The following is a 234,556-nucleotide window of genomic DNA, read 5'->3' as shown; positions in this document are numbered from 1 at the left end:
CCTCTCCCATTAGGTGACCGAACCAGCAAAGTCTGGGATTTCGTTTCGCCGATGATATTGGAACAAAGCCTACAGTCACATCCATCTATTCATGACTCCACGTCGTCTGGACTTCAGCCAATGAATAGCCTCGAGACCACAGACGGAAAGAATTCCTCGCTGACCGCCATTTTTTTATTAGTAATATTGAAGCTTTGAGGATACACACATATAGCGGCATGTACAGTCGCCGTCAGATATATCGGAGCGGCCAAGGTGTTCACAATATCTGAACACTTCAAACGACCTGACAACAGAGGCGTGTTCAGATATTTGTGAACGACTTAGCCGCTCCGATATATCTGATTGCGACTGTACATTTTTTCCAAACTCGTTCGCTTTCTTGTCAAAGGCGGCAACGTCACTAATGCAACCGGTAATGTCGTAACAGTAATGCAGCTGAGGTTAAAATCTGAACGTCACCTAAAATGAGTGACGCCAGTGGTGCGGTGGCAAACGTCACTAATGTGTCTGTAGTAATGTCGTAACAGTTGACAGCCGAACGTCACCTTGATATGGATCACACGTCGATCCGGTGTGCGAGCGAGACAGCCCTATACACGTATACAGCGATTTCCTTCTCGCATCGGAGCGGCGCGCGGACCTGGATCCAATGTAAAGACCGTCTAACGCAAATGTGAAAAATCGAAAAAAATGCCCAGAAAACCGACTGTTCAGAGAGAGACGGAAGATATGGGAACTGGGAAGGGGAGGGAGAGAAAAAGCGGATAGTCTAAATTATTACATTATACATAAATATTCGGGAGGTTTCGTAGTATACGCGGGATTGTAAGATTAATCTTAATTTTTAATTTATTTCTTTTGACACATGTAACTATCAGTACCACTAATCAGCAAACATAAGCTCTTAAAATACTTTTCGCATTTGTCCTGCCTCTTTTTTAGACAGACAAATGTCATAATACGTATTCCGTTTGAAAAAATACAAATTCATCTGCCACAAACGCATATACTACAATACTATAATCGTATTGTCTCCATTTTCTTAGAGGACGCCGAGCGAGCCGACAACACACCCCTTAGAACTGCCCCCCATCCACCCCAAACCCAACCTTAACTGTAGCGTATAAGACTTAAGATCGTTTGAAGATGAGTGGGAGTTAGGTCTTTTCAGGGGGGGTTTGGTTCTAGACTCGCCGGCGCGCGGAGTCCCACCACATAATTTAGGGTTAAATTATGGGGGGTTTCAAGGTCACGTCAGGTTCTCATGTCATGTCTGGGTTTAGCTTGTCGAGGCAGCAGTTGCATTCTAAAGGGGTTCAGGGTCTGGTGTAGGCACTAATTTGTACAAACGCCATCTGATACAGGAGTTTTATGGATTAACGGGGTTAGGCATCATCTTCTTCGCTGAAATTGTTAGGGAATTAAAAGGCAAAGTTTTTAAAATTAATATGGAAATTTTTCAACAATTGTGAAGTTCTCCACGTGGAAAGATCCTTGGAAAGATCTTAAAAACTTATAAGACGTTCCATTTAAGAATCAATTTAAATTGTCACCATTAATTATACGTATTTTTAGAAACATTATTTTAATTATATGACATGGTATTTTTCAAGAAGCGGGTAGTCAGAAGTTTTAAAGGGTCGCCAACGCATATGTGGCTCATCTGATGTTGCGCTAATGTCCATGGGCGGCGGTGACCGCTTCCCAGCAGGCGGCTCGTTTGCTCGTGTGCGACTATCACACAAAAACCGGACAAGTGCGAGTCGTATTCGCCCACCGAGGGTTCCGTACCGACGTTTTAGTATTTGTTATAGCGGCAACAGAAATACATCATTTGTGAAAAGTTCAACTGTCTAGCTATCACGGATCATGAGATACAGCCTAGTGATAGACATACAGACGGACAGTAGAGTCTTAGTAACAGGGTCCCGTTTTTACCCTTAGGGTACGGAACCCTAGAAAATAAAAAAAGTTAACTTCTAGCAGTTCAGTAACATTCCTTCTGCAATATTCTGAAGACCATTGCAAGCCTTTTTTTGGAAAATGTAAAACATTAAATAAATGTCATATACTAAGAAAAAGTGACCAAGGCCTCCAGTGCCTCAGGATATATTAATATATATATATATACATATATATATATATATATATATATATATATAGGGGATAGCAGAGGACGCTGGTTCGTTTCCAGCCTGGGGCACTGGAGGCCTTGGTCACTTTTCCTTAGTATATGACATTTATTTAAAGTTTATAATTTATATAGTAGTGTTCTACTTGAAGTAACAACAAATTAAAATAATTTTCTGAAAATTATTTAATTTATTCTAATACAAATGTATAACAAATCCCGAACTATGAATAACTCGGTGACTCAGAGCATTAAAATATCGAGAAGGGAAGCTTTAAAATTGTACCAGCTACAGCGAGTACCGCCGAAAACAAAAGTGCTGAAAAAAAACGTAAGAAAAGAAAGAAAAAAAAAACAGGCCAAGTGCGAGTCGGACTCGCGCACGGAGGGTTCCGCACCATCAACAAAAAATAGAGCAAAACAAGCAAAAAAACGGTCACCCATCCAAGTACTGACCCCGCCCGACGTTGCTTAACTTCGGTCAAAAATCACGTTTGTTGTATGGGAGCCTTAAATCTTTATTTTATTCTGTTTTTAGTATTTTTTGTTATAGCGGCAACAGAAATACATTATCTGTGAAAATTTCAACTGTCTAGCTATCACGGTTCGTGAGATACAGCCTGGTGACAGACGGACGGACGGACGGACGGATGGACAGACGGACGGACAGCGGAGTCTTAGTACCTAATAGGGTCCCGTTTTTACCCTTTGGGTACGGAACCCTAAAAACGACTTCAGTTTCGTGGAATTCATCATCATCTTCCTCGCGTTATCTCGGCATTTTGCACGACTGGGATCCGCTTGGCAACTAATCCCACAAATCGGCGTAGGTACTAGTTTTGATATTTAGCAGTCGCCTTTCTGTGAACGAAAACATCGTGAGTAAACCGGACTAATCCCAATATGGTGTAGTTTACCCTCTGTGTTGGAAGGTCAGATGGCAGTCGCTTTCGTAAAAACTATTGCCAATTCTTGGGGATTAGTTGCCAAGCGGACCCCAGGTTCCCATGGGCCGTGGCAAAATGCCGGACAACGCGAGGAAGAAGATGATGATGATATAGGTATGATAGATAGATAAAGAATATATGATGGAACAAATATCTGATGGAACAAATATCTGATGGGACAAATATCTGATGGAACAATTATCTGAGGGAACAAATATCTGATGAACACAGATAAATGTTCTTACCAGTATTTGAACCCAGGACCTCCAAATTCGTAGCCAGCACCAATACAGTATCAACAGAAAAATCGTCTTAACAATAAAAAAGCAAATCAGGAAATAAGCTATGTTTTAAAGGCGGGGGAGTAGAAGTAAAAAAGCTATAAAACATCTCGTCGTAAAACAGATCTATCGGTTTATAGAAAGGAAAATAAAATCCGGAACATCGACCTTATTCTCTAGGCAAAAGGGTCTTAGTTACTTTGGCCACCATGAGAATGAAGATAATATTAAAAAAACGTATAAAATCAGCTACTTACAGTTTTTCCAATGACGTAATCAAGAGAGACACTCGCACCATCGATCACACTGTTAATTGACATATTAAACATATTAAAACGAGTCACTCGCGAATTTTAAGTCGAATATTTGCTCGACATGTCACTTCATAACGAGAAGCTTCAACGAGAGCACGCGTTGGCGGACCGTTGCAGTTTTATATTGATTTTTTACGTTTTAGTCAAGGGCAAATACTATGAAAAAAATCACAAGGACTTTATTGAGATTAAAAGGTTTAAATTGTCTCTGTAGAAAAAAAACACGAAAAAATGTCAAATTTTCATAATTTTATACAACATTACTACAAGTTGTGGTAGGTACCGGGGTGAGAAGGGTCAAAATTGACATTCAAACCTCGATAACATTTTATTTTTACATATGCAAACTGAATGGTGTATATAATAAGTAGTGTATGGACAAGGGGTGGCATTTTGAACAGAGCGGGAAATGGAGTCGTTATTATCTATTAACTTTTTATGATTGAATGAATAAATTCAAATTTTATATGATACTTAGGAAATCCCACCTCACCCCGTAGTCCCTCGTAATTGGGGTGAGATGAGATTTTATACAAAGGTGATTTTGGAAGATTGTTGGATCGATTTTTTTTATTATGAGTATTTCTATAGCTCCATTTTAAATTGGAATACATTACTTTTGTAGCAGTAGCCTTAAAATTCCATCTCACCCCCCTTTCATCCCTTCTCTCCCCATTTATAATACAACTCTCCCCGCGAACCCTACTCACCCCATTTTACGGTATGACTTTTAGAAGGTCGAATCGGTCGGAAACATTTTAATAACTACTTTCTCGATGTTTTAAATGCTCTGTTACATGAAAATTACATGAATAATATAACAGTTGCGTGCGCGACTGTCGCCCTGCAGGACACTCGGCGCAATGAATGATTACGCACTTTACGCCCCATATGCCCTTGTTTATTACATTCCAAGCCCAGCAGTGGGCTATACTTAGGTACTATATATTTGTTCATTTTTGATTCAGAATAGAATTATTATTTACATATATTATTTACATAATTGTGTTTATAAGTTAAGGTTGTTTTCTCTGTATTCAACTATTTGAATATCGGTAAGGTAAGTTATTTATTTCTGAATTGTTGGTGTATTCTTTTATATTATTTAAGTACTTATGTATCTAAATGATAAAACCTGATGTTTGCATCTACGTAGGCCAATTCAAACTTACTAATTTATATCTAAATGACATAATTTGCCCCTGCTTCTAGCTTGCACCAATATATGTAATACTTGTGTACGTACAAAATGCGTCGTGCAACTAAATAAGGTTATTTTTATATCATTTTGATCTCAGTTTACGAACGTTCGGGTTGGCTTCTACGAGTAAGTGTAAGGCCTGAATGGACGCTCGAAGCGGAGCGTTCGGCGGGGCGTGCAGCGTGGCGTCGGGCTCACAAGTGATGTGAGCAGCGTGCACTAAGGCCGCTACTATACGCTTGCATTTGTTTAACATGCACGCGGTCCGCTCCGCCCCGCTGTACTCCCAACTCGAGCGTCCACTCAGGCCTTACACCACAGATTATATAATAGTTCTTACGAACAGATACTTATCTCTCAAAGAAAACGCAAATACCTACCGTTTTAATACCTACACTAAAATACAATGGAATGACCTTCAACGCGCCGCCGCGCACCGGCGCAACGCTAGGGTTGCCGATGCTTAGAAATGATTTACTAATATAAGATACCTACCTACTTAGGTAGGTACAAATATAAGTTTTAATTGTCAAACTAACATTAGAACTGGTCATATAAAAGCATAACGTAAAATAACCATGAGCAAGATAAGTTGCAATAAGTAATTACAATACTTATTCCGTTTATGCGCTTCATTCCGACGAGTGACTGCGAGACATTTTAAAAGGTCTTATCTCCCTGCAGCAAACGCAGTGTTTACGCCGTTTTATAAACCGTGCAATGAATCAATAATTCAATACCACCTAAGTAGCTTGTAGCTTGCAACCACAATTGAAACTATCGTAAAAATAAAACCAAAAGTACTTGTATTGAGAATGTCTACCTACTTTTCCTATCTATCGGAAGAGCAAAAACGGTATTTTTTATTAGTTTTGTTGTTTCTGCATTCATCCATATTACAAGTAGTGTTATTTGTTAATTGGTTCAAGACATTTCTTTCGCATACATTTTAGCATATTCGAGCGCGCGGCGACACGACGTGCGTGCGTGAGCGCGCGTGGCAACCAACTGGCTTGCTTTTCTACCGTGAACGGGAACGAATTCGTAGGTATAAAACCGAGCTCGCGCGGAGAGTTCCATAGGCCTGCGCTTACACTAAGGGCCCGATTCGGATTTTGTAATAGACATCTAAAAGATATCTTTTAGACATCGCCAAGATACGATAACATCATGTTTAAGATCTAACCTGTCAAATTTGACATTTCCGCGATTCTGGAGATACTATTGAACGATTTCCACAAGATATTACTTAGAGATCTAATTCACATCTAATAGATATCTAACACGATCTATCGTAAAAGTGACATTGGTTGCCCGAATTGCGCTGCAAAAGAGAACTAGTTGAAATCTAAACTATTACGTACCTAGAATGGATCTAGTACGTGTCGTCTCTTGTGAATATCTTGAAGTTCGAATACGGCAGTAAGACAGTTCATGCCGTAGCCGCGTAGCAGTATGCTACGAAACCGTAGCTCGTAGCGCACTCGTAGAGCGAAGGGCCAATGAGTAATATTGTACGAATAGTGTGATATTTAAAACTTGTCATACGGTCAAGCAATTTAATTGCAGTATAATTTTGTACCTTGTCACAGTGACAATAGTACGAGGTCCCTAGAGCGACTTTCATATTGATTGCCACTGTGACAAGTTACGAAATGGTACGGAAATTAAATTCTTTGATTGTTCATCTTCCTTATGTGTTCTTGTCTTGTTGTGGTAAATATCTATTTATTTATTTTAATCTTTATTGCACCATACAAATGGCGGACTTAATGCCTTAAGGCTTGTCTATATACCTATTTATTAAAAAAATACGCACTTAACAAGTGCACATGCCACTAAGTAGGTGTTAAGAGGTACTTTGAAAACAAACCGACAACAACAGTATAAGTAAGTAACCAACAACAACACGCTAGTTAAGGTACCGTTCGAATTCAGACTACGCCGTCCGGATTTTTGACATTCGCGGCAATGCAGTCAGCAGTCACGCTGCAATACTGCCACAGTAATGCTGGTGTATTCTGAATTCGAACTGTACCTTTAGGCCATCGAATCAGACAGGATCCCTCCGGGGCCCGCTCCGAGTGGTTGCTGGTGCAAAGGCTGACCATAGTAAACCAGAGAGAAAATGCTGCCAGCATCATGGGCACCTTCGCACCGGAAACGACAGTCTGTGTAAATTGTTGTTTTAATTTTTAGGTTAATTTGTTTCCTCAATTTAGTCAACACATAAAAATATACTTAATCATTTAATTAATCAATAAAATTTACATCAGAATTTATTGAACTTTTTTTATAGTTACAATTAAAACCACTAATCAGAATGGACATCAATTTATTATGAAAAAAAAAATACAAGAATGTCTCGTGACAAGCAAAGAATCTTGTTAGTATTTTGTAGAATAACAATTCGCATTTGATTAAACTAACTTTCTGCTGACGATTTAATCAAAAGGATCACAAATCTACGCAAGGGCAGCCAAGGGCTAAAAAATAACCCGAACTAATAAGAAAAGCGGACGCACAACACAAACGTTTAACTTTTCTGTAAATCTCAGCGTAAACCTCTTTCGTAGACCAGTCAACAGAGTATTTGATCGCGTGAATTATTTATTCTGTTGGTGGTTTAATAGACAAATACGTGGTTGGTGGTTTAATTTTGTAATATCTTGTAAAATAGGTACATTGCCATTGCCAAAAAAGGGTTCTTAAAAATCGGATATTAGTAAATAACACCTATTAAAAAATAAAAACGTATGTAAACGCCATCATTGAAAAACATTTTGTTAAATAGACGCAGTTTATATAAAATCAAACAAGAAACTTTCCAATTGTGAAGGTGTGAAATGGATCCAGCTTCAGCCTTCATCGATATCGATATATATTTAGGGATATGAGCGAGTCTAACGCGATGTAATTTCATTAATTTTATATGAAATCGGAAGTTTCAGCTAAATTGCAACGGCTGTGGTCACAAATAACTGACGTCCTAGCAAAATATAAAACACTAATAAACCTACCTGAAAATAGTTTTAAAAAATTAAATATATCCGGGGTATACTAAGAAGCACGACACACAACACTCGCAATATCCATGCACTCCGCCGATGATAGATGCCCTGGTTTCAACTTTTTAATCACTAGTTCCCAAATTGACGATAATTTTGTACCCTTTGTAATTTGGTCCTCTCTATTGAAGTTTTTAGGGAGTTTTATTTTATTTCAATCGCTACTCGCGTCTTTGAAACAAGTTAAACTGTGGACCATTTTAAAGATAGAAAAAACAATGAACAATCAAATAAATTGTTACTTTAGTTTAGTAGGTATACAGGGTGTTTCCTCTAACAGGAGCAATAAATTAAACTGTAGGCTGTACTCCTCAAACTGACCAACATTTGTACAGCAACTTTTGAAAATAACTCATGTTTTGATTTTTATTACACTTTTAAGTTTATTCTAAGACGCAATGTATTGCAAATTTTGTTATGTTTAAAGCGTGACAAGCAACGTCAAACACACTGATGTCAGCGTACATTGAAGGCAATATTTATTTTGTATGAAAAAGAGGAAGTCTAAAGGATTCATAATTTATAAAAGTTGCTGAACAAATGTTAGTCAGTTTGAGGAGTACAGCCTTTAGTTTAATTTATTGCTCCTGTTACAGGAAACACCCTGTATATCATCCAGAAACTCTGAGTAAAGTTGTCAAGAATACAGAAAATAAACCGCGTCGTGTAGTCCTCGTTGACTGGCCTAAAAAGCAATAAGCCCTCGTGTAAATTATGACATCTAAAGACGAGACGAAGCCGTCAAACTCTCCTCATTCTATCCATCCCAACACTTAAAACAAAAAAAACTAGAATAAGTTGACCCCTAACTAGCCTTAGTCACTATAGAGCTAGAGATCAAACAACTTGGTGTCTACAAATATAGCTTGGCTAGTGGTAGAAATATTTAGCTGTCATTTCAAATAAACTTAAATAGAATATCCGAATATATAGCTCTTATTCCAAATTTAAACGTTTATCATGCAAATAGGAAAAAAAAGTCTTGGGAAAAGTCACCCTTTCTGATTAAGGTTGGAAATTGAATATAGCTTGGCTAGTGGTAGAAATATTTAGCTGTCATTTCAAATAAATACCCGAATATATTGCTCTTATTTCAAATTTAAACGTTTATCATGCAAATAAGAAAAAAAGCGGCCAAGTGCGAGTCGGACTCGCCCATGAAGGGTTCCGTATTTAGGGGATATATGACGTATTAAAAAAAAAACTACTTACTAGATCTCGTTCAAACCAATTTTCGGTCGAAGTTTGTATGGTAATGTACATCATATATTTTTTTTAGTTTTATCATTCTCTTAATTTTGAAGTTACGGGGGGGGGGGGGGGCACACATTTTACCATTTTGGAACTGTCTCTCGCGCAAACTATTAAGTTTAGAAAAAAATGATATTAGAAACCTCATAACCACCTATCCATAGATACCCCATACGTATGGGTTTGATGAAAAAAAAATTTTTTCGAGTTTCAGTTCTAAGTATGGGGAACCCCCAAAATTTTTTTTTTTTTTTTTCTATTTTTGTGTGAAAATCTTAATGCGGTTTCAGAATACATCTACTTACCAAGTTTCAACAGTATAGTTATAGTTTCGGAAAAAAGTGGCTGTGACATACGGACGGACAGACAGACATGACGAATCCATAAGGGTTCCGTTTTTTGCCATTTGGCTACGGAACCCTAAAAAAGGTCTTGGGAAAAGTCACCCTTTCTGATTAAGGTTGTAAATTGGCAGCTCTCTTCGTTATAGACCCGGGTTGAACGTGACCGGGGTGGGTAAGGCCAAGAAATGTATAAGGGCCGTTTTATTTTAAGTTATATATACTTCTATACAATTAGGGAAAAGATTAAATTATTTTTTTATATTAAGTAACTCACATTTATAGACGGGTCTAACGCGAAATTTATTCAATTACCCTTATTTACCGACGTTTCGACACAGGTTTCACTGGTCGTGGTCGCGGCTAACTGATGTCCCATCAAAATGTCAAAACAGAGATTTGTGCAACTACCCGACGAAAAGTGTATGAAAAAGTTTGGGGCAGACATCACATTTTCAAACCACCCACTACGCATAATGTTAATTATTGTCAATAGTCCGACACGCAACACTCACAATATCGACGCACACGTCCGAAGATAGATCCTTTGACTCTAACTTCTGTATCACTGGTTCTGTATGACCAGTGAAACCTGTGTCGAAACGTCGGTAAATAAAGGTAATTGAATAAATTTCGCGTTAGACCCGTCTATAAATGTGAGTTAATATGTGTTCAAAACGCGAAGGTTTTAAATATTAAATTATTTTTTGATTTGTGATTTAAGTAGTCACACTACTATACATGGTGTTTTTCTTAGACCGTCGCAATTACTCGAGTATGTTCAGTCATATTTATAGACCCGTCACGTCGCTAAGCACGGAGGAGACCCACAGCCATATTCGACGTTTCTTCAAACAATAACGTCACTTTTGACACTTGTTTGACACTGACATATCCAATCTATATCGGTTCGATTTCTAATATTTGAGGTATCTTAACGTTCGAATATGGCTGCCAATTATCGAGGTACCTCCTCAATTATACCCGTAGCAAAACATATCGTGCTACGTCGTAGCGCATAGCACCAACTGTTCATGGTATTCAAGTATGGACAGCAGTGGTACCCATAAAGACGAGGAGAAATTAAATTACAACTACAGATTTTAGTTATAATTTGTATTATGTATTTTATAAGGGGTTGTGCAACTATTATTTCGTCAGGTGACAAGCAAAAGTCACCAAGTACCTCCACAAGTTCATAGCCATAGTGAACCATATTAGTACGAAAAGAAGGTTGATTTTTGTTTAAATATTTTATAGTAATTAGTGACTTTTGCTTGTCACCTGACGATTTACAAATACTTAATACAGCATCATTCGTGGTATTTTTTGTAATTGTCAGCGTGTGTGACTTGCCGGCTATTGCTTCCCATACCGTACCATATTAGTTAAGTACCTACGAGTATAACCAGTGTGTCGTATTATGGTCCTACAAGAACAACGATGGTACAATCATTTTTGATTTTAGTTTTGATGTATTCTGTACATTCCCAATCACTCTGCAAGAAGTTCCCAAACGTCACTAAAACTGTATATATATATTCCCAATCACTCTGCAAGAAGTTTCAAAACGTCACTGAAACTTAAACAGCGAGTGCACGCTCGGATGCAGGCAGCGGCGCGCGCCAGTCTGCCCCGGGCCGCCAAGCGATACGCACGCCATGCGCGTCAAACCCCGTTGTTGACAGTGTGTGTTACGGTGAAGTGAGTGCCCCAGCGACGGAACAGGCTCGTAGATTTATTACTGCAACCGCATGCGAATTCAATCATTAAAAAAATAGGTGCGACCATTTTAGTATTAGATACGAGTAGCGCTTCGCCATCAAAGGTTAACACGCTTCGCTGTAGTTAAGTTGCACACGCTTATATCGAACGCACGTGTGTCAGGTAAATAATTGAGGCCACGTGGCTCAATTAACCTCCCCGTATGCTCGCCACGCGCGCTGCTAATGGCTTTAACAACCTGTTATTATGTAATTGAACAACATTGTTATCAACACGAAATCACGCTTGAGGCTTCACTGTAAATTCTAATCTAAAAAAATTCGATGATGATTTTGGTCATTAGTTTATATTCTTATGCGGAATGGTTCATTTGGCAGAACACATTAGGGCGTGCGTGTGTGCGTGTCTATGCGTACGTGTGGGGGGTGGGGGGGACTGCGGCGAGGCACATGGCGCGATCGATCGCGAGCGCGACGCTGTCATTTGCGTGTGGTTCCGCGCCCCGCCCCGTCTCGCTGACTGTTAACTCTGGTTAACTCTGACACTTACAGCATGAGAGTTTAGCATGCTGACGATGTTTGGTCAATCCTCTAGCCTACAGGCCTAAAAAAGGTCTCTTATTCCATTAAATAGCCTCCCATTTCATTTACCAGATCTTTATTTTGACCGGGTCCGTTTGGTATATCCTCTAGCTAGAGGCCTAAAAAGGTCTCATTCCATTCAATTTGAATATGTATTTTGAGCGGGTCTGATTGGTCTATCCTCTAGTCGCCCAAAGGCCTATAAAAAGATCTTCCATTCGATTTTGAATCTTCATTTGGACAATTCAAAATCGAATTTGTCTTGGCAAGTTTTAGCGTGTCGGCGGCTAGAGGTTATAGAAGAATAGAGTTCAATTTTGAGCAGTTCTGTGTTCTGTAAAAGTAATAGGCCCGATTTGTCTTTAGAACTGTCTTTAGCAGTTCAAATTTCACTGAAGAACTAATGAAACTTGACAGTAAAAATACTTCATTAATTTTTTTTATTTTTTATGTCTGTACTATCATGTTAATTATTCCTATTAGACATTAGATTTTCATTGATTATTTGATAGAGAACCTTGAAATATACACACGCTTCATGAAAATAAGTTTGCATGCATTGTTATTATAGGTATTAATTGACATGTTTCTTAAAATATTTTATTTTAATGAATCGATTTATTTAAATACTTTATCGGAAGACTCATGATATTCTCTATATCGGAACACTGTTTTGCTAAATAAACGCTGTTAGGGTGGCAATAGCATTTATTTTTCGATATTTTACAATATTTACGGCACTTGCTCTTGCATCTAGATATTGAGGTTTTCAGAAATCAAGACTTTATTTTTGTGAATCAATAAATAATCAAATATAGTAAATAAATTGATTATTTAAATAGCATTAGCAATAACTATATTATATAAGCATACTAGCGACCCGCCCCGGCTTCGCACGGGTTAACAAATGATACATAAACTTCCTCTTGAATCACACTATCTATTAAAAAAACCGCATCAAAATCCGTTGCGTAGTTTTACAGATCTAAGCATACATAGAGACAGACAGACAGCGGGAAGCGACTTTGTTTTATAATGACTTCTTGTGCCGTTTTTGACAGAACTTTGCAATGAGTTAAAGCATTTTGCGAGTACAGAAACTAAGAGACAAGTAATTTCATATTACTTTTCACCACACCAGCTCGGAAAGGCTCTCTTTCTACAATGACTACGGATTGTATGACATTCCAACAAATATTTTATGAGAGTAGTTGTTGAGATGACCAGTACTGATATTTTATTTATCTATACATGACGTGGATAGACTTAAATTCTGTAACGATTTTGATAGCACACGCAGTGCAAGTGTTATTTTAAACGTCAAACTTCTATGAAATTATGACGTATAAATAACACTTGCACTGCGTGTGCTATCAAAATCGTTGCAGACTTTTGTTTGTTTAACTCTACGCACATTATAGCCATATGTAAGTAGTAGCAGTATTTAAAACACTTTATTGTACAAAAACATGAAAAAACACACATCATTAAATGATTGTACAAAGGCGAACTTATTCCTTTCAGGGATCTCTTCCAGTTAACCTTTGAGCAATTGAGGGAGAATTGGAGAACGGTAGACATCAAAGCTGTACTAAACGGCATAAAAAAAATCCTTAAAAAAATAGGTTGGTATACCTTGTAGCGACACAATCTCTGGGCTAAATAGAATCTTGTTAGACTTTAGGTACTTTACAGAGATCTGTATTACGCAAAACTATGTATATTCCATTAAAAAAGGACACACGCTCTCTCAAAAAAGAAAAAAAGGACACTCCAGCGCTCTCGCCAGACTGAAGTAGGTTGCGGTCACTGACCCCCAGGCTAACTAGAAATAAAATGCTCTCCGGGACATTTGAAGCAGTTCTAGTTTGGGCAAAATTGCGATTTGGATTTTGCAGTTAGCAGTCTTTTTAGGATAGGTACTTACTTCATTCCATCTTAGTACGTTTCGGCTGCCAAGGATGATTTAAGATAATATCTAGATAAAAAAAGTAAAATGCAATGTTTTGTTTAAAAACTAGTTACAAGTTAAACAGGCATGAGCATTTGTATAGTTGTATACTTAGTTATATAAGTTTCGGGCATTTTTAACCACAGACAATTTTAATAATGTACCTACTTGTATTATTGCCTGTATAAATTTGTATGAATGTATACTTGTTGTGACATATATATATTGTAAATATTTATAACCCCATTTCTGACATGTAAAATGATATTGCTCTTATCAATAAATGTTCTGATTCTGATTCTGACGCAAAAAGTAGGGAGATTATAAAGTTGACCGTTGTGTCTGCCTGTCTGTGGCACTGTAGATCCTAAATGGATTTACAATGATGCGGTTTTTATATTTGAAAACAGGTTTTCTAGCGGTGGTTCTAAGACAATATATTATGTTGTATTATATTTTATTCTGTTTTTAGTATTTTTTGTTATAGCGGCAACAGAAATACATCATCTGTGAAAATCTCAACTGCCTAGCTATCACGGTTCATGAAATACAGCCTGGTGACAGACAGACGGACAGTGAAGTCTTAGTACGGTCCCGATTTTACCCTTTGGGCACGGAAACCTAAAAACAACAATATTAAATCAAAGAACGTAAACCAGAGCAAAGCAAATTAAACCCAACGATCCATCAAAAACTTGCCCTTTATAATATTATCCTTCCGTTTCCGCTAACTAGCGCTGTCACGCCTTAAGCCTTTTATAAGGCAGAGGGAATATTTATTTCCCACGGCATTTTGAACTTAGTGTCAGAGTGATAGGGTTCAATTTTGCGTAATTTCTGACACCCTTATGCCTTATAGGGCTAAGAGGGAACTGGGCCGGATTTTCCTTTAGTTTGTAGGAGTTTGTGCAAGTTGCAACACTTTAGATTGTCACGAGGCAAAAAAACTGGTCAAGTGCGAGTCGGACTCGCGTTCCAGAGGTTCTGTACAATACCCAATTTTTGGGTGGAATGGTTTTGGTGAATTTGGAACGTGAATGAAATGTCTTTAAAAACCCTTAGGGTTCGCATCAAAAACTAAGTAATTAAGTCCGACTCACGCTTGATTAAACATTTCATAGGTTTTCCTGTCATCTAAATATAAGGAACTATTTTGTGTATTTTTTTTAAATTTTTTAGTCCCAGTAGTTTTGGAGATAAAGGGGGGATTGTCGGACAGACAGACAGACGCACGAGTGATCCTATAAGGGTATAAAGAGTTGAATGAATCAACTACTGAGAACAAATCATACTAAACTTATTTAATATTTAGATTTAGGTTTTCTAAGTACACTGTGTAGTACCTAACACTGCTACAATATCACTCACTACATAGTATAAAACAAAGTCGCTTCCCTGTCTGTCTGTCCCTATGTATGCTTAGATCTTTAAAACTACGCAACGGATTTTGATGCGTTTTTTTATTAATAGATAGAGTAATTCAAGAGGAAGGTTTATGTATAATGTTAACCCGTGCGAAGCCGGGGCGGGTCGCTAGTAAAGTATAAACTGAAATAATTATCATGTACTAAGGCCTTCAGTGGCCGGGTAGCTTAGAGCTCCTGGGTGGGTAGCCAACATGCCAATCGTTTACGCTCCGTAGCGAACGCTCCCATATAACAAACGTGATTTTTTCAGTTTTTTGGGTAATGGTACGGAACCTTTCGTGCGCGGTTTTTTTTATAATCACTACATAGGACTGGCTGGCTGGTTGACTGGTAGAGAATGCCTTATGGCATTAAGTTCGCCTTTTGTACAGTGTGTTCTCTTATGTGCAATAAAGATTAAATAAATAAATAAATAAATAGGATAAAACAAAGTCGCTTCCCGCTGTCTGTCTGTCGCTATGTATGCTTAGATCTTTACAACTACGCAACGGATTTTGATGCGGTTTTTAGAGTGATTCAAGAGTGTTATGTATAATTTGTTAACCCATTCGAAGCCGAGGCGGGTCGCTAGTATTTAAAATATTATAATGCATGCCAAGTCACATCATAGTGTTCATCACACCCTTTAAACATACTGTTATACAACTTATATAAAGTTATATCCCGACTTCATAACGGCGGCCGTTACTTCCAGCCGTTAACCCGAAGAAGTTTAAACCCGAGAATATTGACTTAATGCGTTATAACACCGTTTTATGACTTGTGGGTTATATTAGTGAAAAATAATACCTATAGCTTCGTTTGGTAGTCTGTATGATAACCAGAGATCGGACAGATTGGCGTCATTGCTCGCAAGAATGTGGACATGACTCGAAATTTGATTAAATAATTAATCATTTAATTATTTTAATTATTTTTTTACCTGAGATTTAATTTTGTTCCCTAGTCAATAAATAGCACATAAATATATTTTGGACATCAAAAAAGATGAGTACCGTCAGAAAATTTGGAAAACATACTGATTATTTTTTTAAATAAATTTACATTATAAGAAATCTTAGTGTTATTTATTGATTAGGAATCAAAATTAAACCTCAGGTAAGAAATTAATTAAATGATTAATTATTTAATCAATTTTGGAGTCATGTCCACATTATTGCGAGCAATGACGCAAATTTGTCCGATCTCTGACTAACTGTCATCATTCATACTTTACGTATTTAACGAACGAATAAATATTTTGTATTTCTATTCCTATGTGTAGTCGTTAGTAAGGACAATGAGTAAGCAGAGTAAATTTTTTGCAGCTTTCAGTACGACCTGCAGAGGCCGACAAACCGGAGCATTTTTACATATCAAAGGATCGTTTAGGGCGTTCCCTCAAGATTAATGGGTTACCCTCCCTTTATTGTACAAACACTGCTTAAACCAGGTACCGTAAAGGCGGGTTACTCAGGGGCGTATTTTGAAATTTGGCGCCCCGGGCCAATACGTTTCGCCGCCCCAGAAGTCAAGGAAGAAAAACAAAATGCAATCCGCTAGGGGCGGCATATACCGCCCCATACCGCCCCTGAGGGTTGGCGCCCCGGGCCATGGCCCGGATGGCCCTAGGGTAAATACGCCCCGGTTACTTTAGCCCTGGAGGGTATTAGCTTTGGCCGTTGAGATTTACTCGTTCCTGGTTATATTATTGCACTATAATTATGGAAATATGCCATGAGGTTGGTTTTAGCTAACCTTTGACGTTTTTATGTATGTTTTATTAGACCCTTTTAAATGAGGTTTTCATGTGGGCCCAAGTTACCCTCCACTGGGTCAAAGTAACCAGAGTTTACGGTATCAGTATCTGATTTTCGTCTTTTATATATATCTATTAAATTTAATCAAGAAAGTGTTTCTAAAAACTCATTGGTACACTGTTCGTCAGGAGGCCAATTCGAATATATATTTTGCCATCAAAATGATATCTAAATGTTGTAATTCTCGCGTACATTTCGCTAGTGTCTGTAAATTATAAAAAATAAAAACCCACGCTAGGCGTAAGATTTTAAACCATTTTATGCCAAAATGACTTACATTATTATGGATAAGAGGCTTTAAACTTCTGGAAACTAGCTTTCATGTAAAAAAACTGCATCGAAATCGGACCATCCGTTTGAGAGCTACGATGTCACAGACATATATTGGCGGTCAAACATATAACACCCCTCTTTTTTGCTTCGAGGGTTAAAAATAAAATGGAAAATGCGATAGATGATCAAATGACCGTAAACCAGTGGTATGTTATATGGGAACTTTAAGTTAGGTATCTGCTCTTGTAGTAAATTGCACCAGTTTTGATATACTGACCCAGTTTCCAGTGTTATTTCGCGCATCGCGAGTTTCGGCATCGACTAAACTAACCTCCATTTAGAGTAGTAACCATTAAGTTTTACGTTGATTCCTAAGCTCTAATATAAATGAATGACAATTGGGAGTCTCAGGCTGAAATGAGACCAGAGTGGCGTCGTGATCTCAAAGCGGGTGTAGACAAACATGACAAGTAGGGCTAAGATGGCCGGCTCTTTATCATTTGTCACCATGGCTGTCACGTTCTAACAAATATGTAAGTGCGAAAGTGACGCATGGCATGACAGGTGATAAAAAACAACGGGTTGCACTCCGGGAGTGCCGGCAGAAGTGAAAACTCAATGACATTGTAACCGTTTTTCGATCAGGTCACGTGTCCGTCTTACGAATCTTACGGTCACGTGACCTGTCGCGAGTTTAACATTTTTTCCCCGTCACAAAAAGTGCACAGCGCCGCTAAAGAAGTTTTCAGTTCAAAAATGCGACGAGTGGTTAGAGAACCTGAGGCAGAAAAGTCTCCGTGCTTCTAGACCTCCCCCCTTAGACTCTCGTCATGTTTGTGATTGCTGTGGCAAAAGATGCCGGTCTGGTATTGGACTCGGTCATTGCAGACACTGCAATCAACCTCCCCGCAACACCTGATTTTACCAGACGCTGCAACAATCATCTGCTACAGATGTCGTGGCCAATGATGAATATAAGCATCAGAAACCAGCAACAACGGTCGCACTCCGGGAGTGCCGATAGAAGTGAAAACTCACCTCACAATGTTACCGACGCCCGGTAACACGATAATACACGTTTAGCGGAGGTATTCTATTTATTTATTATATGTTATTATCATTCTCATATAAGATCACACTTTTTCATTGACATGTTTATTTACATACTGCCATGAAAACGTCAAATTATTTGAACATAGGTAAAGAGTCTTGAAAAGGAGTCCGCAACATAAATATGTCAAATAACATTGACTTTTTCTTTATTGATTTAAATGCCATTTAAATTATGAGTGGCCACCTTACGGGGCTTACGGTCACGTGATCACCTTACGCCCCTTACGGTCATGATCGCCTTACGCTGTCTCGAGTTTATCATTTTTTCCCCACCTCAAAAAGTGCCCAGCGCCGCTAAAGAAGTTTTCACTTAAAACACAAAAACATTAAAAAAGTTATCGTGGAACAAAACTATTAAAATACTATCGACCCAGCGGCTTCGCACGGGTTATACAAAACCTTAACATAGTATACACCTAAACCTTCCTCAAGAATCACTCTATTGATAAGTGAAAACCGTATGAATGATAAAATCATTTATTTTGCTTAAAACATGGTAAAATAGATGGTAAATCCGTGCAGTAGGTTTTGAGTTTATTGCGAACATACATACACACAAACAGACAGACGCGGCGGGGACTTGGTTTTATAAGGTTTTATCGATATAAGATTTTTATCGATTACCGCGATAGTTACTCGTGAAATAAAACTATTTAAAAGGATATATAGTGAAATTGGAATACGTCCCGACATTTGGAAATTTAAATGTATATTAGTTAGTCAATAAAGTATTTATAATTTGCCTTCTTCCCTGTTTCAAATTTTAACCCTTGAGTTGGCAAATTTAACAAATCGTTTCTAGGCCTAACTGCCAAGTTTAAGTAGGTATGAAGAAATAAAGTAAAGTCATACTTAGGTAAGAACCTAAAACGTATATAGGTTAAGAAGATTAAACGTAAATAGGTAACATTTCCCTCTTTTTTCTCGGATAAAATAATAGCCGTCAGCATAATAGCTGACTTTATCGCGTTATAGCTGTCCATCACGACCTAATGATTTTATTCCGTCTAGACACTAGTAATAGGTGAAACGTCTAGAATCTAGACTGCGGCCTAGAGCCTAGTTGCTATTCAAAGCGTTGCCGTAATACAAACATTGTTTAGATGTAAATACAGATATAAGGAAGATTTATAGAAGAAATTCTCGACAATGTTGTTGTGGATTCTGCTGAAAAGGATATATTTGAGAGGGCGAAAAAAGCCAGGGAACTAACACATTCAGTGCCGATAACCCGACTATCGGGTATTTTATGATTTCGTTCCCAGGCCGGACGACCGATAGTCGGGATCGTGGTACTACAGCTTTATATGACGAAATTATTCTGGCCTGGCGCAGATGTCTTGTTTGGCTGGGTGGCAATGAATGTATTAAAGGAGCTAAAGTAGGAGGAGAGAAACATTACGAGTATTCGCAGCGCGCAACTATCGTGTCATGCAGTTAGTGCTTGAAAATGGAGACATAGGCTCTCATGTCGCGCGAGTGACTAAAAACATGTGAGTTAAACCGTAACGTTAGCTTAATGTTAGTATGACTCACGACAGTTTAAAGTCGATAAATTAGAAGAGGATAAAAAATATGGCGCGCCGCGCAAATTTTGCCACGGAAAACATCGCCATCGCGGGGGTTTTTAATTTTTTTCTCATTCACTCTGAATAATTCTGTTTAAAGTTTTGTTCATCAATGATCAAATCCCTCGGCTATATCACTGGTTATTTCCGTTACTTTCGTCGCTATGGAAAGCATCACGTGAGCGACGGTTATCTATTCTGTCATAGAAAAGTAAGCTCTGGCCCGGACCCAGCCCGGCCTAACGCGGTCAAAATTATCCTTTAACTGAACTTATTTGGAAACTAAACACGCCACGGGTATGTAGGTACCAAGGTATCTTCCACATTCCAATAGAGAAATAAAAAAAACTTAAACTCACTGCGCTCACAAGAAACTTTTTCAAAGTCGGCTAACTTCTGATTTGATTATCCCATGGTTTCGATCGTAAAAACAGGAGTTGCTAAGTTACTGCTAAGTTTACCCTTTCGTTAGGTTTCGTAAGTTATATTTTGAAACTAGGATGTGGGGAAGCATTTTTGTATTCGTGAAGTATTTTATACATGTCGGAGAATGGCTGAATTGTGCCATCTATCACCTTGAAGAGGCGTTTCATCGCGCAATCTTTGACAAATAGAGCAAACTAGGGTGAACACCTGAGTGGCGTTCGGCGCAGTTCCGCCGAGGCGTCATAGAGTGCGCTGTCAAAAACAAATGAAAGCCAGAACAATTGAAGTTATACTGTCAATCAATCTTCAGACGAGAACATGATGAGATTGATGAGAAAGAACGGGAGAAGATAACGTCTGTGGCGGTTCCTGGGTCTAATCCACTGGTTTGCTTTGAATAAGAAGTGTAACGTGTGCTATGATTTGTAATCACTCTTATCAAGTAAAGACTGTGAGTTGAATAACGTATTTCACTGACGAGGGCTCGCCATCCATGATTGAAGGTCCTGATGTGCTCCTGATAGTATGATACGCCCACGATTCCGACATACAGATAAAGGGCGGCCCACTGATGGTCAGTCCGCCGGACGATATCGGCCTGTCAGTTGTTCGGAGCTGTCTTTTAACAGACAGGCCGATATCGCCCGACGAACTGGACATCAGTGGGCCGCTTTATCTCTAATAGTTAGTGGACCACCACGCAACCATTACCATTACGCAAAAAACGGGAAAAAATCACGTTTGTCGTATGGGAGCCCCACTTAAATATTTATTTTATTCTGTTGTATTTGTTGTTATAGCGGCAACAGAAATACATCTGTGAAGATTTCAACTGCCTAACTATCACGGTCCATGAGATCAGCCTGGTGATAGAGAGACGGACAGACAGACGGTCAAACTGATAGATGGACAGCGAAGTCTTAGTAATAGGGTCCCGTGTTTACCCTTTGGGTACGGAACCCTAAAGACCACCAACAAAAGCAGTATCGAGAGTCAGAGACAAATACATTGGGATATCTAAAAGTTCACAAGTTGATACCAACTTATTCAATTCAATTCAATTTTTCAATTTCAATTTATTCAAGCAAAATGCAATTTAACTTATACGTCTCTAACGCCTTTTGATGATTGTTTTCACCTTGTCGTCGAGACGTCGATATCCCCCCCCCCCTTACCTAGGGGGTTTCAAGGTTCACTTTGATTGCAATCAAGCGGAATTTTACCCCAAGTCGGTTGTTAGTGGTTATCACCTGGCGATGGCGGTCTAGCATAAGTTGCGTTCTCGCGCGCGAGTCCATACTTGAAGTCGCGCTAGATGTATGGAGTCGCGCGCGAGAACGCAACTCATGCTAGCAGGTCTGACATATAACTTTTCCTGAAAGAGATTGACATTATGAAATATGACATGTAATTTTCGACAATTTCTTTTTTTTTTTCTTTGGCTGCCTGTCCACTGAGGTGCTATTGGTTGATTCCACACAGGCCTTCCTTCAGCCTTACAATCCACTCTAAAAGCTTGTAAAATTAATCTTAACTAAAAAGCAAATATACTTACAGAATATTAAATCTCAATAAATAATGACTTATAAATCGGCAAAGCATGTTAACGGCGTCTATACTTATATTTTCAATACTTTGTCATTTTTTAATGACTTTGCTAAAGACAACAACCGCATTTATCTAAGGTTCCAGTTCCACCACAGCTTTCTTATACTGGGGGCCGATTTTTGAATTTCGACCACTCGATTTCGTGTATTTCGTTAATTAATATCTCCACTACTAGGCATTTAAATTCTACTAATAGAATTGAAATCGAGTGGTCAATACCACTAGATTCCAAATCTCGATCGCTCGTATTACAAAAATTAGCATTTCGCCGTTTTCCACCGATTTTCGAGTGACGAAATCGAGCGATCTAAATTCAAAAATCGGCCCCCTGATATACAACTCCAAGATTTCCAAATATTTGGTAGTAACCATAGACTAAAGTAACGCAATCAGAGCAACAGTTTTATACTCACAAAGTATTTTCTCTTATAAATAAATAAATAATATTATGGGACAATTTTACACAAATCGACCTTGCCCCACAGCAAGCCCAATTTATATGCCTGAAATTTGTGCCCGCACCAGTTTTCATGAAAGTGACTTTTATTCGACCAACCAGTCTTAATGAAAAAAAAAGTTACTCAGAACTACCGATACGACTTCCAAGAAAAAAACGTACTCCCATTTTAAATGCTCGCACTTGCGATCCCTCTGCATCGTGTTACAGGTGTCCTAAGTGACGGTAATTCAGTAATTTGATCGAAGTACTTTAAGATTAAGATACGTCATTTGATAGATCTAGAAACGATATGGATTAAATATGTCAGTGTCAAATGTGACGTTTCTTCAAACAAAAACGTCACTTTTGACACAGGCACATCTAATCCATATCGTTTCTAGATTTATTAATTAACGTATCTTAAAGTTCGGGTAGTTTGTCTGCTCGTTTGCCTCATACATTTATATCATAAAAAACGCCTGATTCTAATTGGTCTACCAACTTGTACAAAACTGTCACTCTGTCCCCTTTCTCGTAGTTATAATAAACGAGCGAGGCTCGACGATTTGTCTGTCCCCTTGTAATGTTTATTTGTTTCGCCTAATGGGTTATTAACTGGGCGGCCATTTTGTTTTGTGGGCTTTGGTTTTCAGACATAATGGCTCTTTTGACCTCTGCGTTATCGTAAATGTGTTATTCGTTTAATATTTGAGATTTTGGGATTTATTTAGGTAGGTACAGATAAAAAATATGATCCTCTCTCCCTTGCCTACAGTTGAAACGGCGGGTTGCTGGGGAGCCGATGCGAAGCGCTTCACACTTAGGACGTCGACACAGACTGAAAGGGGAAGGCCCCCGCTCCGAGTCGTTCCTCGTGCAAAGGCTCGTGTTGATCCACCGTGGCAATGCTGCGAGCATCATGGGCACCTTTGCACCAGGAACGACTTAAGCGTTTTGTCTTTTTTAAATGTATAATTTTTATTTTTATTTGTAATTTTAACTTTAAATTACCTACTTGTTTAAATCCCTAAATAAATTAATTAATAATTAACAAAAAAAAATGTTAACATCTTATTGTTAATCAAATCATAGGGTGCGAATGAGCATTTTGTTTTACGTAATAACCATATATTTAGTACTAGTATTTACCGACTAATATTTTCTCATGAAGAAGATTCGACTTATTTTCTATTGACAATAATTAACATTATGTGTAGTGGGTGGTTTGAATGTGATGTCTAGCCCAAATTTTTTCATACACTTTTCGTCGGGTTGCTGCACAAATCAATGTTTTGACATTTTGCTGGGACATCACGACATCAGTTAGCCGCGACCACGACCAGTGAAACTTGTGTCGAAACGTGGATAAATAAAGGTAATAAAATAAATTTCGCGAAAGACCCGTCTATAAATGTGAGTTAATAATGTTATTTTCACTCGACAAACTCGTTAAATTACAGTCGGTAAAACTAAAAAATGGACGCGACTTTGTACTTAATACTTAGTATGCAGAAATGAAATGGAATTTGTTACCTCAAAATCCTCAACTTCGTCAACTTTTGTCTGATAAATGAATTTTCACCGAAACTTACCAACTTTAAAAGGCAAATGAACTACAAATATGCAAATCAAAATCGAGTTGGTGTGAACCCGCTAGATGGGAGTTTACGAAACAAACTACTATTGTTAGGTACATTGCATTGTTGAATGCCTTGGTTTCTAGTGTTCAACATAGACCACTTGCGTGATGGACCATTAAATAGAAATACATTTTTTTTATGTATTAGAACAAATTAAATTATTTTCAGAAAATATTTTAATTTGTTTTTATTTCAAGTAGACACACTACTATATAAACTACACACACTACTATATTTTATTTAAAGTATAGATTTTTTTTAATCAAGCAGAACGTCTGCGAACGATGCTATTAAGCTTACAATAAATTTACCTAAAAGTGGAAAAATTACTGTCTTGGGTGAGACTTGAATCCAGAGGCCGTGAGTTCAAGTCTCACCCAAGACAGTAGTTATTCCACTTTTAAATTTATCCTAAGAACATATTTATTCGTAAGCACAGGCACAGAAGTGAAAGTTATACAAAAAATAGAAAAACATAGGAATGAATGAAATTGTCACATTTGAGCGTGATGTTTTAAGGTACCCATCGGATTCAGACTGCTGCAATATTGCAGCGCGACATTAGTGCCGGCTGGATTGCTGCTGCAAATGTCAAAAATAACGGTTGTCCGACAAGCGTCAGAACCTTTTTTCATCGTACGAGGCTTACTTACAAAACTAAACTTTTGAGTTGTGTGTATACTAAGGAAGTACTTAATTCTGCTGCCTAAAACGTAGCATTTAAAAAAGTGTATTTTTAAGTTTCTGTCCAAACATATAGGTAGCTAACTGTTAGGTTGGGAATTCGTACGAATTATTGTGTTCATTGACGGCGACCTCAGCAATCAAGGGGGTTTCCTCTAGTGAGCTCTTTTGTGGCTGGCCAGACCAAACTTGTTCTTAAAAACTCTTTCAAGTCCACGACAGAAGTAGACAAGTGGAAGTCCCTTTCTAACAATAGCTGTCAAAAAGTGACTTCCGCTTGCAATACAAGTTACAAGCTTTTGAGAAATATGTATACACGTAGGAGGGTTTAGGTCTTTCCTTACGTAATTGGCGTTTTACGAGTACGTCTAACTTCGTGAGGCGGTTTTCCTCAAATGACTTCAAACAGTGTGAACCGGTCGATATAAGTGATGATAAAAAGGTTATTAAATAAAAATTAGTTACCTAATGATTCATAAAACGGAATCTGTATTAGGGAGTCTATGGTTCAAACCATTTGTATGCAATACACGCGAGGTGCAACGCTTCTGCATTAAATTTGATTATGTAGGTAGTAAACTTTGTCTTTTCTCTGTATTGCATGTAAAGCAGTTTTGTTATACCTTTTTAGGGGTCCGTAGTCAACTAAGAACCCTTATAGTTTCGCCATATCCGTCCGTTTGTCTGTCTGTTGTACATACCCCGTTACTGTCGAGAATTTTCACATTTGGAGCGCTTTTTTGGTGTCGTTTAAACTAGAAGGGCTCCCAAAAGGTTAACTCCACTTTAACAGTTTTGAATTCTCCCCGTTACAGTTACCCGTGACCGTACCAGTTACGTGTACCAGTTTTTAATGTTACCCGTTACAGTTACCCGTGAACAATATCGGGAGCTAGAAAACAATACAAAAGGTAATCACGGTTCATTTCCCGGTCGATATAAGTCTCACTCCACTTTATTCAACAAAGTAACATTTTAATTTCTTAACAAGCAGATACGTCTGCGAGCGATATTGCAAATTTTATATAAGTACGCCACCCCAAAGGCGTGTATGCATAAAGGAAGGAATGGAAAGATTTGCGATGTCCTGGTAGGCTTCCGTAGCTCAATTGGTTAAGAGCAACACACGGATTGTGGAGGATGCGGGTTCGCGTAACTTTTTCCATTTTTCCTTTGATATAAAGTAACATTTTTATAGAATTGACCGCCGAGGCCATGTAGCCAAGTTTTAACGACCACTTATTTGCAAACCAAATGGTCGCAACGAGAAAAAGCTTTTATTTTATCTTGGAGAACATTCAAACGAATAAGTTTTAGCGTTAATTGTAGGAGTCTTTGCAAGAAAGTAAGGCTTGGTTGAGTTTTTACAAGTGAAGTTAGTAAAGAGCGTGAAACTTATTTCTATAAGTTAGCATTTTGTTATCTGTTAATTAAATAATTAATTAGGAACGTAAAAATACCGTTCGAATAATTAATTTACATCGTTTTCACGGAGACATACGAACGTGTCGTATCCTGCAGTAATATATGTACAGTCGACGTCAATAATATGTTTAGGTACACTTTACTCCTTTGTAATAAGGCGAAAAATGTAAACATATCTTTGAAGTCGACTGTACAGATGGCAGCATTCCTTCAGCAGTATTGCAGCGCAACATTAATATCGATTGCATTGATGCTACCTGCCATATTCGAACTTTAAGGTACGTCAAATATTAGATATAGAAACGATATGGATCGGATATAGGTATCAGTGTCAAACAAGTGTCAAAAGTGACGTTTTCGTTTGAAGAAACGTCGCTTTTGACACTTGTTTGACACTGACATATCCGATCCATATCGTTTCTATATCTTAAAGTTCGAATATCGTGGTACGTCTTAAAACGTCGTCATTGGCAAAATCCCTCCTGACCCACAAGAGGGGAAAGCCATAAAAAAAAAGTTCGAATATGGCTGTACATCACTTTTACAGCCCATTTGTTAAACTTTACATACAGGATAAACAACCCCACGATCACAATACTGACCACCTAATCACCCGTACACAATACGGTAGCAGTCACACAGTTGCAGATCACTTGCTTAGACGAAGCATAAATGGCGTAGTCATCGTACTTTAGCGCTCCGTCATTAAGTGGGTCGAAATGTTTGTTTCCGACGACTCTTTTCACACGCGTATTGGTGTTTTCTATCAATATACTTAAGGGCCTCCCCTACGCCAATGACCTTCGATCTGAAGCCCTTAGTTTTCTAATGTTTTTGTAGCTTACCATATTATTAACAGCAACGGCTTTAAGCAATATAGTACTTCATATTTACTTCGAGATATTTGGCATCAAAGTTGAACAATTTTAAGCCACAAAACTGGTTTTCTGGCCATAACTTTTGTGTTAATTCTTATGTTAAAATTAAAATCCTTGACATGTTTTTCGAGACGTCAAAGACGAACCCAAATATGTAGTTTTCGTATATGTAAGATCCTTTACAGCAATCTAGTTACGAAAAAAATGTTTTTTTAGACAATGATTAAAAAATAAGCATTCATTTCTTTCAAAATCCGGTCGACAAAAATGCAGATAAAATATTGAAGAACCGATAGCCGTTTGTCTTTTAATTCTATCTGTAGTGCAAAAGTAGGGGATACGATTCAAAACTTGTCAAAAATCGATGAAAACCACGGGTCCCTTAACTACCAATTCCATCTAGCAGCTACAGTTAATTCTACCAATACACCTCGCTAATTATACCTATAAGGTTTGAACCTGTATCTATAGTGACGTCGTAAAAGCTTAACAAACAGCGACGAAATATACTGATACCGTAAAATGGGGTGATTAGGGATTACGAGGTATATTTTCCCCATTCATTTTTGTGTAATATATGTATGTTTATCCTATAAATTTTGTATGTATTTATATCCTTTATCTTTCTGGTACCTTGTTGTACATTTTGCAGCATTTGTCACCCTCTTTTCACTTTCTCCTCTCATCTACTCAAAGGTTAACTGGAAGAGATCCCTCAAAGGGATAAGTTCGCCTTTGTACTTCTTACTAATTGTATGTTATTTTTAATATGTCTTTTTGTACAATAAAGAGTTTACTACTACTACTACTACTACTACTACTACTACTACTACTACGAGGGCAGTTGGGTTATGAATAGGGAGAGAAGGGATGACAGAGGGGTGAGTTGGTTTTTGCAGGCTACTGCTACGTAAATGATATTATATTCTAATAACAAATCAAGCTATTATAATGTTCATAATCCCAAAGTGTCAATCCAACAATTTTCACTCCAACTACAGGGTGAGCTGTGATTTCCTACTATTTCGTGTTTATCTTTAGATACACAGTCATGAAATGGGACTACACAAAACCATAAAAAAACTAAAAAAAATACCAACGACCGGAACATTTATTATGTATAAAAATCAGTTTGCCACATGTAAAAATAAAGTTTTATAGAGGTTTTAATGTCAGTTTTGTCCCTACTCACCCCATTTTGCGGTACCTATAGAAGAAGCTCTCAGTAACATTTGACTTTTAAAAAAACGGTCCTTAAGATGACACTATGCTACACATATCACTGAAAATTATATTATAATTATTCCAGTTTGTCTCAATGGAGTCTATTGCTAACAATCTATGCACACAGTCATCCTATCGGGCACATTCGGCCATCTTCGGTACCATTCGGCGCTGTCTGGGGCCCATTAAATTTGCAATAATGCAGCGCGAGAGAGCTTTGATCCAGGGTTGCCAGATTGGGAGAAAAAAGTTTATGCGGGGCGATGGCCGGTGTAGGGTTGACAGTTTATTTCAGTTTACAAGTTGTGTCCAGAGTTCAATAATAGTTTTTTACAAAATAAAACGGTAATTTAACTCATCATGCAATTGATACCCGAGCAAGCAAAAGATTCCAATATTGAAAAGTGGAATCTTTAACGTTGCGAGGGTCTCAAGGCACGAGAGGGTTAAAACAAACATTTAATGAATCACAAAAATTTTCACCACACCAACACGAAAGTACTATAAAACATTAGAAACCAAATCCAAGCGAACGCTAATTACCACAATAATCATCACTTACCTAATAGTGAATTGTATCAGCCAACACGAGGAAACAATCCGGCTAATCGTCGAACCGCCGCATTTCAAAACGCCCCTGTTTTGTAAAACGCCCCTGTTTTGTAAAACGGCTAGCCGTAATGTAATACGGCGGATTATACGATCCGACTGCGACATCTCTATAAGCACGAGAGACTACAACTTTGCCTCCTTGTGAAACAATTATTTTACTTAATTGACTTCTACCACTTTCATAGTTATATGAGTTGGAAAGTTGTCCTCAAAATCGAATATCTCTCAAATAATACCCTAATCAAAAATTACGCAGTGTGAATTGTGTCGTGTGCGACTCACGCGCACGTTGACAACGTCAAATATTGTCATAATAATTTATTTATGTTATTATTTACAAACAAGATATATACAGTGTATTACTAAAAGAAATTAAAAACTAGCTTAAATCTAAAATAGGCCCTTGAGGCATTGTACCAAGGATGCTGGCGACATTTCCTCGCTGTATCGCAATGCTGATACGTTGTGCGAGGTAGCCGCCAGCTCTTCGGTCACCAGTTACGTCAACCAGACGCTTCGCGATTTCTGCGAACAACTTATGCGCGCTGGGACCCCATGGACCTAGAGTTTCAACTCATAATATATTATATTTTAGTTTTAGCCAATCAAAAGTTTTATTGACTAATATTTTTTAAGTAGCGGGAAATAATTATGTATTGGGTAATATTGTAAGCTGGGGGTGGGTTACATTTATGGAAAAGAGAGAATTTTTAGTAATATAAGTAAGAAATCTTAATTCTCAAGACGTTACAACTTAAAATTTGTTATTGGGAACTTTGAAATACTTAAACGTAGGGAATGCTCGTTTACGTTGAAATAAATCATTATATTAGGTACTTATAGGGAATGCTGACGGGGCTACAATTATACTTATGGCGATAATTAGGAATTTCCGGTTCCGCCACAAAAAATCAGGCCCGAGAGCGTTTACATAAACGCAAATGCATTCATATTATTTTTACGAACACGTGCCTACTTCATCAACTTTCCTGTAATATCAAACTAATTCCCTAATAATGATGCTTACCGAGTTTTTAAAGGTGACGTCGGAACGTCAACAGTCTGTCACATCACTACATAGTATAAAACAAAGTCGCTTTCCTGTCTGTCTGTCCCTATGTATGCTTAGATATTTAAAACTACGCAACGGATTTTGCTGCGGTTTTTTTAAATAGTGATTCAAGAGGAAGGTTTATGTATAATTTATTAACCCGTGCGAAGCCGGGGCGGGTCGCTAGTTCTTGATAAAATTGAGTTCGCCGCCGCACTACCGAGATTATGACGCTCATTCACACGTTATGATTATTTTTAAACCCTGTTCATATATTTCATTTAATCGCCAACCCTAACATTAACTACGCACTTACCACTTCATTAAGCTACAAGACGCAATTTTATCGTCTGAACCGGAATCATTAAAGTAAAACACGTTAAGTTACGTTAAGTTTTCACGAAAAAAGTAGGCATTAGATTGCCGTGTCGTAGGGTAATGCTTCCTCAGAAAGAAAGATGTTTAAAAACCATTTTTCTACTCGTCGACTGCAATGCTTGAATTAAGACTTCGTATACCAAAGTGAAATCGCATACTTATTTCACTATGGGACAACTCAACTATAATATTCATTTCGATACAGTTTAGTCAACTATATTCATTTCGATACAGTTTAGTCAACTATAATGAAATTGACCAATCGAAAGCGCGGAGCAAGTACCAGGGCCTCATGAGTTACGAGAAGGTGTCGTTGACCAACCGGCCGGGGGCGCGGGGCGCGGGGGCCGGGTCGCGTACGAGTATGAAGGTATCGGGGCTGCTCGCGCATCTTAGCTGTATACTTTTGGTGTTTTACCTGCATATATGATTCTTCTACTAGTTTTAAGTATTTTTTTTGTTGACTCGTAGAAAAAGTATTGTATACAATAGTGATATAATCAAGCTTTTCAATCTCGTACCTTACTTAGGCAACTCAGCAAGCTTCGTTGCCTAAACACGGTACTCGACCGGAAAGCTCTCCATTATATGAAGATTGTATAAAATACTATTTTTTCTTGGTGTACATGTAAAGTATAGCGTGTGAAACTGAAATCCTCTTTAAATTAGTATCGGCAACCCTAACAACAAGCACGCCAGTGTGCGTGTGTCCGCCGTCAATGTAGTAGTAGGGCGCCACTCGCTTGGCAAACTCTCAGTCCCACATATATATGTGTAAGTTTAAGTTTAAATCTGGTTTATTTTTCGGAGTTAAGGCATTAGCGCGTTGACCGATTTTGTAGCTGATTTATATCGGGATTTGTGGAGCACTGTATATATATCGTTATCGTAAAAACATAGAAGTATAGTCCAATATACAACTATGGTCCACATGTCCAATGCGTATACGCGGTATACGTACGTAACTTAATAATGACGTAAAAAAACCGCATTCTTTTTGTGTGTATGTTTTTGTAGACTTTATGAAAACGCACGTATTAGTAGTAGTAGTAAAACAATTTATTGTAAGTACAAAAATCAGAACAAAGCAGGAAAAATAACATTCGTCATTAGTACAAAGGCGAACTTATCCCTTTAAGGGATCTCTTCCAGTTAACCTTTGAGCAATTTAGGAGAATTTGAGACGGTAGACATCCGTACTTTACCAATGCCGCAAAAAAGGAAAAAGAAAAGATATTAAATAATAAAAAACGAAGTTTCTACTTCCCTACGTATTTTAAGTCGAAAACGCTCGACATCTTTCACTCCGTACCGGTCTGTGCCGGTCCGTCACCGTTAACGCAAGCTCCTGATGATGCTACTCGGTACGGAGTGAAACATGTCGAGTGTTTTCGACTTAAAATACGTGAGTGACCCGTTTTTAATATATTTTTTCTACTCCGGCACTTAAATGTGTCAATTAAATGACTGACAGTGATATCTAAAGCAATGTCATTTGAATGCTTTGTCTATAGGCTCATAAGATGACTGCTAGCAGTCATCTTATGAGTATAATACAACTGCTTTATTTTTTTTAAAGATACAAGTTCCGATCATCTTGATTGAAAGAGGTATGTTTTCATTTACAATAATAACTCTTTTTTTTTTAAATAATAACTCAATTTTTTTTAAATAATAACTCTTTTTTTTTAATAATAACTCTTTTTTTTTAAATAACTTTTTTTTTTTTTTTTTTTGCTGCAGCTGTCATAGAAAAAGTAATGTATGCAACAGCTCATAATTGGTTCTTAAAATTCTCGGGTCTTTTTTTACAAAACTCGACTACGTCTCGTTTTGTAACTTCGACCCTTGAATTTTAAGAACCCTTATTATATCACTGTTGCATAAACTACTATAATATGTCTGTGTCTCACGGAAGTTTTGTTATTACAATTTATGAAAACAGCTTGTGATATTTGTTCTTATATAAAATATAAATGTGTACTGGTTACACGAGAGGCTTTTAAAATTTATATCGTGATTAGAAGAGACAAAATTTTAGGTTACCTACCTAGTACGGCACGACAGCTTTTTCTTTAACATTCTGGAAGGCAGGATTGAAAAGACGAGAAACATGGGAAGCTTAGAATCACATATAGGTATAAAAAGTGTATGAAACATTTAAAAGGCTGGCCCATGAAAGAAAACATTCGAGTCTACTCCTCCGACAGAAGTACAGCTCTTAAATTAATGATGATAATGATTTAAAATTTTTAAAAAAATCTTCCCAGGCCTAATTTAGCTTGCGAGTTAAAGATCAAAACAAATGACGCTCGTATTTGTAAGTAATAACTTGTGAAACTGAGGCATTCTCATAATATATTATGATACAATCAGGAAAACACTAAATAAAGAAGATACTTGTACTTTTATTAAGAGGCACACATAAACCAAATAGGGCACTCAAAATGTAATAGAATAATCACATACAACAGGTAGGTACTACACGAGTTTTTTGAGCGCAAAGCATAGGTAAGATATTACCTAAGTACGAGATACGACACTCACATATTTATTCACAGGTTTAAGACATTTTGTCGCCGGCCGACGTTTGTGCCATATCCATTTTTGAGCAAAACCGTTTTTTAATGATTTCTAAAATAACAAAAAATATGCTATAATTGTCACTAATCGGTTTAGGAAAAATAACATTTTTGAAAAATGTTGTGCCATATTCGCATTTTAGAAAAGGATATTTACACTCGGTTAACAGAAAATTATCACAAAAGCGTGACATATCCAACACTTTTATATTATATCATACATTGTACGTTTAACATTTACTCATCAAAAACGGATATGGCAATAATATTAAATGCTTTTATTTCATGGTTACCACTATATTCACAATATTTGTATAGTACTATAAATAGTAAACATAAAGCCCTTGCTACACGGTCGCCGACAAGCCTTCTAACCGTCTGTCCTTGGTCTGACCTTGGTCAGTTTTGGTCAAATTTTGTTGGAAACAACTGTCTACACGGTCCGTCCAGACCAAGGCCACGAGGTCTGAGGGGCTTGTCGGCGACCGTGTAGCAAGGGCTTAAGTCCCTAAATGTTAAATAAGTTCAATATTTCCTAAATGTACAATTTTTCGAGAATCATATTTTTTTGTTTCTTTTCGCTCTCCTGTAAACCAATGTAAGTGGCGTATGGCACAAACGTATTCTCACCCGACGTTGTAGTCTATGGCCTCCCTACTTATTATTTCTTGTTCCCCATTACTGAGGATTTAGACCGGGGTAAAAATTAAAAAACTAGAAAAGAAACAGTCAAGGGCATGTAAAAGGAAAAATGAGCACGTAATGTTTCCCCTTAACTTGCACGTGTTTTCGATTATATTGACCCATGAACGTGAATTCCTTCGCCTAGTTCCGATAAGAATAGAATTGAAAGTTCGCCAAAAGTCACCCAAACGGCCGAAAAAATGCTAATACAGAGGGTTGTCGACCTTTATGTTCCAGTTAAGTCAATGTGCCACTGATTTTCAGCACGTGTACGTCACTTTCGTACGGGCACGTGTATACACAATGTCAAAGATATTGTTTGACACTGACATTATCCATCAATCCATATCGTTTCAATATCTTATTATTGACGTATCTTAAAGTTCGAATATGGCTGTAGAGCTCTGACTAGAGCTCAAAAACCGGCCAAGTGCGAGTCGCACTCGCGCATGAACGGTTCCGTACCATTACGCAAAAAAAGGCAAAAACACATCACGTTTGTTGTATGTGAGCCCCACTTAAATATTTATTTTATTTTGTTTTTAGTATTTGTTGTTATAGCGGCAACAGAAATACACCACCTGTGAAAATTTCAGCTGTCTAGCTATCACGGTTTATGAGATACAGCCTGGTGACAGACAGACGGACAAACGGACAGACGCACAGTGGAGTCTTAGTAATAGGGTCCCGTTTAAACCCTTTGGGTACGGAACCCTAAAAATGACCCCACTTGTATTGTGCCTTAGGCCACTCAACTGTATTGCGCGCAGCTTGATCTCAAATATTGCTATTTACTTTCACACACACGCAAATTTGTACTAGCCACTGACTCAAACAGAATCGTTTTATCAAAAAAGTACAGAGTACCGGCGCAAACAGAGACCGAAACCGGGTTAATGTCTCTGGACCGCGCGTACTCTGCGGATAACGGAAACGTTACACGATATCATACTTTTATTTTAATTACTTAGTTTAAGTCAGATTGTAGATTTTTTTGGAATTACTACATAGTATAAAACAAAGTCGCTTCCCGCTGTCTGTCGGTCCCTATGTATGCTTAGATCTTTACAACTACGCAACGGATTTTGATGCGGTTTTTTTAATAGATAGATTGATTCAAGTGGAAGGTTTATGTATAATTTGTTAACCCGTGCGAATATTTGAACTACTTTCAGTCTATAACTGTTTGCATTACGTAATACGAGTAGGTAATACCAATAAAGCCTAGTTATCCCGCTGCGTCGGAAGATTAACTTTAAAACGATGGATTAATAACCTCAAATTCTTAACATTGTAAAATACGGGAAACAATCGAGTATATATCTAACTGAATATAACTGAGTATAAAATATAACTGTAAGTAAAGTACCTACCTAAGTATTATTATATTTGTAAATTTTGCACGCCATGTAGGTACTCTACGCAGCTTCTACCTGTGGACACTTTTAATTGGCTCACTGTTTCTATGTTATTACCTAACTTGTTACTCTAGCTGTAAGTTTTCCTAACAAATAAAATAAAACAAATAAATAAACAGTCAGTATTAGGTACCTCTAGTATTTTGAGTTTCCAAAACGTCCCGCGTGGTGCGCTGTTCAAAATGCCATACAAAAATAGACATAACGCAAACGCGAACGCACGTCACGAAATCGTAAGTACAGCCGCTATCAGATATAATTATATCGGAGCGGCCGAGGTGCTCAATAATATCTGAATACGACTCTAAAGCCTTAACAATAGAGGCGTGTTCAGTTCAGATATTTGTGAGCGCCTTGGCCGCTCTGATATAATATTTATGATAGCGATCGCTATAGTATTAATATTTTATTTCTTCTACCTGAACCCTTAGTGTACAGTCGACAGTACCTAAGGGTTCAGGCAGAGGAAATAAAATATTAATTATTACTACCTATACGTTTTTAAGACAACGTAAAACATCAAATTACGTGTGTCATAATCATAAAAATCATAATAACAGTAACGTTTTATATGTACCGCTTTTTTTACTGTTTTCGGCCCCCTTTATAAGCTTAACAGACATTAAATGTGGCAATCATATATTTATAAACTTTTAATCGGATTAACCATTAGGAGATTCACTAAAAACTAGTGGCTCTGATGTGAGAGCTGTTGTACAGCTAATGGATAACCTAAACAAACTTATCGATGAGTCATTATCACAACGAACTCACAATGGTCTTAATGGTCTTACTGGTCTTATGGCCTATATATAATGATGGTTAAACCCTTTATGCCCATTTCCGCCATTTTAAACATTTCCCAATAAAAATAACGAAAAAAAAAATCTAACTATCGAACCTGCGGGCACGGCAAGGTTCCATTTTTATCGCTTGTCACTATACCCGTCACTTTCGCACTTACATACGTGTTAGAACGTGACAGGCATGGTGATAAGCGATAAAAATGCGACCGTGCTACCACCGCTGCGCACAAAATTTCTCTAGAATCTGCAGAAGAGAACAAACTGAAACGGAGACCTTCGCTAACGCTCGGTCAATGATTTAATTTTCCAGTTTATTTCGCTCTTATAAATATTACATCAACATGAAACTATAATCACTATCGACCTACTCGTAATATAAATGTTTGAAAACGCTTCAAGGCCATGGAAGATACACGACCACGGCTGGTCACGGTCATGCTAGGAAATGGTAGGTATTTGACTACTAGTCAAATCAGTTTCTGTTTTCGAACTGTCAATACGATTTTGCTACTATGGAATTTATATGAAACCCTAGCATGTGACGTCACAATCAAATAACCTACTCTTTATACTTTGATACGGGTTTTAAAATAGGAATTGTGTCTAAAAATAACTGCTGTCTACGTTTCTCTATTAATCTTCTGGTGCTTTATTTCATGCATGGTGTAAAATAATTTATTTTAAATACGGTCAAATACCCTATTCGAACGTGCATCTGACATCAAACAGATATTTTAACCATATTGGAATCTTATCAGTTGGCTGCCATTCGCACGGACGCGAGTCAGGTCGAAATGAACGCGCGAATGACAGCTAACTGATATGATTCCAATATTATTCAAATATCGGTTTAACACATTTAGTGCCGAAAACCCGACTATCGGATATTTTATGATTTCGTTCCCAGGCCGGACGACCCAATAATCAGGATCCTGGTACTATAGCTTTATATGACGAAATTGTTGTGACCTAGCGCGGATGTCTTGTTTGGCTGGATGGCAATGAATGTGTTAATATTGAGCCGTAGAACCGTAGTCATATTAGCCGTAGAACCGGTAACCGTTGGGGTAGAGTTCTCGAGTGAAGACCGCGTATAGAAAACGTAGCGTAGCACGCCCTCAAACTAGATGGAGCGATGATCTTTGCAAGGCGGCAAGAGCTGGATCAGCCGGCCTAGCCAAGGTGACAACCGCTATCGGCTTCGCCATCGAATCGCTTTGTGTCTCTCTATCACTCTTCCATATTAGTGTGACAGTAACGGTTGCGTTTCGTTCGCTACGGAGCGTTAGCGATTGGCATATTGTCTACGGGGCCTGAGTCGCCGCAAATCGTGCTCAAAGGCGTGCAATAGGAGACCTATATCCAGCAGTGGACGAGAGTATGCTGATGATGATGACGTTGATCGGTTTAATGTCAGGTGTCGATTCGAATTGGCTTGACTATACCTTAAAGCCTATTATGCAAAGTTAACTGTTTACGCAAAACCCCCCATTTCCACCGCTGCGTAATAATCTTCATCGTAATGTTACCAACATAAATACAATAATCGCGAAACGATAAACCGGGAACATAAAAGGTCGCGAATAAAAAAGACCTCGTAAATATTTACGACTATTAATTTGTATGGAATGCGGAGGGATCCCGTCACAGTAGATATTGAAGCTTGTTTATAAAGTAACCGTTTATTCTATATAGTTGGTGCGGAAAGAGAAGAGTCGTAGGAATGTACAGACTAGTATTTTACGAGTAGTATACAGTCTTATCACTGTACATGCATTTAGGAATCTAATTAGTTGCACGTACATATCGTACATGCTAGACGTGATTATAATCCGTATTAGAGTCTCACGTTCTTCACGTCTTGTCGAACAGTAACTCTAACGGCGGAAACAAGATAATCAACGATATAAAACTACTATACAGGCAAGAGAGCGATAGACGCATCTTAGATCTCTGAGAAGGAGGGTCAACGTTAACTGTGTACCTTGCTGGTAATATATCTACATTCTTAAAACAAAGTGCTGTTTACTGTACTGCTCACCACCAGGCCACCTGAACATAATAGTGTACCGGCTAACTGGTTGCTACAAGTAGCTTGAGTAGGTACGATGACAGATGTCATCTCAATACCTACAATTTTGCGAGGTATTGAGTTAATAAATCGTTCTTTTCCAAACTAATAGAATATAATGATTTATTTTGTTTCGAAACTCCATTTTTTACTTTTGGCGCCCAACGTGGGGCCTGCGGCGTGATACGGTGATACCTATGCTACAAAATATGAAATATCCACGATGAACACACAAATTTATGCCCTAAACGGGATTGTAACCCAGTGTTTCTAGCATCGTAGGCAGGTTCACTATAGAATGATCTTTTATTTTAATTAAGTATCTAATTTTACTCCAAAGTCTATAATATTCAAAACCCCGATGTCAATATTTCAACTCGTTGAAAGTAAAGGTTGGCAAAAGCATCTTCCCTAGGGAACACTAACTTCGCCGTTGGTGCCCAACTTTGCCCAAATAACCTATTTCACTGACTTCCTCTTATCAAATTTTTGAAGTGAAAACTTCTTTAGCGGCGCTGGGCACTTTTTGTGGTGGGGAAAAAATGATAAACTCGAGACAGCATAAGGTGATCACGTGACCGTAAGGTTTAGATGGCCACTCATTTAGATGGCATTTAAATCGATAAAGAAAAACTCAATGACATTACATGAAAAAGGTTCTAATCTTGTACGGGCTGAAATACGAGGATCTCACAGTTACATTCTAACTTTATATCACTCAAATATAATTAAATAAAGCTACATCTTGATGAAATAGCTAATAAAAGTGAACTCTAGTACTAGTGAATAAAACTCAGAATATCATGACCATATTTAGATGCGTGAGGTCTGCAAAGTATATAGCTGGTCAACCAAATCTTGTCAGTAAAAAAAGACGCGAAATTCAAATTTTCTATGGGACGATATCCCTTCGCGCCTACATTTTTCAAATTTGCCGCCTTTCTCTACTGTCAAGATCTGGTTGACCAAGTATAACTTTACAATTTCTATTCGAATTTTAAACAATTAACGCTATAAATTTAAGCTCACTGGCCAGCAATTTCGGAACTAAAGATTTTCAATAGAAAGGAGGATGGGTCAATTATACATAGTGCTGCAGACATTTTGGACTAGTCATTGAGTTTTCACTTCTGTCGGCACTCCCGGAGTGCCCACGATACAATTTATAGCATAATTATTTATTATTTAATACTTGTTAAGGCGAAGATATGTAGGTACTAAAGGCAAACTTAGGGTATAATTTTTTTACAACCGGTCTGACAACCGGTCTGGCCTAGTGGGTAGAGACCCTGCCTGTAAAGCCACGGTCCTGGGTTCGAATCCCGGTAAGGGCATTTATTTGTGTGATAGCACAGATATTTGTTCCTGAGTCATGTTTTTTTTATGTATGTATTTAAATATTTGTATATTATATAATTTATACAGTGTGGAAAGTTAACTCGGGCCCTGGAGGGAAACTACCTTAAATCCTTGAGCTAGCTCATTTTACTTAAAGGAGACATTCCTTTATTTTTAAAAAGAAACAAAACTGCATTCAAAGATTTTCTAAAACTCGCTTGCCTCGCCCGGGACTAGAACCAACTAAAATAAAAAAAAACACACACTCTCTATTTTATTATACTAATCGATAGTATTAATACTCAGGATAAAATTTCTCTATTCAATTTGTGTAAAAAAATGTCGAGCAAAACAAAGAGGCACGGCCGTACCATCCTTTTCTCGAAGCGATTCAGGCCATTTTAGACGTCCTGTAATTTTGTGCTGGCTGAAGCTAGAACCCTGAATTTTCAGTGACATATAGGGCTTAACATGCTTAAGATACATTGTCATAAACATTAAATCTGAACTTGTAGTTTAATAATTATTGTACGTCAAAGTTAGGTTTAGTTAAGTTAGGTTTTAGGTAGTTAGGTTTCACATTACATCTCAAAACTTTTTTGTAGTAAAAGCGGTGCGAGACTGGCACCTTTTTATATGTAATGTTTTTGATGGGATATATATTTACAAAGGGGTATGATAATATTACAATGCTGCTCTACCCGTTTGTTGCAAATGGCGATGGCGGGTAGAACTTTACTAACGTAGATCGTTACTCATCAAATGATATTATGCCAGGGCGAGATCTCTTGGCATGTATATAACGGCAGTTATTCGCCAAATAGGTCATCAATATATCACAGTGCGTTTCCGATAAATATGATAACTTGGCCTCTTCTTGAAAATCAATTTCAAGTAAGTAGGTAAATATATTTTCATAAGATTTTATTATTACAATGGTTCAGTCAGCAGCAATAGTTGCTAAGCGGGCGAGGTGTTCAAAAATACCTTGACGCGCTCTTATTCTTTTAACAAAAAAGTCGCGTCAAGACCATTTTGAATACCTCGCCTACATAGCAACTGTTGCTGCTAATTGTACTGTGTATAAGTTTTTTTTTTTAGGTAATTTGATAACCATTTTGAATCAGTTATAGAATACACTAAAATAATGAAAATTAATTATCTACGGTTTTTAGGTGTATATTATTTGAGTATAGTTATCAATATTTATAAGTGAAACACTATTATCCCTATTTTTAAAGGACTTAACTCCGTGATAACCATCAGTTATATAAGGCACTTGAAGGAAGGTAAAATAAAGTTGGATCTAGAAAAAACTACGAGGATTCATCTGCCTATTGCATGTATTTTAATGGTTTTGAGATTAGTTAACTAACGTCGTTTATTATCTCCTACATATTCCACTAAAATGGCGCCCAACGTGGGGCCTAGCGCAAGATTATACAACAAAGTGAATATTGGAAACTAACTCAAAATATGTGAGTAATTTTGGCTTTTTAAACTAAAACTCTATTTTTAAGGGTATACAGCTAACTTATTTAACTATCTTTGCCATGACCGGTGTAATTATAGGTAATTTAATTATGTTGCGCCCATTAGTGGGTTGCGTTGCGTTGTCGCGTTGACGCTTCGACATAATATTACTTTTTTTAATGTTATGCCACATTAATAATGCATTGCGACGCAACACAGTGAACTAATGGGGCCTCACTCTAACACGTAAAGAGGAATAATTTGTTAACTACGTACATGTTTAAAGCGCGAAAGTACTTATTTGTTTTGAAATTCTTCATACGTCAACAATTTGTATATTGAGACATAATGAACATATATGTACATTCAATTTTGTAACATAATGTAACCCAGTTTCTACCTAGGTTACGACGTAAGATTTACTTGATAAATTAAATTTGCGAGAAAACTTGGACGAAGGCTATCTATCCTTCTAGTACCTAATTTAAAGCAGAGCATTTCTCTAGGAAATATATTATGTAGTTCGAATGATACGGATTCAAAAGTTAAATATGATGCAGTTTTTTATATATATAATTATGGCCATAAGCACAAGCCAGTAATAAGAACTAATATTAAAATAACATGTCAGCACAAATAAAAAGAATAAAAGATAAACTTAAATTCATATTTTTGTAGTTTATAAACAGTATACCATTACACACATTGTATTTTCTACAATCACCCGCCATTTGCAACTATTAATCATAAGCCCAGCGTGACCTGTAAACCATACACGTGTGAACACTGCTTGTAAACAGGTAAGCGTTGAAAGGGTTACGCAACACGTGACGTGTCCGCCCTTGACATTAGTTTCTGAGGGTTAAATTGGAATTTATTGAGCACTTGGAGCTACAAGTTTATGAGTTTAATTGTTACATTACGACTATTGACTTAATGTATGTTACTCGTCTTGTTTGTATACGAACGCATGCAATAATTATACATAAACATAAAACTCTCGCGATATATTATATGCATTAAACTACATATTATTAAAAGTTTTACTGAAACAATTTTTGATTGTTTATGTTATTTCTACTCATTTTACTGCGGCATATTGATGATAATTTTAAGAAACTTTTGCGTTTGTTATCAAAGCTAAAATATAATAGTTATCTTTAGTAAATGTTTTTATTATTAATGAGATTCTGTAGAATTTTGGCCACTTCATTTGTATGTATTGTTTATTGTACAAAATAAAGAATATTTGTAGTATACCTAGGTATATTGTAGGAGAGTATACTATAAAATGGAGACCGAAACAGAACATAGTCCCTTAATTATATTTCTTTGAAGCGTCAAAAATCATTAGATACTTATTTATTAAGCACTTTTCGTTTTTTTAAATATTTATGTACTATCTGTTTAAATATGTCTCTAATTTCAATAAGTTTTAACATTAATACTTAATTTAACTACAGTAATAATTGATTTAATGTTATAATTTTAATTTCAGAAATCGTCCGACCGTCCAGTCATCCGTAACTTCAGTATTCGGCGTTCTGTTGAAATTGTCGGCATATACAACAAAAGAGTGAGTAAAACTTCAATTTAACCTACCTAAGCCTAACCTAAGTACCTAATAGCGCGCCTAAGTAGTAAGGGCCTCAGCACACGGCGTTGTAACGCAAGAGAAGCGTAAATAAGCTTATCGTAATACGCAAAGGCGGTTACGATTGGCAAAAGTTAGAAAGCCATTCGTAGGACAATCGATCCATTTTTACAACAAAATACCTAGTCACATAACAGATTTACCATACTTACCGACAATTTAAAAGAGTTGTAAAAACCAATCTAAGTGATAAAAATGTTTTGGATGATTGTGATATATTATTGTAACGTAAAGAGTGCGTAAAGATTATTATACAGTCTGTATAAGTGTTAATTATTACTACTAATGATACAAACCGATATGTAATAATAATGTAATATACACGACGGACACAAGTGTATATTGTATACCTACGTAAATAAATAAGATAAGATAAGATAAAAAGTCCGCACACGCAGCGTCGTTGCAGCGAAGATTTGAGATTACGCTTCATGTCCGGACTTGTTAGACCACGTGCGTGCTCGTCCAAACAGCAATACTCTTTTACTATCAATCAGTGGACCTTATTACCAAAGGCATAAGGTCCGATGGACAGTTAAGAGTGTAGGCGATGGTCCCGCTTTCGTCCTACGCACGTATTACGATACGTACGCTTACGCTACGTTACGTTACGATGCCGTGTGCTGGGGTCTTAATCCCTTAATGCGTGTAATAAAAAATTATTTAAATTTGAACTTTAATAGCTGTCAATAGAGTTGAATATCATATCATGCGGTAATGGGTTAATTTAGACGCGTGGTGGTCCGCGTAAAAGTTGTTAAGAGGATAGTGGTGGATAGTTACTCCATACAAACGTAGTCCTCCTTTTCCTCTATGGATATTAACATTATAAAAAAACATTTCAACACAGTTGATGAACCCACAGCGTCCCGTCGTTTGATTTTTTTCAGATTTTTCAATTATTATAAGAGTAAGGAGCTTTTCAAAAATAGTATGCAACTTGTGTTTTCCTTCTAAAGGAGCTCACTGATTACCAGTCCGCCGTGTCGGCCTGTCGGTTATTTAGAACTGTCAACTTTTCCTTTTAACTGACAGGCCGATATCGCCCGGCGGGTAATCAGTGGGCCCCTTAAATCTTATTAGTCACAAAATTTATTAAATTCAAACGAACATCGCATAGTTATTTCATCAGTTATACAACTTATACACTGCTAAAAAGCTCAAACAGATCTCGCAAGATTAAAGTTGTTACAACAACATACTAAATAAGACGGCTAAATAAAATCTCGTAAAAACCGTATTAAAAATCACACGCATCCCACCCTCAGCCTAGACTGTCCACCCAAACACCCCCCACCCCCCCTCCGGCAGACGGAGCGGCGCCACTCAAGGATGTCTGCTCGCGGAGGTTAAGGACTGAGGATTGATTTTAGGGCCTAACTAACCTAAGGGCCCCGTTTATAGTGAATTTAGGGCATAGACGAGGGAAATGACGCAACTTTCTTCTGATACTTAATACTGGGGCCTACAGGCCAATTCGAACTCACACTGATATCAGAATGATCGTGCCAATACATGTATGGACGAGTACGTGCGAAATGCACGATATATGAATGACATTAATCATGATAAATTAGGTGTCATTCGAATTGGCTAGGGTCTGTTTCTCAAAAACTTGTAATTTGTAATACAAGTGGTAGTCCCTTTCTAACAAAAGCTGTCAAAAAGTGACATACGCTTGTATTACAAGTTACAAACTTTTGAGAAACGGGCCCCTGGTAGTTAGCGATGGACTGAAAATGTGATCAAAATCGTTTTAGGGTTCCGTACCAAAAGGTAAAAGTAGGTAGGAAGGTAAAGTAGTAGTAGTTATGGTGCGACTCTGTCCGTCCGTCCGTACGTCCGTCCGTCTGTCTGTCACATTCCTAGATATCTCGAGAACTACAGATTTGAAATATGAAATACCTAGTTATGAACAACGCTAACCCAAACACAGTGAAATTGGATTTTTTAAATTTATTTTTTCTGATCATCACTAACTTGTATCCATATCCATAATTTTATTAGCGATATGCCTTATTTATCAATATCAAAATCACATTCTTGAACTCCGAATTGTCCTCCAGGACGAATCTTGGCGAGCGTTACAAAACAGAAATATCCCTCGTCTGTAAGTTGGATTTTACAACTACAACGAGGAGTGTAAAATGTTACATTGTTGGAACTAGGACACTGGCTGTGTCGGGATTAAAGTGACTATTATGTGCATATTTATATTGCGTTGTGAGGAAAGTAATTCCATACTTACATACACTGAGTTTTTTTAGTAAAGATATAGTTGGGAAATGCTTTGGCTAAGTAAATATAATTTGTGTGTTTCGAACCGAAATTCTAGACGTCGCAGTTATAGCTTAAAGCGTGATTCATTTTAGTGTTTAGCCTATAACTCACTGCCCGGGAACCACTTAGCCGTCTTAGCCCCCGCAGCAGCAGTGTTAACTCTCACACTTGAGAGAAATGGATAAAGAATTAGAAATCTTGAAAATAACGTACCTATTACTATAGTTCGTTTTTTTAAGCATTAGAAATAAGGTAAACAATCTTGATGTGTCTTTTAATTGAAAAACACATTTAAAAAATGAGTTACGGTAAATATGTAACAAATTATGAATCTAATACGATCTTTTATAGTCTTCTGCTTTCATAAGTAATAGTTATTGGTTTTTAAAAAGTGTTTTTCAATTAAAAGACATGTCAAAATCGCTTAACCTTCTTTCAAGTTCTTTCTAATGCTAAAAAAAACGAACTATAAGCAAAAGTAGTGTCGAACTAGAATAACTATAGAAGTCTGACTTTTTTTCAATCACAATCCACTCATGTACGGGGTGAATCAACCTTTTCTTGTCACTCGTTGCCATGGTTACGTTCTCCTGTGTCACTCTTTAAAACCTGATTTTTAGGTATTTAAATTCACCAATGACGCTTTTTTGTGATACTTTCCATTGAGGGTCGTCTACTAAGCGTGTCAGAAGGTGGTGTACAATGTCTTGTAACAAACTATGCTACTATTGTCTCTTGGCTGACCGGACAGAATAACAACAAGAATAAAAATAAATAGTTGATCCACACGGTGGCTCTATTTTCCTACCGCAGTCGCCTGTGAGTAACTGTGACAATCTAAACTGTTAGTGATAACCTATAGTTAGTCTCATGAAATAAGCACTCATCATCATCTTCCTCGCGTTGTCCCGGCATTTTGCCACGGCTCATGGGAGCCTGGAGTCCGCTTGGCAACTAATCTCAAGAATTTACATACGCACTCGTTTTAACGAAAGCGACTGCCATCTGACCTTTAAGCCCATGTTATTTAAAATTCCATAATTAAAGAATCATGAATGAACAATGGGAAAAATACGTAATCTAATCTAACACACAGGAAAACCTTGTCGACATCGGCTTTACGGCCTATTCTAAATATAAAAACAATATCGATTGAGCCCAAAGCCGCATGGTGCGCTGCATACTTTATATGCGTTGGTGTAACAATCGTATCGTTTACACGTGGCGACATCTAGTAGTTAAACTGGGTCACTAACATTGGAAAGTAATTTGTAAATTGGAAAAGTTTGCGGAACTCCATTGGATTGGCAAATTAACTTGTCGATTTTGGGTTATTAGAGGAACGCAAAAAAAAGTTTACTTACTAATTTTGAAATTACATTTAGGTGCTGTAATCCAGTAATTAAACCTATTTTTTGAGTTCCTCTTTTGTCCATGAGTACACTCATGAGTATATATATTATACCTGAAACTATTAGTGTTACCACTAGGTAACATACACAATAAAAACTTGTATTAACAAATTTTTATTAAGTGACTGTTATGTTCTCTGTGTAAATATATGATAAGATTTTTTTTTTCGGTTTTATTTCAATAAATTGTAAAACCGCGCTTTCACAACGTTTTTAAGGAACGGAACCTGTAGTATCATGTCAACCTCAACCTATATATCTTACTGTCAACCTCAACCTATATACTTAATTACTTTACTCTATGATGTCAACTGTCAATGTCATCTGAACATTCTGAATAAAACTACAAGAATAATAAATATGTTTTAATATAACATTCTGGCGACGACGACGGAGCTATGACCGCACGCGTTGATCGTTTCCAATTCGATTCGTTCGATAACAAAACAGAAGACTGGGATTATTATATCCAGCGCTTCGAAATTGAACTACAAATTCACGGCCTCGACAAAGAAACTTCTGAGGATAAACGAAAACAACTTCTTCTTTCTCGGATTGGACCTACAGCCTTCAAGGTACTCGTAGATTACTATCGACCAGTTGTCGTTACTACGAAGTCGTACGATGACTTAAAGAAGGTGCTTAACGAATATTATGGGAAAAAAACGTACGTTCTCTCAGAAAGAGTTACTTTTGCGACTAGACACAGAAAAGCAGAAGAAACAATCACACAATTCATCCTCGAGCTAAGATCATTAGCGGGATACTGCGAATTCGGAACCACCCTAGACGAACGTATAAGAGACCAACTGGTAATCGGCATCAATAACAGCACATGGCAGCAAGAACTTATTAAAGAACACCCAACAAACAGTGCTAAACTCTCCGATGTTATAGCCACAGCAAACAAGCTAGAACAAGCAGAACTACAGAGCCAACGTTTAACGAACAACCCCCAGATGGGTACTGAACAACAAACCGTTAACAAAATAAGGCCCAAAACTCATCGGCCTACTCAACAACAAACTCCTAAAGTAAAAACATGTATGTTTTGCGGACGTGATTTTCACACGAACATGAATGACTGCCCGGCAAAAGGAAAACGATGTAATGCCTGCGGCAAAGAAAACCACTTTTCAAGCGTCTGCATAACCAGCGGTAGGCTCAAGTTAAAACAGAACAATACCACTAGACAAATAACAAGGCAAACAGACAGCGACGATGACAATTTTGATGAACAGAGCATACACACATTTGCTGTGAAGAGACACAACAACCCAACTACAAAAATTATGATACCAACTCAACTCAACGCAAAAAGGGTCGAAATGCTATATGATCCAGGAGCAGTGCATTCCGTAATTGGAAAAAACCTATGGAATTCTATTGGACGTCCACCACTAAAGAAATGCAAGAACCTTATGGCTTACACGGAAGTAGAAATCGAAACATTAGGAACATGCGAGATAACAGTTAATGCTTTTAACATTCAGAAGGTATTGACCGTTTACGTTACGCTACGAAACGATATTCCACTTTTTGGGCTGGATTGGTGCTTAAGTTTCAAACTACCTTTGCCCCCTGGAGCCAGGCTGTGCAATATAAAAACACCTGCAGCAATAACCTCAACCCAGCACGACACAAAACATAACAACGCAGTACAGAACATCCTTCAAGATTTCAAGTCACTCTTTGACGGTAAACTTGGAACTATAAAAGGGCATAGTGCTAAGATTCACATACCTAACGACGTGACGCCCAAAACATTTCGACCTCGCCCGGTACCACTCGCCTTACGTGAACAAGTGAACAGCGAACTACAACGACTAGTCCAAGAAGAAGTTATAGAACCAGTTGACACTATGTCGACTCCAATTGAATGGGCCTCCCCAATTGTCATTGCAATTAAGGCTAACGGAAGCATCCGCATTTGCGCCGACTTCAAAGTTACTATAAACCAACATGTCCAAACCGATGATTATCCACTTCCCAGATTTGAAGAGATTACATCAAAATTGTCTGGAGGACAACTGTTTACAAAGATCGACCTGAAAGATGCATACCTACAACTGATGATCCATCCAGAATCGCGGAAATACTTAACGATTTCAACACATAAGGGCTATTTTCGCTACAAACGCTTACCATTTGGAATTTCTTTTGCGCCGGCCGTTTTTCAAAGGACAATGCACCAGATCCTCAGTGGCATTGATGGTGTTGTTTGTTATCTTGACGACATTCTTATAACAGCCCATAACTTAGAAGAACATCTAACACGCGTAAAAACGGTACTAAAAAGGCTACAAGACGCCGGAGTGAAAAGCCAAGTAAATAAGTGCGCTTGGTTACAGGAAAGTGTCACCTTTCTAGGACATAAAATAGACGCCAGCGGTCTACACCCGACGGAAGAAAGAATCAATGCAATTAAGAACATGCCTATTCCGGCCAACACAACGGAACTCCGAGCACTACTAGGCTCGTTAACATATTATGGCCGTTTCATAGACAGCCTTCACATGAGATGCGCCCCATTGTACAGACATCTAAAAAAGAACCAAAGGTGGAACTGGACCGAAGAAGACACAAGAATAACGAACGAACTCAAAAACATCCTGACGTCATCGGACACGCTCGTACACTACGACGAAAACAAACCGATATATCTCAGCAGTGACGCATCAGAGAAGGGACTTGGTGCTGTTCTATTTCATAAAATCAACGAGACGATGAGACCCGTGGCGTATGCTTCGCGAACACTCTCCGACGTCGAACAACGATACTCGACTATCGACAGAGAAGCATTAGGGATCGTGTATGCTGTCACGAAATTCCACCAATATCTTTATGGTAGAAAGTTCATCCTGTTAACAGACCATAAACCCCTGGAAAGGATTTTCAGTCAAGATCGAGAAACACCCAAAATCGCTAGCAACCGGCTCCTTAGATGGGCCATGATCTTAAACAGCTATGAATATTCTATCCATTACCAGGCAGCACGAGAAAACACCCCCGCCGACGCACTATCAAGACTACCGATCGCATGCAACGACACAACACTAGAAGAAAGAACCGGGCTACCGCAATTCGCCCACTTACTACATCTGAGACTCGAGAACATTCCTTTAACAAAACACGAGCTACAAAAACAAACACTCAAAGACAAGACGCTCAACATTATCAAAAATTATATCATAACGCATTGGCCAGATAAGAAAGACCTTTCCAACGGGCTGCACACGTTTTATGAAAAAAGGGACCAGATATCATACGAAGACGGAATCTTACTTTGGAACGGAAGACTCGTCATACCAGAAACACTCCGACCACAGATCCTGGAAATGCTACACGACGGCCATAACGGCATCACAGCTATGCAGTCACTGGCACGTCTTCACGTATATTGGCCAAACATTGACAAAGACATATTAACTTTCTCAAAAAGGTGCAGTCTATGTCAGCAGTCCAGAAGCAACACGAATGAAGCTCCGGTGTTTCCGTGGGGAATACCAGTCGAGCCTTGGCACAGGTTACATGTAGACTACGCGGGGCCATTCTTAGGTCACATGTGGTTAATAGTTATAGACGCCTATACGAAGTGGCTAGAGGTTGTGCCGATGAACGTTACAACGACGAGGGCAACAGTGCAGAGATTAAAGAACATATTTGCTACATTTGGAACACCAAGATATATCGTAAGTGATAACGGGCCGCAATTCACTTCAGAAGATTTTAACCATTTTTGCCAAGTTTCAGGCATTACGCACATTAAAACAACACCCTATCACCCAAAAACGAACGGATTGGCGGAGCGCGCAGTGCGCACGTTTAAGGAGCGAATGCTAGCCAGTGACAGGAACCTTGACCTCCATGAACGCCTTAACAGCTTCCTTCGAGGATACCGCAATACCCCACGGCGCTCAACAGATCGATCGCCCTACGAAATGATGTTCGGAAGGCCAATACGCACTACTTTCGACCTGTGGAAGCCTGACGTAAGAGAGAACATGGAAAAGGCACGCCTCAAACAGATACTGAGACCTACCAACAAAGTAGTTGTGCCTCCGGTATATAAACCTGGCGATAAGGTTTGGATAAACAAACCTATCGGTAAGGGGTCTGACCCTGGAACAATCATTAAATGCAACGGACCTTATTCTTACGAAGTAGAACTCACGAACGGAGTACATAAACGCAAACATGCAGATCAGCTTCGCCTAAGATATGAACAAGTACCAAAGACAGCCATCGACATAAACCAACAAACATCTCGACATGTGCCCGAAACTAGACAACCTGAATCTGAACAAGTCCCAAGGAGAACGATCAAGATCAAAAACTTTACATACTACAGACGTAACGTTAACACTCGAGAACAGAGTGGCGACCATGGCGAACAACCGGCCCCAGTAGCGCCCAACCGGGATCACCCAGACGGTCCCATGCCCCCACCGGCACCTGTGGCCTCCACCAGCAGGGATACAGGCGGAGGAGCGGCCGAGCCGCCTGCGCCACCCCCATCATCTGCTCAGCCAGATCCACCCTCACCGCGCCGGTCGGGACGGAAGACGAAACCACCGTCACGTTTTGGCTTTTTCGGATTATAGACAAACAAGCCTTTTTTGTGAGAGGAGGAGTAATGTAGTATCATGTCAACCTCAACCTATATATCTTACTGTCAACCTCAACCTATATACTTAATTACTTTACTCTATGATGTCAACTGTCAATGTCATCTGAACATTCTGAATAAAACTACAAGAATAATAAATATGTTTTAATATAACAGAACCGATATTTTGTAATTATCTGAATATATTTTTTCTGGCAAAAATTTTATTTTTGGTAAAAGCTTTTCTCGCTGACTGTACTTTTCTTTCCACATGCAACTAATACTCAACGAGACATTTCCAACAACCCCAAACACATTTAGTTTATGCCCTGTTTTTCATAGAAAAATAAATCATTTTAAAATCTCTATTTATATATATATTTTGAATAAAATAACATAACATAAATATAAATTTGACTTACATACTAACAAGGCAAGTTAAAGCTTGTAAAAAGTGGATGATTCTAGATCTAGAATATCCACTCGTTTCATTATTACCTAAAGTCTATTTTTTATTCGGTAGACTAAAATGACATTAAATTTCATAGTATGAAATGACACATGATGTTCATACTATGAAATGTCATTTTAGTCTACCGAATAAAAAAATAGACTATACCTTGAGAAATGCATTTATACAGTTGTTCACTGACTACACTTGCACTGCATTTTCTACCTTTTGTAATGAAACACTTGACACTTGACAACTTAATACCAATTTATTCCAAAACCAAATTTACTATATAAGGGGCTGTGGGAAAATCTTAACAGCGCGAAGTAGCCGACAGAACAGCGACATCTACTGCGATATTGAGCAACTATAAAAATTAAACATAACTACATTCAACAACAGTTATTTGCCTTTATCACATAACTATTGACCTGAAAAACTATAAAAACTATTCGGAAGCAACAAAATAATCTTCCAAAGATTAAAACAACATAAACAATTCGATACAACCACTCTCCAACTAAAAACCAACCTTATTTCCTCGTCATACCCTTCTCTATGCAATAACACGCTCAAGATAATAACCTGATAATTCATCAAATCCTTTTGATCCTTATGTAGATATGTTAAGATTGATATTTAGATGGGATTAGTCGGAGGAGGGTGGATAAGAAGTACATACCATGCACATTTGTAAATAAGATTTATTATGGCTTCATACTTTGGGGTTGGGGCAAAGGAAGATCGGAAGGAAATGTATGTCGAGGGATTGTGTTCCACATCGGGTTAATTCGTGTTTATACTTGTATACAGATTACAGGGTGATACCTATAGGGTTATTTTTGTAAAAGTAAGCAGTGCATGATTAGTAGGTAAATAAAATTATTTCAATAAGTACGTCAGGAGGCCTACCGTAAAATGGGGTGAGTAGGGTCAAAACTGACATTCAAACCTCGATATCATTTTATTTTCACATATGGTGTATATAATAAGTGTTCCGGACGTTTGTATTTTAGTTTTTATTTTATTTTGGGTAGTTCCATTTCATAACTTTGACGATGAACAGGAAATCCCACCTCACGCTGTTGTCCCTCGTAATTGGGGTGAGATTGGATTTCATACAAAGGTGATTTTGGAAGATAGTTGGATCGATTTTTTTTTTATTATGAGTATTACTATAGCTCCATTTTAAATTGGAATACATTATTTTTGTAGCAGTAGCCTAAAATCCCATCTCACCCCCCTTTCATCCCTTCTCTCCCCATTCATAACCCAACTCTCCCCGCGAACCCTATTCACCCCATTTTACGGTACTAAAGATGGTGATCGTACATCAAATGTTTACAAGCAATAAAAAAATACAAAATATAATTTAAAAAACTACAATTAAATACAATAATAATATTGTATGTATTACGGAAAAATGGTGTTACGGACGGAAGGCGTGCGCGGAGCCGAAGCCAACACGTAGCTAATAATTTTGTATTATAGTTATATCCTTTATTTCTCTTCAAACTTAAGTGAGGTTATTTTATAATATGGATATAACAATAAAATACAAAAACATGTACAACAACAATACATAATAGGTAGGTACTTACTTATAAACATGTCATATAAAACCTAACCTAGTGTGCCGCCAGTAGGTGGGCAAGGCCCAAGCTGCCGGTGGTCAGGGCTAGTGCTATATTATTGTTACAAAAGTTAGTTTTTAACGTCAATACTTATTTTAAATAACTATCAAAACTTTTTAAATTCCGTCTAAAAATTTTGAAACTTTCAACAACCACACTTTTAACTCCTGACAATTTTCAACTTGTTCACCAATTTGAACGTTGATCGATCCTTGTACCTTCACTCAATTGTCCGCGGTATTCGGAAAACAAGATCCGTTCTAGACTAGAGAACGATACGATATGTACTAGATACGTTGTAGTTTAGATTTCAACTAATATTTTACAGCTCAATTCGGGAAACAAATGTCACTTTTACATTAAAATATCGTAATAATATCTTGTGGAAATCGTTCAAGAGTATCTCCAGAATCGCAAAAATGTCAAATTTGACAGGCTAGATCTCGAAAATATCGTTGTCGTATTTTGGTGATGTCTAATAGACATGTAATAGATATCTAGTTCAAAATCGGAATCGGGCCCTTTGTCTGTCCTTCCATCTCCTTGAAACTTATACCTAATAATGTTACTTAATAAGATGTTGACGCCATTTAATCTAGATTTCGCGTTTAACAACTTTTCATTAATACAATACCGTCTGCGAAGTTCGCAAGATTTGCAATCCATCAAACCAAGACAAACGGAGACGAGAAGTCCATTAGGACGAACTCAAACATAGCCTTCGGTTTGGGAAAGTCAATAATTAGGGAATATATCTTTACTTAACACCGAGGTTAAAAATATTGCCGTAAAACCATCCAAGTAATAGGTAGATTAATCCCCTTATTCATAAAAATTGCAAAGATCCAATGAAATTTTCTCGGTATCTTTTTCTGTACGTTCAATGCCAAACCTTACAGTTAGTTCCGATTTCTATGACACTTGAAATATATGCCAATGCGTGACATAAATGTTAAATGAAACAGTCGTCAACAGTTAAGAACATTGAGTAATAATCCCTAATCTGAACGGGAACTTTCTAGCGAAAGTTTCCAGAAACTTTGAGAATTTTCTGCAACTTGTCTATTGCTATTTGAGTATGCATGTCGTCGACTTTCCTCTTTACAGCTTGATTTAAACTTGACAACAACATAACCTTTGCTTCACATCCCTTTCCAAAATGTGTAATAACATCCGTTATATCCGTCCGTCTGTCTGCGCCCCCATATGTTCCAAACCGTTAACGGTAAGGCGAACTTTCTTAAGCCATTACGCTCGAAACTTTCAGAAAGCTGTGGAAGCTTGGTCAGAGCTTTGGGCTATTATAATACCAATTTAAGATTTTGCTATCAAGGTCATTCAACTCTCTTTTATATTATATAGTAAAAAACTCACATGTGTTGTATTTTTTTGCCAATCCACCGAAAGGAAGGTTTTGTTTTTACATTGTACCTATCTAGGTAAAACCACAACCACAACCACCAATCATGACCACATATCTATGTGGTCATGATTTTCATGTGAAGTAAAGTACCTAAAGTAAAATATTCTTTATTGCACCACTAAAATAAAACAAACTTAAATACGCACTAATGCTTAAACATCATTTTTTATCTTTAAATTTTTTTTTCAAACTTTGTAATATCGTTTAATTTTTAAACGGCTATCAAGTGTAACAAGCAATTGATAATCATTTGTCTTTATCCATCATTTTAACACTTGTGTTTGTTAGAAAGGGTCCAAATTTAACTGAGGTTTGCTAAGTTTTAGGAAAAGGAGGTTACACTACTGAACTCTGTTGTTATAATAATAAACTTCTTAAACAACCATGTAGTTCCTGATCTGCAAACATAAATAACTTGTTTACAAGTTGTATTGCTGGCTTACATTGTCACTAAAACTACATGCAACTGTATCTGAAAGTGGGTCATTTGTTACATTTTAGTATCTTATTTATTTACTGAAAGCCAGAATATTTTTCAGTGTTTTGCTTTCCGCTTCGCTTAAAATGATTGCATTAACATGTTTTAGATTTTTTTATTTTATTCGTATTAAATCTATAATTAATAAAATTTTATATATAATATTAAGCAACAGTATAATATGTAGCAACACAGATACATACTGAAAATACGTAAAACTTGATTAATTATATACTTTTTTTCCGGTATTGCATACATTCAGTAATGTAAGCTTCAGTAAGCAGATCCTAAACTACTATAAATTAACATTAAGACTTCTAACATTCTATGTTATTACACCGTAAATAGAGGTATACTTACAGTATACCCTCGACTTGGAAGTCATTTGCTGAGTACGATCAGGTCAGGTCAAACGAATAAATTCGTAATCCAATTTGGTGCGTATTAAGTATCCGGCACCGCAAGTAGAAACTAAATATTGGATTCAGTCCCTGACTTCTGAGCTAGGTAAAGACCTGTGTTACAGAAGTCAATGTCCTCTCCCAGACAATAGAAACTGTATAAAATAAACTAGTATGGCTTATTAACTATATTGTTTTTAATTTTATATTTAAAGCAATTAATTATATTTAATTATAGGGCTTCTTTTGATACCAGCATATATTAAGCTCGGTAACCGTGGCTACCACTAAGATCTATCAATATCCCGTAGAAGACTGATGAATAATTGCTCGAAGTAATTTCTATATGCCTCATCACGGTATCTTACGTACAGAAAGCGCTGCCGCAAAATTCCGCGTGGTGTTTGACGCAACTGCCATGGACACGCTGAAGGTACCGTGCCGCGGTAGGTGGAGAAATTAAATGATAATTTTTAGATTTTTACGTAATATGATATATCAATATTTAATGAACCCGATTGACTCTTTCATTTGTAAATAACAAATTTGTAATATCAAACGAAAATAAATCTCAATTCTTAAGTCACAGTAAGTCAAAGTCATAAAATCGGGAAGCATTTCTTATCTCTCTATAGTAAACTAAATATTCATCAAAGGATTTGCAACAAAGTAACTTAGCACACGTATTTGTTAGGTTTTATATTTATGAGAAATCCTTTTCCTCTTTTCTCGAATCCCTTATTTAGTTCCCAATCTAATTAAAGTGCCCCACTTCCCAACTTAGTTGAGTAATATGCCCAAATTGATACGCAACCATAAATCGGACGCGCTCCACTTTCTGGCCATATATTCTGCTTCCCTTTTACGTTAACCAGCGTAGCTTGGCCTTGAATTCTGTTATAATTATACATAAGCGAAGACCATTATATACTGGTGTCTTGATTGTATTCTGCAAGCGTTTGAAATGAAACCTCTGACCGTTGCGTTTTAGTTATAACTTTGTACCTATGGTTATTTAGAAATATTTTGCTTTATGGGGCTTGGGGATGCGGAAAAACTTACATGCACTGGTTCTGCGTTTTCCTCCTTATAGAGTCTCCAGTCTCCACTGATTCGGCGGCACTTTATTTTGTTGTATGTATACTTAATTATAGGGATCCCTTTGGTTTCATTTTCTTCAACACACAATATATCGAATCGAGTTTTATTTTACATGTATTGATGTGACATGTGACATTTTTTCTCTTTTTATTATCGCCTTGCCGTCTATATTGAAAACCCGACAAGGAGGTCAGAATTCATAGGTTAAGTATTTAATACGTGGCGCAAACATTCCCCCGGCCTTGAAAGGAATAGCTTTCAAAAAGTTATTTAAAATAAATCATTTACTACATAATAGCATCCTTATTGCTCAGAGAAAACTAAATTGACATAAACATATGAAGCCTCCATAACTTGAGAGAGATAACTAAATACTAATAGAAATATGAAATTATATTATTGAGAAGGCAAAGGACATAATTTGACCAAAGGTCTTTTAAGTGTGCCTGATTTTGTTTTAACCAAAGCAACTCTGGCAATACCGTCCTTGCCTGGAAAGAGTTGAGTTATAAGACCTAACGGCCAATGTAGAGGCATAACATTATCTTGAAGGATGACTACAACAGTTCCTTCCTTAATAGGCTGAGAAGGAGTATTCCATTTTTGTCTGGTTTGCAACGTGTGCAAATACTCATCGCGCCACCTCTTCCAAAATGATTGCGTTAAGCGATCTAATAATTGATATCTTTGCAAAAGATGATCAGATGTTACCTCCGCAACAGACGCAGCTGGAAGATATTTCAATGGAGTAACATTAAGAAAATGAGCTGGCGTCAATGCGGAAGGTTCAGCTGGATCAGAGCTTAACACGGATAGCGGTCTAGAATTTAATAAAGCCTCAATTTCACATAGAATTGTCATTAATTCCTGAAATGACAAGATTTGTTTACCTATCGTACGAAACAAATGTGATTTGACGCATTTAACGTTACTTTCCCAACATCCTCCAAAATGTGGAGCACTGGGGGGAATAAATCGCCAAATTATTTTATTGGCTGATAGTTCAGTTTCCCAAGCGTCTCGATACTCATTCGCAAGGAAATTATGAAGTTCTTGCAAATATGTATTGGCTCCCTGGAAGTTGGTTCCGTTATCGCTGTACATATATTTTACAGGACCACGTCTGGATAAAAACCGCTTAAATGCTGACATAAAGCTTGCTGTACTTAAGTCAGTTGCAAGTTCTAAATGAATTGCTCGCGTTGTGAGACATGTGAATAAGCACAAATAAACCTTTTGACTCTTCACGCCTCTTCGTCGAACAGGTGTACAATACAACGGACCAGCGTAATCACAGCCAGTATGTATAAAGGCTTTCTCAACTTGATTTACCCTGCATGCTGGTAAATCTGCCATCATTGGGGAGTTAGCCTTTGGCTTGGTCCGGAAGCAGTAATTGCATAAATGAATGCGATGACGAATAATACATCGAGCTGCTATGATCCAGAATCGATGTCGCATAATAGATATAAGAGTTTCAGGTCCTGCATGTAAATGGTGTCGATGATAATAATCGACCAGTAGGTTAATGATGTGATCACGACGTGGCAATAACAAAGGATGTTTATAATCGTAATCTTCATCAGAATTACTGAGACGTCCTCCGACGCGAAGGATTCCATCTTGAATAAATGGCTTCAGGCTTGCTAAAGCCTTTGTAAACCCTTTTTTCAGGGTCATATCTAAAATATGTTGACTGAAATAAACTCTTTGTAGAGCTCGTACGATTTCTAATTCGGCTGCTGTTAAGTCATCAGCACTAATCCCTCCTTTAGGTAATCGTTTTATAAATTTTAAGATATAGGCAACTGTGCGTACATATTTAACCCATGACGAGAACCGTTTAGACAAATCATAAATTAAGTTGTCGTTCGAATTGTCACAAGTCACTAAAGAAACCGTTTTTTCTTCAGGAACGTTGACTTCGTCTGGTATAAACGCCTGAATCGGCCATTCGTTTTTCGGGAGTTTCATCCATGGAGGGCCTGATAGCCATAGAGGATGGATCACCAGTTGAGCTGGAGTTAAGCCTCTAGACAGGCAGTCGCTTGGATTTTCTGTTCCCTTAATATGATAAAAATGATCGCTTGATAAGTTATCTTGGATCTTGGTAATTCGATTGGCCACAAAAGTTTGCCATCGATGAGGCGACGAATGAATCCAACAAAGTGTCACTGTTGAATCGGAGAAGGCCAACACAGAGTCGATTGGGTATCTGGTTGAGTAGGTATCAACCACCCTTTTTATAAGTTGTGACAATAGCAATGCTGCGCATAATTCCAGTCTTGCTAGGCTGACAACCTTCACGGGCGCTATCTTAGATTTAGCGCAAATTAAATTAATGACACCTCGGTCATCATTAGGAAAAGTGACGTAGGCATAAACCACTCCACCATAAGCTCTTTCACTAGCATCTGAAAAGCCGACTATAGTTAATGAACAGTTTTCAATGACACCAATATGTCTGGGAATGCTAATGTTAGATAGTAGCGGTAGTTCACCTTGGAACTGTTGCCATTGGCGTACAATATGATCAGGCGGCAATTCGTCCCAATCAATTTTCAAAAGCCATAACTCCTTTATTAGAAGCTTAGCGAACACAATTACAGGGGCAACTAGGCCCAGAACATCGAATAGTCGAGCTACCGATGAAAGAATGTTTCTTTTACTACACGGTCGATCGTCGGGACTAACCTGGAACTTGAATACATCTTCACCAGGATACCAACGCAGACCTAAAATCTTCAACGTTGTATCATCGTCGAAGGTGACACTTTGGGATAAATGTAGTCCTTTCGGTATTTCTTTCAGAACAGCTGCAGAATTTGACGACCACTTTGCCAGTTGGAATCCACCTTTCAAGAACAAATCCAGCAGTTGTTTAGTCGCTTGCACAGCTTGGTCTTCATCAATAACGGAACTGGCTACATCATCCATATAAATATCACGAGATGCAATTTCCTTTGCGAGTGGGTATTTATCACCTTCATCAGCTACTAACTGTTTAACAGTTCGCAGTGCCAGAAAAGGACTGCTACGTAGACCGAAGGCTACCCTATTATACTGAAATACCTTTATAGTTTCTTCAGGATTAAACCTATAAAGTATACGCTGATAAGGACGATCCTCCCCCCGTACGTCAATACACAGATACATTTGACGTACATCAGACGTGATAGCAATACCAAAAAATCGTAAGTTTAGGAGAATGCAGAACAAGTCAGCTTGAAGACTTGGTCCTGCGTGAAGTATGTCATTTAACGATAAACCGCTTGTGGTCTGTCCACTAGCGTCCAGCACAATTCTAACCTTTGTGGTTATTCTGTCAATTTTGACAATTGCGTGGTGGGGTATGTGATAAGCATCATTTGACTTATCATTTGGAACCTCAGATAAATATTTTTTATCAATATGTTCACGGATAACTTCATCATAAGCTGGTTTTAATTCAGGTTGCTTGACGAATTTTCTTTCAAGCGCTAAAAATCTGCGTTCAGCAGTCTTGTAAGAATCGCCTAAATTGCTTGGGTCCAATTTAAACGGAAGTGCTACTTCATAACGTCCGTCTTCCAAACGATTGATTGTATTCTTGAAAATATCTTCAGCTTTTTTCTCGTCTGGACTATGAATCACTCCTCCATCCAAATCTTCAATTTCCCAGAATTTTTGCATTAAATTTCCGACATCAACCGAAGTAAAATACCCAGCTGCTGAGTAGGAAGCGTTAACTGCGGGAGCATCGCCTAGTATGATGTACCCCAGTGTAGTTTCTAAAGCGTCAGGCAAACCAGGTTCGTTTTCAATTTTATCTGACATTAACAATTTGGTGAATAACTTAACACCAAGAAGTACGTCAATTTCACCTGGAATCGCCCAAGAGTCATCTGCTAGATGTAAATTATCAAACAGATCAGTTGCAGATTGATCAATATGACAGGTCGGTAAATCAGGCGTAATCTCATCTAAAACAAGCGCTTCGATAGTATATTGATGTTTAGGATCATATCTTGACCTAAATGTTAAGTTGACATTTCCTCGGATGGGTTGTGTTATCGTTGTTCCACCTAATCCATTTATTGACGTCACTGGGCTGCTGTGTACAGGAAGACCTAAATTCTTGCAGCACTTCAATGTAACGTAATGTTTCTGTGATCCTGGATCCAGCAGACATCTCAAAACCTTGTCCTTGCCGTTACGCCCACTAGCGAGTACCTGAGCAGTGGCGAGAATTTCCGTCAAGGGTGATGTAGTCTGTCCCGATGCCGAATGAGTACATACAGAGGCACCGTTGTCCTTTACGGATGAACTTGTGCTAGCTTCACTATCATCCTTAGATGAAGACTTGGACTCGTTGTTATTCATTGCAGGTTTTGAGTTTTCGAAGTGTAACGTTGTATGATGTTTGCCTTTACATTTACGACAAGTTTTCTTCGAGGAACATTTCGATGCAGTATGATGCGTGTTCAGACAATTAGTGCACGCGTGAGTTTCCTTAACGAAATTAAATTTTTCGTTAGGCGTGAGTTTCATGAAATTATTGCAATTATAAAGTTGCGAGTGATCATTACTCTTGCACATAGCACATGAACTTCCGTTGTCATGCCCTTGCGTGCTAACATACGCTTGGGGCGTGCGAGGGAGGGGAGCTCGCACGCTGCTAGTGTTGGCAGCGGAGCCGCTTTCAGCCTTAGTTGGCGTTCGTTGCGATGTCCGATATAAAATCTTCACTTGTTCCCTAACGAAACAAATGAATTCGTCATATGTAGGCATTGTAGAAGAATTCCGAATAGACATCTCGAAATTCTTTGTGGTATCTGAATCTAATAACTTAAGACCCAGGTGAATGAAAATAAAGTCACTTAAGTTTTCGAGCTTGAGTTGTCTTATTGCTGAAATAGTAGCAGCAAACGAATCAATTATTTTTTCTAAATTAGATGCCGAAGGACCGTTGATGTTGACAGGTTTCATCGAAAACAGCTGGTTTAAATATGACGTAGCTAATGCGCGTTTATCATCATATTTCGCGATCAATGCTTCCCAAACTGTGTTGTAATTTTCTGCGGCAGGTATAACTCCCGCACAGATCGACTTTGCCTTTCCTGTCAAATGACTAAACAAATAATGAACACGCTCAGAATCCGTAAGTTTTTTATTCTCATGTATGACACGCTTAAATGTTTCATAGAAGAATGGGAAGTTTTGAATATCTCCATCGAAAGAAGGAAGTTCAATCCGAGGAATTTTAATGGAGTCGTCCTTACATGAATGGCTCGAATCCCTGGATGCCGAGAGGCTCGGAACAGGTGCATCAATTTTCGAAATTTGACATTTGATTACGCAGTAGAGATCTTCAAACGCATTCATTGCGCTGTAGTTGACGATGTACTCCGGGTCCAGCTCCAAGTTCAGAAGATTGACTTCATCCATCAACTCTATAAATTCTTTTCTCAGTTGATCGACCAATCGAGCTTGCGCGATGAACTGCGAGAAAGCCTTCTTGTCACTGCTTAACTTTGGAATCATGTCATAAATATTTTGTAAACGCATGAAACATTGAGCACGTTTTGCTTCCGCGAGCTTAAGTCGCGTTGCCATGGTTACCTAGTTATTACTATGACAGCACGAAAAAATATGAACAATTTGTGCTAAGATGCACAAATAATTATAAATTATATTCAACTTGTATAATACCTTAATGCAAGTCGAAGGAAAATGAAGTAAATACGAACGTTACGCTTGTATAATACCTTAATACAAGTGTAACCTTCGCAATAGGTTAATTACAGTTTATGAAAAACTGAGGCTTTTAGGAATAATTTACCCGTAGCTTTCAGTTTAGTAGAGTGTATTTAGTAACTTAAAATACACTGAAATTATATACTTAACGAATATGGTGTGCAAAAATGTTCCGTGAAAATTATGTCACAATATGACAGTTACAAAATACGAAATTTATTTGTAACGCATTTATAAGGTAGCGTGATGAATAATCCCACACGCTACGCGTAAATGAAATATGAAATAAAAATAACAGACAATAAGAATAAATTAATTTACTGACCGTACTTTGAAATAGAATTATGACGGGAACATTTTTTTGAAAATTAAGAAACCGAAAGGAAATCCGAAATTATATTTTGTACCTACGCGATTCAGTGAGCAACAAGGTTATTATGTAATATTTTTAAAGGTAAATTTGGAAACCGGTTCAAAGGCCAAAAAATGGGGATGCGGAAAAACTTACATGCACTGGTTCTGCGTTTTCCTCCTTATAGAGTCTCCAGTCTCCACTGATTCGGCGGCACTTTATTTTGTTGTATGTATACTTAATTATAGGGATCCCTTTGGTTTCATTTTCTTCAACACACAATATATCGAATCGAGTTTTATTTTACATGTATTGATGTGACATGTGACATTTTTTCTCTTTTTATTATCGCCTTGCCGTCTATATTGAAAACCCGACAAGGAGGTCAGAATTCATAGGTTAAGTATTTAATACGTGGCGCAAACAGGGCTATTAATAAAAAAAGTTGCTTGGTGAGTCTAGTCAGTAGATTTTTATCCTATTGACAAAGATAGATAATGTATATTATATACCACGTCGGTGAAAAACGTGCATACGACCCGCCTGATAGTAAGTACCTAGTCACCGAAGCGGAACGTCGCATGCAACTCCAGAGGTGTAATAGGTACATGCACGTTGCCGACATGTTTAATACCTGTAAATTCCTTTTTCGAGAGAGGGAGAGAGGGAGCTCATTCCAAGAGCATGTTGAAAGACAGATTCCAAGAGCATTTTGCCTGTCTTGTGGGTATTGAGGGTGAAGAAGGATCTAATCAATAGGTTTTGCTCTATCGTTATGTTTTTTTATCTTATCCGGAAAGTTACTTAAAATACATGTATCATCACTAGTGCTACTTAATTACCATGACTCACCAATGTTTGCCTAGAAAAAATAGGTAGTTACATACATACATATAATCACGCCTATTTCCCGGAGGGGTAGGCAGAGACCACGGATTTCCACTTGCTACGATCCTGACATACCTCTTTCGCTTCATTCACTTTCATAACATTCCTTATACACGCTCGCCGGTTTAGGGTGCTCTTGACCTGGCCTTTCTTCAGGATTTCCCCGATCTGATCAGAGAAAGTCCGCCGACTCCCTCTTCTACTTCTCCCTTATACACACAACACACTACAATAGGTAAATAATTTAAGTAAATGCGGAAAAGGGCCCACGCTTCATAAGTTCACGTTAATTTACTATAATTATACATTACATTAAAATTATTATAACAATATCGCTATAAATAAATCTATTAGCAATATGATATTACAAGCGAAAACTATATTACTCGTAGGCATAGATTTCGTTGTCCATAAAAGTTATAATAATGAAACTAGCTCATTTTCTGTGCCTCCTATGCCCGAAACTATAACGCCTACTGACCCTTAGACTGTGTCAACACTGGGTTTATCACCTTTTTACCCCCGGCGCAAAAAGAGGGGTGTTAATAGTACATTACGATACAAGTGCGAAAAGTATGAAATTCGCGAATTACATAGCAAAGGTACATATGGCCCTTTAAATTTTCGACACGCAGTAAGAGCTTGATACCGCACTAGGGCGGTAAATTAGCACCATATGTAATTATGTACTGTAAAATACATTTCACAGCTATTGTGTGTGTGCCTGTTTGTGGCATCGTAGCTATGAAACTGGTTAACTGATTTGGATGCGGTTTCTTTTATTTGAACATAATGGAATATTTTCTCAAAATCAGTTCATTCGTTTCATCTCATTGAGTTCTTTTTTATTTTAATTTAATACAATTATATAAAGTTATTATAATTTATGTATTCACTTTGTAAAATTCTTTAAATTATTATCCCTCAAATCCCTACTAATCTTATAGAAGTTGAAGTTTTCCATCTTATCATTTTTAAATAAAATACGGCAAAAAAAACTAAAAAACGTATTATAATACTACTTACTAAATTCGAAAGTAACTCCATCTGTCTGTCAATTACCTCTACAAGTATGGTACCTATGGAAATAATTTGAAGCCCGGGGAAGGATTTATGGGATAGTTTTTATGTAAGACGAAGTCATAAACAGAAACTAGTGGATTATATTCCTTCAAATTGATACCAATTGTAATACCTACCTATAGAAATAATCCAAACCCAAGTTATGAAGGTTCAAAAAAAACGTCGAAGCGCTTCGAGAAAAGTTAGGTAAGTAGTGCCCTTGCGCTTCGCTTTGCTGGTCTTGGCGGGGACACTACCGACAAAGATTAAAGTAGATATTATGTTATGTACAATACCGACCTTTAACCCCATGTATTTTACCTTCTAAAGGTCACGATCGAATATTGAATTTACAAATTTCCCGGAATTACTTGTAAAACAAACTGCCAATTTAGAGACTAATCCAAACTTGAATGAGTTAATACAACTTAAAAGCTGCTATATTGGTGACGCAAGAGCGGGTGAGTCGAGTTCCTGAGGTTTACCGCGAACTGCAAAAATCCCTTTAGTTGGAAATATACTTACGTAAAAATGTGTCGGTAAGAACCCATAGTGTACATTTAATTCGCACACGTTTGCGTTAAGTGTAATTTTTAAGTAACAATATCAATAATATACATTTATTTAACAATAAAAGTTTAACAGAGGGCAGCTAAGGGACATTGCAGTGAACCCCGCGCTTTGTGATTTTGAGTTTCCAAAACGTTCGTGGTTACTCACTTTAGTAGACCGCCACTTTTGGGGTAGCTCACTTTGAGTGTTACTTTAAAGGTAGGTAGGTCACTTTTTAGTAGTAACATTAGTCACGTCCTATTAGTTATTAGTTAAGAGATTTCCGCAAGGACAGACTCTATCAGATATATCGGAGCGGCTAAGGCGCTCACAAATATCTGAACACGCCTCTATTGTCAGGGCGTTAGAGTGTGTGTTCAGATATTGTGAACACCTTGGCCGCTTCGATAGGTATATTATTATGACTGAGTCGACTGTATCTTAGACTGTAGCTCGCCTTTGCTCGGTTTGCAATTGGAACATACAAGTTAATCATCAAGTAGGAGTATGAATACAACTTTAGTTATTATATGCGGTGAATGAACCGTTTTGTTCTGTGTTGCTAACCCGGTAATCTTGACTTTGAATATAACGTGCCGTCTATTTGCACATATTTTATTCAATTGTGTGAGAACGAGGTGCAAAACTACAATGTAGTATTTATTTTAACTTAATCACATTCTTAAGGAGCTACATTCCCTAGACCGTCACTTTTGAGATAGGTCACTTTGTTTAGAGTGCCACTTTCAAGGTAGGTCACTTTTATTGATCGTCAATTCGTCACATTTGAGGTAGATCACTTTTCTAACATTAACTACATTTTAGTACCTACTAATTTTCAGGAGGTTAAAAAGATCGAATTTAATCGAATTTAAAACTGTTGTGAGACATACTAACATTGAATAATTTTACGGTTTAGACTAGTCACTCGCGCGACATGTTAGGTTAAAAAGAGATTGCCGCAAGTACAGTCAAAGTGTAAAAATATGGGTGCATATAACTTATTCATAAATGTCCTATAGTTCTTAATTCGCAGACTTAAGAGCTATTGGGAGTTATTTTTCAGTATGTGTGCACCCATATTTTTACACTTGACTGTACCGTAGAATTCGGCTAGCCTCCGCTCGTATCGCAATTGGAACATACAAGTTAATCACCAGGTAGGAGTATGAAAACAACTTTTTTCTACTCCAGCACTTAAATGTGTCAATTAAATGACTGACAGTGATATCTAAAGCAATGTCATTTGAATGATTTGTCTATAGGCTCATAAGATGACTGCTAGCAGTCATCTTATGAGTATAATACAACTGCTTTATTTTTTTTAAAGATACAAGTTCCGATCATCTTGATTGAAAGAGGTATGTTTTCATTTACAATAATCCCTCTTTTTTTTTTTTAATAATAACTCAATTTTTTTTAAATAATAACTCTTTTTTTTAATAATAATTTTTTTTTTTTTTTTTTGCTACAGCTGTCATAGAAAAAGTAATGTATGCAACAGCTCATAATTGGTTCTTAAAATTCTCGGGTCTTTTTTTACAAAACTCGACTACGTCTCGTTTTGTAACTTCGACCCTTGAATTTTAAGAACCCTTATTATATCACTGTTGCATAAACTACTATAGTAATTATATGCCACCACTGAACCGTTTTGTTTTGTGTTGCTAGCCCGGTAATCTTGACTTTGAATTTATTATAACTTGGAACGCCTGTTTACACATAATATATTTTATTCAAATGTTTAGTGTTTCATTAATGTTTAGTGTAAATATACTTACTAGAATACGTAATTTAAGGTAAGGAATATTTTATTGATATAAAAATTAAGGAAGGCATTTTACAATCTCTATTAACAATGAATTAGATATAACATAAAGTGTAATTCTATGGAAACTCAATACTCAATATTTTATTGCAATTTCACAAACTAAAACTGCCAACCACTACACGCAACTCAGGCAGACCACCTACCACCTGGGGGACGACGGTTGAAAAAGACCTAAAAGAAGCTCATTTAAATAAAGACGTAGCGCAAGACCGCGCTAGATGGAAATTGAGGACAAGGAAGGCCGACCCCAAGTAAATGGGAACAGGTCTAGCAGGAAGAAAAAGAGGTGGTAAACTTATCCTAAGCTAGGTCTTTGTGAACCCTGTTGGGTACTGCAATATACTATTTACAATTCCAAGGAGAGGAGAATTTGTGATTAATTATCTTAATATTATAAGCAAATGTAAAAATAAGAATTAAATTTATGTCAAATTTATCAAAATTGTCTCTGAATGATGAATTTCCTAGTGACTTTTGTTTACATAGGTAGTTAGCAAATCCAATAGAATGACACTTTATAATTATGGGCAATGATAATAACTGTTAATGATACGTGTCACATAAGTGTCGGTCAAGTAGGCAGTTTTTTTTTAAATCAAATATGTTCTAAGAGCTTTCTTTAAATATATTCCGTCGTTGCTCGGATGGCAGAGGTGACATTTTTAACCGACTTCATGAACCGACTTGAAATTCCGCAACATGGCGCGTGATCATAATATATTCGCCAAAGTAGATTTCAACGAAAAAGCTATTAAATATTGAAGAGTATCTGTTCAAGTACATAAGAAATAGCCATTTTAATAAATATAACCACCTGTAGCTCGTAAACGCTTATTTTCTTAAAGTTACCTCTGAACAACCCTTAAAGGGCGATAATAAAAGTTCATTGACAAAGTTCACCAGCTGGGGCGTGTGCGCTTTGATCTTCGCCGCCCACGCCTCGGTGAAGTACGGTTTAGTTTTACTGGATGAGGCAAAGCGTAAAACAACCATACCCAGAATAAATAATAGTACTACTAATAATAATAATAGTACTAGGTACAGAAGATTGGTGTGCTAAAATAACATTGGTACTGGCACTTAATTAAGTACTGAACGTGTGGACCATAGTTGTACTATTGTAATAAGTATAGTTGGATTCTTATACGGCAGTTTATTTGATACCAATTGAAACTTGACTTACTTGACCTAAAAATATAGGCGTAACTTTGCTAATCCGCGAAATTACAATGTGTTAGACAATTGTTTTACAAGTGATCATTTCGCAGATTAGCAGTCATATATTTGATTTAGCCAATTTGTTTAGTCCCTCTAATATTTTGGAGTTTTTAGTCGTACTAGCGGTAACCATTGTAATTGGCAATCTGGAGAGCGTTAATTCGAATACGGGATCGTATTTTTGGGAACTTGTGTCCTAAACGATTTCTATTTATATTTTAAATACCATTTGATATTTATCAGTTCACTCTCCGCTGAAAGAAAGAGAACCGCCAACACTTCACCCACCTTATTCCATTGACCTTATTCCTCGTAACTATTTTTAAGGTAAACTAATAACAACGCAATAATAAAATAAACACGATCGACCTACTTTATAGATAGTATATTATTGGTTACAAAGTGTAAGATATCTCAATACCTATTTATGTCTCTTGTTCATGATTTTAATTTGCTATATTGATTATTGAATTAGTATATTATCTCTTTGCCTGAGATACAGGATTATATTCATAGTTCAGGCGCACGTAACAATGTACGTAATATGTAAAAGTTCTCGCATAATGTAACATTAGCAATAAGGTTTTCTTAATAAATTATTCTTTTATTTATTTCTCTTCTTAGGTTGGTTTTTTACAATATGGATATAAAAATAAAATACAAAAACACTTACAAAAACAATACAAAATACTTATAAACATATTATAAAAAACCTAACCTAGGGTGCCGCCAGCAGCGGGGCAAGACCCAAGCTGCCGGTGGTCAGGGCTGCAGAGAGAGGAACCGGCGGACTATCCGCGCCGTGTCCAAGATGACCGCCTTCTGCATCTGGCCCTTGACCCAACCACCTAGCGAGAGTCTCTCAAGATGTTGGTCGAGACTCTTCGCTATTAGACCGTTCGCTGAAACAACTATCGGGACAATGATCTTATTATTATTATAATTATCTTAAATTATTCTTATTCTTATTCTTATTGAGCGTACCCCAGCCACATCTAGTACACTTATGTTCCTGTTACCAGGGCTGCTAATATTAATATCACAATTGCGTGGGAGTAACCCCGTTATATATTTAACCCCGGCCCTGTTGCCTTCAGTCGTTCGCCGGGGTGCTGATAAACGGTCATATATCTCACATATAGCTATCTTGTGATTCAAGTATAAAATATCATTTCAAGTTGCCTAATTTAATAATAGTTTAATATAATAAAAATATTGCTTTTTACTTTTTTAATTCGATTTGCTGTATTTTACAAAATGTAAGTATTTATTTTTATGCAAGTACTTTATTTGTAACTCGTATTTTGAAATAGTTACTTAATATTGGAAATGACTATAACGTTACAAAAATAATTTAAAAAATAATATTGACGAAGACAGAAAACTAAGCTTTTAATTTGATTTTATACTAACCATAAATTTTTATATAACGACCTGACATGTTTAACATCATTTCTGTAAGACGAGACCCGCTCAGCAAGTTTTCGAACATAACATCACTTTAGATTTATCATAAGATAACACAAAAGACGAAAAAACACTATAATAGTCTTCACAAACAGCTAAACTAGCTAAAGTTCATGCCTTAAGAGAAAATCCTCCTTCAGAGAAAAGCTCCTCACAACTGTAGGTATCAATAAATAGTTCCTTTTCTACAAGTTCTCTAGAAGCAACATCAAAATAATAAAACGGTCGATAAGATTGGGAGCAACAAGCTATACTGTACATATACTCCCTTTCGGTGGTTGAAAGCGTTACAAAAATCATGCACGCTTCTAAGTAAAAGGGAACCTTATTGTGTAGGTAGGACGGTTGTTTTTGCTACACATCGAGATGGGTTGGTTCTGAAAATTTGCTTATAGTTGAGTTTGCCGGTTTGCGGAAAAACGTGATATTCCTCAAGATATTGGACCTTTACTTATTTTATGTGAGGACTATATTATACCTTGTTAACTCCTCTATCTTCTGTATTAATTTTATATCATGTTTTATGTACGATTAGGTACCTAACCTCCATTGTATTTTGATGTATAGAAATTGGATGTTTTCACAGCCGAATTGCTGGCCATTCCAACCTCGTGCTCAACTGTCAGATTTTTACAAAAACTAGTACTTAGAAGCGAACGATACGAAGAACGCTAAGAAGCAGAGTTATAATCGCGAAAATCGAAGTTCGCAAATTGCGGGCAATTTTTCTCTGTCACTGTAATTACGCCTTCATTGGAGTAAAAGAGAAAGATACCCGCAATTTGCGCATTTCGGTTTTCGCGGTAGCTCCGGGCGCTCAGGTTTAGCTATATATACTTATCTACACTTCATTAAAACTCAATAAATGTATGACTCCGTCATTTCCGTTGTTATTAATTGTTTTTAATAGTTTCCAAACACGGGATCGTCAAAAAAATATATTTAATTATAGAACCTGCTCATAACACTTCACGATAATCGGTTGTGACCTGAAGAGGAGAACATCCGGACATACGAAATCATTATTGCCCAAGGTGAAATGGAGACCTTCGCTAACGCTCGGTTAATTAGAATAAAATGTAACCTAAAATTATAATTATAACTAATATGTTTAAACAATTAAAACATAGGTGATTTAGCCTAATACACATACCTATATGAAGGGTTCCCATAAAGTTTGCTGCGTTCCCCATTTCGATCGCTATGCCGATCCGTTGGGCGAGGAACGAGCTAGCCCTACGGTCACCGGTGACCTAATTTACGTATAAATCTGATAAAAAGGTAAACATACTAGTGCTCGACATGCTAATGCCCAATAGATGACACCCTGCTGTCACCTCTATTAACAATGACTTAAGTTTCAGGATGACAATGTACTGGTACCGCGTCAGAACCAGGACGTTTACCTTATTACATTTATTTAAATCCATAATTCGTTGTTGTGCAGGCGCGGAGATGTCGCGTTGGCGCGGCGTCAATGGCGCCGGCTGAGCACGCTCGGCTAGGCGCCGATGCGCGCCTGGCTGCTCGTGTGTGCGGCGCTCGCCTTCGCGCCCGGACCGACGTCGGCGACCGCCGCGCACCCGTCTCGCGTCAGAGACGACCATATCAAAGGACAGATACTCGCCAAGGTTGGTGCAATTGTCATTCATACATTCATTTATCCCACCGCACCCGTCTCGCGTCAGAGACGATCATATCAAAGGACAGAGACCTACTCGCCAACGTTGGTGCAGTAGTCATTCATACATTCATTCATTCAATGTTGGCAAGCAACCGAGAGCCGCAGACGGAACGGTGTCAAAGGACAGATACTCGCCAAGGTTGGTGCAATAGTCATTCATACATTCGTTCATCCCATCGGTTGACAAGCACCCGAAAGTTGCAGACGGGACGGTCAAGGACTCGCCATCAAGGTAAGAGACCGGAGTATCTGGTCTGAACGCGTGTCAAAGTGTTCGACCGATGTCGACGACCGCCGCGCTCCCGTCTCGCGTCAGAGACGACCATAGGAAAGGACAGATACTCGCCAAGGTTGGTGCAATAGTCATTCATACATTCATTCATTCAATGTCGGCAAGCAACCGAAAGCCGCAGACGGGACGGTCAAGGACTCGCCATCAAGGTAAGAGACCGGAGTATCTGGTCTGAACGCGTGTCAAAGCGTTGGACCGATGTCAGCGACCGCCGCGCAACCGTCTCGCGACAGAGACGACCATATCAAAGGACTCGCCAAGGTTGGTGCAATAGTCATTCATTCATACATACATTCATCCCATCGGTCGTCGAGCACCCGAAAGCCGCAGACGAGACGGTCAAGGACTCGCCATCAAGGTTCTTACCTTGACCGGAGTATCTGTTCTGAATGCGTGTCAAAGCGTTCGACAACGCCGAAGAACGCAGAGGACGGCAGAAATGCTTCAACCGGCATCGAGACACCTGTTTTTTCAGGAGCTTGTCTCAACAAGCTGATAGAAATAGAGTTCTATAGACCCCAACATTCACGATCTGCACGATCGACTTATGAGTAGGCAAACCAGAGCTTTGACTGTTGCTCCAGATTCAAGCATGATGACATTACTGTGCCTTGCCAGACTTAAATTTTGATTTTACCTCTTAAAATATCGGGATACGTGGAAAGGAAGGATGACTGGGAGACTTTTGCTCGGGACACTCTAGGCTCATAATATAAGTACTACTACTACTTCACTGGCTCAGTGACCCAAAAAGCATTTTGGCCTGTGATAGAAGAGAGCGCCACTCTGCTCTATTCTGCGCCACTTCACGCCAGTTATCGAACTCCGTGGGCAGACAGGTGTTTTAGAGCTTTGTCACCGCTACGTTGAATACCGCTGGCGGTACCTGGGATGTCCGGAAGGACGTTTTCCACCCAGGTGCCCCACATAATATATGCTCTTCTCACATCTCGATCCTCTCCCCTCCTCTCCAGCTGACCAGGTCAGCAGAGTCGTGTAAGTGTGGAGGTTCATATAAGTAAATCACTACATAAGTAGTATAAAACAAAGTCGCTTCCCGCTGTCTGTCCCTATGTATGCTTAGATCTTTAAAACTACGCAACGGATTTTGAAGCGGTTTTTTTAATAGATAGAGTGATTCAAGAGGAAGGTCTATGTATAATTTGTTAACCCGTCCGAAGCCGGGTCGCTAGTAAACAATAATATTTGTTCCAGCTGGGGCTTACATCGAGACCAACGCCGCTGCGCGCGCCGCCTCGAGACGTGGTGCGCAAGATCCTACAGCGAGCGGCCGATCCTGCGCCAGCGCATACCGACACCGAGCCGCAAGACATGCGGGAAATCATCGCCATTGCGCATAGAGGTCCACACATATACTATAACACAGATGGGCCATTTTATTTAAAGTTGTCCCCTACACTTTTTTTTCAAAATTGGGTTTTTTTATGTTATTTCTACTTGGAATCATGAGCTCTTTTGATCCTAATAGGAGAAAAAAAGTGTCCCGAAATTTTCATACATTTTTCGATATTTCCATTTCGTGACCGCCATACAACGTCTATGAAAAATGGTAACGGAATGGGAAAAAAAACCTTGGGACACTTTTTTTCTCCTATTAGGATAGAAAGAGCTCGTGATTCTGAGTAGAAATGACATAGAAATTCTCAAAATAAAAAAATAAGTGTAGGGGACAGCTTTAAATAAAATGGCCCAGATACACTAGTTGTAGTCACACTAAAACAACTTACATACACAGTACGTCACACATACGGACGTAATACACAGAAGTTCTCAATTTGTCTTTCATGTCATGTCTAATATGGTAGTACTTATTTCGATATAAAAAACCTCGCGTTGGTTGTAAACTCCCTGTGTTTATATAACTATCTTATGATCAATCTTATGATTTGCTTTTGTCTTTTATGTGTCAATTTCGTTAGTGATGTAGTGCATAATTATTTTCCGTCGTATTTTCACGGAAACGTACAAACGTGTCTTGGTATTTCAGTCAGTTTCGGCATAGAGAAAGAAATACATAGATTGGTCACTCGTCAGTCCATACTTGCGCATATATGCTCAACAACATTAGACTTTCCGGTCGGTGTTACATCTATTGTCAAGTAGCAGTACTGTTAATTCCGCTACTCGATGCTAGATGTCGACTATGAAATTAATGGTCTTTTTGGTACCAAAACTGATGTATGGCGTGAGCACTCTTGTCTTACTATATTTCTCTATGGTCTCGGTAGAAAATCATTCCATATAATTAGTTGCAAAACCATAGAAATATAGCCTATAATTCTCAAATATAACTAAGTATACAGCGAATAGCGGTTCGCTTTCCACGTGTCTTGATTAATTGATATTGGTGCCCCACATCTTTATGAAATTGGCCTCGGCCAAATTGTACGCCTCAAGATTCCGTCATGAGCCAAGAAACTTGCGGTTTAATGTGTAAAATATAGCCCGACTTGAACTATTAACGCGGTTGGAATTTGTGTAAGTTAGGTACTTTTAATTAGAGTTTGATATCGTTAGAATGTTACATTTTTTAAGACGATTGCCTAAAAAAAGGGTGTTAGGTGTATTTTTTACTTCTATCGAAAAATGTTCAGCATATAAAAGTTTTTTAGCTAATCAAAACTTTTATTGACCTGTAATCACAACTTTTTTTAATAGCGGGAAATTGTGTATTGGGTAATATGTATTTAAAGCCGCAGGCGGAGTATAACGTCAGTGAATCGTGTCAGATAAGTGCCAGTCATGCCGTTTTTTCAGTCAAAAATATACTAAGATCTTCGTCTATATATATTCCGTCGCTGATCGAATCCAAATATTAATAATACATCTTTGAAACTAGAACATTCTTAGACCCATCCTCACATCGCAGCACTTAAACTTATTTCAAATCCGAAATATACACTAGTTTACCCGCCAGTCTCATAGAGGACAAATAAAAACTGTCAACCGACGACAAACGACCAGCGGAGCGCACTCCCGGAGCATTATAGGATGTAATAAATATTAACCACTCTGTTCTACCATTTGGCCGACACTGCTATGTACATAATTGCAGACTTCTGGCCCGTTCCGTTGGAAAAAACGTTATTTACATATGTGAGCAATGATTAATTGTGTTCTGTCTAGTGCCCTGGATCTAGACAAGGTTACAGTATCGTGCCAGACGTCTAGCCTAGTAATTGGGAGTGGTTCAGTAATTTCAGGGGTAAATAGGGGTTTTTTGTTTGCATTTTTGTGATATATCGGTGGGATAGTGATAATGGAATCTAGGAAATTGTACTATCGTAATTGTAAATGGGGGATGCTAAGTTTTTTCGCATTTTGGTAGTGTGTTACTTGTTGTTGTGTATTTCTCGAGAAATTAGGTTGGATACCGACGTGACGGGGTAGCCAGAGCGTTACGCAGTGTACGACGTAGGCGAACAACACGCGAACACGAAGCGAAGCGATGCGGCGCGGGGTGAATCAATCCTTTGATGCCTATAGAAGTGTCCTACGTGGGCGATCTCGTTGCGAACGCGAACGCCGTGGGCCCGCCGCACCGCGATGAGCCGCGTCGCGTTCGCAAGTTGTTCGCTTACGTAAGACGCAGCGTTAGCCGCGTAAGGGTAACCTTCCATTTCTGACCGCAGCTGCACTACTGGTACTGAACGCGTCGGTGTTACTGTCAATTTCCATAGTAAAATGAACAGTAGTGCAGCTGCGGTTGGAAATGGACCTTAAGCTGAAGACGCTGAACGAATCTGGCCTCCCCCACTGGAGAGCTTGGGCATTCTATTTTATAATTTGTGTTATTTTTGTGCTGGGATGCTCTTTAAATTGTTGGCTGACAATTTTCTGTGTATCTCACTGTTGTTTTAGTTGCGGGGATGACAATAATTTGGGTTTTTAATAACATTTTTTTTCCTTATAACTAAGCGAACCTCGCCTACTACGTAGTAACAACATACGTTGTATATATCTATTGTAATCACATAAGTATACTTACACTACGTATGTAACTATAGTTAACTATAGTTACCTACGTAGGGTTCCCCATGCACATCTGTCAAAATTGAGGGCCAAAATTCATTTTTGTATCCTTTTGCCACCTGTCCACCATCATGAAAGACAAATAAACCTCAGAACAGAATATACTATCATCTACAGAATACACACACTTAATTATAAATAATTTTAGAAATAAATGGAAAAAGCGAAATGACTCATAAGTTTGATTGAGAATATAAAAGTTTGACAATAGTGGGAAATCACGTAATAAAATACTTTAAGGCGAGGTGTGTCCAGGCTGATTGTGATATTTTTCCATAACCGCTAATGTTGCTTTGCTAATTGATGTTTTAAATTTAGGTTACTAATTATTCGATTAGGTACTTTAAAAATTCAAAAATTTAATCTAAAATTCCTTGGCATGCCTCACCTTAGGGTAACATTCCATTTCTGACCGCAGCTGCACTACTGGTACTGAACGCGCCGCTGTTACTGTCAATTTCCATAGTAAAATGAAGAGTAGTGCAGCTGCGGTTGGAAATGGACTGTCACCTTTAAATAGCATTATGTTTATTGTACTATTATAATCTACAAGATTTTCTTTCAGTGTTGATAATGGACTTTTGCGAATATAATTTTAATTAAGTTGTTTCCAGAAAGCAAGCAGCTCTTTGAAGGAACTTGAGACCTCAGGACTTGAAATGGTAAGGAAAATATTTGTATTTTCAGTATTAAGCTTATTAAAGTATTTAAACCAAGTCAATCACGTAAAATTTAAGGTGATTAACTGATTAGGGTCATACACATTTTAACGAGTTCAGATCCGTCCTGTAGACATGGCCAAAAAATAAGAGAATCTGAAGCCAATTTTATCGCTGCACCCGTACAGGTGGGATTACATTTTTAGGGTTCCGTACCCAAAGAGTAAAAACGGGACCTTATTACTAAGACTTCACTATCCGTCTGTCCGTCTGTCTGTCACCAGGCTGTATCTCATAAACCGTGATAGCTAGGCAGTTGAAATTTTCCCAGATGATGTATTTCTATTGCCGCTATATCAACAAATACTAAAAGAATATAATAAATATTTAAGTGGCTCCCATACAACAAATGTGATTTTTTTTGCCGTTTTTTGCGTATTGGTACGGAACCCTTCGTGGGCGAGTCCGACTCGCACTTGGCCAGTTTATTTTTGACTACATGGATGACTTAAAAATAACCAATATGAGCGAATGAGTAGAAAAAACGTAAAAAAATAGTTACACTTTTATCTAAACCTCGTAAACCTCTTCAATATAACGTAGGTACTTGTTACATATGATAACGGTTGTAAATCGCTAGTAAAGGGTAAATGATGAGCGTAGTAAAACGAAGGGTTACTCATAAAAACGTCCTAGGGAAAGAAAGATTATATTAGTTTGTCAAAGGACTGTCTCATTTCAAACATAGACAGAGAGAATCATACTATCTTTGTCTTACACTAGTAATAGCACCCAAAAGAAAAGGATGAGTATAGTTTTCCTGGTTCTTACTGACTGACAAATTGGTTTGACCAACTATACATCGTATTTCTTGCCAGTGTTATTGTAAAGGGATAGAATAGAATTATGGATAGGTACCTACCTACATTTTACGTACACATAAAACGCATTTTTAGTTTATGGTAGGTTCATGGTAAATCTTAAGGTTGATGTTAATTCAATTTCCTTAAAAAAATTGTGACATTCGTTCAAATAATTTACGACGTTCATTAGATACCTACCGTCGTAATAAAGAACGTTCCATGATACGAATTCATATCTTATACCTTTAAACGAGCAATTAATATATTATATTGAGGATATCGGAAACGGCTCTAACGATTTCGATGAAATTTGCTATATGAGGGTTTTCGGGGGCGAAAAGTCGTTCTAGCTAGATCATATCTCCGTAAACGCGGATTTTTGAGTTTTTAATGTTTTTCGAGCAAAGCTCGGTATCCCAGATATTACTGAAACGTAGTAACGTCTCATCAAAACCGTGAAGTTTTAATAAAACGTCATCCCAGTCCACATAAAATTGGGTAACTGTCAACTGACCTCGTAAAATATCAGAAATATAGCCAGGACCATAGACTAGGAATCCTCTAGACGGAGTTTAGAGCAATTATTTCATGAAACCGGTGCTGCCAAAAATACTGGGGTGCGGGGGACGAGGTGAGCGAGTCCCGTGCCGTGATTGGTCCGTTCAAAGACACGGACGTCACACAAAGACACTTTGACTCGAAAATGGAGTAAAACTATCGTATATTTGTGGCAGAGGGGGTAGCGCTACTATGCTCAGTCTGGAGGATGTCTTGTCTGTGGCCAGGACGAATCGGGGAAAGTCTGAAGGAATTATATAAGCGTCCGGACTTCTAGAGGTCGGCATGAGTCGTAGATTATTTTGTTATTTCGTTCTGAGTATAGAAGTTCCGAGTATTGAGAGTTGTTTAATAGGATTACTTTAGGCAAAGAGAATAAATAATATAGAGAGGTCCTAGCTGTCATAGTATTTTGTAGTCACAGCAAATTTACTGCCATCTATCGACACACGATTAAAACTCAAAATGAAAATGTATAAAACTATCAAAAAAATGTATATATATGGATAAATTATGTTATTATTTTTATAGCATTTCGACCCATGTTCTTTTACTGATACCTAAGTGTTAAATGTTAGATCTCGGGCGTAAAGGAAACTATGAGAAGTCCATACGAAGATATATATTGTTAATTATGAAACGGTGTCCTCAACGCCATCGAGCCGAGCATAGGCCAAAGATGTGTGCGCCATCTATCCGAGAATGACATTTTCTTGTTTTCCGAGGCACATTTTTTTCCTTAGACTTTATTAATCTTATACGGAGTTACATAATATATGTCTTTGCTTTAGGTACCCGAAATGCCAATGTGACATTTGGTACGATTTTTATGCTGTAGACCAGCCATACTCAAAGTCGGAACCCTAGGGTTCCGCGACACCCCTGCACTCCCTGCAGGGGTTCCGCAAGAATTTAGAATTACGCTTATTCAATAAAAAAATACACTTCTAAAAACTATTGTTTTATTGTAGGGTTCCATCAAGTATTTCGCTTTCCAAAAGGGTTCCGTCAAAAAAAAGATTGAGAACCGCTGCTGTAATAGACAGAGAGGTAGATTGAAAAAACGTCCATTTTGACACATCTATAACTGTCACCGAGGTGGAAAAAAAAACCGGCCAAGTGCGAGTTGGACTCGCGCACGGAGGGTTCCGCACCATCAACAAAAAATAGAGCAAAACAAGCAAAAAAACGGTCACCCATCCAAGTACTGACCCCGCCCGACGTTGCTTAACTTCGGTCAAAAATCACGTTTGTTGTGTGGGAGCCCCACTTAAATCTTTATTTTATTCTGTTTTTAGTATTTGTTGTTATAGCGGCAACAGAAATACATCATCTGTGAAAATTTCAACTGTCTAGCTATCACGGTTCGTGAGATACAGCCTGGTGACAGACGGCCGGACGGACGGACGGACGGACAGCGGAGTCTTAGTAATAGGGTCCCGTTTTTACCCTTTGGGTACGGAACCCTAAAAACGATGTTTAGCCTTGTCCCATCGTTCGCTTGGTCCCTCAATATGCGTCCTTGCCTCAAAAATTGACAATGTTTCAACTTACCTCTGCTTTATTCACCTCGGTCTCCCCTAAGTACAGTGTTACAAACCGGTCTTGTTGAATTATTAATATATTATACATGGTAACTTTAGATTTAACTTAACCTAAGAATAATATATATATACAATTTGCTCTGTACTCTGTAGGTATAACGCATAAAGTTACTTATAAAAATAATTGAGAGCGCACTATTCGCCAACAAACTGTCTACAGTTTGGCGAAACTTAGTATGCCTAGACATGAGTATTTTTTGAAATAAATAAATTAAAAAAAAAAGTAGGTATATCCTAAAAAATCTTACTCTGAGTTACGAAACCATCGTGTTTTCATAACTCGACGGAAAATTACATAATTGTATTTATCTATAAACCAGCCAAATTTCATCCAAATCCAATAACAAATTCGACAAGATAACAAAAATCAGCCCGCTATGGAAACATTATATGTAATTAATTCATGTTTAGATATTATTTGCACTTTGGCGGTTCTAAGATAATTAAATAAACGGAGAGTGAGTAGGTAATACATCGTTTCATACTCGTACTTTGCAAGCAAATAAATGATTTAAAATTCCATACTATTTTCTTTGGGCAGCAGTCCATAGTTCAAAAACCAGACTGTATTGCGTATTGTAATGATTATAATACTATGATGTCGAGATTTTCTTCTTCCAGCCAATTATCTGACCGTTTCCCATCTCAATACGGTTATGTTATTAATTCAATAACGTATCAAAATGCATGATTTACCGATATGGGAACAGACGATCGGGCAGTTTGATATATTCATGAATTCTTTTATTCATTCATGTAATGTCGAAATGATGAATAGATTTTTTTCTTTCTAATCTATGAGCGACATATGGTTTTATTTCCGAATGAGTAGTTTTAGGAGTTTTGTGGAATGAACTGTCGTCCGTCAAGTTTCTTCTAAACCGGTTCAGCGGTTATTGATTCCCCATATAAATTTCCACCCTCCATTTCACCCCCTTGAGGAGTGAGTTCTGAGATAAAAAGTATCATGTCCTTTCCCGGAACTCAAAGTGTCTGTATACCAAATTTCAACTAAATCGGTTTAGGAGTTTAAGCGTGAAGAGGTAACAGACAGACAAACACACTTTCGCATTTTTAATATTATAGTATGGATTTAAGGAATCTCGGAAACAGCTCTAAAGATTTCGATGAAATTTGCTATATGGGGGTTTTCGGGGGCGAAAAATTTGCTAGGTCTTATCTCTGGGGAAGCGCGCATTTTTGAATTTTAATGTTTTCCGAACAAAGCTCGTTCTCCCAGATATTGATCGTTATGATTTACAATTGTAATAATACAATTTCAGAATTGGAGACAATAGCGGCCGGTATGGAGACGCCCTGTGGCTAAAAGATGACTGAGTAAGTCAAATTTTTGTTTACATGTTTGTTCTCTTGTAGTAATTAGTACAGTATATCGGAGCGGCCAAGGTGCTCACAATATCTGAATACGCACTCTAACGCCCTGACAATAGAGGCGTGTTCAGATATTTGTGAGCGCCTTAGCCGCTCCGATATATCTGATGGCGACTGTACATACATATAATTATGACTTAAGGATGACTCACCCCGATAGTCAGCTTCAAGCCGATAATTGGCAAGAAACGGCGCAGGATCGGGAAAAATGGTGTGCTCTCGTTTCGGAGGCCAAGATCCTCTTTGGGTCGCTGAGCCGTAATAGTTAGTTAGTTAGTTTAAGGGTGACTCACGCTAGACCGGGCCGTGCCCGGGCCGACTGCTGATCGGTGATCACGTGGTGCTTTCCATAGATAACGAAGCTCCGGAAGCTCCGGCCCAGCCACGGCCCGGTCTATACTGAGACCCTTTAATTTGGGGCTCTTGTGCGAACTTGGGACTTCGAATGTTTGATATTTTTACACTAATATCACTCAAGATTCTTTAAATAAATTTGACCGGCTACTTAACAGCTGCATTCGATTCGTGTTCGGACTTCGTAAGTATGACCATATCTCTTATTTCCGTAGAAAACTTAATTGGCTCCCTATACGAGAACGTAGGTCCCTTCGTACTCTGTGTACTCTCTACTCAATCTTGTTTGACCCGTCCGCCCCAGATTATCTCCGGTCGAAATTTAAATTTGTCACTCCACGTCCAGGTATTACAGATCTTCGCTCTTCCCGTAGCCTTACGCTCATTGTCCCCCAGCATCGAACGGGTTTCATGTCCAATTCTTTCACTATTCAGGCTATCAGACTTTGGAACATTCTCCCACTCCCTATCAGACAAGCGCAGACCAAATTCACATTCAAGCGCATGCTGCGCAAGTATTTCCTTGACAAACTTTCCTCTTCGTCAACTTAATGATTCACACTAGGTGTTTATATATGTATGGTATATATGTAGGTTTATTTCTATATTAAGTATATGTGTAAGTATATCAATATAGTTTATATTCATAATGATATAGTCCTGTTTTCATATTAATATATTTTAAAAGACACTGCACCTACTTAATCTTTCTGGTTTGACCCATTGGTTGACTGGTAGAGAATGCCTTAAGGCATTAAGTCCGCCATTTGTACCTTCATGTATTGTGCAATAAAGATTAAAATAAATAAATAAATAAATAAATATTTTTGAAAATTGGATAAATCTACTAAACTAGAAGCACTATTTACTGTAGCAAAGTACGTGACGTACTCGTTTACGTTAAGTATCATTATGTACCTACGGGATTTTGAGTTTACACAACGTCCCGCTTGGCGCGCTGTTCAAATCCTACACAAAAATAGACGCAAACGCGAACGCTCGTCGCGCTATTGAATGAAATTTACACTAAGTACTTAGTAGGTACGCGCGGCTGCCATCAGTTTGGCACTGACATAAACGCCGTCGAGAACGTAATTTACTTTTTATACATCTCGCTCGTACTCGCATATTAGTGCAAACGAGATGTATAGAAAGTAAATTACGTTCTCGATAGCGTAAATTTCAGTTTTGACACTGTCAGTGACTCATGCTACGGGTTCTGAGCACTCGGCAAAGCAGAGGCATAAAAACTTTACTTGATCGTGACGTCACTATTGATATCGATAACACTCGAGTCGATTTTTAATTAATCACTAGCACTGGTACGTTTTTGCCTCCGCAAACCCGGGCTTTTATAATAAACTAGCTTTTGCCCGCGACTTCGTCTGCGTGGAGTTAGTAATGCGCCAGCTTATTTTTACCCAATCTCCTTTTAATTTTCCATACAAATTTCAACCCCCTTAAAGGGTGATTTCTGAAATAAATACTCCCCTATGTCCTTCCCCGGGACTCAAACTACCTCCATACCAAATTACAACTAAATCGGTTCAGCGGTTTAAGCGTGAAGAGGTAACAGACAGACAGACACACTTTCGCATTTATAATATTAGTATGGATTCTTACCAAACAGCTCAGTTGAACACTAAACTTGCAACCTCATTAAGAATAGTACCCAGAAAGACCGTTAAAATATTTTAGTAGTGCTACTTATAGTTTGAATCAATAACCGAGTACAGTGAGAGAAAAAAGTCGTTGCATTTTATATTAGCAGTAGATAGAGATACCCTAAACAGAGGGTTGCGTAACGCCTGTGTGTGGTCTAAGCAACAAGCGGTGGCGGGTGAAGATTATTTATATTGAATGACCTTTCGTATGTGTGTGGTGGTCAATAATCCTTTTTTTCTAGCCTGTCTGAGTGTCCCATTGCTGGGCAAAGTCCTCTCCCCTTGATCTCCACAACTCCCGGTAGTATAGAGCAGAAAAAATCTTTCTCGAGAAAAACGCAAAAAGTTGACTAATAATTTGGTCAGATTCCTAGGTTCGAGGTCAATTTAATACAGAATTTATAAAGTTCAAATTTGTTAAGTAACGAATATTTTTATTTTGATGTGTGCAGATTTATTTTATTAATTTAACTCGATAAATTGTTGGTACTGGAAGGAGGTTAGTGTGTCATAATTTACCATTTTACATACTATTAGTCGTGCAAAACATTTTTTTAGATACTCAAAAAGGTGGCAAATTCGATTTTTAACATATTTTCAGCACTACGCGCCCTTTTTTTATTTATTCTGAAACAAACAGTCATACATGGTTCATGTTTTTTAAAGACAAATATATGGGAGACCGAGCTTTGCTCGGAAAACATATAAAAACTCGAAAATGCGAGTTTTCCCAGAGATAAAACCTAGCTAGATCGATTTGTCACCCCCAAAAACCCCCATATAGCAAATTTCATGGAAATCGTTAGAGCCGTTCCGAAATATATATACATATAAATAAATAAATAAATAAATATGCAAGAATTGCTCGTTTAAAGGTATTAGATAAGAATAGACCTATAGTCTCGTAGTCTCTCTTTTTTTAATGGCATATTGTTTTACAAGACTATAACTATGTCATCTCGACTCAGTAATAATAATATTAGACACTTGGTTTTCATTTTTTTACTTTGTAAGATGGCACCGTGACAAGTGGCAAATTGGCTAAAAAAAAATTGGGAAATATGGGCCGCATTAAATTGGTACAGTTACAACTGACTATACATATGGTCGGTTGCACCAAACCGTATGTCACCGTTGAAGCGTTCGCTAAATTTTATTGCATGGGAAGTTTCATAGTTCACTGCTGAGTGACGTTGATCAGTCCGCTAATTGTTTAGTGAGGTAACGAATAGTAATACGAATATGGGTATACGCCGAATATTCCAAAATGTCCGTTTTTAGTCTACAGTGTCTACACGGAAAATCATAATTATCGTTGCGAGTCTATGGGATTCATATAAAAATCACGTTGACCATCGCGTCGTACCTAAGTTTAAATTTTGGTCACTTTGGCTATCACTTATTTGATGCTGACTGTACAAAGACCAATTTTTTTTTAGAGTAGGTACCTTGCTTTAAAACATGAAATAAGGCGAGGATTGTCATACAGCACAAATAAAGGGGGAAATCCGAAAACTGTACATTTGTATACTTCTTTGATGACAAAGTTATATTTGCAGTTGGTAATCATGTCAGTGTATAGGGACAACTGCAAGATTAATTTTGTACCTTATTTATAAGTAATTTTCGAATCCGTATTATATTTTTTATGAAGTTTTACTCAACATCGTAACTTTTTCTCATCTAAACGTCATTTAAAATTTGCTTTGTTTGAGCTTTACCATCGACTCTGAAATAGTAATTACGAAAAAGATTCACTTATAAACAAAGCTGGGGGCGGTTATTTGGCAAAAGTATCGATAATTAAGTTAAGTTAACCCTTTGAACGCCACGCCTACCTACAGCGTGCGGCGCGTCATCGCAAACCTTGTCGGAATGCATGATATTGGCCGGTTAGCCGCGCGGATCTGTTTACGTCTTGTGCAAACACTCCCTACCTGTCATTAAACTTTGCCCTCAAGAAAAAATAAACTAGATTGGAAATAAGAGATATGCTGTTGTCTACGACATAACTGCAACGCTCTGTTTTCAAATGACGGGGGTTTTTTCAAGCTTAGGACATAACATAAGACTAAAGGGGCCCACCTGATTACCAGTTCGCCGGACGAAAATCAGCCTGCCAGTTGTTCGGAACTGTCACCTTTTGCGTTTAACTGACAGGCTGATATCGTCCGGCGAACAAGTAATCAGTGGGCCCCTTAAGTACAGAATACCGAACCGCTGTCGCCTGTGCCTCAGACCTCGGCGCATTTGGGCGCCGGCCAGAGGAGGCGTGCAGCACGAATCTGACGCCTCGCTATTCGGTCCGATACCGCTCCGGGATTGCACGCAGATTTTATTTAACCGCGCATTTGACCCATTAAACAAAATTAAGGCTCGGGTTTGCTTTGGAATGGTTAAGAGTAAACAATAAAAATATATATAAGTAGGTACTGAAAGAAAACTCCTGGGTTGAAACGACTTTTAACTCGCTTCATAGGAAAATAATTATCGACTTTCAGAGTCTGAGAAATATAATTAGTAAAGTAATTAATCACTTACATAGTATAAAACAAAGACGCTTCCCGCTGTCTGTCCCTATGTATGCTTAGATCTTTAAAACTACGCAACGGATTTTGATGCGGTTTTTTATTGTTTATTGTCATTTATTGCATACATGTACATTGATGCATAGAAATACATGATGTTATACTTAATGTTAGGAAGCGTACATGTTACCCTGTGAGGGTGTTACAATATGATTGTAGCTGTCTTACATTTACTTAATCACTAACTTATATAGCAATACGAAATTTTTACTTAATTCTCTAATATCTTAATTTAATTATATTTATAATATATAGTTAATTCGAATAAAATACCGTTTTTTCCTTACATCTAGAAAAGTAGGTCAGATTAGTTAATTAATTAAGGTTATCATCATTTAGGAAATCATCGATGCTATAGTAACATTTTTCGGTAAGTAAGTTAATGAGTTTTCTTTTAAATATTTTGTCTTTCGTCTCAGTAGATATATTATGAGGGAGCTTGTTGAATATTTTGATTGATCTTACGTGGGGGCTATTTTTATATATTGCTAGATTACATGTCGGAGTAGCTAATAAATTGTTACATCTCGTGGTACCTGCTACTACGTCTTTACGCATTTGGTATAGGTGTAGGTGTTTTCGTACAAAGTTTGCTGTTTCTAGAATGTATATACAAGGTAGGGTCAGCAATTTATATTTCAAAAAGAACGGGCGGCAGCTTTCCGGCACTCGTATGTTAGCAAGAATACGGACACAATGTTTTTGCATGATAAAGAGATCTTGAGCATCTGTGCTGGATCCCCACAGGATCACTCCATAGCGCAGCCACGAATAGGCATAGGCATAGTATACCGAAAGGGCACAATGTAGATAGAGTGATTCAAGAGGAAGATTTATGTATAATTTGTTAAGCCGTGCGAAGCCGGGGCGGGTCGCTAGTTAAGAATATATTCTACTTTTACCTGAACCTTTTCTACTCTTATTAATTATAATTACTTATGATTAGTTTATAATTTGTACAATCAGCCGCAGAAGTTGCTAAGCGGGCGAGGTGTTCAAAATAATCTTGACGCGACTTTATTGTTAAGAGAGTTAGAGCGTGTCAAGGTAATTTTGAATAACTCGCCCGCTTATCAACTTCTGCTGCTGATAATATCGTCAGGTGACAAGCAAAAGTCACTAATTACAGTAATTTAATAAAATAATTTGATTTATTTTTTAAGTTATATGAACTGCTGAATTTAGCTCCACATCCAATTCTTGTTTAAAAGATTTTAAAAACGAGCTTATTCATTATAATATATTATGCATACATTTCAAATAGCATGAAAGCTGTAAAAGTCAAGCTTTTACTACAGTAAAAATATTTCTCAGCTGTTTTCATCTGAAGCGTCGCTAGTGTCCCTAGATTGGTTTCAGTCTGCGCTCCGCAACTCGTAAAATTTACTATCGATCTGGTGACTCACGAGTGTAGATAGCTGAGGCTAAAATAAAGACTTCGAGAACTTTCATACAAGCTTACAATGTCTAAAATACTCACAGATCTAAAGAGCTTACAAACTAGCGCTTCAAGATATATGAAGTGTGTAAAAAGGATATCAAGTATATGAATATTTCATGAGTGGGAAAGAGGCAGACTACAAATAAAAAAACGCAAACTTTAGAGCTTCATAGCGGCCGCTAACGGCCACTTAAATGTACTAAAATTTAAGGTTAGCGGACTAGAAAATACGAAATTTGTATTTAAGGGATGGGACCCACCATGATTATATCTTATTGATTGAAATTATGTACAACTTGACATTTAACAAATTGTTATTAATAAACAAATTTCATTTAATTTCATTTAATTTCATTTCATTTCATTTCATTACAAAAGCTAATAATTTACGCAGTCACATATTATTTCAAAATACAATGCTTCCTAGAGTCAGGCTAAGCTAACTCTGCACTCTGCAGCGTCTTTGATACCACAGAGTGTGAAAGTGTTATCATAAACGTCAAACTTCTATGAAATTATGACGATTAAAATAACACTTGCACACCTTGTGCTATCAAAGACGCTGCAGAGCTGAGGTAGGTATGACAGGGGCCAGTACAGCGGTGTGAAACCGCTACAACGGGATTGGTTGATGAGTTCGCATCACGCGCGCGATTGGTTGACGAGTTCGCATTACACGCGCTATTGGTCGCAACTAGTTGCGTTAGACTGCACGATTGGCTGGAATTCGTGAGTAACACCGCTGAACTAGTACCATTTTTAGTGCCCCATTAGCCCGTCCTTAGATATTATACGTCAATGCCCCTGCCCGTATATCCCACTCTTATTTAATACTTAAAAGAACACAATAAAATCCCAAACTTATCTACAATAATTATGCCTCTCACATTGGCGACCATTCGGAATATATCAAAATTATGTTTCGGCGGAGCAATAAAATTTCCAAGTTGAATCTCTTTGCATTTCCGTTCGTGGAATTGAACCGCCATGCTATACCTACTGGATTTTCTTTAGGGGAATGTAGACTTTATGCCCTGGGTTTAAGGCTTAGAAACGCGCGGGGCTTATATCGATTAGGCTTGAAGACGATGTTATTTTGGAGCGTTTGCGTTACTTATTTATGTAGGTTTATGTTTAGTTTTAATAAGCTTTTTAGCTTTAGGCGAAATATAGTTACATCTTCAGATAGGTACCTATGTCTTATATGAATCTTACAAAAAGTGCTCTTGTGGCCTATTTGCTTACAATAAGTTAGTTGCTGTGTAAAGTAATCAAACAACTATCAGTTTTTATTTTAAAAAATATATTATGGTACTTAACTACATACTTAATAGTTAAACGACTATAATTGTAGGTACAGTCACGCTGCGTGATTGTAACGCCATTTAGGGTTCTAGCTAAATTAGACATTCCATAGCGTATGTATGGAACAACCATTTTAACTGGGACCCTAAATGGCGTAATACTCGTGAATACATAGAATTTAGTCTATTTACTACTGAATTATATGTATAAATTATAGTCGTACTACCAAAGTCACCGCATATCAATTTTGTAATGGTTCTCATCCCGTTGGTAAAAACATACGCAAAAACCATAAATAACCAAAAATTTATAAAGCATACTAGCTAGTAGCTAGTATCTGCCCGCGACTAATATTTTGTGCTGACATTGGTAAAACAAATCTCTGCATTAACCCATACACACCAAAACTACACCAAAAGCAGGTCTGGCCGACATAAATCAACAAGAAATACTAAATTCAAAATTAGAAATCCCTTCCTTACTTGAAATGGTTTATCTCAAGGTCCCTCGTGTCCGTATACGTCAGTGTCGCAGAAAGGAATTGTTCTCTATTCCTATTAGCAGAACATGTTATGCCCGTAATATGTTTATTAGACGTGCTTGCCGACTTTTTAATGAATGTGATAAACTAACAGACTTTGATATTTTTAATAGTAGTATAATATCTTTAAAGAAAATGTTCCAATGATTAGCGATACAATTCACTAATGTTCCAAACCCTTAGATTACATTAAATTTCAGATTAAAGATTAAAGTTTATGACATAATGTGTAACTTCTCAAATATTTTTTGTTAAAGTTATACTTGTAGTGTAAATGTATGTGCACTTATATTATATAGTACCTATTTAGCACAGTTACAATTTAAGGAAACTGTAGGTCTTGTGGGAGTTAACTATTTATGTACAGATTTTTGTATATGACCGTTTGTTTCTCAATAAATAAAATAAAATAAAAAATAAAGAAATGAAACTACGGTGACTGCTTACCATTTAAAAAAAGCTTTAGTGTTCTTAACTATCACAGGAGTCTTTATTATTCAACGATGTGTGTAAATACGTTTTTCCGTAAAAAAACTGAAACTGCAAATAAATTAAATTTGTTGAAAACCCCCAATTATCTAGATATAATAAAAGAATACTCCATGCAACAGAGCCCCGGGCCAGGGCGATACGTTGCGACTGTTGCGAGAAGTATGCGTCAGCCCTGGGGTCTCCTGTGGTATAAATAAATTACTAAATTAAATTAAAATAAATAATGAAATTATTAAAAATGATCGTCGAATCAACATCCCACATGGCAGTAAATTATGTAAATTATCTTAATACTTTATATATAGGTACCTACTTATTTTATATAAGTACTAACATCCATTAATAAATTTCATATGAATAAACATACCCTTTGTGCATGGGAATCATATGTCCATAAGTGGGTCGTAAATTGGCTATAACTATTATTTCCATATTGACAATCGCTACCGCTTATGACTTGGACCGCTCTAAGATATCGGAAATAGTGCACGTCCCAGCAGTAATGAGCGTATTGACTCGTGGGCGCGACTGTACCGACTGTGCCGGAGATTGACCTTTGACGTGGCGATTGTACCGGCTACAGGATGCTGTTTTATGGCAATAATTATTATTTAATCACCCATTATATGTCTCTACTTAGCGCTGGTGGCCTAGCGGTAAGAGCGTGCGACTTGCAATTCGGAGGTCGCGGGTTCGAACCCCGGCTCGTACCAATGAGTTTTTCGGAACTTATGTATCATTTGATATTTACCAGTCGCTTTTCGGTGAAGGAAAACATCGTGAGGAAACCGGACTAATCCCAATACGGGCCTAGTTTCCCCTCTGGGTTGGAAGGTCAGATGGCAGTCGCTTTCGTAAAAACTAGTGCCCACGCCAATTACTGGGATTAGTTGCCAAGCGAACCCCAGGTTCCCATGAGCCGTGGCAAAATGCCGGGACAAAGCGAGGAAGATGATGATATATGTCTCTACTTAAAATATTGTGATAAATATTATAGGTAGTAATCCTCTAAAATCCACCACTTTTTATTATAAAACCAATCGCATCATCTCCATACAATATATAATTAGCTGAAATATGACTACGATCGAGAAAATGTACGAATTTACTTTTACATTGAAAATTTTCGGAAACTTCAAATAGTTTTGTTTGAAGATCGAAATTTTCCGTTCCCAAAATGAAATTTTTCTCAAATTCCTATGGAATTTCTAACGTTTTTGAAACCTTGTGCGCACTTCTGTAGGCACTTCACAAGAAATAATCATGTCACTAAAATCCGGTGTTAAAGTTTTCCCTCTGATGAAAAGATCATGACCTAATGATAAAAGGGAGACATGAGATACCTAAACCATTTCAAATAAGTAAAGAATCTTTGAGAAGTCGACAAACAGATTTATTTTTAGATTTTTTAAATTATTTTAGGATTTTTTTTAAATGTAACTGACTTGTTAAAAACAATAAATGCCATAGTTTTAATCCCTAGAACAAATATAGATTTTCGGGTATATAAATATTATTTATATACTTAATGACCACCACCGTGTCGCCGAAATAAAATATTTTTTAGCTTGTAAGATTTTTATTATTGTATGTACCTATGTTAGATCTATGGGCCTTAGTTGCCTGATAAGAAATGATATTTGATTTGATTTGATTTGATAATGAAAACTTATCATCGCGATTCCGACTCATCCTGTAGCAGTAAAATGGCGGACATTGTAACACTACGCAATCGAGATGCACTGGCGAGCACGAAAACTGCTGAGCGGGCAATTTATGCGACTACATATAGAATAGATAAAATAGCTATAGTGGGCGAACCATACACGCAAGATCCATATTGTGATCCGTCAATATAAAGTGTCGGATTACGATATTTATTGACGTGTAGGGTAGTGTATTGACGGATCACAATATTTCGCTGGATTTCTGGAAATCCTTGTGATCTGATCCTAGCTTCGCGGGGCTCCTATTTCTGAGCGGTTTGCCCTTCGGGCATTTGAAGGTACCTAACGAACCTAACCTACCTACCTATTGATTTAGTGAGACGTCCGTGAAAACATTACACTTTGGGGGGAAAACGTAGATAGGTAAGTAGGTTAGGTTCGTTAGGTAGCTTCAGATGCCCGAAGGGCAAACCGCCCAGAAATAGGAGCCCCGCAAAGCGGGGCTGGAAAAGAAACACATGTAGTGCGGTCTGTGCGGTCGGACCATGGTAAAAATAAATTAAATTACTTACAAACATTGTCAAACTCCGGTTACGTAGGCGACCGAAAGAATTTAACTGGTCAGATACGATGCGGCTAAACGTAGGCCGCCTTATTGAAGAACGTATCGCAATGACAATCCGGCTAATCATCGAACCGCCGCATTTCAAAACGCCCCTGTTTTTGAAAACGGCTAGCCGTAATGTAATACGGCAGATTATACGATCTGACTACGACACGTGTCCTGCTAATTATTTATGTTGTACATTGACTTATATCTCAGGACGTGCCTTACGGGTACTAAAAATGGTACTAGTTCAGCGGTGTCACTCACAAATTCGAGCCAATCGTGCAGTCTAACGCAACTAGTTGCGACCAATCGCGCACGTGATGCGAACTCATCAACCAATCGCGTTGTAGCGATGTCACACCGCTGTACTGGTTGTGCTGGACTGGCTGTTATTGCCCGTAAAGCCAGTCCTGAGATATACCTGTGTCAATGATAATGTCATTAATATTTAATTTTATCTCATTTCAGGTGGCACAGCTTAGTCAGGAAATCGGGAGAACATCGGAGTTTGGATCCCGCCTCACAGAAGAAGACATGACCCCTAGAACTCCTAGAACAATGAAAGAAAAGAAAGAAAGAAAATACATTTATTTACGTCAAACCAGTATAATTACATAGAATACATACAATGTCATCATCATATTCATATTCCTTTATTCATAACATTACAAACTTACATGTCAAAAGGGTTATTAATACTTATACTTAGTTCAATTTCAATTAAATTACAATCCATTAAAATTATATTAATCGATTAAAGTAAAATAAAACAATATAAAAACAATAAAAAAAATCATATTTACACAAAAAGTTTGAGAATCCGTAAGCATCTAGGCAAAAATCACGTAATTTTTTCTTGCTAAAAAATTATAATCGCAACAACGCAATCATAGATATGATAGAGTCGAAAAATGTGCAGTCAAGCGTGAGTCGGACTTAATGTACGGAACCCTTGGAACGCGAGTCTCGCACTTGGTAATTTTTTTCTCGTACTTGACTTCTAGTTGACATCGCCATATGGGTTGTATCCGTGTCAAATAGTTGCAGTTCTTATTGATTCCCGGTAATTGTTTTGCCAACATTAACCTCGTGCCGCCCAATGTACATTAGGATGTACACTCAGTTTCGATGGAATGTCAACCTTAATTATTAACATAGAAGGTAGCATTTCATTTGTCTCGTAAAATTTTCGAACAAATGAAATTCAACCCTAATTGAAAATACAACAAGGTTCAAACTTCCTTGGCTATAATTTGGTACGGTGGGCGGCACGGCGTTAAGATAACTTACGCCTTATCAACGCAGCTGCATCCTTGACTATGTGTCGCAGGGAAGCTAGTGAAATAGGAAATTATTCAAAATGTCCAGACTAGCTATCATGGTCGCATTATTATCATCTGTCATGCCATGCGTCACTTTCGCACTTACATATTTGTTAGAACGTGAACGTGAACGTCTTAGCCCTACAGATCAAAACTTTTTTTTGGCACTGTATGTAGAAGGTTTTTACAATAAATGTATTTTTAGGGTTCCGTAGCCAAATGGCAAAAAACGGAACCCTTATAGATTCGTCATGTCTGTTTGTCTGTCCGTCTGTCTGTCCGTCCGTATGTCACAGCCACTTTTCTCCGAAACTATAAGAACTATACTGTTGAAACTTGGTAAGTAGATGTATTCTGTGAACCGCATTAAGATTTTCACACAAAAATAGAAAAAAAACAATAAATTTTTGGGGTTCCCCATACTTCGAACTGAAACTCAAAAATTTTTTTTTCATCAAACCCATACGTGTGGGGTATCTATGGATAGGTCTTCAAAAATGATATTGAGGTTCCTAATATCATTTTTTTCTAAACTGAATAGTTTGCGCGAGAGACACTTCCAAAGTGGTAAAATGTGTGTCCCCCCCCCTGTAACTTCTAAAATAAGAGAATGATAAAACTAAAAAAAATATATGATGTACCATGTAAACTTCCACCGAAAATTGGTTTGAACGAGATCTAGTAAGTAGTTTTTTTTTTATACGTCTTAAATCGCCTAAATACGGAACCCTTCATGGGCGAGTCCGACTCGCACTTGGCCGCTTTTTTCCTCTTCTTCAAACTTATTTTCAAGACTTCAGGCATTTAAAATATTGAGTTATGTTGGTTTAGGTTATGTTCGACGCCAATCTATAAATTTTACTTTATTAAATAACCATCAATCGATCAATTGCAATTTCTAATTTTACAATTTAACTTCGGTTTTTTATAGCTGTATAAGTAGGTATATTAATCGTTACCGAAATGTTTATTAATTTCTCATATACCTACATACCTACTCATGTACGTGACCCACCATCATCTGTGGTTTTAAAAACTAAAACAGTAACAATTTTGTTATAAAATAACTCACAATAAATCATTAAATCGTAAAACTCGCGTTTAATTATAAAACCCTAATAATCTCAATTTTTTGTATTTTTTGAATCGCAGAACAAATATACAATACAATCCAAATCCTTAACAATACAAATCCTTTTTAATTCACAACCTCGGAATAAATGTAAATGTAAAAGACCGAAGGGAGTGTTTTAAATCGACACGAATTGCGTATTACCTATTCGCACATGTATCGTACATTGTTTTACAGTATGTACATATCATTGCCATTTACATTTTCGACATAGGCAACGACAGTGCTTATTCCCGCACTAGTGCGGGAAAGTAGCACCATAATGTAGGTACTGTAAAATAAATAATCATACATTGTTAAATATATAAAAAGATTTAGGATTTTTGCAAAACTTCAATTTGGCACATTGCAAGTAACATGATATACCACTTACATCTATGAAGCAAGCAGCTCTGTTTGTAATAGTGTACTTTGAAACGCTTCCTGTTGTGCACTTATAATGTCATGTTTTCTTTCTAGTCGCTACTTATTCTGTAGGTTACACAAATGTATACTCAGTTATTTATATTTAATTGATAAAGTATAGGATACTCTTAGCAGAGATATGCATAATGTTTAGCTGTAGTTAAAACAATAAAATTAAAGCTAACTTCCCGGTTTGACAGCAGATCTAGAATAGGGTATTTAACTACTAGTCAAATCAGTTTCTTTTTTTGAACTGTCACAACGATTTTACTCTTGGAGGATACAACTAAACGGAGTAGCCATAAACAGGCTTTCCCCTCTGTCGAAAATAGGCGGCCAACGGTCATACACAATGTATGGACTGACGTTTATCTGACATGGCTATTTTTACGTTACGCGTACATTTGACGTTCCCCTCCCCCGCAAAAATCGGCAGACTGTTTTGTACAGAAAATTACAGACATGGCGTCTCCGTTTGATTATATCCTCCAAGATTTTACTAGTATGGAATTTATATGAAACACTAGCATGTGACGTCACAATCAAAGAAACTACTCTTTTTAGTTTTATACGGGTTTTAAAATAGAAATTGTGTCTAAAAATACCTGCGGTCTATGTTTATCTAATATCTTCTGGTGCTTTATTTCATGCATGATGTAAAATAATTTATTTTAAATACAGTGAAATACCCTATTGTCAATGTCAAACGTTATAGATTTTTTTGCCGAGTCATTTTTCGGGAAATTTTCAAAAAGGCTGAGCCATGGGGGTGCTAGTTGTACAGCAGAGCCACAAGTAAAAATTATTTGTCGCAACTTAATTAATTCAAAAGTACACGGATTTTGATGTTTTCATTCCAACCTCATTCGTAATTGAGGTTGAATCATTATCATCATGTTATAATACATATTTATTGTTCTCGGAGTAATTAGTACAAGTGATAAGATGAATGTATGTATATTGTAAACACCTTTGTCTCATTAACAAATTGGTGCTTATTTGTGTTTAAAATATAGGCATAATAAGCCTAGGAACGGTGCTCTAGGTAACGATAATCGGGCCATTTTATTTAAAGTTGTCCCTTACACTTTTCTTTCAAAATTGGAATTTTTTATGTTATTTCTACTCAGAATCATGAGCTCTTTTGATCCTAATAGGAGAAAAAAAGTGTCCCAAGATTTCCATACATTTTTCGATCTTTCCATTCCGAAACCGCCATACAAAGTCAATGAAAAATGGTAACGGAATGGGGAAAATAGGTACCTTGGGACACTTTTTGTCTCCTATTAGGATAGAAAGAGCTCGTGATTCTGAGTAGAAATAACATAGAAATTCACAAATTAAAAAAAAAAGTGTAGGGGACAACTTTAAATAAAATGGCCCATTTCATGTTTTATTGTTAGTTAAAGTAGTTAGTTAATGAAACGTGTTTTTTTGCGATTATTATGGCAGTAACTGATTAAGGTTTTATACCTTTTAGAAAAAAGCTTCCTTCCGTTTCAATATACAAAGAGTATTGTCAGAGGATAAGATAGTGACTACTATAGTTGGTCAAACCAATCTGTCAGTAAATAAGAACAAAAACTATACTCATCCTTTTTTTTGGGTGCTAGCACTAGTGTAAGGCAAAGATAGTATGATTCTCTCTGTGTATGTTTGAAATGAGACAGTCCTTAGACAAACTATATATAAAATAGTGACCGAAGTATACCTACATATAAACTAGTTCTTCATTTCGTCAATAACATAAGTACTCAAAAATCATGGAGAATGGAAAATATTTAGAAGTGGAAAAACGTTTTTCACCTCAGCAGCTCGAACAAGGGTACTTTGCTACTTAAAAACAGTGAGCAAAATCGCATTTTGCTCACTGAGTGAGACAAAATGAGCAAAATGCGATTTTGCTCACTCAGTGAGCAAAATACGATTTTGCTCACTGTTTTTAAGTAGCAAAGTACCCTTGTTCGAGCTGCTAAGGTGAAAATTTAATTGTTGGTATATCTTAAGAAAACATGAGTGAATAGAGGTAAGTGATGAAGAAGGAATACATTTTTCGGGTTCTCTAATATGTTCTCACTGCTGAGGTGAAAAATGTTGTGTACTACACGAGATCAAAGTTATTTACATCTCGTGCGCTTTTGAGTCCCTTACTACGCTCAAGATTCTAAATTAGATTCACTCGCTACGCTCGTGAATCTATTATAGAATCTTTCGCTTGCACGGGACTCAAAATAAGCACTCGAAGAAATATCAAACTTTGATCTCTTGTTGTACAAATAACTATTTTCATTTTGTATCCAGAACGATCAAATGCTAATCTTCCCTCTAAGAACTCATGCTGGAAAGTTTAGTTTTCATAGCATTTAAATTACTGTATATTATTTCATTGATGGAATAGGGATCTTTCCTCTACTTAAAATAAATTATTTCACTATTTTTTAAGTACTAGTTTTAATGTTATACTTTTTATTGTTAGTTTATACGTATGTTGTTGTTCAATAAATAATTCTATATAATTATTTCACACTATGCACGAAATAAAGCACCAGATAATTATTAGAAAAACATAGCACTTATTTTTGAACGCAATTTCTATTTAATAAATCGAATTGTAATATAAAAAGTAGGTCAGTTGACCGTGACGTCACTATATGCTCGTTTTCATATAAATTCCACATAATCAAATCGTTTTCACAGTTCCAAAAAAAGAAGCTTAAATACATCATTTATTCAGTGAACAACGACTAATAAAACAAATAATAAAAAGCCTTAAAATTAAAATAACAAACTAAAATTAAAAACTAGAATTAAAAACTTAAAAAGAAGCTGATTTGACTAGCAGGAAAGTAGCCTACTGAAAAGTTTTATGGGACAAATAGGTTTTTGCTGGTTGCCTATTCGTAACACAGTATTTATTTGTACTTATTAGGTTCAGAATGAAACAGTTAATGAGCTTAAGTATGATACCAACTTGAACTCCGGTAGAATGTTCGACATTGAACTTATACTTTATCTTACACACACTATAGTTAGGTATACCCAAATTTAAACTGACGTATGTGTACTTAAATGTTATGGTAGTTACGCCCTTTTGGAATAAAATAGTGCGGCTATCTCAAAAGTGCGTGACTTCTATCACTCGCGGGCAGCGGGATATAGTCAGTCGTTGCGGATTGGTCACTACGTTTTTATAAACAAAAGGTAAGTATACTGTCCTACTAAGCCAAATAGCGCTGTCTCAAACGAAAATTCATTGCTAATTTAGTTTATTTAGCTGATAATTACATTTTCGGCTTAGGAGGGCAGTATAATGTTGTAAAATTAAAAAGAAATTACAAATCCAGTACAAAACTCACTTGAATAATCTGAGTGGATTATCAAAGGTGATTCATTTCGACGATATATCATATTATATAGAAGATTTTAGTACGTATACCTATCCGTTGTCAACCATCTCACGGGGGCCCCAAGTAACGCTGAAAGTGAAGTTGGAGAAAAATCAACGTTCCTGAGGAAAATAGCAAAATTCGGATGGCAAGTGCATTACACGTTGCCTAGCTAAGGTGATCGCTTGCGCTACGACAACGAAACGCTTTGCGGCTCTCTATAACTCTTCCATATTAGTGCGACAGGCAGTTGCGTGTCGTTCGCTACAGAGCGTAAACGATTGGCATGTTGGCGACGCACTGTTGTAACATTACTGCAGTGGCGTTGATACCGCTCTGTATCTGTGCGGCGGCGCACATCACTCACCCAGAAAATAAATAAACAAATAAATAAATATTGGGGGACATCTTACACAGATCAACCTAGCCCCTAACTAAGCAAAGCTTGTACTATGGGTACTAGGTGACCATATACCTACATAGTTATATAGGATAAATACATACTTATATACATAGAAAACATCCATGACTCCGGAACAAATATTAGTGTACATCACACAAATAAATGCCCTTACCGGGATTCGAACCCAGGACCATCGGCTTAGCAGGCAGGGTCACTACCCACTGCCACTACACCAGACCGGTCGTCAAACTGAACGGTCGGTGAAAATAAACAGAGATACAGCGACGGCATCAAAGCTATCATGATAATGTTTTTACTAGACTATAGTTCGTTTTTTTAAGCATTAAAAAAGGGTAAACAATCTTGTCTTCTTATTGAAAAACACTTTTGAAAATAAATCAAGGCAAATATGTACTTAAAATTATGAATCATAATATTATACGATTTAACATTATTTTGCTTTCATAAGTAATTTAATAGTTACTGATTAAAAAAAAAGCGTTTTTGAATTAAAAGACACGTCAAGATCACGTAGTCTTTTCTAATGCTAAAAAAACGAACTATAAGTCCGTGTGAATGATACCAAAAAAATACAACAACCAATCCACGTTGGCAACACTATAATACAAAAAAAAAATCATGCAGAGCAATTGTATTTCTTAGGTAAAATGTTGTTAAACTGAAACTACTTCGAATGTCTTTATCATTTCGTATTGACCTACGATTATGACCTTTTTCGAGAAGGCAATTGCTACATCTCATTCATTTCAACACTTCAGTACCTACTTGATAAAGTACCTAAGAGCCTATTATTCTTCGCAGGCTGCCAATATATGTGACACGCGCCTTTAAAAAGAGAGAGTTTCATTAAAAATCTAAACAGTAAACAGTCATTACTTATAGTTCGTTTTTTTAGCATTAGAAAGAAGGCAAACAATCTTGACATGACTTTTTATTAAAAAATTGTGAAAAACGTTTTATAAAATTAGTTTATATTACTTATGAAAGCAAAATAATGTAAAAGATCGTATATGATTTATAATTCTAACATATTTGCTGTCTTATTTTTTAATTGTGATTTTAAATAAAAAGACATGTCAAAATCGCTTACCTTCTTTCTAATGCTAAAAAAACCGAACTATAATTATATTAGAGTAGCGCAGGTAACCAAGGGTAAATACATTTTTGGCACCTACCTATTCTTTTTTTTTCACGAGGTCAAATCTTACAAGTTGATTTTTGGTTAAGTGCTATAATAAGACGTTCAAAGTAACCGATCCCTCCTAATAAACACATCCAAATATTCCTTCATTCTTTAAATAAAACCGGTAACGCAGGAGAAAATGCACATATTTCATACAAAACTTGGTATGTTGCGTTACCATTAATAAAATAAAAGAATAATAAAGAAATGTACCTATTACATTAAATTGTTGGTCTGATTGTCTGACTTAAAAAACTCGGTCTGACTGACGGACTTAAACAGGAGATCCGTGACGAAGTCACGTGACCGCTTCGCCATACAAACGAAGTCCCCATTTTCCTCTGGATATTAACAAAGAGGTCGTCCTTTATTCCCTTTTAACCCAAATAAATAAGTTGCTAACCGTATTTATATGACTGATATGGAAATATACTCATCGCGCCTAAGTGACTAATCAAATTAAATATGTTTATTAGGAGAGTACCTATGCGGTATCACAGGGTCAAAGGTTGTATAGCGATAGGAACTGCCAAGTATAATATAAATTATAACGCTATCTGTTACAAGTTAGAATGAAGGTTAGGATAGTAGGTGTAGAAACTTCCATTATGAGTCCTCATCATCATCAGCCTATACCTACTCGATCCTCATCTGCTTGCCGAATTCGAGACAAATAGAACCTTATCGTACGATATCACTACATAGTATAAAACAAAGTCGCTTCCCGCTGTCTATCCCTATGCTTAGATCTTTAAAACTACGCAACGGATTTTGATGCGGTTTTTTTAATGGATAGAGTGATTCAAGAGGAAGGGTCTGTATAATTTGTTAACCCGTGCGAAGCCGGGGCAGGTCGCTAGTTAATAAAATAAACGCAAGCCAAATAAGGTCCGTATGTATTGTCCAACTTATATTCTGGACGAGACGCCGTAAAATAATGTTGAAGTAGACAAAGAATTTAATTTCCGTACTATTTCGTACCTTGTCACAGTGACCAATATGAAAGTCACCGGGACGTAGGGACCTCATACTATTGACACTGCAAAGTACGAAATGGTACTGACGTTAAATTTCTTGATCGTATTTATTGGACCCTTCAGGTTTTATGAAAGATTTGTTTTAAAATGACATTCAAAGATGATCGGTGACACGGCGATGCTTTCTATAGAAAACTGAAGTGCCACACCCCTCAGCCCGGGTCGTTTTAGAGTCAGTCATCCTTTAACCTTTTGAACGCCAAGAACACCTAAAGGTGTCGTTACTAGTCGTGCCCACCGCGCCAAGGACCACTATAGGTGTTATGACGGACGCTGTCAAAGTAACCTTCACACTTAAGAATAGGACTACATTAGCTCACTTGCGCCCGGGATCTTGGCGTTTGAGTGATGTTTGTGTTTATGATTTAGCGTTCAAAGGGTTTAGCTAAAAGGATGGGTATATTTGCGCAGCAGTGCCCCTATATACTCGTAGGTCATATACTCGTTCGTTTTTTTAGCATTAGAACAAAAGGTAAAGAATCTTGACGTGTCTTTTTGAATAACACTTTTCAAAAATAAGTCACGGCAAATATGTAACAATTATGAATCATAGACGATTATTTACATTCTTTTGCTTTCATAAGTTACTGATTTTTAAAAAGCGTTTTTCTATACATTCATTCTTTCTAAACAAGGTAGAACCTTGTTTCTAATGCTAAAAAAACGAACTATAGGCACTCGCCTGACTAGCCACAATACATATAGGCACTAACACTAAAGTTTAATATGTAATTTATTATCATCAACGTGATCGGATCAACACAAGCGAATCATACTTCAGTACCTTGAAAATTAATCCTTTTAACCCCTAGAACAACCACGTGTAGATAATTAGTTCAAGGAAACTAAGTATTTTCTGCGCAAAATTATTTTGCCCACTCGAAAAACAAAAATAACTATGCAGTTTCATACTGGTGTAACATTTTCCAACCGCATTATCTTTTTGTAATCATCACGACCGTGTGTATTAACTTTGTATGTAAAAGCTTGCAAAATTTTATCAAGACGCGACTTCGAAAAAAAGCTCAAGTTGGGCCTTATTGATATCTAAATTAAACTTTAGTATTCAAGTAATAAAGTCGGTTTTCAAAGAGCTTTAGAATGTAATTAATGTTTTTAGAAAAGTAGTTTACAATTATCGTTGCGGATGTATACACGCGCGTATATCGCCGAAGTGCAAATGTCAACAACAGGACTTTATATGATTTTAAACTCTACTTTTAGGAACATATGGTCTGTTTTAGCATGATATTTTTTAAGATATTTCGTTCTTACCTTCAGATTATCAACTCGATGTATGATTTCACCTATTTCTTACATCAATCCTTGGTGTCAAAGAGAAAGAAATCTTATTGTATAAAAATTAAAGTTTTGATTTAGAAGGCAACAAAATATGATACAGGCCGGTCGGTAACATAGGTTCATATCTTATTAGTAAGATGCTTCGCACTTTGATTTTTTAATGGATTCAACTACACTATAAGATAATTTACTTATGGCCTATTGAATTTTTTTTTATTAAGCCGACAATTGTATAAATAAGTACTCGGACTTGATCTTAGGACTAGATCAATTAATTATTCAAAATATTTGATTGAACCAAAATAAATAATGAATTTTCATAGTTTAGTTTAAACCAAATTAATAGTTCATTGACTGTAGATGTAGGTATTGTAAACCTGATGATGTTTTAAAAACATCGATTACCGTACCACGTAACTACTAACAATAAAGGTGACAGTCCATTTCCAACCGCAGCTGCACTACTGTTCATTTTACTATGGAAATTGACAGTAACAGCGACGCGTTCAGTACTAGTAGTGCAGCTGCGGTCAGAAATAGAATGTTACCATTAGTGTAAGGCCTGAGTGGACGCTCGAAGCGGAGCATTCGGCGGGGCGTGCAGCGTGGCGTCGGGCTCACAAGTAATTTGAGCAGCGTGCAATAAGGCCGCTCCTATACGCTTGCATTTGTTTAACATGCACGCCGCACGCCCCGCCCCGCTGCACGCCCAACTCGAGCGTCCACTCAGGCCTTACACAGTTGAAAGTAAAGTAAAACCATACAACGTCATAAAACAATTGAACTACGTCAGGACCGAAGTTCACATCCGTCTATTTTATTTACGGATCTTAAGCACAATATTGATAAGCAAATATTATTTACTATCAATTCAAGCAGAATAAAGCCCACGTCAGTGATCCTCTTAACAAATATATTACTCACAAATGTTTTTGTTTACAAAATTTCAAGGAATTGTTACAAAACATGCCCTGGATTTAATAATTTTAATGAGGCCCAAATCAACAAAACAGCCTAATAAATTTGTTATCATTATACGGGTTGGTTTCCATTTACTGAAGGAAAATACCACAATTAAATATAAACACTTAAGAGCCCTAGCGCCACTGCTAAATAATCGTGATTATTTAATTTTAACGAAAGATAATTTAAAAAAGGGGGCCGCTACGTACTGGATCTCGTATTAAAGTACATTTTGAATACATCAAACTAGTTTCTATGTTGCTGGATTCGTCAATCTATGAACTCAAAACAAAAACGGCCGTTTTAACTTTGGACGCATAGATTGACGAATCCAGCAACATAGAAACTAGTTTGATGTATTCAAAAGGTACTTTAATACAAGATATAGCGGCCCCCTATTTTAAATATATTTCGTTAAATTAAATAATCACGATTATTTAGCAGTGGCGCCAGTGTGCACGTTGCGTTGATGGGCTCTTAAGTCGATATAAAATCACACATTTGTTCCCTGTAAAGTAGGTTGCCCAAACAACAAGTCTGGATACTTATTTATTACCTTAGGCTTTATTACTTATTCGTCGTAGTTGTAAACTTCCTAGTGAGTATTTTTTTTTGTTGTAGACTTTATATCTTAAAGCTACTAGGCTAAGTATATATAAACCGGGGATGCCGAATTACTTCATGGTATATTGCCACCATTCCGAAGTAAAAACATAATAAAATATGATCAAAAATATTTTTTTTTTAATTCCACTTCACGCTTAAACCGCTGAACTAGCTAAACTTTGGTGTAGAGAAAGTTTGAGTCTCGATAAAAAACATAGCAGTTTTTATGCCAAAAATCATCCCTTAAGAGTGTGAACAGGGAAGTTTGTATGTTGAATAAATAACCGCTGGACCGATTTCTAGATGAAACCTGGTATGGTCTACATCTTTGAAATATGTAGTTGAAAATGATACCAATCGTGACTTAGAACTAAACTTAAACAGTTACTTACCTCATTACCTCGCCAGAAGCTGAAATTAATATTAATTAAAAAAACAACGGGTTGCACTCCGGGAGTGCCGCCAGAAGTGAAAACTCAATAACTAGTGCAAAATGCACTAGTTATTGAGTGCTGCATCACTATGTATAACTGAGGTTAACGCCATATAGCGTTATTTCGACGCATTACTTGAAAGCCCTAAGCACATCACTGTTAGTACTCGAGTTATATTAACACCAGTTAGAGGGAAACTCACTAGATGGCATTTAAATCAATAAATAAAAACTCATTGTAACAGTTTTTCGATCAGGTCACGTGTCCGTCTTACGTCTTACGGTCACGTGACACCTGTTACGAGTTTAACATTTTACATTTAACAAAAAGTGCACAGCGCCGCTAAAGAAGTTTTCACTTCAAAAATACAAATAGGCGAGATGTTACGATGATAAAAGCATCAATTAGTAAGGCGAACTGCTGACGAAATGCATTAAGGTGACAGTCCATTTCCAACCGCAGCTGCACTACTGTTCATTTTACGATGGAAATTGACAGTAACAGCGACGCGTTCAGTACCAGTAGTGCAGGTGCGGTCAGAAATGGAATGTTACCCTTATAATTATCAGGAGACGTCGATTCTCTTTTGTTCAAATTTAAATCATCTTCTACACGCTGTCCCGGCATTTTGCCACGGCTCATGGGAGCTTGGGGTCCGTTTGATAAATAACACTAAGAATTGACGTAGGCACATTTTTACGAAAGCGACTGCCATCAGAACCTTCCAACCCTGAAGGGAAACTAGGCCTTATAAGGATTAGTCCGGTTTCCTCACGATGTTTTCCTTCACCGAAAAGCGACTGGTAAATATCAAATGATATTTCGTACATAAGTTCCGAAAAACTCATTGGTACGAGCCGGGGTTTGAACCTGCGACCTCCGGATTGAAAGTCGCACGCTCTTACCGCTAGGCCACCAGCGCTATTCAAATGTAAATGCTTTTAAGTTTGCTCTGAAGTTTATAAAATTTTCCCCAACTTCTTATAGAATAATGGCAAGTTCCTAATGGCCAACAAACTTGAATCTTGTATCTGGATACCGTAAAATGGGGTGAGTAGGGTTCGCGGGGAGAGTTGGGTTATGAATGGGGAGAGAAGGGATGAAGAAGGGAGGGAAAAAATCGATCCAACAATCTTCCAAAATCACCTTTGTATAAATTCCCATCTCACCCCAATTACGAAGGACTACGGGGTGAGGCGGGATTTCCTGTTTATCGTCAAAGTTATGAAATGGAACCACCCAAAATAAAATAAAGACTAAAATAGAAACGTCCGGAACACTTATTATAAGTTTAAGGTCACTATCGTCAAAACATTACACAGGAACATTACGATCTGCCTGATCTTACGATCGGCCGCCGACATATACACCATTCAGTTTGCATATGTAAAAATAAAATGTTATCGAGGTTTGAATGTCAGTTTTGACCCCACTCACCCCATTTTACGGTACTTGGCCATATCAAAGTTGAACGACCGTTGGGCATAAACAACACTTATCGAGCTGCATGTATTTTTAACTTAACGTACTTACTTCATCGATTACACTTCGAAGGTTCGTGGGAGACCAGACTGATTAGAGAATAAATACTTAAGGTAAACGTACTAGTGCTCGACATGCTAATGCCCAATAGATGACACCCTGCTGTCACCTCTATTGACAATGACTTAAGTTTCAAGATGACATTGTACTGGGACCGCGTTGGGCACCAGTACTTTTACCTTACAAGTTACAAGCCGCTTGCTTGGGAGGAAGAGCTTTAAAAAATCGCTTGAAAGGGATATTGTACATAAAGGTCTACTTTATCGGGGACGTAAGGTTAAGCTTTCGAAATGTGGTGCTGGCCGAGGATGGAAAGGATCAGTTGGACTGAAAGGAAGACGAATGAAGAAGTCCTGAGTATGATAGGAGAAAAGCGAAGCTTATTAAATACAACAAGAAATAGGAGAGGCATGATGGTAGGACACCTGATACGGCATGACAAGTTTTTCCTGAACTTCTTGGAAGGCAGGATTGAAAAGACAAGAGAAGAAGGGAAACCTAGAATAACTTATCTTAGCCAAATAAAAAATGATACGTCGTATGAGGAAATTAAAAGACTGGCACAAGAAAGAAATGATTGGCGATTACTCCACCGACAAGAGCAAAGCTCTTAAGTTATGATGATGATGATGAAGGCGTATGGCAGCTACCTTAAACCTTAAATGCATGATTTTTTTCTTTTTGCCCGAAATTAATATATGTATCACATAATTGTTTGCCGTTTCTAGGAAAGATAGTAAAAAAAATTACCGTAAAATGGGGTGAGTAGGTTTCGCGGGGAGAGGTGGGTTATGAATGGGGAGAGAAGGTTTGAGAGGGGGGTGAGAAGGGATTTTAAGGCTACTGCTACAAAAATAATGTATTCCAATTTAAAATGGAGCTATAGTAATACGCATAATAAAAAAAAATCGATCCAACATTCTTCCAAAAACACTTTTGTATGAAAAGCCCTCTCACCCCAAATACGAGGCACTACGGGGTGAGGTGGGTTTTCCTCTTTGTCGTCAAAGTTATGAAATGGAACTACCCAAAATAAGATAAAAACTAAAATACAAACGTCCGGAACACTTATTATATACACCATTCAGTTTGCATATGTAAAAATAAAATGTTATCGAGGTTTGAATGTCAGTTTTGCGCCTACTCACCCCATTTTACGGTATATCATCGATTTTCACTGCGAAATCAGTGTTACAAGTTGCATAGGCTAAATTATATTTTTGGAAATATATAGCTATAGTAAAGGGTATAGGAAAAATCTTAACTGCCATCAGAAAGGTGTACTATTTATGATGTTCCTATGATAAAGTTTGTAAATAAAAAATAATTACAAACCCCGAAAAATCTGCCCAAAATCACATACTAAAAATCATCAACTTCCAGGTTTTTCCAAGTTTTCCGACATTTCGTCAATAAACAAATGTAATTTTTATAAATTAAAATACTGCGTAAATTTATGTAATAATTCGGAAAATTTATAATTTTTACTATTGAAATAATATACAGGAACAAATAGAATTTGTTTAACCCTTAATCTGTGAGCTGTCTAATGCTTTGTAGACATTTGGCAACACTATGCATAAGCACTATGTTAAGACGAAAGTGGAGGAAACGTAGTGCTCATTTTCCCCATTATTGAAAATATTTCGACACAATTGGTTGTATATCAACCACAGCAATAGGACGTTCGATTTTTTTCGATTTTTTTATTATTATAAGAGTTAGGCATTTCAAAACTTGTATGAAAACAATTCGCTCCTAATTTTTACAAAAATCAAAAAATGTAAAAATAGTCCAAAACGTAGGGGCATGGCTATGGTTAATATACATCAAATTGTATATATATTATTTTTCATAATGTCAATATCCAGAGAGGAAAATGAGGACGTTTGTATGGAGAAAAGGTCGTCCCCTCTCCTCTTAACAACCTGCAAAAATCATTATATGCCGTTGAATTTAGTCTCAAAAATATATTTTGCTACGATTTCCATTTGCTACGATCCTGACATACCTCTTTCGCTTCCGTTACTTTCATACCATTCCTCAAAAATATTAGCACATACATACTTATATGTAAATTCTAGCAAATGACTCTATCACTCTTTCTTCTGCCTCCATACCGTTTATCACTTTTTGCACTTGAATGTTTTGGAAAGAATTATCCTTGTAAACCAGTACCTTTTTGGAAGATTAAGTACCTATATCAGGCCCCGTAGACACCATTCCAATCGCTAACGCTCTGTAGCGATCGAAACGCAACTGTCACTGTCACACTACTACGGAAGAGCGATAGAGAGACAGAAAGCGATTCGATGGCGAAGATTGTCACTAAGAATATAATAGAATAGAATAGAAACGAAAAAAATTTTTTTTTTTTTTATAAATAAATAAATATTAGGATAGGACATTTTTACACAAATTGAGTAAGCCACAGTAAGCTCAAGAAGGCTTGTGTTGTGGGTACTCAGACAACGGTAGATATAATATACAAATACATAGAAAACAACCATGACTCAGGAACAAATATCTGTGCTCATCACACAAATAAATGCCCTTACTGGGATTCGAACCCAGGACCGCGGCTTCACAGGCAGGGTCACTACCCACTAGGCCAGACCGGTCGTCGAACGAAAAAAACAAAAAAATAAATTTCACAATAGAATCGAAGTTTTATTTTGAGTCGTTGAGATCCTGACCTGAGCTATAACCGCGAGAATCGAAGTTCGCAAATTGCGGGCTTTTTTCTCCGTCCTACTACTTATGCCTTGATTGGAGTAAAAGAGAAAGATCCCCGCAATTTGTGAATTTCGGTTTTCGCGGTAGGCCCTCTGCACGGACGCTACACTGAATTTCATACTTGATTAAACACCTGTCCAGTACTGGGGCCATTTTATTTAAAGTTGTCCCCTACACTTTATTTTTCAAAATTGGGATTTTTTATGTTATTTGTACTCAGAATCATGAGCACTTTTGATCCTAATAGGAGAAAAAAAGTGTCCCAAAATTTTCATACATTTTTCGATCTTTCCATTCCCATTCCGTGACCGCCATACAAAGTCTATGAAAAATAGTAACGAAAAGGGAAAAAAAACCTTGGGACACTTTTTTTCTCCTATTAGGATAGAAAGAGCTCGTGATTCTGAATAGAAATAATAACATAGAATTTCACAAATTAAAAAAAAGTATAGGGGACAACTTTAAATAAAATGGCCCACTGAAATAAACTAAGAAATCAGCCTAAAACACGATGTTTTATAACATTTCATAGCAATGCCAAGAGCCAGTGTTATTTATCTCCATTATTTGCTAAACTCCATTATTAAGTACCTATGTCTAATTACATTTAAACTAATAATTGACTGTTTGCTGTACTACATATTTGTACTTGTCAGTGTTTTGGACTGGTTTCTAACTGAGCAGGGCATGCATGCTTTTGCAATGAGTGCAATGACAAAGTGTGGCAATGGCATCATGAATCCCATGAAAATACAAACAGAAACGTAAAAAAGCGGCCAAGTGCGAGTCGGACTCGCCCATGAAGGGTTCCGTATTTAGGAGATTTTGACGTATTAAAAAAAAACTACTTACTAGATCTCGTTCAAACCAATTTTCGGTGAAAGTTTACATGGTAATGTACATCATATATTTTTTTTAGATTTATCATTCTCTTATTTTAGAAGTTACAGGGCCCCCCCCTGGGGGGACACATTTTACCACTTTGGAAGTGTCTCTCGCGCAAACTATTCAGTTTAGAAAAAAATGATATTAGAAACCTCAATATCATTTTTGAAGACCTATCCATAGATACCCCACACGTATGGGTTTGATGAAAAAAATTTTTTTGAGTTTCAGTTCTAAGTATGGGGAACCCCCAAAATTAATTGTTTTTTTTTTCTATTTTAGTGTGAAAATCTTAATGCGGTTCACAGAATACATCTACTTACCAAGTTTCAACATTATAGTTTCGGAAAAAAGTGGCTGTGACATACGGACGGACAGACAGACGGACAGACGGACGGACAGACAGACAGACAGACAGACAGACAGACATGACGAATCCATAAGGGTTCCGTTTTTAGCCATTTGGCTACGGAACCCTAAAAAAAGGCAATATGAAGTATAGGTATTCCCTCACTTTGTTCTATTTAAATCGGTGCAAAGATACAGGCGTATTCTGATTTTAATGTGTATTACAAAATTACCATTTCTAGCAGTCCAAACTTTACGAAATTTACAAATAAGATCAACTAAATCAGTGCTTTCGGCGCGTTTACCTAAACGTCATCCGAAAAAAAAACCATTACTAATTTAGTGAGTCAGTTTTCAAAAAAATGATATGTACAAATGCAAGATAAGAAGAAGTGCTAATATATACCAGTATCTACCTATTATTTCTATTACGTAACAAAAGGTGGACAATTTTATCGACTAAATCTATCAATTTTACATTTTTGCGACTAAAATCGATACCGGCCTCTTAAAATCTGAACCTTTTATTCAAATCAGAATACGCCTGTTAGATTAGACGAACTCAATCCACGTAAATCGACCTAGAAGTGTCCTACTTTCCAAAATACACAAATATACCTATTATTAGGAATCTTCCACAACAATCGGCCCTAATCCCGGTAACTTATCAGGTACTTAATCCTGTATTTCCGTTTAGGGTCAAAATAACACGCTGTGTGGCTATTGTTTTCACACGTAGGCCCCTACCTACCTACCTAAGGTACCTACGGCCTACGGGTACTTAAGATACCTTATAAGGGTATCGTGGTACTTATATAAGTACAACTTACCTATCTTTAGTCTAGGCATGCATGTTAATTTTTACTAATTCTTAGTGTTCATACCCAAAGGGTAAAAATGGGACTCTATTACTAAGACTCCGCTGTCCATCTGTCTGTCACCAGGCTGGAACTCATGAACTGTGATAATTAGTTGAAATTAAATTAAATACCTATTATTTTTAACAGGGAGCATAATGACATTTTCGTCTAAAATAAAACAAGAACCGAAATCTATGAAAATGTATAGATACATGTCAACGCTAATAGATATACAAATGTACATGATTAATTTCCAATTCGCCATACTTTCAGCCCGTAAAATGAATAGATTAGGATATGTATTTCACGAGATGACCGCGTCATAGATAGGTATTATGTACCTACATGTTTTGAACTACTAATGTAACTAATTACAGTTGCTCAAAAACTGGTACTTTACGTACCTTTAAGTACTGTTTATGGTGTGCCAAATTTTTTTTGTGAACTGGTGCTTTTTGTTTTCCCAGTTTTTATCTACCAACTTTATGTAGGAGCAATTTTTGTGGGGGAAATTTCTGCTTTGTGCTTATATCGTTAAAATTACGAACTAAAGATATATAAGAAGGAAAACAAAATGCCGCATACAGCTACACATGTACAAAATTAAATGGGACAAATTAATTATGAGTAGGTACCTACTGTATGCATATCTTTGCCCCCCTGTAATTGGGGCTAAAAGCTCACTTACTGGACTAGGTCTCTTAATAACCCCTATTAATTTTATAAATGAGAAAGATTGAAAGGCAAGATGCCCAACAGTGGGCAATATAGGCGTTACTGATTACCTAACAGAGTAACACCCTCGAGCAATTACATAAAACTGACAATTAGATTTTGTTTGCTTACTCGACTCCTGATTGGCCGAGGTTGTGACCCCCCGCGTCTATAAAAGGGGGTGCGTGATGCGACACATCGCATTTACCTTTCGGCCGAGGTAGAAGCAACAAGTATTGCTAGTATAAGGACTGCCGACTGATTTAATTTAATTCTAGTGTTTAAAAACCCCGCCAAAATGGGGCCTAGTTTAAGTTGGAACATTTTTAGTGTTCTTCTAATAGTTTCCGTTTTATGGAAACCAGCGTTTACTGATGGTGAGTGTTTTTTTATTGTTTATAATATTTAGTCAGATACAACAAAACTCACAAATGGAATGGATCGAGTTGTTTTGTTACTAATAAGGTTTACTATGGCTCTGAATTTGTGGTAGTAGTAACTGAGTTTTGATTTTCATCTGACGATTTGGTACCTCAGTTATTGATAACAAAAATCTATAAATAAATGTTTGTTTAATATTGTTTCTTTAGATTTTATTAGGTATATAAGCTCTAGTGCCAATAGTATAGTTGAGAGTATCATTGTTAATTTCATGCATAATTATTGTACTTAAACTATTTGTTTAAGTTAGTAAATGCAGTCATAAGTTTTTCTATCAATAAATAGGCCTGCCTGGTGTTTGAATTTCACTATTTATATGTATTTCATACCAAATATTTATATTTCATATAAACATAACATAACTTTATACGGTTTTCAAATTAAAGCAATTTTTTTCTTATTAAAACATTATTCTACCATTTTTATTCATTTACTAAGGAATCTAGTGAACTAACCAAAACAGTAGGTTTATCGCAATACAAAACCTTGACTTTTACGAGTAGCTATAAATGCATATCAATAAGTTTACTTCATCCAAAATGTTATGTTATGATTATTCAATATTGTAACTTACAGACAATCCGGACTCAATTATTAGGAAAATTTTGCTTTTTAAATCATTTCAATTACCAGAAGGTTGAAAAGCTCACATTGTCAGTAGAAATACCAGTGATAATTAATATAATATAATCAGGAAATAAAAATAAAATATTTTTTCACTAATTTTTAGGTTTCTTAAGTTATAAGGCGCATCAAAGCTCAGGATTCCTTTACAATCAGGAATTTAGTTTAAAAGTTTATTGTATATATAAACTTAAATAGACCGCTAGTTATCTGTAACGCGCTTTAGACACCGAAAGTTGCCATTATCTGACTCTGTTTGACATTTGCATACCAAATATTAGTAAAATTACTTTTAACATGTCTTTGTTCTAAAATTTTTGAAAAGTTCTGTAATGATTACGTAAATTACGTAACTGGTAGGTTCTGAAGCAGTAATTATAGGTATAGTATAACTATTCAGTGTAGCATTTTATTTTATGTTGGTCTACTTTATCTTTCTTCTGTTTTGTAGAAGTAATATTTACATAATTATAGATTTACCGCTCCTGACAAGTGAGTTTTGTAAGATTATTTACCACGTCACTGGCAATCAATACCGTCCACCTGATAATAAGAGATGACTGTAGCCTACGGACATCTGCTCTAGATGTCACCTTTAGAACCCTCATTCTTTGAAGAACATTACTGAAGCTTTTACTCATTAACGGCTTCTGTTGCCAACATGATAACTCATTGCAATAACATCGGATACACTTTGACCCCTTATCACTGTCTTATCACTATAGGTGCTCGTTAATGTATCACATAGGTATAAAGACCACACAGTGAATAATGAACAATGTTGGCATTGATAATTCCGTATAATTTTCCACTTATAGTTATGTCTTAACCTTTCTTAAGTTAAGGGTCTTAATGGCTTTTGACAACGCGCACTCAAGAAGACAATAAAACCGGCCAAGTGCGAGTCGGACTCGCGCACGGAGGGTTCCGCACCATCAACAAAAAATAGAGCAAAACAAGCAAAAAAACGGTCACGCATCCAAGTACTGACCCCGCCCGACGTTGCTTAACTTCGGTCAAAAATCACGTTTGTTGTATGGGAGCCCCACTTAAATCTTTATTTTATTCTGTTTTTAGTATTTGTTGTTATAGCGGCAACAAAAATACATCATGTGTGAAAATTTCAACTGTTCGTGAGATACAGCCTGGTGATAGACGGACGGACGGACAGCGGAGTCTTAGTAATAGGGTGGTCCCGTTTTTACCCTTTGGGTACGAAACCCTAAAAACATGCTACTATAAAATATTACAAAATTTAATAATTACTATTTCACATGTATGCCTTCCTTTTTCAATCGCCCTCCCGAAAATTCTTTCTCCTAAACCTAAAAACACAACTGAGCAAACTTACAGACTTAAAAAACCGTGCAGTAGATTCCTTAATCTAATCTAGAAAACGTATGCCTCTACCTGATTATGATCAAGCTTATCTAAATAAATACCTTAAAACTAAACTTAAAAACTTACCTAATATCACAACACGTCAAAATTAGTTGTTTCTTATCAGGTAATTTACCCTTTTCTCGTTGGTTAAATTGACATCGATACTTTACAAAAAGAATTTGAAATCTCAAACTTTTATTATTTTCATAAAATCCGTCATTTCTTCATAGAGAGCCTTCTTCAACGCCAAACGAAAAAAAAATGTGGATGACAAAGCATCATGAATCATGAGGACGAAAAGTCACAAAATACAAATACAAATACAAATACCCTTTATTGCACACCTCATTACAGAAAACAATACAGATAATACAGGAAGAAGAGGTTAAACAACAGGCGGTCTTATCACTAAAAAGCGATCTCTTCCAGACAACTTTCAGGTAGCGGAAATTAATAAATTTAAAGTCACGTGACTATTTCTAATTTTCCACACATTATTGTAGTTTCGATTGTAGTTTCTATCAATGATTGGCATCTTGGCTAGGCCCCCTAAAGATCTTGATCATCTATCATTTAGGATAGTATCTCTTACTTCCATTAGATTGCTATAGAAACTTCCAAGTCTTCTTCATTCTCATAATTGGTCAATCGTGGCTAATCGCTACTTATATTCTTATCTGTTACCCTCCGTGATTCTTCTCACTTGATGGTCTCATCGGAATACCAGCGTTGGAAGCCACCAGCAACATGCTGAGATGAGGTAATTTCGTGGCACTTTAATCTTATTTTGTGTTTTCTTTTAATTATTATGTATCGTCTCGTTTGTGTGGGCTTACGAATAAATTATATTCTATTCTATTCTATTTTCTGGTATAATATCTCAAGCACGCTCCCTCTTACCTTGACAATGACCGGTATATAGGCAGTAGGCACTTGATAAAACAACGAAAAACAGATAGTTTTGCCCTCCGACCCGCTTATCACACTCCATTGTTTTCGGCGTATTAATAGTCTCTTACTGCCAAGGCCGGGAGATAAGTGATAACTTTGCACTTTCGACATTAGAGCTAATTAAGTTAACTAGGTTAATTAAGTTGATTTAACTTGAGCTTCCAATAACTGTAGGTAATAATTATATTTTTTAACTTATCTTTAGGAGTAGAGGAGTATATCCCACGGTCTCTGCACCGATATCTCATTGAAGCAGAATTCAATAACGTCTTTCACAGTCTGAATAAAATGAAATTTAGTATCTTGTATTATGTTTATCACTATTCACTTCCTTATTACTTTTTTTAAATTATATAAAAAATGTGGCATCAATGTCTCCAATAATCTATAATATGTTTGCCACGGAAAGCTTACCATCGGGCAGACCGTTGTTGTGGTTGTTGTCGCTTGTTTCCCACATGGCTTATTTGCAAAACCTTGAAATTTTGGTATTTTTGAGATCATTAGGTACCTCATCAATTACGAGTTACATTAAATTCTTGTCAATATTCCATTAAATTGTTCTAATTCGGTTTGTATTTGTAGTCTTGTTACCACAGTAATCTCTGCCAGTCAATCAGAGCTTATATATTTGTTTACCACTTCAAGGCTTAAACAATTCACCATCCTTATCAACCATACCACATTCAAACCAGCATCAGTGTGAACTCCAAATACATACATTGCGACTGATGTTTATATCAAATACACTGTCGAAATGTTTAGTGAATTAAAGAGTCAGATCACATGGGAAGGGGTCGGCCCCCAGCCGCAGTCGGGGCACTGATCGACAAATAGAATAATTGCTATAACTGTACAGTTACCATACAATATTGTCATCAAAAAGATACAATACAATATACACAATGTTGCTGTAAAAAAGTAATGGAATAAATACATTTGTATTTGTATTTTTTTTTGTATTAATTTATAATTTTTCATTTTCATTTCACTGATTTTGTATTTATTTCAATCATCATCATCATATCAGCCCTTAATCGACCAAGAGGCGAAAAGTAAAATAACAATCAGGGATGTCCAAAACTTCCGATAAGCGTTTTTAGGAAAAAGAGATAGGTATGCAAAAAAAAAATGCCACATGGATTGCTGACGTAATTATGATCTTCGGGACCAGCAGAGATTTCCTAATTATTTGTATAATTGTATACCTAACTATTTACTTTTGTAATTTAAAATATATCTCTAAAAATCCTCTAATAAAATAAGAGTAGAAAAAAGGGGATTTTGGTTAGAAGATAGATACAGCAACAGCAAAAGTAGTCAGAGTAGGGCCTATAAAAGAGTATTCATGACGACTTTGATTGTTGTTTGCAAGCAAGTCTTTGCTTAATCCTACTACTATTATCCTGGAATTATGTAAAATATATTTGAGTTAAGTTTTAGTATTTTATATTTAACAATAATACCAAAAATATCAGCGTCAGGGGCCCGTTTCTCAAAAGCTTGTAGCATTTAAAAGCGGATGTCACTTTTTGACAGCTTTTGTTAGAAAGGGACTTCCACTTGTATTACAAGTTACAAGCTTTTGAGAAACGGGCCCCAGGTCAACCTTTATAAAACGGCTTCCAGATAATGTCATTGTCATTACATCATCCTTAAGATGAAAACAATTGTCAGATGTCTTTAGAAAATGTGTCTTATCAATTCCAAACATAAAATAACTAACCCGGACTGTACAGAAATCACGTGCGTCGGCAGAGAAAGTAATCCCATTATTTAAATTAGACATTTACAGATCTGATCTGAAGGAACCGATAAGGTGACCGAGGAAGCTTGTTTCCTTTACTGTAATTTTGTCATTAAACTTAATTTTTGTCAGTTATGGATGGACATTAATTTTTACAAGCATCTTGACTCTTTTGTTTTAAGATAAACTAGGTAGGTAAGTATGTAATGCACCCGCAGACAGAAAAAGTGGAGCTTAATTTCTGACTGTGACTTAAGGTATCGCTGGGGACGCTGGGTTGTCCTGACGTAATTAGGTAGGTATATGAAGATTAAGATTGTGAAACAAATGAGTTTTAAATCTGTTTATGGTCCAGATTGTAATACGTTTTCTTTTCTGTAAATACCACGTATTGAATGCTGAAAACACCACAAGCTAAACTACAGGATTAAAATTGTGGTACATATTTGTCTTTTGAAAAGGATAGGTCAAAGCATTTAATCTTTTTCTAAAATTGTCAAAAACAGGTGATTGTTTTATCTTCTTCTTATCGTAGATTTAATGTACTCTCTGGGAATTTTTAGGTTTCTAAGGGGATCCAGAATTAACACCTGATCAATTATTTCAAGAAATGTTTTAAGTGTGAGTGATTTGGTCAAACTATAACATCCCAAATATTCTGTTAATCTTCTTCTAGTCTTGACTATCTCTTGTCTTGGTATTAGCTTAATGGCTACGTTAGATAATTTGAACTACACAACGGATGTCAAACATCGATCCATCTACCCGTTTGTCATTGCTTCAATGAAAAAGTTACAACGGCGAAGACTTTGAAGGAATATCGACTCTATGACAGTAAAAATAAAGGTCAAATATTTCGGTTGGGTTCAATTGATGACTATGACCGTTTATGAGTGATCGTTGCGTCCTGTTTGGGGTAATTGCATCCAAGATTATTCTGTAGGCAAACAGCTTCTGTATCGGCAGAAATGGCTTAGTGGACAAATTGTTCATAATTATCTGTACACGCTCTTATTCAAACAATAAAGACCAATTTAAAATACAAAATTTATAGATACCTAATTATGTATTAAGTGCAAATAATATTGTTACAAGTATTAAAATCTATGGATTTCATTGATTTGAGATTTCAATTCCTGTTTACCCGGGATCACAGTAACAATATTACTCTCCCATTATACTTTCAGTTGTTTTGGTTAGAGCTTGCTTATCTTATCGCGATGAATACCTAGTAAATATAACGTTCAATGTCAAAATTTTATCACCTTAATATATCTATACAAACATCTAATGGTGTTTTCTAGCTCCATGAACTATAATATTTTATTTTACAGCATAGATTAATTGCATCAAAAACCACACGTATCTTAGTTTTATGTTTTAATTTACCACATCAAAGCAAAGAAAAAATTAATCACACTTCAGTGCATCAATCAAAAATATATTATATTTAAATTTACGCTTACAAACTAAGTATTTTGTAAATACCTAGAAATGGCTTTAAAAGCTGAATAGAGGAAATGAAAAAAAAATACTAATATCCTTATTGCCTCGCCTATCTTAACTACAGCTGCTATCTCTAGTGTCATTAAGCTCTAGATCGAGGCTAGGAACATCCCTATATACTGATTCATCGATAACACTGACCCTAGGGACCCCAGTGACCCCACTGACCCCCTTACATCCGTCAACAACTTGACCCCTCACGTAATCAAATATCATAACTTGATAAGACATTTTTCTTGGAATTTTTTTCTGGAATTATTGAGGTGGCGGAAAATAACAATTCGTGTTGATTATTCCATGAGATTTGTAAATTTTAAAAATTCTCAGTCATTTAAATTAAATTATTTAGAAAATTTTACAGGAAACACAGGAATTTCCTATACAAATATATGAGAACATTCCGAAATTTTTCCATGTGTCAATTGACGAAAAAATTTACGTTTGATCATTCATTGCCCACAAAATATATGACGCCGTAAAATGCCATACTTATACTACGACGGCTGTCAAAATCGAGATCCCGACTAAACTTATCCTTACACTTCACATCTCTCCCATGATCTGTAATCAAAGACTTTTTGCTTTTCACTAATCTACACACTATCATTTACGTGACTTCCAATACGTATTTAGATACCTACTTTAACTTCCTAAATCTTAAAAATATCTCAAAGTAAAGTCAGTGCATTCATTAGATAAAGAAAGCAATGTCATCAATAACTCTGTTGTTATCATGTTTTGTTACAAGCTAATTGCTGGCATAAATTGACAGATAACAAGACAATTTATGCTATCATTATTGGACGCTGCAAGTGGTAGTAATTAACTCATTAAATCATTAGTAATTAGTGTTCAATTGTTACTTGCAAGTTTGTTTATTTTGTTATTATTTTCTTTACAGATAAGTGCAATGTTGGGTGCCAAGGATGTAAGTATACTATCTAGATATTTCTTATTTCTTTTCAAAACATTATAACGTTACCATATAATATATTATATCTTATTAAACATATAGGACTTTATATTATTTTACTATAGAATCATAAAGTTCTTTAGTTGAGTAACTCGTCTTGTTAAAAAGTAACTGTATTATGTCGGCGTGATTTTATTTGTTTCGCATTCGTTACATCCTTTTCTGATTCATTTTATTTCAAATAATTTGAATTGGTATTGTTTTCATTTCTGGCATTATTTTTCTGCTAATGATTAGTTAATTTTCTTTATTCCCAAAATTTTCTAAATCACCATTAAAATCCTCAGCCCCCTCCGGCCCGACGTTCCTCAACGGCCACAAGTACAACTACGGCGTGGAAGGCACCGTCTCCATCTACCTGACTGGAGCTGACAAGCAGGAGACCAGCGTCAAGCTCCTGGGGCAAGTCTCCGTGGCTGTCTTGGGTAACTGCGCTCATGTGCTGCGCGTGCAGAACTTGGTGATCTCTGGGCCTGATGGCAAGGTAAGAAATAAAAAAATATATTTGATTCTCGACATAATTACGAAATCTTAAACTAAACGAATGGACTATTATAAAATCTAGATATCGAATGAAGAAGGAAATATTTAATTTTTTTTTTTGCTGGTGGATGTACCGCACACATTTAAATCCAAATCTTTGTTTTCAAGGTTGCAAAAGAGCTTTTTTGTTGATTGCTCAGTGTCTAAAATAGATTCGATAATGTGGTTACATTCCGAGACGATATTTCAATACTGCCGCTAAACTATTAGCTATAGCTAATAGTAGCTAAAAAAATATGGCACCTGGATAAACCCCTACTCATTTCAATTCTAGCGACTTGTTCTGTAAACTTGAACGTTCTAACATATTTTCTCATTCTTAGAAATACAACAAGCCCCCTGGTCTCGAGAAGCCAGTGCGCTTCACGCTGCAGGACGGCCGTGTCGGAGCAGAGATCTGCGCTGAGGAGGGTGACACCCGCCGCTCCCTTAACATTAAGAGGGCCATCATCTCACTGCTGCAAACTGAACAGAAGTCTTCCAGCCAGGTAAATGAAAACATTACCATCATCTTGTCCAATCATCGCTTAGAAAAGGCAGTTTAAGCCATGAACGACCCACAATTTTGAGAGCCTTCAACGTCAACATATCGAGATCGAGCTGTTGTTTTAATTACCAGCATTTTGCCCTCTTCTTAGCTACTGTTGTACGGGAGTGACCCGCAGTCCCTCAAGTTCAACTAGAAATTTTTAGTCACGACTAGAAATTTTTGGTCAATGACGGCCAAAAGCTTGCTGCTCGTAGACCTACAGTCAAAATCTCTAGGAAAGGTTTCTTGAATTCTACTACATATAGCTTCATATTCAATGTCCATTTTTCCCAGGTTGACGTATTCGGCGCTTGCCCCACCGACGCCTCATCTTCTCAAGAAGGTGGCGCTGTGTTGGTACACAGGACTCGTGACCTCTCCCGCTGTACGCATCGCGAGCAGGGACAGAACAACCCGGTGTATGCTGTTGCTAGTGACAATGCTGTAAGTTCAATTTTTCGAATTTAAAAGAAGATAAAATCGCTAAAATTGATTGTACACTTTTTGAAGGTCATTTTCCTTTCAACCTCAGAATATTAACTACAATTACACTTAAGACTGGTTGCGCCAAACCACCTGTTGTCGTTGAGACGAAGTTTTTGTATATTTCACTAATGTAACCAAACTTTTCTCTCACTTAGCAAATCGCCGATACCCAAGTGCTCCAATCCATCCTCAACGTAGAATCCAAGGTCAACAACGGAGTCCCCGAGAAAGTGTCAGCCACTGAGGAATACCTGTACCGCCCCTTCTCCGTCGGCGAGAACGGTGCCCGCTCCAAGGTCCACACCAAACTGACCCTGACTGGCAAGTCAGCGGGAGCCGACGCTGGTGCCTTTACCCAAGTCCGCACCATCATCTTCGAGAACCCCCACGGTGTTGCTTCGGAACAGAGCAACTACCAAGCCGCTTTGGCTCAAGTCAAGGAAACCGCGAAGACTTGTGGATCTGAAGCGAGCTCTAAGTCTGCTGGCAACTTCGCTCAGCTCGTCAGGATTTTGAAGCCTACCAGCAAGGATGATCTAGTCAAGATCTTCAACGCTGTCAAAGGCAACAGCTTGGAAAAGTAAGTAGCGTCCGTAGACTGACTCGACTTTATAAGATTCCACCTTACCCTAACACACATATTATTTTTATTGTTTAGCCTTCATTATCCAGTCTCGTTCCCTTTAAGTTTTGCTTTAACCGTCCTTATCAATCACAGGTGTTTGAAAAAATTATGAATTAGGTAATTCAAACCAATTCTCTCTTATTGAGACTTGTCTCCATTTGAGCAAATCACAGTATTTTCAACAAATTTTGTTTTGATTCAATATTACTTTCCAGACATTTTCGTCTGTTAGATTCCTCCGAATAGTAGGTACTCTGTTTCACCAACCACCTTTCCCCAGGCGCGTGTTCATTGACGGTCTCCTCCGCACCGGCACCGGCAACAGCATCGAGGCCTCCATCCAGATCCTCAAGCAGAAGGAGCTAGATGCCCTGGAGCAGCAGATCGTGTTCCTATCCCTTGGCAACGCGCAGCACGTTAACACTGAGGCGCTGAAGGCTGCTACTGTACGTACCTACCTATGATTTTATCTTTCCCAGAATGTTCTTACTAGTTTCCGATAAGAATTAGAATTTGTGACTGACTCTTAATGATGAGTATTAGGTGCACTGCAAGAAGTAAAGGATTGAAGTTGGTAGTTTAAAAACCCCATAGCGTCTTGTCTTAAGATTGTTTAGTCTTCGCATCTTAAGCCGCTTGCGTTTAGAAACCTCAACATGTTCTACAAATTAAAAAAAAACCTATTCATTCCAAAGAGCCTATCGCGAACATCAAAAATGAAAGTTTTGCTATCCACATATACGAGCAATGGAGAGGCAAATAAGTCCTCAGTATATCCGATTTGGTCTAGTCGAATAAATGTATCTAATTTGTCTATTTTTTCTTCCACAGTCCCTCCTGGACCTCCCAAACATCCCCAAGGACACGTACCTCGGCGTCGGCGCGCTGGCCGGCTACTACTGCCGCAGCCATGAATGCCACCACAAGAAGAATGAGGGCATCATTGCGCTGAGCGCCAAGCTGGCTGCCAAGCTCGGTGGCTGCAAGGCGAAGAGCAAACTTGAGGAGGACACTGTAAGTCATGTCATGATATATTATTTTACTTATAGGATCATATTCTTCATCATCAATATCGTAATCATTACAGCCGAAATAATTCTGCTGCTGGATTTCAACGATCAGTCTTGCGCCGCTCTCATCGTACAGTTGTTGAGAGCAATTTCGTGTAGATAATTATATTTATTGTTACGCCTCTTTAGTTCGCTGACTAACAAATTATTAACAATTAGTTAAAACAGCAGTACCATTGCCCACATTAACTGACAGTTCGTAAACTTTATTACAAAAGGCATGAGGTCCACCAATGGACAGTTAAGGTTGCTGTTTGTACAAGTTATTTAACTAAGAGGTATAACAATATTCCGTAAAACCCGTTCTGAGCCATTCCCGGCCCAAAAGTCTTCACCGCGTGTCCGCGCTGCAGCATTGCCACGCGCTGTATTGCGAAGGAGAATTGTTGGACAATATTTCATAAACATATTATTGCTTTAATTAATAAAATGGAAACTTTATCCAGTTGCAATTATTGCTATCAAACACGTTGCTATTACACACGTTTTAAAATTACAATTAGCTTTGTTCTAATCTATGAGTATGCTCATTTCCACAGATCGTAGCCGTCCTGAAGGGTATCCGCAACATCAGACACTTGGAAGATATCCTCATCGACAAGATCGTGCACTGCGCAGTTGATCCCACCATCAAGAACAGGGTTAAGGCTGCCGCGCTTGAGGCTTTCCAGGCTGATCCTTGCTCTGCTAAGGTAAGAAAAAGAACTACCTTAAGCCTTCTTCTTCTTCATCATATTTGTAACTTTGCCACGATCATCATCATAATATCAGCTCTTTGTTGCCCACTGCTGAGCATAGGCCTCTCTTCCAGTACGCCACTTGTCACGGTCCTGAGCTAATCTCACCCAGAAGTGACCCGCAATCTTCCGGATGTCGTCCACCCAACGAGCCAACGGACGCCAGGCGCTTCTTTCATCCGAAAGCGGCCACGATTCTGTTAACATTTTAGTCCACCTGCCATCACTCTGCCTAGCAGCTATCACTTGATCATAACGGTCAATCATGTTTTGGGACAGTTTGTATTAATGTTATTTCTCTCCTCAGATCAAGAAGACCGCATTGGACCTGCTAAAGAACACCCAGCTGGATTCCGAGATACGTATCAAGGCTTACCAGGCCGTCATCCAGTGCCCCTGCGGCAAGTCGGCCTCCGAAATCAAGAAGCTTTTGGACAACGAGCCTGTTCACCAAGGTATTTCATCAATCTCTACTTTATAGTCAGAAGCAAAAAACCTTTTTAAAAAGGTTTACAGATTTGTTATAAGATTTTGAAATATTTTACCCTAACTCATGAAATAGCTACACAGTAACCACATCAAACAGTACACTAATTTAAAATATCCTGTAACGGTCGCCATGTGAAGAAGCGATAATACAAAATAGGTGAAACAACCGAATGATGATTTGCTAAGACCACACAAGTGTGAAAGAGAAGTTTTACTGAATTCTATAATATTGACATTCCATTTGTAGTCGGTCGCTACATCACAACCAGCCTGCGCCACATCCGCGCGTCGGCCAACCCCGACAAGCGCCACGCCCGCGAACACTACGGCCAGATCCGCACTCCCAACCGTTTCAACGTTGACGACAGGTAACTCATTACGCTGTTTCTTTTTTCTTTATTTAGGTTTGTAGGTACAGTATTTGTTGAAAGTACCTACTTTTTAAACCTTTCGCGATATTTAACTTTCCTTTCATTATTTTTGTCTGTTCTACGCAGGAATACTCTCTTTTCTTTGCCTTCTTGTATTTATTTTTTCGAAAGCCTTCCCCAATTTTTGACCATTTTCGATGCGGGTTGGATTTTTTTAATTACTTTTTTTTTTCAACTTAATCTCTCAGCTCCCACGGCTCATATATGAGCCAGAACGCTTATGGTGACGTCATATCGTGGGATTCGACAGGTTAACCATATAGGTATTTTCTATCCAACAGGAAATACTCGTTCTACCGCGAAGCCTCCTACAACATTGACGCTCTCGGCGTCGGCGGCAACGTTGAACAGAGCGTGATCTACTCGCAGAACTCTTTCTTACCTCGCTCCGCAAGCCTGAACCTGACCACCGAGGTCTTCGGACACAACTTCAACCTTCTCGAGGTACGGACAAATTTTGTAAATAATTATTTAGTGAATCAGAATTTATTAAGATGTTAGAAGATTTCTCTTGGGATGTAATGTAAGTAACTTGATCTCATGCGAAAAATTATTCAACTAAGGACAAAAGAGGGCAAAATGAGGACACCAAGAAATGTGTAACAGAGCGTTCTATTAAATGAATATTAAGTAAAAAATAGAGAAATTTAAAAAACAGATATTAAAAGTAATCAGTGTTTCTTTTTTCAAGCAAACTAAAATTAGCTAAATGATGTTTCCTTAGCAATACAATAATAAAAAATAAGATTCTCAAGTACTTAATCAAGGAATTTTTGCGCATCATTCAAGTCCTTTCACAAAATCCTTTCCTCTTCAGATCGGAGGTCGTCAAGGCAACCTGGACCGCGTGGTGGAACACTTCCTCGGTCCCCGCAGCTTCCTCCGCACCGAGGACCCGCAGTCCCTCTACGACGACCTGAAGAAGAGGTTCAAGGAAGCAGAGGACAAGGTCAACCATGGCGTACGTGGACGCCGCTCCATCAAGACTGAGATCGACAGCTTTGACAACCGCGTAAGTGACTTTAGGAATCTTTCGTGATAAATATAACGCATTATGTAATAAAATGTACAGAATGCTTTATTGGCAGATCACGCTGTTACCATAATAATCGTTCCAGTCTTGTGTTTAACTTATATCTCAAGATTTAATGAGATCCACATTTCAAATATTTGTTAATTTCATACTAAGACATACATCAATTTCAACGAACACGTTCATTGTTTACTGTAAACCCAGAAAAAGGTTTGATTAAAGAAGAATTAAGGTAAACGTACTGGTGCTCGACGCGGTCCCAGTACATGTCATCTTGAAACTTAAGTCATTGTCAATAGAGGTGACAGCAGGGTGTTATCTATTGGGCATTAGCATGTCGAGCACTAGTACGTTTACCTTAAGTAAATGAATATATTATCCACTAGCTAAAAAGTATATATCTTGTGTACAGGTAAAGGCTGAATCTAACTCGTACCACAACGAGTTGGACCTGGACATCTACGTCAAACTTTTCGGAACCGACGCCATCTTCCTCTCCCTTGGCGACGAGAAGGGCTTTGACTTCAACCACATTCTCGACCAAATCGTCCACTCGCTCAGCGATGGCATCAACAAAGTCAAGCACTTCCAGAAGGAAATCCATGCCAACGCTCTCTTCTTGGATGCAGAGCTCGTCTACCCAACCTCCACCGGTTTTCCCCTGAAACTCGACCTCATCGGTGCCGCCACTGCTCGTATCGATATCGCTACTAACGTTGATATCCGCCAAATCCTCCGCAACCCTGAGAGCGCTAAAGTCGACATTAAGCTGGTACCCAGCACTGATATCGAAATCTCTGGACTCTTCCTTGTCGATGCTGATGCTGTCTCTACTGGTCTTAAAGTCATTACGAACCTGCATTCGTCTACCGGTGGACACCTCATCGCTAAAGTCCTTGAGAACGGACACGGTATCGACCTGCAATTCGCCCTGCCAATTGACAAGCAGGAGATCCTAACAGCCTCCAATGACTTAGTTTACTACACGGCTGAAAAGGGACAGCAGGAGAAACATATCCCGATTAAGATCGACGCCGATAGGAAGGACTACAGTGGCTGCTTCGATCAGCTTTCTGGTCTCATCGGCCTTACTTTCTGCGGAGAGGTTTCTGTGCCATTTACTGTTTCTGGGCCGGAGGCACAAAACTCGATTTCCAAGTTCCTTGCCCGTTATCCTTTGACTGGAGCATCCAAGGTCAAAATAGTCGTCGAGAAGAACGACCTCCGCGGTTACCACATCAAGGGTATCGTGCGCGGTGACAATCCTGAGCGCCGCAGCTTTGAGCTGCTCTTCGAGGCTGAAGGTGGCAAGAGCCGTCGCGCTCAGGTATCTGGAGAGCTTGTCAACAACCAACAAGAAAAGACCATTAAACTGGCTCTGGACTCTCCCATCAAGAAGGCTGGTGGTCAAGTTTCGATTTACACCAAGCCCAGTGAATATGTTCTGCTGGTCAAAGCCAACTTGGACAACGAACAATACTACGCCCGTGCCGGCTTCAATGTCCAAGGTAACGAGCAACGCAGCGTATTCAAGCCCGTCGCCGAATACGAATTGCCCGGTGGTAAGGGCAAGCAATCTTTGAAGGTTGACGGACAATTGGTCAGAGAAGTTAACGGACCTAAATCTAAATACACGCTTGAAGGTATTAAGATTAGCTTGCCTAACAACGAGGTTGTTGATATCACCGGACACTACGTTCATGAGCCCAACAGCTGCGAAATCGACCTGAAGGCGAAGAAGGGAGAGCACAACGTGATATTAGGCGGTTCATTGAAGGGCCACGACTTCAAACTCGAGTTCCAGAACACTTTGAACGCTTTCGTCAACTTCAAGGCTAGCGGACACACTGAATGGAGCGAATCGGTAAGTCAATATTCTTACATAACATTTTACTCAATATAGTTAAACATTATCTTCAGGTATTAAGATGACTTAACTTTCAGGTGATCCATAACGACCTAGACCTATTGTATGGTGGAGACCTGCGCGACCAGCGCAACCGCGTGACCTTCAACCAGCTTTTGAAGCACCACACCAAGCCTTCGGAGTTCAGCCTTATCACCAAGAACAAATGTAAGCATATTCATGCGCTACGCTATTATAAACAGCATAATATATTTAAACTTTCCATGGCAGTGTTCATTTTTAACCGACTTCAATTCGGCTGAATATTTTTTTTTTTCAAATCTATTATACATACCGGTACAAGTCTCATCTTTCTTTTACAGTCGAGGTCCACTCTTTGCCCATCAAGGTCAAATTCGACGGTGAAGTTGACCCCAAGAAGGTCGACATTGTAATCGAAGGCCAGTACATCGACAAGAAGGCCGAATTCGAACTAGAAGCCAGAACTCAGATCAAGCATCCTGGCGATTACAGCGTGAAACTGATCGCCAACGCTGACAAGAACGGTATTGAGGTCTTCGCTAAGCGTGACATCGTCTCCGCTGACAAGTCTAACTTGGAGAACTACATCGCTGTCAAGAACATTGGCAAATACGAACTTTCTGGAGTTGTCACTCACAAGAACAAGCCTAATGACGTGCACCTTGGAGCAGTTGGTCATTTGAAGATTGCTGGTGGCGGCAAGAATGAAGACATTACGTGAGTAAATTAAACTGATAAATATATACAAAATATGAGAATTAATTTGAAAGAAACGGAGATATAGATTATTAGGTAGAAGTCAAGCAGTATCAACGTTAGTGAATATTCTTTATTGCGACCGAATACCTGACAGAAAATCACCTGACAGAGATCATTACAAATAGGGAACAAGCGGTCTCACATCCAGACAATTTTTGAGTAGCAAAAAACTTACTATTACGAAGAGCTTCGACATGTAGAACATTAACTGCCGATTAAATTCGTTTATTTTGGTAGTATGTATCGATCTTGATGATTCCGTATTTTTACAGATTCGACCTCGGAGTAATCGACAACAACAACTTATACTCATCCCACGCTAAGATTGCCTATTCAAAGGGCGCCATCCTCGACTGGCTTCTCAAGGTCACCAAGGGAGCCAACGCCAAAGGAGAGCTCAAGCTTATCCTCAAGGACACCATCAGCGCTAACGGTCAATTCGCTGTCACCGACGCCGACGGCAAGGGCAATGGAGCCGTCTTGGTTGACTTCAAGAATGTTGGACGCAAAATTAAGGCTGATGTGAAGTTCCAAGTGAAGAACCCCGTATACAACGCTGACGTTGATGTGTTCTTGAACTTCGAGAAGGACAACAAGGATAAGGTTTCGTTCTCAACCAAGACGAAAACCACTGAGAAGCTGGTTGACTCCAAGTAAGTATAACGAGTAAAACGAGGGGGTTGTCTTAAATCATAATTTTGGGGTCTGGTTTTATGAAAAATTGAAGAAATTGTTGATTTTTCAAAAGCTATTGAAGAGTTTTACAATTACAAAATAATTATTTTCCAAATCTGTTTAGAAAATATAACGTAGTATATAACGTTTGGCCGAATTCGAGTACCATTCTTTTAGAAGTCCGTACAGTACAGGTACCTATAAAATTATAATTTTCCCAGGAACAAGCTGGACTACGCCGGCAAGAGGACCGAACTGAACGTGAACGTGAACAACGACATCAACGCCCAGGCTGCTGGCAAGACCGCGGCGCTGATTGAGATCGTCCTTCCTACTGAGAGGCTGCTTAGCTTGAAACTCGACCGCGACATCACTTTCAAGGACGATGTAAGTATACCGCCGAAGAAATGTGTAATGTCTACCTTAAATTTTTCTTCTCTTCATCCTGTTACCCCCTTGGGTGTAGGTCTGGAACCATAATCTTCCACTGACTCCGGTCCTGGACAACTTGGGTCACCTCCTCCCACCACATCCCCAATAAACCCCACCTCTTGCTCCACGGAACGGTGCTAGTAAATTTAAGATGTTTCCGTATGCCTTAACACTGCTGATAAAAGGTTTTTCCTATTGGTTTCCATCCATCTTAATTCTTAGCAATCTCCATCCAGTTGTCATCTTCACATAATGTAGAAATTACTTTAGAAAATTTCTACACACAGTGGTAAACTATTCGCGGTGTGTAGGGCCAATGAGTAGTGATTATGGCTTTATACAAGGCCCGTAGTCCATGAGAAGAAGTTTAACCTGTTCATAAAGATGATAGTGAATTTCGAATTAATATAAATTAATTGCTTTTTCTCCAGGTGTACAACGGCCACGCTGAAATCATTCTCGCTGACGCAGTCAAGCGTGGTGGAGCAACGTCCGAAATCAGCTACAAATCCAAACTGAACAACTGCAACTTCAAGAAGGACATCTACCACTACGAGGGCGAACTTGGTCTGTCTCTCAAGGACGGAAAGCAGCTGAAGAACACGTTCTTCATCAAGAACCAAGAGTCTGGTGACAAGGGCAAGCTTGAACTAAAGGTACTTATTGTTTGGCTTGTTATAAATTTCGTTTAATAAGGTCCAGGTTGTGGAGGAGGGTTATCTGTATTTTGAAATACTTCGCAATTAAGTTAGTTTTTCTAACTACCTTTTTCCTGCTTCATTTAACCCTTTGACCGTTAATTATGATTCACGATGTAGCGCCGCACTGGATAGTCATGGCATTCAAAGGGTTTCCTTAACCCTCCTTAGTAGGATCTATTACAACTAAAACAACTGCCGTTCAAGAATATTATTTTACATTCCAACCTAAAGGTATGATTGTAACTATACATGTCTGCGAAACTCTTTAACGGTCCAGGCAAAACAACCGATGCAAACATCATCGCATCATTAAAGTTATAAAAATTTTGCATTAAAAAAATATAATAAGATGATGTTACATGGTCATTTTCGCCGTATAATATCTAAGTGTGTCCTAGAAAGGGTTAAAACCTTTTTGTTTCTCCTTCAGTCTGACATCAGTGGCAACCTGATCCCCCACCCCGCCTCGCTGTCTGGCAGCATCGACTACACCAACCCCGACTCCTTGGAGGGTTCTGACAACTACAGACTCAAGGGTAGCTACGGCAACGACATCGGCTTCGATTTGGACGGCAAATTCGAACTCCAGGTCACCGGAGAAGGTGATAAGAAGTAAGTTCATTAAACATTCTACCTTCTTCCCTAACTATAACTAACGCAGCCACTAGGATTTATAAAAGCGACGGTCATTTCACAGTCCAAAGAGGAAACTAGACCAGTGTGCACGCGACCATAATACTGTCGCGACTCCTTATAAAATAAAATATAAAAAAAATCAATGACACTGTTATAATTAGTAATCAGCATGCTCAGAGTTGCAACGTTTTAAATTCTTAGATTTCTTATAACTACTCTGAGGACTTTATATATCTAGACTGTGCTTACCTATCTGCCCAAAATTCTTAAATATATCCAGTAATAACAGAACAAACTTAATGTCTATTTATTTATTTATGCGTGGTTTAAATTTAACTTATTTCTTCTAGATACCTCGACGAGAGCACGGTCAGCTTCCGCCTGCCATTCGAGAAGGCGCACGACATCAAGATCGTTTCCAACTGGCTCTGGCTTGTACCTCAGAGCAAGAGTGTGTACCTCGAAGTAAGTACCTCTTTCAAAATTTACATAATTGTTTTCATAATGTATAATGCTATCATTATTTCCTTATCTCATCACCATTTTAGTATCTAACCTATTGCTTACTGCTTAATGCCTTCGAGTAACTTTACCACTTGTTCCGGTGCTAATCTCATCCAGAAGTGACTTGCAATCATCTAAATTGGAAGTCATGCCTTTTCTGATAAAGAAGATTTTTATTTTTTCATCCATAACTTTATTTTTGTCTGGAGCTTCATATAGATATACCGAAAGTTTTATACCATTCTTTAGATTATGTCTAGGTTCTTTGCTAACTGTCATTTTCTTCAACAGTACTCTTCAGTCCAGTCGGTCCAAGTGAACGCTGATGTGTACAAATTTGACGCTAACGGCAAGGTTGGACCCAAGAACGGTTTCACCAAAGTCAAGGTCTTGGTGCCCCATGTCGATCCTCTGAGCCTGGACTTCAACTACAAGGCTGATTTAGAAGGTAAATGTCTCATATTTACAAACAGATAAACATTATTATGTTAAATCTTGCCCCCCTAATTTTCAAATCGATGATACTTTACTCCAGCAGTGTACGTCTACTAGGGTATTATTATTCATGGGATTCTTACAAATACCTTAATATTATATTTGGTTTATTAGGCGAGAAGAAGACCGGAAGCGCGGAAGTGAAGGCAGTATACGGAAAGGGAAAGAGTGCCAACATCGCGGTGGACGCATCAGCTGCTCAGAAGGAATACGCTGTCAAGATCAGGGCCAACACTCCTCAGAACGACCAGCTTAAGAAACTGGAGCTTAGCATCAACTCAAAGGTAAGATTCTTTTTAACGAAAGATATACTCGTAGCTCGTTGATTTGAAAGTCAACTTACTGACTTGATGTAAACGTGATGACATATCATGTTAACCTTTCATCGCCTTAAAAAAAAAATTTCATCCATGAAAAATAGAAATGCGTAGTTCTGAAATGTGTCTTCTCTCTACAGACACTGGACAGCCGTCCTACATACTACCTTGCATTCTTTTAAGTCTTCCGTAAAAACTTGATTAGGTACAATGAGCAATTATGTATCGCTTTGTATGCGTTTTTCAGTGTAACGGGTACTAAATTAAACTTTTGGCCACCCTAAAATGACCTAATATAACAACAAAATTTCATGACGAATGTTTCAAAATGTTTACACTATCATTGTCTTCCAGAACCCGTCCCCGGACACGTTGAGCTCCATCATCATCGTGGATGCTGACGGCCGTGTCTACAAGACCGAGTCCCTTGTTGTCTACTCCAAATCTCACCCATTGTTGGATGTCAAGTACACCAACCCCAACAGCCCTAAGACTAGCAGGTAAATGAAAATCCTTCATGTATTTTCTTCCCATTTTTTATCCAGCATCCCAATCATGTAATCTAGTTGATCCGACTTGATATTTACAGAAAAATATTTTTACTTATTTTTGTATTTTCCTTTCTTCTTGCCCAACACTCACCATTTCTTATTTGGCAGGATCTACCTTAAGGGAGAATACCCCAACCAACACCAAGGCAAGGCCGAAATCAAGGTAGAAAACATCAAGGATGTCAGCTTCGACGTCGTATCTGAAGCCCAGATCCAAAACAACGACATCAACCTCAAGACCTTGGCCAACTCTGATGCTCTTGGATGGAAGAACTACAACGTTCAGATCGTAAGCAAGGACGCTGGAAGCGGCAAGCGTCTTGAGTTCCATGCGACCAACGCTGGAAAGAACATCCTCAGTGGAAGCACCTCGTTCATTAGCAAACAGGAAGGCCCGAAGACTATCATTGAAGGTTCTGGATCCGTGAAGGTTAAGGATGAGCAGAAGTCTGCTAACTTCAAGTACATCCGCACTCTTCTTACTGAAGGCAACGAGCAGGGAGTTGAGGTAAGAATTAACAGAAACCTCAGAACCTATCGATATGAACTTGCTATGTTTATACTCTTATTAGTGTTCGACGCTTGTCAAATTAATTGTCTCTTGAAAATAAGGATTGATTATTTTATCTATCATGTGATTTCGCTTACGTCTCTTGTTGTTTTTTTGTTTAGTTGTATTTACCTTTATTCTAATGTTTCTCTCTCTCTCTCTCTCTTCTCATAATCAATAGTCGCAAATTTGTCTTGGCCTTTATCGATATGCTCATTTTCTTCTAGACTTTCCTGAACCTGGCTATCGGCGAGCGTAGCTACGTGGCTGAGTCTCGTGTCACCAATCTAGAGTACAAGAACTCTTACGTCTACTGCGAGGAGAAGAAGCAGTGTGCTAACGCTGAGCTGCACTCTAAGATCAATGTCCAGAGTGAGTAGACATTTTAATAATTTATAGAAAATCTGTAGAACTTGGTTCTCACCGGTTTGCCTAGTGTTCAGACAGCTAAGTAGTTTTCCTTCAGCACATGAAGAAAATAAAGGCATGTAAGCTCTCTTCTCTAGGATTTTGGCGCGTTCCGCATCAGATTTTCTAAAAGATCTCTCCAAAATCTTTTCCTTGAAATCAAATCATTGTTGTTATTATTTGGTGGGAGTTAAACTGTTCTAACAAGAATGTATTTAATTACCTACACATTTTATAATAAAGAGTTGTTAAGAATAGTTATAATGACCTAAACAATGATTTTTACAACTTCCCTCTCCTCAACAGAACCCGGCGTCTTCCAACACACGTTCAACCTAGGCGTTGACCTCCGCAAACTGGGCTTCGCACCCGAGTTCGGTCTTCAGATCAACAACGAGGTCTCGGAGCGCAAGCTGCCTCAGTATAGCCTGGACCTCCACATCAACAAGGAGGACAAGAAGTACCACCTCCATGTGTACAGCACTCCTGACCAAGGCAGTAAGTAGTCTTAATATATTTGACTTGTGTGAGTTGTGATTGCTATTTTAGTCTAGGAAATTGATCCTCAAAGTCTAAGCTGACTGACTACATTATTGAACATTTAACCATGCTTGTAAAATTTTGCGTGTTCAGGTAGCCATAGATTAATAAAATGTTCTTCATACCTATATTTTAAGTTGAAGATCCTATCGTCTACACTGTTCACTAATATAGCTGGTCAACCAAATCTTGTCAGTAGAAAAAGGCGCGAAATTCAAATTTTCTATGGGACGATATCCCTTCGCGCCTACATTTTTCAAATTTGCCGCCTTTTTCTACTGCCAAGATCTGGTTGACCAAGTATAAGTCCTAAACTTGATTGCAAAGACAAATTTTACGCGGTGGTCATATCAGTACCGTATTACAAGAGAGTAAATTGTAGCAGTCCATTTGATCTCACCAAGAATCACGACGGAAGAAAACCATTAAAAACAAACATTTCTGGAGATAGAAGATAATATGTGGGGGAAATTTATTCTTACTAACTAACCTTTTCCCCCCAGAATACCCTGCCGGCGTGACCCTGACCCTCCCCACCCGCGTCCTTGCCCTCGAGTCCGTCGTCTCCTACCCCACGGACAAGGCCCTGCCGTTCCCCATCCAAGGCCATATCGAGCTCCACCCCGACAAGAACAAGCCACAGCACAAAGCCGCTGCCAGGTTCCGTGTGGATGTGACTGGCGCTGATAAGTCACATAGTGCTGTTGCTGAGCTCGGCTTCAGCCATCCTAAGTTGGGCAAGGTAAGTCATCCTCCAACGTTAAAATACTAAGATAAGAGCTTCGATTTTAATTCATTTGAAATCTTGAGGATTGGAGCTTTTATAAAAGAAACAAGCCCTGATAAGTTTATCCAAGTAAGACGCGCGTATTGACTATTCAAATATTTACTTGTTAATGAATAGGCATTATTATACTTTTTATAACATCTACCAAATTGCCTTCCATCTCTGGACTTCTCTCGTGTGTAATCTGATCTCTTTTGTGTAATTAATCTGTTATATTTTAATCAGTAATTTTTTTTTAGGAGGCCGTTATCAAGGTCAAGGGAGGTTTCCACACCCCGGCTGAAAACACCGTCAAATTCGAATCTTCCGCGTCCATCTCTCATCCTACTCTTGGCAACGTAAGTATTCTATATATATCTAGGCAACGTGGTGGTGGCAACGATCAATATTGTTGTCTATGATTTCTCTACATACCTAGTTAAAGATCTTGTTTAAACAATGGTCCACGTTTTCTACAATCAGCCTTCCGCCTTCCCTATGATAGAATAAGGTGACAATACTAATCAAACAAATTCTTTAATAAGTTTCCTGTTTTTTGTCCTGACCTAACATTTCATTTGTGGTTTTTATTGCAGGACCGCGAAACGAAGATTCTCTTGGAAGCAAGCCCGTCTCTCGTCAAGCTGCTGGTAAGTGAATTATCCTTATCGTACAGTGTAAATCCTTAAAGCAAAAGTAACGAAACTTGTACCTACAAGTTTCGGTTATAAATCTGAGAAAAATATCAAAATCCCAATACGACGAACTTACTAATGCAATCATTGATCAACAAATAATATATCAATCTAATTCCTTCTCTTTTCAGGTGGACACCCCCCTCGTCAAGGTCATCGACCTGGAAGCCAAGTCCGAGCTGAAGGAGAACCTCCAACGAGGAGACCTGAAGGTCAGCCTGCTGCAGGGCAAGCCCGTGATCGCGCGTTTCATCATCCAAGACTTCCAGTACTACGAGTTCACTACTGGATACAGCGGTATGTCCATTTATGATACACTTTTTACAAGTTACTCTTTGGGGTTTGGGGTTGGGGTATTGAAGAATAATTTGGTGAAGAATTTCACCAAAGGTATTCACCTTCGATGCATTTGCACTACTAGTTAGGGGCTATGGCTACTTACGCATTTGTATCACAGTGACTATATTTGTATAACCTACTGAACTTTTGTGATGGCCACAACTTTCGATCTAGTCCTATGACTTTAAAAAAGAACTGCAGGGCGTTTTTAAACCTTTACACTTTTACATTGATCATAGTGATAACTCTGACCATTTCTGATCTAATGTAAGACATTTAAGAGGTACAGTATTTGGCTGCAGGACTTGTAGGCCTTGACAATGCTTTATTAAGTAATAACGGGATTTGCAGACGACAACGGCCGAAGACTGACCGTGGTCGGCCATATTGAGCCTGAGAAGCGCGTTGACATCAGCGCTGACATCGTGCTGCCGAATCAGAAGAAGAACATCATCCATGGAGCCTTGTATCTTGACGGCAACCTGGTCAAGAGCGAGTACGGCGTGTCCAAGGAGAACTTCAACTACTTCGTGGTGAGTACAACTAATTTTTAAATGATAAAGTGAGTGTAAAGGCCGCGGGACTCCGCTGGATGCGGGTGGCGCAAGACCGGTCATTGTGGCACTCTTTGGGGGAAGCCTATCTCCAGCAGTGGACATCCTCTGGCTGATATGATGATGATGATGACTATTACGAGTAGTTATGTGACTTTGGCGCCCATTTCTCCAACATTACAAGGACAATTTTGCTGTACAATTATTTTTCTTATTGGTACTGTACATTCTGGTACGGTGCATTGTCATTATCTGAATGCCAATTACTCTGAAAGCAGTTCAAACGCTAATAAAACTACCCTCAGACTTATGTAAGTAAATAACAAAGACCTATTAACATATATCAATTTTAGATCGGATCACCAGCTTTCCAGTCTGAAATATAGGATTTTTTTCAGAATGCCCTCAAGAACGACCTCGCCACCTTGGAGAACCGTATCAAGGAGCTCGGAGAGAAGGCCAGCAAGGACTTCAAGGACACCCTCAAGCGTGTCGAGCCCACCGCCAAGAACATCGAGAAGTCTTTCGAGGAAGAGCTTTCCAAGCTCAACCAAGAGATCGCCAACGACAAAGTGCTGAGGGACACCTTCCACTTCTTGTAAGTATTCATTCCTTAAAACTAATGGATGGATAGAAATGCCCTAAAAAGATGGACCATAAATTCGGCCAAGGCAGAAAACTGTTGGAAAAGGCAGAGCACAAACGATCATTGTTGAGGTCCTTGGAGATTGTATTTAGGTACCGGTATGTCTCTGTTTGCCCCGATAGTAGAGAATGTCATTACGTATTAAGTCCGCCATTTGTTCATTATTTTTATGTTTTGTGCAATAAAGTTTAAATAAATTAATATTATAGGCATGCCTCTGCCTGAGTTTAAGATAAGAAGTAATTAGCGGACCCTGTAAGCCTTGCACAGGAACGGCGCGATAGTATCTCGAACGCGAAATAGATTACTCGTCCCTCTCTAATGAATACAGTTAGAAAAAGACGGGTAGTTTAGTTTCGCGGGCGAGATACTATCGCACCACTCCTGTGCTAGGCCTACTTAACTGGGCTCCCACATGTTCCATGTCTCATTCTCTCTCCTAGTCTTACACGTCCCCTTATAAGGATTTCATTTCGTTATATAACGCCTCCGTTATATATATATATATTTTCAGGGGAGAAATCTACATTATTATCGCCAGAACCATCGAAGATATTGTCAAGAGCACCAAACCCCTGGTCGACCAGACGTATGCTACCCTGAAGGAAACTTGCCAGAAAATCGAAGCTCTGTACGAAAAGAACGTAAGTACAGTGTTGATTTCGACATAAATATAAAACTCCTCAAATAGTACAGCATCAACGCGACCAAACTAACAGTAACAGTTTACAGCAGAAGTTGCTAAGCGGGCGAGGTGTTCAAAATGATCTTGACGCGACGTTATTACTAAGAGAATAAGAGCGTTTCAAGGTCATTTTGTACACGTCGCCCGCTTAGCAACTTCTGCTGCTGACTGTACTATCCGATTTTGTAGTTAGCAGTCAGCTACATATTCATGTCGAAAATAATTTTGCTAATTTTCAAGAAGACAATGATCACAGCACAGTGAAATAGTACTCTCCGTACTCTCGGCTTAAGGATGACTCACGTTAGACCGGACCGTGTCCGGGCCGGAGCTTCCAGCGCTTCGTTTTCTATGGATAGCATCATGTGATCGGCCTGGACACGGCCCGGTCTAACGTGGAAATGAGCTCAGTATGAGAACTGGATAACTCATTCTCATTACTGCTAGTCTTCCAAAGTCTTCAATCTTCAAAATCAATCCATCTAACCAACAATTCCTTTCCAGATCGAGCCCCAGCTCAAGCAGCTGTACCAGACCGCTGCAGCCCTGGTCCGCGAATACCTGGACGGTCTCATCGACCTGGTGGCGCACTTCGCTGCCCTGGTTACCGACTTCTTTGAGAAGCACAAGGCTGAGCTGCAAGAGCTGACCAACACGATTGCTGAGATTTTCAAGGGTGAGTGAAATAATCATAATCAGCGTCAGGCAAATGTGATGTGCTCCTTAATTCTTCATGTTTTTCTTCTTCTTCGTTATTTTCTTTGAAGGTTCCTTAATCTTGAAAATTGATTAAATCGCATTGAGTACATTCCTGAATTATTTGACCTTAGCTTTTTGGAAACTTTCTTAATATTTTGGAACCGTTCTTTAATATGCACGTCTGTAATATAAGTCAGAACTGTTTGTTTTAGTTTGCGATTAGCGTCTAATCTTCTGATTATTAACATAGACAAACACTCTTTCTGGAGTTGTCTTGGCTATTTCACTGTCTATTGATGATAGCCCCAAGAAAACATCAACGTCCAACAATACATGTTTTTTTTTCTTGGTACTTTTTTATAGCCTGAACCATTTGTTTTCAGACCTGACCCGCCTGGCCGTGGCGCAGCTCAAGGAGTTCCGCGTCAGAGCCGGAGAGATCTGCAGCGCCATCACCCAGCAGATCAAGGAGCTGCCGTTCGTTCAGACCCTTAAGGAAAGTGTACGTACCTTTCAAAATTGTATCACTTGCTTTTGCCAGCTGTAGCTACCAACCGTGACCCTTATTACATGGGCAATAAAGTTCACTGAAAAATATCAATCAAAGTGGGTTCTTTTCTTTATTGACAATAGTTTTTGCTTTTTCGGACTAGGTAACAATAAAAACTAACTAAAAGAAAAAAAAAATTGTATAACGCGTCAATCCATTCACTGCTTACAACATCAAATACTTAGTGATTTTTTTCCCTTGACTCACTATGGAATATATCAAACCATTTCTTTCTGGCACTAGGACCACAAAATGTATGATATAATTTGGCAAAAGTCGCTTAACAGTGCAGCAAAGGCTGAAATAATCATGCTGTGTTTTCTAATGCCAAAAACCTCAAAAGAGGGATATGTTTTAAACTACATTACTGTTACTGAAAAAATTGCTGTAACAAAATGTCATTATTTTTGTACAGTGGCAAGAGCTGGCTGTGCCCGAGCAGGTCATTGGTCTCCTGAACAACGTCTACAACGCCATCCAGGACGTCGTCCCCACTCCCGAAGCCAAGGCCTTCATCGAGGCGCTACACAACTATGTGCAGAAGGTAACTGTCTTCATATATTTCACATGAAGAAGAACGTGGTTTATTTTGCCCAGCGTAAAAGGAACACTATGAAGTGTTACTCTTGACTAGATGTTTTTCTTATCACGCCTGACCGATAATCCATAAGACTACTCTGTAGGCTAAAGAAATCAGAGACTTTGGACGAGCACACACATACTGGATTCAGATTATGAATTTGCCATTGACATTCGTATGAGAACGTGAGATAGACGTTCGTGAGACAACTGATCAATCGGATTTTTTAAGATATGTGTGAGACAAGGCACCGGAATTCAGACTATGAAATCAGATTATTCATTCAATTTGAATTCAAGACTGTGTAAGAAAAGCCTTATTGGCAAGGTGCGCAGTCGGTGGAGGGGGAAGTGGCGCTGATCGTCACAAACACAGGTAATCTTATGGAATGTCTGACATTAGTACTAGCGGCAGCCGCTTGAACTAATTTTACTCCATAAGATATAACGTAGAAAGTCTGCCAAAATGAGGGCAGCACCAGTCGTGCACCTAGCGAATAGTGCGACAACTGGCCTTATACTGAACGTTTCTGAACTGTAACCTCGACAAGAAAAAATCTCATAATATTCTCCGTCCATCGTAGTATATCATAGAATAATTCCAAGCTAATGGCGACTCGTGGATCAGTACCTGTTAATATTTCAATATCATTCCATCAGTCTTCTTCCATCTATTGGTTGAATTCTTCTTGCGTGTGTGCAGACACACTCAAGATGGCGTTTTATTGGCTAGCTAATTAATAATCGTATTGTCATCGAAAAACCTTTGACAAAAACTTTTCTTTACAGAAACTCAAGCAAGAGAAGTGCGACGACGCCAAGGAGATCCGCCAGATCTACGAGAAGTTCGCCGTGGCTCTGACGTCACTGGTTCAGTTCGTGCGCGGCCGCGTCAACGCCGCTGGCGTGCCCGGCATTGTCAATCTTAACCCGGTGAGTAGGAAGTTTAGATAAGACTATACAGAATAATTGAATTTGTAGGTCTGAGTTAAATCTTTCGAACATAAACGGAAGAAAATCTATTAGGATAAAGGTTATCTAGACTCTGACCACGCTTACTTCATAAACTTGGCAGTAAGAAATGTAAGAATGCAATGCATGGCAGCATGCAATGTAAAATGAGAGTCCTACGCTCAACAGTCAGACGTATCTATCATACCCTAATATTTCCAGACCGCCTTCTTCACCGCCCCCGGCCGCTTCTCCGCGCCGTCCATCTCCGGCGTGGCTTCCTTCAGCCTTCTCAACCAGTTCCTGAGAGGAGACGTGCCTGACGCCCTCGCCCTGCTCAGAGCATACCGCCCGCGCAGCCTGAACCCGCTTGATGAGATCCCTGCTAAGCGTAAGTTGATCCTTGAATCCTTGGTTTACCTGTGCTGCTCCCAAATAACTGGGAACACTACCTAAATCTTCTACCACTTAAAAACGTGTCCACGAAAGTGATACAGAACAAGCGAAGAATAATAACTTCTCCAAATATCTATTAGCAAACTCTAGATTTACCCGAAAATAAAGATTGGGTAAAGTTCAACAAGCAGTTTGCAGATTTTAAATAGGAGTCTAGTTTTGGGTCATTTGCCAAGACACTGGTCTGATTTCAGTCTATGCAGCAGTCAAAGCTGTTCTCTACAAGTGATTGATTGTTTCATCCGCCATCAACAATCAGATATACAATCACAAGATATCATTCTAGCCTGATCAGCTACTGCTATTCTAGCTGATTCTCCAAAATTTTTAATCTGATCTTTGTTCCACAGTCCGCGCTGTGGTCGTCAACGGCCAGCACATCTTCACCTTCGACGGTCGCCATCTTACCTTCCCCGGAAACTGCCGCTACGTCCTAGCCCACGACTACGTCGACAGGAACTTCACGCTGGCCATCCAGCTGCAGAACGGCAACCCGAAGGCCCTCATCCTGGAACACCAGGATGGCAAGTCTATTGAGCTTAAGGACAACGGACAGGTAAGCGATGACAATGAGACTGAAACTTCCTGTAAAATAAAATTTAGCGAACGCTTTAACATTGACGATTTGGCGCAACCGACCCTAATCCTTAGCGGGGGCAGGGACAATGTGAACTATGCTCTTCACAGAACCACAAACTTTCTTGTCTCTCAGATTATACATACCTTAATCTCACAACTAGCCCGGTTACTCATACTGCCCACTCAGTCTCCATTAGCTAACTCTGCACCAAGTTGGCAAACCACAGTGTAGAGGCCACCTCAAATTCCTAAGGAACATAAATATGACAGTGGTTCCTTTCACAATCTGATGTTCTAAACATTACTGTGAGTTTAAATTAAGAATGCTTTATAGATGTGCCAATAACTAACAATTATCTTTGCTCAGGTTATGTACAACGGCGCCGCTCACGGCTTCCCCGTGTGGGAGAAGGATGTGTACGCCTACAAGATGGCCAACGGCCGCATCGGCCTCGGCTCCCGCTACGGCATCGCGGCTTACTGCACCAACAAACTCCAGGTAAGGCAAACTCAACCTTAACAACTTTGATATATTGGTGAAACTTCAATAACGTTAATAGCAGAAACTGTAAGAGTTTATTATATATTATATATTATCATTAAGGTAGTTTAGTGAATGGTTCTCTAATTGTTTCCTTTTCTCAGGCGTGCTACATCGAGGTATCTGGCTTCTACCTGGGCAAACTCCGTGGTCTTCTCGGAGACGGTAACAACGAGCCCTATGACGACTTCAGGTTGCCCAACGGCAAGGTAAGATACAAGTATCCACCATCCCCGATTAAATGTCAAAAAATTGATTTCATAAACTCCCTAAATTTAAAAAAAAACTATCTCGAATTTGGCCTGACTCGATAAAATGACAAGATCACATGGCATCTTACAAATTTCTGATATTCTAAATTCTAATCAAAATCACTCGTTGAAGACGACTTCAAAAGTATATATTTACAGTGGTAGGTATATCATTTTCTATCCTTCTGTGTTCTAATCGTGATTTAATTTCCCCAGATCACCACCTCCGAGAGCGAATTCGGCAACGCCTACAAACTGGCTTCCAGCTGTGCAGCAGTGAAGACTCCTGAACATTCGGCACACCAGCACCACGCTGCGCTCCCGGCCGCCTGCGAAACTGTGTTCGGAGGAGCTTCGCCTCTCCGCCCGCTGTCGGTTGTGCTTGACGCTGCTCCATTCAGGTACTTGCCAACATCCTTCTAGTCTTTTGTTTTACTTGTTCTAGATTATTACTACAAGACACGCTTGTGAATGAGGCTGCCCCATTCCAGTCAACTCAACCATCCAAACCGCTTTTAACCAAGAAATTAGGTACAATGAAGACAGACATACTGGATCGATGGGGATGTTTCAGCAGGCTGTACGACCACTTTAAATCTCTGGTGTAAATCACTCCATCCTAGTCACCTTTTTGTGTTCGCAATGTAAACCTAATCTTCCTCAACAGACAAGCCTGCATCCACGCCGTCACCGGCGACGGTGCCAACGCTCTCCACCAGGCCTGCGACCTCGGCCGCGGTTACGCTATCCTCGCCCTGACTGGTCTGCTCCCGGCTGTTCTACCTCCAGCTTGCGTTCAGTGCACTGATGCCGACAAACCCAGGACACTAGGAGAGAGCTACGAGCTGAAGGTGCCGAAGAAGCAGGCTGATATCATTGTCACCTTTGAGACCACCAAGGTAAGCTGTATAAAGTGGATGTGTAAGGTGTGGAAAAGCCGGAAAACTTAAAAAATGTAGGCTCAAAAAGTTGACCTCCCATAAAAAAAATTGAATTTTCTACTGACAAGTTGAGTGTGTTTTCAGTATATAATTTTGTTTTTAAATTGACTGAGTCAACGCAAAAAAAAAACTTAGTGCTAAAATTATCAAAGCACCTTCTTCTATTCTCTCTCTATTCTCAAAATAGGTATGACGGTACATTAATATTTCTGCTAAGTTCAACTCTGTAATAATCATAAAAGCCTTTGGATTGCGCTAAAATAGGAGCCAAAAGTAAGCTCACTATTAACTCATAATTATCTGATAATTGTAGCATTTAAGTACTATGACAATGTTAAACATGAATCTGTTTTCAGCCGACTGAAAAGAGCTACAAGGAGCTGGCCGTACCGCTGGTATCCCAATTGGTCGACACCCTGAAGGCCAAGAAGATCGACGACATCAAGATCTACCTCACCGGAATCACTCCTCAGTTCCCGTACCCTGTCATTTATGACACTGACCGTAAGTATTCAGAGTAAACAAATCTAGTTTGCGCCGTAAGCGTTTTAGGAAATCATATATTCGAGAAATTACGACCCATACCACCTTGTAAACCCAGTAGCTAATAATCAAGTAATAATAAAGAAAAATAGATTAGATAGAAATAGGAAAAGCAGAAGGGAATCTCACCCTGTCTGGACCGAAATACGATGAATTGAAGAAAGACAAAGTATGCTGAATGAAAGAGTATTATCGATAAAAACAGGCAAAAAAAATACCACCGTGACTCGGCACCCTGCCGGGGCTGGGTACATTGGATATTGTTTCTTTCGTATCTATTTTTAAATTTGTAAATATTCAGACTTATTTTACACAGTATCAACAGGGTAGGTACTGTAACGTTGTCCTAAGTATACCTATATAAGTTGTTGTACATAATGCAGTACAAAAGCGTTACAACATTTTTTCTTTTTCTAGTGAAACTGAAAAATGCGAAGGTTCAGTTCAACGATGAAAGCCGCGCAGAGCACGTGAAGCACATCGTCACCGGCTGCGAGAAGGCCGACCAAGCCCAGAGGGTCATCCTGGACTTGGTTGAGGAATTCAAACGATTGTTCGGTAAGGGTTTTGGTCTTTTCATTGCCATCCTTAAGAATGACTCACGTTATATGATATTATATGATATCTAACGTGAGTCACCCTTTATACTCTGGCATTATTTGTTACTCCACACTATTTCGTACAGGATTTATGTGGTAATCATTAATCTTCGCTTATTTTTTAATATTTGCTTAGTTTGAGGCTAGGTGGATCTGTGTAAGATTGTCTCCAGGTACTTAGGTATTCATCTATTTTGTTAGGTACAAGCCTTTATTTATGTTCGGGTCAAATGTTGTAAGCTAAATTAGACGCACTCCCCGTTATTCGATTAAGCTGGAACATCACACACTTATGTAAGTCAGGTGACAATGCAGTATATTATGGTGCCATTGAGCTGGTCTGATGATGGACAAGGGGGTGATCATAGAAACCTTGTGATAACGCAACCTTGTATTTGGGTTTGTTAGAATTGCCTCAATGAGTATTAGTTGCCTGTTGGAAGAAAAGTACAATCAGGGATAAAATCTTGTACACACAATAAAAATATTTTGGACAAAAAAACTTATTTTTTTATTTATTACAGGTCTTACCAACGTGGTGGCTGGATACCACTCAGTGCTAGAGCTGCCGCTGCGCCCCGGTGCTGTCAAACACGCCATCAACGTCGTAGGCGAGCATTGCAAGCCTCAGGACTTATTGGTAATTATCTTCTCTTAGCTGCTGTCACGTCTGCCAAATGAGGAATAAGATAGAATAAGCTCTTTATTAGCACACCTCAGTAAAAAGATACAAAAGAAAAGAACAATTGATTAAATGTAGAGACAGACAACAGGCGGTCTTATCGCTAAAAAAAAAAAGAGTAGGATAAGTTGTGGGGCAACGAGCGAAAACCCGAATTGGAGATCTGACAGATCCCGCAGGCAATAAAATAAATAAAATAAAATAAAAATAAATAAATATTGGGGGACATCTTACACAGATCAACCTAGCCCCAAACTAAGCTAAGCTTGTACTATGGGTACTAGGCGACGATATAGATAGTTATATAGATAAATACATACTTATATACATAGAAAACATCCATGACTCCGGAACAAATATTAGTGTTCATCACACAAATAAATGCCCTTACCGGGATTCGAACCCAGGACCATCGGCTTAGCAGGCAGGGTCACTACCCACTAGGCCAGACCGGTCGTCTAAATGCGTGCGTTGGTAAATGGTCGTCGCAATGGCGGGATAAACTAGACTCCTTGAAAGGGTGGTCAGATAAAGCACTGGTTTGAGCTCAGTCTTACTGGCATATGAATAGTTTGCTTTTTTGGTATCATGGCACCTATTTCATTAAAAACTCCATTGGATTCTGATGATAACACTTCAACATGTATATTTTTTTCCAAAACCTAAATAACTTTATGTATTTCCTCATGACCAGTTTCTAACAACATATCTTTCTCAGGTCCGATTCTTCCAAAGCCAAGCTTTCAACACCCTCTTCGCCGAGAACGCCTACACCCACACCCTGATCACCGTGACCGAAGGCCTCCAGATTGGCGGCGGCAAGAGCCCCGACCAGATCGTTGGATGGACTGATGAGGCTGTGCTGCTGCTGGGAGACAAGAAGCAGAGCCGAGAGTCTGAGCAGCTCAGGCAGAGCTTGGACATCCGTAGGGACTCTTGCATTGAATTCGCTGAATCGGTAAGTTCTTTGGCTTTCGTTTCGTAGGTAATTTAAGCTTTTAGTAATTTTAGTTCATGGTGGTCTTGGTTGCTATGCCAAACTAGCCACAGACTGGATCGCATAGGATGGATGTCGGTTCAGAGGAAAACCTAGACTGAGATGATGGGTCGACCTAAATAAATTTTGTGAGGAGTGGCGGGAGGCGGGAGTGTGCATTGGATCAAATAGCGGAAGAGACAGCCATTTGCTGAATAGTCGGACACTCTTATGGGCTAGTACAATTTTTTATTTTGGGTAAATAAATACAACTAATTTCTAATTTCAGACGGACGGCATCACACTCTCATCCACCAACTACCTGAAGCTGAACCCTGGTCAGCAGAAGCAGTTCCTCCAAACAGCAGCTGGCGCCATCACGCATAAACTGCTCGCTCAGAACCTCATCCAAGACTGCACGTGCGGTTACGCTGATCCGTTCCTCGCCCGGTCCTTCTGCGTGAACAAGAGCAGGAAGGAAGCTGTAAGATCATTTTCTTTCTTTTTCTGAGATACTGTGAATTTTGATAAAATAAAACCGGCCAAGTGCGAGGACTTGCGTTCCAAGGGTTCCGTACATTAAATCCGACTCACGCTTGACTGCACATTTCTAATAGGTTTTCCTGTCATCTATAGGTAAAGAACTATTTTGTGTATTTTCTCGCTCGCTACGCGCTTGGCAGCGTTCGACTCTCTTGCACATTGCCAGTGTGACTAGTATCTGATTCAGTGGAAATTTGGAGTACTTTCGTAATTCCGATGAGATTGCATTTATAAGCTAACATGGAGCTGATCTGATGATGCAGTCGGAAGGTAAGCAAAGGAACTCTTAGATGGAAAATCAAACACACCGAGTTTAGGCTCATTAGAAAGGTATCGAGAAGAAGATAGACATGCAAATGAGAAAAATTACAGTCAGCAAAAAGTGTCACATTTTTTTACAGTAAGTGATTCCAGATTTTGTGATTTTATTAACCGGTACCTCTTTTGTTCACAGGCCCACAGAAGAAAGTAGGGCGACTGTATCTCAAATCTAGTGCTACCGACCAAATACTAGAACTACAATCAGTCATTCCGTTAGTGTAAATTAAAATTATTAGTCAATCATAGAGTATAGAAAGAAAGAATATTGCCTATTTAAAGTTTTTAAGCGCCATAGTCATAGTAATCTAACTCTGCAATGAAAAAGGATGGAAATGTCATCAAACCTGTCGAATCCCACGATATGACGTCACCATAAGCGTTCTGGCTCATATATGAGCCGTGGGAGCTGACAGATTAATATTAAATTTCTACGAAAATATGACGTTTATAATGACACACTACCACTTTTTGTTCTGTCAAACTATATGCATTGTTAGCTTTAACGAACTCTAACTTTAGAATTCAAATGTGTGTCATCATTAAGAAAAATTGTAATTAATCGGATTCTTTCTATTCATTAACACTTTGAATGCAAAGAATCCTTAAACCTTTGAAAGAACCTTTGAAGAAGAAGAAAGCGCTACGGATGTGATAAAATGGCGTCTAAGTAATAAAAATCTATGTTTATATTTGTACAAAGAACAACACTCTTAACTGTCGATCGGTGGACCTTATACCGTTTGTAATAAGGTTTACGATCTGTCAGTTTACAGTGTGGGCGATTGTATGTTTATTTTTACAACTATTTCAACTATGTATCTCTCTTTTTCTCTACTCTGTGACACGTCAGGTTTTAAGGCAGTCTTTATTTATCAATGCCGATTATTCTGAAGGTATTAAATTACCAATCGCTTGACATTGTATTAGAATAATAAAAAATATGTTACAAGTTCTCTCTTTTACTTTTACACCACTCCTTAAGACCAATTTCGATGTGTTGCCTCTCGGTCGCACTTGTAAATTCGTACGTAAGTATGACAGGGAGGCAACACGTCGAACGTGGTTCGCGGTAGGTAGGGTTTGCACGACGGATCCGAAATGTATGGGAAGATCCGCGGATCCGGATCCAGATCCGGATAATTTCATACATTCCGGATCCGGACTGCAAACCCTAGCGGTAGGCCCTCAGGATCCCCCTTTTCGAATTAGATTGCTCGTTCAGGAAATGTCACTTGTCTTCAAATGAATTATCAAAGCTAGATTAATTGGAATACCTATATTCGGTTTCTTTGGGAAAACCAGGGAAAACCTTGTAGATTTGTATATGTATGTTATTTTTCCACCATCATGGGATAAATTATTATTCAATAGGGTATTTGACTGTATTTAAAATAAATTATATTACACTATGCAAGAATTAAAACACCAGAAGATTCATAGAGAAACGTAGACAGCAGTTATTTTTAGACACAATTTCTATTTTAAAACCCTAATAAAACTATAAAGAGTAGGTAATTTGATCGTAACGTCACATGCTAATGTTTCATATAAATCCCATAGTAGCAAAATCTTTATTACAGTTCGAAAAAAGAAACTGATTTGATTAGTAGTCAAATACCCTATACAGTGACTGCTAAATCAGTTCCTTTTTAGGGTTCCGTAGCCAAATGGCAAAAAACGGAACCCTTATAGATTCGTCATGTCTGTCTGTCTGTCTGTCTGTCTGTCTGACTGTCTGTCTGTCTGTCTGTCCGTCTGTCTGTCCGTCCGTATGTAACAGCCACTTTTCTCCGAAACTATAAGAACTATACTGTTGAAACTTGGTAAGTAGATGTATTCTGTGAACCGCATTAAGATTTTCACACAAAAATAGAAAAAAAACAATACATTTTTGGGGTTCCCCATACTTCGAACTGAAACTCAAAAATTTTTTTTTCATCAAACCCATACGTGTGGGGTATCTATGGATAGGTCTTCAAAAATGATATTGAGGTTTCTAATATCATTTTTTTCTAAACTGAATAGTTTGCGCGAGAGACACTTCCAAAGTGGTAAAATGTGTGTCCCCCCCCCTGTAACTTCTAAAATAAGAGAATGATAAAACTAAAAAAAATATATGATGTACATTACCATGTAAACTTCCACCGAAAATTGGTTTGAACGAGATCTAGTAAGTCGTTTTTTTTTATACGTCATAAATCGCCTAAATACGGAACCCTTCATGGGCGAGTCCGACTCGCACTTGGCCGCTTTTTTTGAATTGTCAAAACGATATTGCTACTATGGAATTTATATGAAACACTAGCATGTGACGTCATAATCAAATAACCTACTCTTTGTAGTTTTATACGGGTTTTAAAATAGCAATTGGGTCTAAAAATAATTGCCGTCTATGTTTCTCTATTAATCTTCTGGTGCTTTATTTCATGCATGGTGTAAAATAATTTATTTTCACCTCAGCAGCTCGAACAAGGGTACTTTGATTCTTAAAGACAGTGAGCAAAATGCGATTTTGCTCACTGAGTGAGACAAAATGACATTCAAGTGACCTTTATAGTCAAATGTCATTTCAACATGCGGGGTCTAATAAAAGTTCGAAATACTTGGGTTCTATTATCTCTGTCCCTTTCACACTGTTAGCAAAAAGAAACAGACAAAAAAAAGTTAAAACGACATTCAACAGTATATTCACGGTTTATAATAGACCCCCGAAAAACTTCAGACCGCATCGTTCCAAACCACGTACGAGTATGAATTCTTAATAATTAATAAATAAAAATAAAGTTTAAGATTTCATAAAAACTGATAAAATACTATATTTTAGGTATTTTATTGTACAATTAAAATAACGAACTCAAAAAATACACAGATCATCACGCAAAATTAATTATTTTACTTTTAAGAATTTCTACCATAGTTGACAAATAGTACGTATCCGCAATTCGGACCGTATCTTACAAAGATTTTTTTTGTTGTCAAAGTTGGCGATTGAAGTGTCAGTTAATGTTTGTTATTTCTATATTATTTTACTGGAATTTATTATTACGTTTTGTTTTTGTGTTCCATTGCGGTAATTAAACTTAATTGTTTGTATATCTTAAGAAAACATGTGTGCAGGTATTAAGTGATGAAGAAGGATTACATTTTTCAAGTTGTCTAATAGGTATGTTCTCACTGCGCTGAGGTGAAAAATGTTGTGTACTACACGAGATCAAAGTTATTTACATCTCGTGCGCTTTTGAGTCCCTTACTACGCTCAAGATTCTAAATTAGATTCACTCGCTACGCTCGTGAATCTATTATAGTATCTTTCGCTTGCACGGGACTCAAAATAAGCACTCGAAGAAATATCAAACTTTGATCACTCGTTGTACAAATAACTATTTTCACCTCAGCAGCTCGAACAAGGGTACTTTGCTACTTAAAAACAGTGAGCAAAATCGCATTTTGCTCACTGAGTGAGACAAAATGAGCAAAATACGATTTTGCTCACTCAGTGAGCAAAATGCGATTTTGCTCACTGTTTTTAAGTAGCAAAGTACCCTTGTTCGAGCTGCTGAGGTGAAAACTTAATTGTTGGTATATCTTAAGAAAACATGAGTGAATAGGTAAGTGATGAAGAAGTAATACATTTTTCGGGTTCTCTAATATGTTCTCACTGCTGAGGTGAAAAGTTTTGTGAACTACACGAGATCAAAGTTATTTACATCTCGTGCGCTTTTGAGTCCCTTACTACGCTCAAGATTCTATTCTAGTATAGAATCTTTCGCTTGCACGGAACTCAAAATAAGCACTCGAAGAAATATCAAACTTTGATCTCTTGTTGTACAAATAACTATTAAATACAGTCAAATACCCTATTCTATAGATAGAGAGGTAGAGGGGTCATGGGTCATAATATGAATAAGGGTAACTTCAAACCGAAATAAATAGGAGTGAGTCTACTTGGAATAACACAAATTAAAATATTTTCATAGAAAGTAATTTTTTTTTTAGAGAAGGGTAGGGTGAGTTTATTTATGTTTGTTTTTGTGGGAAGAGTTATTCTATCTAAGTACTGTTCTTTATTTGTTATACAAGTACTTAAATGTACAAAACAAATCTGTAACTAAGTATATACAAAATAAAAGTATAATGCATATGTAAGGATGAATATAGATAAGCAATAAGGATAACAGTTACAATTTAAACCACATTTAAATTATATTTAATGAGGAAATATTAAAAAGCGTTTTCCAACATTTTCTTACCCGACTGCGGTAGAGTCAAAAACGTGAGTTAAGTATCCTTTTTAACCTAAACATATGTAGTAACAAAACGGCTTTAACGATATAGGATTGTAGGTATGTCTTTATTGCGCGACTGTTACTGAATGTATTAAAATTGTAATAAATCAAATCGGTGGACTTTAGGCGCAAAAATGTATGTTTTTAAAATAATTTGAGTTGTGTATATCCAAATGTAGCGATTTAAATATGATTACTAAAATAAACAATATACGTATACGTATATTATTTAGAAAAAATCGTAGTCGGCCTTAAAGTATATTTTGTAATTGTTAACTAAAACGATTAAAGAGCACAAATAACTGTTTAACTAAGGATAATCCTTACAATATAATATAGTCAATATTATATTTAAAACCACAGAATGAGATCACTGGTGTATTTCGACATGTAACAGGATAATTTCAAACGCTAGTGTTACCTTGTGTTGTGTTGGAACTTGTAGTCTGGATCGGGTATGTATTTTTTTAATTATTTTATGTAGGTATATCGTAAGTTACACACACGGACTGGATCCCACAGAATCTTAGGGCAGAGAATGACCAAAACAGAGTTGCCGACATTGATACACTTTGTGAAGAGTAGCGGCACGTAGCGGATGGTAGCGGAAGTGACAGCAGAACCAAATGGCGGTAAAGAGGGGAATCAGAATCAGAATCAGAAATATTTATTGTGTAAACTGTGTATGTACAAGAACTATTAACTAAGTAGGGAGTACGGGGGGGGTAGTAAGTGGAGTAGTGGGGGAGGGGTAGTAGGGAGGCTTTTGGCCCGCAGTTGGACATCACTATTATACCTAAGCTAGTCAAATTTGCAAGTTATTTTATTTATTGACAGAATATTCAGCTTAGACCCCTCTTGCGTGACCCCTCTTATGAATAAGTTGTTGGCAAAAATTTAATTTTTGGTACAAGCTTTTATCGCTGACTGTACTTTTCTTACGACAGACAACTAATACTCATCGAGACAATTCTAAAAACCCCTAACACAATTAGGTTGCGTTGTTTCATCACAGAGTTCCTATGGCCACCTCCTGTCTCCATCATCAGATCAGCTCGATGGTACCATAATATTGCATTGTCACCCGACTTACATGTGTATGAAAAATTTCAGCTGAATCGGAAACCGGGAAGTGGATCAAATTTAACTTGCAAGATTCCATTACATAGTTACATACAGGTCGACCTAATAAAAGCTTGTTAAAAACAAATTTCAAATTGCCATAATAGAACGAGACTCGTGGAAGAAAGAGAGGGAGGCCTTTGCCCAGCAGTGGGACACAATAGTCAATAGGCTAACAAATAAATACTTAAATTTTAAATTAAAATTTATATTCTCTATTCGAAAACTTCACAATACATATAATAAGAAGGGTGCTAAGGTTTTTATCAATACGTTCGGTAGAGAAAAGTCAGTTTTTGCTGCGAGTGTTAATTTGAGTCCCGAGCAAGCAAAATATACTAGAATCCTCTAGAATCCCTATTATAATAATATAACTCACACTGTAACTGTGTCAAAACGTCGGTAAATAAAGGTAATAAAATAATTTTTGCGGTCGTCTATTATAATTATAAATGAGTTAATATATCTAGTTTTTACACTTTTTACGTGATACTGAATGACAATTGAGGAAAAAATTAGGGAATGATCCCGGTACTGATTTTTTATACAAATACAGTACCGTAACCGGGAATTCCCGGTTCTCGCCATACAAACTCAGTACCGGGACTCGGGAGCATTCCCTAGAAAAAATAGTATTAGACTTTTTCGTGCAGTGCAGCGACGCAAATCGTAATCTAATGAAATGAAGTGATAACACAAAGTGTAATCCGTGTATTGACACGTCGTCCGTCTCTCCTATCACCTAATAATGTATGCAGACTGTACAATTATGTAGGTACTTCTTGTATATAGGCTTGTTAGTCATGTAAACCATATCCTTGGTAAGGTCAACCAGGTGCATCTTGTATTATGTTGACATTTCACATTATTTTAAACATTACTGGCGAAACTTAAAAATAATAGTGACGTTTTACTCCATTGTGAAGGAATACATACGCAGTTGAAGAAATTAAAAAAAAAACGGCCAAGTGCGAGTCGAACTCGCAAACAAAAGGTTTCGTACCATTACGCAATAAACGGCAAAAAATCAAGTTTTTTGTATGGGAGCCTCACTTAAATATTTATTTTATTCTGTTTTAATATATCATCCGTGAAAATTTCAACTGTCTAGCTATCACGGTTCATGAGATATAGCCTGGTGACAGACAGACAGATGGACAGTGGAGTCTTGGTAATAGCTAGGGTTCTATTTTTAACCTTTGAGTACGGACTACGGAACCCTAATAATAATAGTTCTGAAACTAAAACGGCCAACTACTGCAAAACCAAGTACAGTAAGCTGCAGATATAACTGACCCCCCTCCCTCCTGCAAACCAGTTTCTCTGCGGGGGGTCAGTTATCTCTGCAGCTGCAGCACTTGCTCGTAACGTGGAACGCACTTGTGTTGAAAAACACGCTCATACAATACATACAGGTAATAGTCAGCTCTTGAAAGGTGACCTAGGTTTCCTTTCCTACTCGCACATGCGCATATAGAGCAGGACAGACAGTCTTGGAAGGTCGTTCCACTTAGTCATACCTGGAATTCGCGCCTAATCGGGCAGTGATTGAATAATATATACACTCAAGCGCAATAAAAAGGGGTTTTTGTAAGACTTTCTTAGAAAGTTTTCGTATTATTAAACCCAAGTTTTCGTATTATTTAGTGTTGATGTATGTTATATACATTTGACATAATATTATATGATAATTTAAGACAAGTTTTCGACTTTAAGACACCAATTCTAATTTTAAACAGTTATTGTGCAACAACAGACATCGTAATGACTTTTTGAATTTACTAAAATGTTACAATTTTCGACATCTTATTGACGACGTCACGTTCAAACGGAACGATTCTCAGTCTTGCCTTGATAATTATTTGACTAATATACCTCTAGACTTAGTTACTGGTACTGAAATAGATCACAATGGTTTAGCAGATGGGCACGCTGCAATTTTTTGTGACCTTAATGTAGAAGCTTTAAATAAAAATAAAAAGCGAGATATTTCAGTCTTAGTAACAGAAAAAAGGAAATTTACCGCGAAAAATCTCCAAATTTTTAGACAAAATCTACAGAATATAAACTGGCGTAAAATGGGTATAAATGTTTTCCTTAAGACTTTCACTAAACAGTTTCATCAGTCTTTTAGGAAAAACAAAATGAGGATTAGACTGGACAACCAGCATTCTTTTAAATGGGTGACCAAGGGTATAAGGACGTCGAGTAAAATGAAACGAGTGCTTACAAATGTTAACAAGGCTATGTGTGATATTTCTATTCTGGAATATAGGGCTAAGTATATTGTTCTAAAGGCATATGGGGTATAGTAAACAAGTATAGGAATAAATTGTGTAAGTATAATCAAAAACAGCTGTCCTTGAACATAGATAACAGAATCATAATAGATCATAGAGAGGTTGCTGATGCTTTTTCAACGCAATTTGACCATGCTAAATCTCCAAGTACTGGTGATTTGAATGCCGCAGTTCATAGTCTGCATCTAAGTAATAACTGCAATAATAGTAGACACTATAAAGATATCTCGTGGAAACCATTTACGCCCTCAGAGATAACAAAGACAGTACAGCACATGAAAAATAAAAAGCGGCCAAGTGCGAGTCGGACTCGCCCATGAAGGGTTCCGTATTTAGGCGATTTATGACGTATTAAAAAAAAACTACTTGCTAGATCTCGTTCAAACCAATTTTCGGTGGAAGTTTACATGGTAATGTACATCATATATTTTTTTTAGTTTTATCATTCTCTTATTTTAGAAGTTAGGGGGGGGGGGGGACACACATTTTACCACTTTGGAAGTGTCTCTCGCGCAAACTATTCAGTTTAGAAAAAAATGATATTACAAACCTCAATATCATTTTTGAAGACCTATCCATAGATACCCCACACGTATGGGTTTGATGAAAAAAAAAATTTTTGAGTTTCAGTTCGAAGTATGGGGAACCCCAAAAATTTATTGTTTTTTTTCTATTTTTGTGTGAAAATCTTAATGCGGTTCACAGAATACATCTACTTACCAAGTTTCAACAGTATAGTTCTTATAGTTTCGGAGAAAAGTGGCTGTGACATACGGACGGACAGACAGACGGACAGACAGACGGACAGACAGACGGACAGACAGACAGACATGACGAATCTATAAGGGTTCCGTTTTTTGCCATTTAGCTACGGAACCCTAAAAATCATGCGGGCATGACGAAATGCCAATTTTAGTAATTAAAAATTGCATAGATTTATTAGCTAAGCCCCTTGCATGTTTCTTTAACAATTGCTTCGATCGTGCTGTTTTCCCTGACCAACTAAAGGTGGCTAGAGTTCTCCCTGTATACAAGAAGGGTGAAAAAAGTGACCCAAAAAACTACCGCCCTATAGCGCTTCTGCCAGTGGTCTCAAAGATCTTCGAAAAGCTGATAAAAAGTCGACTTTTAAAGCATCTCCAGGAGAATGATGTAATTAACCCACGACAGTTCGGTTTCCAGAAGAATAGGGGAACAGCAGATGCCGTAGATGCCCTCATCGATGATGTCGTCACTAAATTACACGATCGTAAAAGAGTTGTAGGACTATTCCTTGATTTGAGTTCCGCATTTGACACTGTCGACCATGTGATTCTTATGGAAAAGCTTAAATTTTATGGAATCAGGGGAAATGCGTATCATCTCTTAGCTAGCTATCTTCAAAACAGGAACCAATATGTAGAAATAAACAATTCTGAATTTAGTGGTGAAGGTAGGATTGACATTCCTGTCAAATCAAAGTTAGTTCGAGTAAACAGAGGGGTACCACAGGGTTCCATTTTAGGCCCTATACTTTTCCTCCTATTTGTTAATGACCTAGTCAACTATGTGTCTAGTGTGGTACCGAGCTGCTCCTTGATTGTTTTTGCAGACGACACAAACGCAGTCATATCTGCGAATAGCATGGCGGAGCTCAATAGTATCACCACTAGTGCTATTTCAGCCTTTACTCGTTGGTTCTCGTGTAATAACTTACGCCTGAATTCAGACAAGACCCAAGCTTTGCTATTCAAACTAAACGCCAAAAAAACGGCAAACTTGATGTTACTATGGACCAAGCTTGTTTGAATACTGCCGATCACGTTAAATTTCTGGGAGTTTACATTGACTCTAATCTAAATTGGAAGCGAGAGTTAGAGGCTATAGTAAATTCGATCCATTCAGCTTGTTATGCCCTTAAAAGCCTCAGAGATATTTTAGATCTTGATCAACTAAAAATTGTTTATTATGCCCTAGTAGAGTCAAGATTGCGGTATAGCATAAGGTTTTGGGGAAATAGTTTTCTATATAATATAAACGGAGCCGTGATTGCCCAGAAAAGAGCAATTCGAGCAATGGTTCACATTCCTCCTTTGGGCTCATGTAGAGAGTATTTTGAAAAATTGGGTATTCTCACGGGTCCCAGCTTGTACGTCCTTATTCTTCTTACCCAATTTGTTAAAAATATAGATAAAGTTTGTACAGTTGAAGAACAAGAGTCTCGCCTAGCCACAAGGACGAAAAACATGAAGGGTAGCTTCCTTCCAAAACTTCAGGTAGCTAAACATTGCGCAAGATATCAGGCAGTCACTCTATTTAATAAGCTCCCTACTGACCTAAAAGTTATTACGGATTGGTTTTTATTTAAGCGTAAGTTAAAGTCGTTCTTATTGACTAGATGCTCCTATAGTATTGAGGAAATATTTGATAGGTCGCTAATTTAAGTTATTTATAATTGTTATTTAGTATTAGTTAAATGGTTTATTATTATTGTTATTTATAAATTGTATTTAATGTGATTTCTGACACAATGATTGTATTGTTTAAGAATAATAAATAAAGAATAAAGAATAAACAAGAGAGCAAAATTCGGTTTTGCTTCGAGTGCTAATTTTGAGTCATCAGCAAGCCAATATTATGATTCTATAGAGATTGAGTTATCCCTGTCGCTCTAACGTAATTTTGAATAATTTGTGCGATAGAGATGCAAATAGTCAAACCACTGACAATCCAACCTCTAGACTGAGCTTAGGCCAATTCTTTCATTAAACCGATGCTGCCAAAAATACGGGGGTGCGGGGGGACGAGGTGAGCGAATCCCGTGCCGTGATTGGTCCGATCAAAGACACGGACCAATCACGGCACGGGATTGACTCGAAGATGGAGTAATGCTACCGTATGTGTGGCAGAGGGGGTAGCGCGACTATGCTATGTCTAGAGGTTGGATTGTCTGTGAGTCAAACGAACGATAGACGTGGTTATAGCGAACATCGAAGTGTTTGTATATCCGTCTGTATCATTCCAATAATACATAGGCGATATACTCGTAGACGTAGACGAACATACATACATATCATTCTAATGAATAGTTATGGTTATGAGAGTCCATGTAAGTTAACTCTGAGACTGACAGAACAAAGTGTGGTGTCACAATAAATGTCATATATTTTCAAACAAATCTGTAAAGACACTTTCACACTTGGTAAGTGCTTCCCGCTGTCTGTCTGTCCCTATGTATGCTTAGATCTTTAAAACTACGCAACGGATTTTGATGCGGTTTTTTAATAGATGGAGTGATTCAAGGTTTATGTATAATTTGTTAACCCGTGCGAAGCCGGGGCGGGTCGCTAGTTATATATATGACTCAAACCATACTCAAACTTCACCTTGCCGTATCCATCTTGAGTCCGAATCATTTACTCACAATGCAGATAAATATACTAGAAAATCTAAGAATTCTTAGCTAATTTCGCAGAAAAACCATGAGATCATTATTGGTTGTCAAAACTGCCTGAAAGAGTTATTTGAAAATGGATCTTATAACTGAGACACGAAGGTTGAAAACGTCTTGGGATATCGGAATATGCAACGCTTTGGATCGTCATGGTAGTATGACGGAGTTTTAAAATGGGTTCCAGTATAAATTACACTATAAAGCAATGAAAACGACAGTTTATGAAGTACATCCTAAAGGGTCATTCTATGGAACTTGCTAACTATGTAAACAAAAGTCACTAGTAAATTCCCTTCGGCCGTGTACGTAACCGACAACTTGACATTTAGAGACGATTTTAATATGGCGGTTTGTTTACATAGTTAGCAAGTTCCATAGAATGACACTTTAGAGGACTATAACGTTATAAAAGTATAGTCGGACCAAATTAACTCACAAATTATGCCTTGTACATTTGTTGATGTATGTAGCGGCCCAGGTACTCAAAAATAACTGAACACGCACTATAACGCCTTGACAATAGAGGCGTTCAGATATTTGTGAGCACCGTGGCCGCTCCCATATATTTGATGGTGACTGTAATTACGTATAGAGCCAATATGCGTTGGCGGAACTCCGTTAAATCCTGACGTAGTCAAAAAACTCATCGTTTTTTATCCTTAAACTGGTTCACTGACTGAATCAGTACGACATCGACCTATTGACTATTTTTAGATCTTATCTCGGTGCATTAAGGTTCACTAATGGTCAATACCTTTTCGATGTAACTAACCAATATAGTAAACATTATTAATTTATATAAGACCTTATCCCTTTGAAATAAGGTTGAGGAATGGTTAGGTTCTTTAACGATGTAGTCATACGGGCCTGATATGAGTCAACAGCGCGCTCATCCAATGACTTATCACAGTATCAACACGGCTTTCGTACAGAACGGTGTTCATATTAAATTATTTGATTTAAAAAGTTTAAGTGATATAAAGTTTAAGTTACAAAGTTTAAAGTGGAGTGTATATTATCTCGTTAGATTTTATACGAATCAATTATTAGGTATGTTTTGATTATTATGAATGTTTTATATAGGTATTATTTATATCAAAGACGTCTAAGATTCTTTTGTTATGATTTATGATATGACAATTTGCGTATTTTTAATGCAGGTTGGGGACTTAGTGCCTAGATTTATTATATTGTATGTTTAAAAGTTTTTAACTATAAAAGATGCCTTAAAAGTTTGTTTAAAAAAATTGGAAGACGTGTTTTTAAATCAAATTATTATAAATTGTAACTTAAACTACAACTTAACTTATTAACTATTACCAATAATAATAATAATCTATATTTTACCCAATTGCGGGACACTATAGGGTCCAGATATACATATCATTCAGTAATTATAAATTATATAATTCCCTTAAAAAAAAAACTAAATGCGAATATTGCTACTGGAAAGTTATTTGTATAAATATACAGTTGTAGAAGTGTAAAAAAATATACGTACCTACTTATTTAAAATTTATAATCGTTTTCGTTATAATGGTATGCAAGTTGTCGAAATGCGGGTTGGAGGCTTTTAGTCTTATCGTATGAATTATGAGAAAGTCGTTTTAAGTTAAGAGCTAAGCTACCGATACCATTGTGGCCTTATCTTAAAATATTTTCTGTTTCTATAATTATTACTTTCTGCACGCATGTCATCATACTCAAAAGTATGTCCCATAGCTCTTATGTCAGCGTATTAAGGACTATGGGGCATATCTTTGAATGAGCACCCATATGTTTACACTTGACTGTACGTACTGCACTGCAATGTCTTGTACATGCAGTGTAAATGCATTGATGTTTTCTAAAACTTTAATTAAGCCTTAATACTCGTATTAGCCCTTTGGAGTTAAAATAAAAAATTTCATTCCTTCAGAAAACATATCAAATTCTTACAAAAGGAATGAGAAAACATATATGTATTATATAAATCTGATTGATTAATTATGAATTACCAACATAAAATATTTGATGTGCTTTCTTTCTTTCCTGAGCTGTGTCACCTATAACTCTATACATAATACAATGTTTTTAATTGCTACTATTAGTTTTTATTAGTTTCTGGTTTCAACCATGCATGTTTGTCTGTGAAGTAGTCCTCGACTCTGTAATAAGCCTTCTACATCAATGACTTTTTTAAGTAATTTTTAAGAGCTGGAAAGGGTAATCTTAATGCATCCTCAGGTAATTTGTTATAAAAATGAATGCATTGCCCAACGAATGACTTTTGACTTTACGGACACGAAACTTTCTGGAAGCAAGCTTATTTTTCATTGCATGTGTCATACAGAAGTTAACTAAAAAGTCACTTCCGATTAACTGACATGGAAACTAGAAATACAGGAATCACTGACTCGGAATGAGACAGCGTGTAATAGAACAACTACATACATATCGTTTTATCGAAGATATTTGAAAAGTTCTCTCAATTTATTTAGGAACCTATCATCAGATCCTGACCTAGGTATACATATTTCAAACGCACATGACTATTTTAAGTCGGTCCAGCCGTCTTTTTAGAAATTGAGGTACTTTACCTACATACTTATTTCCATGGATCGGAACCGGTTTTTTGCAAACACTTAGCAATAACCATATTTTTCGAATTATTTTATACTCGAAATGTAGGACTCAGTTGTGTTTGTAGGTTACGACTTCGTATTATTAGATTGCTCAATTAGAAATGAAGTAATTAGCAAAGAACGAAAAAATACCGTTTTCGTTCCCATACAAAAAATACCGGTATCCGATCCCTGCTTATTTCAACACATGACAACCAGAGTTACAGTATAACGTACGGAGCCAAACAGTGTTGTTTATCGGCCGATCGTAAGATCAGGCAGATCGTGAAATTCCTAGGCGTATCGTGAAACGTGAAAATCGTTGCCTCGTTCCCTGAGTCGACGGAGCCCCGCGGACTTTTTGTAGACAGTTTGCCCTTCCAAAATAAAACATACTAAATGATACAAGACCCATGCCCTATACCAGGTACGATACTACATAACTGGAACCATATAAGTCATTCTATTTTAATCAATGTTTTGTTTTCCTTACTCGGCTCACAATGTCAAACAATAGGTACATAGTCCCGGTTAACCAACGAATTGTGAACCTAATTGCAATAACTTAAGGTTCATCGATTAGTTTAGTCTTGCTGTATTGTTGACACAGGTTGACCGTTTTTCGACCTTATTCCAACGATATAAGAGCTACCAATGACCAGTAGCTGTACTGGTCAGTTATCATTGTTTAACGCTACCTAAACTGACACAGGATAATACTCTTCCTTTATACTAATTACGAAACTAATACTAATGTTACTATGTTAATATGAATCATGTTTACTACAATTTTGTATTTTAATTCCGCTAGTGATGGTATTATTGGCGATGAGTGTGCAGTCTATTAGTTCTATTACATTATTATTATACAAATGAAAAATAACTCAACATTGGGCTTAGAAAAGAGAGAACTCCCATCTTCAAGGCATCCCATAGCAGTGTCCATAGACGACGTTGTTTACTTACCATCAGGCAATTAATCGCCTCCTATATCATTAAAAATAACTTACTCTTAACATAATAACTCTGTTTTTGAATATTTTGAATGTTTCCCGATCTCTTTTAATTGCTTCGGGCCCCTGTAGGATGTGACAGGGAAAGCGCTGCAATGGAGACTGCCGAAGTGCCTAGTAACGCGTTTTAACATCTAAAAGGGGTAGAGTAGATATATTCCTCAATTTCTGGAAGACCGACTTAAAAAATGCGCGTTTAAAGTTTGTCAGGATCTGATGATGGGATCCTGGGAAAACCAAGGTCAATGTAGAGATGACAGCTATGACTACCCAAGCTATGTAAAAAAAAATATTTTATCAGTTCTCGATATTTCTAAATTATTTAGGTAAATGCCTGTTCCAGATGAAAGATGCCGTCGTTATCGCTGAAGATAATTCTAGAAGATGGCGCCGTCACGCGAACGATGAAGTTTCCTAATGGCTGCACCGTCGCAGACGCCGTGCAGATTGTGGAAGAGAAGGTCCTCACTGGGGCTGCGGGGAAAGGTATCTTATCTTATCTTCTTACTACCCTTGCGCCCTTTGCCTTTAGGCGGCCTTACGGATACACCTCGACCCATCGGGATCTTCTGTGCAATCGCCCCCTTAGAAGCAGGGAACGGTACTTAATACATGCTCGTTTTAGAATGAGTGAATGAATAGTGCTGGGTTTGTCTAGAAGATGGCGCGGGCACGGATAAAGTTTCCTATTGGCTGCACCGTCGCAGACGCCGTGCAGATTGTGGAAGAGAAGGTCCTCACTGGGGCTGCGGGGAAAGGTATCTTATCTTATTACTACAGGGCCTAGCCAAGATGCCAATCGTTCGCCGGCTTTTTATCACTCTTCCATATTATGACAACAGAGAGACATTCCCGTTTCGTTTCGTCGAAGTGTATCCCAAAGGTCCTTGCAGATACACTTCGACAGATCGGGGTCTTAAGGGAGGGTGTTAGGCGAGTAAGGAATCTCTCATGTTAAGTATTTTATGGCATACGATATAAAAGAAGCATTTCTAAATAATAATTATCGCTCTTTTTGAAGCAATTTTTTTCCTGATCCACCGAATTAAATTCATTTAAAAGAAAGTAAACATTTTGTTTTACAGACTATGGACTCTTCCTAACCTCAGCAGACGACGAACTGTCAGGGTGCTGGTTGGAAGACCCTCGCCGTCTAGACTACTACCTACTGAAGGATGGAGACAGCCTGCACTACCGCTGCAGAGTGAGGAACCTCAAGATTAGAATGTTGGACGGTAAGATAATCTTGAAAATTTTCAACAAATGATATGTCCTATGTAATGATGATGTTAACCTCCTAAGGCCCAGCCATACAAACGAAAGATCCAAAATTTGCCACTGAATTTTGAACCTAACTGTAGGAAATAGAGTTGATTGTGCGTTGTTTCAAAAATTGAAAGAAACAAAGCAACAGCGACTGTATTCCAATTGAACATGGTTTAAATTACATCGAACTGAATAGGTATTATAGGTAGGACCTTGGGCCTTAGGAGGATAATATTAACTCCTGACTGATTTCGGTTGGTGCGCCTTTAGGTGGCTCCCGTATACAATATTTTCAGCACACCACCTAATGCCCTATGTAGTCTGGCTTCAGCATGTTATGAGCCCACTGGCTAGTTTGAAGATTCATCATGAAGAACTACCATTGCCGAATGAGGAACCTGTACATTAGAATGTTGGATGAGAATAAACCACTGATTTATGGGTTCTGACAATACGAGACGATGAACTTTCTAGCCATCTATTTATAGGAATATTGGTAGAAAGAGAAGACGAGGAAATAATCCTAGTGGTTTAATACCCAAAGTGCAGCTGAGAACTCTAAACAGTTTTATACTTCCAATCATGAATGCAAATGTACCGTGAAGTATCAAATACCTGGAAAATCATGTCATCATCATCATCATCTTCGTCGCGTTGTCCCGGCATTGTGCCACGGCAATCATGTCAATTACTTATCTACATTATTAATTTGAAACATGTATACATCGTTTACTAATTAGCATACACATCAGCCAAATGGATATCATAATACAATTTAGCTCACTCAGCTGTTTATAAACGTTCAAACACATTCGGAATTGTTTGTGAATTTGTAGCTAATAGAAACACGACACCTATAACGGCTAATATATTATTGATGATATAGACTTATAGAGACTATCTCTCTAGATCTACTTAACCTTTTCGACGCCGTGTCAAACACAAAAGCTGTCTCTCAGACGCCACGTCACCGAAGTGTCAAAACTGAAATTGAACTTTATGCATATGCACCTAGGTCTATGTTGCTCTGTGGTCTATGACCGATTAATACGTCTTTGGCGTTGGACCTGCGGTTCGTATATATCGGTCATTGGCGTCCAAAAGGTTAATAATATAAATGCGAAAGTAAAATCTGTCCGTTTGTTACCTCTTCACGCGTAAACCGCTGACCCAATTAAGATGAAACATGGCATGAAGATAGAGTCAGACCAAGAAAAGTCTGCAGCGGATTTGATAGCCCACGCAGTGCAAGTGTTATTTTAAACGTCAAATTTCTATGAAATTATGACGTATAAATAACACTTGCACTGCGTGGGCTATCAAATCCGCTGCAGACATTTATTGGTCCGACTCTAGTTCGAGACATGTTTCGAAATTTTTAATATCACGCATTTCTATGGTTCCATGCCAATAATTTAATAATAAAAAGGAACTCTTATTTTGAGCATTCAACAAAATGGTCTACTGTTGTGCTGTACAAACACGAATTTACAGAAAATTTTCAGGTAGAGAAGATTTTTTCTGTGATAATGGATGTCAAAAATGCTTAGTAAAATAATTATTGCCTTGAAACGTTGAAAAAATGTTGGTTATACGAAATAAAAAATGCTATTGTAATGCTATTATACAATTGCATTTTTTATTTGATTGTACCGTACAATTTGTACGGGACAGTTCATGGAATATATACCCTATTCAACATCTCGGTGAAGCCATCACTGACCGTTGGGACAGATCCCTTACGGGGCTGGCTAAGATCAAAAATTATGATTTCAATAATCCGAGCCACCAGCATGTGTACCCGTGGGACACGGCACAGATTCAAACCAATCAACATTTCTTCAGTCTCAATGACGGTGCAGCCATACCTAACCTGTCTACCTCTGCCCTACACTAGCGCCATGTTTTTGTTGTTGCTCATTCTGTTTTGTTTATAATTTTACATTTTTGATAATTAAACCTTTTTGTCTTCCTTAGCTATCAAATATCTATATGGAATATATACCCTATTTAGTAATCGAAATGACGGGCCAGACGTATCAGTATTAAATACATTCATGTATTTGTCTGTGTTCCAGGATCAGTGAGGACAATGCAGGTGGACGAGAGCAAATCGGTGGAGACCCTCATGATGAACGTGTGCTCCAAGCTGGGGATCACCAATTACGAGGAGTATGGCCTGGTGAGCGCCCTTGATGGTGATAATGATATCCCACAAATTATCGACCGAACTAATACAATTCATATATTTTTATGGTTTTGTCGTGTAGAACACTAGCATGTAAACAGACATTTTTTCGAAGTGAAAACTTCTTTAGCGGCGCTGTGCACTTTTTGTGATGGGGAAAAAATGTTCAACTCGCGACAGGTAAGATTCGTAAGACGTAAGACGGACACGTGACCTGATCGAAAAACTGTTACAATGTCATTGAGTTTCCCTCTAACTGGTACTAATATAACTCGAGTACTAACAGTGCTGTGCTTAGGGGTTTCAAGCAATGCGACGAAATAACGCTAAATGGCGTTAACCTCAATTATACATAGTGCTGCAGACATTTTGCACTAGTCATTGAGTTTTCACTTCTGCCGGCACTCCCGGAGTGCAACCGGTTTTTTTTACACCATATAGTACACAGTACACATATTGGGTCAACGTAGATCAATAGGGACGCAGCTAAGTGACGAAACGGTAAAGCTGCTCCCGTGCTCCCTCTAACACATAACAGCGTCCCTAAAATTGGCCGGCGAATTCTTTGTATTTTGTCTATTCTTCCTAAGAAAATGTCTGAATATATTTAATTTCTCAGTGCCGCGAAGATGATTCCATGGAGGAGCACCCAGTCACGGGCACCCTGACCTTAAAGAGGAAGCACCAGCATAAGGAGAAGGATGCTGCTCTGCAGCAGCTCAGCAAGAAACTCAAAACTGATGACAATGGTAAGGAATATTGAAATATAACATTACAAATTAAAAAATACGTCCATTCATCAGCATCTTCCTCGCGTTGTCTCGGCATTTTGACACGGCTCATGGGAGCCTGGGGTCCACTTCGCAACTAATCCCAGGAATTGGCGTGGGCACTAGTTTTTACGAAAGCGACTGCCATCTGACCTTCCAACCCAGAGGGGAAACTAGGCCTAAAATACGTCCATTCTTGTAAAAAATACCTTATTGCTTGAAATATCCCTAGTGCTTCCCGACGTGATTGTGAAAATGCTCCAGTCATTATGCAGTTTAAATTACTGCCATAGAATACAAAAATCTAATATACTTACTCGAGTTACATAGGTTTCCGAAAATGGGTACCTCACCGGTTCATACTTCATACCTATTCAAGCTTCTTAAGGATGACTCACGTTAGACCGGGCCGTGTCTGGGCCGGAGCTTCCGGAGCTTCATTTTCTATGGAAAGCATCACGTGATCACCTGTCGTATGTCATACAAAAGTAAGCGCCAGGAGCTCCGGCCTGGACACGGCCCGGTCTGACGTAAGTCATCCTTTAAGTCAGTTGAACTTATCTGACTTCCCCAGCCCAAGCCAATAAAGTCAATTAGATCTAGTCTCTAGTTAAACATCTTCTACCTGAGATTTATCGGATCGCCCATAGACATCCCAAAGATTTATAACAGCTAAATGAATATAATTTCACATTTTCAGTGGAATGGCTGGAACAACACAAGACCCTCCGAGAGATGGAAGTGGCGCCTACAGAGACGCTTCTTCTAAAGAGACGATTGTTCTACTCTGACAGAAAAGTGGACGCGAGAGATCCGGTGCAACTGAACCTGCTGTACGTACAAGCCAGAGATGCAGTGTTGGAAGCGAGGCATCCTGTCACTGAAGAACTAGGTATGTAGTTCTTGCAAATAAATCTTGCATGTAAGAGCATCCGAGAGATGGCAGTAACTCCCTAGAAGACATTATATTCTATGTAGGTAAAGATTACCAGTTTTATCTTTATCTTTTTCGCGTTTCCACTAAGTCGTAACGATAGTTATAGTCGTGCGTCGTGACCTGCATATTTAAATGGAGTCACATATAGATTTAGGTTTTTCTCTAAAAACTTGATTTTATCTCATGAATCATCATGAAAAGGTCTTGGCACCGAATTAAAATGCAACACTGTTTATTTATTATAAAAACTATTCATTTTATTAACTTACAACCTTAACTACCTAGCATCACTGCTCGAAGCATTCAAACTATCATCTTTATTCATAATCTGCTGCAGCTCATAATCCTGCACAACCTGAAATATCTTACTCTTCGCCTGATTCAAGTAATACGGACTAAATCTCCTCAGCGTAGATCCTATAGTAATCAGGAACACGTCTATAGGATCAGTTGGGTTTAGATCTTGGTATTGGTTCGGGAAATCCTCCTTGGGTTTCATGTTGCTGATGACTGGTTTAGATTCTTTAGGCTGGTAGGATTCCACGTCGGCGAATACGTCGGATGGTGAGATCTCATCGCAGGGTGTGTCCTATAAAAGGGATCTTAGATTACTTCCAGTAGTTACCACCGATGTATTTCTGCTTGTATGCTATTCCAAGTAGGGTATTTTAAAGGAGATCGTCCTAGTGTCATTAAAGGCTATGGTATGTGTTGTTTTTAAAATTACTAGAAATTCTCTGTTTTCATTTGGACTTGCGTAGGTAGTCTAAGTAAAAAGTTTTATGAGCGTTGAGGGTTCCGCAGTATCGCAGATCTTGGGAGAAAGAGAAGTAGAAGAGCAAGCAGGACGGGAGTATAGAATAAACCTACCTCTTCGATATAGTCAGTAAGATATATGCCTCGTTGCTAGTATTGAACAAGGACATCTATCTCTTATTCATACTTGTAGTTGTATGAACGATGCTGAGGGTTCCGTAGTATCGCAGATCTTGCAAGGAAGAGAAGTATAAGAGCAAGCAGGATGAAAGTAGAGAATAAATACTTCTTCGATAAAATCAGTATATTCCTCGTTGCTAGTATTAGAAGTCCTTAAAGTATGGGATCATGAAGGACATCTCTTCTTCGTATTTGTAGTTGTATGAGTGGTGTTGAGGGTTGCGTAGTCTTTCACAGATTTTGCGAGAAAGAGATAGAATACCAAGCGGGACGGAATAATCGCATCGAGAGGACCAAGAGAGAAAGGGAAAGAGAATCAAAAGGATTTCCTAAAGGACGAAATGAACATACCTCTTCGATAAAGTCAGTATATTCCTCGTTGCTAGTATTAGAGTCCTTAAAGTATGGGATCATGAAGGACATCTCTTCTTCATACTTGTAGTTGTATGAACGATGTTGAGGGTTCCGTAGTCTTTCGCGGATCTTACGACGCATCATGTCGCGAATGTTGATCCAGCGTGCTTTGCACACTTGGTCTGTAATAAAAAAAAAATAAGCGCCACTTGCACCATTCAACTAACCCGGGGTTAACCGGTTAAACCGTTAACCCAGTGTCAAAATGTACTGGTAACCATGGTAACTCCAGGTTTAACCGGCGACGTTTGTCGTTTAAAATAACACTTGCACAGTCTGTGCCATCAAAATCGCTGCCAACTTACAAATAGCTTGGTCTAACTAGATTACTAGAAGATACCTAGGTACCTACTTACCGGATCTGTTAAGGGCATCCCCAATCTTCTGCCAAACTACTTCTCTGGCATCAAAATCCAAATACCTCGGATGTTTAGTATTATACAATATACAGTTCTCTTTCACTAAACCTAACAATTTCAAGTCCAAACTCTTGTTAAACGGCAAAGGCATTTTCAACAAATTCCGTTATTCATTCGTTACGAACGCGATTTTCAACTTTTTATTTTGTATTTCGAACACCGGTTCAATTCTTGCGTCCTTTTGACATTGGGCGCGAAGCGGTGCGTGCGGTCTCCGGCACTGTAACGAGACGACTGGCGGGGCCGGGGCGACCGGGCGAGTGGGCGACGGGGACGGGACGAGCGCGGACGGAGCGGCAACGTCGCACGGAGCGCGTACGATATGCGGCAGTGAGCGTTAATGCGGTGGGGTCACGACTTTTTACCGATTTAATTAAAAATCTGATAAAAATTAGATAGAGGACTAGAACTCTTTGAAAAATACTGCATGTACTATAGTGTATTTATTAAAACTTTTGTACTTATTCTCCTGCTACCCTCGCTTTTAGAGACAAATCTATCTGCCCGTTGTTACCTTTATTTATATTGTACTTAAAACTGTTTCTGATGTTGTTTTTTCAAACTCGCAGATAAACAAGCTGATTCCACAGAACCATAATTTATTCCGGGACTAATTATTTTAACCATTTGGTTATGTTATGTTATTTTATTTTTTATGCCGTGTGTTGTTGTTTATATAAGGCCAGCAATTTGTTTCATTTGTCGTTTTATTAAAAATACACAAAGAAGCATTATCAGAAGGATCCACCATCGTAACGCACACCGAACCGGCTCTCGTCACGTGAACGCGACCGAAGCGACGCGATCGATGCAAAACAAACTCGCAACGCTTCTCTAACAATCAATCTGACTAATAATATACCTTATCTCCTTGTAATACAGTTTACTAACGATCAGTCAACTGTGCCAATGATAGTACATACATACCACTGCCCGAACCTAATCGCGACGACTAGGTTAACAATTGCTTACATTGCGTATTTTGTGTCAGCGTACGAACAATATTTGCATACTTGGCCAGCAATGTATGCCGATTCTAGAAGTATTATCGTGATATTGCACACTTGCACAGGTAATAGCGTTAGTAGCGAAAGTGTATTTTTCTCAGCACCTATGTAGAAGCAATTGTATTGTATTGTATTGTAGTAGCAATCAAAATATACACGTTTGATACCTTAAACTGCAAAAGGTATTCTGAAGATAGCGCTTGGCAAACAATAGTAGGTACCTATCCCTATTCAATATGCACTCATGTTAGGTATTTTTAAATCCCAGTAGAGTTCTAAATTCTCATTTTTCATAGTCACGATACTAAAAATCTGGGTTCCAAATAAAAAGAGATAGATACATACATTAGTTTCCCGAATCGAATTCTCTATAGGTACAATAATTTGGAACTTGGCCATTTGGTTGGTTCCAGAAAACCTAGTTATAATAACGTGAGGATTGATTCCATTCCCGAGAACCCAGTATACTTACACCGCAGTTCCCTATTTACATTTTGGTACCTATCATATTATGTTTGTATGCATTCACTGATTTTACTAGGAAGTGTTTGGTCACTGTGGGTCACTGTTATTAATTCTACTATTTCTTAGTAGATGTTGATAGATGGACACTATTATCTCGATGAGTCATCAGAAGTGTGTTATGTGAAGGTGAGGTAATAACGTTGTTTTTAGTGAATCACGTCTCAGTTACCAATGTTTTCATCTTATATTGTAGTAGTTAGTATATTTACCTATATCACAGAATAAATAATAGTACTAAGTACAGAAGACTCACTCTCTAACAAAACGCGCTGTTACGATCAGCACAGATATGGCCGCTAGGTGGCGACAGCGCCACGCGCGGCTTATGGCTTTCCCCAAAATTGGGGCCGGAACGGATGTACTTTTAGCTACCTGTAGCAAAGCGACGAAATCGCGGAGTGAGACACGCCTGCCTATATGTAGGTATCTATTGCTTATGCTTATTCGACTTATTCGTCATCCGATGCGATGATTAATTGATTATCCTAACATGCGATGATGACACATTCTATTATAGTTTGTGCTCACTAGTTTAGTAGTACCTAAACTTTTAGTAGGTAAATTAATCACCTTATTTTCTCATTAAGTGAATTATTTATTCTTTTGAGATGATATAAATCCTTAAACCGATTATTTTGAAGCATTGTTTTTGATCTTATTTTGATGTACGACCTTGAAGATCGCTCACGCTGATTGGTGCATGCGAAATGAAGTGAAAGTCGTGCGTGAGATGCGCGCCAATCAGTCCGATCGTTAAGGTCGTATCAAACCATAATCAAAACAACAAATTATTAAACTTGATTCGGCCTCCATTTTACTACTAGTACTAGTACTTATAATAATTACTATAGTAAGGTCCTACCGTAAATCTATAAAACTTTGCCCTTAACATAACTTTGCCCACCGCGTTACAGTTCAGTAAAAGCGAAATAGTTACAGATACACTTTTTTCACTTTCTTCAGAAAGTGTATCTGTAACTACTTTTAAGTTATTTCGCTTTTACTGAACTGTGACGCGGTGGGCAAAGTTTAATGTTATAGGGCAAAGTTTTATACTTTAACGGTATTCGTTTCATGAACAGCGGTGCAGTTCGCCGGGATCCAGTGCCAGGTGCAATATGGGGACTTCCAGGAAGATAAGCATAAACCTGGCTTTATTGAGAAGTAAGTATTGTTCTTTTAATACCCTCTTGTGGCCTCTGACCAGCAAAGACGATAATTAAAATGCATATCGAGCAAAAGTATTGCTGAATGGGAAATTTTGCCTATTTACTACAGAATTACAGACAAAATACACAATTATCGCATAAGAAGGGTTTCACATTTCTAGAATTTGAACGTCTTTTTTTCTTGTTCAAGGTTTACGTTTAATACCAACCAACTAATAATAAATTTCTGTATTAATGAAGTCAATCATAATTCAGACTGAATTGTAATAAATTGTTGGCAAAAACTTCATTTTTGGTACAAGCTTATCGCTGACCGTAGTTTTCTTTCCACAAGCTCATCGAGACAATTCTGAAAACCCCAAACACAATAAGGTTGCGTTGTTTTATCAAAGAATTCCTATGGTCACCTGTCTGCATCATCAGATCAGCTCGATTGTACTATAATATTGCATTTTGTCACCCGACTTACAAATGTATGCAAATTTTCAGCTTTATTGGAAGTCGGGGAGTGGGTCAAATTTAACTTGCAAGATTTGACCCGTACAAACATACATAGTTACATATAGCAATACAGTGCTATATAAGGTATATTACATAAAACCAGATATGTGAAAAATACTTTATAAAAAGTATTTAAATACAAAATACAAATACTTCTTTGATATACTATTTCAAATGCAAAATACAAAATAGTTTTTGAATTTGTATTTAAAATACAAAATACGAAATAGGTATTTTCAAAATACTTTTTAAAAATACAAATACTTTGCGATAAAAGGTACTCTGAATAGTGAATACCTAGTCTGAATTAAAAAGTATTACCTACTCAGAATATCCGAATTGAAAAGACTCTCTTTATTCTTTGAAAACAGTGTGTCAATCAGTCCTCTATCTAAAGTGCAAATTTCTAGTTGTTTGCTCATATTAACCGGAAGGATGGATGGATGATGGTTTATAACGGACAATTTTTAAAAGCATTAAATTAGATTTGTAATGTTTTACAGCTAGTATAATGCCTCTCGTTAGTGTGATGAAAACGTCTCGTTTGTGTTTCATCAGGGCAGAAAAGTTTGTTCTCCTCTCGTACCTTGAAACCCTCGCAACACCCAAGATTCCACTTTTTTAACCACTCGCTACGCTTGTGATCATGTGCGACGTTACTAAACAGAATCAACAGTTCCATGTTAAAAGAATGAGAGAGTTGCCAGGATTGTAACATCAGAGGAGATTGTAACTCCTACCTACATTACCTACTATAAAGTATTTTGTATTTTGAAAATAGAAAATAGGTCCCAAAAACTATTTCAAATAAAATACAAAATAGTTTTCTTCAAAAGGTATTTAAATACAAAATACAAAATAGGTATTTTGCATTTTGTATTTGCATTTTAAATACAAGTATTTCAAATAAGTCACATCTCTGCATAAAACGTAACTTTGTCTCCAGTCTCAGTGAGTTCCTGCCCCAGATCTACTCCAACTCCTGGGGAATGGAGAAGAAAGTGATCAAGGAACATAAAAAGTATTTCGGCCTCACCCAGTTGGAGGCCAAACATCTCTATACCAAGACTGCGAGAGACCTGCCGACCTATGGAGTCACATTCTTCCTTGTTAAGGTTCGTTTTAGTATTATTCTAGCCAATAACAGCCCTTTTAAGAACATAAAAAGCCTTTAGGCCTCACGCAGTTGGAGGCCAAACATCTCTATACCAAGACTGCGAGAGACCTCCCTACATTCTTCCTTGTTAAGGTTCGTATTATCTAGCCAATAACAGCCCCTTTAAGGAATAAAAAGAACTCCGGCCTCACGCAGTTGGAAGTACCAATCCTGCCAAGCTTTATACCAAAACTGCGAGGGGTCACCTAAACTGTTGAACCGATTTAGACGAAATTTGATATTTAGATAGTTTGAGGCCCGGAGAAAGAGATAGGATAGTGTTTATCCATCAATTATAGGCAGACGAAGTTGCGGGCAGAAGCTAGTAATCCTTATATAACAATTGCTATTCTCATGCTGTCCTCTACCCATACAGGAGATGCAAAAAGGCAAGAAGAAGCTAGTACCCCGACTGCTCGGCATCAATGCCTCCTCAATCCTGAGGCTGGACGAAACCACCAAGGAGGTGCTTCAGGTCTGGCCTCTCACCCAGGTCAAGACCTACAAAGCCGGGAAAGGGGAGATGTTCACACTGAACTTTGGAGATTACAGGTAAAAGCAAGTAGTTACGAGTACTAGACAACAGTAGGTGCAGGCAAAGATTTTGGTCTTCTAAATTAATCTGGAGGATTACAGGAAGCATCAAATTCAAAGATCGTCTATATGGGTTAGGTATGTGATAGAGTTGCAAGCACTCATAGCTTGCGATGGCTGCTTAATATCAGACGGACTGCATGGTTGTTTGCCACCGTTGTAGTATAAAAAACGGTATTTGTCGAACCGGGTTGCGGATTGATATATGTTTGCATCGTTGGTACCTACAATAACCTATAATAAATGAGATGAGGTGTAGACCTCACCATCTCATGTTAAATGGGATTATTCACTTCCTACACTACAAAAAAATATACCTAATATTTTGATTTCAGTGAAAAAGAATACTGCGTAAAGACAAACGACGCGTACCGCATCAGAGACATTCTTCAGGGCTACATCGACCTGATCCGCAAGAGAATGGAGGGGGCCTTCAATAACTCGGGGACTGAAGGAGGCATCATACATCAGGCCACTGTGGAGAGCGGGAAGTACGTAACTTATACATCTCTCGCCTTTTTCATTCTTCGTTACATTTACTAGTCAACTTACGGGTATGGGGTGGGTCGTTCTAGCCATACATGGCCGCACTCTGTCAGGAAACAACTGAAAGCCGTTTAGATAAATATAAGACAAAAATAAAAGATACAGGTAAAAGATTTTTTAAATATGACTTTTATTGATGATTTTTATAATGAGATAATGTGACGCCAAGAGTAACTTTAGGTATAGAGATGTGTTCTGAGCTCGTGACCATAGGAAGACAACGAAAACAACTTCAATGTCTATTAGTCTATTAATAGACTAATAGACGTAGACGGCTTTTAAATAACAACAGTTAAATTGGACTTGGATTGAACAGCAGGAAAGGAAATTAAAGAGGCAATGCTTTAATCACACTACATTACAAAATTTACTCTACAGAGGTTCCATGATGGAGGTGGTGTCACACTCAGCACAAAAGACAGTGGAGACTTCATTTGTCGGACCCAGCAAAATGATTACGGCGGAACCGGGTAATATTCTTAGAACTAAATTCACTCAGTTAATTTAGTTTAGGACACACTGGACACATTCTTGCTTCTAATGTGACAGCTACTGTAGATGACGATCAGTTATGATTATTATAACCATATACGTTGTTTCGTCGTTTTCAGGTTCAAAAGCACAAGCTATCGGGGCGCAGATCCTCACCGCGCATTCACTGATCGTAAAAAACAAACAAACAAACGAGCAGACTGCAAAGGTGGGTTTACTTCTTTTGTCTAATAATGAGAAGTCCAACACAAGTGAAATAAATGTATGTACTGGAGAAATTAAAGGACAAGGAAAATAGGCATGTACAGGTAGACTTCCAAATATTAGATAGTTCTAGCAGTGGCGTCTAGTCAAATCTGGCAGCGTCTCTACAGAAAGTTGGTGCAATTGCGCAATGATGATGCGACTGCGTCGCTGCGCAGTTTTGCGCTAACGTTGCGTCGAACAGCAATCGTAATAGAGTTGACTAGACGCCAACGCTCGGGAGACGCTAGTGTGGAGTGGCTCTTAAAGGTTAACTTGACGCAACCCTTCGGCCGTATAGTGGTCGAATTCATTATTAGAGATAAAGTTAATCACGTCTCTTTCTCTTCACTTACCTCGTCATATATTTTCTCAAACCTCGGGCAAAAACTATATTTCTCATATTCCACCACCTTAATTCATTAAAAGTGGTATTCTGTTTTCAGCTTACCGGTGTAACGATGCGAGGAGAGATGTCGATCGACACGGGGAGGAAATTGAACGACCTAAATGCAAACGCTGTCAAGATTGTGACTCTTCTCAATGGTAACTCTTTTAGTAATTAGTTATTCTTCTAGAGAATCGTCTCTGGTGAACAAATAGATTTTTTTAGAGAACTCTCATTTTTGTCCCATAAAATTAAAATTCATTGTCTTCATATCAAATTCATGGGTTATGTACACAGTACAATAACGCTTTTTTTGCAGATCCTAATCAGGCCAACATAGAAGCTGCAAAACGAATAGTAGAAGACATCGTCAGAGACTTTCCTACCATAGTCGCAGGTAATAAGGTCGCAGGCATTCAATCTAAGATTATTATGATGCCAATAAATATCATCTCAAAACTCAATGTTTCGTTAATGGTTTCGATTAGGTACTCTTTCTATTACAAAACTATCAAAACCTGTATTCAAGAAATTATGAGACCAGTAGCTGTTAAAAAGAAATAACAATTTAAAGGGATTAACATTTTTCTGCCAATGTATCCCTAGTCATTCTCAAAAGCTAAGCACAGACTATTAGCTATGGAGTTCTTCAGGGAAGTATCCTAGGTTCAACTCTTTTCCTCGTGTACATTATTGGCTACGATTAAAGTGATAATGATATTTTTTGGTTATCAGGTGTAAAACACTGCATAGACCAGCAAACCGACGAAGCTGCCAAAAAGAAACTCACGTTCGAGCTGAACGAACTGAGCGACAATGTCAATCAACTCAATGGTTTCATGGTAGGTTAACCTTTTTTTATAACACAATGACGCATGCGGTAAGCGAACACCGTGGCTTATGAACGCTGACAAGTTGACAACTATATATGGAGGTGTCACAAGTGCGTTGTATATTCCTAACTTACAAGCTATTATGAGGATAGGTCCACATGACAGCCATACTTCTATTGACAAATATATTTTGCAGATGCCCGTTTGAATAAAAGTTACCTACTGTTTCGTTTGTTTTATTTTTCAGAATCCTCAGGACGCTCAAGAGGCTGCAATGAGAATAGCAGATCTCACCACCCAGATGTACTTCGCTCTTGATAGCACTGTGAAGAGACGTAGCCAATTGGTCAGGGTAAGTCTACACACAGTCTTGTTATGAGTAATTTAAGAATTTATACCACCTTAGGTATACATATCTCTTACACGCAGATCATGAAAATTTATTACAAGAGTTCCAGAAAACAAGAAGATTTGAGGAGAATAGTATGGGAACGCCGCCGGGACAGTAACCTGCAGCTCCAACTCCAGGGAGCAGGGCTGAATGAACGCGATATGCGATCGACAGCCCACCTGCTTCCGGCCGGGCGTCCCTATACTTCATCTACATCTACAACACAACACACACACATCACAACAACAACCACAACCAGCCCATTATTCTCTTTGCTGACCAGATTTCACTGCGGTGGAAACCGAAGTGTTAAATTTGTTGGTCCTTTTTAGGGTTCCGTACCCAAAGGGTAAAAACGGGACCCTATTACTAAGACTCCGCTGTCCGTCCGTCCGTCCGTCCGTCCGTCCGTCCGTCCGTCCGTCTGTCACCAGGCTGTATCTCACGAACCGTGATAGCTAGACAGTTGAAATTTTCACAGATGATGTATTTCTGTTGCCGCTATAACAACAAATACTAAAAACAGAATAAAATAAAGATTTAAGTGGGGCTCCCATACAACAAACGTGATTTTTGACCGAAGTTAAGCAACGTCGGGCGGGGTCAGTACTTGGATGGGTGACCGCTTTTTTGCTTGTTTTTTGTTGATGGTGCGGAACCCTCCGTGCGCGAGTCCGACTCGCACTTGGCCGGTTTTCTTACAAAAGATTTCGAATTTTGTTCTAGAATTCCCGACAGAGCTTTATAGAAGACGAAAAGACCCAAGCAACACTACAGCGTGCCTCATTTATTAATTGCGTAGGTGCCGCAAACCACGCTATAGATGACGCAAGAGATGTTTTGATGCAGGTAAATATTGATGTAGAAAAAGACCGAATAAAGTGACCAAGCACTACGGCCTGTCTTAGTAGTAGTTAAACTTGTTTAGTGTCTTAAAGCAAAGAACTCGTAAAGTGGTCGTTAGTGGAATTATATAAGTCTATTGGTACGACTGTAAAGGTTGGAGTACCGCAGGGTTCGATTTTGGGACCCCATTTCTTACTATAATTTAGATATATTATTATGGCAGACATTTATTGCCGATAGTAATTAGGAAAAAATCTACTAAAAGAACAAAAATATGATTTCAGAAATATGAAGGACCAGCGTTAAGTCCTAAAGAAGTAGAGGCCCTTGAACGTTCAGCGCGCGACCGGCTGGCTAGACTCAACGCTGCTATAGCTAGGCTAACTGCTGCACATGCCGGTGAGGAATATACTGAACTTCCTGTAAACTTACTTAAAATGCTAGCTCAAGTATAAGAAAGGAAAAATAAGGCATTAAAAAATTCCTAACTACCTACCTAGAATGCGCTTATAGTTTTTTCTTTAGAAATTACTCTTATATTTATAAATAAGAAAAATGCCAAAATATTTTTTTTTTCAGATCCCAAGAATATAGACTACGGAGCTGCTGTCAGTGCGATGAACACTATTAAAGAACTTGTACCAAAATTAGCCAAAGGTAATTATTAAAGTACGTTACGTTGAGTAGAATGTGGAATATTAGAATTAAGTAGAATGATGTTCAAAGTACACACTAATAAGCAATCTATACCTTTTACGGTCAATGATGAAAAATAATCGCATAAAAGTGATATTTAATGGCTATTTTTTGCAGACGCCCAGATACTTGGCTCTGTAAAAGATGGAAAAGACAGAAGTGGCCTGATTAAAGAAATGCAAGAACTATTGGATGCTACAGCGATGATAGCTCAGAATGTAGGATGTGACGATTTGCAGGTAAGAGAAGAAACTCAAAAGATCCAGATATCATAATGCATGCGAACGTTAACACAACAGATCACCTATTTGCTTCTGTATTGTACTAAAGTCTAGGTTAACTAGTATAGAATGCCTAGTCGCATTAAGTCTGCCTTTTTTACTGTAAGGTTAATACAGATTAAATACATTATTTTACAGAAAATGCACGATGTATCCGACAATTTCGCTAAAAAGTCCCGTAGATTGCAATTTATATTTGGACATGGAAATGTGCCGGACAAGGAAAATGAGGTAATAGATATAGCTTTTTTCTCTTAATTATTTGCAATTCCATTTATTACGTCCATATTGACTGGTCAAAATCGTCTGCCAGGCATACCTCCTGTTTCTACCTTTTGTTTTTAGGGGTCGCCGGTTGCTACCTTTATCTACATTGTAAATTCGTTTTATATTTGTGTGGTGCAATAAAGAATATTTTACTATTTTTTTTACTTTAAATCAATACAAGCATCCAGAATCTTTTGCGCTGACTGAATTTAAATCTTAAATTCTTCTTAGGCGCTAAAACAAAGCTAACCAAGTTTCTTTCTGCAGATTAAAGACTTATCCAAAGAAGTTGACGATAAAACCCGCCTGCTGGTAGCCTCGTTGAACCAGCTCGCTGGCGAGGTCAACGACCCCATGTCGGCGAAGGTCATCAACGCTGCCCACAATTGTGTCAATGCTGTCGCCGCCTTAACATCTTGTGCTGAGGTATGAGCGGAATTGTTATACAGAACTAGTCCTAAATTATCTTCATCGTCTTATGTACCTCACCGTCTTACACCGTGTTACATATCCCATTTCAGCAAAAACAAAACATGAATCATAATTAGCCATAGTCATATTTTACCTTTCCCCTTTCCTTTTACCCACCTTTCGCTTGACTGAAGTCCAAAACTATAGAATTGTGGAGACTGTAATTTGTAGTTTGGAGTCTATAAAATATTTGAAGGGGTCAGAAGAAGAGCCCATGTCTGATGGTAAACTTCAATTGGTAATTTAAAACCCAGAATGAAATATCAAAACTGCATTTTAAATATGATGGACATATCGCTGCACCATTAAGTTAAGTAACTACTTATATCAATATATATCAACTAATCTATTATTGCAGCTCACAGCTTCATCAATCTACGATCCGTACTGCCGCAGCGCTCTATTAGCAACCCTCGAAGACCTATCATCATCAGAGAAACTCCTTGATGCTTCTTACAAATCCTTGCTTGATCACCCGGAGGGCCAGAAGCGGGCTGATGCTATTAAGAATCAGAATGCTGACCTTAGAAAGGCTTTGGATAAACTTAGGAGTCAGTTGGATGGTAAGTTTAAGTAGTAGTAGTAGTAGTAGTAGTAGTAGTAGTAGTAGTAAACTCTTTATTGTACAAAAAGACACATTAAAAATAACAAAAAAATAGTAAGAAGTACAAAGGCGAACTTATGCCTAAGAAGGTCCCTAGGGACTTATCCCTTAGTTTAAGATTCTTTCAATTTACACATAAGGACTAGGTACTTTCTTAATCTTGAGGTTTTAAATTTAGTTTTTTTAAGCCTTGTGTCTCATTTGCGAACTATTTACTATACCTCCTGGGCTGCCTTACAGTTAATGCGGTTTAAAAGTAGAAAAACCGATTTAGAGACTAATCTTTATCATGCATATAACTACAAATTAAATATTCGCCATAAAATAATGTACCTACGCTTCGATAGCTCAGTTGGTAGAACGGCTACCCTGTGTCACAAAGCCGCAAGTACTTATCTCCCTTAAGTTGTCCCGGCATTTTGCCACGGCTCATGGGAGCCTGGGGTCTGCTTGGCAACTAATCCCAGTAATTGGCGTGGGCACTAGTTTTTACGAAAGCGACTGCCATCTGACCTTCCAACCCAGAGGGTAAACTAGGCGCGTATTGGGATTAGTCCGGTTTCCTCACGATGTTTTCCTTCATCGAAAAGCGACTGGTAAATATCAAATGATATTTCGTACATAAGTTCCGAAAAACTCATTGATACGAGCCAGGGTTCGAACCCGCGACCTCCGGATTGCAAGTCGCACGCTCTTACCACTAGGCCACCAGCGCTTCTTAAGTACTTATCTCACCATTCATACCTTTATTTTATAAAATCCATCCATCTTTAACAGAAAATACTTTCGAAAACAAGAGGAGAGATCTTCAAGGAGCTGTTTCACGTGTTCAGGATACTATAAAACAGGTACTTAATCATGATTTTCTTTAAAAAACAGTTCCTGATGTCCGGTAATAATCATATATATTATCAAGCAGGTCTATTGATGGAGACTGAAAATGTGACACCTAAAGTATTTTCTCATATACCTACGCTATTGAGCCCTTTTTACTAATACTTACATTTGGTTGTACTGAAATTCGTCTGAGATTGTTGTACTTAAAAATTGTACTTATTTTTTGCAGCCCTTATCATCAAAAGCTCTGAGTCCAGCCGAAGAGAAGCAGCTCAAAGAATCGCTGGCGAAGAAACTTGCTGAACTAAACGCCGCTATAGCTGGTCTGATAAACTCTACATATGCACGCGGTAGGTATATCCAATTCAATAAAAAAATGTATTTCAACAATAACGCTATAATTTCGAAGAATTCCGTACATTGACCCGTAATTTCCTGTCTATCGCACGTGCAGAATTATATTGCTGTCTCGCCTATGGCGGCACTATGCAAGGGGGACAGCACTATAATTATGCGCGTCATGCGCGTGCGATAGATACAGGAATGGCGGGTACGTGTACGAAATTCTTCATGATGATAAAAATCAGAAAACTCCATTGAAATGCTGGATACATATATAAAGCTAAAAGTCTAAGCTTGGTGTCCTAGTATTCCTCAGCTAAATGTACATCATCTACATTTTCCAGATTCATCAAACATTGACCAAGGCGAGGCTGAATTATCTATGGAAGCTATACAGCGGTTATTGCCAGAAGTTGCTCAAGGTAAAGTCACAAGATCAGCATTAAGTCTAGTTTGCTTACCTTTCTCACGAGTCTTTTGCTTAAAGTTTTTTAAGATAAACTTAGGGAAAGTTGGATATAATAAAATTTTATATGGGAGATTTGAGGTATATCTTCAGAATTTGTGAACTAAGTGTCGACCAGTTATGCCGAGAGTCTTGCCGGAAGCGGTGAATTTTTCAATTTTTCCTTTAATATAGTAAAAATTACTAAAATGTAAGTAAAAAAATATGACTAGTTGACTAGTTGTGTATCTGCTCTGCAGTCCAATTTGTCATGACCGAAGACAGCATTTAGGCATAGATATTATCAAGTGGGCTGATACTAGAGCCCGAATGTGGCCTTTGGAATAGGAATCCTAAATCTGTATTAAACAAAGCAAAATATTTTCAGTTTGGGTTCATTAGAATTAGGTACTTATTTTGTCGAAAAATTGATGATTCTTCAAAAATACAATTGACGGTAAAAGTTCAAGATATCAAAATATTAAAAAAAAAACTATTTTATTGCAGACGTAAGAGCATTGAACAGCGGTAAGAGTCCCGCAGAAACCCGTGCTTTGATGGATGAACTGAAGGCTCTGTGCGTTGCTACCAATGCGCTTGCTGATGGACACAATTGCAAGAACCCTGGGGTGAGTTGTGCAGATCAGATAATGGTCTATGAGAGTATAGTTGGACATAGAAAAGCAAATGTGAAGGGTAAGTAAATGTATAGGTATCGGCACAAGAGTACAATAACATTTAGAGACAGCGGAATTTTGAACTTTTCTTTTTCTAACTGATAGTATTTAAGTTCAAAAGCCAACTGCGAGAAAGACCAAAAATTTGTTTTAAGGTATTAAGATTTAATAATATACTCTCATAAATCAAATTAACTCATTCATATATTTGTTAAGAATTCATCTTGAATAGAATCCTTCCTTTGGTTTTCCTCGCTCAGCGTGCAGTGATTCTATTGGTTGGTTCTTTAAAACACATCCCTCGCAACACATCCTAGCACATCTCTGGTCGAATCGAAATCACCCCTAAAGATTAATAATATTTCACAGGTACTGAAGACCATTGCGGATCAGTATTCCAAGTCTGCTTCCAGGCTAGCTTTCATATGCACGCCACCTACTTCAGCGCAAAAGAATCAGGAACAAGTAAGTAAAAGCAAACATCTATATTATCAAGGGCAAAAGTGGACCGTGTAAATCATTAGTAAACACAGGTGTTGCGTTCAGTAAAAACAAACGAAGGTTATTGATAAGGAACCATGGGGGCTAAACAATTTATTGCTGAACATTTCATGGGGAATCTTCAGCAAAAAATTATACTTTCGTAGTACCTAATCATGGAATTAGGCTCCACACATTTGATAACTATTGGAACAGTTTCCAGTCAAATCTGGTTAAATTAATAAGATTTTGGTCTCCTGGCCATCTTAGAGCTCGTAGATATTCTACTTAGGTACTTACATAAATTATTTTTGAATACTTAAATAAATTACAGAAGTAAAGTAACTTATGGCAGGGGGGTGTCACTCCGCAGTTTAGGTACATTTGGCCGGCGCGCCCATCGGACAGGCATATGGCAGTGGGGCGCGGGCTGCCGCTCGGCGTGCACGATAGTCGTGTCACGCCGCGCTCGCGCAAAATTGAAAATACACAATGGCTTCGAAACTTACTTACGTGAGAATCAGACATACTATTTCCGGATAAAAAAATGTATGTTTACATAATCAACGTTTGTAATTCCTACATATTTATCTTAAAAATAATAAATCAGTGGGTATAGGTATAAAAACTTGTCAAGTGATAACCCCGAGCCGACACACACAGCTCGGTCATAAAACTGCGGCGCGCAAAGGAGATTCGCGGTTCGTGCGCGGTTATAAGTTTCAATTTTGCTTGCAGGCGGCGATATAGGTGTAATTTTATACCTAAATCTGACTTTTGTGAAGGAGTGAATTTTCTGTATGGTAGTACTATTAGTTATTCTGTGCTTATGGTAACAAGTAAGGAATTCTAATACTAATTCACACTATTTGCAGGTGGTACACAAGGCTCAGAACGTGCTGGACCGCTCATCTATGATGGTGGAAGCGGTAGACAAGCTGGTGAAGAGCCACCCTGACAACTTCCGGAATAGGGCCGTGGATGAGAAGGCACAGCAAGTGGAAAGGGCGGCGAGTGCATTGCTTGGCACCGCTCAGGTAAGAATTCAGATTCGTTTAAAAGCCATTCTCTGGCGAAGAAGAAGTTCGACGTAAATATAAAATAAAGAAGAGATTAGTCGTAGTATTGAAAACCAGAAAACTTAGGATGTAGGACCATATATACTAGTCTTTGAATAAACTACTTAATTTGCCTTCTGTAGTAAATAAAGTAAATATGGTAAAGCAACACAGACAAATTTTACTTCCTTACCGTCAAAAAGAAGACTAAGGTAAAAGAGACATCACCGAAGTACAAAGAATAAACTAATTTAACCTCTTGTGACAGGTCATTCCCCGGGGAGACAGATTATTCCGCAAAAATACCATCTTATAAACTCAGTCAAGAGCAACAAACGGGCCATTTTCTTTGCACGTTTTAATACAATGTGTTCCGTCAAAGCAAAATTCCATTAACAGGTGACAGCATCAACTCTCAACACATCACAATGCCGAACGGCGCTGCACCAAGCAGCCACGGATCTGTCCCGAGCTATATCTCAACTGGACACAGCTACGCACGAACTAGTGGGGGCAGATCTATTGGGACAGCAGAGAAAGAACTTCGATGAGGCGGTGCGAGAGCTGATGGCCGCTATCAATGGACTAGAAGGTAGCTATGTGTCTTGAGCGTTTTAAACTTTATCAACAACTACGAAATAGTTATTTGTACAACTAGAGATCAAAGTTTGATATTTCTTCGAGTGCTTATTTTGAGTCCCGTGCAAGCGAAAGCTTGAGCGTAGTAAGGGACTCAAAAGCGCACGAGATGTAAATAACTTTGATCTCGTGTAGTACACAACATTTTTCACCTCAGCAGTGAGAACATATTAGAGAACCCGAAAAATGTATTCCTTCTTCATCACTTACCTCTATTCACTCATGTTTTCTTAAGATATACCAACAATTAAATGTTCACCTCAGCAGCTCGAACAAGGGTACTTTGCTACTTAGAAACAGTGAGCAAAATCGCATTTTGCTCATTTTGTCTCACTCAGTGAGCAAAATGCGATTTTGCTCACTGTTTTTAAGTAGCAAAGTACCCTTGTTCGAGCTGCTGAGGTGAAAACGTTATTTGTCTCTCTATCGCTCTTGCATGTTCGAGCAATAGAGATTTTTAATTTTGTTTCTTCGCGGTAGGGCCCCATGGTTCAACATCAACCACATCCCAATGTCACATAAAATAAAAGAATAAATTTTAAAGTAAATACAAGATTCTTCACATACCTAAATATGTATAAGTTAAAGGCAAACTATCTCTCGCATTGTTATATTTATTATTTTAATTCAATTGTGTTACAGAAGATTCAAAGCAGCTCAATAGAACCATGTCTGCAGAGAAAGAGAAGAATAGACTGAAGTTCGTCGCCTCTCGCTTGGCCGCGCAAACCGCTCTCGACGGGGCAGTGGAAGAATTGAAAAAGGTACGATTCTATACTATAGCTGATCAAGCAGATCTTGTCAGTAGAAAAGGCGGCAAATTGAAAAATGTAACGAAGGGATATCGTCCCATAGAAAATTTGAATTTCGCGCCTTTTTTTACTGACAAGATTTGCTTGAACAGCTATAAACAATGATTTATAACTCAAGATAGGTTATAGGCGTTCCAAAATTGAAGCGCTCGTCTTGTGACAAATTGGACAAGTTGCCTTTAGTAGCAAGCGAGAAATGTGCACGTGCTAACGAGCTCCTGCACACCGAAAGAGAAAGAGACGACCTTAATGTTTAACAACGAGTGTGAGAAAGATGGATGGAATGAGAAGATTAATCAAAAATAACAGTAAAATTAACAATAAAATTTCTTCGTAGGCACAGAAATAAATATGGAAGTATTTTTTGTGCTCCTCAAGCCTCAAGTAGGAGTATAACCTATCTATGGTTATATAATATCATTGGCTATAAATACCAAATTACGTTGAGTGAAAATTATACACACCATTCGTGATAATGCTTCTAATACAGTGAGCAGCAGATGTGAGAGGAGAAGTAATTTAAAAAGAACTTATCAGATGTACGATGTCTAGTTGGCATCGGCTGACTATATAATGGGTCAAAATCTGAGCGTAATTATTTCTAAAAAGCCTTTTCTTATTATAAAAGAAGTACATACATACATACATACATCATGTTATGTTATAGGGATGCGTCAATGAAACTACGTGCTCGGATCAAGACTAACTAGTATATTTCTAGTACATACCCACATGCATATTCATAATCATCACAACCTACCCACAACCCCCTTTTTTACTTTTCATTTTACAATTTCTGTATTTGTTTCAAGTTGAACATTCTATCATATTATTTACTAAAACGCAAGATCAAATATAATTTAAGTTATCTTACTTACACATTCCCCTTTTACACAAGAATAAAAAAAATATATAGGTAATTATAAGTTCACTCAATTAATACAGCAAAATCACAGTGAATGCATTGAAGAGAGAAAAAATCATAATAAGTGTTCAAAATAGTAATACTTAAATTACTAATTAACACTAAACAAATACAGTATGTAAATTTCCATTATACATTATTATTATACTTAACTAATAAGGTTGAAAGTATTAAATGTATACTACTAGAGAAATTGTTTTTTTTTTTTATACAGTAATTTCATATTGCATAGTTTGTCATCTTCCAAAACAATGTAGATGGCTCCATAATACAAAACGGCATATCGTTGCGATACAATTTTCATAACATTTCAATGCAGACCTCAGAAATACATGTTTATTTTTATCCTTAATTACAGAACAATGGCTAATAAAACATCATGCAACACATTATTACATTGAAACTAATTCCATTTCATCAGGAAATAAACGAAAATTTACCACAAAATTTTATAAAGTGCATATTACAACTAAATGGCTATTTACGACAACATACCTACAGTGCCTACATTTTTATTATAGCGGCTAAAACACTTTTTATATATATTAATTATTATACTATTCGAGGCAGGTTTTGCTCCCACAAATAAACCTGTTATAGTCTGTATTAAATGGTTTTAATTTAATCTTATATGCTGTATAAAAACAATGATGAAGTGTCAATGGAAGTTGAACCTTAATGCATCAGGTATATAGGTATCAAATTGTTTTGTTATGTAATAACAATCCATCTTCGCAACTGCACATACTATTCAACCCGGCTGCTAATTAATACCAATCAGGAGGAATCACCACCCTGCCAGAACGAGTAACATAATTGTTATTATCTGGTACATGTTCGGACACTGGGGTCGTGTTCATAACAGCACGCTGCGCGTGCGACTGAGGCTGCGTGCCGGGCGCATGCGCCCTAGCGTTATCATTATCACCCGATATTGTGATATCGTCATAAGGACGAGGACACACAGGTAACTACGGGCGATATTCCGAATCTAATATAAGATGACGCCTGTTTCTCACCAAAGTACCACCCTGCATCAATTGAATTAAATACGATCGGATACCTTTAAGATGTAAAATTGTGCCACTAACCCATTTCTTATCTACTCTAACCTTAACTTTTTGACCGGGCATTAATTGCTTTAAATCACGGGCCGTCTTGTCGTACTGCTGTTTTTGTTTATTTTGTCTCTTTTCTAACTCTGCCGTGACATTAATTTGGATTTTAGGATGAAGAAGTTTGGGTGCATACGGTACAATTCCACGCAACTTTCTGTTATTCAATAACTCTGATGGAGATGCTAACTGATCAGTGATGGGGTTCGTTAAGTATTCTAATAGTGCTTGCCTGAAGTCGGTTTTATCCACACTTGTTTTTTTTAAGTATATTTTTCACTGTTTGCACGCTCCGTTCCGCTTGCCCATTGGACTGGGCATAACATGGAGAAGAAGTAATATGTTCAAAACACCACTGCTGAGCGAACAATTTGAATTGGCTCGAGGAAAATTCGGGGCCATTATCTGACATCACAATGTCAGGTATACCCTGATGACTAAAAACAATTTTCAACTGCTCAATAATATGGCTAGATAGTAAACAATTTAACTCTAGAACTTCCAAGAACTTACTGAAATAATCTACTACCACTAAATATTTTTTCTCCTTAAAGTGAAAAACGTCTACCCCAACTTTTGACCATGCCCTGTCCGGTATCTCGTGTGGTATCAATGACTCCTTTCTATTTTGGTTTTTAAAAGTAAGGCATGCTTGACAGTTTTTAATAAAATCCTCTAGCTGGCTACTTATATTTGGCCAAAATATAGATTCACGCACTTTTAACTTGCATTTTTCTAATCCTAAATGCCCAATATGTACCCGCCTTAACATTTCCTTCCGCATAGCTACTGGAATAATAATCCGATCGCCCTTCCATGCCATACCATGCGCGACCGTCAATTCATCACGATAACCCCAATAGGGTTTCACCTGGTCATCGACATCCTTCTTTTGCTCCGGCCAGCCTTCTGTAATAAATCTTATTAGCGCCTGAAGCTCACCGTCGTCCTGGGTCAACCTTTGTATACGTACAAAGTGCGAGTCGACGAGCGGGTTGCTAAGCAGCACGGCACACACCTGTGCGCGCGCGTCCAGCTGGTCGCGCGGCACCACATCTGGAGTACTCGCCGGATCCACCGCACGAGAGAGTGTGTCCGCCATATACATATACTTGCCTGGTTTATATACAAGTTTAAAGTTGTAGGGCTGCAAACGCAGGAGCATTCTTTGCAACCTAGCTGGGGCAGACGCGATCGGTTTACAAATAATACTTACCAACGGTTTATGGTCGGTTTCCACTGTGACATCACCTCGACCATAAATATAAGTATAAAATTTTTCACAGGCATATACGCATGCGAGGAGTTCTTTTTCTATCTGCGCATATGCTTGTTCAGCCTTCGTTAAAGATCTCGAGGCATAGCATACAGGCAAATTATCTTGCAGTAAACAAGAACCTAGTCCATTCTTACAAGCGTCAACAGAAATCACCACGGGTTTTTTTAAACTGTAATACTGTAAAACCGGCACACTCATCAAACACTGTTTTAAATTATTAAAAGCTTTATCATGCGACTCCAACCAGTGCCATTCGATGTCTTTTTTAAGCAATTGCCTTAGTACATGATTTTTGTCGGACAGATTCGGTATAAAATTACCTACATAATTTATCATGCCTAAAAATCGTTCAAGGTCCTTTGTGTCTTTTGGGCAAGGCATATTTTTTATTGCCGACGTGTATGAGTCGTCGGGATATATGCCATTCGGGGTAATCTTATGTCCTAAATATTTTATTTCTGACAGGCCAAACTTGCATTTGCTTTTATTCAATTTTAAATTAATCTCACGACACCGATCTAATACTTTTTTCAACCTAGCGTCGTGCTCCTCTTTCGTGCGACCGTAAACGAGTAGGTCATCAATAAATAAACAAACACCCTCCAAATCATCAAACTGCTCGTACATCTTTTTGTGGAATACTTCTGACGCCGAAGTTATTCCAAATGGCAAACGCAAAAATTTGTATCTTCCAAAACTCGTATTAAAGGTAACTAAATCAGTACTATCTTCGTGAAGGCGAAGCTGCCAAAATCCTTGCTTGGCATCAAGGGTACTAAAAAATTTGGAACCTCCTAAATTGACAGACATTTCATCCAACGTCGGCAATTTGAAATGCTCACGCCTAATCGCCTGATTCAAGTCCCTCGGGTCCAAACAGAGCCTTATGTCACCGTTAGCCTTCCTCACAACGGTCATACTATTGACCCAGTCCGTAGGCCCCTCAACTTTCGCAATAATCCCATCACTAACCATCTCATCCAACTTATTCTTAACACTATCTTTCAAAGCTATCGGCAATTTTCGCGGTGCGTGTACCACTGGCCTAACATTTCCATTCAATTCAATTTTATACACTCCCGGCATACACCCAACCCCTTCAAATACATCCGAATACTCCCTATACACATAACTTTCTATATTACTACCGGTATTACTTTCAATATCTAAAACCAATTTGACAACACCTAGCTCCGCGCACGAATCCCTACCCAATATCGGTTGTGAAGAAGTGTCCACAACAATAAAGTCTAAGATATATATACGTTCCTTGTATTTTGTTTTTAAACTACATTTCCCTACTACTTCGAGGGCATAGCCCGAGTACGCGCTCAATGTATCACCCGTCGAGGTTAAATCATTCTTATTCATACAAATTTGACTCAAAAAACGAAGTGGTATTATGTTTACATCGGCCCCAGTGTCCAACTTAAATTTAATCTTTCCATTTCCGAACAACAAATCAACCCACCAATCACTCGAACTAGTACAGCAGTTTTTTACCTGATCATTGTTTTCCTCAGCTCGCACCTCGTATACATTGCACATCCGCGAAAAATGGTCATAACTGTTACACTTTAAACACCTTCTACCAATGGCCGGACACCTTGAACTGCCATGAGGCAAACCACACCGCGAACACGACATATTAGCACTGTCGTTGTTAGCACTATTGTTAACATCACGCACTTGTCGATTAAACAGCTGATTTCGCCGCGCAGGACTCGGGCGCGGGGTCGTGGGGTAGCGGGCGGGGGTCTGATAACGGCCACCGCGCCCCCGACTCCTCGCCGTGCCACGATGCGCCGGCGCTCCTCGGTGACTTACCCCCCAAATTTGACCACCTTCACTATTCCAATTGTACTCCGTATTATGCTTAGGATTATTTTCTACAACATGTGCATTATGTTCCACAGACTCTTGCTTTATAGCCCCTGCTTGCATCTTAGACATCTGGGCCAAATTACAAATATCCAAAGATTTACTCAACGTCAGTTCCGGCTCACGTAACAATCGTTCCCGTAGTGCGTCTTCTTTTATGCCGCAAATCAGCCTATCTCTTATCAAATCTTGCATTAGCGTGCCGAACTCACAAGTGGCAGACAGCTTCCTGAGCTCAAAAGCATACTGCTCAATAGATTCACCATCATGCTGACAACGTGTAAAAAACCTGTGCCGCTCTATAGTTAAATTTTTCTTCGGCAAAAAAAACTTATCAAACCGCGCAATCAAACTCTTCAAAGTCGTGCATTCCGATTCAAACTGTTGGTACACTTCACGAGCCCGTTCTCCAATAACGTGCAGCAAAATACTAATTTGCACCTTTTCCTCCTTCTTCGATAACTCACACGCGTCGAAGTAAATATTAAACGCTTTCTTCCACTTAGTCCATTCTACAGACAAATTGCCAGAGGTCACATTCTCAAGGTTATTATCGAAAACAAAAGGCGGCGGCGGCGGCAAGATAGATTCCATTGCAGACGGTTTATTTTATTTCTCACTTTTTATAACAAATCCACTGAACACACTCAAAGACTAATTTAGTTAATAACGGTTCTTTTAAAACGGCTGCGCCATGTTATGTTATAGGGATGCGTCAATGAAACTACGTGCTCGGATCAAGACTAACTAGTATATTTCTAGTACATACCCACATGCATATTCATAATCATCACAACCTACCCACACATACATACATCACTGGCTCAGCAGTGTGGACATGAGGTACATGATGGCAAAATGAGCGTTTTGTTCACAGACTGGAAAGGTAGCGCCTTTAGCTCCGCCCCAAGCGGCGCTGCTTCAAGCGAGGCTTGCTGACAAACTTGCCACTCTTAATGCTGCTATTGCTACCCTTCTTACCGCTACCAGAGGTAAGAAATCGTCCATCTTATATTACGTCCGTCTCTGTAAGCTTTTCTTATTCTTATTTATTCTTATTCTTTCGAACGCCACGCCTATCGTATGCGGCGCGTCATCGTGAACTTTGTCGGAATGCACGAAGGATTTATATTGGATTATTTTTAAGCTCGATAAACGTATAATACACTTTAATTTCTTATGTAGATAACTAGTAGGCAGTGGAAACTTTTCCTATTCGCGCGCTATTTTAAATACCGTTAAGATTTTAATGTCACAGTATTTTTTTTAATGTGTCAAACAGATCCTGATAATCCCGACTACGTGCTAGCAGAATCAGCTACCGCTACTATACAGGAGCTTGTACCGGACTTAATCAAAGGTAACTTTGTAGCAATAAGTTACAGGTTACAGCAGTAAGATAAGATAACATAAAAGATAGTTTATTCAAGTAAGCATATTACAATGCGCTTATGAACGCCAAATAAAGCTACACCGGCTCCAACCCTACACCTCTGACTCGAGAAGATTTAAATCCCCCTCAATTGGAGGAGGGTATCCCAATATGGGACCGGCAACAAAGTAAGTTTCACTTTAGAGCAATCTTGTAGAAAACTTGCAACTTCACGAATACCTCATTTCAGATGCGAAGACCCTACCCGCTGGGAAAGAACAAGCAGCTCGCGCCAACATGCTTGAGCTATTACAAGAGCTATGTGAGGCTACTAAAGCGATAAGTAGCGGTGAAAATAGCGAAAAAGATCAGGTATTTACTGGAACTATTACTTATAGACTAAAATACAAGCAAATCTTGAGAGCTCAAAACTTATTCTTCTCCTTGTTTGTAAAAAATGTTTGTAAAAAAAACATGTACGTTGTATCATGATTGATGATAACAATATTATAATTTCGTATCACATCTGGGGCCCGTTTCTCAAAACTTCATTTGTAATACAAGCGGATGTCACTTTTTGACAGCTTTTGTTAAGAAGGGACTTCCACTTGTAATACAAGTTACAAGCTTTTGAGATACGGGCCCCTGGTATTTTTTTTCTAATAAGAATTTAATTTAAAATATTACTTTAAAAAATATAACGTTCGTCATCGCTAGACACTATTAAGCTTGTTCTTTTCAGGAACTGCAAGATGCTGTAGATAAGTACACCAAGGCATCAGGAAAACTTGTGTATACCTTCAATCCTCGTGCAAACCCTGCGAAGGAAGATCAGGTAACGCTTGCAGTTTGGCTTTTAATTTTCCATGGTGTTAGTTAATTTTCAGAAAATCATGGGCAAAAAATACGCTTAAACTCTAGAAAATACAAAGTGATCCAGGAGACGTGAGCAGTATTATAGATTAACGTTTATTTGTGCAATAGAGTCGGTTTTAGGGTTCCGTACAAAAATGATACAAAAGGAACCCTCATGGTGCGATTTATTTAATTTGTTGCACTTCCTTTCCAGATAATTGACCTAACAAAATCCACATGTCAGAAGACATCAGAACTTCTAGAGAGGGTGTATGATCTAGCGCAGAGTGTGGAAGGTCAGGTGGCGGCGGATTTGGATGATCAGGGCTCCAGGCTAGCTGATGCTGCACAGAATCTACTCACCACTGCTGAGGTAGGATTTTAAGGACATGGGCAGTAATGCTGTAGCCTGTAGCAGTAACGCTGTTGCAGTTTTAATCCGAATGTTTTAGCCATATTGATATATTCAACTCGAATTTTGCAATCTTTCGGAAGCAGGTTATGGAAGTTCTTTGCCATTGAACACCTTTAGGTTAAGTTTCGTTAATCACTTTTTAATTTTCTATAATGTGTGTTTATACTAAAGTTCTTTGCTTTATTTTCACTCTTTTCTTGATGTGATTTTTTTATGTTTTGTGTCAAAAATTGCTTTACTGTGTAATTAAGTTAGTTAGCTGTATAGCCTTAGCATAGTTGTAGTTTTCGCTCCAATATGTTTTCATGATGTGCATACATGCTTTGGATGGCATTCCCAACTAAAACCTGTACTGAAAATAAGTATTTCATGTAACAAATGTTATCTGTTTTGTGTGCCTAATAAATAAAATAAAATAAAAATAAAAATGTGATTGACCATTATGTTATACTTCACAGATAACAGCACCTTCCATCTCCTCCCCCCTCTGCCAATCCTCCCTCCTAACCTCCGTCTCCGCGCTGTCCTCGTCAGTAGACCACCTGTTCTCGTCTCCTGTGCTGACGCTGCCCCAGCACGCGGCCAGGAGACAGCACCTGCAGATGGCCAGGGCCAAGGTGGACCAGGAGATCGAGAGGCTGAAGGAGGCGTTAAAGGATGAAAGTAAGTTCCCTACCTACCTAGTTTTAATTTATTTACAGTGGATTATCAATTAAATTGTAAATTTTCAACAGGAGTATTGGATGCCGCAGCCATTGAAAAAGCAAAGAAGGAGAAACTGCGTTTCATCGCATCCATGGCTTCTGCAGAGGTTGCTATACAAAATGCTGAAAAAGAAATCACAGAGGTACATGTACTTAATTGGTGAAGTGTTATTTGACGACTAGCCTCTGTCCACGACTTCGTCTGCGTAGAATTAGTAGTTCCATAGTAAATTTCATCCCCCTTTTGAACCTCTTAAGGGATGAACAGGTTACAGGATACACTATTGTTCTTGCATAGTAAAATCACTAGTAACCATGAAAATAAATAGGGTCAGTTGTCGAACATTGAAACAATCGTACACAGTGAAACTTTGCGATATCTCGGAAACTAGGTGTTATCAGCTAGTGCCGTCTGTCAAGCAAGGGCAGGCTCAAGGACCCCCAGCACCTCCCAAATACGCGAGCGCACCTCGGAGAAGGAGCACGTTGCTACGAGCGTTATTGTGAATTCGTGTGACAAAAGTAATATTTTTCATTTATGTTTCGCAATTTTTTACCAAGATATAGAGTCTAGTTTGGCGTTATTTAATTTTTTGTTGTGTTCTATGTGTATTAAAGTTACTTGGAGCTAAATATTTTTAAATTTCTTTCACTCTTTGGTGCAGTTTTTTTAATGGTTTCAAAAAACACCCCCTAGTCTCACAATGAAACATATTTATGTAGTAAACAATGAAACATGATGTTCACTAAACACCAGTATTAGTACACAATGAAACAAACTCATTATTTTTTTAATTAATTAAAGACTATGTGCGAAATTTGTGAAACTAAAATACCATGAAAATTGATAATAATTTGTCTATCATATGACAAAATATAAGATACTTAACTTTAGAAATGGCTGAGATAGGATAGTTTATATGTTGAATGTTTCATTGATGACAAGGTTAAGGTCACATGTCTAACATTGAAACAGTCGTTTATAATCACTATGTTGCAAGAAAGTGTATGATATCAAGCATGGAGATGCTTAAAACCCTCCCGCGTCCACCTAGTTGGCAATCATGCTCCGTGGACATAAAAGGCGCCTTTCTCGCAGCATGCCGTAAGTGCCGACCAGATTTTCGATTCACAATGAAACTTAGGTGTGCGTACAATTAAACAAGTCTTTCGCTTTTAGATATTTCAGCAATCTTATAACGATTCCATATTTTGGAAACCTTTTAAGTAACAAATTTCAGCCTACCACTATTTTCTCCTTTCCTTTCTCATTAATTGATTGAAAGGATGTATGTATTAATGTAACTTATTTATTACAACGTTTCAATGTTTATTAAGGATGTTTCATGGTAGACTATATATATTACATCAGTTTCACTGTAAAAATTAGAGTGTTTCATTGAAAACATGCACAAGTACACAATGAAACAAAACACATTTTTCAAAAAAAGCTTTATAATACAGAAACTGTTAAAAATAAGTAGAAACCAAGAACGCCATATGATAGCCAAATAAATTGTTTATCTTCATACGAAATATCACACTCATAACTTTAGAAACACCAGAGATAGGAAGGCTTAAACTTTTAGTGTTTCATTGATCAACAACTAACCCTACTGTATTGATATTGATAATGTTGATGATAAAATTGATGATGTTGATAATAATATAAAAGATGATAAAGATAATAGCAAAGAAGTAAAAAAAAAATAAAGTATATTTTATTTTACTTTTATGACTCGAGCAATTTTGGAGAAGAAAAACTATTCACATGATAAATTGAAACAGATAGGGCATCATATTTTAGCTACAGTAAAAATGTTAAAAAATATTTGCAGCCATACGGGAAGCCTTTGCCAGGGTCAGAAGCTGCTCCTCTCCAGGATTCTCTGTCAAATAGACTAGCATCTCTAAACGCGGCTATCAATTCTCTTGTAGTGGCCACAAATGGTAAGTACATATTTATCAAAGATGGTCGTTCTGGCCTGCAATGACTATAAAAAAAAAATATTCTGATCTGAATCCCGTTGTAGTGTTAATTCACACAATTGTCGCACTGAATGTAGGCACAGTGACAGCACACAGAAAAGTGCACGACTAAAGCGAAAGCCTTCTTTAGAGCCTTTTTATTTTGTAGTAAATACCTATCTTTATCCCAATATACAAAAATGAGATTAAACAATTTTTTTCTCTTTATTATTGACGATATTTTCCTTCCAGATCTTAACAATCCAGATTACCTAGAAGCTGAGACTGCTTCCAAAACCATCCGAGAATTGATACCGGATATCGTTAAAGGTAAATTCATCATCATACATCATTCATTCATTTCAACAACACTTTTCGCGAAAAACATTTTTTTTATTTTTCAACATCTGAATTTCACTTAGTGTTTAAGATTAAGTACCTACCTACACTTAACTATGTGTAAAATACTTCAGGTTTAAGAATGTTTATTTCTCAAGAAGATATAACAAAATTTCAATTAAATGAGAAAAAGTCACTTTTAAAATGTATTCCAAAAATGTCAAATACTTAATCTGAGTCAATTGTTCCAGACTCGAAGAGCCTGAGCAGCACCATGGATCAGCAGGCAAGGAAAGACTTGCTTGAACAGATCAAGGCACTCTGCGAGGCAACACGCTTGCTGGGGGCGAGCGCCAAATCTGACCAATTAAGTCCTGAGGTAACATCTGTTCCCATGACTTCTGATGTACTTTACCAATGGAAATGTTTTAAATAATTGTACAACTTTCTACTTGAAAAATCTTGGAAATATCTCTAGGTTTTCAATGTTATTACTTTCTCTTAAATCCTTTAGTTCAGGTGAAAATAAATCTCTGGAACTTTTAAAGTTTCATATGAGAAACTTTCCGAAATTGATGCTTCCTCTAATTCCAGATAATTTTTTCTAAAGTCTCCGAGAATTCTCGTAACTTTTTGGAAACTTACACATTACACTTGCCCCAAAATCGCACCAATAACGATAACTAAACTTTATTACGACAGCGTCTGGAAATGCATTTATTTCAAAAGAGCTTTATAAATTGTATCTGTACTTACAGGAGCTAAACAAAGCCGCGACACAGTACTCGCTGGCCTCAGGCAAACTCAACTTCGTATTCAACCCCCACGTAGACCAGAAAAAGACACACCAGGTAAGCAGAACATGGCAGAACTTATAAATCTTGACATTTCTAGTCCTAATACTGCATTAGACTCAGAACCGACTCACCAGGCTTTGAGATTTCCTCCTTTCTTATCCCTTTCCCGGTTGCATCTTGAAGGAACCCCTACTTTACTTTTGGCAACCTAGTACAAGAGTTGGTCTAGGCATAGAGAAAAAAATACATAGATTGCTGTCACTCCATACATCAGTTTTAGTACCAAAAAGACTATTAGCATCTAGCATTGAGTAGCGGAACTATCAGTACTGCTACATCTATTGTCAAGTAGCAGTACTGATAGTTCCGCTACTCGATGCTAGATGTAGACACTGAAATTAATAGTCTAACTGATGTATGGAGTGAGCACTCTTGTCTTACTATATTTCTCTATGGTCTAGGTTGCCAAAAGTGGTTGGTGTGGTCTGTGTGGTGAAGGCACTGTTCCATGTGTTCTTACAAACCAACAGAGAAACTCGGCCTTACTAGGATTTGTTCATTTTGTTCACGGTATTTTCTTTGCCAAAAAGCAACTGTTAAAGGAAACACAACGGACCTCCAATTTGAAAGCTCACCTTACCAATGCGATGCAATCACAAGTGCGATCAATTGAAGGATTAATTATTTCTTTAAAATTTATAAAATCCGCAGATAATCGACACCTGCAAGTCGGCATGCATCAAGACATCTGAGATGCTGCAGAAAGTTCATGAGCTAGCAAAACAGGCTGGAGCAGATGGCACGGCCCTGGACACCAAGGGAACGCAAGTTTCCGACGCGGCGCGCTCTCTGCTCACCACTGCACAGGTTCCATTTGCTTATTAAATAACTTTTCCCGTGACTCTTAAGCGTAGAAGTCAAAATTTGTCACTATTTGCCTCATTGAACTATGAAATGTACTGTCGCCCTCGGGATTTCTCGACTTAGTCGACTCTTAAATCAAAAAAAGAGTTTATTCTTACCTCAAAGGCGGGCAAATTCAACCCCTCTGGAGTTACAAGTGTCCATGGGCTACGATAATTGATTTCCATTAGGTGATTTGTCTGCTCGTTTGCGTCCTATATCATAAAAAGAAAAGTTAAGTTACTGTGAGTGATTTGTAATTTGAATATCCAATTTCGTAATTCAGTTTCTAATTATATCACCTTCCTACAGCTCACAGCGCACTCCGTCAACTCCCCCTGCTGCCAAACCGCGCTCCTCGACTCCTCAGACCGCCTCACCTCCTCCATCCAAGATCTGCAGACCACGTGGACGCCCGTCGTCAAGGCTCCGAAGTTCAAGGCCATTGGGGAAGACCTGGCCAAGGAGAAACAGGCAGTTGATGCGGAGATTATTACGCTGAGTAGACTGGTTAATGATGGAACAGGTATTTTTCTTCTTATTTCCACCAGTTGCTGTTTATGGCAAAACAGAGGTACTTGTGTACCTTCTGGTCTTCATAAGATTGAGCTACAACTTCTGCCTTCAGCTGCAGACACTGCAGACAGCATGCCCGTCGTCCAGAACTCGAAGTCGGGCCATGGAAGAAAAGCTAGAGAAGAAATTTATTTTCATATTTATCAGTTTCACTTTCACCTTTAGTGCTCTTGACTTGAGAAAACATTTTGTTGCGACTGAATGACATTGTACACGCCGATTCTTATTTGTACTGAAAATTTTGACATTTATAATAGGTAGCCAGTTTTTAAAGTCCACATTATTTTCAGGCGTGAAGGGAAAGAAACCACCAGTTCCAACTAGGACTGACTCTAAAAAGGGAAGAAAGAAATCTGAGGCGCGAGTAATTGGTGCCACCAGGGAGTTCCTAGATAGGATGCGACTGGAGGGCAGCATGGGTGTGTATTTCAAGTATATATCTACTACATAAATCATTACCAAAACTTAGGTACTCGTATCTTATAGGCGTCAGGCCTATTGGTACTGAACGACTTTTTCTGTTGGAACGAACGATCTCGAAAACGCAACAAAGGACCATGTAGGTAAGTCACCGATTTAAAGTTGTATTTCTATTGCCGTATGTCGCACGATGGGTTATATAATATTTCATCTTCTAAACATGGGAAAACTTTTTTCGTCATTTCTAAATTGACAAGAGATCGGCCTTTTGGCGTCTTTAGGAGCATTATTAGTTGTTATAGAATTTTGAATAATCTATGTATAAATGACCTATATAATTATTTACCTAGCCGAGTATGAAAAAAAATGTGGTTTTTATTTGTATTTTCAGAGAAGGACAGTGGCGGTGAACCAGTGAAGTCGCCAACGTCAGCAGCGCACCCTCAAACTGATGAAGAGAAACGGTCCAAGCTGCAGTTTGGGAAATGTATCGACGATGCAGGGAAGAGCATTTCCTCCGCTGAACAGATATTACAGTCGGTCAGTAGATTATGCTTCTTTGTAGGTATTTATTTGTCTGTACAGTCACCTGCAATAATATGTTACTCTTCGAAGGCCGTAAAAATATTTGACACGCTCTTATGGCTCTATAAATAAGATCGTGTCAGATATTTTTGCGGCCTTCATTGCGTAAGTGTAACATATTATTGAAGGTGACTGTACTATAGAACTATGTACTACACTTAATTATTCAGAAAGCGCTCCATTCATGCAGACCAAATTTATATTAGTCCCAAACAACAAATGTGTTTTTTTTGCAGTTTTTTGCTTAATGGTACGGGACGCTTCGTGCGCGAGTTCTACTCGCACTTGGCCAGTGTTTTTTAATTAACCACCCCTATTTTTTGAGACACGATTCGCCGACCAGATCCTACCAGTTAAATAGATTCGCTCCAAAGCACTCAATAAATAACCGTTATTTTTTCCCCCAGGCCTTCGTATCTGACGGAACTGTCCGTCCATCTCTCGACGACGCTCAGATCCTGGCCCTTAACAAGCAGATGGAACACAAAGTGGCGCGGGCGAACGCTGCTGCCGCTCATTTGCTGGCCTGTCGAAGTAAGTACAGTCACCAATAGATGGCGTTGAACATTACGCCATCTCTGACACGGCCATTCTGATATTGTATGCGACCTTGTGTGACATTACGCTGAACAATCGTTTTGCTAAAGTTATTCTTGTAAAACCTGCAAGAAAGCCTTGATACTTATTCAATGTCTTTATGTATCCTTAGGTGGAGACAATCCGGATTACAAGCTTGGGGCGAAATGTGTTACTGCAATTTCTGACCTCATGCCGACCATTGCTGCAGGTAACTTGAATCTACATCATCATAATTATTATCAGCCTATAGTCTCACTGCTGGGCACAGGATTTCCGAGAGCGGTTGGCCTACCGTAAATTAAAATTAGATACAGTTGCTATTGCTATGATATATCGGAGCGGCCAAGGTGTTCACAAATATCTGAACAAAGCCTCTATTACCAAGACGTTACAGTGATTGTTAAGATATTTTATTATTGGCTGTTTGGATAAATATGATGGCAACAGTAGGTAATTGTTTTTTGTTTTTTTTTGCAGTACCTATACTATTTTCCTTTACTAAAGAGTGGCTCGTAAATTTCAAATTACACTGGCACAAAGATTTCCAGTTCGAATTCTGGTTTGTTGAATTTCGTTCATTCAAAAACAAGTAAATTGATGGAACACGAACTAAAGAAGAAGGAACGAAAATTTGTGGGGTTCGCGGAGTACAAAAGTTACTAAAGAGGAATTAATAGGGTTTTTTCGATGCAGACGAAGTTGCGGACTAAGAAATAATTTAATGTATGTTTCAACACCAGATGGCATAAGGCTGGCAGACCAGAAGGACCCAGTCGGAAGGAAGCTTTTCCTTGGCGATACTTTAGGTATCTGCACCGCCTCGAAGAAACTTTGTGACACGGCCAAGACCGACAAGAAGGTGAGTTGAATGAATGGAGGAACAAATGAAATCGTTACAAGATCTTAAAATACAAACATCCTATGATATATATATTTAGTCTAGGTAAACGTGTTAACACATTGTCAGTGATTAGAGTACCTACACCCAACCATTTAAAATCGAGTTGAACTCTTTTAGCATATCAGACCATACCATTACCTACAGACTCCGCTAAAATGTACCTATAAAATAATATGCTGGATTGCAGCATCACTCTAAAATATCCTACAAACAGCAACACTCTTAACTGTCCATCGGTGGACCTTATGCCTTTTGTAATAACTTAATAAGGTTTACCCATGGACAGTTAACAGTGTGGGCGATGGTACACCAGGGGGTCAATAATTATTTAATTTCACTCGAGGGACTGCCTGGTAATTATATGACAGCTAATGTTATCATTGTTGTTTTTTGTTTCAGAAACTAAAGGATGTCGCCGTGGAATTCGGTAATCACTCATCGAAGTTGCTGTATGCGATCAGCACCGACATTGATCCGAGCCAAGAGAAAGAGGTATGAGAAAATGTCAAAACTTTTTCTGGAAAAACGTTAGGTTTTTTCTTTCTCTATCCTTCTCTCCAATCTAATCATTATGATCTTATTTGATTAATTATTATGATCTGTCTGATCGTTGCCCTTCTTTTTTACATTTTCTTAATTTTTACTTGATTCCAGATTCTGTTACGAGTGAAATCGGCTGGTGACGTGGCTTGCCGTGTTACGGAGAATTCTGCGGAGGTGCCGACGGCAGGGCGCTGTGCGAGCCAAGCTACTCACCTCATGTACACCGCCAAGGTTTGTTGCATAGTTAACTATTTGAAACCTTGTTAGAACGAGATAAGGTTTATAAATGGTCAGTTAAGATTGTAGCTCTTAAAGTTAACAAGAGGGCAAGTGAAACGAAGTTCAAAAGGAGTAGACGGAAGGAAACCATACTACTGCGAAATATGCTTAATTATTTTGTGTTTTCAATATTTTCTTAGAGGTTACCTTTAATTTAAATTAACCATACGTGCATTTCTGTTATATCATTCCCTTACGCATATTTAGGATGTGTTACACCTTTTTTTCTCACAAACTGATACTGGTGTAACCATAACTGGTAACAACACCTCGAATAAAAAGTCTCACGTCCGGCTGCAAGTATGGATTCGACCAAAACTGCTTGATGTACTTTTCTTTTACTTCCCAAAGAATACTCTAAAGTGTTTCTTCTAAAATACTTGCGTGGTGTGAATATACTAGTAGTTCGCCCCGAACTGAGAACTCGCGGTTCGTCAAAAAGATCAATTGAAAGCAGTGCTACTTAGTCCAAGATGGGCATTTCGTAATTGAATCCTGATTCCACGATTACTTGAAATTACTTTTTAATCTGATTACCGATTCCCAGATTAGGTACTTTGTAATGTAACAATACCGAATTACTAAGTACAATTCCATTTGAGGAATCAGGAATCAATTTCTCGAATATTACAATTACTAGTAATTGGAATCAATGTCGATTCCTCATTACAGGAATGCATTACTTGATTCCTTTCAGATTACATTTCGTACTACTACTATCAAAAGTACATTTCGATAGTTGACTTACTAGGATGCATCTATATCTTATTTGAAACAGGTGCGCAGATTTCGAATATGATGACCATGACCTATAAAACGACATCCATGACGACTTTTATGACATAGTGCATGGCCGCCATCTTGGATTCCAAAATAGTCATCATTTTCGAAATTTGCGCCGGGCCTAAACCTATAAAACGACATCCATGACGACTTTTATGACATAGTGCATGGCCGCCATCTTGGATTCCAAAATAGTCATAATTTTCGAAATCTGCGCCCCCCAAAATCTATAAAACGACATCCATGACGACTTTTATGACACAGTGCATGGCCGCCATCTTGGATTCCAAAATAGTCATGATTTTCGAAATCTGCGCCCCCTATAATCTATAAAACGACATCCATGACGACTTTTATAAAATACTGGATGGCCGCCATCTTGGAATCCAAAATGGTCATCATTTTCGAAATCTGCGCCCTCTAAAACCTATAAAACGACATCCATGACGACTTTTATGACGTACTGCATGGCCGTCATTTTGGATTCCAAAATGGTCATCATATTCGAAATCGGGGCCCCCTAAAACCTATAAAACGACATCCATGACGACTTTTATGGCATACTGCATGGCCGCCATTTTGGATTCCAAAATGGTCATCATTTTCGAAACCTGCGCCCCCTAAAACCTATAAAACGACATCCATGACGACTTTTATGACATACTGCATGGCCGCCATTTTGGATTTCAAAATGGTCATCTTTTTCGAAATCTGCGCCCCCTAAAACCTATAAAACGACATCCATGACGACTTTTATGACATAGTGCATGGCCGCCATCTTGGAATCTAAAATGGTCATCATTTTCGAAATCTGTGCCCCCTAAAACATATAAAACGACATCCATGACGACTTTTATGACATAGTGCATGGCCGCCATTTTGGAATCCAAAATGGTCATCATTTTCGAAATCTGCGCCCCTCAAAACCTATAAAACGACATCCATGACGACTTTAATGACATACTGCATGGTCGCCATTTTGGAATCCAAAATGGTCATCATTTTCGGAATCTGCGCCCCCTAAAACCTATAAAACGACATCCATGACGACTTTTATGGCATACTGCATGGCCGCCATTTTGGATTCCAAAATGGTCATCATTTTCGAAACCTGCGCCCCCTAAAACCTATAAAACGACATCCATGACGACTTTTATGACATACTGCATGGCCGCCATTTTGGATTTCAAAATGGTCATCTTTTTCGAAATCTGCGCCCCCTAAAACCTATAAAACGACATCCATGACGACTTTTATGACATAGTGCATGGCCGCCATCTTGGAATCTAAAATGGTCATCATTTTCGAAATCTGTGCCCCCTAAAACATATAAAACGACATCCATGACGACTTTTATGACATAGTGCATGGCCGCCATTTTGGAATCCAAAATGGTCATCATTTTCGAAATCTGCGCCCCTCAAAACCTATAAAACGACATCCATGACGACTTTAATGACATACTGCATGGTCGCCATTTTGGAATCCAAAATGGTCATCATTTTCGGAATCTGCGCCCCCTAATACCTATAAAACGACATCCATGACGACTTTTATGACATACTGGATGGCCGCCATCTTGGAATCCAAAATGGTCATCATTTTCGAAATCTGCGCCTCCTAAAACCTATAAAACGATATCCATGACGACTTTTATGACATACTGCATGGAGTGCATGGCCGCCATTTTGGAATCCAAAATGATCATCATTTTCGAAATCTTCGCCCCCTAAAACCTATAAAATGATATCCATTACGATTTAATGACAGTGCATGGCCGCCATCTTGGATTCCAAAATTGTCATAATTAAAAAAAAAAATCTTTAAAAAAACAATATTATAAATGTGTAAACCGAGCACTTTCATTTGATACCAAACTCGACCATACTTTCTTGCAATTAACATGACCAGAATAGCAAGACCCCTCACAAATGGCTTTTTAGCATTTTAAGCTCTTCTAGCTCAATAACCTCTTGCAAGCCAGCTCAAAATTTAATGACTAAAATATAATGCCCTCGACTATACGTTCACCCAATTTCATTTAAATTAGAATAAATCGCCGTGTGCCTGCTATACGGCCACAATTCAAAATTTTTAATTTTCTGGATTATTGCAGATTCCTATTCAAAATTGTTCAATTTACGACCTTATTTCGAGAGCCATAGCAAAAAAGGTCTTTAAGAGCCTTTTTCTCACAAGTGGCCTTATGGATTTGACCATAAATTGTCAGACGATTCCCTGCAATACAGCCACTTGCCAGTCTGCCGTCTGGCGTTCGCACATGAACTGACGGCCCTTTTGAGTTGTGGCTATATAGCATACGTTTTAAATGAAGCTTTTGAGTTGCGTCCTAGAAAATAATAATTAGTTGAGTGATAATTACGATGAATCACTATAAATATAAAAGAAACAAACGGCAATTGGTTGTGTCACAGCAGTAAGTATTACACTTATTATTACAAAATTACCAGCTCGCCACCGAAACTACCACAACGCAACAAAATGATTAAGCAAATCTCAACTTTGTTTTCTTATAAGTGCGGTTCAATATGGCTCATCAGTGAGGGTCGTGAGCCTAATACATATTTTTACCCGTCTGAAGAAAGATAAGTATTGAGCATGTTTTCGAAGAGTGTGTATGTATTTAACTAACATTTTATTATATATAATATTATGTGTGTCTAATTCTATAGCACGCTTTACTTCCAATAATATGCAACGGATTTTATTGTGTGAGGTAGATTACTAACTGTGTTCGGGATGGTTGTATTCGGGATGGTGTCATAATATTGGAATTTTGTTAAATATTATAATAACTGCTTTTATTTTGGGGACTTTGGCGCCAAAAATTAAATCACGTGGAAAGTCGTTACTTTGATATATTTACATTGACTTATTTGATAATGGTAAAGGCATTTTCGTGGTAATGACTGTGTTTAATGTTTTTTTCGGTGTGTGTCCTAGCTATTCAATTTATTTCCATTAAAATGCTTTTATGAAGAATGATAGAAACTAGATATAGCTATGTTTTATATGCTTGCTTGTTTTAGATCTAAAATTTCGAGGACTACGAGTAGATCTGCTAACACACGTATTGCCACCTCGGACAGTCTCTCTCGTGTGACACCTTTGTCAAAAGCGAAGGATTCACCAGAAAACAGAATTACCTATGATTAAGTTTAGTGTCCAGTAGTTACGTGTTATTGATGTGTATTGTGTAAGTACTAAATATTGGCCTTTTAAAGGAAAATATACAGCAATCTACTACCTTTGTATTTTGTAAGTCTACTTAAAGAAGACTGATTATTACATACGTTGATTCTACTAAAGTAACGAAAACAAAATATTTTGTATATCAACTTATCAACGCTTTTTTTATTAGTGCTAAGTTGAAATACATTGTGATATTCGTTATTTCTTGTACTGATTACTTATAAGAAGTTACCTACTTGTAAGAATTAACTTACTGAATAAATAAATAAATTGCCTGCAATGTTCTTAAAGATGTTGATTTCACAAATTAGCAAGGAACAGTATTGTGTTTTGATTTCTTATTTTATAATATAGTAGGTATTCTAAATACTTTTTATTATTTTGAATGTTTTAAAAAAGAAGTTTCAAAGTTTTATTTGTTCAAATTTTATAAAGAACCTTTTAAAGAATTAATATTATTTGGTAATGACATGGTATAATGTTGCTGATTATAAGCTAGTTACACATATTATCGCGTACAGTGATCTTGTTCCTATCAAAGTTGATAAAATAAAGGGATTTTAACTATTTTGGTGTTTTTATTTATATTTGCATGGTAACCTTTATCCAATAATTTTGTGTTTAAATTTGGCCGCATCTCAAAATCTTTAAAAAACGTTTCTGCAATACGGCCACAACTCTAAATACCTGTCTTTCGGGCCTCGTGTCTTAAAAAATATACATTTCTTTTAAAAAGTGGCGTGGTCATAAGGAGGGTTATATCATTCCGAGTAAATAAAGCTAAATTTTAAATTCATAGACCTAAAAGTAAAGGAGTAAGATCCTATTAAACACCCTGAACTATACTCTCACAACTTTGAGACGCGATTTCTCGAAAAAACGGTTTTTTGAGATGTGGCAGTGTAGCAGGCACACGGCGAAATTTACTTAAGTTATTGAGTATCAAACTATCCTCTGAAAGTTCAGCTTAAAAACATTGAAATGCCGGGACGTGCCCCTAGCCAGCCGTGTGTTCAAAGTCGAATGTAAGAACTTCGCTTCGCTTCGCTCGCTCGTTCGATAATTTACACTTATCCTTCTAGCTCGTGGCTCCCTCAATCCAAGACCCAGAATGTCAAGACGCACTCATCACCGCCTCCAAAGACCTGTCCACCCAGCTGAAGACCATCCCCTCATCCACTCCAAAGCTGACCCAGGAGATTATGGGGCTGGAGAGGATCCTGGAAGCCTTGAGGAGCGATGTGGCCAGTGGGAAGCTGGTGAAGAGGAAGGAAGAGAAATTGGTGATTGAGGATACTCCGTTGAGGAGGTTGACGGCACAGATTATTGAGGATTGTAAGGTGAATATGATTTTCTTCTTAGTTCCACTTTTTTGGGTAAAACCGGTAAGAAAGTTGATAAAACCATGTCAAATTATTGTTTTTCAAAAATTAGTAAAAGTTTTTCGAATACTATTAGAAGTATTTAGAACATATTAAATTATTATCAGAAAATATTTTTAATTTGTTTTTTAAATTAGTATAAAGAGTTTTTGGAATTTTGTGCAAATTCCTACTAATACAAGCTCTCACGTTTCATGAGATACAGCCTGGTGACAGACAGACTAACGGACGGACAGACAGACGGACAGAGGAGTCTTAGTAATAGGGTCCCGTTTTTACCCTTTGGGGACGAAACCCTAAAAACCACTAATAATACCCGCCAATAACACCCGCCCTTATGCTTTTCTTTCAGCAAAACGCCGAATGCACTACCAACCCCGCAGCAGAGCGGAAAGCGATGGCCGACTTCGCCAACAAGCTCTCTGACGGCCTCAAAATTATGGATGTGGCCAATGCTAGGTGCAAGAAGGAACCTCATGTGAGTACTAGAATGTATACAAAATTCGGACGATAATACACCTTGGTGGTGCCCAAAGTCATTCTTGATCCTCTTCTTACAATTTGAGTTAGGTACATAGGTACTTAAAACTACTCATCTAATAAACTTCTTGATAGTCGCGCCACTTTTTCTGTTTAATTCTGCCTTTTTCACGATTTGTTCTGCGTTTTTCTGCCTGACGAGCGGGTGGCCTTTGATCTAAAGCATATTTCAAATACTTTAAACCATAATGGGTAACTTAATATGTCGTTATTACTATAATATTTCTTGACCCGATTATAGCATTGTTTTGTAAAATATTTCTTTTCCGACCAGGATCTAAGAAAACGCGAGGAGCTAGAAGACGCAGTGTTGAACTTGCAACACCTGGTGCTGCAGTGCCGACCACGTGACGGTGCCGCTAATGAAGCACAGAGCAATATCGTCAATCTTTCGGTGAGTGATGTGTGCTTGTTTCGGTGACTGGGTGTTTATAGTGACAGGTACTTATGCTGCACGAGAATACCTATATTTGGACATATAGAGTTTCTTTAATGTTTTGACTAAATTTTACAGTTTTCGATACATCATTGCAGCTGTCCTGTGGCCTGACTGTAAATAATTTTCTTCTTTCTTTGTCATTCTCTATACTTTTTTAGGTTGTTTTAATTTAAAAATAAATGCGTCATACAAGCATATTTTCGAATACGTACGCTGATCCGACTAGACCAGAGGTATCCCAAGAGTTGGATATTTTCCGATGGTACAGGCCGAATGCCGATGTTAGTGAAGTTGCCTATTATATAGCTTATATTGTAGCCACTATTCCCAGTAGGAAAGACTCTATATTAGGAAGTGAAATTTGTGGAGAAATAACTATTACAAAAAACTTTCCTTACTAGCCATCTTTGTTGATCAAGACTTAAATAAATTGTCCAATATTTTTCTAAACTATCCCTTCTTCTATCCCAGGACTTCCTAACTGATGTATCCACAAACGCATCACGCCTCCAACGCGCCGCCCACGCTGCAGAGAACAGCACCGGACCGCACTCGCGCGCCGCGGGTGCCGTGCACGCGCAGTGCCAAGAACTTTGTGACGCCGCGGCTAAAGCCACTCCTAAGGAGCTTGATGCACCTATGGTCGACGTCGATCATGCTGCTAAGGTAAAAAAGACATTATCCGGTCAGTGACGTTATAAACAAGTTAACTGACCACTGGTAGAAATTAACCATACTAAACTTAATAAAAAAATGTAATGCGAGGAAATGTCGCCAGCATCCTTGGTACAATGCCTCAAGGGCCTATTTTAGATTTAAGCTAGTTTTTAATTTCTTTTAGTAATACACTGTATATATCTTGTTTGTAAATAAATAAAAAAAAATGTATTTCGAATAAAATAAAAAATTGTCTGTTAACGAACCGGCGTATGGTAGACGCGGTTACGTGTGACTATGACAAAATAAAATGTCCAGTAGATACTTCTTTTCTAACGGTATTAAAAAAATATCTTATCACGCGATTACCGATTCCAATATACACACGCAAACACACATTATGTTTTAGGAATGTGTCAGTCGTGTGCAAAAGATCAACACAACTATCGAGTGCTGCCCTGAGGGCGCCGGAAAAACTAACCTCCAGAAAGAGGCACGTCCACTCAACGAGAGCTGCACATTGCTACAGTAAGCCTTCTCCTTATTATCTTACCGCTTTCCACATTGTATTCTAAAGGATCCCCTTGCCCATAAGGATACAGAAAAAAATACAAATTTTTGGTTTCTAATTCACGCCTTTCATTTTTAGAGAGGGAATTTCCATAGATGCTCCATCTCTAACTTTGAAATATTGGTCCTTACAAACGTTTTTGACTATTTTACAAATTATTATTTTAGATACGCATCTCAATCAGCGTTGGCAACGGCTCAATGTGCGGCGCTGGATGAAGCACTCAACGACCTCACAGATCTGGAGAACAGGATAGACAAGATGCTGCAGCCTAGGCAGGGAGAGAAGTACACAGCACAGGTAAGATCTTTCTGCGATTATCTACTTAATTGTTTATATCGATCGAAGCAACGTAGTTCTCTGACTCTCGTAACGGAATCTGGACTCCAAGATAAGAGGTGTACAATTTGACAGGCGCTTGACCAATGATGAGAGGATAAAATCGAACCAAGCCTTAGGGCCAACACACAGGTGTTGGCCATTATTCGCTCTTCATTTCATTTTGCACTTGAACTTCACGCGAAACTTTTTTTTCCGGTTTTTCTATGCCCTATTTCCGATTCCATCTTTCTCAGTTTTAGCTTTCGTGAGTTTACATTTTGTATAACCATAAGGATATTCTTTTTATTTTATTTATTTTTAAAATTGTGTTTTTACAGTCTGCCCCCTCAGCATCTCTACTGGCATCTCGTGCCCGCCTCGCAACAGCGGCCGCGGGCGTTAACCGTGATGCTCAAGAGCTAGCACCTGCATTTACTCGTTATGTGGCTGATATGAGATCACACGTCGATATCGCTGATGAACAGAAGAGGATGAGGTGAGTTTAGCACAGAAGAGGTGATCACAAAAAATAGCGGGTCAAAATAATTGAATAAGGAACGTGAAGTCGCAATATAGCTATCTCAGTGCTAGAACTAGCAATCGTAAGCAAGATACCATTTATGAATTGTCATAAATGATAATTTGTGTAATGTCGTCTCATTCACATGTGTAATGGTTGTCACAATTAATTTGTATGTATTGGTTTAATTTCTTGCTTTTGATGCATTGGGAACACAGTTCAAAACCTTTTATTTAATAGGTTGGCAGATCATCTCAAGAAGCTCCAGGGTCGGCTGAAGCTTCTCACCTTGGAGACGGGACGGCAGGTGGTGACCTGGAGACCTGCCAACGAGGGTGAGGTGGTCACCATCACAGATGATATCCTCAAGGTAAGCTGATTTCAGAAGGAGACTAGTGTTTTTTATCAACTTCAAAATTTCGAAGGTGGAGGTTCTCAAACTAATGATGAGACAATCCAAAAAAGTCAAGGGAAATCTTCATATATTACAGCCACACGTACCTACCAACTTATAGTGATTTGGGTATTTTTTGTAAAACGCTATTAAACGTAGGTATTCTATATATTTGTTATATTGTTACTTCTAATTTTATCTTATATTATTTATTTATTCTTTTTTATAGGAATTGGATAACGCGGAGGCAGTAATCGGAATGAAAACTGATAAAAACAATAACGTAGCCTACGAGGACCTGAAGAAACTCCTTCTGCCTGTAGAAACTTACAAGATGGAGGGGGATAAGAAGTAAGTGATTTCAAAATTATTTTGGACTAGCTTTTGCCCGCGACTTCGTCTGCGTGGAGTTAGTAATTTGGGTAGCTTATTTTTACCCAATCTGCTTTATAACGATTCCCCATACAAACTTCCACCCACCTTTTCACCCCCTTAAAGGGTGAATTCTGGGATAAAAACTACCCTATGTCCTTCCCTGGGACTCAAACTATCTCCATAGCAAATTTCAACTAAATCGGTTCAGCGGTTTAAGCGTGAACAGGTAACAGACAGACATACAGACAGACACACTTTCGCATTTATAATATTAGTATGGACATGGATTAAAGGACATTCAAAGAAAAACCAGTCATAGGTAAACACAGAATTTCTAAATTTAATGTAGTTGTACACGGCGCTTCAGCCTCGATTAAGCACTTGCGCAAGCGCTATGCTCTATCTAGATGCACTACTAGTTACTCGGGCAACCATTGTTTTGACACCCAACAAGTTCACCAAACTGATGAATTTTATTAGAAAGCACTGGTTTTGCAGAAGAAGAAATTAGAAATATTCAGGCCGTCTATTTTTTTCCTTTCCTGTGTAATATTTTTTAATTTCTGTTACAGGAAACTAGAAGCGAAACTAGAACCCTACGCTACAAAACTCAACTCTATGGCTGAGACCTTAACGCTCAGTATTGGCAAGCCGGGATCGCTCGCCCGTACAGCGCACGTCACCGCTGAGTCTGCGGTTCAGCTAACTGCACTGGCTAAAGCCTTGAAGAGCGATGAGGTAAGCGAAAATGTGCCCTTTGTTTATAATTTGAAAGTTAAAAATTACTCGTCATTGAATTGTGGACAAAGTTAAGGACCAACACAACAGCAAAAATGGAAATGTCCACGCTTTTTGTGAATTTATTCTGTGGCTTGGTGACGTATATAAACTCAAGAATTTACATACCTACCTATATGTGACGTTCCACGATTAAAGGTACCTACCTTATGGCGGTTGACGCCTACGCTATTATTAACGCCGCTCCAATACTATTGCGATGCTATGCGACGTACGTAAGCGCCAGCCGCCATAAGGTACCTACCTACCTTTTCCCGTAGACCGTCATATATATGATTTTTCAACCAGAAGTGAACCTAAGAAGTTGATTATTTTTAAATGTACCTACATTTTCTAATTTTACATACCAACTCTTTCTTGCCAGGACCCAACAAGGAACAGCAGAATAGATGAAACCTCTCAGGAGTTATGTTTCGTAACTTACAACCTACTTAAAACTGCGGAGTTGGGTAATAACGTAAGTTAACATTTTTGATTAATTAAATATGAATGTAATTAGTTGGTGCCTTAATAAAAATTATTACATTTTGTATTTTTTTAAGTGACACGCCTGTCACGTGTAATTTGTTGTCATCTTCAGGGAATCTATAATACCTACTCATCATCTTCCTCGCGTTGTCCCGGCATTTTGCCACGGCTCATGGGAGCCTGGGGTCCGCTTGGCAACTAATCCCAAGAATTGGCATAGGCACTTGTTTTTACGAAAGCGACTGCAATATGACCTTTGAACCCAGAGGGTAAACTAGGCCTTATTGGGATTAGTCCGGTTTCCTCACGATGTTTTCCTTCACCGAAAAGCGAATAATACTATAAATTATTAATGATTGTTACCCATAGGAGCCAAACAGCTTCGAATCGAGAAGAAAGATGCTGGATGCTTGCCGGTCGCTGAGTGATGCTATCAACAAATTGGTAAGATATACCTACAATTACATCACAGAATAAATAATAGTACTAGGTACAGAAGACTCACTCTCTAACAAAACGCGTCTGTTACGATCAGCACAGATATGGCCGCTAGGTGGCGACAGCGCCACACGCGGCTTATGGCTTTCCCCAAAACTGGGGCCGAACGGATGTACTTTTAGCTACCTGTAGCAAAGCGACGAAATCGCGTAGTAAGCCACGCCTGCCTGTATACCTTTTCTAAATTCCAAGCGTCCGTTCTTCTGCGACCACGCTTGATCCAGGCCATCATCTTAATCCAATTTTTCACTGAATTTTTTCTGATAATCTTGAGTGCCTCTTATGCTTGATCTGCCTATGCTGTCCCTTCTATTACGAGCTATAGGTACCCAAAAATACAATGCCAAAAAAATTAAGTGCAGTATTACTTATTGATAATTTTAACCTTTTAACCGCCATATAATACGTTATCGAGCGTGCTCGTGTCGCCGGGGGGTACGAAGTTACAAGTTTTGTCTTATTTATCAGACAGCGGCGAAATGAGCACGATTTTGTATGTCTTATATATCAGTCTACGGCGGTTAAAAGGTTAACAAAGATTTGCGTTTGTGTATTAAAGACAAAAGAGTATATTTTGAAATATAATGCGTAATGACTTATTTAAAAGATGTGACAACAGTAAGAAAACTATTTCTAAAAAAACTTGTCCAATTTTTTTTTCTATCCCAAAAATCTTGTCCTTTTCCAACTTATTTTAATTTTTCTAACAGGTCAGAGCCTCGTCAAGCGGTGACAAGCTGCAACGCGAGTGCAACGAGATGAACAGAACGCTGCAACTGCGTCAGAGCACAGTGCAAGCTAGGCCCACCTGCGCGTTGCCGTACGCCGAGTGCGTGTCCGCCTTGCAGACGCAACATGACGCTATCAGTAAGTCACTTGTAACTTCACTACACCTTAAAAAACAAAGTCCCCCGCCGCGTCTGTCTGTTTGTGTGTTTGTTTGTTCGCGATAAACTCAAAAACTACTGAACGGATTATCATGCGGTTTTCACTTATCAATAGATAGATTTTTGAGGAAGGCTTAGGTGTATAATTTGTTAAGGTTTACCCGCGCGAAGCCGGGCCGGGTCGCTAGTTTACTTTATAGTAAACTAACGACCCGCCCTACGTAGTCTTATGACTCAACTTAATACGTTATACACATTCAATTTTAGTGAAAAAAAATGGTTGATTATTTTTTATATTTTCTTCTAATCTTAGCGCTTTCCTGCACATTAAAAAGAATCCCGGAGTCCCCAAAGCACCCTGTACTGTACCGCCCCGTATTTATGAATCTTAGTAAACCTTTGTCAAATTCTACGCCTTTCTAAACAAACGCAACCGTCAAAATGACGAATAATAGCAAATGATTATCAAGGGCTTGTTAGCCTTGACAGAACAATAATTAAGCTATGGTTTTTCAAAATTGATTATTATCTGATCTTCCAACTCTGAGGGCCTACCGCGAACCACGTTCGACGTGTTACCTCCCTGTCATACATACGTACGAATTTACAAGTGCGACAGAGAGGCAACACGTCTAACGTGGTTCGCGGTAGGCGCTCTGAAGACTAACAAACTTGTACGACAAACTTCGGGCTCATTTAGAGGGCGCGCGAACTCGTATACGATTTTAGTACATTGCGAACTATTGAAGTTACAACAATTCAGCCGACCGATCAAATAACGCAATGTAATGGAACTCGCATGCGAGTTCTCGCACCGTCTAAATGAGCCCCTCATTTAAACCTAAACTTTTCCTGATTATCTGTCGACCCTGTTCACAGAGAACTTGAAGAGCGAGGAACCGGTATCCAGAGAGGAGTTCAGCACCACCCTCGACTACTTGGCGTCGGCAGTTAACAACAACGTCGACTATGCCGAGCACTGCGCTTACTTGGTAAACGTCTTACTTGAATCCACATCCTAGTCTTTGTATCAAGGAATATGGGATTGAAAATAGAATATTTGAAATTGGCATACAAAATAGTCTAACATACTTAATTGCTGTACAACATGGCTCAGCATGCTTGTAACCTAAAAAAAGTAGTGTCAGCTATAGAGGACAATACAGAAACCTCTTTATTTACGCAAATTAATTTTTAACAGGCAGAAACGCTTGCGAACGAAGCTTAGAATAAATTTATGGGTCCATATGGTGGAAAGATTCGACGGCTATTGATGAGGTCTTGGTGGCTCAGTTGGCAGAGCGCTGGAGTATCGATTCAAGTTCAAGTTTCACACATGGCAGTAATTTTTCCACTTTTAAATTTGTAATTTCAAATAAAGTTTCAAATATTTCGCCCTCCAAAGCGTTAGGAGGCGGCACTTGCTTGTCAATGTCAAGGCACGGAACCGGTTTTTTTTCAAAACCCCAAAATAGCCCAATATTTTTAATTATTTAGTGCTCTTTACGTACTGAATCATGTATAACAACTTCGTATTAGATTGTCCCATTAAACATGAAATAATATAACAAAGAACGAAAAAGAACGTAATAATACCGGTATTTTTTGTACGAAAAAAAAACCGGTTTCGAGTCTTGTTTATGTAAGTTTTGATTTATGCCAAAAGGTGACCCTCGCGCAGAGTCCCTTTATAACGACAAAATGTTTTATCGCGTTTTCAAATGGATTTTTCTTGCAGCTGTCAGTATCGGAGCAGCACCCAGAGCTGTCCAAAGACGGCATGGTGGACACGGAACGCATTCAGAAGCTGATCGCGACTGCACAGGATTCTTGCTTCCGAACCACTAGACCGGGCATCGTGCACCAGGTAGCTATAATTCTAAATTTAAGTTTTTAATATACCATAAAAATGTTATCAACGCCATCTGGTGGATCCTAGAAGCATTGCTGGTGGATCACAACATTTTCAAATACTTATAAAATCGCAACTAAATCGGTCGATCAGCATTAGAGAAGATTAGGATTCGTGGGCATCGGTCTTGTAAAGTAGCCTTAAGCCCGAGAAAAACCGGTTTACGCAACTCGGGTTACGCAACAGGGCATCATTTTATCTGTCCGTACATCACGTAAATTATGAGTGTTCAAATTTTATATTCGAATTTCATAGTATAGTTAGGTATATGAGCGTTTCTTGAATTTTTTTGCCATTTTTATATATTGTGACCTTTTATGCCACTTTTGTATTATTTTTAGACAGAATTGCGAGCCCTTTTCATCCTTATAGGAGAAAAAAAGTGTGCTAAAATTTCCATACATTTTTCAAACTTTCCTTTTTGTTACCGCCATACAAATTATATGGGTAATCACAATAGGAAAAAAACTCTGGGACATTTTTTTATCACATTAGGATCGAAAGAGCTTGTGATTCTGAGTAGAAATAACACAAAAGTGGCAAAAAATGTCCCAATATATAAAAATGGCAAAAAATAAAAGAAACGCTCATATGGGCTATATCTGCTAGACATTACTAAAATCTATTTATTTACAGGCAAAGGAAGAGTCGTCTCTTCTCTCCAGACAGCTCTCCGACCTCAAACACGCCATACAGGAGAATTCCTCCAAAGTCAGAGACGAGGGCGTCAAGAAACGTCTCCTGGAGGTTTGCAGTAAGGTCGAGGCTGCTGGAACGAAGTTAAACGGAGAGTTGAATAAGGCGGATGTTTCTGTGGTAAGTTTGGAATTATTTTGGGGTCTAACATTCAAGGATCGGACCTCAAACAGGCCATACAGGAGAGCTCCTCAAAAGTCAGAGACGAGGGCTTCTTTTAAACGTTTTCTTGAGGTTATCAGTAAGGTGAAAGCGACCCGGACGATGTTAAACGGAGCGTTGAACGTGGCGAATATTTCTGTGGTAATTTTGGAATTTTGAGTAGGTCTATGCGTTTTAAAATAAGTAGTAGGTACCGGAACCAGGAATTCCCGGTTCTGGTCATACAAAATTAGTGTCGTTGGCCCTAATATTCAACAGTCGGAACCGGTTACTTTTTTCCTTCCAATAAATAAATCGGTTTCTATATTCACTTTTCGTCGCAATCATGCCTTTCAGAAATAAATGCTAAAGAAGACATTTTATAAATACTTAAGTAAACTTAGGCCTAGTGCGCCAACCACTATTGATGGAATAATATTATATATATCTCAACAAAGAAACAAAGTATGAAACTGGCATTTAAAAAATATACGCCGCTTATAAAATAAACAACATAGGTTACCTGTTATTTTATGTTGTAGCTTACTACAACATTCTTATCTTAATATTTACAATACAATACAATACAATATAAATATTCTTTATTGCTCACCAATATGAAAAAGAACATGATATACAAATTAAGTATGACGGAGGCACGGCGACGACGGTGGGCGTAGTACCTCAATGTATTACTTCACAGCTAAATTAGTATGTTTCAGAATAATCCTTCAGGTATAAGCCTTCAGTAACGTGGCGAATTAGGCACGAGGTTGGCTAACGTCCGATCTCTAGCTCGGTCCGATCAATTCTGCCTGCGGAGCGTAACCGCTCCCGCCTCCAAGTCAAGTTGCAAACCTGCCCGACCAGTCTGTCATCTAAGTTCAACAATACGCCAAAAGATGGCGTTACTCTCTACGCAACTATTATTCTGTTACAACCAAGTATCACGTAGCCAAACATTGAACTGTAACGCTGCAATATGTCCTTCTGGAGTCACGCCGCGACAAGTATAACTTCTGTATATAAAATAAATGTGCATATTTCCCGTTTGTTACTTTTGATGTTTTTCAGGAAACCCTGACACCGACAGCGTTCGCCACAATCGAGGCTCTCTCCGCGCTGCGCAGTGCCATCGAACATCCTGCGCTCACGCCGGTAGCCGCACCCTCCCCAGCTGCCCAGAAACGTGCCGACGAAGTTATACAACAATCTAAGTAAATACTGTGTATTATGATTTATTTCGACGTAAACAATATATGGAGGAGACAATTATATATATATATATATATATAATATATATATATATATATATATATATATATATGTGTATTTCTTCAGGGATCTTCACTCTTCAATTTTCAGAACAGTATTCCTGCTCCGTCTTCGCATTCAAACGCTTTAATACGTCGTCTCGTACCTCTGACTCTTAGTCTTATCTAAGTAAATACCTACTGTTTCACTTTTCGTCGTATGTAGGCTGCATAAAGTGGCTTATTATGCTCTTGTGCATAAAGTAAAATTATTAAGATATTTACTTACTTAACAATAAAGTCCCTAACCAACCATATGATCAACGGGCAGGGTCAACGCGCCTTGTCCCTCCATTATCTTTTATTCTTGCTATACTGTGTTAACGTATCTTTTGTAACTTGATTATTTCAATAAAGACTACGAATGTAAAATTTAAAAATTTTGCCCAGATCCTACTAAATATTTTATTTAATCAAAATAAGGTGTAGACATATAGTTTGTCAAAGGACTGTCTCATTTCAAACATAGACCGAGAGAATAATACCATCCTTGTCTTACACTAGTACTAGCACCCAAAAGAAAAGGATGAGTATAGTTTTCCTGGTTCTTACTGACTGACAAATTGGTATAATAATAAAATAAATAATTTCTAGGGAGCTCATAACGCGGGCATCAGGACTGATGCGAGCAATTAAGACATCAGAGAACCAGCAAGCCATGACGTGGGTGATGTTCAACACCTATACCAAGGGAGTCATCGAGATCTCTGAAAAACTAGTCACTTGCGTCAGGTAAGTTGAGAATTTAATAATAAGACTTGTCGTATTATAAATTTTATTTCTGGTAACTCGTGTTGATCATGACCCCCGCGATACAGGCCATGCCTAGTGCGGGGTTCAATGTAACGTTCCTGCAAACTCTTTATTATGAATAAAAATATTGTTATTGTTATTATCGTGTTTTATACAATTTAAACTGTGACCCGCGACATTATTAAAAATAATCAGCTGTAAAGATAATGAAATCCTCCAGCCGAGGGTATTATGCAAGAGAATATATAAGATGGTCGTTAGAGATGTGAACAGAATTTTTATATTAAATAGAAAGAGTTGTGTGGGGCAAGCAGATTTTTAATACTTTTATAGTTTAAGGAAATATAAATATTAAAAGGAATTAATACGATATGATAACCTTCTGTATTTTTACAGAGAAAATGGCCAACAAGCAGGCTTAATAGAAGGGGCCATCGAAGAAGATGTAAGTTCATTCCGTATCTTATAACACCAAGTTAAAAATGTTAAAATTCAGTATATTTTTAATATAGGTAATAAAAAGTCTAAAAGTAAAATATGTTCTACCTTGAATTGAATATTTTTTCTTGTTTACAGGAAGGTGACATGACAGCAATGAGCTACGTTCAAACGCAGTATGTGTTTATGTTCTTTAATTTCGTAACGAATATATATTTATGATAGAATAGATAAAGCTTAAGCAGCCTGTAGTAGGTACTTTATGAATTTGAAGAGAAGAATGTACTTCCATTTCAAACTTAATTTCTCCCAAACACTTGATATTGACATGTTGCATATATTACAGAGTACTCATCGCAAATAAATGGCTGCAGAAACCGTCATACAAGGCTCAAATTAAGACAGACGGAGAACAGGCTGCGAGGAACGTAATCGATATTGGAAAGAAGGTAAAGGCAGTGATTCAGTTGGAGTAAAAGGAATTTATATATAGGTTAATCAAAGTATTAGTGGTAGTAGTTCCTGTGTTCCAAATTTTAGCTTTCGTCGTCAAACGGTCTCTGAGAAAAACGCATTTATCCGATTAGCAAGACCGAAGTGATCCCATAAGTGTTCCGTGAACAAAGTTTTTTACGGATCATGTATGACTAATACTCGATTGTCCTAATTTTCTTTGTTGTACAAAATTGATACAAAAGCAAATGGTTAGCTAGTAAATTGGTCAATTGAACTTTTTTTTAGTATGCGGTGTATAAAAACACAGTTGCTCCTACTTATTTGGCTGGCGCGATGACCCAAAATGAGTCTTGGCCTCCAACACAAGAGCACGCCACTTTGCTCAGTCCAGAGCGGTATCACGCCAGCTTTCACCGACGCCGAGCTCACGGAGATCTGCCTCTACTCGATCCGCCTAACGATATTTAGGATCAGGGATGTTGCGAACATCCGCATCCGCAACCGCGGAACTTCCGCATTATTTTCAACATCCGCATCTGCATCCGCATCCGCATAAAATCGATGCGGAGCTTATGCGGATGCGGATGTCGAACAAGTCGGTACAGGAACGTCTTAGCGGCGGCGTAAGTGCTAGGTAATTTCGTCATTACCTATAACGAAGTCGTCTAGATCAAGAAAAGTCGGCCAAGTTACTGTTTATTAAATATAACGCACCTATATTCTTGCTCAAATTCTAAACGTTTCGGTTTTTTTTAATAAAAAAATACTAAAAATGTAATATTTGACCTTTTCTAAGTACCTAATCTTGACATCCGCATCCGCGGATGTGATCCTTTAAAAATCCGCATCCGCATCCGCGGATGTCAGAAAATCGGCATCCGTAACATCCCTATTTAGAAAGACCAACAGGACTGCGTCCAATTGGTCGACCCAAGTATTTAGGCCCTTTTGGCTGCCCGATCTTCACCCAACCTTGTTTATAATAAGTATTACTTTGTTTAGGTAATGGTCCTCCTAAAAGAATCTGATAGAGAAGAGATGAAACACCTTATAGAGGAGTGCGAGCAACTTTTGCAGCAGTGCAGTGCCAAATACACTTTGGAGACCGGCAGGTATGTAACATATCTATGTAGGCTAATGAATTGTCGATCACTTAATACACTAAGGGTCACTTGCACCATCCCACTAACCCGGAGTTAACCAGTTAAACCTGGAGTTACCATGGTTACCAGTACAATTTGACACAAGAGTTAACGGTTTAACCGTTTAAACCCGAGTTAGTGTGATGGTGCAAGTGGCGCTAAAGGTTCGAAACCGGTAAACTTTTCTTACAAATTAACCGGTTTGCAATAAGACTTTATATTGGTTACAATCCTTCAATTCGCAGATCAGGGCTAAGAAAATCAAATCTTAAAATAAAAAAAGATACATGTACAAAAATAGTAGAAAACCGGTTTCGACCCCTGCGTATAATACTTATATCTGCCATAGAAAGTCTCTGAGTCTGATGAAGGTGGTTTCATTCTCATTTATCACCTGCAGCCATAATTATGGACGGCTTTGTCTATCTAATACTTAACAAAACATATACACTTTTTAACACCACGCGATTGAAACAATCATAGAATTCATAGACAACAACCACCATAATATCCGTAATGATTACATTATAGTATTTTATGCAACCGTTGTTTAAGAGAGGTCAAAAAAGGCGAGTGGCGTGAGTAACAATTTGAGGCGAAGCCGATAAAGACGCCACGAGTATTTTTTGACTCAGTTAAACAACGTTGCATACAATACTTTTTCTACGACCAAGCACTTACTTTGAAATAAAATTGAAAATTTAACAAATCTTTTTAATTCAAGAAGTAGCAAAAATGGAGGGTACGGGCGGGAAAGAATGAATGAATGAAATTTAAAAAAAACATGTCTATGGTTCACTTATTTGTCAGAGATGACATTTAAAATAAGGTTGCCAACACTGTATTTCATTCAATATTTTTTAAGTGGTCATTACACGAAGTATCGTAAAATCGCCAAAAAGATACTGCGTGTATGCACAAATTCTTTTTTGGGGAATAGACTAAAGACTTGTCTTGACAACTATAAGGTAGGGGTTTAAAGGTGTGTGCACGACCCTTTAAATGACAAATAAATGTACGGGAGTAGAAAAAATCACTTAATACTTTTGTAGTCAGAATATCCCAGCGATAAAACTCGCCCACATCTTGTAACTTTTACGAATAAAAATTGTCTCCACAGTGTTTTAATGGACCGACTGAAAGACCTGGCCAAGGCAGTAGACCGCAGCATCGTGACCATGGTGGTGGAAGACCTGATTGAAGACGAGGAGCCCCTGGCTGACATGGATATACTCGTTGATGCTGAAAGAGGTATGTATCTTCATAGCATCTTCATGGTTGTTAAACAATAAGATGTTACATCTGGGCATTTTCCGCTAGTTAACTAAAGCCTCATGCCGCCCAATGCCCAATGTACCTAAAATCTCTAACCCTATAAGAAGACCTATGTCTTTTCGGGTCAAAACGTTCACAATATTACATGTTAAGTACCTACTATAGGTACATTTTTGTCTATGTTTATGTTTGTCCTTTTTTGTTTTGTCTGTTTTCTTAATTATTTTTCTTGTATATTTTTTTGTATTCTCTATTTTCTTAATTATTCCTTTTGTGTACCTTTGTGTGTTATCTGTCGCGGCATCACCGAATGGGCCCTACGGAAGACCAGCGCTGGCTTTATAGCTAGCATTATGCTGAGTTGGGTCCATTTCGTGATGCACACTTATTAATTTCTTCTTTTCTTGCTGTTGTTGTTGTCCGTACATGTTTTGTGATCGTCACGAATAAACATCTTTTATCTTTTATCTTATCTTAAAAACAAGAATTGCGGTTTTCCCGATAGGCTACTAGTATGGGGTTCTTCGAAAAAGGAGTGTACATCAGGCGGGCCGTATGCTTGTTTGCCACCGACGTGGTGTAAAAAATGACATTTAAATTTTGATGATAAAATTACTTACAATTGTAACTAAAATAATTTCAGTCAGTCTGGGAGCCAGTTCTGGGTAAAAATCTGGTAAGGATGTAAAAAGATGCAAAAAGAGGGTCAAAGTTTTACCACGTACTCCCAAGCAACCGTGCATAGTTATGGAAAATATTGAAACAACTGCTAGAATGTAACAGCTTACAAATATTCGTTTTTGTTTACCAGATGAAGCGAAACGCAAGTTCATCCTAGAGCGAAAGATAGCTGATCTCCTCGCACACCTGGGCCGTGTGACAAAGACAGCACGAGTTATCGCCGATGTACAGGGCGGTGATGGTACCGAGCTGCGTCAAAGCACTAACCAGGTAAAAGATAAAGGTTTAAATTTATTCTAAGCTTAATAGCATAGTTCGAAGACGTTTCTGCCTGTTAAAAATTAAAACCGGTAAAAAATATTTCAAAAATCGCTTCAGAGTGGCTTGAAACGTAATATGATCTTTTAAATGTTCTAATTCTAGTGCTAGCTTCATTGATAAAACAGCGCTTAGGCGCCACATGAAATGCCACATTATGGAGAAACCTTATAAGTGTGAATACTGCAACTTTTCGACTGCGTATAACTTCGATGTTAAAAAAATGCTAAGATTCATTGTTCAAGTTGGATCCGGATTTCAGTCCCTAATTACTTTGACGTATTTTTTCTATAGGTAAGATTTGTGGGATAAAAAAAGAGAATATCATTAAAACTATGTTTTCAGACTGAATTGTTGGCTCCGATGTTGGTGAAAGCTGCTGAAAAGAGGGTCATGCATCCTACTGAGACGGTAAGAACATTTTAAAACATATTCAATTGGAATAAAGTCCCACATATGGGACACGGCAAGACTCTTTTAAAAGGCCGTAAGGTTGACAGTTAACAGTTGGGACAGTGAACGTGTTAATCCGGATCTGAATCCAGATGCGACATATTTTCCATACACGTTGAGGCCGTAATAGCGTATTTTAAGAATGGTCTCATTCAATCTAGCTAAACATAGGATTGAAAGCATGTTTTGGTGTATCCTAAAACAACATACTTGATAAATCAAACATAATTCACACATTTCGTCAATAGAAATGTTATGTAAACATTTCTTCGACAAATTTTTTCTTTTGTCATATCTGCAAGTGGATCTCGTTATACGAACGTCTCCACATTTTCTTGTTTTTCGTGTTCTTAATGATGCGTTTATACAAAAGTTTTAAGAATGTATGTTGTGTTATTTTGAAAAAAAGTTACATTATCAACCTCATTTTGCAATTTAAATGAGTTATTCTATACTATAGTAATTTAAATTGTATTTATTTATTTATTTAATGCATGTTAATTATAAGATGTAATGTTTTGAAAATATGTGGTGTGACCCGCCGAGTTTCTTGCCGGTCCCATATTGGGATACCCTACAATTTAGAAGGGATTTAAATCTTCTCGGGTCAGAGATGTAAGATTTGAGCCGGCGTAGCATTATTTGACGTTCACAAGCGCATTGTAAAATGCCTACTTGGAAAATAAACAATCTTTATTTTTTACGGCGTTACTCATATAAACGTCTGCTAAATTAATCAGCTGATGATCGTCGTTTGTCCCTCTCTATGGCATAACGACAGATAGAGATAAACGACGATCATCAATTGATTAAGTTAGCAGCCGTTTATTAATAATGCCATTAATGTATAGTTAGTTGGCGGTTATAAGTGGAGTAATATGTTTTGTGTGAACAGGCGGCTGTTCAGGAATACAGAACGCAGCTGGCGCAGTACTCGCAGTCGCTGTCCAAGGTTCGAGACCTGTGCGACCGCGCCGTGGACCCTATGCAGTTTGTACAAACTGCCGGTAAGCATCATTCTCTTAGAATAAATTTAAAAGTGGAAAAATTATTGTCTTGGGTGAGACTTAACTCACGGCCTCTGGATATCCAGCTTAATAGCATAGCATCGGTCGCAGACGTTTCTGCTTGTAAAAAATTAAATTAGCATCATTCTCGATTCGATTCGGATTCTTTTCATGTCAGCGCTTTCCCGGTTGCATTTTAAAGTAGACCGGGGTTCCACCGTTTGGCAACCCAATTAAAGACACATCACTGTGAAATTGTCGCACTAAAGCTGCTATGGTAACTAGACATCATTGAGATTACTTAGTCCGGTTTTCTCACGATATTTTCTTTCACATACATACATAAAGTCCGAGATCTCTAAGGTACGAAACAAGATTCGAACGGCATTTATACTTTTTGTTATAAAATTTCTGGGTAGGTATATGTGGTTTTCTGCTCATTTCATAATTGTAACCATACGAAATCGTCAATAATCTTAGGTATACGATGAATTAATCGTGACATTATATTTCAGAGGAAACTATGCAGCGTATGAAAGAAGAGTCAACTGCTCATCAAAACGACCTGCAAAAGTGCTCAAGCACCTCCACGGCTATCAGAAAGTAAGCTTTTGCTAATTTTAGACGCTCCATCCTATTCAGCTGACAAATTGGGAAAGTTTCTTTTAGTCTATAAGTCACATATCATTAGTAAATGACGATACAAGTGTGAAAAGTAGGAAATTCGCAACGGGTGGCGATAAATTAAAACACGACCAAAGGAAGTGTTTCAAAACGACACGAGTTACGAATTACCTTTTCGCTAGTGTATTGTACAACGTTTTACAGTAGGTACATATGGCCCTATAAATTTTCGACATGTACGTATAGTGCTATTTACCGCACTACTGTAAAAAATATGTGACGTTATCTATGAAAAGGGACCTTATTGTCGATGGCTCTTACGCCATTATTAACGATGCTCCGATATAAATACAATGCCGCGCAACGTTGTGCGGTGTAAGCGCCATCGACAATAAGGTCCCTTTTCATAGATAATGCCCCATATTTACAATCAATGAGTTTTTAATAGTACTATTTAAACTGTATCTAGCTTTAAGTGTTTAGTGAGTAAGTTCTTCTCTTTTTTCTAACTGAAGTGGCGCTGTATGTAGAAGGTATTTACAATAAATTACTTTCTTTCTTTAAACTTAAACTGAACAATAATGTCGCCATGTCGTATAAAAGCAATATACGTAGACAAAGTTTGCAATATATATCAACTGATATGGCGACATTATTGTTCAGTTTAAGTTTAAAGAAAGAAAGTAATTTATTGTAAAAACCTTCTACATACAGCGCCACTTCAGTTACAAAAAAAGAGAAGAACTTACTCACTAAACAAAGCTAGATACAATTTATAATAGTACTATTAAAAACTCGTTGATTGTAAATATGGGGCATTATCTATGAAAAGGGACCTTATTGTCGATGGCGCTTACACCGCACAGCTGCGCGGCATTGTATTTATATCGGAGCATCGTTAATAATGGCGTAAGCGCCATCGACAATAAGGTCCCTTTTCATAGATAACGTCACATATTTTTTACAGTACAACTGGCAACCCTCTTCATCCCTACCGTTCATTCTAGGCTAGCACACCGTGTGATCAACGTCAGCATGTCATCACAGAATGCCCAGCGCGACCCAGAACTCATGCGAGCTCTGACTGCCGCGCAGCAGAAGCTCAAAGAGGCAGAGCCGGCGCGGACCTTGCGGGCTAGCAAGCTGCCGGACTGGAGGGATAACATCACCGAGGTGAGAAAAAAACCGGCCAAGTGCGAGTCGGACTCGCGCACGGAGGGTTCCGCACCATCAACAAGAAATAGAGCAAAACAAGCAAAAAAACGGTCACCCATCCAAGTACTGACCCCGCCCGACGTTGCTTAACTTCGGTCAAAAATCACGTTTGTTGTATGGGAGCCCCACTTAAATCTTTATTTTATTCTGTTTTTAGTATTTGTTGTTATAGCGGCAACAGAAATACATCATCTGTGAAAATTTCAACTGTCTAGCTATCACTGTTCGTGAGATACAGCCTGGTGACAGACGGACGGACGGACGGACGGACGGACGGACAGCGAAATCTTAGTAATAGGGTCCCGTTTTTTACCCTTTGGGTACGGAACCCTAAAAAACCGCAAAAGTGCGAGTCGACGTCGCCCACCGAGGGCCCCGTACTTTTTAGTATTTGCGCGTGTAGGGGTCAGCGCCAGCTTATTGGCGCGACATGTTTGACATTCACTGTTTGACTATTTTACTTAGGTCATACGGTAAAAGTAGACCCTCCAACGAGCGTGGTCCCTATTCCCGTTTATGATCTTATTAGCGGTCCTTGGCCATCCCTAAACGAAGATATCTTTACACTTTTGCACCTTACGCCTTTGTAATAAGGCGAAAAATGTGAACATATCTTTGACGACGACTGTAGGTACCATCATCATCATCCTGGCGTCAATCCCAGCTGTGCCCCCGCGCGGGGTACGAGGACCCGGGGTCCGCCTTCCGACTCCTTCATGTCCACTTTGCCCGATCTTCGGCGTCCCTGGTGGTGAGTCCGTTGGCACGCATGTCCTTAACGACATCAAGCCATCGCTTCCTGGGCCGGCCTTTTCTTCCCGTACCGGGAGGAGGCGGCATGGCCTGGCATTTGTTACCCACGTAACTTGCCGGTCTGCGCGAGACGTGGCCATACCGACGAAGGTGGCACTCTTGCAGTTTGTCAGCGATGTCACGGACGCCAAGACTACCCCGAATGTGGGCGTTTCGGACGCGATCCTTGCGTGAAACTCCGCACATCCATCTTCATTTCCGTGACACGCAGTTCCTGCTTGTGCCGCTCTAGTGTAGACTGTAGGTACCATTATCCTAGGATTAATTCCATTCCACATTGACCTAATGTTTGGATTGGTGTTTCAGATTCTGCGTGCCACAGGGGAGGTGGAATCGGTGCTCGGGGGAGAGATGATCTTCCAGAAACAGCGTGAAACTGACCAGCCAATATACGTAAGTGTTTTTTTTTAACTCTCGCACAAAAAAAACAAGGGATGGTTTCAATAGAGATGATGATAGAGAAATACTAGAGAAACACAATAAAATTATTGCAGATAGTAGAAATTAAGTAGTACCTATAGTTTGTAGCTTTCTAGTAGAGCCCGAAGGCTTATCCTATTGTCTATTGTTCAGTAAAACCGCACTTGCTACTTACCTGCAAAAAAGGGTCTTTTTTATTCTAATTTGCACCTGAGCGCAGGCTAGTCCAACGCTCAAAAAACCAGTGTAGGTGCGCTCTCCGATAACGCGCCTTTGTTACGCATCTCAATGACACATTTTAGACTGGTTCTGTAGCGTTCGACTCGCCGGCACTCAGTAACCGAAGTACTGACCACACACATCGGTACAAAATACTTATCCATTAGTTCATTTTGAATCTTATTGCAGTTTCCATAGGAGTTGTAATTCAATTACCTGGGTAAAGTGAACGAGCGATTTTTTATGCAGGTGGTTGTGGCACGTGGCACGAGCGGTTTTACTAACAATAGACAATAGGATTAGCCGTCGGGGTCTATTAGAAAGCTACAAACTATACCAAAATAACTTAGTTAAAATAAATGAAAAAACATTAAATTATGGCAGCGCCCCCCGAAAAAGAAAAAGAGTTGGTTCAGCAAAAAGTTTATCTAAAACATTACAATTGTACGGTTTTACTCACCACACTAACAAACAGCAAGCTACAAAAAAGAAAGCATAGGCAGGCGCGGCTCACTCCGCGATTTGGTCTCGTCGCTACAAGTACCCACAAGTACGCGCGGCCCACACCAATTTTGGTGTCTGCCATAGTAGTTGCCGCGCTCCGCTACGCACCTAGCAATCATATCTGTCGTAGACGCGTTTTGTTAGAAAGTGAATCTTCTGTACCCAGTAGGCACTATTATTTATTTATAAATAAATCTAAATCTAAATTTAATATTCTGTGGCATAGGCTCTCTGGAACATGTCGCACGTCTTTGAGAAAGTCAGCAACTAACCATCAAGATAATCAGCATACAATACATTAACATTTCAAAATGAACATTATTTATTTCATAACAACATTTTAACAATTTACATTAAAATTAACTATAAACTAAATTAAAACTAGACTCAGCAAGGCCACAACTCAGTCAAACAACTCGTCCCGCGCCCTTCCAGACGCAAAGGTGCCCATCACGCTCGCCGCATTGCCACGCTGAACCGCGATGGACAGCGACATGTATATTAACTAAATTATTATTGTATGTATGTTAACTATATTGTATTATGTTGTAGAACGCAGCCCTCAACCTCCACGCGGCAGTTCGCGAGTGGTCCGCCCGGGACAACGAGATAGTGGCCGTGGCTAAACGAATGGCTGTCCTTATGGCCAAACTGTCAGATCACATGCATGATGGTACGTTCCATTTCTATTATCTAATACCTTTAAACGAGCAATTCTTGTTTATTTATTTATTTATATATATATATATTTCGGGGATCTCGGAAACGGCTCTAACGATTTCGATGAAATTTGGTATATAGGGGTTTTCGGGGGCGAAAAATCGATCTAGCTAGGTCTTATCTCTGGGAAAACGCGCATTTCCGAGTTATTATATGTTTTCCGAGCGAAGCTCGGTCACCTAGATATTTTATTCTTATACCTACACGTGTTCTACTTACAATGGAGACTGAACGTAACAAAACTTCCGTGAGACACAGACAAATATATTAAAAACGGGTCACTCACGTATTTTAAGTCGAAAACGCTCGACATGTTTCACTCCGTAGCGAGTAGCGTCATCAGGAGCTTGCGTTAACGGTGACGGACCGGCGCAGACTGCGGGAAAATACGTGAGTGACCCGTTTTTAATATATTTAACATGAGACTATACGTCTAGTATTTTATGTCTTTTACGCCAAAAGGATTGCATGAGCTGAAGCCTGAAAATTAGAAAAAAAAACTCTTAATAAAACTGCAATTTATTGTGGGGTGTAAACTATGTTCTTTTTGTATTTTGGGATAATAATTATGTAATTTTTGTATTTAGGGTATTGCACAAAAAAAATACAATCGTACAAGAAACTAAACGTTAAAATTAAAACTAAAATAAAACAAATCTTAAACAAAACTTATAAGTAAAAAATGCTCCCCAGGTCACCTTCATCATGTGATATGGTGCCCAGAAGGCTGGCAGCGTTACCTTTTTGGATGGCCAGGCTTATCCTCTGTCCGAGGTAGCTGCCAGCCCTCCGGTCACCTGAGGTGTCAATGAGACGCTGGGACATTTCCTTAAAAAAGCTTTTTGCGCTAGGCCCCCACGGTCCCAGAGTCTCTACGCCAAACGGCGCAAATATGTAGCCCTCGCCGAGGACAGCATATTTGCGCCGCTTGCTCTGTTCAGCGGTTGTAGCCGCAGCTCCCGCCTTGACGGAGGTCGCCTGTAGGTGGGACGGTGCGAGCGTGTCAACGCAGGTGGCGTCCCACACAAGCGTCCTCCCCAGCCTCCAAGGAATGAGTGTCATCCCGTCGGGCCGCTTGCCGTCGTCGCGTGCGATACCGTTCGGCTCAAGGATGGCCGGCACGCTAACGGAAGCAAGCGCCCTCCGGATGACATCATTCAGGGAGGCGTGGCGAGAGATGCGGCCCGCGCTTCTCTGGCAGGACAAGCCGTGGTGGCCCAGCTCGTCAACATTGGAGCCACAGCGGCAGCGGTGGGGCTCATTGGTTTTGACCCCCAATCGCAGACTGGTAGCGAGTGTGAGGGTCGTTCTCTCAAGGAGGGTGCCTATGTTGGGGGATGGCAACGCATGGAGCCAGAGCCCCGACTCTGGCTCCGAAACGGCTAGGAGGCGAGCGCGCTCTGCAGGGCTTTGAGCATTATCAATAAGATATTTTAAGGTGGCTCTGCAGAGGGGCTCATCCCAAAGTTATTTTATAATTTGTTTTTTTGATAAATAACATTGTTATTAACCTATTTGTTAACCTTTCTTCAACCAGAGTTTGGTCAGAACGCTAATTTTAGTCGTTGGATGGAAGACTCGGGTATGAATCAAAAGATATCGAATCAATTTCATCTGGCTGATGGGTTGTTTGGCTTTAAAGGAATGATTCAAATCATTTTATTTGGCAATTCACACAATGACACCGGGTTTAGGATGATTCACGTTATACCGGACCGTGTCCAGGCCGGAGCTTCGTTTTCTATGGAAACCATCACGTGATCACCTGTCATCTGTCATAGAAAAGTAAGCGACGGAAGCTCCGGCCCGGACACGGCCCGGTCGACCCGGTCTAACGTGAGTCATCCTTTTTACTGCAGTGGGGTGACGGCAGTTTAACCTCCTAAGGCCCAAGGTCCTACCTATACCTACCTACCTATACCTTCTTCAGTTCGATGAAATTTAAACCATATTCAATTGGAACAGGGTTGCATTTAATTTGTATCGTTTCATTTTCAAACAAATAAAAATTAACTCTATTCCCTGCGCTGTAGGTTTAATTTTTAGTGGCAAATTTTCGGTATTTAATTTGTATGGCTGGGCCTTAGGAAGCTAATGGAATGAAGCATGTAACAGCACAAATAACAACATAGCACCAAATCTCAATTTCACTGCACTTCATATTTTCCGTATTAAGTTTTCTGTTGTCTTCGAATAAAATTATAAAGTCTGTCAAACACAGTCTCAAACCATCCTAGAGCCATAAATAATTAAAACATTAGATTCCATTATTCTTAAACACTACTATCAACTATTAAATCGTCATCAGCATAATTTCATGCATTTTCCAATTTAATATTCACTATTGTGATAAGATAAACTATTTGCTGTTACTATACCTATATCAATTTCAGTCTCACCATATTATCTTTGCTATGTGCCCGTGTCTGTATTTTTTATACATCATGCTGATTTTACTAACGTGTTAACGTGTGTGTGTGTCTATGTTCAGACAAGAAACGCGAGGTGATATCAACGTCGAAGGCGATCGTCGCCGCTTCCCACGAGGTAGCGCGGTTGGCGCGAAAACTCGCCCTCGAGTGTACGGATATGAGGATACGAACGGTTAGTACCTAATACTCTGTTCACACCAAACTAAGGGCCCGATTCGGATTTCGAAATAGAATTGAAATAGACAGACATTAGATATCTTTTAGACATCACCAAGATACGATAACGATATGTTTAACCCTTCGTACGCTTAAACACGGATCCGTGCGTGAGAATTTAAATCTATTGTTTTAAATGTCAAGGTCACTTTTTCAATGATCAAATTTGACAGGCCGCATACGAGGGGTTAAGATCTAACCTGTCAAATTTGACATTTTCGCGATTCTGGAGATACTCTTAAACGATTTCCACAAGACATGACTTAGAGATCCAATTCACATCTAATAAATTTCTAACTCTATCTAACGTAAAAGTGACATTGGTTGCCCGAATTGCGCTGCAAAATAGAACTAGTTGATATCTAAACTATAAAGTACCTATCTAGAATGGATCTAGTACGTGTCGTCTCTTGTGAATATCTCGAAGTACGAATACGGCAGTAAAGGTTATTGACTAGGGTCGAGCACTGATCATTTTGTAGTTTTAATAAATCAAGAGGATGTCGACATCTAACTAAGACATTTGTCGTGATATCCTACGAGATGCCGCGACTCGCTCGCGAATAAAATGTACAAATTCACATAATTTGCATATTTTCCCTAGAATGATTCATAATTTAAGTTGACCAATGTTCATTTTATTTGCAGAATTTGCTCCAAGTGTGTGACCAGATCCCCACCATCAGTGGCCAGCTCAAAATGTTGACGACCGTCAAGGGATCTTTCTTAGGACACCAAGGTAAGACGTGACAACGCCTTAATACCAGGGATCGGAACCGATTTTTTGCAAAAACTTCGTAACAACCAAAAATTTCGAATTATTTTATACTTACTCGGACTGTAGAACTCAGTTGTGTTTTCGATGATGAAATAATTTACAAAGAACGAAAAAATACAGTTTTCGTTCCCATACAAAAAATACTGGTATCCGATCCCTGCTTAATACGCCGCTAGGGAGGCGTAGCAGGGTGGGGACTTGGGGAGAGGTTAAATTCGACTTGTATGATTGTTATAGTCCTCTAAATGGTTGTATAATGAACGTTTCAGTTTATTAACAAGTTACAGTAAGGCTGTGCCATTATAGCTTTATCTATGAAGTCCTAAATTCAACAATGAAAGAAGGCTAGTGAAAAAAATTTTATTATTATTATGCTTTGGTTAAATCCTACTAATGAATGTGTTTTCTTCCAGGATCTGAAGAGGATATCGAGGCCATGAACATGCTGATAGGAAATGCCCAGAACTTGATGATGAGCGTAAGTTAAACGGAATATGCCATTTTTAATGACTTAATTAAGCTAAGAAGCTTATTTTATTTATAAGAGACTCAGACTCTTTACACTTTATATTTTACTCAAAACTTAAAAATCTTGCCAAGTCTGTGTAGCAAGAAATATAAGATTCCGCATAAAAGTGGTTTGAAAAATCTAAACTGGTTTGGCCTAGTGGGTAGTGACAGTGACCATGCCTGTGAAGCCGGGGTCCTGGGTTCGAATCCCGGTAAGGGCAACACAAAAATTTGGTCCCGAGTCTGGGTGTTTTTAATGTATTTATGTATTTGTATAATATGCATGCATTTGTATTATAAAATATACAAATACCTACATGCATATTTTCCCTAGCCCTGAGTCTGAGTAGTCAATTTGTGTAAGAATGTCCTATAATATTTATTTATTTTAATATGCACACAACGATATGAAAGTAAACTGGGATTAACCTTTTCGACGCCGTGTCAAACTCAAAAGCTGTCAAGAGAAGTGTCAAAACTGAAATTGAACTTTATATGCATATGCATGTAGATCTATGTTTCTCTGTGGTCTGTAACCGATTAATCGGTCTTTGGCGTTGAACCTACGGTGCGGATATTACGGTCATTGGCGTCCAAAGGTTAATCTTATTTTACAAACCGGTCAATAAAAAGTTACCGGTATTCGACCCTTGTCAAAATGCTTATAAGATATTTAATTAAATGTCAGATATCACAAGTCATACATATTCGTCTATTTTGTGCAGATTCAAGATGTAGTAAAGGCGGCAGCGAGCGCGTCAGTCAAAATCCGCTCTCAGCGCGGCGGCCCGAAGATGCGCTGGGTACGCAAGAACTACCACTGACGAACGGGGACCAAAGATGTGCGTAGAAATAAGTTGAGATGTTTACAAGTGCCATTTGTAATTTAATTTAATAAAGATTTTATATTTTACCTAATGTGGATTTTAAATGGGGCCTTGGGGGGAAAGCAGGAGAAAAGTTGGTGGAATTGACGCGTGACCAGAGGGCTGGGTCATATCTAGCACAGCGGATCAGCATTGCCATACAACGTGGCAATGCTGCCAGCCTTCTGGGCACGCTGCCAATAGACGGCGATTTGGACCAATTTTTTTATCTTAGTAAGTACCTATAGTTTTTTTTTATGCTTAGTTTTTAATTTTAGTTTGTATTTTTATTTTAAGGCTTTTTATTATTTGTTTTATAACTTTTAAAATATTGGATTTTATTACAAAAACATATACAACTTACTACCACTAGTGTAAAAGAGTAAGTTATAGAGAGAGATGACTACGATACACTTCGAAACTAGGTATCCCTGACGAAGAGTACCTATATACCTAACAAAGATAACGATATTTTTAGACGTGACTGTACCAAATATTTTATTTTATAATACGTAAAGTTTTTCTTAGGTCCATAAATAAAACCAAGTAGGTATGTATAAGAATAAATATTATATTTTTTTATTCTACTAATATATTTATATTATGTACTACTTATTCAGCAAATCTAACAGCACCTAGCCTACGGTTAATAGTCAACCATGTAGCTAAAATTTAATGCGTAGTCACCATCAGATATATAGAAGCAGCCAAGGTGTCCACAAATATATGAACACACCTTTATTATCATGGCATTAGAGTGCGTTTCCAGATAATTATTTATGAGCACCTTGGCCGCTCCGATATGTATCTAATGGCGACTACTAATAATACTACTACCTACTCTTTGCTATAATGAAATTGCGATAAAAGAATAGGATTTAGAACAAAACTATTTTTTAGGCCAAGTGGAAACTATCTTCTAGGTATTCATATAAAGGCGACCAAGCGCAAACAAAATTAAACCTTATGCACTCACGATAAAGAGCGAAAACGGGTTGTAAATATAAATAGGCATATATTTTAGCACTTGTAAGCCGAAAAAGCTACCAAATAAAAATAAATAAAGGAAATAAAAGCCCAAATTAAAAATAATCCTTTATTAGAATAAATAATAATCAATAAGGCAACAAAAAGTTATAAAATGTTAAAAAATCACGCTATTATTGAAATTTAGTGACAATTTAGCACAGTTCGTACATTGAAAGTTAAATACTAATCTTCTATATTAAATACACTTACATCTATTTATCTACTATGTATAATATAATGTACTTAACTTTTTACGCCATTATTTACTGGTTGAAAAGGTTATAAGAGTCTAGGCAAGGTGTGCATAAATACTGCACAAAAAAAAATACTTTAAAAGTATAGTAGGTATACATTCCTGGCAAGGTTAGCCCGTGTCTTATGCTAAAATGTTGGCTGTTCAAATCATGTCAATATTAAGTGACATGCTGAAGGAATGCACTGATCAGTGCTAAAGCATACCAAAGGTTAACCAAGACATAAGGCGGCAAGACCGAAATGTCCTATTTTTAGGACAAAAAAACAGTTAAATGCGGTCAATTATTCAAAAACAAATTAACTCCATATTTACTGTTAAACAGAATCATTATGTCCTTTTTTAGGACACACATCAAAACCTAATAATGTAACTTGCGAAGACAGAATATATACAGACCCATACCTACACTCATTAGTATACCAATCACACGATCATACAAAAATATACATTATTTCATTTTGTACAAGACAATCTCCCAAGGCGAATCATAAGGCGAGGCTAAGCCAGTCTGATAAATACGAGTACAATAGTACATTATATAGCATATAAGGGACATCACAACCGGAAGACATACTGATTATTTTCTAATACTGTGAAACGTCACATTTAAGACCGTACACTACAGAACATGGAAGGCCCAATGTCCTATTTTTAGGACACATGTAATCATAACGGCCAACAAGGTGAAAATCTTATATCGCAAGCTGAAAACTGTAATCAAATTTAATTCATCGGAATAAATTAATTTCATAACAATGTCCATTTAAATATACACGAATGTACTATTTTAAAGATACTGTGTCTTTACTTTACACCTCCTGAAATGAAAATATATTTAAAATAAAATAGAAATAGGTGACCTTAACCAAACTTAGGTACTTACGTCCTTTCAAAACATTGTATCTTTATATTCAGTACAATACCGAGAGACAATTTTTAGACATTATTTAAAACTGTTTTTGAGGTTGTTTTTCAACATTAAGAAATCGATATTTGCAACTTTTCACAGTACACATAATTATGAAAAGTCTACAGCAATATTTTTCTTGTAAAATAAAATATATATTGACATCTAGGTTGATTGGGAAGACAAAAAATAAACCTAAATTCATAAATAAAAACTTAATAACTGTCTTTGTCCAATACAAAATGAATCGCACCATATAACTCTCTTACTGACTACATTCATTCTTGTAACTAAAGCGCCTAAAATTCAACCTTATATTTAAAGGCATAGGGTGGATATTTAAAGGCCTGCTACTTAGTACACTTCTTAACCTATATGTACTCATGAAAAAGGTCAGTGACTATTTAGAGTCAATAACCTTTATTGTACAAATATTTGACACGAAGTATAAATTATACATTTAATATAGTATGTTATGCATACATATATATACTTTTATACTACTAAATAGCACGAATAGATCGGATTCTTGTAAATGTAACATTATTTATTAATTCTAGTATATAAAAATACATGATATGGATTAATATACGGTTTTCGAACACCATTAATAGAAAAAAAAAACATACGAGCTGCCAAATTATGCCGTAATACTTAGGGCATACTGAAAATTCCTGGACTGGCGACTTAGAAAAAATAAGTTTTCTCATACATCAGAATCCAGAAACTTTCAGTATGGCCCACGTAGTACATAACGATACAAGTACGACAATTAGAAAATTACCTATTCGCACGTGTGTCGTACAACATTTTACAGGACATGAGACCCTTTACATTTGCGACATAGGCCTTTAATGTGCTAATTACCGCACTAGGGCGGTAAAGTACACCATATGTACTGTAAAAGTTCATTTAAAAACAGTATGACAAAAGAAAAAAATAAGGCAATGTCGCAAACAATTATTGA

General features: G+C 38.1%; 6 protein-coding genes across 7 annotated transcripts; 4 read left to right on the top strand and 2 right to left on the bottom strand.

Annotated features, from left to right (window-relative positions):
* Positions 1-42,191: 42,191 nt before the first annotated feature.
* LOC134658492 (uncharacterized) lies at positions 42,192-91,565 on the top strand. The gene is made up of 4 exons (XM_063514178.1): positions 42,192-42,287; positions 70,708-70,891; positions 72,452-72,627; positions 91,496-91,565. Exons 2-4 carry the CDS (start codon positions 70,772-70,774, stop codon positions 91,563-91,565), a joined length of 366 nt encoding a protein of 121 aa, XP_063370248.1. The 5' UTR covers positions 42,192-42,287; positions 70,708-70,771.
* Positions 46,456-50,661, top strand: LOC134658493 (uncharacterized protein K02A2.6-like). The gene has a single exon (XM_063514180.1). The coding sequence runs from the start codon at positions 46,456-46,458 to the stop codon at positions 50,659-50,661; it is 4,206 nt and encodes a 1,401-aa protein (XP_063370250.1).
* An 18,943-nt stretch (positions 91,566-110,508) lies between the features above and the next one.
* On the top strand, positions 110,509-180,127 carry LOC134658366 (apolipophorins). Of its 2 annotated transcripts, none has more exons than XM_063514001.1 (50): positions 110,509-110,683; positions 117,860-117,886; positions 118,219-118,415; positions 118,798-118,962; positions 119,298-119,447; positions 119,645-120,069; positions 120,395-120,560; positions 120,946-121,128; positions 121,724-121,876; positions 122,229-122,376; positions 122,658-122,778; positions 123,123-123,285; positions 123,659-123,853; positions 124,287-125,738; positions 125,819-125,948; positions 126,104-126,479; positions 126,794-127,174; positions 127,418-127,583; positions 128,060-128,284; positions 128,760-128,941; positions 129,316-129,430; positions 129,761-129,917; positions 130,079-130,248; positions 130,636-130,781; positions 130,941-131,340; positions 131,610-131,754; positions 132,097-132,288; positions 132,834-133,072; positions 133,357-133,455; positions 133,693-133,746; positions 133,923-134,088; positions 134,482-134,663; positions 135,083-135,282; positions 135,845-135,974; positions 136,520-136,691; positions 137,098-137,216; positions 137,680-137,808; positions 138,633-138,776; positions 139,017-139,185; positions 139,601-139,806; positions 140,197-140,328; positions 140,475-140,579; positions 140,838-141,022; positions 141,289-141,520; positions 141,919-142,066; positions 142,523-142,663; positions 143,229-143,344; positions 144,105-144,344; positions 144,652-144,846; positions 180,083-180,127. In XM_063514001.1, the coding sequence occupies exons 1-50, from the start codon at positions 110,605-110,607 to the stop codon at positions 180,110-180,112; spliced, it is 9,942 nt and encodes a 3,313-aa protein (XP_063370071.1). In that variant the 5' UTR covers positions 110,509-110,604; the 3' UTR covers positions 180,113-180,127. The 2 variants fall into 2 exon arrangements, with proteins under 2 accessions (XP_063370071.1, XP_063370072.1); XM_063514002.1 differs by lacking the exon at positions 180,083-180,127 and adding an exon at positions 145,360-145,514.
* LOC134658365 (talin-1-like) lies at positions 149,923-231,444 on the top strand. Its single transcript, XM_063514000.1, has 85 exons — positions 149,923-149,967; positions 160,327-160,469; positions 161,069-161,218; positions 163,328-163,431; positions 164,057-164,186; positions 164,908-165,099; positions 169,528-169,609; positions 171,062-171,230; positions 171,648-171,823; positions 172,201-172,356; positions 172,790-172,881; positions 173,023-173,111; positions 173,593-173,692; positions 173,854-173,931; positions 174,270-174,376; positions 174,615-174,719; positions 175,485-175,607; positions 175,889-176,003; positions 176,184-176,261; positions 176,418-176,539; positions 176,720-176,812; positions 177,116-177,274; positions 177,678-177,882; positions 178,701-178,771; positions 178,990-179,110; positions 179,447-179,524; positions 180,055-180,176; positions 180,594-180,689; positions 181,580-181,741; positions 182,162-182,354; positions 183,044-183,165; positions 189,291-189,405; positions 189,696-189,773; positions 190,036-190,157; positions 190,528-190,620; positions 190,855-191,013; positions 191,514-191,718; positions 191,790-191,902; positions 193,598-193,709; positions 193,980-194,057; positions 194,318-194,445; positions 194,825-194,917; positions 195,575-195,730; positions 196,079-196,292; positions 196,633-196,761; positions 197,154-197,302; positions 197,755-197,881; positions 198,057-198,134; positions 198,667-198,785; positions 199,227-199,319; positions 199,482-199,601; positions 204,728-204,985; positions 205,380-205,505; positions 205,842-205,961; positions 206,478-206,672; positions 207,073-207,191; positions 207,402-207,534; positions 207,894-208,051; positions 208,316-208,445; positions 208,699-208,820; positions 209,417-209,582; positions 210,007-210,099; positions 210,480-210,554; positions 211,319-211,475; positions 212,375-212,487; positions 213,234-213,362; positions 214,044-214,223; positions 215,319-215,461; positions 216,152-216,289; positions 216,707-216,755; positions 216,887-216,924; positions 217,095-217,197; positions 218,207-218,316; positions 219,467-219,597; positions 220,433-220,572; positions 220,966-221,031; positions 221,969-222,080; positions 222,596-222,683; positions 223,712-223,877; positions 225,039-225,125; positions 226,428-226,548; positions 229,087-229,199; positions 229,892-229,982; positions 230,435-230,499; positions 231,257-231,444. The coding sequence occupies exons 2-85, from the start codon at positions 160,334-160,336 to the stop codon at positions 231,353-231,355; spliced, it is 10,341 nt and encodes a 3,446-aa protein (XP_063370070.1). The 5' UTR covers positions 149,923-149,967; positions 160,327-160,333; the 3' UTR covers positions 231,356-231,444.
* On the bottom strand, positions 165,407-167,162 carry LOC134658552 (uncharacterized). Its single transcript, XM_063514237.1, has 3 exons — positions 166,851-167,162; positions 166,432-166,616; positions 165,407-165,733 (listed from the first exon to the last, which is right to left on the bottom strand). Exons 1-3 carry the CDS (start codon positions 167,002-167,004, stop codon positions 165,422-165,424), a joined length of 651 nt encoding a protein of 216 aa, XP_063370307.1. The 5' UTR covers positions 167,005-167,162; the 3' UTR covers positions 165,407-165,421.
* Positions 184,819-189,031, bottom strand: LOC134658387 (uncharacterized). Its single transcript, XM_063514069.1, has 2 exons — positions 188,036-189,031; positions 184,819-184,933 (listed from the first exon to the last, which is right to left on the bottom strand). The coding sequence occupies exons 1-2, from the start codon at positions 189,005-189,007 to the stop codon at positions 184,916-184,918; spliced, it is 990 nt and encodes a 329-aa protein (XP_063370139.1). The 5' UTR covers positions 189,008-189,031; the 3' UTR covers positions 184,819-184,915.
* Positions 231,445-234,556: the final 3,112 nt, after the last annotated feature.

Source organism: Cydia amplana, chromosome 22 (genome assembly GCF_948474715.1).
Source record: "Cydia amplana chromosome 22, ilCydAmpl1.1, whole genome shotgun sequence".
Taxonomy (NCBI): Eukaryota; Metazoa; Arthropoda; class Insecta; order Lepidoptera; family Tortricidae; genus Cydia; species Cydia amplana.
The sequence above is the reverse complement of the archived record's forward strand: the minus strand, read 5'-3'. Positions and strand labels throughout refer to the sequence as shown.

What these genes read in the sequence shown, in the direction of transcription:
- LOC134658493 (XM_063514180.1), top strand. Translation starts at nt 46,456, where the DNA reads ATGACCGCACGCGTTGATCGTTTCCAATTCGATTCGTTCGATAACAAA.
- LOC134658492 (XM_063514178.1), top strand. Translation starts at nt 70,772, where the DNA reads ATGCGCGCCTGGCTGCTCGTGTGTGCGGCGCTCGCCTTCGCGCCCGGA. An exon ending in AAGGACAGATACTCGCCAAG is followed by an intron (nt 70,892 to 72,451) that starts GTTGGTGCAATT and finishes TATTTGTTCCAG; the next exon opens with CTGGGGCTTACATCGAGACC. An exon ending in ATATACTATAACACAGATGG is followed by an intron (nt 72,628 to 91,495) that starts GCCATTTTATTT and finishes ATCTCATTTCAG; the next exon opens with GTGGCACAGCTTAGTCAGGA.
- LOC134658552 (XM_063514237.1), bottom strand. Translation starts at nt 167,004, where the DNA reads ATGCCTTTGCCGTTTAACAAGAGTTTGGACTTGAAATTGTTAGGTTTA. An exon ending in GGATGCCCTTAACAGATCCG is followed by an intron (nt 166,617 to 166,850) that starts GTAAGTAGGTAC and finishes TTTTTATTACAG; the next exon opens with ACCAAGTGTGCAAAGCACGC. An exon ending in ATACTGACTTTATCGAAGAG is followed by an intron (nt 165,734 to 166,431) that starts GTATGTTCATTT and finishes TCCCTTTTATAG; the next exon opens with GACACACCCTGCGATGAGAT.
- LOC134658387 (XM_063514069.1), bottom strand. Translation starts at nt 189,007, where the DNA reads ATGGAATCTATCTTGCCGCCGCCGCCGCCTTTTGTTTTCGATAATAAC.
- LOC134658366 (XM_063514001.1), top strand. Translation starts at nt 110,605, where the DNA reads ATGGGGCCTAGTTTAAGTTGGAACATTTTTAGTGTTCTTCTAATAGTT. An exon ending in ACATCACTTTCAAGGACGAT is followed by an intron (nt 127,584 to 128,059) that starts GTAAGTATACCG and finishes CTTTTTCTCCAG; the next exon opens with GTGTACAACGGCCACGCTGA. An exon ending in TCACCTTTGAGACCACCAAG is followed by an intron (nt 141,521 to 141,918) that starts GTAAGCTGTATA and finishes ATCTGTTTTCAG; the next exon opens with CCGACTGAAAAGAGCTACAA.
- LOC134658365 (XM_063514000.1), top strand. Translation starts at nt 160,334, where the DNA reads ATGCCGTCGTTATCGCTGAAGATAATTCTAGAAGATGGCGCCGTCACG. An exon ending in ATGAGCTACGTTCAAACGCA is followed by an intron (nt 216,925 to 217,094) that starts GTATGTGTTTAT and finishes CATATATTACAG; the next exon opens with AGTACTCATCGCAAATAAAT. An exon ending in TAATCGATATTGGAAAGAAG is followed by an intron (nt 217,198 to 218,206) that starts GTAAAGGCAGTG and finishes TACTTTGTTTAG; the next exon opens with GTAATGGTCCTCCTAAAAGA.